The sequence below is a fragment of the Balaenoptera physalus genome (genome assembly GCF_965194825.1).
Source record: "Balaenoptera physalus genome assembly, chromosome: 4".
NCBI lineage: Eukaryota > Metazoa > Chordata > Mammalia > Artiodactyla > Balaenopteridae > Balaenoptera > Balaenoptera physalus.
The window spans coordinates 50,463,294-50,751,651 of NC_138891.1; the positions used below are offsets into that span (position 1 = coordinate 50,463,294).

Genomic DNA, 288,358 nt, shown 5'->3' on the forward strand with positions numbered 1-288,358 from the left:
TCCCAATTGAAAATGTTAGTTTAAGGGTAGGTTTAAATTCTGGACCTGTTAGTCTTCAAAACAAATGTTCTTAGAAATGGATCATTTATCTGTGGTCACCTGGAAAGTGGAGGAAGCTCAAACTTCTCTATAGGATAAGGGCTAGTGAATATTTATATCTCTGAAAGAGGAAATGTAGACTCATATTCTCCGCAAACAGATTTTCAGGAAATAAGGGGAATTAGCTATTGAAGGGAGTATAGTCTCTTGTAGGCTTTGAAGTTCCAATGAATGACAGAGATTATAATCTGTATGTAAAAAGCAAAGTCACAGGGGAGCACCTTTTGCTAGGCATGGGCCACTGTGATCACTAATTGTTAGCAACTCCAGTGTTGGGGGGTGATAAACAGAGTTCAGACTGTGGGTTTTGTTTGCAAACAAATGCCAAGATGAGTCAGTACATGCTGTTTTTAGCAGAGATCATTGGGCTGGAAAACCCTAAAAATATCAGTCATTCAATAAGGCCTCCTTAGGAAAACAATGCTATGATTTTTGCACAGAGCCTCTTTGAAGTTAACCAATTTTGGCTTAAAATTTGAAAATAAAATAAAAAAAGAGCACTGTTGGTCAGGAGGTCTTTCTGAGCTACTTTCAATTCCAAAAGGCCCCTTGAAGGGAAGTAGGGCCTTGATTTTGCTTAAAAAGTATATTTGGCTTCAGGATGGGAAAGAGAGAGCAAGAGTTCTGATTTCTTAGTCACGTACTTTCCTCCCCAGCCCAAGGAGGGTGGGCAGTGCCAAGACCTGGGAGGCTATCAAAGACGCCCTCTGTGTAATAGGATCTGGAATTTATTTCTGATGTCATGGTAAGAACAAAAGAACTTTGCTCTGTGTCAGGCCAGAGTAGCCGCAGTGCTTTTGATGGACAGAGGAGTGGGATTCATGTTCTCCTTGAGGTCCATCTCCAGAGCATGGAGTTTTCCCCGAACAAACTTAATTTTCATTTAATAACCCTTTAGAGAGTTATTCTCTCAGAATGCATCTGAACCCTCCTTGAACCCATTTATGCTTGAGTTAGCACTGTCACTTGGAGTTAACAAGTTCCATATGTTTACCACCCATGGTGAAAGTAGTTATTCCTTTTATTTGTCCTCAAATTGTCTCCAGTAAGCTGGTTGCTTTTGTCTCAACAAGAGTTCATTTGGTTGCCACTAAGTTTGCTCACCTCCTTTCATAGGTCAATAAGCTGATCTCAGCAACTGAGCAGCTTTTGAGATGCAACTTTGGGGAGGAAGAGTGGGTAAATATTCTGTAGCGATTGAAGATCTGGGCACAGCAATAAGTGAATTAGCTTCAAATGCAGACATCTTCTAATCTGTTAAATGGAAGCAAAACTCCACAGAGTTTAAGAAAAGAAAACAAAGCATGTTTGAATCTCATTTTCGAAGCACTATATTGCTATATAATGATAAGTGATAAAAATGCCTCTTATTTCCCTCTGGGAATTTTCTGGAAACAGACTTTCATTATATTCATGAATTCAAATTAGTGTGCTCTGAGGACAGATACTAGAATGTGTCTTTGTTTGGTCAAGTGAATTTATTTAATGATGAGATCTTGAGAGTTTGTCAGAAAATGCCACTAAACTTCAATATTTAATTCCTCTCTGATACATTTTCTTAGCTGAATATACGGTTTCACATTCTTATCTTTTACACTGTGCTGTAGTTTACATTCTAATCTTTTACTCAGTGCTATAGTTTAAATTCTAGGATACCAAAATTTTTAGAGAGGATTTCTCTCCTCTTGATTATTACAAAGTAAACAGACCATGGCCTACCTAAAAGTATTTCCCCCCCCAATTTTATGTTTTTTTCACATTCTGTGCACAGGCTCCATGGGCACTTTTTATGTCTCTGCTATTAAATCTTATAAGAAGATTTGCACTCTGCAAACTTTTATGAACTATCTCTTCTGTCTCTAGATATACCTATGTATGTTTATTTACTTATCTCTATAGATGAACAACTGTATTAATGTATTATGCACAGCACAAAATGTACAAAAAGTTGAAAGAATGGGAAAAATGAAACATTTTAATTTTTTTTCACATTATTAATTTATTAATGATACAAACTCTTTTTCTTTTTACTAGTAATAATATTTTAATGAGAGCCATGAGTTTGAACCTACTTCATTATTTAATACTGGGATAAAAATATTCAGAAGTCTGATTCTTAGTTCAGTTAATTATACTACTTGGTTTTCATAGCTGCTTTGGCTGAAAAAAGATACTTCATATGAATACATAGAACCATATAGAAGCAGTACATCATTGACTGCCTTCCTCAATCATTATACTCTCGTGTCAACCTCCTCCACAAATTTTGCAAAGATTTGTATTAAAATTCGGCAGTTCTCTATCTTCCTTGATGCCTTTCAGTTGTTTTTTCAAACTAATCAGGTAGGTTGCATGTTTTTATTTCTAAAAAATTGTTTGAAAACCCATAGAGACTCTCTGTAAAATTTCTTAATCAGATTTTAAAATTAAAAATTTTCTGTATGTACAGTAGACCTGTTTTTATATTTGATACATATTATTTTCAGTAAGAAAATCACATACATGTCCAAACATCTTTTTTCAAAATGATCTCTCCATTGCACTAATTTCCTTCAAAAAACAATTGCTTTCTCATGAATTGTATAAGATCATAGATTAACAATGTTTATTTTGTTTTAAATCCTTGTCAGATAGCAAACTTTTGTACTTTTTAGCTTCACTGTTTTTGCTGCAAAGGCTGTTTTATGGTTTCTTTGCAGGAGTCTTTTTAGATGACTAGCTCTTTCTGTGAGGTTAGTTTGGTAAAAACAGATAATGCAATCTATAAATCCACTTAAATAGGTATTTGTATTATACAAACTACCATAACTTGAATGAAATAGTGAGGGTGGTGCTGTCTACTCTCCGTCATTGAAGAGGGTCCTCTGGCCTCAGGAGCTCTTGAAGACCCAGATGATCATTAGACCCTCAGAGGAATGGTCTGATGAATATGTGGCTCAATAGCTCCATAATAAGCTCCATAATACAATACAAATCAAATTATGCATTGTACTTAACACTGAAAATATTATTATAACAATGTTAATATATCTTAATCAACATATTATATTAATACTTTAATATATACTATAATCAATACATTATACTATATATTAATATTATATAATATTATACTGAACATAAGGCTTAATTTTGTTCTTAATTTTTAGATTAAAAATATTTTAGAAAAATAGTTCTAATATTATATTTTTCGTATTTTTTGGAGGCTTCTGATCTATAGCAGGAGAGAGACATATAAAAAATAACTGTATTCAACATGTAAATGAAAAAATAAAAATGCTATGGGATCATGTGGTCGGGGCGGAGAGGGTAGGGCAGAGGTTAAATTCCAGAAGCTCAGAGAGGAGATACATTTGAGAGGAACTTGAAGGATGAATGGGAGACTGCTGAGTGGACAAGGGGGTAAAGGACATTCAAGAAGACACAGGAAGACAGGAGAGTGTGCCCAGGAAACCCCGAGGAGTCTTCTGTGGTCCGAATATCGGACCTCGGGGAGAGTTAGACACGCGACTGGAGAGATGGACGGGGTTCAGGCAGTGAAGGGCTTCGTTCTGTGGCAAGTGGGAGCCACTGGAGATTTGAAGTAGAGGAATGACCTCAGTGAAGGATGTATTTCATTTATAAATCATGAACAGTATGCACATTTTGAAAATAATTACACTTTTGGCAGATGTGGGTGAAATTCTGTTCAATCTAATTTAACAAATAATTATTGACCATATTCTGTGTGACAGGCAGTATCCCCAAGGCAACACAAAGGTATAATGGTGCATATTTTACTTGGTAGAAGGATTAAACTGAACATTTACAACTAAATACACACATATCTGCATTTATCCTTTAGCTTTGTGATGGCTCTTTGATACCTTTGACATTCGGAACAAATTAACACTGGTATTTAATACTTAACAATACATATGTGAGCCAAGTATCCAAGCTTATGAACTCCACTTGAGTATGGATTCCGTCTGCTGAAGGAATATAAGCATCCTACATTTACATGTGCCAATGTAGAGAGAGAAATCTGTCTACGGTATGGCTTTGAGATTCTATTATTTGTGTCGTTGGTTGGGAAGACTTGCCAAGGTGCCTTGTTGGTTTGCCATTTCGGATGTGGCAAATATTTGAAAAGGCCCTTAATGTCATAAGGAATAAACATTAATTGCACTGTATCTTTGAAAATAAAAGTAAAACATATTTTGAAGAACATTTGCAAAAAACAGAAAATCATAAAGAAGAAAATGCAAAACCACCCCAGTCAGACTTCTCAGAGGTAACAATGGTTAATACTTTATATAATCTCCTAAATATTTTTTATATGCATATATAAAATATATACATTTTCAAAACGAAAGACATCGTATGTAACCTTTGCATCTTACTTTAAAAATTTAATGTAATTAGTGAATATTTTCATGTCATGAAACATTCTTTGAAGACATTTTTATATGACTGTGCAGTACTGAGTTCTAAAGTTACACTATAATTTATTTAAACAACTTCCAGTTTGGGACATTAAGTTGATTCCAATTTTTTGGTATTTTTTCTTGTAATTACAGAGGTATTCTTTGGCATAGATCTTTGACCATATCTCTGATTATCTATTTTCGTAGGATCAATTTCTGAAAAGATCTGAAATCTGTCAGAGAGGTGAACTGTCGAATATTTAAACAGAGTGATTGAAATTGTTCTTTACTTTGGCAAAATCATAGGGAGGGCCTCTGGATGATGAGAGAATACTTCTATTCATCCATTCCTTCAACAAGTATTCATTGAATGCCTCCTCATCCCAGGCTCTGCACTAGGTGCCAAGGTGCAGCAGGAAGCAAGAAAGATGTGTTCACTGCACTCATGGCAGTGATCTGGAAAGTTAGAAATCATGGGTCAACTTCTTGTTTACAGATGAGGAAAGAGGGGAAGCAGCTTGCCCAGTTTTACCTAGCTGGCTGTGGAGAGACAGGATTGGAATACAGGTTTCTCTCTTGCAGTTCAAGCCTCTTTGCCCCCCACCAGCCATCTCTCCCCTCAGTGTGATCTTGAGGGCATCAGATCAGGGCTGGTTTATGGTGTCTTCTGTATTTAGATCTAACTCTTGGCAAGGTTGTCAAGTGAATGGGGCCATGTGTGTCTTTGGGGCCCTGGCCTCCCCCTTCTGTGCCATTTCCCCTCCTGGAGTCCCCTAATCCTTTCTCAGGCATCCAGAGACCTCATAATCTTTTATCATGACTTGTGAAAACCTGCTTTCTGGGAAGGAACTGATATCAGTCACTCATATGTCAATGTGGATGAATTAAGACACTGTGTTTCTTCTTGCAAGGGGCGTTAACTGTGAAGGCATCTGAAGATCTCTTTCTTATTGAGGAATGCCAGACCTTGTTTCCAGGGGAGGCATTTTGGGTATCAGGGAGCACACAGGGTCCTCTGCTGGTCCTCAAAGCTCACAGCGCACCTTCCCGCACACCATTTCCACCATAGCTGCTTAGCCCAATCTCCTCTTCCTTAAGTACAAGGTCAACGCGGCTGGGTAAGAAAGCTGAGGACATTATATCCACATCTTGAACTTATTTCCAGCATATTAAAGGGGCTGCTTCGAACACAGAGCTTCAGAGAACAGGGAAACCCATTGCTAGGAAACTCCCTTCCCCCTCCCCACCTGCCCTGTGAGGAGTGTCTCCTCTAGGAAAGAAATTCAATTACAGTCTTCCAGTCACCAGAACTGAATTTGGATGGACTATTTCCTCTTTGGATTCTGTTCCAAATTGTATTCCTGTTGCTGGGTTTGAAGTTCATTAGTGTCACAAATCATCTGTATTTCCCTTCTCTGGAGGAAAGCCTGCCACAGGGCTTATCCTGTCCAGTTAATTGACTTCCAGAGGGCTCATCCCTTCCTGAAAGCACCCTAAATGGCTCTGATGGGTAAGCATCAGGCTTACACATATATGAAATAAAAGCTTGGAGAATTCAAACTTCTAGGTCATAGAAATGCGGGTGTGAGTTTTTTTTCTCTCTGAGCATCATAGCTTAGAGTTTTTCTTGACTTGATTGAGGCCAATATGAGAATGCAAGGAACTTATCCTCAGGTAGACGCATGTGGGCTAAGGAGAGGAAGGGAACTTGACACAGAAAATACTCTCATTGCCAGTCAGTGAACTGCTAATAGTTGGAAATAACATGTGCAAAAGCTGTCAATTTAATGTTTGTCAACTTAATGTTTGGGATATAGGGATTTCTTAAATTTCTAATGGGGTATTTAATTTTTAAAATGGTTTTGAGTTACAGACTAAGGAGAAGATGCCTCTAAAACAGCTTCAGTCCTCTGAATAACCTTTTAATTTTTTTTCAATTTTTGGAATTATGGTAAAATATACATAACATAAAATTTACTGTACTAGCCATTTTTAGGAGTACAGTTCAGTGGTATTAAGTACATTCATATTGTTGTGCAAATATCAACCCCATCCTCTCCCAAACTCAAACAGAACCTCTATATCCATTAAACAATAAGTTTGCACTCTCCCCTCCCCCAGCCCCTGGCAACCTCCATTCTTCTTACTGTCTCTATGATTTTGACTACTCTAGGTACCTCATATAAGTGGAGTCATATAGTATTTGTCTCTTTGTGACTGGCTTATTTCACTTAGCATAATGTCCTCCATGTTGCAGCATGTGTCAGAATTGTATTCCTTTTTAAGGCTGAATAATATTCTACAGTATGTAGAGACCACATTTTCTTTATTCATTCATTCATTGATGGACATTTGGGTTCCCTTCATGTTTTAGCCATGATGAGTAATGCTGCTATGAACAAATACCTTCAAGAATCTACTTTCATTATTTTTGGATATATGCCTAGAAGTGGAATTGTTGGATCATATGGTAGTTCTATCTTTAATACTTTGGGGAATTGCCAAGCTGTTTTCCACAGCAGCTGCATCATTTTACTTTCTCACTAACAGTGCACAAGTGTTCCTTTTCCCCACATAGTCGCCAGTAGTTGTTATTAAATAACATTTCAACTTTAAGACCCATGTAATGAGGTTGTATTTTGGTATATCAACTCAATTATTTTTGATCCTGATAATCCCTAGTTCCAGGTTGCCCTGTGACTCTTCTTGGATACTATTTGTAAACAGGCAAATGGGCAACCCTCCCGCCAGTAAGAGTAAATTACAAGGCTTATTGCCCCCAGGAAGGAGGATAATATGTAGGGGAATCCTTGGCAGATGGAAAAAAGAGTGGAAAGCCAGCCCCTGATGGTCTTGCTGGATGGTGGAGAGAGGAGGAGAAATAGAGGTAAGACGGAGAGGGACAAATACCTGTGCAGGCTTTCCCCGCTCTGTGTGCAGGGGTGTGATAGGAGTGAGAACAGCTGAAAACATCAGAAGGGTTATGGTATATTTAGCTGGAAAGGATATACGCCATGGTGTGCTTATAAATGTTTAATAGCTCTCGGGAGAAAAACCAAAAAAACAAAAACCAATCCTGATTTTGCAGCATGTGCCAGTTTGCAGAGTGTAAATACTTCCACCGTGGCTGATTTCAGTCTATCAATGTGAACTCATTGAACATGGAGCTGGGAAGAAATGTGTAATAGCATATCATTATATAGTAATTCCCCCATACAGGTGTAACAGTTGTAAATAACCTCAAGAGCATAGATAATGGTTACATGTAATAAAATAATTAGTTTTGAGTATTTATCACATTTATTTTTTTTAATTAATTAATTAATTAATTAATTTATTTATTTATTTACTTTTGGCTGTGTTGGGTCTTCGTTTCTGTGCGAGGGCTTTCTCTAGTTGCGGCAAGCAGGGGCCACTCTTCATCGCGGTGCGCGGGCCTCTCACCATCGCGGCCTCTCTTGTTGTGGAGCACAAGCTCCAGACGCGCAGGCTCAGCAGTTGTGGCGCACGGGCCCAGTTGCTCCGCAGCATGTGGGATCTTCCCAGACCAGGGCTCGAACCCGTGTGCCCTGCATTGGCAGGCAGTTTCTCAACCACTGCGCCACCAGGGAAGCCCATCACATTTATTTTTAATATAACTAATTGTAAGTTTGTAGAAGTTAAGTGTTAATAATGGTTGTTTCAGAGAGGAAAACATAGGAAGAACACTCTTTGACATAAATCACGGCAAGATCTTTTTTGATCCACCTCCTAGAGTAATGGAAATAAAAACAAAAATAACAAATGGGACCTAATGAAACTTCAAAGCTTGTGCACAGCAAAGGAAACTACAAACAAGATGAAAAGACAACCTGCAGAATGGGAGAAAATATTTGCAAATGAATCAACAGACAAAGGATTAATCTCCAAAATATATAAACAGCTCATGCAGCTCAATATTAAAACAGCAAACAACCCAATCCAAAAATGGGCAGAAGACCTAAACAGACATTTCTCCAACGAAGACATACAGATGGCCAAGAGGCACATGAAAAGATGCTCAACATCACTAATAATTAGAGAAATGCAAAACAAAACTACAATGAGGTATCACCTCACACCAGTTAGAATGGGCATCATCAGAAAATCTACAAACAACAAATACTGGAGAGGGTGTGGAGAAAAGGGAACCCTCTTGCACCGCTGGTGGGAATGTAAATTGATACAGCCCCTATGGAGAACAGTATGGAGGTTTCTTAAAAAACTAAAGATAGAATTACCATACGACCCAGCAATCCCACTACTGGGCATATACCCAGAGAAAACCATAATTCAAAAAGACACATGCACCCCAGTGTTCATTGCAGCACTATTTACAATAGCCAGGACATGGAAGCAACCTAAATGCCCATCAACAGGTGAATGGATAAAGAAGATGTGGCACATATATATACAATGGAATATTACTCAGCCATATGAAGGAATGAAATTGAGTCATTTGTAGAGACGTGGATGGATCTAGAGACTGTCATACAGAGTGAAGTAAGTCAGAAAGAGAAAAACAAATATCGTATATTAACACATATATGTAGAACCTAGAAAAATGGTACAGATGAACCGGTTTGCAGGGCAGAAATAGAGACACAGATGTAGAGAACAAACGTATGGACACCAAGGGGGAAAGCGCAGGGGGGCGGGGGTGGTGGTGGTGGGATGAATTGGGAGATTGGGATTGACATATACACACTAATATGTATAAAATGGATAACTAATAAGAACCTGCTGTATAAAAAAATAAATAAAATAAAATTCAAAAAAAATAATAATGGTTGTTTCAGGAACTGACTCACAAAAGTCACAGAAAGTTAATCATTCTCATGTGCAGGCTGCTGCACACCACTGGCTGTAAGCCTCCGTGAACAGAGCTCAGAAATGATGGTGCATCATTAGTGAAGGGAGTGGCTGCTACTTGAGCCCCAGGTGGTGCTCCTGGTTCCCCAGGCCCAGAGGGTATGTGGGGTGGGATGCAGTGGGTTCTAATGTGGAAATGCTGAGGCCTCAGTGGACCAGCAAAGGCCTGGAGTCCGTATGAAGAGGCATCAATGTGCAGAAACTTTTCTGGAGTTAAATGCGTGTGGGCTAAGGAGAAGAAGGGCCTATGGACTTTGGAAATGAATGTCATCATGAAACCCCCATGGCCAGTCGTTCTTCAGTGGTCATCTGTCCGGGGAGCCGTCCCGGTAACCATTCTTCAGCAGCGTCCATTAAGGGTCCAGAACACCCTAGTTCTCATCTGCACCCCAACTCCCCCCTTCTTAGGACATCTCATAGGCTCTGTTCCCAGATGCCATTTTGGAGAGAAGCAAGGGGGAGGAAGGGAGGGAATCCAGAAGATGGAGAATTTATCCCAAAGAGACTAGATCATCTAAAAAGAGGCCAAACTGGAAGGCAACTGTGATTCCATAAATTAATATATTGAAAGTTTGTTTTTCTCTCCCCTGCCACCCAGGGGGGTGAACCTTTGCAAGGGAGATTAAGGAGTTGTAGGATAAAGACATGGCAGGTTCTTCGCATCTCACGTGGTGTGGGCAATATGTGACCCTGATATGCCCCTCTACCTTTTCTCCAGGTGTCACTACCTGTGCCATCAAAAAGTAAAATAAATGAATGCTACTGTCATTAATTGGGTTTGAGACTATAGGCAGGTAATGTTCCTGCAATTTGTCCTAAAAAATGAAGGAGGGCAATGACTCGAATGTTCCATGGTGCTGAGGGTGGAGTGGTGTGTGGCTGTGACTGGGAGCTGGAACTGGGAATGGGGCACCGTAGTGAGCAGGGTCCCAGGGAGAGCCCTGTACCTTGTTGGAGGAAAATGGTGAGAGGTAGACGGAATCACGTCACGTTCTCCCAAGAGTCTGCTAAAGCGGAATTTTAGTTTCTTCACAGAAGTAAAGTGAACTTTATAAGGTAGGATGGCACTTGCTTCAAATTTAAATTTTAATAGTCGATTAGCTGTCATTTTTAAAATATTTTTATTCTGAAAACGAATTTTCCACAATAATGCAATTAGTTCCAAAAAATGAGCTCATTTATCTGGCTTTTCTACAAAGGACAATTGAAACATTTAAGGCAAGATTCACTTATTCATCTCCATTTTAGGATGGAAAGAAAGTAGCAGACTTCAGATACTGGTTAAGGTAACAAAATATGGGAAAGCTCCTTTTTCTTTTCTTTTTTCTATTGGTCATCTCCTGTGTAAGAGCTTTACATTATTATGGATATTTTATAGTAAGACACTTGTTTCTGACTTTCTTTATAAACCCATTTTTAAATTTAAAGGCACACAATAAAGCTTTATGCATTTATTAAAATATACACATTTTGGTAAATTTAGAATTTTTCCCTTAGTGTCTTAATAAATCAATATATTGTCAACATCACAGTCATTTAAAAATAAAACACACTTCATAACATAGCTGCATATTATTTCTTTCTTCATGACACTACACACCCCATTGTACAGTGCACCAATGGGAATTAGAAACCACAAAACAAACTTTAACAAATACAGCAAGTTCATACCAGAAAAAAAAAAAAAAAAAAAGCAGAGAACAACACCAGAAGTTACCATCTGCAAAAAAGCAAGTTGTAGCTCTCAAGGACCAAACAAAAATGAAACACGTTAGTAAAATTTACAAGCTGTATTTATAACTTTGGATATGAATTAAACAGTAACGTTTCTTTTCCACAGTGAGAAAAGCTAGAATGTGAGTCCTGGTTAGATGGTGTGCCTGTATGGGATGAGGACTATAGCTGCTCTTTAAAAGACCTGCAGTCCCTTCTATCAGCCCAGATGGTTGAGGTATTTATGCGCCATCGTAGCATTAACTGTGTTTTCACTTTGGAAGGTGGGTGTTTATGATTTCCAGGGTAGAGTCTAGCCTCTGGAAGCGTGAGTGAATGAGACAAAGTACCTGCAACTGCCACGACCAATTAGTAGTAGATGTACAAGGAGCGGCCTTCTCAGAATGAACATAGTCCTTCATAGTCTGCACTTCCTGGGAAATTCACATGACGCACAATTCCCGTTAGTCAATGCCACCAATGTCAATGTCAGGAAAACGGGAAAAAAAAAAGCACAGAGGGAGTCCCTAATGAAAAAATCCAGGCTGCCCCTGTTTCCTAGTTCTAATATCAACCCATTTTCTTTCCTTATTGTATCAAAATGCACTAAACGTTCTCATAGAATAAGAAATTACAGCTACCTGCCTTCAGAAGACTTCAAGCCCAAAGCTGTCTTTGCGAAGGCCCTATGTGAATTTTGTAACTCCATGCACGTAGCATACTGTTTAATGATTTCTAACACTATTTTAGCTGATGCTACAGAATATATGTTCACTTTTGATGGTCTTCAAAACTTCCACTAATCCCCTTTGGGCCTTAAGTCCTAAAAAACGAAAACATTTTCTTAGAGAAGTAGTGATGGCACAAGGCAAGTGCCTAGGTATTTCAGAACGACGAGTGAGTTACTCAAGCCGGGCAAGAAGAGGAAAGCCTTTAAGAAACGGAGTTGCTCCTGAGGGGGGAAAAATTACAAGAGCCTCTCCTCAAAAGTCTTAGAGACAATAAAAGTAGACACAGGACTAACAGATTTGTACACGAAAGGGGCTTTCTGCTACCCATCACCATCCCAGTTGAGAAATACAAACTCCTTTGGGGAAACAGCATCTAAGTTCCCGCTTGCGGCGAGACCTGCGGGTTGGGATGACGTCCTGCGCTTGCGCGTTGGGATGCTGTCCTGCGCTTGCGCGTTGTCTCCTTACACATTATTGGCTCTTTCACGGCGGCGCCACCACTGGTTACCCGTTGGCGCCTCTCTTTGCCAGTAGGCAAAGGGGTCCTTAGCGTGCGGGAGGTGCATGCATATGGGAGAAACTGAGTCTCCGTGGAAATTTGAGATAGAAAAACCTTCCTGGACAAGTCTTGTTCTAAACGCCAGGGAGTGCGAATGCCACGAGGCGAATTTGGAGGGCGGCGAATTTGCTCCGCCCTTTCCTCCAGCATAAGAAGTTAAGCTGGTCTTCGGAGTGCGCACTAGCCCGAGGGCTTAAATCCCAGCGTGGACTGTTAACTGCCGCCAGGACTCGGTGAGTTGACCCCAGCTGTGGCTTCAGACACATTCTGACATCTCCACGCAACAAGACATTCTAATCTGAGACACAGAATTAGTAAACGTGTGGGTGACCCTCAGTGGGCTTCCACTGACATCTCGGCCCTGCTAAAATCTAGTGGGAAAGGGGACAGCAATTTCCTCTAGTCTTTTAGACAGATTCTCAAACTCCTGTAGCTTCTCTTCATAATGTGGAGAAGAGGTGGCCCCTTGTAAAGTAGATTTAAAAGTGGGATGTAAAGGAGTTCAAGCTCATCAACTCTTTTCAGAATGGGGGAAAGACATTTCTTTGAAGGAGTTTGTGCTTTGTTTCCCCAATATTACTAGGTTTATATCCTGACCAACCCACAGGTTCTAGAGAAAGATGGATCATTAAATTCAACAACCTTTCCCCTCCTGTTTATTAAAGAGGCTCATCATGACCATTATGTTGACATTTGATTAGCTATTAGTTTGTTACTAAGAAGTAGAACTGGATTCTTGACCGAATTCTATCATTCCTTTCCTTTCACAAAGTGGCTTTACACTCAAGTTGAGTAAAATCTTGAGCTGCGGTTTTACTGTTCAGGTTAGATAGATATAAAATGTTGTTAGGTTTGGTTGTTTAAATTTACTGTTGAAAATTTTAAAGTGGCTGGGAATAACTTTGTGTTGTCTGTCCACATGTTAAATGACTATACTTCTCCTAAGTTGATGAAATAAGACAGGATTTCAAAGGAAGAATCATACATTGTTTTAAGTATGGATATTTTCCCCCTTTAGGTATGTTAAATCAACTTGGGAGTGTGTATGTAATTTATTAGCTCCTTGCTAGGCAGATGAAGCCACTGCCCCAGGTTCTTAAAGTCCAGCCTTCCTTGATTCATACGTTCATCATTTCCTCACCCAAGGAGAGCCAGCCAGCTCAGTTCAACATTCACGTCTATCTGTGCGTGAGCCCTGACTTGCCTTCTCAGCATAATTTCCTATAGTTCTAAATGCAAATCATGTGCTCCTGTCAAACTAGCTTCTTGCTTTCCCTTGAAGGAGGCACAGTAGAAATTATTCGTCAGGAGACAGCTGTTAGCCACAGTCTACACCTTACTCACGCTGATCCTGCATCTGGCAGGCATCTCCCTCATTTCTACCTGGCAAAATTCTCGCCATCTCACAAGGCTCAACACAAGGGCTGCATTCTCTATGATCTTTCCAATGGAGGGAGGTCTCTTCGATATTTGAACCCCTACAGCACATAATAAGCTCTCCACAAAAAATTGTTGAATAAATGATATTTCCTTTTCCTTTCATTCATCCATCCACCCATCCATCTGATCATCAGATATTTATTGAACATCCACTATATGCCAGGCACATGTAGTTGGTAAAATCTAGCTCTGAAGCTTATCTGTGGGTTTCAGTGATCTGTGGTATTGCAATTCTCTGCCCTCATGGGGAAGGATTTATTCTTATCATCCAGGAATACTTCTTGTTGTCATTACCAACAATTCCATTATTTCCTAAGTTGCCTCCTCATTGGCAGATCTAGCAATGCATGTCAAGGTTCTGCATTTGTGCACTAAATACACGTCTAGCCTTGTCTTATCCTTTCTACTTCTATTTTTATTTGCCTCAGTTCCTCACTTAATCTTTTTGTATTATATGTATTTTTATAGCCACCTGAAATCCTCTTGAAATGAAGCAGAGTGCTAATAAAGAGCATACAATTAAAAAAAATCAGGTAATTGCCTCCAAGTCATAAATCCACATGATGAAATCTCACTGAAAGAGCTCTTGCTACAGAGGATTCAGTAAAATATAGGTCTTTCTTGGACTCTGTTCAAGGGGCTAAGTTTCTGAGGTAATTATAGGGTGATCTTACTTATAACGTGGTCCCACAAATATGGTCTTAAGAAAATTAATTAGGAAACGCTACTATAATCATTCTAGTGGCTAATGGTATTTGAAAACTGCATTGTGAAATCTAGGACTGTTGCACAGAGGCTGAGAAGCATGAGGGAAAAACATGTCTATTTATCTTGAAAAACTTTTTCTATCATATTGGCTAATTTTTTTTAAAAGCCAAGGTCACTGGTGAAATGACTGATCAACTTTAGAGCAATAACGAGAGCAAAGCTTAAAAAAATATACAGATGCTACTGGTGAGAAATGACTCCTGAAATGAGAGTGATTTAGAGAAGGCCTTCCAGAAATCAGTACCAATGGGGTTTACCAAAGCATGCCTTCTCTCTTCTCATGCTGCAGAAACTGCATACGTCTGCCACCAGACAATGGTTACGCTAATACCTACACCTTACTAGTAAAAGGAAGCTCTTTCACTCACGTTAAGATTTTGTTATTTTTGCATTCATATTTCTCTTTGAACACTTTTAAGGAATACAGCCCCATCCCATCTGTCTGGATGTGTCTCAAGTTTAACAGATTATATTTAAACTAGGCAGATTTGTTGAGTCCTAAGACCAGTTCGAAACTTTGTCTTCACAAAAATTACTGATAGCGAATTTAATCCCCAAGGATGTATTTCACATACCAGGCACTGTATCTTTATGGTTAATCTTAGGCGAGAGAAAAATGGCATTGCCAAGCATTACATTAAAAGGAAAAAATGACCTCAGGAAACCAGAGCTCTAAACACTTAATATAGAGGAATGAAAAAGAAGATCTGGAAACAGTAATTATTTGAATTTAAATGGCATACATTGGCTATGGGTGGGATATGCAGTTTATTTAAAAAACAACTAGTTTCAGTTGATCTTTTAAAAAATATTATGTTAAAGCCCAGGGCATCAACCAAGAGGACTTGTCAGGTTTGGTTGTTTTATCTACATTTATCAGGCTCTGGTGCTCCTCATTCCCTGGGCTGTGAGCCTCCAAGGACAGATGTTACATTTCTTTTTATTCGCATTGCTTAAGACTTGGTACATTCTTGATCAGTGTTAGTTTTGCATAAAAATGTGCTTTTGCCTCCTGTTTATAATCCTGAAACATGCCAAGGTGGCACAAACCTCAACCTTTAAGAAAGAATAGACTTAAACATTAGTTGATGTTCTGGAAAACTTTTGGCATAACTCTAGATCCAGGAGACAGAGAGAGCAAAGAATTTGCTATTGCGCCTCCCTTTCAGGAAATTCTCACAAAGATTTTAGCTTGATCCAAATTGTGCCTTCACATACATGCGTGCACATCTCAAGGCAGTGTTGGAATCCCTGTAACCCAGGACTAGAATGCATAGACCATGTGTTTTTTTCTTGTTGCAAATGTTCTCTTCCAGCTTCTTTCTGAAAAAATACCTTTAAGAACCCCTCTATGGCCCAGATTTAGACCTTACCAGATTTTTCTCTGGGCTTCAGTGAAACTACTTTGGGAAATAAAAGGAAAAATACGCATCTAAAAGTGAGCTACTCCAGAGGAATAAGGTTCAGAAGTGAAATGTGATCTCATGGAATGCAGTTACTAAGTAGCTGTGCTTCAGTATTTTTGTTTTCAGAGCAGCACCCACCAATCAAGTGGTTGCATATCTCAGAAAACTACAGAATTTATAATTTTAGAAATCTGAAGTAGAGTTTGCAATGTGATCTCAGTGGCTGGGTCACTTCTCCTTGTAAAGCTTTTTTATCTGATCATAAAACAAACAGCCTACTTCTTCAAGGCATATTAGTGCCATGAAATCATGCTCCTACTTTGCCCTCTTTCATCATATCAGCAGGAGCTTAGAGTCTGGTATAAGAGAAGGCATGACAGAGAGTTAATTTTTGCCAATGCCCTTCTGGCTTTCACTGCAAGAGATGGTTATTCAGTTGTTGTTTTTTTTTTTTCTGGCCATTTAAGTAGAGCTTTGATGGTGCTTCTCACCATATTATTGGGTCTGCATGACTGCTTTATGGTGAGTCTGAAATCTTTGGGGTCATGGTCTCAGAGTCCCTGACCTTTGCTGTGTCCTAAAGTTCTAGTTGGGAGATTGTGAGAACCTTGGCGAAGAACAAGAGGCATGCATCCCCATGAATTTGTTTTTGTGAGATTTCAGGACAAAATGTGGCTTGCTGAGGAAGTGCCACTTGCCGCCTGGCCTCAGGGAGCAGCTCTCAGCCCAGCATGCTGAGAACAGAGCTTTGCCCTTGTGGTCTCAGGTGGTTGAAATGCTGCCTTGTGCCCACCCCTGCCTGCTTTGGCACATCTCCAGGAGGAGCTGCAGCCTCAGTGTGGTCCAAGAAGTTTACTCCCTGCTTCTTGGGGCCTTAGTAAGAAGCGAAAAGATTCAACCAGCAAAGCAAAGGCCTGGGAAACGTTTGCTGCAATCAGCTCTGATGGTTGCACCTAGGATAGAACTTCTTGTAGCTTCTTGTTTAGTTTTTTTGTTTTTTGTTTTTGTTTTTTACAAGGGGACCAGCTATGGGACCTGGGTTAAGCCCTTGGACAGAACTATCCTGAAGAGCAGAACTGGCAAATGACAGGCTATGACTGGGGACTGACTTTGGGGAAGCCTGGGTTTTTGAAATGAGAGCCAAAGACGTTTCCCCCTTCTAGCCCACAGGTTAAGTTACTGAAAATAAATCACCGTCATTTCTACACATTTCTTGTGTGTTTGCTCCTACTCTGGAGAGTAATCTAACTCATCATTGGCAATCAGGGCCTCTGAGTTCTGTTTGTGTTTGCTTTTGCTCTTCGCCTTGCTACTCGTCTGGGTGTTTGCCTGTGCATCTGACATCTGCTGGTAATAGAAGCCTTTGTCTTCGGCAGGCCCGCCCCAGTTCTCCTGGCTCTCGCCCTCTGTGGCATAGGAGAAACCTTCTTCCACTGAGAAGGGGTCGTCCACGTCGTAACGCTGGTACGTGCTTTGGTGCAGGGCTTCTTCTCGGGCGCTGATTTCCAGGGTGCTGTTCCAGATGCCGTACCCAAAATAAATGAGCATACCTGTAGGTGGGAGGGGGGGGAAGCACAGGTGGGATAAAAGCAGTTGCTTTGGGATCCACGGGTCAGGCAGGGAGCTCACTCTCAATCGTGAAAGCAGAGCTGGTGCTGGATGTGTTTTCTTTGGTCTACACAGTGTATTGAAAAGACTCGAATTAGATGCCATTTAAAAATTGGGAGATCTTGCATTAAGCAACCCATATTTACAGCTTCCCCTAAAAAAGTCAGAAGGACTGACAACGCTGTACCCACATTCCGATATGGAGACGTTTGGCTGGAGGTGAGAACTGGCTGCCTCTTTAGTTAGGATAGGGGCTCTTGAGGTCACCTCAGTCCCCCCTCCCCTGTTGACATCTAGCTCACTGTACTCAAGTAGGTGCTAGCCAGGAATTTGCATTTTCTACTCTGGATTAAATAGTTACAGATCACCAGCAGTGTATTCCCAACCTTCTCATAGCATCTTATTATTCCATACCTGCACTTAGGGACTCCATCTTTTATTTCACCACGTAGCAACATGCATATATGATCCTACGATTTACTTTGTCATTTTTCACTCACCAAAGTCATAATACATTACTGCCACTCAGCTGTCCACTTTCCTTTGTGGACTCTCACAGTGTCTAGTGCATGCCACTGTTTCAGCCCTTAGAATATCTGTTGTGTGCTTATCTGCCCAGGGTGGTTCTATTTTATAGACTCTGCAGAAAACTGGCACTTAATGTTTGTTGAAGGAATGAATGAGAACTCCTGATAAGCATGCAGTGTCCAGTGCAACCTTCTCATTCCAAGCAAAGGAAAGAAACCTGCCTTCCTAGTTAACACGTAGCATTCATATGGGCTAATGTTTCATTTCTATTAGAATTTTAAAGAAAAGATATATGAAAATAGTTTGAGAGGCCCCATTTTCTACCTTGAAAAGCCCACGAAGGCTCAGGGCCTGGAACGCTGAGAACCATAGCCTTGGAGGCCATGGGGCGTGATGGTTAAGAGTGTGAGGTCTGGGTTCAAATCATGCCTCCGTCACTATTAGCTGTGTAACCCTGGACCAGTTACTGAGCCTCTTTGTGCCTCAGCTTTCTCTTCTATGAAACCATGAGAGTATTGTACCTATACCTTGGGGTTGCTGTGAGGAGGAAACGAGATAAGCAGTGGTTCTCAACCCTGGCTGCACCTGGAGGGTCACCTGGGGAGTTTTTGCACAATCCTGATACCTGAGCCTCACCCTCTAGAGATTCTGATTTAATTGGTCTGCAGTGTGACCCAAGCATAGGTGTTTTTTAAGCTTCGCAGGTGATTCCAGTGGTCAGCCAAGGCTGAGAACCCCTGAGATCAGGAACATTAAAGCTCCTGATGCGGGAATTCCCTGGCGGTCCAGTGGTTAGGACTCTGCACTTTCACTGTCACGGGCCCGGGTTCGATCCCTGGTCAGGGAACTAAGATCCCACAAACTGCGTGGGGCGTGGCCAGAAAAAAAAAACAAACAAAAAAACAACTCCTGATGCGCATGCTTCGCTGCCAACTTTGGCCATTTTGTGGCCTGGCCGCTGGGGGCCCCTCACTTATGCACCCTCCTTCCAGGCCCCAACGCCCTCTTCTCGGTGGCACTAGTCTCTTTGACTTTGCTAACTCTGGGGGCATCTGCTGGGCTGTTTGCTTAGAACCACAAGGTGAAGCCTGCTTTCCGCTCTGGTGCTTGAGGTATCTTGCTTCCTTTTGAATTTGCAGTGTGTCTTTTTAAGCTTGGATTTCTCTCCCCCCACCATCCCCCAGTGAAATCAACTTTACAGGAGCCAAAGTAAACAGAGGTTTATAGTCCTAATTGGTAATAAATCCTGGAGTTAATCATTTGCAGACGTAGCTATTCTCAAATAGCGACTTCATTTTTTCTGAGCATGGATCTTTACTCTTTCTTGTCTGGGGGTGGGTGTGGCCATGGGGGATAGTTATTATCCTTGTGTAGAACAAGGCACCAAACTGAGGCCTCTTTTAAAAGGGCCAGCATGCTGCTTCTTGGAGAATGCCTCTGTTGGAAGCATGTTTGTTTCAGGAGACTGAGTTTATCGTCAGGCACACACCTCCTTATGCCCAATTTTTCTTTCTTGCTATCTTTTCTCTTAGACATACAGGCAGGTGCCAAAGCTGCCTTCTCCTTCAGCTTGGTATCTATTACATCAATTCTTTCCTCTTTGATCCCCTTCTCGGATCCTATTTATAAGCATGTTATTTCCCTACTAAACTTACTACCATTTTTTCTTTCCCCCTTTGCCCCTAGCTTCTCTCTTCTGTACTATACGGGTCATCATTCGAGCACTGGTTTGACATCTATTCTGACAAACCTTCCCCTGTCCCCGCCAAGTATTGGGGTGTCAGGTAGATCGGTTTATGGGAATTCTCTGGGAGCCTTGGTGTGATTACTCATAGAATCATAGATATTTAGAGCTGGAAAAGAATCTATGTCATTTACCTATTTGAATACCTTCATTTTACAGATGAAGAAATGGAGGCTGGGAAAGACTAAGTCACTTGCCTGGGTCTGTGAGGGACAGCAGCAGCATTCCATGAGGGTAGAGAGAAGGCTGTAGCTTATTCAGCCCTTCACACCCCCTCCCCTGCTGCGTTATAGACTGTGCCTAGCGCAAAAATATTCAGTACAAGGTTAGGTTCTATCTGGGGAGTGGAAGGAACACGAGTATGGATGTGTGTGTGTGTGTGTGTATGTGTCTGTACGCAAATGTGTTGTCTGTGATTACTTTGGGAAAGCAATCCATGGAAACCTACCACATAAATATTTATGGGCCTTCTAATGTTTGCTCTGAGCCCCCTACAGTTTCAAAGGTGTGTCACTCTGTCTTCAAAAATACATTTCAAATATGAGTGCTGTGAACCAAGAATCGGCTGTGTGCATTGGCCTGACAGCATGAATAGCCGGCTTGGGCAAATGCGTTCTCCTAGGGCTTGGCGTTCTGTCTGCCTTTATCCTTTTCCCTGGCCCTTGAATCAGTTCAGGAAAAGTGGTGTGAGGCAGAGAAGGACTGGAGAAAAGGAAGAATGGAGGGGGACAAAGGAACAGAGGGGAACAAATGAGCGGGGGCGGAGAGAAGAGAGAAACATGTATTACCATCTGTCACACATAAACAAGGGCTTTGTGTTGGAGGAGTAAACAGAGCTGCTAAAAGCCTCCTGTGTAGAAGCAGGGTGTTTTGTTTCTGCTCCTTTTTTCAGTTGGCTTAGAGAACGAAGCATGAGGTCGTTTCTGAAAAATCTGTGGGGAGCTTCTGGGAATCCTGAATCATCTGAACAAAACTTCACACAACCCCTCTGGGTGCTGAGGTCCTACAGTGATGCATCCTTTATGTCACACCTTTCTCCCAAGGAACGCAAAATGTTCTACAAATGTTGTCTTGTTTAGACTCCTCCTGGCCTGTTTCAGAATGGGGTGTGTGTGTGTGTGTGTGTGTGTAGGTTAAGGTTATGTGCGTTTCACAGACAGGAAACTGCGGCACAAGACGAAATACAGGACTTTCCACAGCTACACAGTCGGTGTTTAGATAGTGTTTGGACTGTGGATCCTTCCAGGTCCTCCATGTCCTAATCCAGGCTGCTTCCAGTTGTTATTTCTCCCACCTACCAGGGGTGGCTGGGAGGTATAGACTGATTGGAGACAATTTTGCTGAACTTTACTTTTGAAGAATTTAAAACATACAGAAGTGGAGAGAATAGTATAAAAAAGCCTATGTGTTCATCGCTAGCCCACTCCCTCCCAGCACCCACTCCCCTACCACTTTCTCTTTAGATTATTTTGAAACAAATCCCTTTCATCCTGTTTCATCTGTAAATGTTTCAGTATGTATCTGTAAAATAGACTCCTTTAAAAACCTTAACTTAGTATCATTATCACATCTAAAAACTGATAATAATTCCTTAATATCGAGCTTCCCTGGTGGTGCAGTGGTTGAGAATCCGCCTACCAATTCAGGGGACATGGGGCCCTGGTCCGGGAAGATCCCATATGCCGCGGAGCAACTAAGCCCGTGCGCCACAACTACTGAGCCTGTGCTCTAGAGCCCGCGGGCCACAGCTACTGAAGCCCTCATGCCACAACTACTGAAGCCTGTGTGCCTAGAGCCTGTGCTCCGCAACAAGAGAAGCCACCGCAATGTGAAGCCCGCGCACCGCAGCAAAGAGTAGCCCCCGCTCGCCACAACTAAAAAGAAAGCCCGCGTGCAGCAACGAAGACCCAATGCAGCCAAAAATACATAAAGAAATAAATTTATAAAAAAAAGAAATTTCTTTAAAAAATTCCTTAATATCGTCTGATATCCAGCAGCATTAAAATTTCCCCAAATTATTATGTTTGGATAAACTCTTCACTTTTTGAAGCTATATACTTATTCCAGTGATGCTGTCATTGCTTGAAATAGTTTTTGGGTCCTGTCATTTAGGTTGTCACTGGGATTGGGTTTACTCTTTTGTAAACCCTTACAGATGGCAAAGTTTTATCTTTTGAAAGTAGATTTGCTTTTAGCATAAGCCAGAAGTCATTTGGAACCAAGCCTCAAGAATAAGATGGCTGATTGATAAATAATATTACTTATTCTATTTGGGTACTTAGTTCTCCAGTTCCATAAAAACTTAGATCCACTGCTTTGTAGTTATACATCTGATATCTGAGTGAATGAAAGGCAGGTGTGATGTTAAAAATCAGAAGGGAATCAGCTTTTGTGTTGCAGCAGGGTCTTGGAGGCCCCCCTGCTGGGCTGGAGTTATTGTTTTAGTTGCTGGATCGTGGAGGGGAGGAAGCACGCAAGGCATTGACTAGTTAGCAGCCGGCACAGACGTGTTGCAATATTTTAACAGCAGACACGGCTGTACTGGGCACCCAGTAATGGCAGTGAGTCCCGTGAGAGGCTGTTTGCGCTGAAGGGACGTATTCAAAGGGAGGCTCTGGCTTCTTTTCCGGACAGAGGTTCCCGGGTGGAGAATATGCCTGCCATATTGTCTTCATCTTGTCTAGCCTGAGAGGTTCGGGCTAGACAAGATGAAGAATCATGCCTTCAGCAATTGAACGGGCTTTCTTTATGTAACAGAATACCTTGTGATCAGAAGGCCCTTTATACAAACACACTTCCTCGTCCATCATCCCAGAGAAGTTAAGAAGTGTGCAATATGCAGGGATTGAAATGGCACCACAACTCACATCTCTTGAGTCTAAATGGAGGGCTGCTCCCATCCAACCCAGGGGCCTCCAGAGAGCTTTTTGGGACGCCAAGTTGCCTTCACGAGTTCAGGGCACCTCAGTGTCAGCTGGCGAAACACCTACTTACTCCACTTGTCTCGGTCCATCCTGTGCAAATTAAGCAAATGACCTCAAACCTACAAGTGAGAGGGGTAGGGGTAGGGGGTCCTCTGAATCATATGGGAGAAATGCCGAACAAAAACTCAATGCTGAAAAGAGCCTGGGTGACCTGGCTCTAGACAGATTTCCAATCCTGCAGGAACAAGCTCAGGTTATGAAGAAGGTCCCTGACCTCTGGAGTCCCCCAGGAGCTTCCTGTCCTCTGAACATGGCTCCATGCTCAGGGCCAAAAGAGGTGGGCCACCTGACCTCAGGCTGGGTGGAGCAGCCTCTTCCTGGGGCACGATTTCCAGCAGGAAGCTCTGCCTGCTGAAGATAACAATGTGCTTTGTTATGCCCGGAGGCTTTTTTATTTTTACTACTCTGGGATCAGCTTTCCAAAACAGACACTTGCCAATGCAGAAATGAAGATGGTAATGAGAAGGTGGCCTCCCATCCAGCACAATCCCCACCAGCTCCCACTTTGCTGGTTATTTTTTAAATACTCACAAGCCCTGTTGATTGAAATAACAGTAAGGTTTGTTTAATATGGTGTGGCCAGGAAGAGCAGGCTCAGGATGGAATGGGGACCTGGGGAGCTTCTCTTCTGGCCCTGCAGCTGATCTAACATAAAGTCGCATTCTTTATGCCTCAGTTTCCCACCTGCAAAATGGAGCTGGAGACCCTCATGTTATTTGTTGAGTATAATGGCTGTGAGACAGAATGCAATCTTGTTTAAAGACATATTAAAAAGTCCAGTAATCCAAGCCTGCAGTTCCACCTCTAACTCAACAGAAGCCCAAGGGAAATGTGTCTGTGTGTCCACTGAAAACATGTACAAGAATGTTCGTAGCAGCTCTGCTCCTAACAGCCCTGACTGGAAACATGCTAGTGGAATGCTAGACAGCAAGGAGAATGAACTAAATGAACTAAAACTACAAGCACAGGTCGGATGAATCTCACAAATGTAATGCTGAGGGAAAGAAGCCCATCACACTCTTTCACAGCACTGTCTGTTAAGGGTGCACGGCACACACCCGCTCCAGGGCCTTCCACTGCCATGGTCTCCTCTCCCTTCATTCTCAGCCAGGTGTCTCCCTGTGTAGCCCAGCACCTCTGCCAGCAGGCAGCCTCAGCTGCTGAACGATTCACCTCCTCCCTCCCTCCCTCTTGGAATCACCCTGGCCCTGTGGCCATCCTCACTCTGGCCTCCATGATTTTCGTTGCTCTTCTGAGCATGATTTTGATGTTGAAGCTGCCAGTTGTTTTCTTGTTTCCTACAAGGAGAATTTCAAACTTATTTATGGGACATATCATCAGGAATTTGTTTATCTTGGTGCCCTCTCAGGTCGAATTCATGGCCCCCTTCTCTCCCTCCTCTTCCCTTCATCACAGTGGCTGCTTTGGGTCAGTTTCCAATAGGATTTCGGATGAGAGCTCAGGCAAAGACCGTAAAGTATGCCTTCTCTTTGGGATAGTGATGGTTTAGTACAGGATTTATGAGGTCCATTGCCCAAATCACAAGTCCTATCTGTTCTCTAAAGCTATAGACGGTAATTTGTTTTCCTCAGAGGGACTGAAAAAATTCCAGGTGAAAACTTGACAGATTCCAGAGTAAGGGTGCCCACAGCTGGTCTAACAGATGATTCATTTACAGTAAAGGCCCACAGGGACCAGTAGACCTGACACATGCCTGGAAAATACCATTGTATAGTGTTCTTACTGGTCCCTCCTAGTTTCATATTCCCTGAACCTCTGCCCAACCCCTGAGGTATTCCTTTACAAAACTGCATCATCTAAGAGAAAAGGTAGATGAAGGCCGCTTTGTGTTCATTTTGTTGGGGATTATTAAACATTTGCTATTTGTGTTATTTCTCTTGTCAAAAGGAAGATAAACAAGTGCTGGGTGTCTAGTTAGGACCGTGCCTCGTTTCTCGCTGTGAATTGTGCTCTTCTCAAGGTCAAAAGCTTAGCAAAACATTGTCACAAAAATGCTGTAATTAAGATTCATTTAGAGAAATTTGGATAAAAAAATGTGTTTAAGAAGATTATCAACTTATGACTCAGCCTAACCATGTAAATCTTTTTAAAAAGTAGCAGAAGTTTCTTAAGCTCCATTTAGAAATCTCTCTACTATTCTCCCCAGGAAACTTATATTATGAATAGAGAGATTAAGAAGAATAATCTGGCATTTTGGAGGCTCAGATGTTTAGAGATGGGATATTTATTCTACAAGATAGTTAAAACATTTACAAGCCAATTTGGGGTTGTGGGATGGATATACTTTATATATCCAAAAATAGGGAGTTTTGTAATTAAATTATCTGCCCTTCTTATTCTTCTCTCTAGATCAGTGGCTCTCAAATTTGAGCATGCATCAGAATTACCTGGGGGGCTTGTTAAAATCTAAATTGCCCTCAGATTCTGATTCTGTCTGTAGGTCTGGGATGGGCTCTGAAATTGCATTTCTAACTAGTTTCCACATAATATTGATGCTGCTGGTCTGGGACCACACTTTGAGAACCACTGTTCTAGATCATTGTAAACCTGGCTGCACATTAAAATTACCTAAGAGAGCTTTAAAAATACCCAATAGTTGGCCATACCAGACCAACTGAATCAGAACATCTCTGTGAGGGGATCCTGGTCATAGAATGTTTCAGAAGCAACTCTCACGATTCTGTTGTGTAGTCAAGGTTGAGAATCTTTGTTCTAGGTGAAACTTACTTATATTCCAGCCTTCAAAGATCATGATACCAAAGCAGTTAATAGCTAGCAGTTGGGTGCTTCTTAAACTGCAGGCTTCATTGCCCTCTGTCTGGCCAGCCCAAGCTGCAGGGTGGCCTCCTCACATGCCAAGGAGTATCAGTTTCTGGAGCTAGTTTGAAGTTTGTGCTATCAGCAAGATTACAAAAGGTTCTCTGGGAGTTTTCTTCTGCCTCATAACTGGGAAGGCAGCCTGAGTCAGAACAGGTTCATGTTGTACTTTGGTATGTGATAGCTAGTCTGGGAGACAATGAATCATTCTAGCTTTTTAAAAGAAAGGCAGCAAAACAATATTTCTTACTGCTTTCTCTGATATTTTCTTATTTAAGCCCCAAACAGCAACTAGGTCAAGGCTAAAAGAATTATCTGCATTTTTACAGATGAGAAAACTGAGGCCCAAAGGAGTTAAGTGAACTTCCCAAGGTCACAAGGAAGTGGCAGAGCTGTGATTGAACTTGGGGCTGTCTGACTCCAAAGGCAATATATGCAAATCAATCAATGTGATACACCATATTAACAAATTGAAGAATAAAAACCATAAGATCATCTCAATAGATGCAGAACAAGCTTTCGACAAAATTCAACACCCATTTACGATAAAAACTCTCCAAAAAGTGGGCATAGAGGGAACCTGCCTCAACATAATATAGGCCACGTATGACGAACCCACAGCAAACATTATTCTCAGTGGTGAAAAACTGAAAGCATTTCCTCTAAAATCAGGAACAAGACTAGGCTATCCACTCTCGCCACTATTATTCAACATAGTTTTGGAAGTCCTAGCCACGGCAATCACAGAAGAAAAAGAAATAAAAGGAATCCAAACTGGCAAAGAAGAAGTAAAACTGTCACTGTTTGTAGATGACATTATACTATATATAGAAAATCCTAAAGATGCCACCAGAAAACCACTAGAGCTAGTCAATGAACTTAATAAACTCACAGGACACAAAATTAATACACAGAAATCTCTTGCACTCCTATACATTGAAACTGAAAATTCAGAAAGAGAAATTAAGGAAACAATCCCATTTACCACTGCAACAAAAGAATAAAATACCTAGGAATAAACCTACCTAAGGAGGCAAAAGACCTGTATGCAAAAAAACTATGATACTGATGAAAGAAATCAAAGATGACACAAACAGATGGAGAGATATACCATGTTCTTGGATTGGAAGAATCAACATTGTGAAAATGACTATACTACCCAAAGCAATCTACAGATTCAGTGCAATTGCTATCAAATTACCAACAGCATTTTTCACAGAACTAGAACAAAAAATTTTACAATTTGTATGGAAACACAAAAGACTTCGAATAGCAAAAGCAATCTTCAGAAAAAAAAGAAAAAAAACAGAGCTGGAGGAATCAGGCTCCCTGATTTCAGGCTCTACTACAGGGCTACAGTAATCAAGACAGTATGGTACTGGCACAAAACAGAAATATAGATCAGTGGAACAAGCTAGAAAGCCCAGAGATAAACCCACACACATATGGTTACCTTATCTTTGACAAAGGAGGCAAGAATATACAATGGAGCAAAGACAGCCTCTTCAATAAGTGGAGCTGGGAAAACTGGACAGCGACATGTAAAAGAATGAAATTGAACACTTCCTAACACCATAGACAAAAATAAACTCAAAATGGATTAAAGACCTAAATGTAAGGCCAGACACTATAAAACTCTTAGAGGAAAACATAGGCAGAACACTCTTTGACATAAATCGCAGCAAGATCTTTTTTGACCTACCTCCTAGAATAATGGGAATAAAATCAAAAATAAACAAATGGGACCTAATGAAATTTAAAAGCTTTTGCACAGCAATGGAAACCATAAACGAGACGAAAAGACAACCCTCAGAATGGGAAAAAATATTTGCAAATGAAGCAATGGACAAAGGATTAATCTCCAAAATATACAAGCAGCTCATGAAGCTCAATATCAAAAAATAACCCAATCCAAAAATGGGCAGAAGCCCTAAATAGACACTTCTCCAAAGAAGACATATAGATTGCCAACAAACACATGAAAAGATGCTCAGCATCATTAATTAATAGAGAAATGCAAATCAAAACTACAATGAGATATCACCTCACACCAGTCAGAAAGGCCATCATCACAAAATCTACAAACAACAAATGCTGGAGAGGGTGTGGAGAAAAGGGAACCCTCTTGCACCGCTGGTGGGAATGTAAATTGATACAGCCACTATGGAAAACAGTATGGAGGTTCCTTAAAAAACTAAAAATGGAACTACCATATGATCCAGCAATCCCACTACTGGGCATATACCCTGAGAAAACCATAATTCAAAAAGATACATGTACCACAATGTTCACTGCAGCACTATTTACAATTTCCAGGACATGGAAGCAACCTAAATGTCCATCGACAGATGAATGGATAAAGAAGATGTGGCACATATATACAATGGAATATTACTCAGCCATAAAAAGAAACGAAATGGAGGTATTTGTAGTGAGGTGGATGGAGTTAGAGTCTGTCATACAGAGTGAAGTAAGTCAGAAAGAGAAAAACAAATACAGTATGCTAACACATATATACGGAATCTAAGGAAAAAAAAAAAAAAGGTCATGAAGAACCTAGTGGCAAGACGGGAATAAAGACACAGACCTACTAGAGAATGGACTTGAGGATATGGGGAGGGGGAGGTGTAAGATGTGACAGGGTGAGAGAGTGGCATGGACATATATACACTACCACATGTAAAATAGATAGCTAGTGGGAAGCAGCCGCGTAGCACAGGGAGATCAGCTCGGTGCTTTGTGACCACCTAGAGGGGTGGGATAGGGAGGGTGGGAGGGAGGGAGATGCAAGAGGGAAGAAATATGGGAACATATGTATATGTATAACTGATTCACTTTGTTATAAAGCAGAAACTAACACACCATTGTAAAGCAATTATACTCCAATAAAGATGTTAAAAAAAAAAGAGGTTGTGGCACATATATACAATAAAAAGGAACGAAATTGGGTCATTTATAGAGATGTGGGTGGACCTAGAGACTGTCACACAGAGTGAAGTAAGAAGGAAAAACAAGTATGGTATATTGCATATATGTGGAATCTGAAAAAATTGGTATAGACGATCTTATTTACAAAGCAGAAATAGAGACACAGATGTAGAGAGCAAACATGGATACCAAGGGGGAAAGGGGGAGGTGGGATGAATTGGAAAATTGGTGTTGACATATATACACTATTGATACTATGTATAAAATAGATAACTAATGAACCTACTGTATAGCACAGGGAACTCTACTCAATGCTCTGTGGTGACCTAAATGGGAAGGAAATCCAAAAAAGAGGGGATATATGTATACATATAGCTGATTCACTTTGCTGTACAGTAGAAACTAATACAACATTGTAAAGCAACTATGCTCTAATAAAAATTAAAACAACAAAAACTGTAAACCAATTACATATATGAATTTAGATATGCTAACATTAAAAAAAAATTCAAATAAAATCTAGCTTTGTATCAAAAAAACAAAAAAACAAAACCATAGGCAGTGGGTTCCTGCCACCTCATCACTTTTGCAAAATTCCTCTGGTTCTCCAGAAACATAGATATTATGCAGGACTGACTACATAATTTGTAGGTCCCAGTGCAAAATGAAACCATGGAGCCTCTTGTTAAAAAATTGTTAAGAATTCAAGAAGACAGCAGCAGAGCATTAAGCCAAGTGCAGAGCCCTGTGTGACTGCACAGATCATCCACCCATGGGGCCAGCCCTGATGTTATGTGGTAATCTGCACAGACTACATATCAAACATTCTGAGCGAATAAGAAGGTCTGTTCAGAGGCACCCTGGTGGGGAGGTAGGAGCCCCAGATCTGAGCATGGAGATTCTGGATTCCAGTAATAGCTCTATGAATAACTTCCTGTTATTCCTGTTGACCTTGAGCATGTTATTTAACCTCTTGGAGGTTCAGTTTACTTATCTGTAAGGTTGAGCGAGGGCGAAGTGGGGAAGTGGTGGGCCATGTCAGTGTTTCTCAAACTTTATTTATATGTTATTTATATTCATATACTACATTTTTAGTATAGTGGTTATGATCATGGACCCACACACCTGAGTTCTAATTTGGCTTTGCTGTATTCTAACTGTGTGACCTCAGTCAAGTGCCGCAGTTTCCTCATCTGTGAAATGCAGGTGGTTGTGCAGATTAAATAAGTTAACATAAGTAAAGTCCTTGGAATGATGGCTAATATGTGGCAAGAGCTATATAAGTGTTAATTATTACTTTGAATCATATGGCACATGTAGTAGTACTAGTTTTTTCTTCAATTTGACTCTTTAAAAAACTTTTATTGCAGTATAATTGCTTTACAAGGTTGTGTTAGTTTCTGTTGTACAACAAATGAATCAGCTGTAAGTATACATACATCCCCATATCCCCTCCCTCATGAGCCCCCCCTAACATCCTCCCTATCCCACCCCTCTAGATCGTCACAAAGCATCGAGCTGATCGCCCTGTGCTATGCAGCAGCTTCCTACTAGCCATCCATTTTACATTTGGTAGTGTATATATGTCACTGCTACTCTCTCACTTCGTCCCAGCTTCCCCTTCCCCGCCTGTGTCCTCAAGTCTGTTCTCTATGCCTGCCTCTTTATGCCTGCCCTGCCACTAGGTTCATCAGTACCGTTTTTTTTAGATTACATATATGTGTGTTAGCACACGGTACTTGTTTTTCTCTTTCTGACTTACTTCACTCTGTATGATAGACTCTAGGTCCATCCACCTCATTACAAATAACTCAATTTTGTTCTTTTTTATGGCTGAGTAATATTCCATTGTATATATGTGCCACATCTTCTTTACCATTCATCTGTCGATGGACATTTAGGTTGCTTCCATGTCCTGGAAATTGTAAATAGTGCTGCAGTGAACATTGTGGTACATGTATCTTTTTGAATTATAGTTGTCTCAGGGTATATGCCCAGTAGTGGGATTGCTGGATCATATGGTAGTTCCATTTTTAGTTTTTTAAGGAACCTCCATACTGTTTTCCATAGTGGCTGTATCAATTTACATTCCCACCAGCGGTGCAAGAGGGTTCCCTTTTCTCCACACCCTCTCCAGCATTTGTTGTTTGTAGATTTTGTGATGATGGCCATTCTGACCAGTGTGAGGTGATACCTCACTGTGGTTTTGATTTGCATTTCTCTAACGATTAGTGATGTTGAGCATCCTTTCATGTGTTTGTTGGCAATCTGTGTGTCTTCCTTGGAGAAGTGTCTATTTAGGTCTTCCACCCATTTTGGGATTGGGTTGTTTGTTTTTTTGATATTGAGCTTCATGAGCTGCTTGTATATTTTGGAGATTAATCCTTTGTCTGTTGCTTCATTTGCAAATATTTTGTCCCATTCTGAGGGCTGTCTTTTCGTCTCATTTATGGTTTCCTTTGCTGTGCAAAAGCTTTTAAATTTTATTAGGTCCCATTTGTTTATTTTTGATTTTATTCCCATTACTCTAGGAGGTGGGTCAAAAAAGATCTTGCTGCAATTTATGTCAAAGAGTGTTCTGCCTATGTTTTCCTCTAAGAGTTTTATAGTGTCTGGCCTTACATTTAGGTCTTTAATCCATTTTGAGTTTATTTTTGTCTATGGTGTTAGGAAGTGTTCAATTTCATTCTTTTACATGTAGCTGTCCAGTTTTCCCAGCTCCACTTATTGAAGAGGCTGTCTTTGCTCCGTTGTGTATTCTTGCCTCCTTTGTCAAAGATAAGGTAACCATATGTGTGTGGGTTTATCTCTGGGCTTTCTAGCTTGTTCCACTGATATATATTTCTGTTTTTGTGCCAGTACCATACTGTCTTGATTACTGTAGCCTTGTAGTAGAGCCTGAAGTCGGAGAGCCTGATTCCTCCAGCTCCATTTTTTTCCCCTCAAGATTGCTTTTGCTATTCGAAGTCTTTTGTGTTTCCATACAAATTGTAAAATTTTTTGTTCTAGTTCTGTGAAAAATGCCGTTGGTAATTTGATAGCAATTGCATTGAATCTGTAGATTGCTTTGGGTAGTATAGTCATTTTCACAATGTTGATTCTTCCAATCCAAGAACATGGTATATCTTTCTATCTGTTTGTATCATCTTTGATTTCTTTCGTAAGTGTCTTATAGTTTTCTGCATACAGGTCTTTTGCCTCCTTAAGTTGGTTTATTCGGAGATATTTTATTCTTTTTGTTGCAGTGGTAAATGGGAGTGTTTCCTTGATTTCTCTTTCTGAGTTTTCATTGTTAGTGTATAGGAATGCAAGAGATTTCTGTGCATTAATTTTGTATCCTGCTACTTTACCAAATTCACTGATTAGCTCTAGTAGTTTTCTGGTGGCATCTTTAGGATTATATATATAGAGTATCATGTCATCTCCAAACAGTGACAGTTTTACTTCTTCTTTTCCAATTTGGATTCGTTTTATTTCTTTTTCTTCTCTGATTGCCATGGCTAAAACTTCCAAACTATGTTGAATAATAGTGGTGAGAGTGGGCACCTTTGTCTTGTTCCTGATCTTAGAGGAAATACTTTCAGTTTTTTACCATTGAGAATGATGTTGGCTGTGGGTTTCTCATATATGGAGTTTATTATGTTGAGGTAGGTTTCCTCTATACCCTCTTTCTGGAGAGTTTTTTTCATAAATGTGTGTTGAATTTTGTCAAAAGCTTGTTCTGCATCTATTGAGACTATCATATCGTTTTTATTCTTCAGTTTGTTAATGTGGTGTGTCACATTGATTGATTTGCATATATTGAAGAATCCTTGCATTCCTGGGATAAACCCCACTTGATCATGGTGTATGATCCTTTTAATGTGCTGTTGGATTCTGTTTGCTAGTATTTGTTGAGGATTTTTTCATCTATGTTCATCAGTGATATTGGCCTGTAATTTTCTTTTTTTTGTGACATCCTCGTCTGGTTTTGGTATCAAGGTGATGGTGGCTTCGTAGGATGAGTTTGGGAGTGTTCTTCCCTCTGCTATATTTTGGAAGAGTTTGAGAAGGATAGGTGTTAGCTCTTTTCTAAAAGTTTGATAGAAATCACCTGTGAAGACATCTGGCCCTAGGCTTTTGTTTGTTGGAAGATTTTTAATCACAGTTTCAGTTTCAGTGCTTGTGATTGGTCTGTTCATGTTTTCTATTTCCTCCTGGTTCAGTCTTGGAAGGTTGTAGTTTTCTAAGAATTTGTCCATTTCTTCCAGGTTGTCCATTTTATTGGCATATAGTTGCTTGTAGTAGTCTCTCATGACCCTTTGTATTTCTGTGGTGTCAGTTGTTACTTTTCCTTTTTCATTTCTATTTCTGTTGCTTTGAGTCTTCTCCCTTTTTTTCCTGATGAGTCTGGAAAAATGTTTTATCAATTTTGTTTATCTTCTCAAAGAATCAGCTTTTAGTTTTATTGATGTTTGCTATTGTTTCCTTCATTTCTTTTTCATTTATTTCTGATCTGATCTTTATGATTTCTTTCCTTCTGCTGACTTTGGGGTTTTTTGTTCTTTCTCTAATTGCTTTAGGTGTCAGGTTAGGTTGTTTATTTGAGATTTTTCTTATTTGTTGAGGTAGGGTTGTATTGCTATAAACTTCCCTCTTAGAACTGCTTTTGCTGCATCCCATAGGTTTTGGGTCGTTGTGTTTTCATTGTCATTTGTTTCTCGGTATTTTTTGATTTCCTCTGTGATTTCCTCAGTGATCCCTTGGTTGTTTAGTAGCGTATTGTTTAGCCTCCATGTGTTTGTAGTTTTTACAGTTTTTTTTCCTGTAATTGATATGTAGTCTCATAGTGTTGTGGTTGGAAAAGATGCTTGATACAATTTAAATTTTCTTAAATTTACTGAGGCTTGATTTGTGACCCAAGGTGTGATCTATCCTGGAGAATGTTCCGTGTGCACTTGAGAAGAAAGTGTATTCTGTTGTTTTTGGATGGAATGTCCTATAAATATCAATTAAGTCCATCTGATCTAATGTGTCATTTAAAGCTTGTGTTTTCTTATTTATTTTCTGTTTGGATGATCTGTCCATTGGTGTAAGTGGAGTGTTAAAGGCACCCACTATTATTGTGTTACTGTTGATTTCCCTGTTTATGGCTGTTAGTATTTGCCTTATGTATTGAGGTGCTCCTATGTTGGGTGAATAGATATTTACAATTGTTATATCCTCTTGGATTGATCCCTTGATCATTATATAGTGTCCTTCCTTGTCTCTTGTAATAGTCTTTATTTTAAAGTGTATTTTATCTGATGAGTATTGCTACTCCAGCTTTCTTTTGATTTCCATTTGCATGGAATATCTTTCTCCATCCCCTCACTTTCAGTCTGTATGTGTCCCTAGGTCTGAAGTGGGTCTCTTGTAGACAACATATATATGGGTCTAGTTTTTGTATCCATTCAGCCAGTCTGTGTCTTTTGGTTGGGGCATTTAATCCATTTACATTTGAGGAAATTATTGATATGTATGTTCCTATTACCGTTTTCTTAACTGTTTTGGATGTGTTTTTGTAAGTCTTTCCCTCCTCTTGCGTTTCCTGCTTAGAGAAGTTCCTTTAGCATTTTTTGTAAAGCTGGTTTGGTGGTGCTGAATTCTCTTAACTTTTGCTTGTCTGTAAAACTTTTGATTTCTCCATCAAATCTGAATGAGATCCTTGCTGGGTAGACTAATCTTGGTTGTAGGTTTTTCCCTTTCATCAGTTTAAATATATCTTGCCACTCCCTTCTGGCCTGTAGAATTTCTGCTGAAAGATCAGCTGTTAACCTTATGGGGATTTCCTTGTATGTTACTTGTTGCTTTTCCCTTGCTGCTTTTAATATTTTTTCATTGTGTTTAATTTCTGTTAATTTGATTAATATGTGTCTCGGCATGTTTCTCCTTGGGTTTATCCTGTATGGGACTCTCTGCACGTCTTGGACTTGATTGACTGTTTCCTTTCCCATGTTGGGGAAGTTTTCAACTATAATCTCTTCAAATATTTTCTCAGACCCTTTCTTTTTTCTTCTTCTTCTGGTATGCCTATAATTCGTTGTTGGTATGCTTAATATTGTCCCAGAGGTCGCTGAGACTGTCCTCAATTCTTTTCATTCTTTTTTCTTTATTCTGCTCCCTGGCAGTTATTTCCACCTTTCTATCTTCCAGCTCACTTATCCACTCTTCTGCCTCAGTTATTCCGGTATTTTTTATTTAATTAAAAAAATTAAATAAAGTATTTTTAATTTCAGTTATTGTGTTGTTCATTACTGTTTGTTGACTCTTTAGTCTTTCTAGGTCCTTGTTAAATGTTTCTTGTATTTTCTGTATTCTATTTCCAAGATTTTTGATCATCTTTACTATCATTACTCTGAATTCTTTTTCAGGTAGTTTGCCTATTTCCTCTTCATTTATTTGGTCTTGTGGGTTTTTATCTTGCTCCTTTGCCTATAAGATATTTCTCTGTCTTCTCACTTTGTCTAATTTACAGTATTTGAGGTCTCCTTTCCCTCGGCTGCAGGGTCGTAGTTCCTCTTGCTTCTGTTCTCTGCCCCCGGTGGTGGGGTTGGTCCAGTGCCTTGTGTAGGCTTCCTGATGGGAGGGACTGGTGCCTGCTTTCTGGTGGGTGAAGCTGAGTATTTTCCCTCTGATGAGAAGGGCCATGTCATGTGGTATGTTTTGGGGTGTCTGTGAGCTTAGTATCACTTTAGGTAGTCTGTGTGCTGATGGGTGGGTTTTTGTTCTTGTCTTGTTTGTTGTTTAGTGTGAGGTGTCCAGCGTTGGGAGCTGCTGGCAGTTGGGTGGAGCTGGGTCTTGGATTCAGAAAGAGGCCTCCAAGAGAGCTCTTGGTGATTAATCTTCCCTGGGGCCAGGAATTCTCTAGTGGTCCAGCATCCCGGGCTCAGTGCTCCCACTCCAGAGCCTCAGGCTCGACTTCTGGTTGAGGGACCATGACCCCACAAGTCGCTCATCCCAGCAATAAGGGAGATTAAGGAAAAAAAAAAAAAAACTAACAAAACCCCAGACAAATGGTAAAAAGTAAAATCATACAAACAGAAACAGAAACAAGGAAACATGCACACACAGAAAAGAAACAAAAGCAGAACAAAATAAATCAAATAGCAAGAGAACAACCAGACAAACAAAAGAACCCAAGAAGAAAATCAAACAATTAAGAAGAAAGCTGACAAAAACCCAAAACCAAAAAATGAAACCAAAGCAGAGTGCCAACTGAAGAATGAAGCAAAGAAACAAAGCAAACCAACAAAAATGATATTAAAAAAAAAAGAAAAACAGAAAGGGGAAAGAAGACAGAAGAGCAAAAAGGCAACATAGAAACAAATATTTAAAAAAATAGAAAATATATTAAAGAAAAAAAAGACAAACAAAACCCCAGAGAAATGGTAAAAACAAAACCAAACATAAACAGAAACAAGGAAACACACATATTAAAGGAACAAAAACAGAGCCAAAGAAAACAAAAAGCCAGAGAACAACCAGACAAATAGAAGAATTCAAAAATGAAATCAAACAATTAGGATTAAAAGTAACAAAAACACATAACCTAAAAACAAAACCAAAGCAGTGTGCCAACTGAAGAATAAAGCAAGGAAAAAACAAACTGATAAAAATGATTAAAAAGATAATAATAATAAAATAAAATAAAAAGGGAAAAAACACAGGACAACAGAAAAGCAAAGTAGAAATAGAAATATATATATAAAAGAAAAATATATTAAAGAAAAAGAGGAAGAAAAAAATAAGGGAAAAGAACACAGAACAACAGAAAAGCAAAGTATAAATAGAAATGTATAAAAAAAATAAAAAAAGTTATAAAACAGAGATCCCAAAAGACTAAATAAACAAAACAAAAAACCCCCCTAAAACAACAAGAAACAAACAAACAAAAAAAGAAAGAAAAACCAAAAAAAAAAAAAAAGCTAGAACCAACAACAGAATGAATCAAAACATAATAAAGTCAATAGTAATAATTATGTTTCCGTGGGATGTCTGCTGTAAGTGTCCTTGCACACGCCGTGAGCCACAGCCCCCGCTCTGCCTCCCGGCTGGTCTCTGGACCTGCTGTGGGCACTGTGGGGACCACTCAGGCTTTGATCTGGCCCAGTTCCTGTGTGTGCTGCCCACAACGTCCACAGCTGCCAGAGCTAGACCGTTTTCATTTGTGGGAACACTCAGTGTCTACTCAGATATTCCATAGACGCAGGGTCTACCTAACTGATTGTGGGGATTTAATCTGCAGCTTGTACAGCTGGTGGAAAGATTTTCCATCTTCTTCCTTAGTTACCCCATCCCTGGGGTTCAGCTTTGGTTTTATCCCCAGCTCTGTACGTGGTCCACCTACAGGAGTCTTGTCCTGAGTCTGCCTTGGAGCTCTTGGGTCTGCCCCCGTGAGGACCGGGTGCAGAGGTGGTATGACTGCTTGGATCATGGGAGCCCCAGGTGCACCAAATGCGCAGGGAAGCTGGCGGCCACGAGTGCAAGAGCCCTAATGAGGGCCTTTTCTGCTGCCTGGCATAAGGCACATGAGGGCCAGCCCTGAGGGGGCTTTTTTTATTGCCCAGCAGCCAGCGCACAAGAGCCAGCCCTGAGTGGGCTTCTTTTTTTTTTTTAAATAAATTTCTTTATTTATTTGTTTATTTTTTGGCTGTGTTGGGTCTTCGTGCTGTGCTCAGGCTTTCTCTAGTTGTGGCAAGCAGGGGCCACTCTTCGTTGTGATGCACAGGCTTCTCATTGTGGCGGCTTCTCTTGTTGCAGAGCGTGGGCTCCAGGTGCGTGCTCTTCAGTAGTTGTGGCTGGCGGACTCTAGAGCGCAGGCTCAGTAGCTGTGGTGCACAGGTCCAGCTGGTACGTGGCACATGGGATTTACCAGGACCAGGGCTCGAACCCGTGTCCCCCGCACCGTCAGACGGACTCCCAACACTGCGCCACCAGGGAAGCCCCCTGGGCTTCTTTTATTGTCACTGGCAGGTGCCGGTGTGTAGGTAGAGAGAGGCTACAGTAGTGGCTCCTCCCCCTGCGTGTGACTGAGCAATAGCACCCTGCTTCCATGACAGTCCGGTCTTCCTCCCTAGGCATTCCCTGCTGCAGATTTCCTCCCTCCCGTCCCCTCAGTCCGTCTCCCCACAGCCAACAGCAGTTCTCGCTCTGAGCCTGTTCTCCAGTCCCCACGCACCAGCTCCCAGCCCCTTTGCACACCTGTGAATACATGTCCCAGTCCCAGGCACGTATGGCCACAGTACGGACTGTCTGTGTATTTCTCACTCTGTCCTGTCTGCCACAGACTGGCCGCTTCACCCTCTTCTGACAGCCTCTAATGCTTCCCTTCTGTCCCAGTCTATTTCCCTGTCAGAGAGGGGGTTTCCCCGAATTCGGGGCTCTCTCCTCTGCTTCAGCTTCCCCTCCCTGGGGTGCAGGTCCTGTCCCGCTTCCTCTCCTCCTCCTTCTCCCTTCTTTTTTTCCATCTTACCCAGTTATGCAGGGATCTTTATAGTCCTTTCCAGTGTCCAAGGTCTTCTGCTAGTTTTCAGCTGGTGTTCTGTGAGAATTGTTGCATCTACAGATGTATTCCTGATGCATCCGTGGAGAGAGATGAACTCCACGTCCACCTACTCTCTGCCATCTTGAATCTCCTTGACTCACTTTTAAAATTTAAAAATAATCACCAGATTCATGTGAATGTATATATTTTTCTAGTATTTGTGAAAGTGAATAATAATCATATAATATTTTAAAAAGTTCATTCATATACTCTCTAAAATCAGTCCAAATATTAACAATGGAATGGTCACCACACTGTGGGTAACACTGTACTAGATGTTGGAGGCTTCTTCTAGCTTAAATAGTCCAGGAAAAGATGAATGAATTCATGTGTATTTGTGTCTGTGCCTTCATTCATTTGACAAATACATGACTGTAATATTTCTACCCACTTCATTCATTTCTGCCCATAATAACATCTTTCCATTGGTTAGCTTCTTGTTCCAGTGGAAAAATGTTTAAACAGAAAAGAGAGATTGTGAATAAATCATATAAATGCTTAGAACTTTGATGAGTCGGTGGGGTCCTCTCAAGAGATCCCTTAAAGTCTAACAAGGGATGAGGCTTAGGGTAGTGAAAAATTGGTACAAAATGCTTACAGGAAGGCATAGGATGGCCTTCAGATGTGAGGAGTCTTCTGGGGGACATATGTTCTTTCCTTTGAATACTGTGTTTTCCCCCCACTTCCCTCTACCTAAATCCTATCTTATAGGCCCAGTTCAAATTCTACCTCCTTAAAGTCCTTTCCAGCTATTCTGACTGGAAGTTTCCTTTTTTTCATCTGAAGAGTGCTTTACAATCATAGAGAAGTATTTATTAAGCATGAACTATGTTCCGGCACAGAGGTCACCGGGTTGAACACCCATATCCCTGACCTCAAGGAGTGGATGGGCTACAACTCAACGACTCTCTATGCTGCCTTGCCCAGGCTGGTTGATTCACACATATTTGTCTTGCCTCCCTTAAGGCTGAGTTACTTATTCTTTACTTTTCTATTCCTTAAAGCACCTAAGGACTCTCCTTAGCTAAGTATTTGTTGCCAGAGACCCCAGGGTTACCAAGTTGTATAGGAAATATGAAAATAATAACTAAGGAACTTTAAAATTAGTCTTCACTTAAACATCCGTCTCAAGTTATCACAAGCACCAGTCCCCAGCAATTTCGTAAACATCAGTGATGGTCATATAGGATAAACATGTAATGTGAATATAATATAAATTGATCCCAAAGGAAAACTAGAAATCTTGGGAATGATACAGGACTTCCTGAAGGCAGTGAAAGTGAGTTTAGAGAGAGCAATAGTAATTCACTCAAAGCTGTGGATGTTGATGACCCAACAGAGTCCTATCAGTTATCAATAGAAGAAGAGAAAAGCAACAAGGATGATGGTATGATGGGTACTTCCCAAGAGAATGATTGGAATATCAAAGGATGAAGAAAGATCTTGGGAAAAAATGAAAAACTTGAATATTTTGCAAAGTCAACAAAAAGTGAGGGCTGTTAAATGGTGCCGTGATACAATTTTTCAAAAAACTGTGCCTAAAACCCCATACTTAATTCATAGTTTGCTCATTTAAAAAAACATGGCATGATTGCTATTTTAACTTTGTTGAACGTAAGATAAATAAAATTTTTCATAATTTTTAGTTTTTAAGAATTCCAACCAGCCTTTCCCACCCTCATTTTTATATGTTATTTTTGTCCTTTTTTAAAAAGTGGATTCATTTTAAGTGGACTTTCTATGATACTAATTATCCACAAGAAGAACATCCAGTAATAGTATTCAGTGAAGTGATGGATTGATCAGTATCATTCTTCAAGACTAACAACCAAGACCATAACAGGCAGAAAGGGCACAACTGGCTGTTTTGACTCGAAAGCAGGAAGTAGGGATCCACAGAACCCGCCAGATTTCTCTCGGAATAGTGATGCCCAGTCCAGCTAGGAGGTAATTTTGAGATAAGCCTGATCAAGGCCTTAGAAGGGAACTCTCAAGGCTTCACAGGAAGTTGCTTACCCACAAAACACCAGACCGCAAACCGGATCCACGTGATGGTGGAGAGCTTCAGCATGAGATAGATGTTCACCAGCATGGCAAAGGCAGGCACAAAGGGGAGGCAGGGAGCCATATAGGGCAGCTTCTTGGGGTTCTCTGGCTGCTGCAGGATCACAAACACCAGGATGCTGATCAGCAGCACCATGAGAATGACCAGAAGGACGGCCCACCAGCTCTGCTCTGAGATGTAGTCGGAACCGAAGATGATGAAGGAGCAGAAGATGAACATGAGGACGAAGAGCAGGAGCACGCAGATGGTCGCCGTGTGCCCTGTCGCTGCTGTGGGCCGGTCCATCTTGCCTGGAAGGCCCAGCCGGATCCTCATGGTGTAGTAACGGGGCCCAATCAGCTTCTTTAACTTGATGAGATAAATGTTTTCAGTTTCATCGGCTTCTATGCCTGTGGTCACGTCCACGGTGCCGTAGTTTGGGTGGTTGACGTTGTAGGTTGACTTGTCTGATTTCCCTATGAGCATCTCATTGTCTCCCAAGGATGGTAAGTTCTTAGCCCCACATGTGTTGGTGGCTGGGCCGGAAAACTCTTCCCCTTCACTCACGGGAGAGCAAACTTCCTTCTCACACTCAGCCAGAATGCCCTCCTTCTTCTTTGTGTGCTCCTGAGACAAAAACTTGACAAACCCGTCAATGTCACTTTCTGGTTGGTATCGAAGGAGCAAGACGCAGACAGAGACCAAGGTGTAGGCGAGGAGGGTGCCGATGGACATCATCTCAATCAGATCTCTCAGGCTGACTAATAGGGAGAGGAGAGCCGCCAGGAACCCCGACACGATGCAGGCCACCACTGGGGTCTCCGTGTAGGAGCTCACGTGAGCCAGGAACCTGAAGGGAGGGGCAAGCAGAGGGTTCACGGTGAGCTACACGTGGGGATTGATTCAACATGGTTTAACACCTCCTGGTCCTGCTTCTCCAGCTTACTTCTGGATTCACTGCTTTAAATACAGCTGCTATTCCTACCCCAGGATTCGGTTCCCGGAATATAATTTAAACAATTTACTTTAATTCCTTGAGTTTGAGCCAAACTTCTTTATTAAAATTCCTACTTAATTATGTGATGTGTTGGATTGATTGAATCTAGGGGCTTCTCAGAAATCTAAATTGAGCATAGGTTTTGCTATGAAGAAGGGATACTTGGCGAAGTCATACATCCGCTTGGGGGTCCTCTACACCTGTCTGACCCAACGTGTGGTCCATGGATCAACAGCATCAGCATCACCTTGGAACTTGTTAGAAATATGTATTCTCAGGCTTTACCTGAGACCTACCATGTCAGGCTCTCTGGGAGCGGGGCCCAACAAACTCTACGCTTTAGAAAACCTCCAGAGGATTCTGATTTATGCCAAAGCTTGAGAAGCGCTTGCTCTACAACAGAAGTACAGGGATTTGGTTGGCAAAATAGTACAGTCATTGAGAACATGTGCTCCTGGATGCAGGCTAAATCTGGCCACTTACTAACTGGAGAAGATAGAGAAGACCAACAAGGGTGACTGAATGGCACCCTTCTTTAGCAGTTCCTGGAGGCTTAGGTAGGTTCCCGCCCTCCTCCTCTTCCATTCCTCCCTTATTTCCATGATTCAAACAAGACTATAAACTGTGCTCGGAGCCCCAGCATCTTTCCTCTTGGTTTTCTTTGATAGCTGAAAAACCTTTTGGATGTGTGAAGTTGTCACACCTCCACTATGGTCAGCCCTTTCTTTTCTTTTTTTTTTTTTTTTAACATCTTTATTGAAGTATAATTGCTTTACAATGGTGTGTTAGTTTCTGCTTTATAACAAAGTGAATCAGCTATACATATACATATATCCGCATATCCCCTCCCTCTTGCATCTCCCTCCCACCCTCCCTATCCCACCGCTCTAGGTGGTCACAAAGCACGAGCTGATCTCCCTGTGCTATGCGGCTGCGGGGAGGGGGAAGGGTAAGCTGGGACGAAGTGAGAGAGTGGCATGGACATATATACACTACCAAATATAAAATAGATAGCTAGTCAGTCTTTTCTTGATCTTTCCAGCTCCCCCAAGGTCACAGCTCAGTGGTGACCTCAGGGGGTATGCGGAGGAAACGGTGCAGAATGTGACAGCCTATGGCAGAGATAAAGTCCCTGAGCTGGATCCCTCTGCACTCCTGAGAGCTCCTTGGAGGTTTACTCCTTGTTTTGTGCGCTTGGAGAATGCCTTCCCTGCAAGCTCTTCACACAGTACACACTAGGAACCAAGAGATGGTGCCACATCCCCTTGTACCATGGGCAGATAGGCTACTTCATGGCCAGCTTAGGGGGCTGGAAGTGTCAGTATATTGGTGTGGTTAAAAGTCTGGTTGTCGGGGTCAGACAGTCCTGGGTTCAAATCCTGACCCCGCCACCCAGCAGCTGGGGGATTTGGGGCAAGTTTTTTTTTTTTTTAACCTCTCTGAGTATATTCATCTAGTATACTCTTCTGTAAAACAGAGTTATTGTGCTGACTAAATGGGATACCATATACCTGGGATACACAAATGTTCAGTAAATGGTAGCAATTGTTGCTACTGTTATTAGGCTCTGTTCAGACGGTCTTATCCTCTCTTTAATTGTAACTGTGAACTTTTTCAGCTTCAGAGGGGTGGTCGTCAGGCCTCAATGTGAGGGCAAGCCTCAGATGCCCCTGGGGTGGCTTCTTCCTTCTGGAGGCCACCCAATGTAGCATTTTGGCACTCATCATCTTTATACAATGTCAAATAAGCGGGGAGGGGGCCATTGGGGGGACATATTAGTTTGTTGCTAGATTGAGGGACCCAGAATCAAATGGAGGGGCTGTTTCAGGACCTAAACTAATTTCACTCAAACCCTTTGCCAAGATATATGACAAGTTCCATTGTCTATGTGACAGGTACTCACATCAGAATTACAGTCAGGCTGACAGTGGGTGACAGTCTCCCTGGGCAGGCATGGAAGAATAGAATAAATGCCACTGAGCATACCCCTTACCTGAAAAGGAGCCCATCGCCAGCCATGGCATAAATGACCCTCGGCATTGGGAAGAGGGAGCCCAGCAAGCTGACTGTCAGTCCTGCAACCGACCCGATGGCCACTATGAATTTTGCAGCATAGAACCCACGAGCCACAAACATCTCCATGAGCGGGGATTCCGTGTCAATTGCGTAATATGGCACCATCAGAGTTAAGATCATGCTCACCTGTTAAAACAAGAGGAAACATGGCTGGAGGTGGAGGGGTCTGTCTGAAGCATGGATGGAGGTCCCATAGGAGAGGAGAGAGGCCTGGTCCTGCATGGGAGCTTGGATCTGCCACTTCTTGGCACGTGCCTTTACTTTAGACCAGTTATTTGGCCTTTGGAACGCTTGGTCTCAGTATTTTCTCCCCACATGTGAATTCAGTGGACTAGACCAAATCATTTGTAATATCTCTCTGTGACCCTTTTGTATCTGAGGGATAAGTCTGCAGGTATTTCAGCTCCATGAAAGCAGAGCTACACTGATAGTTCAATGAAGGGCAGATATTATCCGATGGAAGGAGCTGCAGCCAAAGTCACTAGAGCCAGGGCCTGGCAGTGACCATGAGCACCATGTCCACATGGACAAGACTCTCATTTCTTTTATACTTTCAGGGTCCTACAGGATCTTAACTGTACTAGATCTTACCCTAAAGACCAGAGATCAAAACTCTAAAGATAAATGCGTAGGAGATCCACAACCGATTAACTGACGGGACTCATGTTTCCATTTCCTCTCTGTAGCTCAGTCCCAGGAACCAGGCAGGCCAAGAAATAAATTATGGCATCAGGATGGAATCCAGTGCTACTGTGGGCTATAAGACCACTATGGCTTTGCTTAACCAGGACCTATTTCTCCTCACACGTCATAGATCTGCTGTAACATCCCTCCCGTCATAATTGGCCCCAGGTGATGGAGCTGCCAGTCATAAGACCAGGTGCCCCCTGGCCTGTGAAGGCCAATCCTGGCATCAGTGAGGGAGTCCAGAGCCTGAAAAGGAGAGAGTGGTTCATTTCTAGATCACCTCTTTGCCTGTTTCTCAGGAGCCAAGATCCTCCAGTGAAGCCGTGCGCCACTAGGGAGGACAGCAGGATGAATGACCACAGCCCAGCAATTTGACTCTTTTCCTGGTGGTAGAAAGGCAGCCTGCTGACCAACACAAGACCAAACAACCCCTGAGGCACGGTTAGGGCCCACGCATTCTAAAAGGGAATCTTTCCCAGCAACATCGGGGTAGACCTGAGGAGAGAGGGATAGATTCTTACAGCAACTCTCGGAGTGTCTCCTGCCCACATTAGATTAGGAGGGGCAAAAGTTGGTAGATGTGTAGACATATTCTGTAGTCTATAAAGCACTGTTCTAAGGAAGGAGCTGTGATTATTAACTTTACTGTGTGTGCTACAATGGCTGACTCCTGGAGGAGGGGAGGTGTGAGGGAGGAGTAGGAGGGGGAATGCAGAGCAGAGTGTCTCCGCTGCTACGCCTGCCTGCTTCCCCCACCCCCAGCTGTTCCTGAACATTCTGTCTGCAGGGATCATCAGGGTTGGATAAGATGAAGCCAGTGGCATGTGTGTGCATGGGGCGGCGGCGGGGGGTGGTGGTGATAATTGACCCATCCGTAAAGATTTGGGTGGGCAAACCACATCCAGTGCTGCTCTCATGTTTTCCTTTGGCTTCCAGGACAATCGTGTTTTGCAGCTTGCCTTAATGATCCCTTGGCCTGGTTTCTTCAGGTTGTTGCTGAAGGTGTTTTTCCCGTGTTTTTGGTCGGCGTTGTTAGGAGGTTCTTGTCGCATGCCGTGGCAGCAGGAGCGGCAGGGCTGACAGGATGCACCCCGGCTGCTGGCTCCTTCTATGATAATTGTGGTGACTGAAGTGAGTGGGACCCCCAGGACTTGGGGCGACTTGTGTAAGCACACATCTGTCAGCTTACCAGCTGGTCCTCTCCGCTGCCAGGGGCTGAGGGGGATGTTGCATGTGGCTGAACTATTTCTGTGATAGAAATTCTGGGATGGGAGCTGAGACATGACACATCAGAAGTGTGAGGAGTGTCTGAGGGGCGTGATCCTCAGGAGACAGCCTGAAGGCTCCATTCTAAGGACTTCCCTTGGCAGGGAAACCTGAAGGGGCGAACTTGAGCCAGCGTAAAAAGAGGGAGCAACAGCAGAAAGGAATTACATCTCCTCCCACTCAGCACCCCCCACCCCCGAGAGTTAAGGGAGAAGCATTTCTAGAGGACGATGAATTCTCTTTCCCCACCCTGGGAGAGTCTTGCCTCTTTGCTGCCACAAAGCTCCCAGAAGACAGAAGAGCATTGAGAAGGGCGCGCAGAGGCCCACAGTGCCTCTGCTTGCACACCCGCCCGTTACTGCCAGCCTGGGATCTGAGCTCCTTGGACGGCAGCCCACTCCCTGCACACTCTCCCCTGGGCAGCAGCGGACACCAAGAGCCTGTGCATAGGACGGAGCAGGGATGCGGGCCATGGCTGAAGTGAGGACCTGGGGCTTCTCCCATCTCCAGTTTGGAGCCCTGATTTTCTCCTTGTCATTGGTGGGTGGGGTGAGCTTGAGCCAGTGTAAAAAGAGGGAGCAACACGAAACATATGCGTACAAACACCGAGAAGGCACAAGTAAAAGATTACTTCCTGACAGAAGGAAACCCAGTCCCAGAGCCACATTTTAAGGTCAAATATGAAAAGGCCATGAGGAGGGTCACACAAGCATTTGGTACTTACGGATACATATGCTGTCAGGCAGATGACCAGGGAGGCAGTGATAGCATAAGGGATGGATGTGTTGGGATTCTTGGCTTCCTCTCCAGTGGTGGCGATGATGTCAAAGCCAATGAACGCATAGAAACATGTGGCTGCTCCTTGCAGCACCTATATGGATGAAGACATTTATCAGACTCAAAGTGTCAGGGCAGCACCAGGGCCTGACGTGGTCCCCAGAATTGCCTGGTGCCCGGCAAACAGTACTGAGTGGTAGAAGGAGTAACATGGTGGAACTTGTGCTAAACGCTTGAGTTCTGATCTCTACTTTCTAGCTGTGTGACACTGGGAAATTCCCCCATGTGTAAAATGAAGATAAGAGGAATTATATCCAAATAAAAACTAGGTCATTCAGCACATTCAAATAATTTTTGGAAGTAAGTGGGGTTATAAATAAATCAATAAGTTGGCTATCCCTATGTCTTGGGAAACTCATTAACTTCTCTGTGCTTTGTTTTCATTCAGTGGTTCTCAGTCACAACCAGGGTCTGTATGACTGCCCTTAGGGAGATGTTTGGAAATGTAGGGAGGTACTTGTGACCACCACAGAGACATGGGGTGGGCGCTTCTGGCATTTAGTGTCAGGGGCTCAGATGCTTTTGAACAAATTGTCCTGCCCAAATTACCATTAGTGACCCTGGTAGGTCATTTCCAGGGCATCTTCCAGATGTGAAATGATATAAAAGATTTTCAGATCTTCAAATCGTGTAGTGTCTTTCATGGGAAGACAGGTAGAGACAATTTGATTTTAGTGTTCCTTTTGGGGGCTTGAGTGGCCTTGTTGGGCTACAAGGCAGGGGAAGGATGAGGAGTGAGGCAGTGTGAAGCTGAGGAGATGGTATCCAGTGACATCTGCTGGATGTCTGTCTGACAGGAGCCTATGTGATCCCAAGGGTGGTTGTGACTTGATGAGTCAAGCAGTGAAAATCTTCCATTGAGGAGCGTGTGACTTTCTTCCGAAGAATCTATCGAAGTTTAAATTATGTTTTCCCACCTTAGCATTCTCATTATCAGCTGAAAGTAAGAAATGTGCCTCTTTGAATGCTTGGGGGTGTCCCATTTGGGGAAGGTGAAAGAGATTTTTCTGGGCTTTTGTGTATGGGGTGAGGGGATTTGGCAATCTGCAAGCTCTAGCCAGGGGTCCAGGAGTGAGGCTCATTGTGGACTGACCATTTTTTCCTTTTCTCCATATTCGGTTTTAAATGATGAAATTCTAAACACGTGCCAAGCAGACACCTGTCCCTAAATTTTCACTCTTACCTTTCCTACTGACTTCTCAATAGGTAAAAGACAAAATACTGAGAACTGGAACCTACAAGGAACATCACAAAATGGAAGATCGTCTCAAACTTTCAAAAGCAACCTTTGCTCATCTGTAAAATGAGTTGGTCTCTTCTACAGTCTCTCCTGTCAGGACTTTAATGCTTCAGTTCTCTAACTGGAAGTTCTTATCCTGGGGTCCATGCAATTCGCGGGGGAGGGTCTGAGAATTTTGCAGAGAAAAAAATACATCTTTCTTTTCACTACCCTTCAACTGAATGTTATCATTTCTTTCAATTATGAGTGTAGGTGACTAACAGTACCTGTGACTTTGTCACCAATAGCAATCAGCTATTTTCCCATCGTATTAGTTGTTGCGGAGATCTTGAAATACCACTTGTGCTCATTGTGACTTCCAATTTATGTCAGTTATTAGACATAGATATTAATATTTAAAGCACTAATAACAAAGCACATTGTTATATCACAATTTAAAAATATTTTTATAACTATATTTCAGTATACAATTGACCCTTGAACAACATGGGGGTTAGGGGTGCCGACCACAGCACAGCTGAAAATTTGAGTATAACTTATACTGGCCCTCTGTATCTGTGGTTCCCCCATGTACTCGGTTCCTTCATATCTGTGGTTCTGTATCTGCAGATTCAACCAACCACTGACCGGTGTAGTACTGTAGTATTTACTTTTGAAAAAAAATCCACCTAAGTGGAACCGCTTGGTTCAAACTCGTGTTGTTCAGAGGTTAACTGTAATTGATTTCTTTCGAACTCCTATGTAATTAGGTTATTCATTTATAAACACAATTTATACATAGTATAAACATAATTCAGAAGGAGTCCATCGGCTTCACCAGACTGCCAAGGAGTCCACTGCACACAAAGAAATCTAAGAACTCCTGATCTATTCTAATAGAAAGAACTTCTCAAACAAGCAGTTGTCACCAGGGGGCTACTTTCTGGGAGAGGAGATAACTCCCAATTTCACACCAGCAAAGTCCTCCATTTGAGGATGTGGAAAGTGTCTTTGGCATCCAGACAAGGAGGTCAAACAGATCTCACCTCATCATACGTGGAGGTTCACAGGTTTGGAAACGTGCTTGTTTTCATTTGTCTAAAAAATGTCTCTGGTGTTCAGGGATGAATGATTGCTGGGACTGTAGGCTCACTAAGCTGCTCCAATCAAGGAAAGCCTTGCTTTAAGACAGCTTCCAGAAAACAGTCCTGTCTTCTCTTCCTTTAACATCTTTTTTCCCGTACACACACACACACACACACACACACACCCTCTTGTAAATCATACAGTGACCTTTTCTGACAATCAGTCTGAAGATGCATTGCTCCTGATTAGGATGTCCCAGGGCTACAGTGCCATGCCCACTTGGTGTGATCAGTGCTGGATGGAAAGGTCATAGATACTATAAGAGCTCCCTGCTGAGGGTAGGTGGGTAGGAAGGTCCTAAATAAGAACTATAGGGCCAATCTACCCTGGAAAAAGGTGAGAGGTCTGTAAACCGTACCATATGAAGATTAACTGAGGACCAGGGGATGTTTAACTGAAAAAGAAGACTCAGTGGAAGATACCTCCAGACAGAATTGGAGGGACAACTTCCAATTTTGAAGGCTCCAGAGGGAATCACAGAGCCATGCAAATGGGTGGCATAGGACTTGGTTAGGAGTGCAGATTCTGTAGACTGTCAGACCTAGGTTGGTTCTGCCATGTACTAGCTTGGTGACCTAGAACAAGTTCCTAACCCCTTGGGGTCTCATTTTCTTTATCACTTAAATGGAAATAAAAATCGTGTTTAGCTCGTTGGATTGTTCCAGGGATTAAATGAGATAATATGGTCAACCACAGTCATAGAATACAATACGTACTTAATAAATATTCCTCTTATCAGTAGTATTTTATTACTATTATAAGTTTTTCTAGAACAGATGAAACCAAGGGCACAAATTCCTCCTCCTCTTCCTCGTCCTCCTTATTTTTCTTCTAGAACTTAACACATTTTATTAACTGCTCCCATGAACCAGGAACTGTGCTTGGTGATGTGGATGCAGTTATGTGCAAAAAGTACTCTGAGTACTCTTGACTTCCTGGTGCTTGGAGTCTAGAGGACACTGCACGACCCGAAATGCTACCTTGACTGTGGTAACAAACTAAACAAGATTAATAAATATCTATATTATTTGTAAAACAAGGATGCTACTATTTCCCAGATGAATGAAAGAATGGATGGCAATTACTGATAATGATTAGATACCAGAAAATTAACTATGATCAAGTTGGGAAGAGAGAGAATAAGTTTGCAAAGAGAATGTCTGTTAGCCTGAACTTGCACGTGTAGAACTAGAAAGAAATTATGGTTGAAGAAAGACTAAACAGATCAAAGGTAGGACATCTGGAGGTTCGACTGTGATAGGCAGGACACGGAATTTAATTCAGATGGTTCAAATGAATGATTTCAATGAAGGCACTCTAGGGGTCAAGGCTGGGAAGAAGTGAGGAAGAAATACCCTGGCCTTGTTCTCTTCCCACCTTCTGATGATATCGCCTATTGGCTAAACCCAACAGGGAGCAACCAGCAGGGGGTCTTCTGGAGCACAGAACAGAGCATGAGGGGTAGAGAACGGATCTGGGGACTGTGGGCAAATGGGGAAAAATCAGCGCACCTGCCAAGATCAAACAGACTCTGGCCTAACAAGATATAAATTAAATAAACAGATTATGTAAGAAAAGATAATACAATTAGCAAATAGGGTCACCTTTGTACCTGAGTTCGTTTGAATGAGTTTTTCTTCCTTGTAAGCAAATAATCTCTGGTAAATACAAAAGAACCACGAAATGAAACTGTGTATGGATGTGTCTCTACCCAAATACCCACTAAAACTGCTTTCCACTTCACTCTACCCAGATCTCAGATCCGGCCTCTTGTATTTACGATTAGGATACACTTCCATGCATGAAAGAATGTGTGTGGTACCTAGGGGTGAGCATCTGTGAATTAAATTGATGGGTGAAGTGTGTGTGTGTGTGTGTGTGTGTGTGTGTGTGTGTGTTTCTGGGTTCATCTGTACTTTATCCTAACTTTCCTTTAATGTTTTATATAAATAAAAAAAACCAGTATTGATTTTTATTTGATGACATTAATGGAAATTGCTTTCCAAAGTCCTCCTGGTGTAGCTGCTCAGCCAGGCAATCCAGATGGCTCCTTCCCTCTACAGAGGTTTGTGGGGAAACAGCACGTGCCTCAGTTGCTGGCGGGCCGCTGCTTAATTAGTTGACACAAGAATGTCATTGCTGGCCTGCTACTCAGCGTCTGGGATCCCTAAAAGCTGGCCCTTGTGCCTTGCTGATATTTGAGAGGCGTTAGGATGAGGCAGCTCTCTGTATTCTGCCTTGGCGTGTCTGCCACATGTGCCTAGGAGATAATTAGGCACATTTTTATAATTCACTCTCAAGGTCACAAGACAAAACTCCAACTTTAACAGCATTTCCTACCACCCTCATGCTCCAGATCTATTAGCAGCCTGTCCACAGCGACAGTGGAACGTGCTAATAGGTTCCAACAAGTGGATTCAAATGTGGAGACATGGGAAACAGGTTTTCCTTTGTTTGGAGGCTGTCAGCATTCCCCACAAATACTTGCTCTGAACCATTTTCCTGGGAGCTATTTGTGCTGGTAGAGTGTCTTATTTGGTTAAAGAGAAACCATAAGATAGCATCGAGAACAAATAACATATAGCGAATACGCATGCAACAATGTTCGAGGGCTGAGGAATTGCAGATGGAAGCAGGGGTTCAGCTGAGGGCCAGCAGTTACTTGATATAGGGAAAAAAATGTTTGTTGTTCTTAAGCTCTTCAAGACCAAAGAAGCATTTGACCCAGAACCTGTAAGTGAGTAAACCATTCCTTATGCTATTTTCTTTGGAAGGAAGTGGTTGGAGCAGGGAAAGAGTAGGCTTCTCAGGGGTCCATGGCCGGAGGATGGATTGCTCTTTAACTCTTTCAGAGTCCTTGAAAATTGTGTTTCAAGTCATGTAGTGGTATCCTTACAAACCGCTCTGTCCACAGTGGTTTCCTCCATCCCGTCCTACCGAAAGGGATCGAGGAAGAAAGTGGACTCGAGCTCTGCACTAGTCCCCTCGTCACGGGTGGGGGGTCAGAGTTTCCTTAAGGAGTGAAGAAGTTCATGAAGCTGCCAAGTAGGCAACTCGATTTTGTTGACAATCGTCAGATGACAGAGTAGGGAGTGTGTTTATTCACTTGGTGGATGACATGCTCATGAGAAGGTGTCAGATCTTAAAAAACAGCATCCATATTCAAAGTGGCCTTGCTGGACTGGAAAAGCGACCTGAAACCAAAGTCGAGAAAGAACAGGTGTAGGCAGTCGGCTGTGGAGGAAATGCACAAGGCAGAAAGCCAGGGCCAGGCGGGTAGCAGGGAGGATGCGTCAGCAGCATCTTCACACTGGGCTGTCCTTTGTGCTCAGTGATGTTTTTAGGCACAGCCACTAGGACATATATTTTAATTAATTAATTAATTAATTTATGGCTGTGTTGGGTCTTCATTTCTGTGCGAGGGCTTTCTCTAGTTGCGGCGAGCGGGGGCCACTCTTCATCGCGGTGCGCGGGCCTCTCGCTATCGCGGCCTCTCTTGTTGCGGAGCACGGGCTCCAGACGTGCAGGCTCAGTAGTTGTGGCGCACGGGCCCAGTTGCTCCGCGGCGTGTGGGATCTTCCCAGACCAGGGCTCGAACCCGTGTCCCCTGCATTAGCAGGCAGATTCTCAACCACTGCGCCACCAGGGAAGCCCTAGGACATATATTTGAATTTCTTGCAGGGAATATGGATTTGCAGCGAAAAATCCAAAATGCCAGCCAAGCTTTTTTGGTGACCAATGACAAGCCTACTCCAGGTAGCAGGTTTGGGTTGGAGTGAGGTCAGTGGCCAAAGGTGCCAAAAAAGACAGTTGGTTCGATGCGTGCAAACCTGGGCGTAATGGAGTAAATAAGGGCTTTGGCTCATCTAGGACTGGGATTGAATTTCAACTCTATTACAGTCTAGATCTGTGATCTTAACTCTTCTAAACTTCAGTTATTTCGATATAAACGTGGAGATCATTGTCCTTATCTTACAAGGCTGTGGTGAAGAGTAAATGAAAAGTGTATGTGAAAGAGTATGTCATAAGGAAAAAATCGTTAGGGATGGCATCCTTCCTTTCTTTTTTATGCCTGATTTCCAATTTTCTTTTCTTGCTGTAGAAGCCAGTGAGAACTGGGATTGGGTAAATGGGAAGCCCCTAAGCCTGGCTTGATTAGCTCCTCCGTGATGAGGCAGCTCCTGACTGAGGAAGGATGTGGAGCCCCTGAGCAGGGAGAGGAGACCCCGCAAAGAGAATAAAGACCCCAGAACAAAGCACAAAAGGAAGAGCTAAAAGACTGGTTCATCTTCTTCAGCATGGGCAAAGGGTATCTACACAGAGGATATTGATTATTTCCAGTCTTCACATGGGGCCTAGACTACAGTGTGTGCCATTTAGATAAGTTATTAGGAAGATTTTGAAAATTAAACATGATCTGAGTAATTAAGAAGAGTTTTCAAATTGCTTTGATATGATGTCTTAGTAAAAATGCACATTTGGCCTGGGCCGGCTTAACTATACCCCCATCTTAATGCTCCTTCTAGCTCCAAGACCCCAAGACTTTGTGAAGGCTTAAAGGAAATGAAAATGTAACATGTCAGATTAATTACATTCTTACTTTTTTTTAAAGAAGGCTCAGAAGGGAAGGGTCATCATACATAAGGCACTCAGTGTAGTGGAAGGGGCTTTGGAGCCACACACCTGGGTGGGAATTTCAGTCCTGGCACCGACTAGCTAAGTGGCTTCAGGCAAGTTACCCAGCTTCTCTGAGCCTTGAATTCTCCATTTGTAAGTTGGAGATAGCAGCACTTGCTTTTAAGTTTTGTTATAAGCGTGAGATAATATTCCTAGAGCAGAATGCTGGGCACCCAGCAGGTAGTGGGTAAATTCTAGCTGCTTCCTCCTGTCATGATCGCTGTTGCTAACCACACAGTGTGCACATAAAGACATCTAAGATTTTATTCTTTTTTTGCAAACATTTGGTTGTCATTAGTTTTACCACTTGATAGATGAGAAAACCTGAAAGCACAGAAGTTAACTGTTGGCCAAAGTCTCGTAGTAGGTCCATGACCCAGTAATTTCTTACATTGTTAAGAAAATGGTGAGAACATTTTCATGTGCTATGATGAAGATGCAGTTGAGTTCTGGGAAAACATTCTTTTTCATTATTATAATTTGTTGTTTTCTTATTTGATAGGAAGGGAACGATTTGTATCATAAGAAAATATAGACTTGGGAATCCAGAATGGGGTTAACAGTGTTTCTTTGTCTCTTCTTCTGGTTTTAACCAGTTTTAGGATTTATTCACTTCAGGGGGGAGGGATGAACTCTGCAGAATTCTTACTGATAAGCAGAAGACTAGAAATCTTGGCTTAAATTGCTTCCTTGCTTGTTTCTCTGCATTGAACAGCGTGGCATGGTTTAGAATACACAGAAGTTATTTTGAGTGTTCTCCAAGAGCTATTTCTGGTCCCTGGACCTCTTGGAGGAAAACCAGTGTAAGCAAAAACTACAAAAGCAAAACGGGTGGAATCCTGGACTTGCTTCTGTCACTGATTCTGGGTGGGTGTGCCTCTCCCAGCCTCAGTTTATTTACCTGTTAAGTGAGAGGATGGGACCAGGTGACCTCTGTGATCCCTTCTAACTCAAAATTCTCTGATTTATATTCTACTATTTGAAATAAAGAAGAATGAACTGGTGAACTTTACCAATAAATCCGTAAAGTAAGCATTTTTAGTCGTGCTAGAGAAAGAATCCAGGTGCGACTTAGAACTGGTACTTCTCAGTATAAAGAATTTGCCACTCGGACCTTCCCATCTTTCTTTAGCATAAACCACACCATCAGATCACAGGGATGAGATCTGAAAATGTCCTTTTGGTCCAGCACACTCTCTTGCCAACCCCCAGACCACACCAGGTGGGCTTCTCTGCTCTCAGACCGCAGCAGGACTCTCCACCTTGGGTCAAATGTTGGGATTAGATTTGAAGACTGTTCTTTTCTTGTTCCATTCCCAGGCAACACTCATGCTTTCCTCACCGCCCACTCTCCCGGCCTCCTTTACTGCCTTGTGTATTTACGGACTGTCTGAATAGACTGTAGAGAGATTCTGTAGGACTGAGCTGCTCACGTACAGGCTGTGGAGTCAGACAGTCCTGGCTTTGGGTCCTGACTTGGGCACTTACACTGTGTGCTTAATAGCAAGCCATTTGACCTCTCTGAGTGTGAGTTTTTTTCATCTGTAAGACCAGAATGTAAATATCCTCCTTGCAAGGTTATTAGGAAGGTTAGATGAGATATTATATGCAGAGCACTTAGCGTAATATTAGGTATATTGCAAGTGACCAAAACTTCAAGTCTATTATTGTTTTCCACATAAAATAGGATCTCAAATGTTTGTGAAACAAATAAATAAAAAAGAACCACTTCTTCAGAACATTCCAATTAAATTCAGATAAAAGGTGATGGAAAGAGTGCCATGAAGGTTATGAGACAAGCAGCATCTTCTTGAAAGTGTGTCTCAGACTGTCACAGGGTGGAAGGCAGAGCGTGCAACAGGTACACTGGGATTCAGGAATGAACTCACCCCTGACCAGCCGTGGGGCAAGAACTGGCCCTCAGCCCAGTATTTCCCGTTGATGAAGAAGCAGCCTGCAATCATGATGAACACCCACACTGCCAGGTTCAGCACATTGAGTACGTTGTTGAAGCCCACGGAATTCTTCACCCCCAGCGCGACAATGATGGTGACGATGACTGCGATCACCAAAGCCAGAAGGTCCGGGTATGATTGTTTTCCTTTCCCTAGAGTGGAAAGACATGAGCTAATATTGTCCAGGGAGAAGAACTCCCAGGCCTACCCCAGTGCATCTGCACTCAGCTCAGAGAAAGGGGGTCAGTTTGTTACAGAGGGAGAAGGAACTATGTGTGTGTGTGTGTGTGTGTGTGTTCGCCTCCACTGTGGTCCACAGGTGTCTGTTTGCAAATGGGAAGGTTTTGGTGTATAGGTGAGGTGGCCTAATATCCTGGACCAAAAACTGGGACACATGATATGACAATTACAGCAGTGCCTGTGGAACCATCGCACGGAACATCCAAAATCAGGACTGTCCCAGGACATTCAGATGTCTACATGGATCTGACATGTTATTTGAACTGTTTTATCTTCATTGTTGTTTAGTTTATAGTCCATAAATTTCTCTTTGTTAGCAAATTTAGAAATATGTGTCTTTGAAAATTATTGGAAGAAGGGTGTTCTTTCCATTTGAGTGAATGTGGTTGCGGAGAAGATGGCCGGGGAACATGCCCCGCCTTTTTGGTCTTGTCTGTTGGCCAGTGGACTCCTGCCCTCTATAGAATGGAGACGGCACTGCCTCAGCAGTCACGCTCCTGGATTTCAGCTGAACTCTTGCCTGTAACCAGCTGTGTGGCCTTGGGCAAGTGCCTCCTTTCTCCGGACCTCATCTGTAAAGTGAAAGGGCGGGCTACCTGATTTTGGAGGACACTTTCAGACCTAAAATTCTATGAAATCATTATACTGAGAAAATGTGGTCTTCATATTTGTTATCTTCTCATGGTATCTAGGTGCTCAGCATTTTGGTCAGTTCTTCTGAGATAGGGGCACCAAAGTCAAATGACTTGCATGCAGCCACTGAATTAGTCCCTGGAAGTTCTGGGGCAAGACCCCAAAGCTTCCTCAACTGCTGTTTAGCTTCCCTTGAATGTGAAGGGATAGTCAGACATCAGGATGGAAAGTGGGTGGTAAGTGAGGCTCAGAGCCTGAAGTCTCAAGGTATTTGTTACATGAGCTTCTGACTATTTAGTATTCACTCATTTCGGTTACTCATCCATTCTGTTTCTTTTAGAAATACATTTTCTTATTTAAAAATTAATGCATGCTTATTTATGAAAAATTAAAAAGTTCTAAGGAAACCACTGGAGAAGTTCCTTATAGTTCTTTTTCCTGTATTAGTTTTATTTTTATATAGTTACTAACATGATGCACGTCCAATTTGTATCCTTTGTCATACAGCATCGCATCAAAAACATATTCCATGCTATTACAGCAGTCTTCCTGGTCTTCCTTTTAATTGCTAGCTATATAATATGCTGCCCTAGTTTATGTAATCATTGTAGAATATTTAAGCTGTTTCTAATTTTTTGTTATTATAAATAAGGCTGTGATGAACATCTTTTCATATAAAGCTTTTATGGAAACTAGAATAATTTCCTTAGGATAGATTCAGAGGGGAATTACTTGGCAAAAGACGATGTATTAAGGCCCTGGATACATTTTGCCAAATTGCATCCTGAAAGAGGAACCCATTTATTTGGCTCAGCAAGTTTGCATGTTGGGGTTAGAGTCTGTGGCAGTCTCACCCAGGCCGTTGAGGGTCCCCACGCTGTCCGCCATCCGACGGCTGACCGTGTGGTTGGCCAGTGAGTCAAACATGCTGCTCAGAGCGCTGGCGCCGGCCGCGGTGCCAATCAGGTACTCCAGGATCAGGTTCCAGCCGATGAAAAACGCCACAAACTCCCCGACGGTGACATAGCTGTAGGTGTAGGCCGACCCCGTGGTCTTGGGGACGCGGACTCCAAACTCTGCATAGCAGACACCTGCATGGGACACACACATGGATGATAGATTTCAGGAGATGAGCTAAACTTCTGATGGCTAACCATCTTGGGTAGAAAATACTGGAAATCTCTGGGATCTTAGAACAAATAGGCAAAGTTTTATATAAATGAATCAATTCAAAGTTCTAATGTGTCCCAGCTTCACTTCTGGAAAACTTTTTAACCTGAAAGAATGCCAGAACTAATTCTAAGGAACTATTAGAAGCTGATCTTCTTCATTAGGAAAACTCCCGGTTATCGTATGTGTCTCTGTCATTGTTCCTTAGGTGTCATATATCCTGAGTGAACATGGATCTAACTCATTATGACCCCACAATTGATGGCACCAGGGTTAGATTATGCTAGCATTCTTCTCTTTCATTTTTACCTGTTACAAAAGGTGTTCCTCATTTGAGAGTGATACCTCAAGCAACCCTCGAAAATCCTGTACTATACTGTCGAGTGGGCTGGTAATAACAATGCAAATATAAATAAATGACTAGTTATTAACTAGGAAATTTAGCACATACAAAAGATAATTTAATGAACACTTTTAGAGTGCCTACTGTGTGCTTGGGAGGGTGCTAAGTGCCGGGACTAAAAACAAGACAAGTGAGGCAGGGACCTGCCTTCAAGGGGAGCTATACCAGGAAATCAGCTCATATCGTAGGCTGTATAAACTCAATAATGCAGAGACGTACAGGAACAAGGAGAGCAGAGATACGACATGTGCCTCAGCTGGTTTTAAGGTATATGGAGGAATTAATTGCACTCAGAAGGTGGAACATGAGGCAAAGACATGGTGGGGAGAGAGATGAGGAAGCTTTGGGTGGAGTGGGATGTGCCTGGGGGGTGCTGGGAGGATCCGAGGCTGGAGAGGCAAGCAGAAGCTATGTGTTTTCCAAAGTGGGTCAGGGCCTCCTTCCACCAGAGTCATCTGTTGAATTGTAGTTTCAGGAGATGGAGACCAGGAATCTGCATTTTAACAAGCTCCCCACTTAAATTTGAGAAACACTGGTATATTGCCTCATTTTTTTGTTTTATAGAATTAGAGATCAAATTAGAAAGAGACAGGGAATACACCAAACTTCTGGAAGTTGGGAGAATATTCTACATTGTACTAGGAACTCTGGATTTGGGGCCAGTGGGTGGGGTACCAAGTGGAAGGACAGACATAAAACAGCTTGGAGGAGACACACCAGGAGTGGGATATAGGAGGAGGTAGAAGGGAACTCAAAGTAAGCTTTACTTTCAGTCCCAGTTTTGTTAAGAGCCAACCTTGAGGTTCTCTCATCACAAATCAGGGAAAAATTGTTCACTCTTTTGTGACTAAAGAGAACAAGTTTCTTCTCCTTTTGAAGGGAGTAAAATCAATGCAAGGAAGCAAAAACAGAGCTGTCAAAAGCGTGGACACAATGAATGATTAAATGTGATGCACTGTCTCTTTTCCTTCCACTCAGTGGCATCAGTGTCAGGGCGTCCGTGTGGAAGGAGCACTGGACCAGCTGGGCTGCCCTCTTGTCTCAACTCTACCTTGAACCTGTGTACCCCTATATGTTGTTTCCTTCCTTGTAAAGTAAAGGAATTAGGCTGGAATGCTCTCTTAAGTGTCCTTCTACTCTGACAATCGAAGATTCTATTATTATATGGAATTTTGCTGCAAAATATATTGAACATAATTTTCTTTTACATTAGTTACTGTATTGTCCTGTATTACGGAGATGCTCTCAAGGCTAGCAAAGCTGTTTGTCCCTACCTTGAATGGCCTAGGCTGCTGTTTATTTTGAGTTCCTATGTCATCCCCCTTCCCTCCACTTTGTAAAATAGTTTTCATCCGCTTCCTGGAGGTCAGACTCTCAGTTGTTTCTTCTTGTTGCTGTCGCAAGGCTTACATGGAGCAGTCGGACCTCCTCCTATTCTAAATTGCTGCTTCCAACACCTGATGTTTAAATTGTTAGGGTGAGTCTAAAATTAAGAGGAAGTGGTGTCAGAAGGAAGGCCCGAGGAACTCTATAAGGAAAGTATAGAGTGTGTAAGTGCTGAGTGTGAGACCTGGTGATATTTTCTTGGATGCTTGGCGGACTTGTGTAACTTATGTGTTCTTTTCTCCTGAAGGGAGTTGAGTTTGCACATACAGTAGGTTTCTTTTTAAGTGCAGTATAAGGAAGGGCTTAGGAGGTAACTAACTTATTCTCTGTAGTGCAGGATCCACATCTTTACCCAATAATTTATTTTTATGTTTATTTATTTATTTTTTTCTTATTAGTCATCCATTTTATACACATCAGTGTGTACATGTCAATCCCAATCTCCCAATTCATCATACCCCCACCCCCACCCCCTGCCGCTTTCCCCCCTTGGTGTCCATATGTTTGTTCTCTACATCTGTGTCTCAATTTCTGCCGTGCACACCGGTTCATCTGTACCTTTTTCTAGCTTCCACATATATGCGTTAATATATGATATTTGTTTTTCTCTTTCTGACTTACTTCACTCTGTATGACAGTCTCTAGTCTCCATCCACGTCTCTACAAATGACCCAATTTCGTTCCTTTTTATGGCTGAGTAATATTCCATTGTGTATATGTACCACAACTTCTTTATCCATTCATCTGTCGATGGGCATTTAGGTTGCTTCCATGACCTGGCTATTGTAAATAGTGCTGCAGTGAACATTGGGGTGCATGTGTCTTTTTGAATTATAGTTTTCTCTGGGTATATGCCCAGTAGTGGGATTGCTGGGTTATATGATAATTCTATTTTTAGTTCTTTAAGGAACCTCCATACTGTTCTCCATAATGGCTGTATCAATTTACATTCCCACCAACAGTGCAAGAGGGTTCCCTTTTCTCCACACCCTCTCCAGCATTTGTTGTTTGTAGATTTTCTGATGATGCCCATTCTCACTGGTGTGAGGTGATACCTCATTGTAGTTTTGATTTGCATTTCTCTAATAATTAGTGATGGTGAGCAGCTTTTCATGTGCTTCTTGGCCATCTGTATGTCTTCTTTGGAGAAATGTCTATTTAGGTCTTCTGCCCATTTGTGGATTGGGTTGTTTGCTTTTTTAATATTGAGCTGCATGAGCTGTTTATATATTTTGGAGATTAATCCTTTGTCCGTTGATTCATTTGCAAATATTTTCTCCCATTCTTAGGGTTGTCTTTTCGTCTTGTTTGTAGTTTCCTTTGCTGGGCAAAAGCTTTGAAGTTTCATTAGGTCCCATTTGTTTGTTTTTGATTTTATTTCCGTTCCTCTAGGAGGTGGATCAAAAAAGATCTTGCTGTGATTTATGTCAAAGAGTGTTCTGCCTATGTTTTCCTCTAAGAGTTTTATAGTGCCCAGTCTTACATTTAGGTCTCTAATCCATTTTGAGTTTATTTTTGTGTATGGTGTTAGGGAGGGTTCTAATTTCATTCTTTTACATGAAGCTGTCCAGTTTTCCCGGCACCACTTATTGAAGAGACTGTCTTTTCTCCATTGTATATCCTTGCCTCCTTTGTCATAGATTAGTTGACCATAGGTGCATGGGTTTATCTCTGGGCTTTCTGTCTTGTTCCATTGATCTATATTTCTGTTTTTGTGCCAGTACCATATTGTCTTGATTACTGTAGATTTGTAGTATAGTCTGAAGTCAGGGAGTCTGATTCCTCCCGCTCCGTTATTTTCCTTCAAGACTGCTTTGGCTATTCGGGGTCTTTTGTGTCTCCATACAAATTTTAAGATTTTTTGTTCTAGTTCCATAAAAAATGCCATTGGTAATTTGATAGGGATTGCATTGAATCTGTAGATTGCTTTAGGTAGTATAGTCATTTTCACAATATTGATTTTTCCAATCCAAGAACATGGTATATCTCTCCATCTGTTGGTATCGTCTTTGATTTCTTTCATCAGTGTCTTATAGTTTTCTGCATATAGGTCTTTTGTCTCCCTAGGTAGGTTTATTCCTAGGTATTTTATTCGTTTTGTTGCAGTGGTAAATGGGAGTGTTTCCTTGATTTCTCTTTCTGAGTTTTCATTGTTAGTATATAGGAATGCAAGTGATTTCTGTGCATTAATTTTGTATCCTGCAACTTTACCACATTCATTGATTAGCTCTAGTAGTTTTCTGGTGGCATCTTTAGGATTCTCTATGTATAGTATCATGTGATCTGCAAACAGTGACAGTTTTACTTCTTCTTTTCCAATTTGTATTCCTTTTATTTCTTTTTCTTCTCTGATTGCTGTGGCTAGGACTTCCAAAACTATGTTGAATAATATTGGTGAGAGTGGACATCCTTGTCTTATTCCTGATCTTAGAGGAAATGCTTTCAGTTTTTCACCATTGAGAATGATGTTTGCTGTGGGTTTGTCATATATAGCCTTTATTATGTTGAGGTAGGTTCCCTCTACGCCCACTTTCTGGAGAGTTTTTATCATAAATGGGTGTTGAATTTTGTCAAAAGCTTTTTCTGCATCTATTGAGATGATCATATGGTTTTTCTTCTTCAATTTGTTAATATGGTGTATCACATTGATCAATTTGCATATATTGAAGAATCCTTGCATCCCTGGAATAAATCCCACTTGATCGTAGTGTATGATTCTTTTAATGTGTTGTTGGATTCTGTTTGAGTATTTTGTTGAGGATTTTTGCATCTATATTCATCAGTGATATTGGTCTGTAATTTTCTTTTTTTGTAGTATCTTTGTCTGGTTTTGGTATCGGGGTGATGGTGGCCTCATAGAATGAGTTTGGGAGTGTTCCTTCCTCTGCAATTTTTTGGAAGAGTTTGAGAAGGATGGGTGTTAACTCTTCTCTAAATGTTTGATAGAATTCACCTGTGAAGCCATCTGGTCCTGGACTTTTGTTTGTTGGAAGATTTTTAATCACAGTTTCAATTTCATTACTTGTGATTGGTCTGTTCATATTTTCTATTTCTTCCTGGTTCAGTCTTGGAAGTTTGTGCTTTTCTAAGAATTTGTCCATTTCTTCCAGGTTGTCCATTTTATTGGCATAGAGTTGCTTGTAGTAGTCTCTTAGGATGCTTTGTATTTCTGTGGTGTCTGTTGTAACTTCTCCTTTTTCATCTCTAATTTTATTGATTTGAGTCCTCTCCCTCTTTTTCTTGATGAGTCTGGCTAATGGCTTATCAATTTTGTTTATCTTCTCAAAGAACCAACTTTTAGTTTTATTGATCTTTGCTATTGTTTTATTTCTATTTCATTTATTTCTGCTCTGATCCTTATGATTTCTTTCCTTCTGCTAACTTTGGGTTTTGTTTGTTCTTCTTTCTCTAGTTCCTTTAGGTGTAAGTTTAGATTGTTTATTTGAGATTTTTCTTGTTTCTTGAGGTAGGCTTGTATAGCTATAAACTTCCCTCTTAGAACTGCTTTTGCTGCATCTCATAGGTTTTGGATCATTGTGTTTTCATTGTCATTTGTCTCTAGATATTTTTTGATTTCTTCTTTGATTTCTTCAGTGATCTCTTGGTTATTTAGTAACGTATTGTTTAGCCTCCATGTGTTTGTCTTTTTTACGTTTTTTTCCCTGTAATTGATTTCTAATCTCATAGCATTGTGGTCAGAAAAGATGCTTGATATGATTTCAATTTTCTTAAATTTACTGAGGCTTGACTTGTGACCCAAGATGTGATCTATCCTGGACAATGTTCCATGTGCACTTGAGAAGAAAGTGTAATCTGCTGTTTTTGGATGGAATGTCCTATAAATAGCAATTAAATCTATCTGGTCTATTGTGTCATTTAAAGCTTGTGTTTCCTTATTAATTTTCTCTCTGGATGATCTTCATTGGTGTAAGTGAGGTGTTAAAGTCCCCCACTATTATTGTGTTACTGTCGATTTCCTCTTTTATAGATGTTAGCAGTTGCCTTGTGTATTGAGGTGCTCCTATGTTGGGTGCATATATATTTATAATTGTTATATCTTCTTCTTGGATTGTTCCCTTGATCATTACATAGTGTCCTTCCTTGTCTCTTGTAACAGTCTTTATTTGAAAGTCTGTTTTATCTGATATGAGTATTGCTACTCCAGCTTTCTTTTGAGTTCCGTTTGCATGGAATATCTTTTTCCATCCCTTCACTTTCAGTCTGTATGTGTCCCTAGGTCTGAAGTGGGTCTCTTGTAGACAGCATATATATGGGTCTTGTTTTTGTATGCATTCAGCAAGCCTGTGTCTTTTGTTTGGAGCATTTAATCCATTCACGTTTAAGGTAATTATTGATATGTATGTTCCTATTACCATTTTCTTAATTTTTGGGGGTTTGTTTTTGTAGGTCTTTTTCTTCTCTTGTGTTTCCACTTAGAGAAGTTCCTTTAGCATTTGTTGTAGAGCTGGTTTGGTGGTGCTGAATTCTCTTAGCTTTTGCTTGTCTGTAAAGCTTTTAATTTCTCCATTGAATCTGAAAGAGATCCTTGCTGGATAGAGTAATCTTGGTTATAGGTTTTTCCCTTTCATCAGTTTAAGCATATCATGCCACTCCCTTCTGGCTTGTAGAGTTTCTGGTGAGAAATCAGCTGTTAACCTTATGGAAGTTCCCTTGTATGTTATTTGTCATTTTTCCCTTGCTGCTTTCAATAATTTTTCTTTGTCTTTAATTTTTGCCGATTTGATTACTATGTGTCTCGGCCTGTTTCTCCTTGGGTTTATCCTATATGGGACTCTCTGTGCTTCCTGGACTTGGGTGGCTATTTCCTTTCCCATGTTAGGGAAGTTTTCGACTATAATGTTTTCAAATATTTTCTCGGGTCCTTTCTCTCTCTCTTCTCCTTCTGGGACCCCTATAATGGGAATGTTGTTGCGTTTAATGTTGTCTCAGAGGTCTCTTAGGCTGTCTTCATTTCTTTTCATTCTTTTTTCTTTATTCTGTTCCGCAGCAGTGAATTCCACCATTCTGTCTTCCAGGTCACTTATCCGTTCTTCTGCCTGAGTTATTCTGCTGTTGATTCCTTCTAGTGTATTTTTCATTTCAGTTATTGTATTGTTCATCTCTGTTTGTTTGTTCTTTAATTCTTCTAGATCTTTGTTAAACATTTCTTGCATCTTCTCAATCTTTGCCTCCATTCTTATTCTGAGGTCCTGGATCATCTTCACTATCATTATTCTGAACTTTTTTTCTGGAAGATTGCCTATCTCCATTTCATTTAGTTGTTTTTCTGGGGTTTTATCTTGTTCCTTCATCTGGTACATAGCCCTCTGCCTTTTCATCTTGTCTGTCTTTCTGTGAATGTGGTTTTTGTTCCACAGACTGCAGGATTGTAGTTCTTCTTGCTTCTGCTGTCTGCCCTCTGGTGGATGGGGCTATCTAAGAGGCTTGTGCAAGTTTCCTGATGGGAGGGACTTGTGGTGGGTGGAGCTGGCTGTTGCTCTGGCGGGCAGAGCTCAGTAAAACTTTAATCCGCTTGTCTGCTGATTGGTGGGGCTGGGTTCCCTCCCTGTTGATTGTTTGGCCTGAGGCGAACCAACACTGGAGCCTACCCGGGCTCTTTGGTGGGGCTAATGGCGGACTCTGGGAGGGCTCACACCAAGGAGTACTTCCCAGAACTTCTGCTGCCAGTGTTCTTGTCCCTTGGTGAGCCACAGCTGCCCCCTGCCTCTGCAGGAGACCCTCCAACACTAGCAGGTAGGTCTGGTTCAGTCTCCTATGGGGTCACTGCTCCTTCCCCTGGGTCCCGATATGCACACTACTTTGTGTGTGCCCTCCAGGAGTGGAGTCTCTGTTTCCCCCAGTCCTGCCAAAGTCCCGCAGGCAAATCCCGCTAGCCTTCAAAGTCTGATTCTCTAGGAATTCCTTCTCCCGTTGCCAGGCCCCCAGCTTGGGAAGCCTGACGTGTGGCTCAGAACCTTCACTCCAGTGGGTGGACTTCTGTGGTATAAGTGTTCTCCAGTTTGTGAGTCACCCACCCAGAGGTTATGGGATTTGATTTTATTTTGATAGCGCCCCTCCTACTGTCTCATTGTGGCTTCTCCTTTGTCTTTGCATGTGGAGTATCTTTTCTGGTGAGTTCCAGTGTCTTCCTGTCAATGATTGTTCAGCAGTTAGTTGTGATTCTGGTGTTCTCGAAAGAGGGAGTGAGAGCATGGTCTTCTACTCTGCCATCTTGAACCAATCTCTATATACCCAATAATTCTTATATTCTGTGAGCGTCTTCTCTCCATCCTTATTTACCACCTGATAATGTACAAGGCTTATAAGTAGAATTTGTCCAAGGAATGATTTTGAAATGGGCATCCGTTTGATTGCAAATTTAATTTGGAGAGCCAATATTGTGAAGTTTGGGTAGTCAAATGTTCTCTCCTTAATATTTGATATGACAAATTAAATTAAAAAACACCCAATTCACCATCAGAACCCACTGACCAAGGGTAATTAGCAAAGAGCCAAGTCTTCTTTATGTCTTGTGTAGGGACCTGCCCCTTGATCTCCTGGATCGGAGGAAGAGGCCCTATGCTGTGCACGGTGCAGGAACATATAGAATCTTAGTCACTCATTTCCCCAAACCTGCTTGGATCCTGATGACTGGAGTTTGGGGAGAACAGTGGGACAATCAATAAGCCACTAACCATGTAAGACAATTTCTGCTACCATAAATCATTCTTTGGGACACATTCTCATTTTGAACACATTGTGAGGGATTTTATTTTTGAAGCCTTCTGATTTATTTGTATGCAGGAATCCAAGCTTTTAGTGGACACTAGAAAGTTTCCAGCTTGGCACTGAAGCTCAGTGGTCAGGAGTGAGTGATTTCAACCCCAAGTATCCTGGAAAAAAACTGGAAAATGTTGTTAGTCATTCATCGTTTGTTTCAACTATCTCATGTGTAAGAGAGACACATTCAAGGGTACCTTTCTAATTTCAATGAGAAATAAAAACCACGGAAAGGGAAGCCTTGTTTTTCATCCTAGATTATGTGGTAACCGAGTGTCCAAAGGCAAGTTACTTACCTCACATGGGTAAAACGAGGGGGCCAACTAGATGAGCTTCAGGCTACTTTCTCATGCTATTGTTCTTTGATTTTACAGCTAGAAGCAACTCTTAATCATTTGGGTCAATGGGGGAAACCCTGTAGGAAATACTGCAAGCCAGTAGTCTCGGGAAAGGTAGTACTGCCTCCTAGGGGAAATTTTGGAAATCTGTGAGGGTGTCTGTGGTTCACATGATTATTGTGGGCACTCATGGCATTAAATGGGTGGGAGCCTGGGCTGTTAGACATTCTGCAGTGTGTGGGACTGTCCCACCGAATGAGGCATTGTCTTGTGTCTTACATGATTCCGAAGGTCCCAGTGGACATTCATGTAAGAGAAAAACTGTTTATGATTTCTGAGCTTGAATCTATCTTCATTTTACATATTAACACAAAGCGTTTTTTTGGTATGGTTTTATATACATTGAATTTTCCTGGGATGTAACAACTGGGTAGATTAAGGGACAGTTGTAATTTGTTTTGTCTCGGAATTTACCAGGAGTTGCTCATCATTTGGGAAAACCACATCAGCAGCAGCTCAAGACTCATGGTCTTTGAGCAGCAAACAGCACACCTATGTGAAGGTACATTTGTAGCAGTTGCATTCATAGTGGTTCTACAAATGACGGCAGGCAACTGACGACTCTGTTATGTTCCCTAATGTACTTATGCCCCAGCATTCACATGCTGATATATTATTTTTATCAGAAATTACTTTTCTTTCATTTATCTTCTATACAAAGGGCATGGTGATTTTTTTAAAAAAAGTTAGTGTTTAGGAAGGTAACATTATCTCTAGTTTGCTTTGCAGAATGGTAGAAAAAGAATTGCAGTGTATTTATTATCTAAAGTTGATTTGGTGTACTAGGATGGAGAATCACTATTCTAAATGTGAGAGAAGTTTATAAATAATCTCTACTCAATTTAGTAAGGCATTTCAAAAATTTCTTGCCCCAGAGTTACCTTCCCAATCATATTTGCCTTATGCTATTATCAAAGTGACTTTGCATTCCTTGGCTATTCATCAAGTGGTTGGAGAGGGAGAGGCATATTGATTCCAAAAGTATAACCGTGTAGCTGGAGAAAATCAATAGAGAGTACAATGTCGGGGTGCAGATGGCCATCAACGAGCCACAGCGTGCTGCAGAGAACATGACGGAAGTTTTCCCATTAGAGTTGTTCAGAAATGGCAAGTCCTCGAGCAGTATGGAGGATTCATTTCTGCAGGACTACAGAGAATAGGAATGGTTCCTCATAGCCTGTAACTCTGATATCCTTTTCGGTTATCTACCTTTTAAGTATATTGTAAACATACCTCTGTTCTCATTTTGTTATCCCTAGTATTCTGTTTTATTTCCATACCTAGAACTATTTTTGGTTAAATTGAGTAATTCCCAGCCTGAAGAGCAGTCAAACTTAGGATTTACACATTGAAAAGTGGGTTGGGACAAGATACCAGAAGATTCCATATTTGAAACATTCTCTATCAATCCCTTTGTGAGTACCCCAAATATTGTGTGATTTGACGTTCAGAAGAGTTTGGTTCCTTTCAGTGTGAATTTCTTTTTAACTCCGAGAGTCTATGGTCCTATCATATATAGGTATAATAGGCCAGGCTTCGGTTAGATACTCCCAGGGAGCCTACAAACAACATTGAACTTTCTAAACTTGTACCTAAGACAGCGCTGCCCAAGAGTTAAGATGATCTCTGCAAGTTCCTCCCCGTCTAATGTCATCTTGTCATTCACAGCCTGCCCACCCTGGTTCTCTAGTACCCTCTCAGGACGAGGAAGCAAAGATTCTCCACCCTAAGAGGGTGTAAAGGAGAGAGATCCCGCTGGTGGTAGGTGAAAGGTAGAGAAGGGTTTCTCCACTCCAGAAATACGTTTCCCTCTTCCTTCCACCAAAGAAAGCCATCAGACAAATAAGTACTTTTTAAAAGTGTACTTGTGGAAGCAACCTAAGTGTCCATCTACAGATGAATGGTTAAAGAAGATGTGGCACATACATACAATGGAATATTACTCAGCCATAAAAAGAAACGAAATTGAGTTATTTGTAGCGAGGTGGATGGACCTAGAGTCTGTCATACAGAGTGAAGTAAGTCAGAAAGAGAAAAACAAATACCATATGCTAACCCATATACATGGAATCTAAAAAAAAAAAAAAAAAAGGTCATGAAGAACCTAGGGGCAAGACGGGAATAAAGACGCAGACCTACTAGAGAATGGACTTGAGCATACAGGGAGGGGGAAGGGTAAGCTGGGGCAAAGTGAGAGAGTGGCATGGATATATATACACTACCAAATGTAAAACCGATAGCTAGTGGGAAGCAGCCGCATAGCACAGGGAGATCAGCTCGGTGCTTTGTGACCACCTAGAGGGATGGGATAGGGAGGGTGGGAGGGAGACAGAAGAGAGAAGAGATATGGGAACATATGTATATGTATAACTGATTCACTTTGTTATAAAGCAGAAACTAACCAAAAAAAAAAAAAGTGTACTTGGGCCTGGGAAGATTAAATCTAGTGGTTATTTACACCTGAACACCAATTACTCTACTCAGATAAAGAGAGGTTTTCCCATTACCATGTAGTTTAACATATTGACTAATTCCCTAACCTACTTATCAGCGAATTTACTAATTTCCTGAATAACTTCGGACTTCCTAATTTCCTTCCTTTAGTGCCTACTAAATCAGGCACTGTGGTGAGTATCAGAGACTTAAACGGAAATTAAGGCAGGTCTCCTGACGTTGAAGCGTCTATATTCTAACCAGGAAAGAGCTTAATAACCGGAAGATTCCACGCGGCTGGTACGTAACGCTGTAGGGTATTTATGAGGTGCTCTGGGAGCCCCGTGGGGTGAGTATGGCTCTGAGGGAGCATGGTTCTCTGGTTGCCGGGGAAGTGGGGAAACGAAGCGGGGAGGCTTTTGAGTTGCATCTTGAAGGGTGAGCTGGGCTTTCCCAAGCAGAACAAAATGGGAAAGGGGGGATCTCAGGCAGGTGAAAGGGCACAGCTGGAATGACGTATAGGCTGCTTTGGGGACTGAAGATGATGAGTCTGCAGAGGTGGACCGGGATCGAGTGTTGAGGGAGCGGGACCTGGTTAATAGGTTGGGGGAATCTAGCAGAAAAGGACCGGACGGTTCATCTACTATAGTCGTACAGCTTTCTCTTGGTTGTCAAACCCACTCTGCCCACAAAGTCTTATTTGAGAGCTTAATACATAAATAAGTGAAAGCAGGGTGATCTGTCTGAGGAGACAGTAGGGGACCTGAGGCTGGTCTGCCCGGGATCTCCCGCATCCCACGCCTCCCCAGAGCTTCTGACTATCCTCTGAGGACCCACAGGCTGTACTGAGCGCGGGGTCGGGAGGGGTATCAGCTGCTCATCTGGGTGGTTTTCTTACTTGATAGAGGATGCAACCGAGCCCCAGACCTGAAGCTGCATATTCAGGTAATGACAGAGCAGGGGCTAGAATGGAAGTCTCCTGATACCCAGTTCTAGGAGCTTTCCAATTCATTCATTCATTTATCTGAAACATTTATAAGGTGCCATCTTGATGCATCTATAGTAGATTTTAGGGACTTAAAGGTGAATAGGAAGAATACAGTTCCTTTTCTGTGGGTCTTATAGTCTAGTGGCGAGGACAGACCAGAAAAACAACAATTATAAGAAAACGAGAAAGGAGATATTAGTTGCAGGGAGTGGGGGAAACTGCATGGGCTGCTTTAAAGAACTGCAACCCTGAGTTCTGAAGTGCGGTGTTCAGCCAGCCAGAAGGACTATCCATAGAGAAAAGGGCGTCAGGAGGTACGAGAAGGAGTGGAGAGGAGCGTCCAAGAAAACAGTTAGCCCGCTCTGCAGTTTCATTCAGGCCTCTGGGATCAGTCCCAGCCTGTGTGTTGCTCAGAGGAGGCTGCCTGGGGTGACCGGCCACAGGTCACAGATAACAGGCCCGATTGGTTGTTTTGAACATGTTGTATCTGTCAGCGATTCCTTGTCCATGAAGTCAGTTCCTCCTGAGTGCCAATTATCCTCTGTCTCCTAGACTCAGGAAGGAATCAGCCGTTGGATGACACCAGTGCAACTCACCACTTAGACCCAAACATGTCTTTAAGGAAGTCCTCACCAAAGACAGCATTTTGCTGAGATCGTTGTTACCCATTTCCTACTCATTTTCTTAGTCTTCTTAAAATATCTCTGTTCCATTAATAAATTCACAGCAGGGCTATACATGTTGTATATACTGATATGGTTGCTGGTACTGCTAGTAGGTTGGGAGTGGGGTATAAGGAGAAATCACAGGACCCTAGAGAGAAAGAGAGTGTGAATTCTCTTGGAAACATTTGTGTTCTCTGCAGCACTGAATTCCAGATGCTGGTAATGAAGTATCCCCATCATCACTGTCCCCCTTGAGAAGCACGTTGCTGGATTCTGAGAAACATCTATTCAGCCCCCTGTGATCCTGCACCAATGTCCTTTTCCCAACGCTCTTGATCAGCCAAGAAAATTGTGGGTTTCTTTTTCAGGGAGTAATCCATCAGGCTCTCTCTCCCTCCCACTTCGACTGTCTCTTCTACCTGAGTAACCTTGGTCACTCCATCACCTGTCAGTGAAGCCCAGGCAATTTTTACAAATGCATCTGGAAGAAAAGCAGTTTGTCTGGGAACGCCATAATTTTTCTGCCAAAGCGGGTCCCAGGTGGACAGTAAGAGCCTGTGTTTAGGGAATGGGTGGCATCTTCAATCAGGGGGTGTGTGACACTATTACTTACTGAACCTGACAGGCCTCCAATTAAAGTTGGGTAGGAAGCAGAGAACTGGAAAGTTCCCCAACCTGCTGCACCGATATATCAACATATAAACAGGAAGGAAAGAAGCTGTCCTCATAGTCAGAGAAGTGACCCCCAAAATAGGTCAAGGAAGTTTATTAATTTACTTATGAAATAAGACCAGACTATCTGTTTACTCTCTTGTCTAGATCTCCTCTTTGAAAATATTTTAGAGGTTATTGGAAGGTACAGTTTTCATAACATGATGAATTCCAGTATTATATTGTCTGGTCATGCTATTGTTAATATCATCATTAGTGTACATTCATTTTGTTGCTTTATCAATGATAATGAAGATGGTAATAATAATAATAAAGATCATATGGTTGCTTTCAACTGAAGAATTAACAGGGTTAGCTGTTCCTGAGTCCATCTTCTGGCCCAGATTGGTCCCTCTTCATTGCTGAGGTGGCAGGTGGGCTAGAACTGCCCTTTTTTCTGCTCATAACATTTTTATGTAGGTGACCTTGGGTTAACATCAAAGAGAGCCTTGCAGGGGAAAAGATGTTACAAAAGGGAAAGACACGTGTTGGGGCATCTATAGGCCCGTTGTACATGGCTCCTCATCTGATGCTCAGGTAAGCTGCGAGGGAATGTTGGGGCCTCCATCAGCAGCCCCTCTTCGCTTTAGGAGAAGCCGTGAGGTGTCATAGAAGACACACAGCCTCTGGAGAGAGACCCAGAGAGTGCTCATAACAATTAAATGCGATAATGCACACAGATCACTTTGCCCAGTGCATCGCACACAGTAAGTGCTTGATAAATGGCAACTAGAATTATTACTAACTGTGGCTTTGAGCAAGTCACCCAATTCACTGACCCTTAGTTTCTCCATCTGGAAACTGGCGATGGCGATGCGTACTGTGCAGGTTGTCATGGGCCGGCACTCCTCCAGCGGGAGCTGTGGTGGTTATTACAGTTGAGGAAAAGGATATCAGAGAGCTTTACTTAGCAGTAGCTTCTGGAGTGTCTATGCAGGAGCCTTTGCCTCGTGGATGGGATAAAAGAGATTAGAAACAAGTGTTGTTGGCTGAAGGTTTTAGAGACTCAGCATTGGCAGAGAAGTCATCTAGAATCTAGACCAAGCCCTATGTGTGCTTGATTCACTTCTAAATCAAAACCTGGAAAAATTTCTTTCTAGGTTCTTAATCTTTAATCTAGAAACATCTGTTCTTTTCCACAAATCCTGTTAGAAATTGTGAGGATGAAGAGAAAGTTCCCATTTTCTTGTTGAACCTTTCTTTATGAGACCTACTGCCTCTCGTCCAGGTGACTCTGATGACTGAGCCAAAAAGGCTTTGTGCAGAAAGGCAAAGAGGGCAGGCACTGAAGTGACAGCCAGTCAAAGATTTTCCAGCTCATCTCTCCAGGAGTAGGCAGCGCCCCCATTTCTGAAGCAGAGGAAAGTTGTGCTGACAGAGATGACAGTGCTAAGAAGCTTCTGTGAGGGAACCAGGCCATCACTCCCTTGCCCTGAGAATTTAGTGGGCAGGGCTAAAAGAGAGTGCTAAGAGAACACACTTGAGCCCTTGTGTGGCCTCCTCAGCCCATTTGACAATCACGTGGGACCAGGTTCCACTGGGACAGGCTGCGTTCTTGGCAGATGCCCAGGAGGGTGAGACCCAGAGAATCTCTCGTGGGCCTGGATCTGCTCTCAGTGGAGGACCTTCCCAGAGACATGAGAAACCCCTCCTAAAAGGGGTACCATCTTGACTTTTTTCCAAAATGGGCCAACATGCAGAGAGGGAGGACCAGAGACTCAGGATTCAGGAAGTTGTTAGAATCTTCTGGGTGTGGGGATTTGGTTACAGCTCCTAATTCTTTCTATTATAGTTCTCCTCCCTCCTGGGATACAAACACATACCACTTTCACCTCCTTCCCTCTCATTCGCCCTTTCTACTCTCCAGCCCACAAACTCTAGAAGAGTTTGGCCTTCTGTAGGGCATAAGTATGAAGTTCGTATTTTAAGGAGTGAGTGTTGCTGCCTCCTGGTCCATGAGGATGGCAGGATGGTGTGCATGGTAAACAGTACTGGGGCACAGCTGACCAGGATCTGGGGTAACTGTTCTTCCTAGATTCTCACCTAGATGGTCCTAATGGATTGCTTCCAACTGGACAGCCCCTACCAATGCAATAGCAATGGTGGGATTTTAGCTGACTTTTCTACAAGACAACTCCAGTGAATGGAACAGTGAATCCCTTGGATATGTTGGTGGCTTCTGGACAGAGGCATGCCCTCCAGGGAAAACACTGAGGGCTCTTGACCTGATTTATTGTGTCGAGTGCTCTCATAATTAAAACATGCTTAGAAGTGTTTGCAAAGGAGCAGGCATTTGTATCTATGTTTTATGCATAAGAGAAATTCATTGCATTGTTTATTTTCTTTACAAAGCCTCAGAGATTATAAACTGGGGTACTTGTAAATAAAGTCTCAAGATAAATAACCAAGGACTATTATTGAATTTATTACAGAATAGGAAATTCCTTAAGAGTTGATAGGATATAAAGATATATTTATGTGTGTATGTGTATACATACATATTTATGTAAATGTATACATATATTTATATGTTTTCAACTACTCTGCAAGGGACTTTGAGGGCCAGGTCTATGTAAATGGCCAGTGGTGAAGTAGAGTATGAAATGTTTGTGATGCATGCTAGCAAATCATTGCTTTTCACACACATACAGCTACCCATGGACACTCAATAAAGCACAGGCACAGACTGTGTCTAGGATGAATGCATTTCTTGGGTTGTTAAATCAAAGTTTCACTTTACTGCTTGCTGTTCTGTCTTCTCCATGCCAGCTCTACCCTTTGTATTACGGTGTTTGTCTATGCTGTACCCCAGAAACTGGCAGCTCCAATCCACAGGCTGTCAACTGGAAAGGCCGTTTATCAGCGTCCCTGAAGCTTGGGATGCCAATGCTTACACCTTCTTCAGTTCCATGTGTAAGAATAGGTTCTTCCTTCAGTTTCACTCCTCCTCCTCTGCCTACATTTTTCTTTCTCCATTATTGCTTTTGAGTTCTCCATCTCCATCTGATTGTAGCCATTTAACAAAATTCTGCCCTTTGTTCTTTTCTCTTCATACCCCCTTTGCTTTGGTGATCTCACCCCCTTGCCAGGGCTGGTGGAATTTGCCGGGGTAGGGGCAGTGGGCTCCCTGATTCACTCGGCTGGCCATGGGCCCTTAGCACCAGCCTCTGTGACCTGGCAGTGTGAGGAGGGGCACCGAGTGGGGCAGGCTGTTCAGAGCTGCTGGCTGGCACATGCAGAGCTCCTGAGCTGCTGTGGCCAGCCAGTTAGACTCTGCACATAGTCTGCCTTTCCCCAGAGCCCCGAGGGCAGGAGCTGGTGCGAGGCATAACTCCTCTATGAGTTTCCATGAGCACTCCTGTCTCAGGCGGTTATCCTTGCTTGTTGTGCCTGACTCACCTCTAGCCCCTGTTTTAGTGCACAGAATGGAGGCTGCTTAAATATCACTTGTTCAGAGAGAGAGAGAGTACTTTGCACTGGTACCCTGTTTAATATCCATGGAGCACTTACCACAATTTGTAATTCTCTTATGTACTTATTTACTTGTTTCTTGAGGCACAGCTTTTTTGTATGTTTTGCAGCACAGCTTGTTTGAAGGGGACTGTCCCTCTAGAGATGAGAGTTCCTCTTGGGCAAATACCTTCAGGAACAAAAGTATGCTTTTTGCCCAGGGTTTATCTGGAGAAAGGGTGAGTAGGAGGCGGGTCTGAGTCTTTTACTAGGTGTGCGTTGAGGGGCTTCAGAATCTGAACCAAGGCCTGCTCATTTGCACTGAGAACTAACCTAGCCTTGTTAGGTTGGCGATCTGGCCAGCAGTAGTGGTAGTAGTGATAAAAATAAGAGCAAACATTACTAAACATTTACTGTGTGCACCAGCTCTACTGAGCACTTTACATAACTCGTTCTTAATCTCACAAGATAGTAATGATGCTGAGGCCATCATTATTCCATTTACAGAGAATGAGTCCAGGAGCTAGACAGGTTCTCAGGACTTCCCGATATTTTCCACTTGACAGAATATTTTCCATTTACAGAGAATGAGTCCAGGAGCTAGACAGGTTCTCAGGACTTCCCGATATTTTCCACTTGACAGAATATTTTCCGTTTACAGAGAATGAGTCCAGGATCTAGACAGGTTCTCAGGACTTCCCAGTATTTTCCACTTGACAGAATACACCTAGAAAATGACGTTTGTACGGATGTGGGAAGGAGGTCACGTGTAAAGGGAAGAGGCTGTTCCCAGGTAGCAGTGAGTAGCCTCGGGCTTCTGCCACCTCCTGCTGCCCTGAGGGCTGAGGGAGCAGTACCTTGGCACACCTGTAATTTTTGGCAACCTGCTTGGGAAGCTCTAGGTTAAGTACATGTTTCAAGTTGCACAAGTAGTAAATGGCCGAGCAGGGCTTGAAGTGAGGTAGGTCAGCTCTGGGACTGATTGCTCTGATACTACCTGGTGCTCCTCTGCTACGTGGTGTTGGGATGTGTGTGTGGGGAGTTGAGGCATTGGACCTTTCTTTACAAATCTTTCCGCTCCCTGAGTTCTCTTTTTCACCCTAACTCATACAGGCAATCTAATCTGAACTCTTCATTGTGCATAGGAGGAAATTGAGGTCGAGAGACGTGAATGACTTGCTCCAGGGTCTTGAGCTGCTGAGGGACAGAGCTGGAACTAGATCCCAAGTGTCCTGACTTCTGACCCAGGCCCTTTGTCTCTTGCAGCTCTCATGACTATTTCACGTGTGCCTGTCTTGTTTCTTTGCATCGATCGATGCCAAGCCCTTTGTCTCGGAGTTCTTTCCTGTCTTCTGCGGCACCCTGCCATGCTGAGCCCAGGACCGGCGGCCAGTCCCTCTCACAGCCGTGCTGGGGGCTCTCGGTATGCACTGTCCACCCCAGCAAGTGCTGGAGAAGATGTGAAAGAAGCCCAGTTTCTCCTGGGTTTGCTGGAGGAAACTCATTTTCACAATCAGCAATTTGCGAAACTTGCATATTTCTATTAAACTGCGCTCACCTTTTCTGAACTGGTAACTGACATCCTTCCTACAGGGCTGTCAATCCAGCCCCACATAGAAGAGCTACATGCACTTCACAACACCCTTCTCGCTGCTGACAGGTGACAGAAAGCCGCTGAACTTAGAAGTCATTTTCATGACCTGGGTTACAGAAGTTTTGAGCTAGAAAAGTGCTCTCCTAATCAATGGAATAGAATGAGCTACAGGCTCTTTCGAAACCCTAATAAGAATGAGGGTTTCCTTGATTCATTCGATTCTCTCTGGCCAGTTTTTAAATTTTTTGAGGGGGTGTGTCTGCATGGAGCAACATGGGGGGAACAGTCTCTGGAGCAGGCAGAATCGAATTTAGACTTGCCTTTTGCCGCTGACTGCTTCGTTGCCCCGGACAAGTCCCCCATCCCCCACAAGCCTCAGTTTTGTCATCTGCAAAATGAATCTGACAATGGTACTTATTTTGTAGGATTTGTTGAGAGGATTGTGCAACTGGTGTTCAGCTAGTGCCAGGCATGTTATCAGTGCTCAGTGGCCTAGCTATTATGATTGGGCATACTACAGGAAAGCTACTATCACCTACCAGGGAGGCTGAGAGGATTAAATGAGGTAGTATATGCATGGTGCCCAGGGCACAGAATTTGCCTAATGATAATAAAAACAATAGTAATAATAATAGTAATGACTAACATTTATTGAGTGTTTACTAACTTATGTCTTGGAGACTTTACAAACATCAGGGGCAGCTGCCATCATTATTAAGATTTCAACCTACAGCTGTGTATTTGGACAATATTTTGGAGAGCTAGTTTTCACGAAGCTTGAAGACTGCCCTGAATTTGTTCATCTTTGCATTTCCTCTCTACCCTCTCACCCACTTTGCATTTCTGCCTCTCCCGCCCCCCAGTGTGGTTAAGAGCAGTTCTCAGGTATGTTTGGGGGAACAAATAAATGCAAGTTTGTGGAATGAATGAGTGATCTTAGGTCACTGAAAATAGGTTGCAGAAGGGCCAGCCCTTCTGGTGGTCACCTCTCAGGTCTGGCTTCAATTTGGGGAGGGGAAAATGGTCTGTTCTGAAAAACAAAACAAAGAAACTCACCAGACTATCTAAATAGATCCTAAATCTTTAGCGATCTTCCTCGGCATGAAAATCCAACCTGAGATGAACACTGGAACGAGGAGACTCTGCTTAAACTTTGCGAAGGTCTGCAGAACAAGCCCAGGGAGGCGGTTGGGAGCCTCGTCTGTGGGAAAGAGCTCTGTACCCCTTACCACCCCTCCAGGGATTCAGTTACCAGGGCTCACCTAATGATGGTTGAGAAGATGCTAAAGATCAAGTGAGGATGGCAGGAAATACAAATGATCAACCCTACTGCTGAACCATAAACTTAGAGTGCCAAGAAACATACTACTTTGTGTGAGGGTCCTTTATTGCCTTTTAGACCGTTTCATCCATTGCAATTTATTAATCCCCATCGAATGAGAAAGAGTGTTTTGCTTTAAAGATCTCAGAGGCAGCTTGCTGGAATGGAGGACCGTGCATTTTGGAGTCCTGCAATCTTAGATTTGAGTTCTGGCTCTGCCAGTAAATATCTGCCTGCTTCTCAGGAAGTTACTTTAACCTCTGACCCCCTGGCTTCTCATCTGAGGGCAGAACTAAAATCACCCCTCCCTCCACTGGCTTGGCGGGGATGGAGAGGAGGCGCTACACGAGAGCACCGTATGCAGTGTTCTGAACTAAAGATTAGTAAAGATTAGTTTACTGTACCTCGTGGTGTTCTGTGGCATTACTCTTTACTAGAGTTTTCTGTTTCTGCCTTCACTTTCTTTCACCAGGATAGTATTGTAAATCCATTATTCAAATGACATTTTCTCAAAAACATTCTCATTTATTATGTGCCTTTTCTCAGCTAGAAAGAGCATCTATCCTTCTCCCTCACCCTCCCTCATCCAGCCATGCCCAGATCCTCTTCTCCGTCCCAGGCTTCCTGTCCACCCCCACTTCAGGGCCTAGAGCCTCGTAGTCTCTTGTCTGTTCTGTACAATATGCACACTGCCAGATTCCCCACCTCTGTTCTCTCCCCACTGTGTTACCAAAAGACAGATCTGGTCACGCCACTGAACTTCTCAATGACTACAGAATGATCTCTAACCTCTTCCTGCCCTGGCCCCCAAATCCCTCCTTCTAGAACTCACTTTGTTTAAATGAATGATCCTGGTGGACCATTTTGGTTAGGGGATGATAGTCTTTGGAGAATGGCCAGGATGAACTTGGAGGGTGATAGAAAGATATGTAGACTGCTCTGGATAAGATACGAACAAGAGTTTTAGGGCTTGACGGTGAGCAGGTGAGGGAGTAGAAGGTCAGTTTAAAGGAGGAAGGCTGCCCATCAGTGGGGCTGGAGGCTGAAGTCAAGAAGAACAGAGGGTTTGTGGACATTCTCTAAACTCAGGGAGAATTGGAGTAGCCTATATTCCATCGTAAGCTTGATGTCTGCTGGGATGGACTGCATTATATCGCCTATCTCTGGCCTAAACTTTCCATAAAGTTCACTGCACATACAGCTTTACCTGCTTTGCTTTAACAGCTTTGCTGTTACTTGGAGGACAGGAGGGGCTGGGTATCATCTAGTTGGATGATGAAGTGAAGAAAAGGGCAGAAGCCGATGAAACATGGAGTGGAGACAGAGACTCTACGGAAGCAGAGATTCAGAGCTGGAGGAACTAGGAGGAAGTAAGCTTCACAACTCTCTAGGTTTACTGAGGGAGACTTTAGATTTTCTGATTGTACATTACTGGGAATCAGAACAAATTTTACTTAAATGTTTCAGAACCACTTGACCTCAGCAAACTGGAGGGCTTAGGGGCTATGCATTGATTATAGATGTGGCAGTGACAGCTAGTTTTCCTTTTCTTTCCCACCAATAGAACCCCTATAATACTTGGGTTGGCAATGTACCCGGTCAGAAGACTACATTTCTCAATCTCACTTGCTGTATCTTAAGTGTTCAGGTTTTAAGCAATATAAATGGAAGTTATAGGAAAGGATTTATGAGAAAGCTTCTTTAAAAAGGGACAGAAATGTGGGAAATGACCTGCCTCAACTTCCTGTTTCTTTCCTGCCTTCCAAAACTCAGACAAGTTGACTGGAGCTTCAGCAGCCATCGTGGATCTTGCAGTCACCTTGAGGATGGAAGCCAGGTATCCAGAGGGTAGAGCAGAAAGGTCAAGGGGCCCGATTACCTATGACTGCAGAGCTACAGTAGCAGCCTCCCTCCAGACTTGTTTTATACAAGAGAGAAGTGAAATTATCTTTCCTTTTTAGTTTTCTGCTGTATCAATTGAACCTAATCCTAGTGTGCTAATACAGTAGCAGAATAGCAGAGTGATTCATGAGAGGGCTCTGGAGTCAGACCGCTTTCACTCTATTCCTTTCTCTGTCACCTCTTAAACAAGAGCCTTAAACCAATTACCAAAGGTTTCAGAAGCCTCCTTTTTCTCATCTGTAATATGAGGAAAATAACACCACTTACACATGGGGTCGTTGTGAAGATTGAGTAAAATAATGTGTAAAGCAATTAGAACTCTTTAAGTACACAGTAAGTGCTCAATAAATGGTAGCTGCTGCTATCATTATTATTATCATTACTATTATTGCCATAATTACTTATCAGGTTTAGCATTCATCTCCATTAATGGAGATGATGGGTCCTTTAGGGTAGAGACAATTTCTTATTTATTTTTGGTATTGCTCCAGGACTGGCATATGGTACGTACCCAATACAGCTTTCCCAAACCATATCTTATTAGATTTTTGCTACTATTTCTCATGAGCAGATGATAAAAATTACTGGTATTGTGTACCGGGCAGGGGACTGATACTATGCATGCTTACTGTCATTTAATCCTTACCAAAACCACCTGAGAAATGGGCTGAAAGGGTAGTTGTAGACAGTGCAAGAGCTTAGGAGTCATTCAGACCTACACTCTGTTTGAGGTTCAATTTTATTAATATTAAAAGAACTGGAAATAAACAAGTTTTATTTCTCAACTCACGTTCCGTTCATAGGAGCCTCTTGGGGCAGATTACTTTTAATAGCCAGGTGTCGCTGACACGGAGGCTTTGCTTTGTGTTTCATCCCAAGCCAGTGAACTAGAGAACCTCTATAAACTACCCTCCTTCCATCCCTCATCTTGCAACAAAGCTGTCAGTGGGAACCAGGAAGAAAAACTATTTCCCCTATCTGGTTTATACAGTCTGGTATATACAAAAGGGTTTTAAGGTTTGGCATGGGCACGGGGTCTGGTTGTGGGCTGCTGAGCTATTCAAGAGTAGATAAGACCTTTTGGACAAGGGTAAAGGTTACAGCACAGGCTGCTTCCTCTGATAAATTTCCCTCCACCTGTGATAGGGCTGTGGCAGTTGTGGTGTTGGGGCAGGAACGGTAGGAGGAGCCAGGGAAGTTTTCTTTTTTTTAAAAAATTTTATTTATTTTTGACTGCGTTGGGTCTTTGTTACTGCACACAGGCTTTTCTCTATTTGTGGCGAGCGGGGGCTACTCTTAGTTGCGGTACGAGGGCTTCTCATTGCGGTGGCTTCTCTTGTTGCGGTGCACGGGCTCAAGGTGCGTGGGCTTCAGTAGTTGTGGCTCACGGGCTCTAGAGCACAGAGCCCAGTTTTTGTGGTGCATGGGGCTTAGTTGCTTCGCGGAATGTGGGATCTTCCCAGACCAGGGATTGAACCCGTGTTCCCTGCATTGGTAGGTGGATTCTTAACCATTGCGCCACCAGGGAAGTCCCTGGGAAGTTTTTGTAACTTTGGGTCTTGTCAAATTATAGAGAAAGTGGCTCTCTCTCTTAGATTTGTTTCATGTTATAAGCTGGTTTGCATCTCATGGGAGATGATGCCACAAGGGCAAAAGTCTCTGAAGAATCTGCTGGCCAAATAGTTCCTGTTTCCTCTTCTTGTAGGTCATGGCTATTCCAGAAGTAGGTCTTGGTTCCTATAGTGGAGTAGTTTTTAACCCTGGCTGCACATTAGAATTCCCTGGGGAATTTTTAAAAAATGCCAGTGCCTGGGCTGTACTCCAGTCCAGCTGAATTAGAATCTCTAGGGCGTAGAGCCTGAACATCGGTATTTTAAAAAAGAAATAAACAGAAATTATAAGAAAATTTTAAAATGAGTCACAAACTGAGAGAAAATATTTGCAAAACCATATATCTAATAAAGAACTTGTATCCAAAATATATAAAGAAGTCTTAAAAGTTAATAAGAAAATGAAGACTCCGATTAAATAATGAGAAAAATATTTGAACACTTTACCAAAGAATATATTTGCGTAGCAAATAAATACGTAAAAAGATGCTCAAAATATTCATAATTAGGGAAATGCAAATTGCAACTGTACTGAAATATCACTATACACCTTCTAAAATGGCAAACAAACAAATAAAACAACCACAAAAAAACACACCTGACAATTCTTCGTGCTGGCAAAGAACAGAGCAACTGGAACACTCATGTATAGCTGGTGAGAATCAAAAATAATATAGCCACTTCGGGAAAAGGTCTGGCAGTTTATTATAAAGTTAAACATATACTTGCCACAAAACCCAGCAAGTCCACTCCTAGGTATTTACTCAAGAGAAATGACAACTTGTGTTCACACAAAAACCTGTACACATATTTATAATGGCTTAATTCATAATGGTCCCAGACTGGATCAACCCAGTTGTCCTTCAACTAGTAAATGAATAAACTGTGGGGGGCTTCCCTGGTGGTGCAGTGGTTAATAATCTACCTACCAACGCAGGGGACACGGGTTTGATCCCTGGTCTGGGAAGATCTCACATGCCGCGGAGCAACTAAGCCTGTGCGCCACAACTGCTGAGCCCGCGTGCCACAACTACTGAAGCCCGCATGCCTAGAGCCCCTGCTCTGCAACAAGAGAAGCCACCGCAATGAGAAGCCTGCGCACGGCAACGAAGAGTAGCCACCGCTCAACGCAACTAGAAAAAGCCTGTGCACAGCAACGAAGACCCCACAGAGCCAAAAAATAAAAATAAAAAATAAAATAAATTAAAAGGAAAAAAAAACCAAACTGTGGAATATCCATATAGTGGGATACTACTCAGAAATAAAGTGTAACGTCTCACTGATAACATGTAACACGAATGAATCTTAGATGCATCATACTAAGTGAAAGAAACTAAACTCAAAAGGTTACATGCTGAATGAGTCCATTTATATAACATTCTGGAAAAGGCAAAAGTATAGAGACAGAAAACGTCTCTGGTTGCCAGGGGTTGGGGGTGGCAGGAGGGGAAAATCACAAAGAGGTAACATGAAGGAATTATTTGGGGGGTGATGGAACTCTTCTGTATCTTGATTGTAGTGGAGGTTACACAATTGTATGTATTGGTCAAAACTCATAGAATTGTATACTTAAAAGGGTCAGCTTTACTGTATGTACTTATAACTCACTAAAGCTGAGCCTCCCTCCCCCAATCCATTATTCAGAAGCAAATTCCCCAAGTAATTTAAATTCATAGTCAGGGTTGAGAGATATTGCTGGCGTAATAAATTCAAATCTATCTTCTGTTATTTAAACTTCAGTTTCCTCATGTAAAACTGGAGATAATAAAACCTACTTTGAAGAGATATTATGAGTTTTAAATGGGATGACGTATGGCAAGCTCCTAATATAGGGTTTCGCACAAAATAATAATAACCACTTAATAGGTGCTACGTGCCAGGTGTTGTATGGGCATTTTACAGATACCTCATTTAGTCTTTACAACAGCTCTATGAAGTAGGTATTATTGTCACCACTTTCAGGGTGGAGAAACTGAGGCTCAGAGAAGTTATGGAACTTGCTCAGGGTCTCACAGCTGGTCAGTGGCTGAGCCAGGTTCCAAGTCTAAACTTATCGTTACTGATTACTTTACCACTCTGAAATCTTAATTTCAAGCATCCTACTCTTCAACTTCACTTCTATCTTCTAGTTCACTTTCTCAGTGTTTTTACTTCAGTGATTTCCTGACCTCATTGAGAACACCAGTCTTCATCGATCCTACCACTTCTCATAAATCACCACTACCTTCATGTTCTCACTTCCCTTCTCATCCAACCTAAGTTGTGTGGTCCAGCAGTATTTCCTCTTCCTTTTCTAGTATTCCTAGCCCCATTGCTTCCTTCCCCCTCTCTCTCTGCCTGGGAAAAGCTAAATCTAGTCAATCCCAACTTTTTCTTTATTCTACTCTTGCAACCAAGCAGCAGTTATTGCTGGAGATAGGTGCAGACATGGAGAAGCAGTGGGAAGTTGGGTCCAGAGAGAAGCTATACGGAGATGATGGTGTGGGAGTGGAAAGAAGAGGGTGGAGGGGGACTTTCCTTGGTTTAATGACAAAGGATCATAGAGTGAGAGGCCTGGTTGAAGAAACCTGATATAAAAATGCTAACTTTGGCACAGTTATTTTGGTCCTGTCCCTGGCTGGGGGCTGTAGGAGGATTCTGGCTGGCCTCAGCTGGGAGATGTCAGTTACAAAGTGTAGAGAAGTGTTATGGGTGAGCCCATGTGCAGAGAGGGGCACCCCTACTGGGACAGAAGCAGGGCTTTCTTTTGGTACCTGGTGCCGTGGTGAAGGCACCAATTACTGGCCAGTACCAGGGCCTTCGGTGGAGCTGGTTCAGTGATGTGCTGGTAAATGTTTAACAACTCACTCTCTGAAAACAAACAGCAAACAAACAAACGAACTCTGATTTATAGCATTTGAAAACTTCTGTGGTGTAAATACTCCCTCCATAGCCCCAGTCTAGGTTACACAGCGCCCATGAGCACGATGTCAGGGGGACAGGCTCCCAGAATGTGACTGGGCCTTGTTCTAATTTCTAAATGTAATGAAGCACCTTGAAGGATAAGATGTGGGTGATTCATTTGTGGGAATTGTCATGGTTTGGGGGACTGGGCCTTAATAGGATGGTATCTAGAGGGGATTGTGCAGTCTGCATTGACCAGGCAGGACTCTGAACCGTCTGCCCTACGCCCTCTGTAGGACTCCCTGGTTACATGCCTGTCTTTTGTCTTACCACTGCTATTCTGTTCTATGTGCTAACATTTTTAGATTTATAAATTTATGGTGAGTAAGAATCTGGCACCTTCCCCCAAATACTTTCCTTGCCAAACAAGTTTGAAAATGATTGCAATCAGGTTAATATTAATAGAATTTCAAGCATCCACAGAATTTATTCATGTGAATAATTTATTTTCATCTATAAGGAAAAAAATCCTCTATTCTGCAGGAATCTCAATTATTAGGATATTCATGCATATTAGAGAATGACTTCAGGAAAAGATAGTGGTAAGACCAACAAGGATATAAGCCATGACAGGAGATAAATAAAATCGGTTCTGGAAGTATTTTCCTCATCACATTAAAACGATGTCAGATATAAACAAGTGCACTTTCTGGTTACGTATCCCTAGTCTGTGCATCCCACATGGATGAAGACTGTTTAGTCTGGATGTACGATACTAATGTAGAACTCTTCTTGTGATGGTGTGCATTAGTACACAGGACTCCCAATGTAAGTTGGCATCTTTACTTCTCCAGAAACATTTGAAGAGGCCACAACATTCACTGCCAAGACGAGTTGACCCACGTGATCTGCCAATCCCAAACCCAGCAAAGCCTCATGCTTTTGCAGTATAACCATCAAGAAGCAGGAAGTTTTCCTTTTCTTTCTTTTTCAAGGTGTCCATTGACCCATCCCCAGCATCTGGGAAGATACTGTGGATTCGAACTCAAGAGAAGAGGAGGAAAGAGGAAAAGGAAATAGAGCTATTTCACAAACTATCATCACCATGTAAGTCCTGGTACTTCATTAAAAAAAACAAACAAACGAGTTTTATGATTCTTTCTCAAGGAGAGAGAAGGGCCTAGCTGAGCTACTTCTGCAGAATATCAGTCTGTTGAAGTGCTGTGGCAGACGGTGCTTTGTGATTCTCACAATGGCTTTATTTCCTAACTTGGTTTCCTCCTGCTTGGAGATCACAATGCCAGTTTGAGGCTCATCAAATCCCAATCATATCAGATTTACTGACTTGTCATTTTGCTACTCTGCCTATCCAGTATTTATTATTTATATCCTGGCTATATCCACCCCCCACGAAAGGACTGACCTATCTTCTCATGAAAGGGAGACAGAATAAAAATAGAGCCATTAGGACATGACAGGGAATGAGAAGTTGGGCAATGGCTAGGCACCAGAATATTTATTTGGATCGAAAAACCAAAGAAAAAGGAAGCCACTACAATGAGCCAAAACCTAGCGCTGAACTCCCTGGTAGTCAAGGCAAAAAGGGAGCATGATGGCCACTTCGCTCATCTCACCACTAAATACTCTAGGAGAGTGGGACGAACAGGCCTGCAGGCGCGCTCTCCACAGGCCTGCGCCTGCACGGGACGCTTACCTGACAATATGGATGCAACGGCTGCGATGATGAAGGACACAATGACGCCGGGTCCTGCCATTTCCTTGGCCACCAGGCCAGACACCACGTACATCCCAGTGCCCACGCAGCTGCCGACTCCGAGCGAGATGAGGTCCACGGTGGTGAGCACCTGGGCTAGCTTGGTGCCATGTGCCGTGGTGGCCCCAGTTCCCTCCAGCATGGACTCCACCGGTTTGGTGCGCAGGATCCTGGAGTGCATGGCGTACCAGGCAGCCCCCCACTGCACTCGCCGGGGGTCCAGGGAGGCGAGGAAGCCACTCATCCTGAGCGAGACGGCTTGTGGTGAAGGTCAACTGATGGCAGAGGGCTGCAGAGGTCTTAGTGGATGCTTCTGGAACTCATCTAGTGACCAGGGATCTCCCTTTTAGGAAAGGTTGAGAGGGACCCACGGCAGCCTTCTGCTGGGAATGAATGTCTGCAGGAAAAACACAAGAAAAGGGAAGATGAGACCAAGTGGGAAACAAACCCATGGCTTGAAGGCACGGATGGAGGTCAGTGTACTGAACTGGTAGAACTGACCTAACCTGTGTATTTATAATGCAGGAGGGTTGCATTTCCCCCTTTGTCTTGCCTCCAGTCCTAAATGACTGTCCGTAGTTTGCACCGTGTGGCATAGTTGTTATGAAGAGGGTGGTCTGAGTCAGGGCTCTGCTACTTACGGTTCTGGGACCTTAGGAACGTTACTTCATGTCTCTGTGCTTCAGTTTCTACTGCATAGTGGGGATAATCAAGCCTCCTGCCTTGTGTCGATGTGAGAATTAAATTAGTGTTTGTCTAAAAAGAGCTTAAGACAATGCCTGGCCTGTGGAAAATGCTCTTCTGTCAAACTCTAAGTGCTTCTTACCTGGCTCTGCCAAGACTTGGTCTGTGATTCTTGGGCATAATCTCTGGGGACACAAATCCTCATTTGTGAGGATTTGTGAGATCTATGGCTCTCAAGAGGGGCAGTGCCACCCCAAGGGATTGTCTTGGAACTTTGTTCTCAGATGAAATGAAGATGTTTTGAGAATTTTTTTGCTCTCAGAGGTTGGGGTAGGGGGAGTGTTCATGGCATTTGGTTGGTGGGCCCCAGAGATGTTAAACGTGTGGGATGGTCTCATACCATTTTCAGATATCGGACATTCTTTTTTTTTTTTTTAATTAATTTATTTTATTTTTGTCTGCGTTGGGTCTTCGTTGCTGCCCGCAGGCTTTTCTCCGGCTGTGGTGAGCGGGGGCTACTCTTCGTTGCGGTGCATGGGCTTCTCATTGCAGTGGCTTCTCTTGTTGCAGAGCACGGGCTCTAGGCATGCAGGCTTCAGTAGTTGTGGCTCACGGGCTTAGTTCTGCGGCATGTGGGATCTTCCCAGACCAGGGATCGAACCCGTGTCCCCTGCATTGGCAGGCAGATTCTCAACCACTGTGCCACCAGGGAAGCCCCGGACATTCTCGTAGGTGAAAATTCTGGTTATGATGATCTGAACCTAAAACCTAACTCTGTTTTACATATAAGCACATGAGATTATTTTGGATGGTTTTAATAGACAAGTACCTTGACTTTTCCAGGAAGACAATTATAGAATAAATTGAAGGAAGATTGTAAATTCTTTAGTTTTGAACTTAAGTGGAGTTCATCACTGTTTTAGAAAACCAAGACAGCCTTTCAGTGCTACCCATGGTGCTGCGTCACCCATTCAGCACACCTGTAACAGCCTGCCATTTGAAACTGGCACGTTTACAGTACTTTTTCATATAGTGCCAGCATCTCATGATGACAGCTGTACTTGCCTGAGTGTTTAAATACTGAAGTATGTTATATACAGGCAGGTTACCCATGAATTGTGCTTTAGGATATTAAAGAGGCGTGTATCAAAACATGTATTACAAAAAAGAGGTGCTGGGTCTGATAGACGAGAATTATTGTACTAGATGATTTCTAAAATGTTGTCAAGTTTGAAAATGCCAAGATTATATGAAGTTACTCTCTTTGGAAGCCAGAAGCTTCACAAAATTCTATAAAGAATTTTTGAAGTACATCTGGAACATTGATTCCAAGTACTGTGCTGATAAGCCTAGGACATTTACATTTACGGCAAGTTCCAGCCCGTGTAATCTACCCATATTATTAATTAATACTACTTAGCACTTAATGTAACACTTGTCCACTTCTAAAAGCTTTGTAGATACAGCCTAATTAGAAGAATCAGGTGAAATGTAGCAGTTTGGTTCACAGGGGTTGGGTGATGGACCTACTGGTTTAATTTCCTCCTAAATTTGACAGTGTTGCTTCATGCTGTGTGTTAATTCTTGACATCTTAGATATCAGTACATTTAGATAGTGCCACTGTATATACCAGAGTCATTCAAAAGCCTAGAGTGCCAGCATTTTTTTTTTAAGATTTCCAGATTTGTGAGAAAATGTATACCAGGAAGGCTGCAAGAACAACTGCTCAACTTGAGCTCTTGAGCTCTTGTGGGGAAATCAATGTACATATCTATTTAATTTCAACCCAGCCAGCATGTACTGAGAATCCGTTATGTGCCAGGCATGATGTTAGGCTCAGGGATGCAAAGACACGGTCTCTGCTCTCGTGGAGTTTCCAGTCGAGAACTGGAGATGATGGTCACCGAAATCACAGTGCAAGGGAGAAGGTTTTTTTTTTTTTTTTCTGAAAACCTTGTCTTTTCTTATTTTTCATATTACAAATGTATGTAGCATGGCCATTGCAGAAAAATCAGGCAGTATCAACAATAACATTCAGTGAAGATAGATAAGACAATTCAACACACAGATAGAAAAATAAAACCAGATCATTCTAGAGAGGGATAAGGGGTATGTTGTAGTGTCCCCCCAAAATTTATATGTTGAAACTCTAATCCTCAGTACCTCAGAACATGACCTTATTTGGAAATAGAGTCGTTGCAGATGTACTGAATAATTAATTAAGATGAAGTCACATTGCAGTAGGATGGGGCCCTAACCCAATACAACTGGTGACCTTATAAAAAGAGGAAATTTGGACACAGAGCCACACACACAGGGAGAACGAGCTGTGAAGATGAGGGCAGAGATCAGGGTGATGCATCTACAAGCTAGGGAACACCAAGAATTGCCAGCAAACCACCAGAAGCTAAGAAGGAGCCCTGGAACAGATCCTTCCTCACAGCCCTCAGAAGGAACCAACCCTGCTGACACCTTGATCGCAGACTTCCAGCCTCCAGAACTCCAGACAATAAATTTCTGTTATTTAAGCCTTGCAGTTTGTGATACTTTGTTATAGCAGCCCTAGCAAATGAATACAGGCTATAAAGGAAGTCAAACAGGGTGATGAAAGGGCGAGAGGGTCTCTATGATCACAGCATTGGCTCCTGAGTGACGGGAAGCAGCCAGTCATGCCAGATGTCAGGGGAGAGTGTCTTGCAGAGCTGGGCCAGGGGGGAGACGGGGTGGCCTGCTCTGGGAACTGAGTGACACTGGGACAGTGTGACGAAGAGGATTCAGGTACCACGTGAGAGCTTTACATGAGTCAACTAGTTAAATCTGCATTTACAGATGAGGCAGAGAAGACCGGGGAGGTCCACTAACTTCTCCAAAGTCATGGAGCGCATAAGGGCAGAGCTGGGCCTTGGCTCCACTTGCCAAGCTGTTATTCCTGGCTTTCCTGCCTGAGGGGCACAGGGTCAGACTGCTGAGGGTCTCTCAAACCAAAACAAGGGGTTCGTGTTTACTCTAAGAGCCATGAGAAGCCATGGGAGGGTTTTATTCAGGTGGGCAACATGATACGATTTACATTTTTAAAAGCTCATTGTAGCTGCTGCGCAGTTAACTGAAGACTCACGCCCGATGATGCGTCAGTGCCAGGACAGATGTATCAGTACAGAGGGGAGTGAGGTGCGGACCTGCTGCTGAGGGCAGCCATGGTTCTCCAACCTGGCTGCACAGGGGAATTACCTGGGGGTCTTTCAGGAACAATGGTGCCTGGCCTCAGCCCCAGAAATCCCGATTTAATTGGTCTGAGGTGTGGCGTAGATATAGGGATTCCTTAGATCCTTAGAGCTCCCCCGGTGATTCTAGCACAGCAGGGTTAGTTAGGGTCCACTGCCCTGTGAGTAATGACTAAAGTGCTGGTGTAGAAAACCAGATACTGCCTGTGATGGTTAATTTTACTTGTCAGCCTGACCGGGCTAAGTGATGCCAAGTAGCTGGTAAAACATTATTTCTGGGTGTGTCTGCGAGAGAGTCTCTGGAAGAGATTAGCATCTGAATCGGTGGACTGAGTAGAGAAGATCCCCTCATCCGCATGGATGGGCTTCATCTGATCTGCTGGGGGCCTGAATAGAACAAAAAGGCAGAGGAAGAGCGAATTCACTGATTCTGCTTGAGCTGAGATACCCATCTTCTCCTCTCCTCGGACACTGGTGCTCCTGGTTCTTGAGCTTTCAGACTCAGACCGGGACTCACACCGCCTGCCCCTCCCGCTTTTCAGGCCTTCCGACTCAGACTGAATGACACCGCCAGCTTTCCTGGCCCTCCAGGTTGCAGACAGCTGGTCATGGGACTTCTTCGCCTCCATAACATGTGAGCCGATTCCTCATGTAAGAAATCCCCTCATATGTATCTGTATAAGTCCTATTGGTTCTCTTTCTCTGGAGAACCCTGACTGACCCATGGCCATTTTCCACGTGGGGTCCCAAGGCGTCGCGACAGGTACTTCCTGTTTCTCTTCCTGGGCAGGAAACTGGGCCCTTCAGCAGCAGTCTTCTGCAGGCGGTGACTCTGGATCTGGAGATACCCTTTGGGATATTTGTCCTGATCAGCCCTTCCTCAGAAACTGTCACAGAGACACTGAGAAAAGAACCGGGCTGGTTAGGGACGTGACAGTTTCAATGTGGTAGATAATTAGAAATCATGGTGAAAACATAGAGAATCAACTAGAATAAAGGTTGGAGGTGGTAGAATTCCTTCCTGGCTGCATTCCCTCCATGTAATTCCTCTGAGTGATTGCTTTATTGGTGCAAACAGGGGCTTGGGGCATTTCCTTTCTTGGTTGGAAATTTGCTGGAGAGAACAAAATGTACAAAAGAAAACATGCTTCTAAGTGACTATTGACAATATCCATATTCATTACCCCCAGATTATGTTAATCAAAGAGAGTTTTGGAAGCTTATTGCTGTTGTCTTTCCAAGATGAGCAATAAATGTGTGTTGTGCTTTCTCTAGCACTTTAATTCAAGTTTCTCAAAATACTTCACAGCTATTGCTAAGGAAGGCTTGCAGGGCCCCTGGGAGAAGGGAGTCATCACTGTGGTGTCTGGCGGCATGCTTGAGGGTTCAGTGGGCTCCAAGTATAATGACAGTAAGAGCAGGTTTGTGTGAGGATGAAAATAATTATGGCTTGGAAGTTCACCGACTAGGTAGGATTGTTGAATTAGGTTGGAGCCTGCGTTTGGAGGTGAAGAGAGGAAGGAAACGAAGGCTAATGAAACAGCCTCAAATCATTCCTGCCTGATTTTGCAAATACACTAAGGGATTACAAAAATCCCTTCCTGACACTTCCCACGAGCTGGTGTCCAGCCTTTGCTGGAACATCTGGAGCAGCAGGAACGTTGGCTGGTGGGAGCTGCCCCTTCACGTGGTTGAACAGTTAGGATTGCAACAAAATTCTTCTCATCAATGTCCCCAGGCAAAAGGAGGTTGCAGTTGAAAGTGCCAGGTTTGATGAGCCCCTCCAGGTGACTGCAGGATCTGAAGGAGCCTTCTGAGGCCCCGCCCCCAACTCCTGTACCCTGGGTTGTGTGCTAGCCCTCCTTCCCCCCAGCCCCGCTGCTTCTCCTCTGGGCTGAGCTCCTGGCTCCTGGTTAAGAACCTAATTCAGGAGCCAGGTCCCCTGGGTTCAAAGTCTGGCTCTGCACTTACTCGCTAAGAGCCTCTCCATGCTTCAGTTTTGCCATCTATAAAATGGGATAATAAGGGCACTAACTAGCTCGCAGGGCTGGTTAGGAGCGAAGGAGTTAATGTGTGTGGAGCTTTCAGCACGGTGTCTGGCATACATGACTGCCAGGAAGCGGCAGCCTGCTGGCATCACCCTCCTCTGGCCGATGACCAGGTCTTTTTGTCCCTGACTGCTGACACCCCCTCCCACCTCCCTAGGCAGCTCTCAGAGGGTCCTTGGCCTACTGCCCAGCCCTTACCCAGGACTCTTCTCTGCTGAAGCTCCCCAGGATTCTATGGCTGCCGACTGTACACCCTGGTATTTCACCCCTAGGTGTTCATGCTTGCCTTTTTCATGCTTTTAGGGAAGGGCTTTCTCCTCTCCCATGTTTTGTTATCTAAAGGGGTGTCCTCAGCCGATTTGCTTGGACCTTTGGATGTTATATCTGCTCTCATTCCTTTACACCCTTGACTTTTCTGCCCAAAATGCACGCACACAAAGGTGGCTAGGGCATGGTGGATTCACCTACAGTCACCACCCTATCCCTGAAAGCACGACCTCCTTCTGACTTTCTTGCTTGTGGCTTACTGTGGCTCACTCAGCCAGTCTTTGATGGCAGATTCTCTGCTGAGGTCCTGGCTTCTGTTGCTCTTCTATTTCTTCCAAACTTGCCAGTTATGGCTCTAAGTTCGTACCCCAACTTTGGAGTCACTTGCCTGTCAGTCACTATGATATCACACAGGGTGGCCAGATACAGGTCAGATATATGTGAATCCCAGGGTCTGTGGCATCCGAACAGAACACGCTAGTAAGTTGAATTGAGATCTGTGTCCTGGTAAATTTCTCCTGTTGTCCCCAGTTTTGTTCCCTGTATCTGTACTGATTAGGGCTAATCTGTTTATAGGAAAGTCTTCAAGTTTTTGAAGGCAACTAACATATCTCTTGGAGTCTTATCTTCCCCAGACTAAACATCTTCAGTTTCTTCAGTGATCAGCAGTGTCTCACATGGTATGGCTTCTAGATCAATCACATTCTGATTTGTACTTCTTGGGCAAGCTGCGGTTTATCATGGTGACATTTTTGGACCATAACAGAGTGGTAAAGGAGATGTTTTTGATCAGTCTGGCCCTGTGTGTGTGTGTGTGTGTGTGTGTGTGCACGCGCACGCATGAACCTCCTAAATCATACAATGCTGGTGCCTGACAAATTCACACAGATGTACAACTGGCTTTAAAACCAGGGTTCCTGATTTTCAGATTGCCAATCTTCCCAGTTACGTCTTTGCTAAGTGTTTGATTGATCAAGTCCACTTGAGGTATTTCTTGATCACCTACCACGTTACTTATCAATGTGCTAGCCCATTTACATTGTATGTGAGATCTCAGACACAGCTGGCTTTGTTTTGCTTGGAATGTTTTTTTAAAGGAGAGTTTGAATCTATGACAACTGAATAGCTATGCAAAAGAGGTGGTATCATTTCGGCTTCCTTTACAAAGCTTGCTATTTCTTTTCCTGTTTCTAAAAAGTTATTGACTGCATTAATCAGCTTTTGCTGCAGTAACAAGCAATCCTAAATTTCAATATGTTAAAACAATGACATCTGTCTTTTTTCTGATACATATTTTAAAATATATATTTATTTTTTAAATTGATTTACAACGTTGTGTTAGTTTCAGGTGTACAGCAAAGTGATTCAGTTTTATGTATATGTCACTTTCTCCTCCAACACCCAGGCAGGGAGGATATCCCCACCTGACAACATCTCCCCCTCCTTCCTCCCCCTGACCTCACGCCAGTGCTCTTCCTACTGCTTCATATTTAAGAGGGTGGACAGAGCTGCCTACATTTTCTTTGTATGATATCACAGTCACGCCAGGCTTGGGGTGATCCCCAAAGGAAAACGAGGCATTTACCTAGTTGTCTATGTGGTAATGTTCCTTTAAAGGAGCTGAGGGTGTTTAATGTTCCTCAGAACTTTTCCTGTCGACTTGGCTTCAGTGGGAATTTCTTCATCCTAATTTGGAGAAGCAAGAGTCTTGCAGGAGTCTAATAAACACTTTTCATTGTTAACCAGCTGGCTTCCTCAGCATCGCTCAGGAAAATCCTTAAGTAGATAACATCCCTGCAGCTTCTCTCCCTGGATATGCTAAATAGAGTTGCCCGTATGAGAAGCTCCCTCACAAATCCATAACTGCAATTTGGATAGCTTTGTGCCTTTGGGTTTGGAGCCCATATTTGAAACTCCTTTTGTGTTCCCTATTCACTGTGTCTTAACCCATACCCAGGCCTCTTTGTACTTTGATTCAGTTATTCTGGAGATTCTTGTCTCTGAGATTCATTCCAGTGCCCCCCAAAGGAAATTTCTACTATTCTAAAGAGTCTGCATTTTAAGTCAGATAATTTCAAGCAGATCCTTCAAATTTTGATAACGGCCGTTTGTATGTGATACAACAATAAACAGACAAGTGGACAGAATCTTAATTTTATCGATGTAGGTTATTATACACGCCTCATGAACTTTCGGTTCTCAGCAAAGCCTGACGCCACATACCCAACCCCTCTCTGCTCCGGGTTTGTACTGTTTTCAATACACATCATCTCCTTTAATGGGTTCAGAGCACCTACTAAATGTCTGGCATCGTGTGTGCAAGATGCAGAGACAGAAAGAGGAAGAAGATGCCCCCCTTGTTCTCGGAGCTCCCAGGCTGGCCAGGAAGACAGGCATGATGATGAAGTAAACACTGACTACCAAGATTTTACTTCTTAGCCTTTGCTTCTTGCTTCTTTCCCTCCCCAAAGCTATCCGTATTTTCATGTTCTTTTGGCACTCAGCTCATATCCCATCTGTCATTAAATGTATGTTAACCACTTGGGGCTCCTCTTCTCTGATTTCCCCCAACTCAGCATATGTTAAGTTGTCTCTTGCCACAGATTGTTATACACCTGAAGGCTTGGATCTCTTTAAAGCCCCCCAGATGGTTTTGTCTTGGAAAGAAAATAAAATCCAAGCTCCTTACAATGGCCTACAGGGCTGTAAGTGACCTGGTGTCTACTTCCTCTCAGAGTTCATTGCCTGCCACCCTCCCTTTTGGTCCACTGACCTCCTCTCCGTTCTTGAAACACACTAAATTCTCTGTTGCTTCAGGGCCTTTGCACTTATTTCCCCTACCTGGAATCTCCTATCTTAGGTCTTCGCACGGCTTTCTTTTTCTCCTGATTCCGGTCTTAGCTGAAATGTCACCTCTGCAGAGAGAAGCCCTCCAGGATCATCTGGGCTAAAAGTAGCCCTGGTCTTTCAGACTCTTTCTCTCAAGTTCTATCGTCTATCTATCTATCTCTCTATCTATCTGTCATCTACTTATATATTTATCCATCCATTTACTTTTGAGTAATTTATCCCTACTTGACATTTATTTAGTTATGTTTTCATTGTCTGTATCCTTTCTCTAGACTGTAAACTCCTTGAAGGTATGGATTTGTCTGTCTCGTTCTTTCTTGAATCCCCAGGGACCATAGCAGGGACTGGCAAACAGTAGGTAATCAACAATTGTTTGTAGAATGAAGATTTTTCCACAGCTAAAAAGAATATTTGGCATAAAGTATTTCTTTATAAAAGATATAATTTACAATAGGAGTTTGTAATAATCCGTGTTCTCTTGAGACATTTATTACAATGTAAGATGACTTCCTTTGTTGAGTACCCTTTGTGCATAACATCAAAGAACACAAAACCTCAGAAATCATTTAATTCAAGTCTCAGATTTTACAAATGATTAAACTCATTGACTGCCTTCACAAATCCCTTTGGAAAACCAAATTATCTATATTACCTAGTTATAAATAAGTAACATTTCTGTATTTTTGATCCTTTAATATTAATTAAGTCAAGGGAAGACTGAATTAAAAATCCACAATATTATAATATTAAAATATTTAACATTAAAACATTTACGTCTAGTTAAGGTTAGAGTTGTACTTTTTGATATAGATGGTTCATGTACAATAGCTCCTTGGAGACTTCAAACAGTCTTTTACCCAATCAGAGCAGTAAATATCTCCTACATTATAGATTATGCACCATAGAAGAGAAGGTATAATTTTTAGTTTGCTTCATTGCTTTTTTTTTTTCCTTCATCTGGGAGGAAAATAGTTGAGAACTTTGACAGCCTGGAATTTAATATGTTTTTGAAAAATGGAGATCACTTTGCCCTGTGGGGTATACTGTTCATTTCTAGCTTCTGAGTCTACTTGGAAGATAGCACCCACTCAGGGTTCGTGGCTCTGCAGGCCCTTGGGGTATACTCTGGATCCACAGCCCAGAGAACTCCTCTCTGGAGGCAGGTTTCTTTCCTGACTATCAGCATGTCTGTTCATTAGGAAATCTGAAAACTGGGAGAGCACATTTCAATGCCAACAGCACTTAACTCACAGAGGAATGCCAGATTCCATTTGGGGACTTGTAAATGAATTTCCAACCTACAAGCTATTTGACTTAAAAGTGCTTGCCTCCAAGCTGTTGAGTTAAAATTTTTGTAAACTGCAAGTTCTTGAATTCAAATGTATTCCTCATAGAGCACATGAAATAGCAACTGTTAATGCAAATACAGATATTCAGTAATATGGATCAAAGAAATGGGTCAAAGAAATGATACTTCAGTACACTGATGGTGGGAGTGTGAGCTGACGTAAATGTTTTTGGAAAATAAATCTATCATGTGAAAATAATCAGGTACAAAAGAAGTTCTGTTTTTTTTTTTAAGGGCCACTGCAATATCATTTATAGTGGTAAAAATTGGAAACAATCTAAATGCCAAAAATAGGGACAGAGTTAAATGGATTATGAGGTATTCAAAGAATAAAATTTTAAGCATCCAATAAAATATTGTTCTAAAATAATATTTAATGACATAACAAATTACTCAGAATATATTAATTTAAAACAACTATAACAATAATAAAGGATATAAACTGTACAGTGTATGATTTAATTTCATTCTCTTCTGAAGGCAGAGTGCTAAAATGTTAAAAGGAGGAATCAGTAGGTGGTAGAATTAGGAATGATTTCTATTTTCATCTTTTCTGTGGTCAGCATGTATCTTTTTTTTAATCAGGGAAAAATGTTTAATTGAAAATCAGAACAGCCTGCTCCTGTTCCTGGCAATGAAGATATATCCTCGGTTTTTGTAGTTATGTCTCCATGCATCTCCATTATGGGGAACTGTTTTAGGATCTGTTTCCCTCATGGAATTAGATTAGTCAATATTATCATTATCACTCTTCACTTTGGAGATAGAATTTTCAGAGAATTTCCAAGGAGAGCTCTGACTTGGTTACAGAATCAGCCTTACACAGCAGATTGGAATCACCAGGAGCCTGGAGACAGGATTCTCCCAGTTGCTACACAAAGCTCAGGCCAATATAGGAAGATAGAATCTGCCCCCAAAGCAAATACCTCAGCCCTATGACCCTGGCTTCTCTTAGATTGGTTTTCTTTCTTTCCGGGTTGACTATCCCCCACCCCCCAAAGGCAGCTAATTCTGATAATTTCTTGGACTGTTCTAAGAATTCGAATTATTCTCGATAGTTTCATCTTACAAAACAAACACAGGGAGATCAGCTCTGTGCTTTGTGACCACCTAGAGGGGTGGGATAGGGAGGGTGGGAGGGAGGGAGATGCAAGAGGGAAGAGATATGGGAACATATGTATATGTATAACTGATTCACTTTGTTATAAAGCAGAAACTAACACACCATTGTAAAGCAATTATACTCCAATAAAGATATTAAAAAAACAAACAAAACCCAAAAAAACAAAAAAACAAGTAAAAACACCCCTCCTCCCCCAAACTGCCGTGCCCTCTTTAGATATTGCCACACTTAAGCTATTGTCCTCCAGGCTGTCTCCACTTCTTCATATCTTGTCAGTCGTTGGCCTTCTCTGTTCTGCCTTCTGTATGTTCTCTGCCACCAAAACTGCATCGCTGAAGTCATCAGTGGCTTCCGTGTTGCTAAATCCAATGGACATATTCTAGCCCTCGTCTCCCTCCCTTGGCCTGTCAGAGGCATTCAACACTGTTGTTCACATCCTTCTTCTCAAACACTCTTATTTCATGTTATAGCAGTGAGAGCCATGGGTTGAGTGTAGTGTAGTGTGCAAGCTTGATGGTGACCTCCTATTAGGAATAAGCTATTGTGATTTTCATCTTCTTCTTTAGTGTAATGGGATTTTAAAAGGAAGAACGCATCCTCTAGAAGATCCTCACTGCTGGTACATTTTTAGTCCTTAATATGGGGTCTACTATTAAATGGAATCATAGAATGATATTTACAAGTAACCATGTATTGGTCAGTGTGAGTCAACATCAAGAAACCGTTATGCCATGATGCTGGAATGTCTTGGCTGAAAGAGTGATTTAGAAGGGGAAAAGACACCCTTTCATTCAACATGAAAAAGAAATGGGAGAATCTACTTAACAAATATAAACAAGAATAAAAATATTCCTTGAGGTAGAGGATTAGATGGTTTACAAACTTTCAGGTCCATCTGGACTATTGGTCATCCATACACCTTGACCTGTACTTGGAACTGATGTGTCTGAGACTGTTGCCCTCTCTGAGATCTGAAGCTTGGTAGAAAGTGTAAAGTCCCTTTTCCAAGCTAGGCTGGTGGACCTGCTGCCCTGGAGCCTTTGACCTCCTCCCTTTCCCCGGAAGACGCCAGCCCAGATGTGACCTACTCTTCTCTGTCTACTCCAGGAGAGAAGGCCATGGTGTCTGGTGTTCAGAACCAGCCCCAGAAGACCCATTTCAGTATATTCTGCATCAATGAGATACATAAAGAAGTACAGTCTCTCTAGCACCAAGCGGGGTAGGGTGGGTCAAACTCTGTGTCATATTTTGACAACTGATGAGTATCCCAACAAATGAGCCTCTCTGTTCAGAGCCCAGTATTGAGAACACTTAATTGGTCTCACCTGTCATAGGCAAGGGCTGAGAGTGTAATTTCTTCCTGTCTGTGGTTTGGGTCTGACTAGGACCCCATTCTATTTAGTTAGTGAAAATCTCCAAGTAAAAAGGGATGAACTCCCTTTGGGACACATAAAAAGATTAAAACAGCCCCCTTGTTATTTTGAACTCTGGATTTCATTCTGTTGCAAATGGATATAGGGTAAAATAGACAAAAAAGAGAGTCGTTTATTGTGAGGCTAAAAACGGGGAGGTTACATGGTTATATGTCTAAAATGCAAGTCATAGTGCTTAAAAAAGAGGGTCTTCCCTCTCTGCCTTTTCTGTTCATCGCACGTCAGGTAGAAATATTTGCCCATCTCCGTCTATGTGCCAGATGCTGCCCATATCCTATCTTGGGTAATAATTCACTTATAGAATAGCACCACTTATGTGATGCTTACTATGTACCAGGCACAATTGTAACTGATTTATATATATATTATTCTTACAACAGCCCTGTGAGGGAGATTTATTTTTAACCATCTCTAAATGAAAGATGAGGAAACTGAGGTACAGAACAGTTAAGGCATTTATTCAAAGTGACACAGCTACCAAGTGGCAGATATGGGATTTGAACCCAGGATTTGTATCTCCAGAGCAGTGGCCCATCTAGAGCAGCAATGTCCAGCAGAGTCCTGTGGTGATGAAGTGTTCTTTGTGATGTCCGGTATGGTAGTTATAACCTCACGTGGCTATTGGGCGCTTGAAATGTGGCTAGTACAGGTGAAGAACTGAATTTAAAATTTTATTTAATTTTAATGATTTAAATTTAGATAGCCACATGTGGTTAGTGGCTATTATACTGGAAAACATAGGTGTAGAGTCTGTGTTTAATAACTTCCAAAAAACATCAGAAAGGTGGTGGTATCCTTTCCAGAAGAAGACAGTGTCAGTAAAGCTGAGGATTTATCCAAGGTTCTGAAGCTGGAACGTGGAAGAGCCAGGCTGCCAGCCTCTAAAACCACGTGCTGTGGTCACCAGAGATACACCCCCGCCTCTGACCCCCATCCACTCTCCTGGCTCTTCATCTCTTTCCAAACCGGATCAGAAAGCCTATCTTTCTTCCTTCACCCTTATCAAAGAGTCTCTTTTTCCCTTCCTTCATTATTAATGCCGTAACAGTAGAACAGCACTTTGAGACAGAACATCATGCTACATGTTTGGGGGATGTGGCATGGCCCTGTAGAGTTTCATTGACTAAACTGGAACAGCTTGGTAATAAGTAGTGTACTCATTCTTAACATTCTTAAGGGCTTACCTCAAACTATTATTTTGTTGTCTCTTTCTTCTTGGTTATTTCTCCTTTCAACCCACCCTAATTCCTTTACCATTGGTAACAAAATATATGCCCCCAAATCAAAACAGCCTTTGGTTAAAAGTACTAAAGTTATATCTACCTCCAGCTTTGCTCTTTAATTTGAACTCTTCACCCACCAAGAAAAACATCCCAAAACAAAACAGAACAAAAACTTCTTTCAGGCTTCCCTGTTGGCACAGTGGTTGAGAATCTGCCTGCCAATGCAGGGGACACGGGTTCGAGCCCTGGTCTGGGAAGATCCCACATGCGGCGGAGCAACTAGGCCCGTGAGCCACAACTACTGAGCCTGCACGTCTGGAGACTGTGCTCCGCAACAAGAGAGGCCGCGATAGTGAGAGGCCCACGCACCGCGATGAAGAGTGGCCCACACTTGCCGCAACTAGAGAAAGCCCTCACACAGAAATGAAGACCCAACGCAGCCATAAATAAATAAATAAATAAAATTAAAAAAAAAAAAAGAAGCTTCTTTCGATTAGGCTCCCATTAGCTAACAGTATTATTAAAGAAAAGATAGACAATCATGTATGGTTTGGGAGACTGTCATGTTTCTAAAGCATAGTTTTGAATAAACCAACTTTATGTTAACCCATGGTGAGCCAAGCACCGTGTCTTGTACCCAGTAACCTCTCAATAACTATTAACATTTCATTGATTTGCCTTCCTCTATGTTACTTTAGTGACTTAGAACTTATGCGAATAGGAAACCCCACTTTAACTATTGGGCATGAACAGACAAAACAGAACTCTATTCAACAAAGAAAGCCCAAATTCAAATACTAGTGTACCCAGGCTTCAAGCACCCAGGCAATCCTTTCTGGCACCAGAAGAGAAGAAACGCTGTGACTTCTTCAGATAACAGTCTGCCCATCTGATCACAAAATGCTATCACTGTCTTATCTGGAGACAAGACTCATCCAGCTCCCAGACAGGAGGCAGAATCTAATGTTTCCTGGTGGGGAGGAGCAAGCCAGTATTTCCAATGACCTGGAAAGTAGGAGTTCGTTGGAAAGCAGCTTGAGAAGAGACTGAGGAGGACTCTTTTAGGACATTGAAGAACGGGGAGGAAGGGCATCTGTGTTTGAGTCTCCTTGATGCTTCCTGTTCCCCTGTGACATACCCTGGACTCGGTGGATCTCAAATGATGACTGAGTTATGCAACTACAGCCAACCTGATGGTACTTAAAAATTCAGAGCAATGCCGTCAATTAGTGTTCTCATTTCCACTGACTTCTTTAGAGGGAACAAATTCACGTGGTAGTACAAATAGAGAAGGAGAAAGGGATAAGGCATTTTATAACTTCTCAAGATATGAAATCTAGCATTGTACTTTTAAACAGAAGCTTTTTCTATTCCCAGTCAGACCTCCAAGCCACCTCCTGGAGCAATTCCACTGTCAAACCATGCTGTTTCCTGGTGTGTCCACCAATAAAGCATTCACAGGGGGGCCCCTCACACTGATACTCAGCTGGCTCTAGAAGGTGATTTGGTTCAGCCTTTTACTTGTCAAATCATTTTTTTCTGCCTAAAGGCTGGACTTGGACTAGTATTGTTGGTGAGAGCTGTAGCACCGTGAATAATACCACATGCAGGTGGATGATACACAGATCTCCTTGGTCTTTCATGTTAGACCCCCAGACATTCTCAGCCTTAGAATCTTTTAGAACAATTTGAGTCACCTGGGGAGCTTCAAAAACTAACAATAGGGGCTTCCCTGGTGGCGCAGTGGTTGAGAATCTGCCTGCCAATGCAGGGGACACGGGTTTGAGCTCTGGTCTGGGAAGATCCCACATGCCGTGGAGCAACTAGGCCTGTGAGCCACAACTACTGAACCTGCGCGTCTGGAGCCTGTGCTCCGCAACAAGAGAGGCCGCGACGGTGAGAGGCCCGTGCACCGCGATGAAGAGTGGCCCCCGCTTGCCGCAACTAGAGAAATCCCTCGCACAGAAACGAAGACCCAACACAGCCAAAAATAAAAATAATAAATAAATTAAAAAAAAAAAACTAACAATAGCCAGTTCCACTCCTAAGAGATTTATATTTAATTGGTCTGAGTTGGGAACCTGGCATCAGTGATATGGGGGGATCCCTGGTGATTCCAATGCACTAAGGCCCTGGATGGAGCAACCAGCAACCTCAGGACATCAGAACCCTGTCCTGTTCCTCCTTCTCCTCCTCACTATCTCCTGCGGTGACTCAACAAGCCAGAGAGAGTCATTTCCACTTTCTGAATTGGAGGGTTTTGTTTTCTTTTATGAATGTGATAATATTTTCCATCTCCTGTAAACAAAACAATATATACCTATTATAAATAATTTCAATTTAGAGAGGTCTAAAAAAGTTAAAACTACTACTATTTCTTTTTAACCACACACACATGCATGCACACATATGTATATATTTTTACAAAATTGAGACTGTTTTATGATCTTCTTTCACTTAGTGTATCAGAGATATCGAGACGGTTAATGTAGATGTACATCATTTTAAAGAGCTGCAAAGATTTGCTCATTTTATGTATACAGACATTCCCCAACCTACGATGGTTTGACTTATGATGGTGTGAAAGCGATACACATTCAGTAGAAATCATACTTCAACTTTTGAATTTTGATCTTTTCCTGGGTTAGCGGTATGTGGTACAATACTGTCTCTTGATGCTGGGCAGTGGCAGTCAGCCACTGTGTAAACAACTGATACACTTACAACCATTCTGAACCCACACAACCATTCTATTTTTCACTTTCAGTACAGTACTCAATAAATTACATGAGATATTCAACACTTTATTACAAAATAGGCTTTGTGTTAGATTATTTTGCCCAACTGTAGGCTAATATAAGGGTTCTGAGCACTTTTTTTTTTTTTTTTTGGCTGCGTTGGGTCTTCGTTGCTGCACGCGGGCTTTCCCTAGTTGTGGTGAGTGGGGGCTACTCTTCGTTGAGGTGCGCGGGCTTCTCACTGCAGTGGCTCCTCTTGTTGCAGAGCATGGGCTCTAGGCGCGCGGGCTTCAGTAGTTGTGGCATGTGGGCTCAGTAGTTGTGGCTCACGGGCTCTAGAGCACAGGTTCAGTAGTTGTGGCTCACAGGCTTAGTTGCTCTGCGGCATGTGGGATCTTCCCGGAGCAGGGCACGAACCCGTGTTCCCTGCACTGGCAGGCGGATTCTTAACCACTGTGCCACCAGGGAAGTCCGGTGTTCTGAGCACATTTAAGCTACACCAGGCTAAGCTGTGATTTTTGGTAGGTTAGGTGTATTAAATGCATTTTCGACTTATGATGGGTTTCTTGGGATGTAATTCCATCATAGAGGAACATCTATATTCAACAATTAGTTTAATCTTCTTTTAATAGAAATTGAAGCTCTTCTTATTATTTTCCTCTCATAAGCAATGCCACAGTGGACGTATATTTTGCAGACATTTCCGTATAATCCTTTGCCCTAAGTTCCTAGAAGTGGAGTTGCCAAGTTAATTAGGTATGCATCTTTTACATTCTGGTGCCTTTGCCAGATTGTCCTTTCAAAAGATTGTGGCACTTTACACACTCCTCAGTGTCATATGCCTGTACCCACTTCCTGCCAGTATTAACAGCTTCTGAAATTGGCAGTTCCCATAAAATAAAAATTTGCATCAGTAAAACTTGATTCAGGCTGCATTTACAGAGTGTCTAATGTGTCCTGGGTGCTAACAATACCAAGATATATAAGCCAGAGTTCTTGCCTTCTCCTACCCAGTGCTCCTGGGTACATACATGTATGTAAATATCACCTGGGCATCTTGTTAAAATGCAGTTTCTGCCTCGGTAAGTCTGAGATGGTGCCCGAGATTCTGCGTTTCTAAGAAGCTTCCAGAAAATGCCTCTGTCTGTGCAGTTGGTCTGCACCTAGCAGCAAGACTCAATCCCACCTCTGGGCCTTTGCAGTAGCTGTTCTATTTACCTGCTTTGATCCTCCCCACTCTTTGCTGAGGTCAGTTGTTCCCACATCTGGCTGCACATGAGAAATCACCCAGGAAACTCAAAAAACCAAAAGCACAAACAGAGCTCCTCAGGCTTTTCCACATCTCTGGGAGTGGGGTCTAAGAATCTGTATTTTAAACAAAATCACAGACCAGACTCTTGAAACTTCTGGTTAAGTTGCTCCTACTGACCCCCAGCCCTCACCTGAGCATCATTTCTGATCTGTGAATGAGTTTGGTCCTATCCCCCCCCTCTATAAGCTGTTATAGCACGCCACACTTCTCCTTTTGAACACTCCATGGAATAAATGAATTAATTTTGTCATTATTCATTAGAATTTGTCCCTTTTAGTCTCTGAGTTCCATGAAGGCAGAGCTGTGTCTGTCTTGGGCACTGTAGTGTCCCCAGCACCAAGCCAGAACTTCTGGCAACACAGGAATGGATACATGAGTTGACATTCCTTGCAAAACACTTTGTAAATATTTTCACATTCAATTGTCATAAGTCTGTAAGGCAGGAAGCAAGGCATTAATATCCCTAAACTAAAAATGAAAAAAAGAGGTTTAGAGACATAAAGTGACTTGTGAATGATGACACAGCTTAGGTCCAGATTTGGACATTGGCTTTCTGTCCCTTCTTTGCCTCTCCAGGCTGTTCCTCTACAGGTTTTATACTCAGCCAGAGCTGAGGAAATTGATTTAAATGTCCCCAATGTAACACTTATTTAGGATCTCAGAAATTAAGAATACTAACAGTTATCCCCACCTGACATCCTACAGAGAGGCACGTGGCTTGAACAGTGACATGAAGATTGCATCCTTTGAGAATAAACAATGGTGCCTGTGGTCACTTCCACACTATACTTTAAAACATGAGCAGGGGAGAAAGCATATGTAGATCAATCAGGAAAAATCACCTTACCCCAAACCCACGGAGGCATGGGGAGTCTGAATGAGGGCAAAGATAGAAAAGCAATTTAAGCTCTTTACAGGAAATCTTCTAATTGCAGGGGCAGAGGCCTAATGGGTGAAGGCTTCAATGAAGAAAAGAGGAAGATCTTGGGCTATAATTAAATAATGGTTGTGACTGGGTATGTGTGTAATGAGGGGTTGATTTGAAAATAGGTCAAGGTCCTCAATTCTATTAGCCTCAGTGCCAGCTTCTTTATAGCACACATTACATTATTAATGTGATGGGGAGTCACACCCACTCCTATACTGACATGAAATTCATAGGTAATATAATTAACCCACAGACATTATTTAAGAAAAATCAATATAATGCCCTCGTAGTATGAAGAACTAGAAGGCAATTAATTTATAATAAAAATGCTCTTCAAACTGTAAATGCTCAAGCACAACATAATGAAGTACTCAAACTTGCATCTATGCCCAGGGTGATCTCAACAGCCACAAGTAACAAAGTTGTGGGCTATTGGTGATCCAAATACTACCGATGAGGGTTTGTGAGTGAAGTGATTTTCTGAAAACTTCCAAATTAAACCTAATACCACTTGCCCTTGATATGTATGTTAGTTGCCTTTCTGAAAAATTCAGCACATATAAATTTTTAAAATTGAGGTATAACTCACCTGTCATAAAATTCATTTTTAAAATGTATGATTCAGTGGTTTTTAGTGGCATACCCATCACAGTTGTCTAATTACAGAACATTTTATCAGCCTCAAAAGAAACCCATACCCATGAGCAGTAACTCCTCATTGCCTCTTCCCCCAACTCCTGGAAACCACGAATCTACCTTCTGTCTCTATGGATTTGCCTTTTTCAAGTATTTCATATAAATGCAATAATATATGTGGCCTTTTGTGTCATAAATTTCACTTATAATGTTTTCAGAGTTCATCCATGTTGTATCATGTATCAGAACTTCATTTATTTTTGTGGTTGAATAATAGTCCATGGTATGGATATACCACATTTTGTTTATCCACTCATTGGTTGATGCCATTTTGGTTGTTTACACTTTTTGGCTATTAGGAATAATGTTGCTGTGAAAATTTGTGCACAAATTTTTGTCTGGACATATGCTTTCAAGTCTGTTGGGTATATACTAGGAGTGGAATTGCTGGGTCATATGGCAACTCTATGTTTAACATTTTGAGGAACCGCCAGACTGTGTTCCAAGGCAGCAGCAGCATTCTACTTTCCCACCAGCACATAGGAAGTTTCCAGTTTCTCCACATCTTCATCAGTACTTGTTATCGTCCATCTTTTTTACTACCACCATCCTAGAGAGTATAAATTGATATTTCATTGTGGTTTTGATTTGCATTTCCTTAATAACTAATGAACATCTTTTCATGTGCTTATTATCTGTTTGCATATCTCCTTTAGAGAAATGTCTACTCAAATCCTTTGTCCATTTTAAAATTGAATATTTGTCTTTTTATTATTGAGACCTAAGAGTTCTTTATATATTCTGAATACTAGATCTTTATCAGATATATAATTTGCAAATATTTCCTCCTGTCCTGTGGACTTTTTACTTTCTTGATGGTATCATTTACAATGCAAAAGTTTTTGGGTTTGATGTAGTCTAATTTATCTATTTTTTTCTTTTATTGCTTATGCTTTTGGTGTCATGTCTAAGAAACTATTGCCTAATCCAAGGTCATGAACATTTATGCTTATGTTTTTGTCTAAGACTTCTATAGTTTCAACTCTTGCATTTAGGTCTTTGATCCATTCTGAGTTAATTTTTGTGTATGGTTTGAGATAAGATTCTTTTGTATACGGATATCCAGCTGCCCCGGCACCATTTGTTGAAAAGACTATACTTTCCTCATTGAGTTGTCTTGATACCCTTGTCAAAATCATTTGCCCATAAATGTAAGGGTTTAATTCTGGGCTCTCAATTCTGTTCCATTGATCTGTATGCCTGTCTTTATGGCATATATAAAATTTATGCATAGCATTTGCATGTAAAATGGTATTATGTTCTGGGCTCAGACAATTGTCAACAGGTTTTTCACCTGTATGTTTGTCCAGTGGGGCATTTGAAAGTCATGTGAGAGGCACGGCAATTCTTCCTTCTGTGAGACTGTGCTGCCCATTGCAGTACATCTAGCATTATTAGCCCCTGCCAACTGCATGCCAGTGTGCCCTGCAATCATTTTGACAGTTAAAATGTCTCATAAATTTCTAGAGTACCCTCAGGAAGCAATATTCCCACTAAGAACCACTCCTCTAAAGGCACCTTCTGTACCTTCCGCCTTTTTCCTTCTCTGCCTCTCCAGCCCATCTCCCACGTGGCTAAAATATGAGTCTTTCCAGGTTATTCCTTGCTCAAAAGCCTTTAATAGCTCCTTATGCTCTGTGAAATGAAGTTCAAGCCTTCCAGCATTGCTCATGAGCTCGATTACCCTCCAGATCCCTGTCCTGCACGCCACCTGGCCTACGGAACTGGCCCTGCCACTACCCGCTGCCCCTCCGTTGCACACACTGACAGCTCTTTGGAAATCACATTCATTTTCCAGAAACAGCTCCATCAGCTCCTCTGGAAGCCTTGTGGGTCCCCTCTCCAGCTGGCGGTGCCCTTCCTTGAGTTCCCAAGGAACATGCTTGGACTTTGGGCTTTGTTCATCTTGGCATCTCTGCTTCCACTTCAGTCCGAAGCACACTGCCTGGTACACTGTTGGGATCAGTGAATTTTGTTGCAAGAGTGAATCCTCAGTACTCCCCTAAGTTCTTTTTTTTTTTTTTTTAACGTCTTTATTGGAGTATAATTGCTTTACAATGGTGTGTTAGTTTCTGCTTTATGACAACATGAATCAGTTATACATATACATATGTCCCCATATCTCCTCCCTTTTGTGTCTCCCTCCCATCCTCCCTATCCCACCCCTCTAGGTGGTCACAAAGCACCGAGCTGATCTCCCTGTGCTATGCGGCTGCTTCCCACTAGCTACCTATTTTACGTTTGGTAGTGTATATATGTCCATGCCACTCTCTCACTTTGTCCCAGCTTACCCTTCCCCCTCCCCGTATCCTCAAGTACATTCTCTAGTAGGTCTGTGTCTTTATTCCCATCTTGCCCCTAGGTTCTTCATGACCATTTTTTTTTTTTTGACTTACTTCACTCTGTATGACAGACTCTAGGTCCATCCACGTCACTACAAATACCTCCATTTCATTTCTTTTTATGGCTGAGTAATATTCCATTGTATATATGTGCCACATCTTCTTTATCCATTCATCTGTCGATGGATGCTTAGGTTGCTTCCATGTCCTGGCTATTGTAAATAGAGCTGCAATGAGCATTTTGGTACATGACTCTTTTTGAATTATGGTTTTCTCAGGGTACTCCCCTAAGTTCTTATTCCTCAGGAAACTAACTGCTCTGTTTCTCCTGAGGCATTGATTAGCGTTGCAGCTCATAAAGATTTATTATCACTTATTTATATAACACATATACCTTTATTTGAGAAGATAGACAGGGATCTATATGTGTAATTCAAGAGAGTAAGAAAAGGAAGCTTCCAGGTAAAAATATCAACTTCATCATCATCATCATCATCATCATCAACAACAATAATAGAAAGTCTTCCAAATGCTAGAAATTCTATGATGGGGCAAAGCCTTTTGGTTCCATTAGGAAAGAGGCGGTTTAATACCCAAATGCCCCATGTGAGTTATTCAGGGAAAGTGGAAATGTCTGATGGAAAATAATTAGAGGCTATGGAGAGATGAGGAAGCTCTGGGGACCTAAAAGCAGCCAGAGTTCAGGGAACAGTTGCAAGAATAAGTTTGTCTGAAGTGGCAACTGCTGTGTTTAAATTACTTGTTTGCAAACATTGGCACTAGAGTCAACCCTGGACACCAATTCTCCTGCTACTGCTCTCATGCCCAAGCCACTGATAAAAGTTTTTTTTTTTTGCATGATTTGACATTTTTAAATGATTTTTTTCATTCCAAAATTAATACACACTAGTTGGAAAAATCTTAAGAAATATGGTTAAGTAAAAAGAAACAACATCCATCACCATGAATTCCACTGCCTACAGATGGCACTGTGAATATTCTGGTGCACATGCTTCCAGTAACTTTCCCTCCGGTGTTTTTAACCCCTCCGTGGTGTGACTTTGATAGTCAGTCATTGGGGAAAACTGCAGATTTCAGAGCTAAAAAAGAAAAAAAAAAAAGAGGACAAGAGCAAGAAGAGGGTAAACAAGACATGGTGAGGAGTTTGCCAACTCTTCTCCTCGGTCCAAGGACTGTGCTTGGCATGGCTAGGAGTAATTAGAGTATTGATTGTATTACATGTTGCACTGCACAGCCGTGACGTCAATAACACAATTCAGAATGACCAGGATGAAATTAACCATGAGTCAGATGGCAGCTCCTGGCTTTTTAAGCTAAGGAGAAATGATTTTTGTCAGGGTTTATTGATTCGATATTTTCTCTTCTATGCCTATGTTTCATTTATTTAGTACGAAGTCCGAAGGGCCATGTTGAAACCGCATTTTAACTGACGTTCAGCATTTTCCTCTCCACAAACGGGCAGCACTAATCCTGTGCAATGTCTCTGGCACAGCTCCCCTCCTTCCCACAGTCCTCATGCACTTCAGCCTTCATGAGCTACGGCTGCCCTAACCACTTCTGACAGCCGACTGGCTTCTGCTTTCAATTCCTTCCTCTCTATCCTCTGCCCCACGGCAGACGCTGCTCCTGAAGCCCAGCCCTAGTTATTACCTTTTTGCTCAGAAACCTTTAACAGGGTCCTGATGCAAAAGGAATGAAGTTCAGGCCCTTAGCAGGTTATTTGCCCAAGTCTGCCTTTCCAGCCTACTCTTGTGTTACTCTCAGATGGCTCCAGTGGAAAGTAGCCTTGGAAGAGGTTGCCAAGCACTTTGAAAAAATATTGCTTGTTTAGCTAATTATGAAAGTAATACCTGCTCATTGTAGACAATTTTGAAAATGTAAGGAATAAAGAGGAAAATAATAATTGCCCATATCCCACTGTCTAGAATTAGCCACTGTTAACATTTTGGTGCAAAATGTTCCAAATTATGCTCAAACTGTACATACAATATAGGATTCTGCTGTTTTCACCTCTTATTATGTTATGGACATTTGCTCAGATCATTAAATAGTCTTATAAAATATGATTTGAATGGTTATTCAGTGTTTCATGATATAGTTGTGCCATAATTAACGTAATCATTCATCTATTGTTGGTACTGTTAGGCATTTAGGTTTCTATCAAGTTTTTACTATTATAAATAATGCTAAGTGAACTTGCTTGCATATACATTTTTGACCACATTTTTTATATTTGCTTAGAAGAGATTCCTAGAGGATGGCAACTTATAACTCTTCTGCCTAGTATTTTAATAATTGGCATATTTGTTTTATCTCCTTTACTAACATGTGTCTACCCTGTGCGAGCTGGCACAAAGTTCTGCCCGAAGTGGGTGTACTGTAACTGTTGGTTGAATTAAAAGACAGTTCGCCTCCCTGGATCTCAGTTTCTTCATCTGTAAAATGGAAGCATTGAATTGTATTACCTTTTAAGGCATGCCATTCGAAAGTTTTTGTACTTCAGACTTTAGCTAATAACATATATTTAAGATATGATATTCATAAATAGTTGGGATCACAGCCCATTTCTCATATAGATAACTAATGTCTCATGGGGCTCAGGACGGCCTGCAGCCTGTATAAGGACTGGGGTTAGATGCCGGGAGACAGTATGGCAAGTTGGGAAGTCCGCAGGATTGCATTCCCTTAGTTCTGGCTTCCATTGCTCCTGTGTGTGACCTTGGGCAAAGTACCTTTGCCTCTCTGGATTTCGGGTCTTCTTTTGTAAACACTATTAATCATGCCTACTTGGATGTGAGGACTAAAAGGGATAATATATGTAGGGCTCCTTGTAGGGGTGGGTTTTAATTGTCATGCTATTTTTGTAACGCACATTTCAGTGAATCACTTAGTGCCCTGGATGATGCCACACAAGTTTGATATAACAAGGTTGCTCTTCAAGGAAGGTATTAATCCTCTTTTTCAACATCAGCACAGTAAATGGTGAGTCACCACATGGGAAAAAAATAGTCAAAATGGCTGGATTAACACATATTTTACATTTATAGTAGAAAAGTGCACACTTTGGAATGAAACATTTCTGTGTTAAAAGTTTGTCTCTACCCCATACTAGTGCATGGTCTTGGGCAAGTTACTCCAGCCCCCGCAGGCTGTGCAAACTGGGGATAATCACAGCACCTACGTTACAGGGTTGTTGTGAGCAATTCTATAAAATGATGTACGTGAAGTGCTTAGTACAGTGCAGGCACATTGGAAGTACTAAAGAAACAAACCCAAACAAACCCACAAACCAAACCTTTTATGATTTATCATATCATGGCTTCAGGCCAGGAAGTTTTCAATCAGCCTTAATTTGTCACTGTTCCTGAGTTATGTAATTCCATATTGATTTTAAGAACAGTGCCTCTGGAGTTGCCTAATTTTGTTACCTAGAGAAGTTCAATCCTATTTATCAATCTCTAACCAAGCGCCGATTCTGTGTCAGACTCCGTGCTGGGTGCTGAGGCCGGAAATGAAGCGGTAGGACCCCTTTGAGCCTGCGTAGTGGAAGTGGCATTGGGTTGGGAGACCTAGATGGGAAGGAAGTAGTAAGACCTAGAGGATAAGAGTGGAGATCTGGCATCTGACTACCTCCATTCAAATCCCAGCTCTGTCACTGATCAGCTGTGTGACCTTGTAACTTGAGCTCTCCACATCTCGGTTTGAGTTTTTCTTTTTGTAAAATGGGGGTAATAATAGCATCTTCCCTAAAAGTGCTATTGTAGGGATTAGATGAGATGCTCCATGGAACTTGCTTAGAAAATGCAGGACTTACAGTAAGCATCAGTAAATGTTGTTTAATTACTATCTGTTGAGAGACAAGAGTGAATTCTGAATTCTAGTCCTCTCTTTCCCACTGAATAGTTTTGTAATCTTGGGTAATAGTCATGTCTCTGAATCAAAAGGGAAGGAAGGGGGTTACTGTCTTGGCTGGGCTGATTGGTCCTGACAGCCAAGGGGGAATTGGGTTGTACTACACAACGGGGGCAAGAAGGATAAGTCTGGAATACAGGGAGGAGCTCCCCTAGGGCATCTCATACTACCTTGTCCTGTGTTCAAGTCAGTGGGAAACTGCACCAACCCAATTCAGGCAGAACTGCTGGGAACCTTGGTATTCTCAATTTAGAAAATAAAAAAGCAGGGTGGGAGGGATTAACTACTTACATTCCCTTTCAGATTTACAATTCTCAAGTTCTAAATCCCCATTCTACTTCTAACTTGCTGTGTTTTATACACTGAGGTATCTGGGCAAATAGCCAGTTTTATTTTCAGATCACCATGGTAGATATGAGTAGGTCAGTAATAAGACTGTGTGGCTGAAATTCAAATAGGGAACACACCCACTTGGAATGAAAAATGTCAAATGACAGAGTTAAACATGATGTTTTTCCTATAATGTCATTCTCAATGGAGAATTACAAAGTTGGATTTCAATGACTGGGCTTTTTCACTGGCTGTAAATATAAGGTTATAGTATAAGAATGGCTTGTTTAAGCTTCTCCTTACACCTAAGCAGAAGGGGTGGCAATTCCTTCCTCTTATAATAGTGCTTAGTCCTGATATAAATAGTTCTCCCTGTGTGTGGCCCTGTTCAGCTAAAGGATGTGAGCTGTTGATTTTCTTTCTTCCTTTCTTTTTTTTTTAATTGGGGTATAGTTGTTTTACAATGCTGTTAGTTTCTACTGTACAGCGAAGTGAACTAGAGTTCCCTGTGCTATACAGCATGTTCTCATTAGGTATCTGTTTTATACATATTAGTATATATATGTCAATCCCAATCTCCCAATTCATCCCACTCCCCCTTTCCCCCCTTGGTGTCCATATGTTTGTTCTCTACGTCTGTGTCTCTATTTCTGCCCTGCAAACAGGTTCATCTGTACCATTTTTCTAGATTCCACATATATGCATTAATATGTGATATTTGTTTTTCTCTTTCTGACTTACTTCATTCTGTATGACAGTCTCTAGGTCCATCCACATCTCTACAAATGACCCAATTTTATTCCTTTTTATGGCTGAGTAATATTCCATTGTATATATGTACCACATCTTCTTTATCCATTCATCTGTCAATGAGCATTTGGGTTGCTTCCATGACCTGGCTATTGTAAATAGTGCTGCAGTGAACATTGGGGTGCATGTGTTTTTTTGAATTACGGTTTTCTCTGGGGAACTGTTGATTTTCATGCTAGTAACTGCCTGGCTAAATGACGGTCCTGGGAGGTTTATATAGGAGTCTAATTGCATGAAAGTCTGTTTTGTAAAAACCACAAGTGACATACAGTGCTTTCTAAACTTGTACCTCACAAAATTACTAATTAATGTGTTCCTACCAATGCTAGTATTAATGCTGATAAAGGGCCTGTTTAAACAGAACATTTGATTTCAAAGGGTTGTTTCAATTTTTAAATTTGTTCAGGGGGAGAAGATAGAATGTAATTCTTTTCTCTTTTAGAAAGGTGGAATGTCATTAATTCAAATTGATTTCTTAAGTGATTGTAAGATTCTCTTCTGGGTACCAGAAAACATCTATTTCTCTCAATCAGTAGAAATACAGTAGAACTGTATTTCTGATTTCAGAAATACAATGTTACTCTTTTTTTCTTAAAAACTTTGTTACTATAAAATTGATAACTATCATTGTAAAAAATTTAGAAAGTAGGAAGAAGATTATAGTCTACCACCTTAACATGCCTACCATTATACCAGTTTAAAAATTGTTTTCATGTAAGGGACATAGCATTCACAGAGTAATTTTTTGTTCCTTCCTTTTCTCTAGCAAAAAATTTTTCACCCCTGAACACTCATTAGGTTGCTTGATTCAAGAATGGGATATTGATTAATCCCTGTTCTAGCTGAATGCCACAGATTTTTTAAAAAAATTACTAATTCTAATACCTGGGTTATAAAACAAGCAAATAGATTCAACTGACACATGCGGAGTTCCTCCCCCCGCTCCCCCTCCCCTCTTGAATTTGGGAGGCCAGACTATGGTTGGCTTCATTAGGTGAGATTCCAGTCTCTCACAGTGTGTAATTAACAACCAAATCGAACTGAACTCTTTCAGTCCACTGGCATTTCAGAGGTGAGAAGGACCAGCTCAGTCTCTGCCAACTTTCTGGCCAGGCTGAGTCATCCACTGGGACCAGGAACTTCCTTCCATGACAGAGCACCTGTGGCTGTAGCTGCTGGGATCTCCAGTCTCTGAAGAAACAAACACGGATCGGACTGGGCTGGTCAAGGTGTGCGAGAGCCCTGCCTGGGGTACCTGATGGTCTCATCCCTCATCTCTCTCTGTAGGACTGTGACCTCCAAAATTCCACTCTCTCTTTTTTAAAAAATTATTTTCTCTTGGGACTTGAGAATTCTTTTCTATGACAATTTTTTTTTTTTTTTTTTTTTTTTTTGCCGCGCTGCGGGGCATGCAGGATCTTATTTCTCCGACCAGGGATCGAACCTGTACCCCCTGCATTGGAAGTGCAGAGTCCTAACCACTGGACTGCCAGGGAATTCCCCCTCCATTCTCTTTCATGAATTGTTAGGAAGACTTTTCTCGAATCCTCCAACCTCAGTGAGGCCATCTTGCTGCTCTGATACGGGACTAGGCACAGTGCCTCAAATTTTAAAACAAAACATAAAAAATTTAAATTATGAAATATTTCAGACATACATAAAACTATAGAAAGCAATATGATAGCCACTCCTATTTAACAGATTTTACCAATTTTGCTATAGCTCTCTCTTTCTGAAAATAAATAAAAGGTACCAGTTAATAGCTAAGACTCTCCTATTTCATCTCTTCTCTCTTTCTCCATAGAGGTAACTACTATCCTGGAGATAGTACACATCATTCCCATGGATGTTTTAAACATTTTTTTTAACCACGTAAGTTGTATTCTTATAGATTATTGTGTTGTCTATGTTCGAAATGTTTAAAAATCGTATCAACTGGCTTTTTCACTTAAATTTTTAATTTTGAGGTTGATCTGTCTCTAGGTCTAGGTAATCTTTTTTCACTCAGGTGTAATATCTTACTGTACAAATCTACTAATTTATTTACTCATTCTCCTAATGCTGGCAGTTTGGTTGCTTCTCTTTTTTCATGAATGCGAAACATGCTGCAGGGAACATCCTTTCAGTGTGTGTCTCCTTCCTTGTGTGGTTGGGTTGCTGGGTATAAAGTGGGGGGACCTTTAACTTTACTAGATACTAGCGAGCCGCCAAATTGCTCTCTGAAATGGTTGCAGAAGTTGGTACTTCCATCAGAAACATGCAAGACTTCTTGTTTCTGCACATCCTCACCAACACCTAGTGTTATCAGGCTTTTAAATTGTTGCTTATATGATAGGTTTGAAAAGCCTTCAGTGGGTTTAATGTGTTCAGCATTTCTCTGATTATTCAGTTTGTTAAGTAGGTCTTTTCATGGTTTTTGTTTGTTTGTTTGTTTTACCGCATGGGTTTCCTTTTCGGTGAATTGCTTGTTCCTGATCATTGCCCATTTTCTACTGTGCTGTTGTTTCTTTTCTTATACATCTGTAGGAATTTTAAAATACATGTGATTTGTACTAATTCTTTGATAGTTAAATGCATTGACTGTATCTTCTGTAGGTCTGTGGCTTTCCTTTCTTTTCTTTTTTGTTAAATGTTCATTTTATCGTGGTGTCGAGGAGACTTACAGCTCTTGCACTTCTTTTGCTGACAGAATCCTCAATTAAACAGAGATTTTTCTTTCCAATGAAGCATGGTTTTCAGAATCTAAAATGGAAGGTGCTAAAATATCATGGCAACTGTAGACCTCCTTTGATGCTTCTCTCCACCTCTGATAGCTAACGTAAAATTTGCTTCAAAAGAGAATTTAGTTGGAATAATGCTTTCAGTCTCCCAATTCTTGTGAAAATACTGAGGAGAGAAATTTTACCCCAAAAAAAGGAGCTGTGGGGATTGGGTTTTCTTTATCCAGTACTGCTGTGCTCCTCAGAAATTTTTTGGTTAAAACAACTTCTATGTTAAAAAACCAAAAGAAGTCAACTAACTGGGAGATGAGCCTCTTCCCTGAGAAACAAAACAAGCATTGCCTCTCCACAGAGCCCCTCATAATCTGCACATGATGGACCAAAGTTTTGGTTTATGGAAAACAATACCAAGAGCAGGGAGTGGCCTAGCATTTGCAGCTCTTCTCCATAACAGAAGGAACTCCTGAGCATAGCTGTATGGTGTTTTTAATTTCCAGTGAAATATTATATTCAGTTAATCTGTTTGACTTATTTTATTTCGCCTACACATTGATATTGCCTGAGTCACATATATAACCACTTTCACCATGTGTCTAGAACAGTACATAACAGAAAAGACACACACACACACACACACACACACACATACACATTTAACTGTGTAGTGTTGACCTGTAAAAAACAGTACCAGCCAGTTCCCTAAACTTTTTTTTTTTTTATTCTTACACTTATAAGAAAGAAATGAGCTATGAGAGCTAGTGTTCTTTTCTATCTTAACATTCACTCTGCATTCTAATATGTCATATGTAGCTCATAATGCTGTAATGACTCTGTGACTTGTCTTTTTTTAAATAGTGTCTTTTGTACAGAAGTCTTTAATGTTAATGTAGTCAGTTTATCAGTATTTTCCCTTATGATCTGCTTTGTGTGTGTGTGTGTGTGTGATTTATGTAAGAAATCTTTCCTTACTCTGACACAATAAAGATTTTATTTTATGTGTTTATCTAAACATTATTTTTCAAAACAAATAATTTTTTATGGAAGTATTGTTGATTTACTATGTTACATCTAAAATTTTTTAATAGCTTTTCACATTTGGGAATTTTATGCATTTGACAACTTTTGCTTTATATATTTTGAAGTTATATTGTTAGGGGTATACAGGTTCAGAATTATTATATATTCCTGATAAGTTTTTCCTTTTATCATTATGTTACTATCATTTTTGTTTATATTTTATACTAAAATTATTTTGTATGATACTAACAGAGCTATAACATCCTCTTTTGGTTAGTATTTGAAAAATATTGATTATATTTTTCTATCCCTTAATGTTAGACCCTTCTATGTCTTTAGTTTTTCAAGTATATCCCTTAAATAAAGTATTAAAAATCCACCCTAGAACCTTAAAGTTACTCATTTAATATGTTGATATTTTTGGATTAGTGGAATATTTAGATTTATTTCCCCTATATTATTTTGTCTTATGTATTTACCATGTCTTTTTTTTTTTGCTCTCCACTTTACCCCTTTTTTAATCAAATGAATAAAAAATACATTTTCCTTTTTATTCATTTGATTATATACCATCTATTATTTTTGTTAGTTACCCTTAATTTATTGACCTAAAATATGAAGCTAGTCAGTATCTTTCCCTACTTTCTGCATGAAACAAGTGCCTTTAACTCCTTTTGCTCATATTAATTTCCTTCACTCTTCAGTGTTATTGTTGGCTACTATTATATTCCTACCCTGTTTTTAAGTCGGCACTGCCTTGGCCATTATCCTTTATTTTTGTTTATTTATTAATTTTTGACAGGGAGGTGCTTCTTTAGGTTTACCCACAAGTTTCCAATTTCTTTCTTTGCTCATTATTCCTCTGGTCTCAATATTCTTCCACTAGAAGAATATTCCTTTTTTAAATAATTAATTAATTAATTTTATTTTTGGCTGCGTTGGGTCTTCGTTGCTGCACGCAGGCTTTCTCTAGTTGCAGTGAGCGGGGGCTACTCTTGGTTGTGGTGCGCAGGTTTCTCATTGCGGTGGCTTCTCTTGTTGCAGAGCATGGGCTCTAGGCACACGAGCTTCAGTAGTTGTGGCTCATGGGCTCTAGAGCACAGGCTCAGTAGTTGTGGCACAGGGGCTTAGTTGCTCCATGGCATGTGGGGTCTTCCCAGACCAGGGCTCAAACCCGTGTCCCCTGCACTGGCAGGCAGATTCTTAACCACTGCACCACCAGGGAAGCCATAGAAGAATATTCTTTAGTTGTTCTTTTATTGAAGGTCTCTGAGTGATTAAGTATCCTAATATTTGTTGGAAAATGTCTTTATTTCAGCCTTACTCTAAAAGTGTATAGAATACTAATTGACAGTTATTTTCCCTCAGCATTTTGAACATATTATTCTGCTGTCTTCTGGTCTCTATTGTTGCTATTGAAAAGTATGCTTAGATTCCACTGTTGTTCTTTTCTAGGTAATCTTTTTATGCTTGCTGTGTACATTTAGGATTTTTTTGTCTTGTCTTTGGCATTCTGAAGTTTATTACATGTATCTAGGTATGAGGTTATTTTTATTTGCCCTGCTCAGAACTGGTGGCTATCCTTATACCTGAGAATTCATATCTTTATGAAATTCTGGAAAATTCCCAGGCATTACATTTTCAAACATTGTTGCCTACACATATATTTTTTTTTTTCTGATTTCTCTTTCTGAAATGCCTACTTGATAAATGCTTGGCCTTCTCATTTCATTCTTCTCATCTCTAATGGTGTTTTCATATATCCAGCTCTTTTATCTTTCTCTACTGCATCCTGTGCAGTTGCCTAAAATCTTTCAATTCACCGATTCTCTCTCTAGCTATGTGTTATCTCTTCCTTAAGCTTTAAATTTCAGTGACCATATTTTCACTTCTAAAAATTCAATTGGTTCTTTTTCAAATTCATTTATTTTTTTTCTCATGACATCTTGTTCTTTCTTTGTGGTCCCCTCCCCACTTTCTTTTGGTTTTTTTTTTTGTTTTTTTTTTAAAGATTTATTTATTGATTGATTGCTATGTTGGGTCTTCGTTTCTGTGCTAGGGCTTTCTCTAGTTGCGGCAAACGGGGGCCACTCTTCATCGCGGTGCGCGGGCCTCTCACTATCGTGGCCTCTCTTGTTGCGGAGCACAGGCTCCAGACGCGCAGGCTCAGTAGTTGTGGCTCATGGGCCCAGTTGCTCCGCGGCATGTGGGATCTTCCCAGACCAGGGCTCGAACCTGTGTCCCCTGCATTAGCAGGCAGATTCTCAACCACTGTGCCACCACGGAAGCCCCTCTTTTGGTTTTTAAATTATTTTAAACACATTTATTTCAGTCTCCTCCAGATTTTCTATTATCTTAGGTTCTTGGGATAACCTCCAGTTCTTTGTGTTTACTCATTCTGACTCATGGGGAAGTATTTCTTTATCTGTTTTTAAATTTTTGATTGTGAGCAAACTTCAGTGGAGCTTGTTTTATCTAGGATATCCTGTCTGGCCTGGGTTGTGGGAGTATCCTTCCAGAGTTGTTTTGCATTTTTCTTCTGCCAGGTGCCTCATGGGTATTTGTGGCCCAATTTTTATGTTAAATTCCCAGCCTTGGGATTCTCATACTGAGTGAGCAGTGTGAATCTGGACTCCATCCTTGTGTGGAAAGGCTGAAGTTTTGATTTCTCAGGCAAGACTTTTTTTGTTCTCTATTCAGAACTCTGGGCAGAGACAAGCTCCCTTGATGATCATTGATGCAGTGGGTAGGATTTTTCTTGTCTCTCCTTTCACGGAGAATGAGGTACTTTGAAGGTCCTAGATCTGTGTAGGGGTCTCAGTTTCAAGTCCCCTCTTCCAGAGGGCCTAAATCTACAGTCCTTCCTGCATGTGCCTTCAAAGCCAAGTCCTTAAGTGTTAGTGCCCTGTCCTGGGTCTTATAACCCTTCTTCCCCTCACTCTCCCAGTTTTTTCTTCTGACTCACCTCTTCATTCTCTGAGCCTTAATTGATGCTAATATTACTTCTGGTAATACATCTTGTGGCCTCAAGTCCCTTCACAGTCCAGGCCCCACAGCTGTCAGCTCCCTGAGGACATGACCTATGTTTTAGTCTTTTTCAGGGTTAATATACAACCTAGCAAACTTCTTGCCACAAATATTTGTTAACTGATTCACAAACTTCCCAATGTGAGAAGTTGCTATGTCTGCACCTTCACACAAAATATATAAGCTGTTTTCCACTTAAACTGATATAGTTGGGGGTGCCCCAAGCCTCAGATCTTATTGGGGTATTGTGGACAGAGCCCTGGACTGAGTCAGAAGTCTAGGGTATTAGACTAATCTGTTGTAGAAAACTTGTGTGTCTTTAGACAAGTCATTTTCTACCTTTCTGAACCTCAGTTTCTTTGTCTACAAAATGAAGATAGTATATTCGCTCTGTGTACCCTGCAGGGTTGTGAAGAGGATTAAATAATAAATGCCATGTGGAAAAGTGACATAAACTTTAAAAGGCTATCCACAGTGTGTTGTTGATAATGTATTGTTGTTTGTGGGTCAGGACATGGTAAACCACAGAGGCAGTAATAAGATTTCCTGATTCCTCCTGGGAAATATTGTTTATGCTGGCATTGTTTATGCTGGCTGTCTGGTTGCCGGCCTTGCTACAAGAAATATTGTTTTTGCTTGTCAAACTCTCTTTAATTGTTAACATGTTGACCAAAGGAGCCCTACTAATATTCTAGATGGCTTAGATGAAGCTTCATTTTTGGTTTTTTAACTCAAAGAATTGCACCATATATCATCCTCTCTTCTAGCAACATCCTTCCAGTTTTTTTAAAAAGTCAGTGCAATATTTACTGCCATGATGCCTTTCTAAGCAGAAAAATGGGGCTCCGTCACATCTTACCTCCACTTTCCATTCTCCTTCCCTCACCCCGCTGCATAGGTTCATACCTGTGGGGCTCCTGCCATACAAAATGTACTCTCACATCAGTTCAGCAAATACTGGTTCCTAATGGTTGTGTGTAAAGCAAAGTTTTGCAAACAGGATATCTTATTTTCACATTAAATAACACACGTTCCCACTTTGGTTTTGATCTGCATTCAGTCAGCATTGGATTTAGTATCTATCACTCCATCAAGTTCAGTCTCTGACAGACTGTAAACATACACTATTTAGGAATCCTGGTGATTCCTTTTATTAAATGAAGACTCCTTGCTGGTAAATAACCCCAGCCCTACCTACCATTAACATGTTCTCGTGATGGGTTTTCACATAAGAGGTACGTGTGGGTTGTAATATGGATCTTTTACCCTGTTTCATTTTTGAGTCACTATCCCCTTTAACACATGGGTGACGAAAAACGGAGCACAGATCCTCTCTCCAATGTCATCAGAATGCCGTGGAGTGGAATGCTGGTGGAATAAACAGCGCTGAATGTTACCTAGGCTGGCCCTGACCAGTGGGTAATCACAGTCACATAAATTATAGGTTCTCTTTGGAGAACGGAATGATTTTCTGAGTCATTTCCAGAGCCTCTGAAGTGGCACTTCCTGTTGTTAGAGATCTATTGTGCTGAGATAAGATTTTAGCTGCTGGCTCCTGTGAAAGAGACATGCAGGGACTAGAAAGCACACACCCAGGTGCTGGAGCTGGAAGAAATAATTGGATCCAAAACTCATTTCATAGACAAGGAAAGTGTAACCTAAAAGATGTGCCCCGGGTCACACTGCTGGTTACAGGCAGTAGTCCCAGGACCCAGGAGGTCTGTCTCCAGTTCACTGGCTTTGGTTTTATTTCATCAAGTTTAAGTTTTAGCAGTTTATCCTTTTGCAAAAGTAATAGGCTATAGTCTTTGAAGTCAGACAGATTTGTGTTAGAGTCTCTGCCTCACCTGTTAAAGTTTATAGTCTTTCTGAGCCTTGGTTTCTTTTTCTTTTCTTTTCTTTCTTTTTATTTTTTTCCGCACTGTTCGGCATGCAGGATCTTAGTTCCCCGACCAGGGATGGGACCCATGCCCCCTGCATTGGGAGTGTGGAGTCTTAACCACTGGGCCGCCAGGGAAGTCCCTGAGCCTTGATTTCTTTATCTAAAAAATGCACATAGAAATGCCTACCTTATAGGATTATTGTGCTAATTCATGTTAATGTAGTCAATATATGAAGTGCCTGGTATGTACTAGATTAAAATACAGATATTATTGTTATTACTCTAGGAGACAGGGCTGGACCAACTGCCTCCTCTAATTCTAATAGTAACTTATATTTCCCATAGAACTTTTTTGGCAACTAAATCTTTCCTTATCTCTCCAGCTTTGGGCCCTATGTAGATCCACATAGGCCTGTCTTGGGTATCAAGTTTTTATTTTTAAAATATTTCTAGCCACCCAATAATCTGGTTCTCATTGCAGAATCCTGGGTTGTTAGGAGGAAATCTCTAGTCTCCTTAGCCTATGAGGAGCAGGAGAAATAGACTCTCACTTCCTATACCATCCTGGTTCTCTTTCTTTTGGGATAACGAAGTTGCCCTTGGTATATTAACCAGACTGGTATAGGAAGTGAGACACCAAAGTAGTGGGTCGGAAGCCCTGGGCTGGGGGTGAGAGTGGGGTAGAGGAGCAAAATAGGGAAGACCCTAGCTGAGCTCAGCTTCAGCTGAGGTGAGCAAGACAAGGAGCTGATGCCTCTCAAATGCAATAGTAGCTCAAGGGACTAAAAGACAAGTGACTAATTCAGTGTCCGGTCCTTTCCTTGTAAGTGAGGGCTCCATGGCCCTGCTGACTGGCTGGATTTGAGGAAGCCAAGCTTAAACAGAGGCAGTTGCAGATAGGAGGCTGGACTGTGTGTGTACATGTGCGTGTGCATATTAATTATTGTCAATCTAAACTACAGCAACACTTGTAAAAAACGCCTCTCTCTTTATTACTTTTCCTAGGGTAAAGGGGGTGACAACCATCACCTTGCTTGGCTTGCAGGCAGTGAGGGAGAGAGTTGCCTAGAACATCTGGAAGCCTGCAGCTTGGCAGAGAAAGCAGTGATAAAAAAAAAATAAGTCAGAAGGGAGGGTGAGTTCAACTTCCTCTTCTTGCTGGTGCTGGGCTGAGGGTCACCAGCAGAATGATGTGGAAAAGAGCTGGCTGGTTAGGCCCTGGCTTCTCCTTGTCTTGTCAATAAGCAGATGATCTTAGTTTCTTGTCTTATTGAAACAGCCCCTTCCCTGCTGCCACCAGAAAATGAAGAAACAAATGGAACAGGGGAAAAATACTCTATCAGAAAAATAATGGAAAAATACAAGAAACGAAGGGAGAAAAAATAAACAGAGGAAATCAAGCCCTTTGGAGCTTTGGCATTTTGTACAGTGGTCCACGCTGGAACTGAATTGAATTGAATATGGTCCGTGAAATGCATCTTTAATGATACGCTGCTGAGCGGAGCAACTAGGCCCGTGAGCCACAACTGCTGAGCCTGCGCGTCTGGAGCCTGTGCTCCGCACCAAGAGAGGCCGCGATAGTGAGAGGCCCGCGCACCGCGATGAAGAGTGGCCCACGCTCGCCGCAACTGGAGAAAGCCCTCGCACAGAAACGAGGACCCAACACAGCCAAAAAAATAAATAAATAAAAATTGAACCTTCTTTAAAAAATAATAATAACAATAATACGCTGCTGGTGTTATAGATTTTCAAGCTGGAAAGAACCATGATAATCATCCATGGTAGCCTTTCTGTCTTACAGATGAGGCATCTCAGGCCCAGAAAAGCAGAGACCTGTGCGAGGTGAGGCACATACAGCTGGAGCGAGGCAGACTTGAATCCACCGCCCCTGCTTCACTTCCTCATGGTGCCTCCTCGGCACCATTTTGGTTCCAGGCAGGCAAAGCTTATCTGGTGTTCCCCCTCTTTGTACTTCTGCCTGTCCCCACCAACCCTTTCACCATAAGTGTAGAGAGGCTCCTGTCAGCTGAGAGAAAGGGGGGCCACAAGTCAGGTGTGACGCCTGGGAGAGAGGGCGCTCTCTCCCCCAGTCCTGTGGGAGCTGTGCTCATCTCAAGATCCAGGCGACATGGTTCCACACCAGCCAAGAAACAGCAACAACGGCCCCTGATTCTACAGCTATGAAATGCTCTTTTTCTTGTACGTTTTTCCCAGTTTAATCTCCTGACTTGACTTTTCTATTTCCACCCTCTCTCTGTCTCACTCATCTATCCCACTCACTGTTGCCAGAACCTTCTGTCACTCTTCTGGTCACAACTTCACTGTACGAAAACCTTGGGGGGCTCCCACTGCTTGTGACTTAAAGCCTAATCTTAGCTCAGCATTCAAGGTCCGGGACAGATGAGTTTTACTAATCTTATAGCCATCGAGCTTGTAATGAAACACTTCTCCAAAAAACTCCAAGCAGCAGAGCAACAAACAAATTCTGGTGAGGACCACCTTATAGTTCACTAAAAAAAAAAAAACAACAAAAAGCTAACCCTGAAGCCTTTGCTTTAACATTTAAAGCAAAGTTAAAATGGATCACCCTTAGTGATGTGATGCAGTCAAGCCATAAGTTACCTTTTAACATTCCACTCACAAACTGGTATTACCCTACTTTTTGACTAGAAACTGGCCCTGCAGACACACTAAGCTGTGAGATTAGGCTGGCAAATTTACTTCATTTTCTTTTTTTTTTTCCTTAAATTAATTAATTAATTAATATTTATTTTTTGGCTGCATTGGGTCTTCGTTGCTGCGTGCGGGCTTTCTCTAGTTGCAGAGAGCGGAGGCTACTCTTTGTTGCGGTGCATGGACTTCTCATTGTGGTGGTTTCTCTTGTTGCGAAGCACGGGCTCTAGGCACATGGGCTTCAGTAGTTGTGGCATGCAGGCTCAGTAGTTGTGGCGCACAGGCTTAGTTGCTCTGCGGCATGTGGGATAATCCCGGACCAGAGCTTGAACCCGTGTCCCCCTGCATTGGCACATGGATTCTTAACCACTGCGCCACCAGGGAAATCCAAATTTACTTCATTTTCTAATGACTGTGATTCCCCCTTGATTTTTGAGTTTGTGTTTGTTTTGTTTTGTTCATGTGCTGGGAAAGGCTTGATGTCCCTTGTCTTAAGAGGAGAAAACTACCTTAAAAGTCCAAATAGTTTCCTGTATATAAATTAGGCTCCTAGGCTTAGTGAATTGGGGATCATTAGTTAATGGCTTCATGACGATGCCTTTTGCAAGTGAATTCTGAAAACTGGGGGCAAATTGAGTGATTCAGAACTGAGAAAGAGCCATCTGCTTATTTGTGTGAGATATACCTCTTACTCTCAAGCTTGGGACACTGTTAAAGACTTTGACTGGGGGAAGGGAAATGCATCTCACTTCTCACTGCCCAGCAAATGCCCCCGTGCCTCCGACCCCAACTTTTCCTTTGAAAAGAAAGTACTTTAGGAAGAATGCGATTTCCTTCCCCTCCATTTTCTTGGTTGACTTAAGTTTCTTTTTTACTCTCTCATTCAACATTTTCTTAATATCCTCTAGTCCATCAGCAAGATTAACCTTTAGAATTTTCTTAAACTGAACAACAAAATGGCCTTTCAAATTACTTCCCTTTCTTTCAAATCCCCCATCCTGTTTTGCTTAATAAATATCCCTTTTGCCATCAGTTCTCCCATTACAGCTTATTAGTCTTCCTGTACTATGTTCTTGTTTTGGGGTAATCACATAATCTCAGCCTTCACTGAAAGAAATGAGTTCCTGTAGGCAAATGAAAATGCACTTCGAAGTTCTACAGTATTAATTTCTTTTACGTCTAGAGATGTATTGTGCATCGCTGACCGTTTAGGACAAATTTGTCTTCAGAAACCATTCACAGGAACCTTAAGGATCCAGGCCATTGTTTTTGTAAGTAGTAACTTGCATTACATTGGTCAGTTGGGTCTGTAATTTTGTTTAGTTGACAGTTACATGAGAAGAATTCAAATCACTTTGCTGATTAAGAAACGAACCCAAAACAATCAATCCTGAATGCAATCCACCACATACCCTAGGCACTTGGGACTTAGTATTGTTTTAATTTTGGCAACAGTAGTCTGAACAGGGGTTCCTATTTTTATTAGCAGCTCCTAGTCTGTGTTTTTCTCCTTTGTAGCTTCAGTTTTTAGTATATTTTGTTGAATGAGTGAATGACTAAATGAATAAAGAGCCACTATTTTTCTCTTTCTTAGATGGAGTGACTGAGGCCTAGAAAAGGTATGACTTGCCCAAGGTTCCACACTAAGTCTTTGGACCTCTGGGTCTAATCCTCTCATAAGGCCATGAAGGTACAGCTGCAAAGTCAGTCTTATCATCCATGCACTCATGTAAGATATATTAGGATTAGTCTGTTTCAGAGAGAATTTTAAAATTGTGGATGAGTAATATGAACGGGGAAGATTTTGGTGTCAGAGGGCACAGTGTTTGAATCTGGCTATGAGACCTTGGGCAAGTCATTTAAATTCAATAATTCTCATATGTAGAATTGGGATAATAATACCTATATCATAGGATTAAATGAGTAAATGTGAGCTGTTATTACTATTATCGGAAGTATTATGATGTAGCCATGTAATTATCCTTGACTTTAAGAAGAACGCTCAGTAACTTGCCATAGTGGAATCACACGTACAAAGAGATAACCTCACAAAGCTCAACTGACAGGTTCTCCCCAGATTCCTAATGCACTGTGTTGGCACCATAGTATTTATTTACAACTGTAGTTTGGAATAGTCTTGGGGGCAGAAAAGAAGAACACAGGCTAGTCATGAAGACAGTATTGAGATAGAGAAGTCTTGTTTCTATTTTGACATTAAGTTCTATGGTGGCATGTTTTAGTCGTCTATATTAGGAATTTATTTCTGGCACGACAGTCTATACTCATTCAGATATTGTCTTCCTCTGTGTTCTGATGCTGGAATAGAAAGTGTGTCAAGGGGCTTCCCTGGTGGTGCAGTGGTTAAGAATCTGCCTGCCAATGCAGGGGACAGGGGTTCGAGCCCTGGTCTGGGAAGATCCCACATGCCGCGGAGCAACTAAGCCCGTGAGCCACAACTACTGAGCCTGCGCATCTGGAGCCTGTGCTCCGCAACGGGAGAGGCCGCGGCAGTGAGAGGCCCGCGCACCGCGATGAAGAGTGGCCCCCACTCGCCGCAACTGGGGAAAGCCCTCGCACAGAAACGAAGACCCAACACAACCAAAAATAAAAAAATAAATAAAAAATTAAAAAAAAAAAAAAAAAAGAAAGTGTGTCAAAAGTCTGTGTGACTAGGAAAGAACTTAAGATGAATCCCTTAAGATGATGAATAGTTTGTGCCTGCTTGGAACTAGGATAACTAGTCTGCTCAAGGGGAGAATAAGAATAGTTAAAATGGTTTGTTTGACCTCTGTCAGAGGTAACAATGGTGTCTGATTTTTAAAAAAACATTTTGAAAGTTGATTCCTTTGGCATTTTGTGGATGAGTCATAGTCACCCCATGAATGTTTTCTGTGTTGAGAGTGACTAATGAATACAGTTTCAAATGTCACGGTCCACACATGAAGATTACTGACAAGGATAAGCCAGATCTGGTGCTCTCAGAGCAAGGTCAGATCATGGCACCCTCTGGAGAGGAATAAACAGAATCAGCACAAAGTACAAGAGTTTTGCCCCTTACAGAAATAACCCAACCACTAGTATGGCTTATTCATGACTGGCGGTTAAACTGGGGCACCTACCAGAACTCCCTAAAGAAGACTAGCCTGTAACAAATATAAGATAGACTATGAGTTAGGAAGTTATAACGTGTATGAAATAATATCCTAACAGAAGATGGGGGATGCATGGCAACTAGATAAAGTCTCTACCTTCCGCTGAAATAATTTCCCAAAGTTTCTCTAACACTAGGGAAAGGGGAAACAAGACCCTTTATTTGAAGGGCCCAACATTCCAGTAACCTGAAAGGTGTTCTTGAGTGGAATTTGGAAGAATTCTCTAGTCCTTGTTGCAGCCTGGATGGCAAGTTTCATGAGACTGCCTGTCCAACTCCATAGATCCTGATGTGCTCGCAAGTCATCTCATTCGGTTTTTTTGCTATCCTAATACCAGGATGGGAATGACCTGGGTAACACTCACAAGCATCTTGCGTTGCAAGTGACTATATTGGCATCTAGTTAACACATCAGCCTCTTGGGATTTGGGAATTATGGCTTGATTCTTCAGAGCTAGAAGACTTTTGATAGAACTGATAAAATCAAGTTTCTATACGTAATAAGACTGGTCAGACTGTGAGACAATCATGACCCTATGAAACCCTACATGAGAAGCCAGTTCTTAGGTTTCTTCCCTCATTCTCTTTTCAACGCAATTTTTACTGAAACACCACCTGTTTTTGTCTTTAAATGATTTCTCAGAATGAATTTATATAGAAAATATGAGTTTCATTGATTTTCCAAAAAAGAAAAACTCTATCATTGTAAGCCTTGTGTACATTAAATTAAATGTACCGTGCTGATCAATTCGGGCAAAACACCTTGCCCCTGAAGCAGAAATGGTTTGGGAGTTCTCTTTTTTTACTTTCTTACTCTTTTTTAACCAATCGTGCTTAAATCTATCCATTTACCGAATTATCTGGTCTCTGGGATTATGAATCTAATAACCTGCCATTTACAGTGAATTTGGGATGAACTTTGCTCCATTATCAAATGATGGGAGCCATGGACCCTACCCTCTTTTTTCTTGGGCACACTGTTTTCTGTGGTGATCTCTACCTTAATGGCATTAATCGTATATAGCCTCTAGACTAGAAAGTGTCCTTCCTCCATAACCAGCTTCTTAATATGATAGATGGATCAATACAATGTGGGCGATAATAAGTTGTGGGTATTCTAAACAAGGTCCTAGAATGAGCATCTGAGCACAGTGCAGTCAGTCATTTCCATCCATCCTTATGAGGGTGGTCAACGAGTGGGGGGTGTGGAGAGTGGGAAGATACTCTGTTACCTACTGTTGGAAAGCAGCGGCTTGGTGTGGAGGGAAAAGCCTGGGACTGGGAGCCAGAGAATCTAGTCTGTTCACAGTGCTGCTTTTAGCTGTGCAACCTTGAGCAAGTGGCTTCACCTCTCTGGCTCTCAGAGGGAGAGTTTCATCTCTTGTAAATTGAGTGGATTGGTTTAGATGATCTCTATTGGATGTATATTGGATGACAGGTGGCCAGAGAAAGGCAAGTGGGAAATAAGCAATCTCAGAACCTAAATACGCACAGACTAACTTGACTATGAGGTGAAATTTAAGACCATAAGCCTGGATAAGTTATTAGGAGTGTGCAGATGGGTGAAAAATTTAACCCTGCTACAAAGAAGGATGGTGCTCTGGAGCCTGAAATCCTATCTCTGACATGCTCTGTGTGCAGGCAACTTCATCTTTCTGAAGGCTCCCTCATCTAGAAAATAGAGAGGCTGTGATCATTTATATGCAAGCATGAACAGCACATTATTTACAGAATCACCAGAGATTAAGATGCCTTCTGTTCAGGCTGTGCCTCTATAATCTCTGGCAGTTTGAAACGAAGAGGCGGGGAGGGTGTGTGAGGCGGGGGAAGAATGCCATGCCCATGTGTTGGGCATGCTGCTTGTCTGCGTTTCTGAAGAGAATATTCTCATGTAGAAGCAGCCCAGGATCTGATCTCTCACTTGGCTGTTATGAAGGAACCATATCTTAATAGTGAGCTATGGAAAACTTGGAGCTTCATAAATACTTAATAATCACATTGTGTGTTACATTGGATTATGCTCCAATGATGAATAAAATTCCTGAAGGCGGTACAGAGCAGGGCAAAATGTTATGAACTAAGAGGATAGACTAGGCTCTAGTCTTTATCCTGTCTCCTGTCACTAATTTGCTGGCTGACCTTGAGCAAGTCACTTAATGTCTCTGGGTTTTAATTACTTCAACTGTAAAGCATAGGGAAAGGAGAAGGCTGGCTGGGATGATTTCTGAGGTTCCTTCCAGCTGTGAGATTAGACTTCATGATTCTGATATCTGCCATGAACCAGCCCTGAATTCAGTGATATTCCCAAAATATTCATAAAAACCCTGTTCAAAGGATAAACTCCAGGCTGAATAAATACATCCACTCAGCTGTATCAAAGTTTCTTCAGAGTCTTTTCAGTATGACCTTTCACCATTCTTAGCCAGGTCTCTACTTAACCACATCAGTCTGCACATATATCATTTTCATTCATACTTCTAGAATTTGCTTACGCTATTCCCATTTCTACAATAGCCTTTCCTCTCATTTATCCACATGAGAAAATATTATATATCATTCAAAGTATTGTTCAATTGTAATTTCTGTATGGAAGTGAATCGTTCCCTTGTCTCTTTTTGGAGGCTCCTTCATAACATGTTATAGCATATGTCACATTGCATAGATAATTAGTGGAGTTTACATGTCTGACTGCTGGAATGTTGGTGACTTGAGGGCAGGGATTGTGCCAGTGCTTAGCTAGATCCATGCTTCTCATAAAGTAAGAGCATAATCCAGTGTTTCTCCAGTGAACTGCAAAGGTGGTGTTTTTCAGAATTGTATTCGCTAATTTTGGGTCCTCAAATGCCAACCTTTAGTCTGGGCCTTGCAATATGGGCATATTACCCTACTGGGACTTCTTGCACCTGCAGAAGTTGGAAGGGGCTTCTTATATAAACTTCTGAGAGCCAGTTTGAAAACCACTGATCTCTGACCTTATATTTTACTTCTCGATAAAATTACTGGAATCCCAGTAATGCTTCTGAGCTGTTGTAGACTTCACATGAGTATGGCTGAATTTCACCTGGGGAAGGATACCAAAAGTAAATTCTCTCTGTATCAATTGGGGAACTAGGAAGCATGAACAGCATCTCACATTGAGCACTATTTCTCAGTGGAAGAGGAGTGCTATGGGCATTTCAGGTAGGATTCTTTTTTATAGTGCGGGGTTGTCCTGTCTAGTGCAGGATATTCAGCATTCCTGATCCCAGCCCACCAAAGCCCGTAGTAACACCCACCCCCAGTGTATGTAACAATAAAAAAAATACCCTTGGGCTTCCCTGGTGGCGCAGTGGTTGAGAGTCTGCCTGCCAATGCAGGGGACACAGGTTCGAGCCCTGGTCTGGGAAGATCCCACATGCCGTGGAGCAACTGGGCCCGTGAGCCACAACTACTGAGCCTGCGCATCTGGAGCCTGTGCTCCACAACAAGAGAGGCCACAATAGTGAGAGGCCCGCGCACCGCGATGAAGAGTGGCCCACACTTGCCACAACTAGAGAAAGCCCTAGCATAGAAAGGAAGACCCAACATAGCAATCAATCAGTCAGTCAATAAATCTTTAAAACAAACAAACAAACAAACAAAAATACCCTTTAGTGAGATAGCACCTGAGTTTGAGAACCATTGATTTTAGAAGAAACCAGGAGGCCTCCCATATTGTAAATGCCATTTTCTAGACATGCAAGCTTAGATCTAAGATCTTCTTAACCCTAAAGACTTTGATTTAGCCGTCAACTCTAGTTCAGGACTGGATATCATCAACTTGAGAGTTATTTTTGACTGAGAAGAACTGAATGGATGAAAAATCTGTTCCTTTCTTTTGTAAAGACTTTATGGTTTATAAGGAGTTTTAAAAAGTGCTATCTCATTGGCCCTTCTTGTAATATGAGGAGCAGATTTAGTGCACGTTAAAATCCACAGTGAGATAGATAGATACTGTGATATATTCTGTTTGACTAATTTGGTAAGGTAGGGTTAATGAGAAGAAAATGAATTTCACACATGATTTTGAAAACTTTAGTCTTACTTTTGACTGAAGCCCACCACCAGGAAATGGCACTCTGGAAACTCTCCATCTCTGCCTTAAAAGCTGTCTAGATTGTCACTCTGAGTAAAAAACCTGGAGGCAAATCCAGAAAACTCTAGTGAACAGTGAAGATGTGGTAGGCTGACATTTGTAGCCATAGAAGGTGCTGAATCCTACACCAACATTCATTCATTTCTGGCAATGCAGGCAATTCATACATTCTGGGAAAAGCAGCATCGTGCAAAGTCCAACATTCAGTACTGAACCACTGAAACAATTGATTAACTTGAAAAAGGACAAGAGCCATCTTGCAGAAGGACAGTGCAGATCCCTATATGGTTTAATCAGAACCAGAGACCTGAAGTTCTATTTACCCTCTTGATTGCTCTTCTAGCCAGAAAATGTAGGTAAAGTAAAAATTCCCCAGAGAAGGGGCTTGTCTGTTAAGTGGCCTAAAAATGATGCACATCAGTTATCTGAGAGACCGATTGTTTGGTTTTCAAAGACGCAGTGTCGCATGGTGCTTAAAAGCACAAACTTGTTAGCTGGATGAATTTGGGCAGGTTATTTAACTACTTGGGGATCCAGTTTTCTCATCTGTAAAAAGGGGATAATGACATTACCAACATTTAGGGTCAGCGTAAGTGCAAATAAGTATTAGCTGTCATGATCATCATCATTGTTATTATTGTCGTTACTCTGTGAAGTACCAGCATGAAATGTCAGAGCTTCCGATAAATAATGATATAAAAATAAGAATCTTTATTTATTTTTGATTATTTGGGCTGAATGAGGTAGTATATTCAAGTATTTGGCCTCATTTCATAGAACCGTAGAATGTTATAGCTTGAAGGACCTGAAACACTATTTAATTCAAATTTCTTGGTTTAGAGATGAAGATGATGAAGGTAAGAGGAGTTAAATCCTTGCTCAAATTCTTGCAACAAAGATTCTGAAGTTTTGAATGCTTTTCTTCTGGTTCATAGTTCTACCCATGAAATTTCTACCTGTTGATTTTCCTTGACTAGTAGTTCACCTGGGGGTGCAAGGAAAATAATCTGAAATCCAAATATCTTCACTTTCCTACTCTTAGCAGCTCTGGTAAAAGTTTGGTGGCTAAGCTCATTGATTAAAAAAAAATTTTTTTCATGACTAATGAAAAGATGCATGATGTTAAAAGATGCAAAGAGCAGTGGATTGAGAGAGAAGGCTCAAGTCTTGATTCTGCCTCTGCTATTAACTTGGGTGACCATTCTCAGCCTCGATTCCTCTGTTTGCAAAATAAGACAGTTGGGCTGTGTGATTGTTACAAAATATTGGCACAATAATATATTGTATAAATATTTTCTCTAATGAACGATCAAGTCTTTACAATTATGAGAAACATTTTGTCATCAGAATGTTCAAACACCTGGATGCAATTGTTTTTTAATTTGCTAATTATTTGAAAAACAAACAAAGGGAAAAAAACAATTTAAAAAATAAACAGGCCATGGAAACCAGCTTGCTCATTTGTAGGACAGTTTATTGGGTTGGAATATTTTGCCTTTGGCAAATGAGAATCAGTTAATTCCAGGTATTTGCTTATTGACTTGCTAGAATAGAATGATCTATTTTTCTTTCACTTTTGTCAGTAATCACCAGTTAAAACTTTTAAAGGGAGGCCCAATTATTCCTGGAAAAGGATACTATTCTATGACCTGCCAGACTGTGATGTCATCAGCTCTCCTCTGATCAATATATGTGTTTTCATTCTAAGCTAAGCTCCCTCTGAATTTAGTAATAAGAGTAATTGCCTGCAACAATCTTGAAGGCCAATCAAATACTTTCTCAAGGAAATAAATATCTCTTTAAGGTAAAAGTGAAAAATAGCATACAATTCCATTTAAGCATTAAGTTTCTGAAATTGCCTCATCATAGTGAAATGCAAGGCCTTTGGGCTGATGTGTCCCTTGTTCCCTGGAAGAGGACAGCAAGGCACAGTTCTCAGTAGCAGTCTGTCTTGGCCATCACTACCTGTGCCCCTAGAGGGGCTAGGAGGGTGGTTGTCAGGGTAAGATTTGATGTTCTGTGTTTGTCTCCTGTTTTATTTGCTGAAGGAAAATGCCGCAGGGAATACTCATTTCTTGGCTAGATGAGGGTATGGCATGAACAGACCTGGAACAATGGTCTGAATTCAACAAATATTTACTGAGCATCCATGTGCCAGGCTATAGGAGTTGCAACACCTGTGACCACAGCATTTCTGTGCTAATACAGGACACTCCTCAATTACTTTATTGATTAAGTGAATGATTGTATACTACCAGCGTGAGTTTCAAAGCTACATTGTCAGTTCTATTTACTTCTTGGGATGTAAAATCAGTTAAATCCCTCAAGCTAAAAACAGTGAAAATTAAACTCTTTTCAGTTCCGAGGTAAAATATTTTCTCCCTTGCGAAATCCAAGCCCTTTCAAGAGATACACAGTTCCCATGAAATGAATAAGCCATGGTTCCTCCCAAAATGATATTTATAATTAAAGCCAGCATGATCTGCTAGAGACCAGAGTTGACAATCTCCCTAAGTTCCCCTTTAGTGGTAAAATTACATATGCAACAACTGGCTGAGAGTGGCATGCTTGACCAGCATCAGGCTAAGAGTATATCTCAGCTATTTCTCTGGCAGAGTATCTTACAAGTTACCATTCCTTTGTTAAGACTTTGTTAAGATCTATTTATCTATCTATCTTAAGACAAATATATACATATAGCATATATAAGATATATATATATATATATCAAGTTTATATAAACTTGAATTTTGAATAAGAACCGCTAGGTTATTTCTAAGTTGGAATTCAGGAAACCAGTAAGACAGTAAAATGGAACGTTTTACTTTACTTTATGGTAAAATGGAATCTATGTGAAGCAAACTCCAGAGGTCACCAGCTCCTTCCGTGAGACGTGTCCTCCTTGCTAGCCTTATTGTCTTGAGCATCTTTGGGCTTTGGGGGATGTCCTAGGCACAAGTAGCTTTTTCTCCTCTCATGGCAAATGTTTCAAAACAGAGTCCCAAATCTTTATTCCCAGTTTGACGTTCTCAGTTGCTGTGAGGATGATTTTAGCACTTTCCAAAGCTACATTGTCCAATAGAACTCTCTGCAGTTTTCTGTATCTGCGCTGTCCAATAAGGCCGTCATTAGCCACATACGGTTTTACTGAGCACTTGAAATATGGCTATTGTAATTAAGGAACTGAATTTTTAATGTGTAAATTTTAACTAACTAAAATGTAAACAACTTCATGTGGCTAACGACTACCATATTGGATAGAGTGGTTCTAGACAGTGTAAGATTATGGTTCATGGGACCGAGCAACCCAGCAACAGCACCCTTGCAGGATCGCCCAGTGAGGGTATAATAGAAGTTATGCATTTAATTATGAGTTATGCCTTAATTGCTTCTATAGGGGGTTTGAAGCAGAATGTCAGTAATAGCACTAGGAAGACATAAAGGGATCTCTAAGTAAAGGATAACAAATGGGAGGAATATGTTGTGATAAATATTAAGAGATAAAAGAGCAGAACAGTGCCATTTGAATTGAATTTGAATTTGAATTTCTAAATTCTACATATTGGAGCAGGCTAGAACTATCCAGTTCAATATAAAAATTACATTTTGCCAGTGTGATTACTAGGGCTATAAAAATCCAATTAATGAAGGTGAGATTTTACTGTGGGCTGAAAGAGAAGCAAGCAAAAATGAATAGAGTATCAGGTCCAGTGTATGTTAGAGTAGACTAGAACTCTAGGACCATCTCTAATGAAATTATCTACTTGACTGAATTGTGAAAATTCAATGAAATGATTTATGAAAGGACTTAGCATAGTGGCTAGCATTTGACAGATATCAGCACTTATGATGATCAGTTATTTCCGCCTAGATCTTTTTGAGGCTTCTTCCAAGTACCTTTGAGAACATAGAAAGATGCTAAGGGTAACTGATTTAGGCAAAATTATTTGTTGAGAGTAGATCATAGAAGAGGAAATATAGACAACATAAAGGCAAGCAAAGAAATGCCACACCATCTTCCCCATTTGCAATTTGTTGCTATAGGGAGAACAGTTACTGAGGAAGGTGGGTCAGGTATCTCAGTTATGTTGGGTCAGACAACACTGGAATAGTGAGACCAAAGGGGAAAGAATAGGAAGAAAAAGTAGGAATGAGGACTGCTTGTATTTTAAGTGTTTATAATTACTGAGTATAGTTCACTCATGCTGATGTTCTTGTCAAAGATAAAGAAGGCATGGAAGAATATTTGAGGCACCATGGGGGTAGTGGAAAGGGCACTGGCCTTGGAGTCAGGTCAACTGGATCCCAATCCTAAACTTTCAGTTTTCTGACTTAGACTAATAACCATCTTGTGGTTCCCAAATTCTCCTTTTTGTAAAACAATGATGCTTAATGATTTTGAAGATTATTCCAGCCTTCTAACTCAAGGGTGTAATTCTAAATATGAAAGCACAAGTGGGCTCTAATCCTCCAGATTCCCCGAAGCCCTGCTGTTCTTTCAGGAAAACCTGCTGTTTTAGTCCTCTCATGTGTTTCTGTTATCCTGAAGCTCAAGTTGTGTGAACAGTGGTGTCTCAAGCAGCATGCACAAAAGCAGTTGGTATGGTGGGAGTGAGTGACAGTGGGTGGGTGAACAGATTAAAGAGGAAAGGGTTGGAAGAGAGAGTAGTGTGTGTGAAAAAAAAAAAAAGCAGGCCCTCTACTTTTGACAGACTCTTGCTATATTCTCCAGTAACAGCTATCCAAAGCCAAATGCCAAAATGAAGGCATGAAAATAGCTTGCACTTCAGAGTTAAGCAGACTTGAATTTGAATCCAAGCTCAGGATTTGAGATACGTAACTTCAGTTTTCTTAACTTTGTGAAACTTATGGTTAGCAGCTATTGTAAAGCTTAAATGAGATAATATGATTCAGCAGATAGTAGGTTTTTAGTAAATATTCTCTTATCGTGGCCTCCCTAAATTGGCTTAGTTCCTTCCTCATCTAGCCCAGAATGTAAAAGACTTATCAAAGAAACACACCGGGCTGCTTAGAGACCTATATCTAGAGGATGTAAATAACGTGTGGTGGGGAGAGAAGGGTGCTGAAGAGAGAAAAGACTTTGGCCAGGAATAGAAAGCCCGGTCTCTCCATTGATGAAGCCTCTTCCTTCGTGCTACCTCACAGTTCTCTGGTTCTTGAAAGCCACAGAAGTGTTTACCAGAACAGCAACCCTAACTGTGTTTCCAACGCTTTACCAACAGGAAGATTCACAGCGCAGGCAGAGAAAACAGAACGAGGCGCCACATTCTTTCCCATTCGAAGACCGCAAAGCTGGATCCTGGAGTGACACCCGCTCCTTGCTCCTCTATACCCAGGAGTGGGGAAAATCTCCTTCCAAGCGGGGTCCGGGGGAAGGCAGAGAACCAGGGAATGCATAGCACCTTTACCCATCTCTCTAGGTCGCTTGCTCCACCTGACCCCCTTTACGTGGTTCTAACGCAGTTTCTGCTTTGGAGAAATGTTGGCAAGCGGTGAGCCGCCAGTCCCCTGGCACGATTATCTCCCTGCCTCGGAGAACTTTCAGCACCGCGGACAGCGCCCCTCCCCGCCATCCTCTCTGTGGTCCAGGCTCCTGACCGGTGCTATCCTGCCGCTTGGCGTTCTCCCGGACCCCTTCCTGGAGGGGACTCTGGTCGGGGTGGGTGGGTGGGGGGAGAGGAGGTGGGTTATCATTCTGTGTTTCTTGGTCAACTCTGGCCAGTGACCGGCCCCGCCACTTCGGTGAGAATCCTTCCCAAGAGCCGGTTCCTTTGCGCCTCTCAGTTCAAGACCTCAGTGAACCGAGTCTGGCACAGGTGGTGGGGTGGGGAGCGCCAGGAGCCGGCGAGAGCTCTACTGTTCCAGCATTCCCGCATCTTTCCTCCGCCTTCACTTCGCTTCTAGTCATTTGGCGACTTCTATCTCACTGTTCAATCACAAAGCAAAATACCTGTGTGTGTGTGGGGGGGGGGGGTTGGGCGGGGGAGGGAGGGGGTGACTCAAGAGCGAGAAGGAGGTTGGGGGCTGCGTCCCGCAAGGCCACACTGCCCTACTCTGGCCCTCTGGATTCCTAGGACACTGATGTGCTTTGGCATGGGGGAAGAGAGGAGTCTTAGGTGCAGGTGAGAATCCTCTCCCCAGGGTTGCCCCCTCTGGCCAGGGAGCTTCCCTGGACACTTCACCCATCACGTCCTCCTCGTCGCCCCTGGCGTGTCACCGCTCTCTGGGGACAGATGCTCCTGAGAGCGCACTGGCCTGGTCAGGTCACCGGGCTCAGCTAGAGTCCCTTTGAAGAGTTTGCTCTCTGGTAAAAGGGCAGACGTTGTCTGTCCCTGCTCTCCCCTCGGGCTTCGGCCGGAAAAGCGTCTCTTCCTCTCCGTGGGCTCTTTCCGAGGCCGAGAACCGAGCTGTGCGAGCCCGGTGTGTGCAAGGCATGGGGGGACAGGACGAACCCGGCGTCGGTGGAGACCCGGGGGGGCCCGGACGCAGCTCGCGGCTCCCTCCTAAGCCTCTGTCTCCCGCCGTGCCGGAGCTGCATTCGTCCCAGCCCCGCCTGGTAGCCCTGCGAGTTGGAGCCCGGCGTCCCCCTACCCCGGATGCTGTCCAGGCCACATTCTGGGCCAGAGCCGGAGAGACCCCGACTCGCCTCCTTCCTTCTTACAGGAGACCCCTTCCCCGAGGGCGCGCCTCAGCCTCCGCGCCATGTTCCTGCTTCCCCCCTCCCGGCGGCTCCGGCTCCCTGGTTCATTCAACCAGAGGCAATCATTCCCATGCGCGGGGGTCCAGCTGGGATGCAGAGGGCACGGAGGCGGACAGACCGCTGCGAAGGGGGACGTTCACTCACCGGAGGGCTGGAGGCGATGACCTGGCTGCCGGGGCTGATGGCTGGCGGTCCGCACTTACAGCGCCCGGCCCTGCCTCCTGCGATGCTGGGTGGTGGCGCCAAAGGAAGGCAGCAGGCAGCCGCTGCTGCGGAACAGCTCCCCAGTTATGCAGATTGCCCCGTCTACCCCGCACCCTCCCCGCGGCCTGTCAGTCCTCCCTCCAGCTAGCTGGTCTCCGCCCTCCTGGAGTCACGTGGGCTGCCCAACCCCTTACGTTATTGAGCCGAAGCCTCTCACCAGACGCCCCCCCGCCCCCAAACGCACACGCACACGCACACGCGCGCTTTCTCTCTGTCAACTCCTGCCTGGCCTACTGAGCCTCCAGGTGCCGCTTCCAGTATCTCAGGCTATATGAGGCCGAGGGGCAAGAGATGCAAGCAGCTCTCTGTCCGGGGAAAGGGCCAGGCAGGACTCTGCAGTATCGGTGTGTTGCGAATGCACAGACTCTGCCAGAAGCTCCACCTCTGCTGGACTTGGCATTGGACAAAGCTGGCTACCCAGACCCGCTTCCTGCCCTCTGAAAGCTTCCCCGCTTCTTCACGGAGCCCTTGCTGCTCTTAAACTTCTTCCACCTCCCTTAGCATTACTGAAAAGAAAGGATGGGAGAGATTGATTTCCCCTCCCCCCTCCTAAAAAAGACAAGACCTTCCTCCTTCTCCAAAGCTCAAGTAGGCCAAGTTTATCTTTGGATTCTCAACATCTTATGAGTAGAAAGATCGAGGATTTGAGATTTGAAGACTGACCAGGAACTTCGGTCTATGTGACCTTGGGGGTATCTAACTTCTACTAACCTTTCTTCTCTCATCTGTCAAATGACCTCCTCAGAGAGCTATTATGAGAATTTAAAAATGATAATATTCTTAAAATTGCCTGTCTCAGGGCTAGACACATATTTAGAACTCAATAAATGAGAGTCCTTCCCCTGTCTCTGTTAAAATAAATTTGGGAAAACAAGGAGATTGTGATTTGCGCCAGTAGAAAGGAAGTATCTTTTGTAAACTTAGAAGGGAGTATCTGTGCATTCAGGCTAGACAGATAACGTCTGAGTGGGGACAAGATATACACGGGGCTTGTATTTTTTCATTGGCTCTGTTAGGATGAGAACTATGTTATGTCTCAAAAGGATGAGGACTAGATGGTACAAACCCAGGCATGTTTGGCCTCATCAGAGAATGAATTATTTCACATGCATTGAATAGACTGATTTAGATGGAAAGTACCTACGTGAATTCTTGCATCTTTGGTCCAAGCCCTCAAAATACATGGGATCTAATGAGATGTAACTCTCCATCCTTGGAGACAAATTCACTGGGCTTCTGTTTGAGAAGAATACTGGCTGTCTGACACTTCCCTCCTAGGATGGAGCAGTTCAAGTGTACCTTTAGGTTGTGGGTTCTAGCTCAGAGGACCTGGGTTCTCCCCAGAAAAATGACTAATCAGTGCCAGGACAGTCTGGGAAAGTCCACCTAGCTTAAGCTGATTATTGCCTTGGACCAGCATCCAGGTCTGAAGTCTTGAGACATTCCCATAATTTGAGCTTATGAGAGTTCTGCAGGGTATATCAGATCTCCTGGGATATCCAAGAAGCTATGAAACATTTCAGGACAGGCATAGAGTTAAAGAATCAGAAGTTTGGAGCCTTAATGCAGTCTCTGCCAGTTGCTTATTGTATGATCTTTGGCAAGTCACTCAAGCTCTCAGAGTCTCAGCTTTACAATGGGAATAGAACGTCTGTCTGCCTTCTCCATGAGCTTGTTGTAATGTTCAAATGGGATAAAGTATGAGAAGCCATACCATGAAAGGTAAAGAGCGAATAAATGCAAGCTATTAACATTATAGACTGAAGAAAACCCTGAATTTATTCTAGTCCAGATGTATTACGGTCATGAAGAGATAGGAAGTTGGGATTTGTCATGGCATGGGCAGTTACTAAAGTGTCAGTGTTTTTCTGTAAGTCTGTGTGTGTGCATGTAATTCAAGGGGTGTGGTGTTTCAAGCACTGTATTTTCGTTTTTGCTGTCTTCTTTGATGGATTTCTGGATTAAATCTCATTTTTTCCTGGCTTTTCATTATTAGAACAACACCAGCCACAATCACAGTGGTTATGAGTATTTAATATCTGAGATAAGTTTATGCCTGTATTTCAGGACAGAGGGTTTACACTTTTCTGACTTTCACAGGTAAAACTGATTTGGGTTAGAAATTCAAAATGGGTTTGATTTCAAAGTAAAAAATATTCAGCATCCAGGAGCAATTTCTGGTTAATCATCAGCACCTTGAATGGTGATAAGAGTCTCCAGTCCACTGCCAATAAACCCAGTGAAATCTTCACACAAACCAGGAACTCCTGAGGAGCTCTCCCACCTGTAAGCAGATTCTAGCCCACTTTCCTGGTTTACTTCCTTTTAATATTCTTCAGAAAGTGTCAGTTTGGACCTCTTTATATTTAGGGACACCAAAAGACCAGAAGGTGCCAACTCATGCTCCTATACATATCATTAAAAACAAATTGTCCAGGGTTGGTAAAATGCTACCTCTGACTCCTACCTACCTCTGTGTTGTCATGAGGAAACATGAGAAATGGAAGAATAAGCATGAAATAATTTAATTTTGCCTCAAAAATTGTGCCTTTATGAGCAGTTACTTGGAGGAGCATAAATTTCAGAAAAATTTGAACAGTTTCACCAGAAGTTGCTCTGGGACTCTGAATAATTTTTTCAAACCAGTTTTCAATGTCCAAGTCACCTTTCCCAGCACAGGGCAGAAAAAGGAGCTTAGGGGACAGATCTTGCATAGATTGCAATAGAAAGTTACACCTTAACAACGATTTCTTGATAAGGTTTCCCTTGGGTCCTACTCCTTTACTTACAAGCGCTTATCTTTTGCCTGTTGACTGCTGCCTTTATGAGACACTGCAGACACTTTCCAGCTGTAGACAGAGCATTACTGAACGAATGAATAGAAATGCAGTAGATAAAAATGTAGTGGAGCATTTAGAGCCACACACAGCAGGAACAATTAATGCATATCTCAGTTCCAGGGTTGAGCAATGATACTGCAAAGTGACTGCTAATTAGGTCTTGAAAGTACACATCCTAGTTTTCTTTTTCCAACAATTGGAATGTGGGACTTTTGATTCATTTATTCAGTGTATTCTAGACACATGAGATATGGCCATGAACAACACAGAAATGGTTCCTGCTCTCCTTGAGCTTACAGTCTAGTGGAGAGAGACCCTAATGGATCAGACCTAGTGGATCAGACCCTAATCAAGTAAACAGAAAAGTGGAGATAAGTACCATGATGAAAACAAAATAGAGCGATATAACAAGGAGCGAAGGGCGCCACTTTAGTCGAGTGGTAGAGAACTGACAAAAGCAAATGCAGGGGCCTAGACACACAAGTTATTACTTTCCAAGGAAGGGGCAGTGCCCTCTTACCCAAGGCTTTTTGCCAAAAGTCTACATTATTAGCAGGGTAATCATAAAATCCTTCATGATTGACCCACATGGATGGGTTATGGTTAGGCCACCAGGAGATTGGCCAGACGCCTTAACGACCATTACCTGTTTTTGTCTCATGATTCATGACGATGAATACCTGATGCTTTCTTCTAGAAGGATCCCAAGCTCATCAATGCCCCAGACTTTTGCCTCTAAGCAGATTCAGAAGCTGAGAAACCAAAAACACTACTGTGACAGCCTGGCCAGAGGCTGGTCAAGAGCCCTCTAAATGGAGAGGTTGCTTCTGGGCAGTAAAAGGAGAAGAAAAGACAGAACCAGAACCCAGTATATCACAGGCACACAATAAAGATATAGTAAATAAATAACCTGCTGCTAGGATTCTAACAGTTGGACTGGGAATTTATAAGCAAATTATCTATGAGTAATTATCCTCTGGGTATTTAAATTCCAAGAGGAAGAAGGGGGATGCTGACCTGAGCATGCTCTTTTCATTCCTCCCAAATTTACAGAGAGATACAGCAACTCTCCTCACCCCGACACCCTGCGGCATGAGTAAAGTTCCTTAATGATGAAGCTGTGGAAAGAAGGCAGGAGTGTCAAACCAATGGAGTTCCCTGACATGAAAGGAAACACTAAAGCAAACACTTCTTCCCAATTATTATACATTTTCTTTAAATACACTCACTTTTCCACTTAATTTATTTTAAAGATGTTGCTATCACTACTTTAAATAGAAAACTGGCATCAGTTGCCATATAGACAAGATAATCATTTAAATAAGAACAGTGAAAATAAAACACTGCTCCTATGGTCAAGCTAAATACTGTTGCCTGCCCAGGAACCTGAGGCTTGCTTTCTCTTTATGAGAAGAAGAAAATTAGGAGACTTCCCTGGTGGCTCAGTGGATAAGACTCCGCACTCCCAGTGCAGGGTCCTGGGTTCGATCCCTGGTCAGGGAGCTATAACCCACATGCATGCCGCAACGAAGGAGCGCACGTGCTGCAACTAAGACCCGGTGTAACCAAATAAATGAATATTAAAAAAAAAGAAGAAAATTAGCAACTGTTAAAGAGGTGTTAAAGATATATTCGCATCAAACTGAGACTTTCTCCATGAAGGAATCAGAAACGTTGAAAGCCAAGTGGAAGAGGATAATTTTTCACTGTGTGATTATAGGTCATTTAGTGCTGAATCCTAGTACGATTTAAATCAGTATTTCTCCCAATTTTAACGTGCATAGGAATCATATGGGGATCTTGTTAAATATGCAGAATTGGATTCAGTAGGTCTGGGGTGGGACCCAGGGAGTTGCATTTCTAACACAATCTCAGTGATGCTGGTGCTGCCGGTTCTTGAGTCACCTGTTGAGTAGCAAGGATCCAAAGTACCAGTGATGGGGCTTCCCTGGTGGCGCAGTGGTTGAGAATCTGCCTGCCAATGCAGGGGACACAGGTTCGAGCCCTGGTCTGGGAAGATCCCACATGCCGCGGAGCAACTAGGCCCGTGAGCCACAACTACTGAGCCTGCGCGTCTGGAGCCTGTGCTCCGCAACAGGAGAGGCCGTGATAGTGAGAGGCCCGCGCACCGCGATGAAGAGTGGCCCCCACTTGCTGCAACAAGAGAAAGCCCTCGCACAGCAACGAAGACCCAATGCAGCCATAAATAAATAAATAAATAAAAATTAAAAAAAAAAAAAAAAAAAGAGAGAAATATCCCCCAGGAATCTGAAAACAAAGACTAGATTCCAAAATAATTACTGTGAATGTACAGGGAGCATATCTCTTAGAAAAAAAAAAAAAAAACAAAGTACCAGTGATGGTATGTGTCCCACATTTTGGGATATGCCAACGCTTATTTTATAGATGAGAAAAGTGAGGACTTGGGGGTTGTAAATAACCTAAAGTTATTTAGGTTCTCTTCCAAAAGATCTGTGTGGTCACTGACTTGCTGCTAGGGCCCTCAAAAACTGTTTTTCAAGGGGCTATGACATGAAAGTCAAGGTTCGGACTGCTGTGTTCTACAGGTTATTCTGTGGTAACAGACACACCCAAACTCTCATTAGCTTAAAATAACAATACTTATTGATCACATTATGTCTCCACTGTGGACGACTGTGGGTTCTGCTCCGTGTAAATCACTTTATACCATGTTATGATGCCCCATCTCAACATGATACTTCAGAGTTGACCTTGGCAGGCAGGACCAAAGCTGGAGGACCTTGTACCATCAACTAAATGCTCTGGCTTGGAAGTGATGCATGTCACTATTGCCCACAACCCATTGGCCAGAACATGGCACCACTCAACGGTAGTTACAAGCAGGGAGTGGAGAAGAAGAATACTTCCATCTTCCTGGAATAAGAGTAGAATCAGTTACAGTGAACACTAAAAATCTCTACCAAATAAATAGTTTTTCTGTCACTAACAATCCTTGATTCTGTTATCTCAGTCTTTTCTCTCTTCTCAGGATCTCCCATATCCACTGTTCCCAGGCTATGGGGCCACTGTTAGCCCACCTCCCCCCGCCCCCTAGTCCTTCTGTATCATATAGAAGGAAAAGGCAGTATAATGGCAGAGGGAATGCAGGATGCCAGGAAACTTTGGTGATAGCAGGGGCATCAAAAGAGATAGGCCAAGTCAGGGAAAGTGGCCATGGTGACTGGGAGAGAGAGAGGAGTAGAGAAAAAGAGGAGCAAGGGAAAGGAGATGAAACAACCATTTCTTTAGGGCCTACTAAATGTTAGGCCCTGTATTAGGATATTTACATGATTTTGTCCTCATAACATTCAGGTTATTATTGGCCTGTTTTACACTCAAGGAAACAGAGGCTCAGAGGGCTTATATAACTTGTTAAGGTCAACACAGAGGGTAAACCAAGATTGATGCCAGGCTGTAAGCCTAGAATCTCCCAGGAAGTCTAAGAAAGTCACTCTCACAAAGCAAGGCAGGACTGATCCTGAAGAATGGACTACCTGTTCACACTGACATTGGAATTCCTTGGTTGTAGTAGGCACGTGCACACAAACAGCTGAGACATTCTGATTCCATAGTGGCTACTATGTGGGGTTATACAGTACGCCTGGGAGACCAAGCTTCTGAAGCCCTTGAGGGGAGGATGTAATAGTTAAGGTCAGTGTGGGTGTTGGGAAGTCTTGCTCTGGAGGCTGAGAGTGATGGGGGCTAGAATTGTCCCATGTACTGTTCAGATCAAGGTAGGAAGGAGCAGGGACTCTGGAGTCAGACAGACCTAGGTTTGTATCCAAACTCAACCGCTTATTAGTGATGTGGTATTTGGCAAATCATTCACGTTCTCTGAGACTTGGTATTCCAACCTGTAAAAGGGGGTAATAATGCCTAACTGCAGAGTTGTGGGGAAGACTGGAAATAACATACATAAAGTGCCCACCACATGTAGTTGCTCAATGTCAATGTCTCGTCTTAGTGTTATTAGCGATAAGAAGATCCCTCTACCTCCCTGAGTGAGTTCAGCCATGGCAGGTTCCTGTTCTGAGCCTCCATTTGTTCTTCAGAAACATGAGGGAATGGGAGCAGATTTCCTCTAAGAGCTCTTCCAGAGACTCAAGTCAATGCACCAGGAGTCATGGGGTTCTCCTGGGGACAGCTGGGGAACGGGCCCGCTGAGCAGCCGTACCCAATGCAGCACTGAGAAGGGGAACAGCTTATGCTGAATGAAGAGTCCCTGGGTCCACCGGCAGGGTTCCCAAGCCCCAGACAGTAGCAGACTTCATTTTGTTGCCATTGCCACCAACCAATGACCCACTACAACAATAGGTAACGTAGGGATGACTATGGGTCCAGGGGTGGTCTTTTTAGCCACCCTTGCGCATAGGAAAGGCCACGTTGCTAACAGAAGCAGTGCCTGCCAAGGCAGCAGCTACAGCAGCAGCTTTGAATACAAAACAAAAATGTCAATAAGCACCAGAGAGAATTGGAGGGAGAGGAATGGCGCTCACACTAATGGGATTGTTAGCTCACTCCAGTCTCAACAGCTCATGCTATTGCCACCAAGTGGAGAATGGATTATACTGGTAGTGTATAATCAATTATGTCCACAGCAGATTCCCTTCATGAGATGGGCAGGCAAATCACTACCCTCTGAGTAAGCATCCGTCATGTAAAACAGTGATTATTTTATTGTCAGCCTTTTAAAGATACGTATTCACCTGCTGTGTATAAGCTTTCTCCTGTTTAATTCAATGACTTTTAGAAAATGAGAATATTTCATTCCATTTACTTATTTCTTAAAGCTCTTAAGAAGACCAAAGACTCTATAAAGCATTCCAATACATTAGATGAAGGTGATAAGACAATTTAGAAACAGGAATGAAGCTCCAGTTTCTGTCTCTTCCCAGTCCCAGCTGGGGAAGGCTTAAGTCCTCAACCACAGATGTCTGTTTTCAGAATCCCAGGGAGGGAGAGTTCGCTGGCTCCCGCCTCCCCCTCCTTCCACAAAATGTTGTTGTGTTTAATTTTCCTTGCAATAAGGTTTTTGTCTCATTGTCCATGTTAGGTACCAGGAGGGCCTTTAAGATGATTCAAGGCAAGAATCAGTATATGTCCTGCTTGGAGGATTCGGTCGTCCCAGTTCCTGCAGCCCTCTGTCTTGAGATTGGCCACTCACTCTGGCCCTGGCTGTTGGGTCTGTGTGCAGCTTGGTCTGGAACACCTTCTCCATGTGGTTTGGAGCAACTACCAGTGAACTTCCAGATCTTGAAACATGGCTCGGCCTCTTGGATCTAGTCCTGAACCAGACACGAGCTCACTGCTTTCTAGGTTCTGACCCTACAGGCCCCACTTTTAATTATCTAGCCAAGCCCTGTGTTACTGCAGAGGATATACACTGTATTGTTTTCTTAATTTGATCTCTGTTTATATATCCGCGTTCAGTAGAGGCTTGGGCATCTGTTAAAATGGTGACCAAACAGGAGGCACTGATGTAATGTCTAAAAACACTGTTGTGAGAAATAAGGATGGCTCCCTTTATTCTTACCCTGTCCTGATGAGTAACTGCATAGGTTTGCTTCATTCATGAGGTCTGTATCCAGTCTTGAGCTTTTCTTTCTGTTCTCTGGGCTCTCCATCTTCTGATGTGGAGATATGGTGATGCGGATGATGACGGCTGTGCAGTAACAGCGCTGATACCTTCCCACCTGCACCTCAAGCCCCCTACCCTGGCTGAATTAGCTGCTGCTCTTCTCACTACGGTTAGTCTAGGAGACATTTGTACCAATTAACATATCATCAGAAGAAATACTTTAAGCTATAATGGGAAATGAGGCAAACTTAATCCCATCTCACAATAGCTTAAAGACTTTAATTGTTTTGTCCAGAATAGATGCTGACAATGGCTGGTGCCCATCTCCTTTGAATTCTCTAAGTGGCTTTAACATCCCCGGTTCTTTACTAAATGAACTCTGCATGAAACTTGTGCCATCTCACACATGCCAATGCTTTTGGCTGGTTAGGAATCGTCATAAAACAAGAGAAAAAGTGTCAGTGTGAAGGAGAGCAACAAGAGAATGTTTGCCCTATTCAGGAAGGTGATGTGACCTCTGGCTTTGAGAAAGGTCTGTGTCTAGCCAAGGGAAAAGCATGAAATCTTTCAAGAATTAGGCTTTCTTCCATGTCAGGTAAGTGAATTACAAGATACAGAAATCTCCAGTTGTACATATTGTGTTTATGTGGTGCGGGGCATAAAATAACCTTAGTGATGTGAGATGTGGGAATGATTGCTATGCCCTGACGCCTCCCGTGATGGGACTTAGGTGGGTTTAGGAGAGATGTTAGAGGAACTGTTTATTTGAACTAAATGGGGAAGGTGCAAGTAAAAAAGCATCTTTTTTTGCGGGGCCGGGGGGTGGGGGAGCGGTGATTTCAGCCTGATCAAGAAGGCCAGATGTTTAAAAATTAAAATTATGATGGCTAACATTTATTGAGTGCTGACTAGATAGGGTTCAAGGAGGTCATAGATATCAGTCATTTGTTGACTAAGTCAAATAAACTCTGAATAACCAAATTAGTGGTAGAATCTGATGTGTGAGTTTTCAAGGAGAACTTCAGAATAGCTGCCCTGAGGAGGATTTATTAAACGAACATCAAATAAATATTTCCCAAGAGCTGGCTGTGTGCATGGTGACCAAGCTGGGCCTTTGTGATAAAGGAAAAGAGGAAAAACAGAACTGCCTAAAACTGAGTTGCTGAGTAGAACTGAGAGATTTTTTTTGGATGTAGACCCTGCTTAAAACTGAGTTGCTGAGTAGAACTGTAGAGATTTTTTTTGGATGGTGTATGTGTATGAATACTAGGCAGAGGTGAGGGGAAGTTGGCATCCAGCAGTTTGGCTAGCTTGCTGTGATCTGACATTGAGTGGGCAATAAGGAGAATGTGGCTGTGACGTAGCCTTTTCAGTCTTCCCTGTGAATGACTTTCTTAATGAAAAGGTAGGGACTTCAGGCACAGCTGGGTCCAGGTGCTGAGAGAACATCACGAAGTGTCTGTCATCATCTGTCAGTTCTGTTTGTACCTGAGTTAGCTTCATCCTCAGCCAAACTCTCTCCCCAAGGGTGGCAAATGGCCACCAGTGGCCCCAGACTCACTTTTTTTTTTAAAGTCTTTACTCAGTGTGTTACAATATTGCTTCTGTTTTATGTTTTGGTTTTTTGGCCGCAAGGCATGTGGGATCTTAGCTCCCCGACAAGGGATCGAATCCACACCCCCTGCATTGGAAGCGCGGAGTCTTAACCACTGGACTGCCAGGGAAGTCCCCCCAGACTCACTTTTTTACCAGGTTAACAACCCCAGTAGAAGGAGAGTATCTCTTTTCTAATAGTTCCTGCACAAGTCCCAGGGCTGACTCTCACTGGACTGACTGAGGTCATGTACTCATTTATTAATTAATTACTAAGTTCAGGGAAATGGAAGGTGATAATTGACTGGTCTATGCCCTGTGGTCACCATAGTTCTGGGAGGTGAGGTTAGTACCACATGGACTGGGGGTGGGGATAAGACACTGTTATTAGGAGAAAAATAGATTCTAGGCAGGTGAAAACAGTGGAGCATTTCCCAAAATTTATTGCTCAAAGAATCCTTTTTTCTTGAAGTTACTATTCAGTAGAACATACTTGGGGAAATGCAGTCTTCAGTGATCAGAACCCTAAATATGTCTCATAATATTCATGGTCTTGTGCCTAGAAATTTTTATCTGACCCCATTAACATTGTTTTTAAATAAAGATGAAAAATGCATTGCCTAATTTTTTATACCCTTAAGAACTGCCATATTGACCATGATAATAGTGATTAAATTTGTTCTTAAAAGTACCTCTTGGGGGCTTCCCTGGTGGCGCAGTGGTTGGGAATCTGCCTGCCAGTGCAGGGGACACGGGTTCGAGCCCTGGTCTGGGAGGATCCCACATGCCGCGGAGCAACTGGGCCCGTGAGCCACAATCACTGAGCCTGCGCGTCTGGAGCCTGTGCTCCGCAACAAGAGAGGCCGCGATAGAGAGAGGCCGGCGCACCGTGATGAAGGGTGGCCCCCGCTTGCCGCAACTGGAGAAAGCCCTCGCACAGAAACGAAGACCCAACACAGCCATAAATAAATAAATAAGTAAAATTAAAAAAAAAAAGTACCTCTTTGCATTTGTTCAGTGCTGTACACCTTATCAAGTTTTTCCCCCAACATACTATCTCATTAGCTCTGAGATGCTATCAACAGTAGTTAATTACTCAATGACCTCAGCTACCAGACATCAGTCTTCTTGTCATTAATTGTCAAAATATCATACCTGATTCCCAGCTCCCTTTAGCTCCACCTGTCACCTTGCTGGACTCAAAAACTCTTAATGAAGATGTTAAATGTGCTAATTAACTTTGCCTTGGTGAAAATATCTTTTATTTTAGTGCCATAAGAAACTAGCAGAGGAAAGGGCTGCTTGAAGGAAGAAGACTGGCAAGTTGCTTCCAGCTGTCAATCTGAAAAGTGACAGAAGGCAGTGGTCCAGGCTCCAAGTTATTTATGTTCAAAAGCGTTGGAGTTGGGATGGCTTAGTTGGAGCTGCCACTGAGCACTGGGTACTTCATTTTTACCCAAGAATGTATAAATGTATGCATGTATGTATCAGTGAGGATGCATTTGGTTGCAAGTAAAGGAAAGCCCAACTCAAACTGACTTGAAAATAAAGGAAATTTATGGCTCTTATAACTCTATGTCTGCTTTAGATCCTTTTTAGGACAAGGATGGATAGATAGATAGCTCAATTGATCTATCATGTTGTATGTATGGTTCAAGAGTTCAAGATTTGTTTGATTCAGTGGCTTAACACAGTCATCAGAAAGGGCTTCTTTTCATGGTGTCAAAATGGCTGCAATGGCTCCAGGCTCCACCTCTGCATCATATGCTATCCAGAAGGAGAGAGCAAGCCTTTCTTTCCTATGAGCCCTTTCATATGACCCCTTCTGATCAAAAGCTTTAACCAGATGTTTGGATTATGCCAATTAATATTCTACCCCTGAAGTGGACTTGAAATTATTTTCCCCTCAGTTATATGGGTGAATTGGGTGGTTACCAAGGAAGGGGAGCTGGATATGGGGGAGGCAACTTCAACAAAGCCCATTAGGGTAGGAATATATTATTGTATTCCCTCTCACTCCCTCTCTACCTCTCTCTCCTTTGAAATATTATCTATTTATCCTCATTCTACAAAGGATTTCAGTCAGATGTGGATCATCTATAGGAGGAGTTTGGGGATAACAGAGCACTGGATTTGGAATTCAGTAATGCCATACACTATCTCTATGACCTCGGGCAAGTCCCTATATCTCATATCTAAAATTCAACCTCTCTCATTGGATAAATGAGAATAATGTTTACCCTATTCACCTCACAAGGTTGTTGTGATCAAAGAAAAGATCATGAATTTAGTAGCATTTTCTAATTTACAATTCAAATGTAAATTATTACTGTTTTTCTCATGGGTGGCATCATATAATGAGGAATAGAGATTTCAGAGCAATCACTCAGAGAAGCAGATTTGCTTCGGAAAATGTTCTATCCCAAACCTCCGGTTGCAGAAAAAAGCAGCAGCAGTGGCTTTTAGATATATGGTGCTGAGCACAGAAAACAATGACTTTGGAATAGCTGGAGAAAGACCAGATGGATGCCTCTATGATCAAAGGAGTTATTTTTAGAAACATATTCAGTATCCTAGGACAGTGTCATGGGGGGAGAAATTATGCTCTACAGTATAAAGTACTGTACTAGTATTCCCCTTGGAATATCCAGAGGTAAAAAACACGGGTTTTTGAACAGACAGACACCAAATTATCATGTAACCTTGAGCCAATCATTAACCTTTTTGATCTTCAGCTTTCTCATATGACAAAGGAGATAATAACACTGACCTTATAGTATCTGGGGGATGGTTATACAAGTTGGTGACATACAGTGCCAAATAGTGCCTGGCACATAGTAGCTGCTTACTAAATAATAACATCTCTGGCTGCCTGCAGTAATCAGTAAATGTATAAGTGGATAATAACAGGAGGACCTTATCTCTGAAGCTTTCTTCCTAAGCCTCAGAAGTCCATAAACATTTTTTTTTAAAAGAATTTCACTTATTTATTTATTTATTTATTTTTGGCTGTGTTGGGTCTTCGTTTCTGTGCGAGGGCTTTCTCTAGTTGCAGCGAGCGGGGGCCACTCTTCATCACGGTGTGCGGGCCTCTCACTATCGCGGCCTCTCTTGTTGCGGAGCACAGGCTCCAGACGCGCAGGCTCAGTAGTTGTGGTACACGGGCTTAGTTGCTCCGCAGCATGTGAGATCTTCCCAGACCAGGGCTCGAACCCGTGTCCCCCTGCATTGGCAGGCAGATTCTCAACCACTGCGCCACCAGGGAAGCTCCACATAAACACTTTGAATAGAATTCTTTATATTCTTATTCCTAGGAAAAATGACTTAGAGATGATACTAAGATATTTAAAGCCAGACAGTGATTTCTGAACTGCTTAAAGTGTCTTAGCATGGTTGGCTCTGTGTTTCCAGGTCAGTTTCTATTACCAGAGTGATTTGGATATAAAATACAAATAGGTAGCCATCCATTTAGTTATCAATATGTCAATTTATAGACTTAATTATCACCTTTTGAAAAGTTTATAGGGTTTCTTTTTTTAATTTTAATTTTAATTAATTAATTTATTTAACATCTTTATTGGAATATAATTGCTTTACAATAGTGTGTTAGTTTCTGCTGTGTAACAAAGTGAATCAGCTATATGTATACATATATCCCCATATCACCTCCTTCTTGTGTCTCCCTCCCATCCTCCCTATCCCACCCCTGTAGGTGGTCACAAAGCACCAAGCTGATCTCCCTGTGCTATGTGGTTGCTTCCCACTAGCTATCTATTTTACATTTGGTAGTGTGTATATATCCATGCCACTCTCTCACTTCGTCCCAGCTTCCCCTTCACCCTCCCTGTGTCCTCAAGTCCATTCTCCACATATGTGTCTTTATTCCTGTCCTGCACTTAGGTTCCTCAGAACCTTTTTTGTTTTTTTTTTTTTTGATTCCACGTATATGCGTTAGCATACGGTATTTGTTTTTCTCTTTCTGACTTACTTCACTCTGTATGACAGTCTCTAGGTCCATCCACCTCACTACAAATAACTCAATTTCATTTTGTTTTATGGGTGAGTAATATTCCATTGTATATATGTGCCACATCTTCTTTATCCATTCATCTGTCAATGGACACTTAGGTTGCTTCCATGTCCTGGCTATTGTAAATAGAGCTGCAAAGAACATTGTGGTACATGACTCTTTTAATTATGGTTTTCTCAGGGTATTTGCCCAGTAGTGGGATTGCTGGGTCATATGGTAGTTCTAGTTTTAGTTTTTTAAGGAACCTCCATACTGTTCTCCATAGTGGCTGTATCAGTTTACATTCCCACCAACAGTGCAAGCGGGTTCCGTTTTCTCCACACCCTCTCCAGCATTTATTGTTAGTAGATTTTTTGATGATGGCCATTCTGAATGGTGTGAGGTGATACCTCCTTGTAGTTTTGATGTGCATTTCTCTAATGATTAGTGATGTTGACCATCCTTTCATGTGTTTGTTGGCAATCTGTATATCTTCTTTGGAGAAATGTCTATTTAGGTCTTCTGCCCATTTTTCGATTGGGTTATTTGTTTTTTTGATATTGAGCTGCATGAGCTGCTTGTAAATTTTGGAGATTAATCCTTCGTCCGTTGCTTCATCTGCAAATATTTTCTCCCATTCTGAGTGTTGTCTTTTCTCTCGTTTATGGTCTCCTTTGCTGTGCAAAAGCTTTTAAATTTCATTAGGTCCCATTTGTTTATTTTTGATTTTATTCCCATTACTCTAGGAGGTGGGTCAAAAAAGATCTTGCTGCGATTTATGTCAAAGAGTGTTCTGCCTATGTTTCCTCTAAGAGTTTTATAGTGTCTGGCCTTACATTTAGGTCTTTAATACATTTTGAGTTTATTTTTGTCTATGGTGTTAGGAAGTATTCTAATTTCCTTCTTTTACATGTATCTGTCCAATTTTCCCTTCACCACTTATTGAAGAGGCTGTCTTTTCTACATTGTATATTCTTGCCTCCTTTATCAAAGAAAAGGTGACCATATGTGTGTGGGTTTATCTCTGGGCTTTCTATCCTGTTCCATTGAGCTATATTTCTGTTTTTGTGCCAGTACCATACTGTCTTGATTACTGTAGCTTTGTAGTACAGTCTGAAGTCTGGGAGCCTGATTCCTCCAGCTCCATTTTTCTTACTCAAGATTGCTTTGGCTATTCGGGGTCTTTTGTGTTTCCATACAAATTGTGAAAATTTTTGTTCTAGTTCTGGGAAAAATGCCATTGGTAGTTTGATAGGGATTGCATTGAATCTGTAGATTGCTTTGGGTAGTATAGTCATTTCCACAATGTTGATTCTTCCAATCCAAGAAAATGCTATATCTCTCCATCTGTTTGTATCATCTTTAATTTCTTTCAGCAGTGTCTTATAGTTTTCTGCATACAGGTCTTTTGTCTCCTTAGGTAGGTTTATTCCTAGGTATTTTATTCTTTTTGTTGCAATGGTAAATGGGAGTGTTTCCTTAATTTCTCTTTCAGAGTTTTCATCGTTAGTGTATAGGAATGCAGGAGATTTCTATGCATTAATTTTGTATCCTGCTACTTTACCAAATTCATTGATTCGCTCTAGTAGTTTTTTGGTAGCCTCTTTAGGATTTCCTATGTATAGTATCATGTCATCTGCAAACAGTGACAGTTTTACTTCTTCTTTTCCAATTTGGATTCCTTTTATTTCTTTTTCTTCTTTGATTGCTGTGGCTAAAACTTCCAAAACTATGTTGATTAATAGTGGTGAGAGTGAGCAACCTTGTCTTTTTCCTGATCTTAGAGGAAATGCTTTCAGTTTTTCACCATTGAGAATGATGTTGGCTGTGGGTTTGTCATATATGACCTTTATTATGTTGAGGTAGTTTCCCTATATGCCTACCTTCTGGAGAGTTTTTATCATAAATCGGTGTTGAATTTTGTCAAAAGGTTTTCTGCATCTATTGAGATGATCATATGGCTTTTATCCTTCAGTTTTTTAATATGGTGTATCACATTGATTGATTTCCGTATATTGAAGAATCCTTGCATTCCTGGGATAAACCCCACTTGATCATGGTGTATGATCCTTTTAATGTGCTGTTGGATTCTGTCTGCTAGTATTTTGTTGAGGATTTTTGCATCTATGTTCATCAGTGATATTGGCTTGTAGTTTTCTTCTTTTTTGACATCTTTGTCTGGTTTTGGTATCAGGGAGATGGTGGCCTCGTAGAATGGGTTTGGGAGTGTTCCTCCCTGTGCTATATTTTGGAAGAGTTTGAAAAGGATAGGTGTTAGCTCTTCTCTAAATGTTTGGTAGAATTCGCCTGTGAAGCCATCTGGTCCTGGGCTTTTGTTTGTTGGAAGATTTTTAATCACAGTTTCAATTTCAGTGCTTGTGATTGTTCTGTTTGTATTTTCTGTTTCTTCCTGGTTCAGTCTCGGAAGGTTGTGCTTTTCTAAGAATTTGTCCATTTCTTCCAGGTTGTCCATTTTTTTGGCATATAGTTGCTTGTAGTAATCTGTCATGATCCTTTGTATTTCTTCAGTGTCAGTTGTTACTTCTCCTTTTTCATTTCTAATTCTGTTGATTAGAGTCTTCTCCCTTTTTTTCTTGATGTGTCTGGCTAATGGTTTATCAATTTTGTTTACCTTCTCAAAGAATGAGCTTTTAGTTTTATTGATCTTTGCTATTGTTTTCTTCATTTCTTTTTCATTTATTTCTGATCTGATCTTTATGATTTCTTTCCTTCTGCTAACTTTGGGGTTTTTTTGTTCTTCTTTCTCTATTTGCTTTAGGTGTAAGGTTAGGTTGTTTATTTGAGATTTTTCTTGTTTCTGAGATAGGATTGTATTGCTATAAACTTCCCTCTTAGAACTGCTTTTGCTGCATCCCATAGATTTTGGGTCATCGTGTTTTCATTGTCATTTGTTTTTAGGTATTTTTTGATTTCTTCCGTGATTTCTTGGTTACTTAGTAGTGTATTGTTTAGCCTCCATGTGTTTATATTTTTTACAGTCTTTTTCCTGTAAATGATATCTAGTCTCATAGTATTGTGGTCAGAAAAGATACTTGATACAATTTCAATTTTCTTAAATTTATCAAGGCTTGATTTGTGGCCCAAGATATGGTTTATCCTGGAGAATGTTCCATGAGCAATTGAGAAGAAAGTGTATTCTCTTGTTTTTGGATGGAATGTCCTATAAATATCAATTAAGTCCATCCTGTTTAATGTGCCCTTTAAAGCTTGTGTTTCCTTATTTATTTTCATTTTGGATGATCTGTCCATTGGTGGAAGTGAGGTGTTAAAGTCTCCTCATATGATTGTGTTACTGTTGATTTCCCCTTTTATGGCTGTTAGCATTTGCCTTGTATATTGAGGTGCTCCTATGTTGGGTGCATATATATTTACCATTGCTATATCTTCTTTTTGGATTGATCCCTTGATCATTATGTAGTGTCCTTCTTTGTCTCTTGTAATAGTCTTTATGTTAAAGTCTATTTTGTCTTATATGAGAATTGCTTCTCCTGCTTTCTTTTGGTTTCCATTTGCATGGAATATCTTTTTCCATCCCCTCACTTTCAGTCTGTATGTGTCCCTAGGTCTGAAGTGGGTCTCTGGTAGACAGCATATATACGGGTCTTGGTTTTGTAACCATTCAGCCAGTCTATGTCGTTTGGTTGGAACATTTAAACCATTTACATTTAAGGTAATCATCGATATGTATGTTCCTATTACCATTTTCTTAATTGTTTTGGGTTTGTTATTGTAGGTGTTTTCCTTCTCTTGAGTTTCCTGCCTAGAGAAGTTCCTTTAGCATTTGTTGTACAGCTGGTTTGGTGGTGCTGAATTCTCTTAGCTTTTGCTTGTCTGTAAAGGTTTTGATTTCTCCATCGAATCTGAATGAGATCCTTGCTGGGTAGAGTAATCTTGGTTGTAGGTTTTTCCCTTTCATCACTTTAAATATGTCCTGCCATTCCCTTCTGGCTGTCAGAGTTTCTGCTGAAGGATCAGCTGTTAACATTATGGGGATTCCCTTGTATGTTATTTGTTGCTTTCACCTTGCTGCTTTTAATATTTTTTCTTTGTATTTAATTTTTGATAGTTTGATTATTATGTGTCTCGGCGTGTTTCTCTTTGGGTTTATCCTGTATGGGACTCTCTGTGCTTCCTGGACTTGATTGACTATTTCCTTTCCCATGTTAGGGAAGTTTTTGACTATAATCTCTTCAAATATTTTCTCAGACCCTTTCTTTTTCTCTTCTTCTGGGACCCCTATAATTTGAATGTTGGTGCATTTAATGTTGTCCCAAATGTCTCTGAGACCGTCCACAATTCTTTTCATTCTCTTTTCTTTATTCTGCTCCCTGGCAGTTATTTCCACCATTTTATCTTCCAGCTCACTTACTGTTCTTCTGCCTCAGTTATTCTACTATTGATTCATTCTAGAGTATTTTAAATTTTCTGTTATTATGTTGTTCATCACTGTTTATTTGCTCTTTAGTTCTTCTAGATCCTTGTTAAATATTTCTTGTATTTTCTCCATTCTGTCTCCGAGATTTTGGATCATCTTTACTATCATTACTCTGAATTCTTTTTCAGGTAGGTTGCCTATTTTGCCTTCATTTATTTGGTCTTGTAGGTTTTTACCTTGCTCCTTCATCTGTAACATATTTTTTTGTCATTTCATTTTTTTTTTCAATGGGTGGGGCTGTATTCCTGTCTTACTGGTTGTTTGGCCTCAGGCGTCCAGCACTGGAGTTTGCAGGCAGTTGGATAGAGCCGGGTCTTGGTGCTGAGATGAAGACCTCTGGGAGGCTTCACTCCGATTAATATTCCCTGGGGTCTGAGGTTCTCTGTTAGTCCAGTGGTTTGGACTTGGAGCTCCCACCACAGGAGCTCGGGCCCGACCTCCGGCGTGGGAACCAAGATCCCTCAAGCTGCGTGGCATGGAAAAAAAAATAAAAGAGAAAAGAAGAAAGAAAAAGAGGAGCAGTACAATATCAAAGAATAGAAAAGAAAAGAAAATTAGAAAGATAAAAAATATATTAGGAAAAATAAAAATATAATTGAAACAACGGGTCACTGGAGGTTCCTCCTGTTCCCTTAGGGGTCCATGGTCCCCCACCAGTGCCTGGTAGGTGCCCTAGTTGTGCAGAGACACGAATTCCACATCCTCCTAGTCCACCATCTTGACTCCACCCCTGTAGCGTCCTTTTAATGACACTGTAAAAAAATCTTTTGAATGGAATAGTTGAATTTACGAAAAAATTTAGATTGGGTTATAATTGGGATGTAACATAGGTATAAATATTTGCACAAATCATAAGTTTATAGCTTAACGAATTATCATAAAGAGAACACTCCTATGCTCATCTTTCAAGACAGGAAATAGACTTTATGAATGTCTCCCTTTTGCTCCCTTTCTTTAATAACCCTTCTTTCTTCCCTAGAGTTAACAATTGTCTTAGTTATCTATTTCTCTATAACAAATTATCACAAACTTGGTGATTTAAAACAATAAACATTTATTATCTCATAGTTTCTGAGTGTCAGGAATCCAGGGGCAGCTTAGCTGGTGATTTGAGCTCAGGCTCTCATTAGGCTGCAGTCAAGATGTAGTAAAGGCCTGTAGTCATCTGAAGATTTTACCAAGACTGGAGGATTTGCTTCCAGAAGGCTCACTCATATGACTCGACTGGAGTCCTCAGTTCCTCACTGGCTGTTGTATGAGGCCTCAGTCCCTCACCGCGTGGGCCTCTCCCTAGGGCTGCTCAGACTGTGTTAGCTAACTTTCCCAGAGTTGGGGTGGGGGTGGGGTGGAGGGAAGAAGGGTGGGGGAGAGGGGGAGGAGGAGCTATGATGACTTTTTCTGACATAGTTTTTGAAGTCACACATTGTCATTTTTACTTTATTCTATTTGTTAGAAGCTAGTCTCTAAGTCCAGCCCACACTCAAGGGGAAGAGAATTAGACTCCACTTCTTAAAGGGAGGAGTATCAAATAATTTTATAAAATCACTAAAACTACGTTTACTTCTAATATCTTTTCATTTTTCTTTTTTGTGAACTTCATAGAAATAGAATCATACAATATATATTCTGTATCAGGCTTCTTTCATGCAGAAATAGAATCATACAATATATATTCTGTATCAGGCTTCTTTCATTCAGAATTATGTTTATGGAATTCATTTTTGAGCATAGCAGTCTTCTGTTCATTTTAATTTCTGGATAGTATTCCATTATATAAATATATCACAGTTGATTTATTCATGGACATGGGTTGATCCTAGTTTGGAGCTATTACAAATAATAGTGCATGAATGTTCTTGGACATAACTTTTGGTGCACATACGTATGCATTTCTGATAGCTATGTATTTTAGAGTGAATTACTGGGTCCATAGATTATGCAGCGTTATGTATTAAGCGTTAGTAAATGATGCCAGAGCTTTTCCCAAAGTGGTTGTATTGATTTACATTTCCACCAGCAGTGTATGAGAGTTTCGGTTACTCCACATTTTTGTTAGCACTAGGTATGATCAGTCTTTTTATTTTAGTCATTCTAGTAAATGTATGGCAGCATCTCATTTCAGTTTTAATTTGTATTTTCCTCATGATTAATGAGATTGAGCTCCTTTTCATTTCATTGACAATTCGGATAACTTTTTAAATTGTTTCTTCAACTCTCTTGCCCACTTTTCTACTGAGTCGTTTATCTTTTTTTTATTGATTTATGGGAATTCTTTATAAATTTTCATTGCATGAATTACAAATATCTTTTCCTGCTCTGTGGCTTGCTTTTTTCATTCTCTTAATGGCATCTTTTGATGAATAGAAGTTTTTGACTTTAATCCAATTTTTCAGTCATTTCCTTTGTTATTAGTGCTTCTTTTGTGTCTATCTTTCTCTATGCCTAATATGAAAATATTAGTCTATATTATCTTCATTAAATTTTAATGTTTTACCTTCTTCAGATAGATCCTCAATCAATTTGGCATTGATTTCTGTGTAAGGTGAAGTAGAGGTCATTTCATTTTTTAAAACATTCACATAAATAATTGACCCAGCATTGAAAAGATTGTCCTTTCTCACTACTCTGCATTGCCACCTGTGTTATACTTCAAGCGTCCATGTGTGTAGGTCTGTTTCTGGACTGTTATGTTTCACTGATCTATTTATCCCCACATCAATACTATACTCTATTGAAAACTATATCTTCATATGTCTTGAATTTATTTAAGTACTTCCTTTTTAAATTATTTAATATTTTTGCCCATTCTTGACCCTTTGCACTTCTTAATTAATTTTGGAAACAACTTGCTTAAATATCTCTTAAATATTGAGATCAATATTGAGATCAATTGATCTGTTAAATATTGAGATCAGTTTTGGGGAGGATCAATTGATTTACAACATGGAGTATTCTAATCCACAACATGCTAGAGCCTTCCATTTATTTAGATATTCTTTTATTTATCTCGGTAATTTTTTAGAGTTTTTGGTAGAGGTCTTGTGTATCTTTTATTAAATTTATTCCTAAGCAACTGAGATATTTTCTACTTTTTTTGCTTATATATAGACATGCTACTGATTTTTTTTTTTTAATATTGACTTGGTATCCAGTAACTTTGCTAAATTAAATTATTAATTCTAAAAGTTTATCTTTAGTGCCTGTGGATTGTCTACACTACCATGTCATTTACAAATAATGATAATTTCATTTATTTGTTTGTTTATTTATTTATTCATTCATTCATTCATTTATGTATTGCGCTGGCTATGACTTCCAGTACAATGTTTAATAGGAGGGTTGGTAGCAAACATTCTTGTTCTATTTCTAACCTCAGAATTTGAAATCTCTGCCTACTTTTTATATTTACCTTTATATTCAGGTATTCAATCCACACGAAGTATTTTTTAAAATATAGTTAAGAGGTAGGAATTCCACTCAGTTTGTTCTACATATTGATATTTTTTTCCAATACCGTATTCTAAATAATACATTCGTTTGTTGTTGATTTGGCTTGTCACTTTGATTATATACCAGATAAGTAATGATGGTCACTTATATCAGTATGGGAGTGATAGATTTGGTGAGACATGGCCAGAATCTGGGTATTTTTTGAAAGACCTTTTTTCTAATTTAAATGTTAATACAGCCCATGAATACAGAAAAGAGTGCACATGCTCTGGGTGTGTTATGAGAGTGATGAAGGTTTCTGATTGTTTGTTTAGCTTAAGAGTATATAATTCTTGCCATAGATAGTCTTTATAAGGAAGGGCAGCAGTTCGCTATAAATCTGCTTGACACCAAGGGTCAAGGCAATAATGAATAACCTCTTGACACTATCATATGAAGTTGTTTATGTGGCATCTGGCCTATTGGCAAAGAAAGGCAGAGGAAATGTGTATCTATGCATGCAGGTAGCTCCAAAAGGAAGTTAAATAAGTTCTTTTCCTAAAAGCTTTTTTTAAAAAATCATAAATAAGTGTTGGACTTCAGTGAATGCCTTTTATGCACCTACTGAGATATTTGTGTGGGTTTTCACTTGTAGTGCTATAATGTGGTATAAATCGTTATGTTTAATATGCTATTCAATTCAGTTAGCTAAGGTAGTAGATGCCGTGTGTGCCCTGGTCATATCCACTTGGGATAAACCATTTCTGTGCATGCTGAGCCCACTACCAGTATCTGTGATTCTTGGCCTGAGAGTTTTCTGTAGTCACTGGAACCTCTTCTGTCTGTGTGCAGGTCAGGCTGCAAGTACCAGAGAATGAACACTTCTCCCATTCCAGGGGGCAGCCCTCAGCCAATAACTGATGAAATTGAGAGAATAAAGGACCTAGTTTCCGTGCCCCTTGGGAAGGATAAAACTGAGACGTGTGTTCTACATTGGCTCCCAGTCTAACCTAATGGATTAAACACAAGTTGCTCATAATGATAACTTGCTTGAAAATGCACTTGTTTCCTTCTTTCATTCTCTTACTTCACTCACTTACTGGTGTTTCCTAGAGTCACCTTCCAAATAAATCATTGCGCATCAATCTTAGGGTCTGTTTCTGGGGTATCCCAAAATAAGATAGCTAACATTTTTTTTTTTTTTTTTTTGCATTTTGTATCTATGTTCAAAAGTAAAATCAGTCTGAAATTTTTTAATCTTATGTTTCCCTTTTCCAATTTTATTATGAAGATTACACAATCCTAATAACATTAGTTTGATAGCTTTACTTTTTTTTCTTCTTAAACAATTTATATTAGAGAGTGATTATTCTTCAAAGTTCGATAAAACTCACACAAAACCATATGGGTGTGATGCTTCTTGGGGAGGAAAGATGTAGCTTTGATTGCAATTATAATGTCTTTAATAGCAATTGGTTTATACAAATTTTCTATTTATTTTTGTGTAAATTTTGCCATATTTCATACATTGCAAGAAAGTTATTCATTTTAACTAGGATTTCAAATATATTGGTTTATAGTTATTCATCACAGTCATGTAAGTTGTATGGTGGAGCTGGCTCGTACTAGTTCATGAGAGTTGATGATTATTAAATTTTCAGTAACTTTATGAGCGGTTAATGTCACATTGGTAACTGGTCACAATTGGAAATTGGCCATGGTGGGAGTATTTACACCATGGAAATAGGCAAACACTACATATTAGGAATTTTTTTTCTTGGTGAACTGGTTGTTATACTTACCAGCACACCACTGGTTACTCTCATACTTCACTGGTCCCTCCTCCTCCATCTCCTTTATTGATTTCTCCTCTTTTCCTTGACTCTTAACATTTCAATGTCCCATTAGACAATCCTTGGTCCCATTTTCATCTCTGTCTTCACTGACTGCTCCTGGTGATCTCATCTAGTCTCAGGGTTTTAAAACCTACGCATATTCCCATGAGTCCCAGATTTCTACCTCCAGCTTGGACCTTTCTCCTAAATGCCAGACTCACATGGCCAGTTGTCAACTCAGCATCTCTTCCTTGATGTCCAATAGACATCTCAGATTTAACATGATCAAAACTGACTTCCTGATGTACTCCCTCAAGCCTGCTGCCCTGGCAATCTTCCCCACCTCAGTTGTTGGCAACTCCATATTCCGGTTACTCAGGCAGAAAGTCTTATAGTCATTCACGATTTCTGTCTTTCTCTCATACCCTACATGCGCTCTATTAGAAAATCATATTAGCTGTACATTAAAATATAAACAAATCTGGCAATTTCTCACTCTTCTACCCTAAGTTCCCACTATCTCTTAACTGAATTATTGCCATAGCCTCCTAATGGGTTTCCTCCTCACACTCACCCTTGCCCTCCCTAGAATCCGTCATCAAATCCTTCAAGTAGCCAGAATGATCCTTTTTTTTTTTTTTTTTTTTGGCCACAATGCATGGCTTGTGGGATCTTAGTTCCCTTTCCAGGGATTGAACCCTGGCCCCTGCCGTGGAAGCGCAGAGTCCTGACCACTGGACCGCCAGGGAATTCCCCAGAATGATCTTTTTTTAAACATCAGATCATGTTACTCCTCTGCTCAAAACTTTCTGATGACTCCCAGTTTCACTGAGAATACAAGCCAGAGTCCATCTGATGGGCCTCACCTTTACTTCTCTGACCACATCTCCTACTAGATTTCCCTCCCCTCAAAGTCTACTCCAGTCATATTGATCTTTTCACTGATCTTCAAAAAAACAAACAAAAAAACCCCCCAAAACCTCAAAACCAAAAGAACAACACAGGCAAACTCCTGCCTCAGAGCCTCTGTCTGGTAGGTTCTTCCCCCAGATAACTGCACAGCCTACTTCCTCATTTGATTCAAAAACCATATATTATATGATCGCTGTTTATTATGTCTCTCTGAGCCCTACAAGGGTAAGAAGTTTTCTGTTTGTTCACTGATATATCCCCACAGTGAGGCAGAAGATTGCCTGACACACTGTGATGCTCAGTACATAGCTGCTGAATGAATGTATCAGCTCAATCACAGAAGATGTGGCCTTGCTCTTCTTGTTAAGTAAGATTCAGGGCTCTGCCTCGTCTCCCCAGGATAGTCTCAGGTAATGGGACACACCAGTTCGTGCTTTCATATCACACCTTCTGAGAGCAGCTCCCATGCTGTCCTTTGACTGGAGGAAGCAGACCTAGTTTTCTTAGGAAATTACAGTGGGAACCACTCCACCCCTTCTTTACCATATCTGTAAGTGTGAAATCCTGCTTGGAATGAGAAGAAACTTTACCCTTCTCTGGCTGAGAGCCTCACTCTCTTTTGTGATCCCCCAAATTGGGATTGAGATTGGAAGGCAGATTTAAAGTTTGGTTAGGTTTTACCTCTGCTTACCAGCCTATGTTCCCTGAATTAATGCCCTTTCTTTAAAGGGCATTAACTCCACCCCTGAAATTAGACAGTTAGTCGTTAATCAGTTAAAGGCAAACAGTTAATGACTCAGAAATGGGTTTAGCAATTTATTGAGGAGATTCAACTCAGTGGAGTACAACAGTTTTATTTTTTCCAATTACCTCTTTAAACTATGCTCTGATAAGTCCTCCCTTTCCTGTCTTTTAGCAGTATCTTCAGCTGATTCCATAACTTTCTTGTCACTCTTGCTAATTAAAAGTCCAGTTCAGTTTCAAAGTCTATTAAAGCTCATCCTCTCCCCTCCCTGCAGCATAGGTCTGAGCAATGACCTCTGGATTTTGGAAGCAGAAAAGTGGAGATGAACACATCCTGCCTTCTCTTCCTCTAGGTCTCCATCCTCTTGGGCATTAGGGGGCTGGAAGGAGAGATGGTGCAGTCAGGGGTCATCATACAAAACTGGCCACATGTGTGTGGCAGGGAAATATCCCTGGACAAGCCCTGTTTTGATATGGTTTTGTTTGATGCTAGTGGCCTCTGCTGATGGAGTGGTTTTGCACAGATACTATTCAAGGTTTTTTTGAGGGTGGCATCAAATTTTGTCTGATTCCCTCCCCTCTCCACCCTTGGTACTAAGAATCCCTCAGTGAAAGACAATTGGGTCTCTTTTTGGTCTGGCAAGTGGTCCAGGTCTCCACCCTCCTCTCCTGATGGGGTATCACCTCACCTGGCCTGGTGGCTGCCTTGACAACCCTATAACTCATCCCTCCTGCTATAGCATCTGTGCTCTCTGCATGATGTCATCAAAACCACTGAGGTATGTTCCACACCCTCTGAGAGCTCTGGGGGCTTGGACTGAGGCTGTCTCAACTATCATTTCCTTACATGGCATAATACATTATAGTTCCTTCTCATTCTGATGACCCTTCTTTAGAAATAGGCAGACAAGAAGGAAGCACCAGTCTCTAGATTCAGGAGCATTTCCTCTCCCCATCAGTGACTGCATGTCAGGATATCCTAAGAATTCTGTCATCACACTCTGACCCTCCCTGGAAGGCAATGTCAGAGCAGGATTTAGATGCCATTGCTCAGCAAGCATCCATCCAAGGATGAGGTGATAGGCACCGCTTCTTGTGAGCACCTCCAATCTCTACAAAAGGTTCCCTTGAAGCCTTCTCTACATCATGTGGCACTAGGTGATGTGTGGTTGTGGGTAGGTGTACACTCCAATTTGCGTTCCCCTTCCACAGTAGACAGAAGTCTCTGGGAAAGAGCTGCCCAACCAGGCACTATAATTCTCAGCCCCCTTTGTGTCTAGTTCTGCCCATGTGACTTGCTATCACCAACGGAATGTGAGCAGAAGTGATAGGACACTTCCGGGCTGAAGCATTTAAGAAGTAGACATCCATTGAATTGTGTACTTTAAATGGGAGAATTGTGTGATATATTATCTCAATAAAGTGATATTAAAAAAAAAAAGTATCCCAGTTCCAAAAAAAAAAAAAAGAAGTAGACATGCCCCCTCCAGGCACTCTTTCCACCTCCAGTGGTTGGTTGCAGATGATGAGGGCTCAGGAAATGATGGCAAAGCCACAAGATGGGGGAAGCCAGAATCCCTGAATCACTTATAGATGAAAGCTCTCTGCTGAACAAGAACATCTGCTTTGAACTGTTATGTGAGAAATAAACTATTGTGTTTGAGCTACTATGTAGAGTTTGGGCTCATTGGTTATGGCAGCTAATGTTACACTAACTATTACATATGAGAAGGAAGCTCCTGTCCTCTCCGCTGGTCAAGGGACAAAGAAGCCTTCCACAATGAACACTGAACTCCCTACATGAGACACATCACACTGTCTTTCCCAGCTTCCAATCTTCGTATATAAACTGGAGGCTGGAGTGAAGCTAGGGAGTGAGGGGGGATGTTTTGTTGGCTCTTATTTTGCTATGGACGCAGTGTGTGGTCCAACTATGGCTGTATTAGAAAGTAAAGCTATCTGGTTACCAATTCTAGGGCAATAGAAAATGTTCCATTCAGCATGTTGTGACAGGAGTTTTTGAAAATATGGAAATGTGTTCATGGACCCCTCATTATCATCATCACACAGCCTTGAAAGAGCCAGAAGCCCCAGACTTGTAACAGACGTGGACCCCCTGCTTTTGTTTATTGTTGCCTCTGTTCCCTGTCACTGGCCTGCTAATGCTGAGACTTCACGGAGGTGCAGCTGTGGTGACCCCAATGGCTGAAGAAAATGTCTTATGGTTTGATGCCTGGAGGAACTATTTATGGGATATTAGTCAGGCCTGGCTTTGGTGACAGTGGCTACATGACTCCACAAAATGCCTGCTCTACTGCCTGCTCCTGAGCTGCAGTGTGGTTGGTCCTGGGACCATCAGAATGTGGTTACTTTTTGCCAAGATATCAGTGGGGTTACAGGAGGTACAGTCAGCTGGCAAGAGGTAGCAATACCGACAGGCGGATGGTGAGTATCAGAGAGGCTCTGGGGAAGGCAAAAATGAATGCCTGGCACGTGGGAGAACTGTGGCATTGTTTAATTTGTATAAGAAGACGGGACCATAAGAAATCCCGGGCTGGAGGTGGGAAGGAGGACTCTGGTTTCCAGAAGGTGGGGACCAGTGTGCTAGCAAGGCAGGCTTTAGGAGAAACTGGTGCAGCGTAGGGAGTCAAGATGGGGCCTCAGGCACTGGAACCTATAGGAAACACAGGAAAAGTGTGCATGGAACTCTTTCTAAGGTTGCCTTGGTACCGAGTCACCGAGTATCTATTATAGGGTTATGTAATCTTTTCTGGTGAAAGAGATGAATTGTCCCAGAGCCTGGCCAAAGTTTGAATCTACAGCTAAAGATTAAGTGGTCTGCCGCAGACCGGCTGCAGAAAGCTAGAAGTTCCTGGCGGTGAGGGGTAAGGAACTGAAAAGCACCAGTATGGGGTCAGAAGGGCCAAGACAACTGATGGTTGCAAGGCAAGTTTATTCAAAGAGCATGAATGTATATATAGGTTTAGTACGGAAGAATACTAAACAACAAATCAGTAAACCTTGTATTTCCACATAATTCTGTCGCCACTATCTATGCGCCACTATCTATGTGCCACTATCTATGCACCACTATCTATGCACCACTATCTATGCGTCAGCATGCCTTATGGACCATTCTTTGGAGATACAGACTTCCCCCTCAGGGCAGCACGTCCTTCTTCTGGGGAACAACCAGGGGCTCTTAGATTCAGAGCAGGCACCTGGAACGAAACTGGCCGCAAGCCATTTTCCTTTTTTACGCTCAGTACCACAGCGTCAGGAGTGCATACCAAGAAAGAGACAAGCAGTTCTCCGGAAAGCAGAAAGCTGAATAAGCTTACAGCTTGGGGGCCACCACAGTGGTCCAATCAGATGATATCACTCATATGTGGAATCTGATTTTAAAAAAATGATACAAATAAACTTATTTACAAAACAGAAACAGACTTACAGATATAGAAAACAAACTTATGGTTACCAAAAGGGAAATGTGGGTGGGGAAGGATAAATCAGGAGCTTGGGATGAACATACACGCACTGCATACATATATATATATATGATAGATAACAAACAAGAACCTACTGTCTAGCACAGGGAACTCTACTCAATATTCCGTGATTACCTATGTGAGAAAAGAATCTTAAAAAGAATGAATATATGTATATGTATAACTGAATCACTTTGCTGTACACCTGAAACTAACACAACGTTGTAAATCAACTATACTCCAATAAAATTAAAAAAAAAACAAAACATTAAGTGGTCCAAGAGGACCATAGGTGCAGGGACATAAGTGTTCAGGCAGATCAACACCTTCTGGTGTCAAAATTTCCACCATTAGAGTTAAGACTTTAGGTTAAAATAGAATTTAAGGCCATTATTAAAATGCAGTTATTTCCCAAGAGAAGTAATTAACATTGGCACATCTGCATATTAGAGTATCACCTCACAGTAATTTGCCAAAGGACACACAATTCATGAGTAGCCGTGGTAAGTTGTATTATTGTTGAAGATATTTGCTGTCGCTCCTTGGGGATGGGTTAAACCTCCCTCCTCTGTTGGTGTTGGACTTGGCCATATGACTAGTTTGGTCAGTAAAGTATGAATGCAAGTGATGAGAGCAGAAACTTTAAAAGCCAGCATAAGATTGCATGGTATCTTCTCTTTCTTCCGTGAGATCAGTTTCCCAGATAGAGGCTGCTCCTTTAACCTGGGTCCTGAGATGAAGACAACATGAAACAGAGCTGCAGCTGACCCATAATTGATATGTAGACTGAGTGAGAAATAAACCTTTGCTGTTGCAGCCACCAAGATTCTGGATTTGTTTGTTACTACAGCATAATTCAGCCTAAGCTGATTAATACAGTGACGGAAACAGGATTCGAACCCAGGCCTGTCTGACTCCAAGGCCCATGCCCTTTCCTTCATAGCATGCTACCCCTCGTGCCCGCCCCCCACCAGCAGAAAGGACACAGAGGCTTAACCACCTGTCTGTGCAGCTGGCAGCCTCTCCTCCTCCTCCCCCCTCCCACCTCCTTCCACAAATGCCTAGTGGAAGCTTGAGAAAGTTTCAGGAGAGCACAGCCACCCCCAGAGGAGCCCCGCCTAGATGGAATATAGTGCTACCACAGAGCAGATCTGATTCCCCAGTTTCCTGTCAGCCTCCTCCTTCTTGGAAACACTAAAGCAGGGAATGGAAGAACAGCGAAGACGGCGAGGAGTTCCGTGCTGCCCAAGCACGTTCCAGATGCTTCCTCTAGCTTCGAGTTGGTGCAATCTGGGCACTGGCTGGAGTGATGGGCCAGCATTCCATTCCCAGCTTCCTCCCGCCTCTGGAGTAACTGGGAAATCCGTCATCCCAGATTGGATGTGGGCACTTCCCTGTCGGGAGGGGAATGGGCACAGTGCCTTTCATTCAAAACAAATAGGTGTTCTAATGAAAATCAGGCTGACCCTTCAGGCAGAATGGAATTTTGCTGCTTAGACTGACAGATTAAGTCAGGTCAGCAGGGAGAAATAAACAGACAGAAAAACTAATCTATGTGAAGAGCTCAGCTAATCCAAAAAGGGGTCTGATGTTGCTGCTTTTTATTTTTCAAGCACCTGTGACATTTTTCCTCCAGAGATTTAAACTAAGAAAATAGAGTTGGCAACCCCTCTCTTTGTTTGAATTTTCCCCTAGGATTCTGTGTTGCAGGGAAGAACCAGCCTGGGTCCATGGCCTGGAGAACTGTCCTGAAGAGTCACCTGCCCTGGCATCTGTCACAGGGACCAGGAGTCAAGGAGCAGCTGAGGCTGCCTGGGCAGAGAGTAGGGCAGACCGAGTCTGCCGTTAGCCTGTGACCACGGAAAGGAGATCTGTGTAGTCAACCCACAGGACACCAGCCATCATTTGTTTTGCTTTTAAACTGTGTTTGAGCCACTGTGTAATCTGCCCCAAGTGATGGATCATTTTGAGGAACTGATTGGCACTTGTGTTTCTTGGGTCTCTTTTTGTGTTCCCGGAATTCAGAGCAGCAAAAATATCATTTTGCTCTGTTTCACGATGTATCCTTTTTTTTTTTTAATAAATTTATTTATTTATTTATTTTTGGCTGCGTGGGGTCTTCATTGCTGCGTGTGGGCTTTCTCTAGTTGCGGCGAGCAGGGGCTACTCTTTGTTGCGTTACGCGGGCTTCTCATTGTGGTGGCTTCTCTTGTTGCGGAGCACGGGCTCTAAGCACGCAGGCTTCAGTAGTTGTAGCGCACAGGCTTAGTTGCTCCATGGTGTGTGGGATCTTCCCGGACCAGAGCTCGAACTCGTGACCCCTGCATTGGCAGGCGGACTCTTAACCACTGTACCACCAGGGAAGTCCATGATACATCCTTTTGATATGCCTACAAAAGAGGCATTTTGTAGAAAACCTAAGGGTCAACACTGCTATATAACTGATTTACAAAAAACAAGAAGACACCAAAACTCCCATTGTTCCACAATATGTATATTTGCTCCTGCTGTATTTACCAGTGAGGCTTTCCCTCATTATAAGTCACCATTTGAGGGAAGAAAAGCATCTTCTTGGTTCTAGTGTTCTCAGGATATGTGACGGCTATAGTGGACTGGCCAGTTGACCAGCTCCAATGAACCTGGCTTTTGATTCAGTTCTCCATTTTGTTTAGTTCTGCACTGTAGTTAATAGCCAGCATTTGAAGAGGGCTTCACTGCTCCTACAATGCTTTTACATGCATTGCCTAATCAAACCCTCACAATATCTGCAGGGTAAGTTGAGCAGAATATCATTAGAAGCCCCTGTATATAGTGGGTCATATAATGGTTTCACCATTAAATAGTGTGGATCTAGAAAGTTAGGGACCAAGTTGCCTTGGTATGGTTCTGGATCATGTGCTCTTTTACCTCTAAAGAAGGTGCACAAAATGAGACAAAAATGAGGAAAGAAAGAAGAGGAGGAGAAATTGGCTAAGAGGAAGCAAGGAAAGAAGATGCGTCAGAGTGCTAAAATAACAGTTGAGCATTTAACCAACTGGAAGCCCCCGTTGGCTGGATTGAGCACACCAGGCAGACTTGGTGGTTCCCTTCTCTGATCTATCACAAGCCCTGAATTGGCACCCTGTGGGGGCACTTCCTTCAGTATTTACCGCCTGAATTGATTAACAGGGATGATTTATAACGCTTACACCTATGGAGGAATTCTTGTATTTTTATGTATATGAGACCCACTCGCCTGTTCTTGTCATAAAATAACTGGTAACAAGTAAAGCGTTCCAACAATCTAATTTTCTCTTGCTTGGATAATTTCAAATAGCACGAGGGTAGTATCTTTCCACTAAATTGATTGAGTTAACGAGTTGCTCCCATAATGTGCCTGCCATACAATAATTTAGTGAACTAATTGTTTCACCAAACTCAGTGTGGGCAGACCCTTGCCCTGTGCACAGAGCCTGTGGCAAAGGCTGGCTGTTGCCCTCCTCGTGTGCCCTGATTTTCATTCTCTTAGATAAGAGATTGTGTCTGGGAATCTCTCGAAAATTGCACTAACTCTTAGCTTCTATAGTGTCATTCACTTTGATATTTAATTGTTTTCTGCCTTTAACATTGTTTCAAGCATATAGGGCTTAGCTCACGGACTCAGTTGAAAACTCCTCGAGGACAGTGCTGTGGACTGAATTATGTCCCCCCCAAACCCTTGTGCTGAAGCCTTGAAAATGTCACTGTATTTGGAAAGAGGGCCTTTAAAAGAAGTAATAAAATGAAAATGAGGCTGTTAGGGTGCCCTAATCCAAGCTGTGTCCTTATAAAAAGAGGAGATTAGCTCACATGAGGACACACAGGGATGAACACACACAGAGAAAAAGACCCTGTGAAGACATGACAAGAAGGCAGCCATCTGCAAGCCAAAGAGAGAGGCCTGAGGAGGAACCAAACCTGCTGGCACCTCGGTCTTCCAGACTCCAGAACTGTGAGAGAAACCTGTTGGTTAAGCCACCCAGCTGCTGGTATTTTGTTATGGCAGCCCGAGCAGACTAATACGGACAGTGACATCTTGTATTTCTCTGATGCACCTCTGCCCCATTGTGCCTCACAAAATGCTCAGCACACGATTTAGATGGCACTTAATAATACCACTTGCATTTATTTTAATTTTAGTTTTTTATGTATTTAAGGAAATCTATTCATGAAATATTTAACCTAGTTTATTTCATATGCAGCTCTTTGGGTTTGTTGGTCATCAGCTCTCTATCTTCATTAACGAAGACTAAGTCATCTGTTTGAATAGATAGTAATGTGTCCGTGGTAAATATTTTAAACAGTGTGAAAGACTATATAGTGAAAGGTAAACCTCACTCACACCTCAGTCCCTCGTTCTCTTTCCTGGAGGCAGCCATCATCACCAGCGTGGGATCTGTCTATCTTTCCAGATACCTTTGCTTAAAAACGTCTGTGTGTGTGAGACACACATATTTATATTATAGATATATAACATATATATTTATGCAAATATGTGCTTTATGAAACTGTCTTTCTATAGATGTAAATATATGTCCTCCTCTCCGATTTTCTTTTCCGTTTTATTTTGTTTTTAACAAATGATAGCATAATGTACATGTTTCTGCTTTTTAAAGAGAATAAATTTAACAGTGTGTCTTGGGAGTGGTTCCACATAGGACATACAAATCCATCTCATTCTTTGTAGCTTATTTCGTTGCAGTTATTTTAAATGCATCGTCCTCTCTGCTTCCTCCTTAATTAACCCACATACTTTCACACAGATAGCCACATGGAGCACATAGGAAATATAACTTTTAAAGAGGCTTATTCTTGCTGCTGTTTCCTGATAGGAATACTTGAATGAAGGATTTAATCAGGCACTAAAGCCGTAGGTATTAAATAGGGCACAATTTTTAGGCAGTCCAAGTAAGTAGGAATAGTCACAGCGAGACTTTCTCAGACAAACCTCATGTGTTTCCAGTCAGTACAGTAACTGCAGGTACACACCAGCAATCATATTTATAGCCCATGTTCCCTCTGACTTTATTATGCAGTTAATATTGCACCAAGAAATAATAATAATTTTTAAAAGAATCATACATAAATTCACTATGCTGGAAAACCAAGGTGTTTTTCCCTGTTCCCTACTAGTACCTGTTCATTTGTATACATAGTTTGATAGTTTTAATTACAAATCAGAGCAATTATGCATTCTGCTTTGTCTCTTAAAGTGAGTCATAAACAGTGCCATTTGTTACTCTAGTGCTATTTGTTTACATAATAATGATTTTACATGGTTGCAGTTGATGTATTGTGTCCTCTAATTAAAAAACGGACAACTGTGTTATCTGAGCTATAATTAAATAAACCTTACAAGAAAATCAATCTGACACATATTAATGATATACATAAATGTTATGAGCTACAATGTAATTGACTCTAAAATGGAGAGCAGCGCACATAAATTATAATAATTATTTTCTATACCCTTTGAAATCAGAACTTTTTAGGGGAGAAGCTATAGAAAAGGAAACTGTTCAGATGCCCTCCTGAAAAAGGAACAGACCTTTCTATTCCTTTAAGAGTTGGTTTCAGGAAATGAGGCTGCATTTTTTTGTCCCTTTCCTGCAGCTGGACCTCTATTTGCACAGAGGTGGAAGGAGCAAATTTGCGTGTCTCAAATCAGATTAAGTTAATTAGATTGATTTCCTAACAACTAGCCATCAAGTATGAATAACTAATGGTCTTCTTTAATTCACTAACTTAATCCACAAATATTTATTGAGCACCTATCATATGCTGGATATGAAATACATAGGAAAGAAGATAACCTCTGCTCCCTTAGCGTTTACAATCCAGGCAAGGTGTAGAACCATAATCAAATAAATAATAAAGTAACTACAAGTTTTAATAAATGCTAAGAAAGAAATAAAGAGGACACAATCACAGGTAGAAATGAAAGTGGGGCATCCTATAGATAGGTGATCAGAGAAGGCCTCTCTGAGTAAGTCATATCGATGCTGAAACTTGGAGAAGAAAGCGTCAGCCACACAAAGAGTAGGGGAAAGAGGGAACAGTGGGGCAAAGGCTCTAAGGCGTGATCAAAGCTGGCAGGCTCACTACTGCCAGTGAGAGTGCAGCGTGCTGAGCAAAAGGAAGTAGGGCCCTGGGTGAGGTGGAGAGGAGGGCAGGGGCCCCATGGTGCACGGCCAGGACACCATGGTAAGAACCTAGATATCATTATAAATACAATGGGAAGCCAGATGAAAGTTTTAAGCAGGTGCATAGAATAATACAAACCATGTTTTAAGAAGAACGTTTGGCTCCTGTGTGGAAAATAGATTGAAGGGGGCGGGGAAGAGTGGCAGTCGAGTGAGTGATTAGGAGGTGGTTGGTATCGCCCCCATGAGAGATGACAGTGGCTGGAACCTCAGTGCTGGCAGTGGCAATGGAGACTGATGGACGGGTGGCTCTCCATCAGAGAGAGAGCTGACAGCTGAAATGGCTATGAAGGATGAGGGAAAGGGAAGATGTCAATAATGACTCTAGGGAAAGCCCCAAATTTAGAAGTGGAAGGCAGGAAATCAAGAGTTCTCTTTGGATCTTCAACTTGGAGATGCCTTATGAAGCATCCAGGTGGAGTTGTCAGCTAGGTGGTTAGATACATGAGTCTAGGATCAATTTGGGAGTCGTCAGCAGCCTGATGATATTTGAAGCCTGAAGCCTGGATGAGGCTCTGAAGGAAAGTGTGTAGTTGGGGAAGAGAAGGGGGCCCAGGACTGAACCTGTAACCTTCCCGAAGATGCCCAGTCATGACCAGAAGTAAATCCCCACGTGGTGGGACCTCAAGCTCTCTGGGGATTCATTAGGTAGTCGTTATTAACTGCCCCCTCCGTGTCTGGGAAATTGTCCAGGGACATTTTTTCCTTTCAGATCTCTTAGTTTCTTTCCTGCCTATCTCTCTTAACTCTGGTATCTTCTGAACCCTGGGAACCCTCCTATGAGAAAAAGAGAAGGCGAGTGTTGGTGAGGTTTCTCATGCTCAGTGACCGTGTGGGCTGTCACCTTAAGCACTTGGACCCTGGAAGCTCTGCACAGCTGCCAGAGTATATTGCCATTTGTCTCTCTGTTTTCATGGGTGTAAGCAACTGTTGTGGCTCTTCCCTGAGAGCCAGAACCCCACAGGCTATTACCTCTGCAGCTACCAGTAGCTTGTGGGTCAGCACTTCACAGCTTAGACGCCCCATAGTGAGACCGTTAAGTAAAGAGCCAGAGGGACCTGTGAAAACATAAAGCCCAAGCCTCCTATTTTACAAATGAGGGAACTGATTCACCCACTGCCCCCCATGAAATGAAAGATATTTCAGGTTTCATTTCACCAACAACTAATAACTTCTCTGATCAAGTGAACCCATCAGCCTTCATTCAATCCAAGAGATGACTTCACTGTGGCTCCTAAGAAAAGACCAATCCAATGTTTAAAACCTCTCTCATTGGAAAAAGAAGTTGAGAGTATTTCCAGGCCTGAAACATGGATATGCTAAGAAATACCCGACTCGTGCTGCGCTTTATCCCAGCCTGAAGAAATGAGGTAGATTCTGTTATCCAGGATCACCTTCAGTTTGAGACACTGCATCTGCAGAGGCTCAGAGTATACTGTACTATAAGTGACCATAAAAAAAAGGCAAGAGGTTCTATAAATTAGAAAGATGGGTTTTACGTTGGCCTAAGGAAACCCAAAGCCTACATAAAAGGCATTGTCTCCACAAGCAAGGTGAATAACAATAGGCTGACATGTATTAAATAATTGATAAAACTTCCCTCTTCCATAAAGACTTCTGTAAAAACAGCAACCAGAGGATGTAATGAATTCAGTGGGAAAAGACACTGTTTAATCTTTTCTGAGAAGTGTCTGTTGAGAAAAACACGCGTTATTTTCTGATTCTGTCTCTTCTCCACCTGATGTTTTACACCTGATTTATGTGAAGAAGTGTCTCAATGCCTGTTCGTGATTTCAGTGAGTTGAGGCACATACTTTTCCTTATAGGATGTCAAGATTCATAGATTTTGGGGGACAGCAAGAGCTTTAGAAATAATTCAGTGCATCTCTCCTACTTTCCAAAGACAAAACGAGAGAGGTAAGAGGCTTGGTCAAAATGACACAGTGATTAGAGAGCTAGGCCTACCACCCAGAACTCATGGTGGACAGCCCTGCTTTCCCCATTGTTTGAATTCAAACTAGTAGAGAACTGCTTGACATGAGTAAGGTTTTATCTTCTTTGTTAACTATTCATTTTATACAAGTTTGACTTTTCATTCTATTAAAAAATTGGGGGGACATAGGAAAAAGAAAAACTACTATGCATGTAATCACTGTTAGCATTTTAATGTATCGCTTCCCAATGCATTTTTCTCCTTCTGTATATTTTAAAATAACTGTTATTTAGTGTGTACATAATTTTCAATTTTTCAGTTAATATATTGGAAAAATTTCTAATGAATGCAGAATATTCAGGCAAATGGATATACCGTAATTCACTGAATGTTTCTGTGGTTGTTGGGCATTTAGGATGATGTCAGTTTTTTGCTACTGCATATAACAATATTTTTATATGATATATAAAATTCTTACGGCATATAACTTTCTTGATAGATTATACCCTTAATATGGAACTCCAGAAATAGAATTAAAGAGCCATGGTTAAAGTCATCCTGATTCACTCTTGCTTTACAACATTAAGTATCATCATAAAAAATATTTGCTAATTTTCTTATTGAAAATGGCACTTGTTTGAGCTCTCACTTCTTTTACGGCTGCTGAGTCCTCCTCTGGACTTCTTTACCCGTCCTACCTTAAGCATTTTAGCTTCTTAACTGCTTATGTTTCCCTGAGCAAAACAGCCTCCTCCATAGATTTCGTTTTCAGGTCTCTCTCGACAAAATAGGAATCCCTTGAGGATAAGGTCTGTGTTTTATTTACTATAGGTTCCCGGGATTTTGTCTAGTGTGTGGCACACAGTGGGTGCTCAATAAATATTTATTTAACAAATGGATGAATGAATGAATCAGTAAATGAGGCTGAACATTGCCCCCCCGCCATGTTTGTTCAGTAGCTGTGATTTCTGAATGCATTGTTTGGTTGTGTCCTTTGTCCATTTACTTATCAGTGTCAGATTTTTATTGATTTTTACTAGTGTTTGAATGTGAGAACTCTTTGCCTGTCACACTTGGGCTAATATTTTTTTCCAGCAAATGTGGTTTGCTTCATATTTTCAAGCAGAGAGTAGAAGCCGGGCTAATAAATGTGTCATCTCCTGCTGCATTTTGCCCACTTAAAAGGAGTTCGGAAGGGAGGGGGATGAAGAGAGAGAGAGGGGAAAAAGAGAGAGAGAGGGAGGGGGGAGAGAAAAGAGAAGAGAAGAGAATTCTAAGGCAATGAGTTCTGAATTCTGAGAAAAGTCAGACAATTTGGTAGTCTATTTAGGCAGATTTCATGGGTTGTTGATGTGAAAAGAGTGACTGTGTCGACCACATTTCAGGCCCTCTGAAGCTGAAAAGGTCAACCAGCCCCTGCCTGCAGTGAAAAACAAATTCTGCTTGTCCATGCAGAGAGGTAGGTTTCAATTAAAAGACACAGAGATATTCCATTTGTAAATGAGAAGTGAAAACACTCATTACTAATCCTTAAATCGTTGGTGAATCAGCACTTTCCATAGAAAACAAACCCGTACTACCCTGTTTACATTGAAAGGAGAAAAAAGACTCCACTTGCTTTTTTTTCCCCTTTGTTGTTAGTTATGCTTCTCGTGGTTTTTTTTTTTTTTTTTTTTTAAGCATAGTGAAAATTGTATCATCACATTGTCCCTCTGGGTCTGTTGCTGGATTTGCGAACTTTAATATTTTTCTGGTTAATATTTTATAAAGCAGACAAACTCACAAAATGCAAGCTGTCAAGAGCCTTCAGGATAACATCAGTCCCCTCTAATCAAAGTGAAAGCTTAAGCCACATGGATGGAAATAAAGAGAAACAAATTCCAATTTCCCAAGATTGTTGGATCTGTTCTTTGGAAGAGGAGATTTCTGATTCACAGGCAAGAGAAACAAACAAAACCCAAAAACAAGTAGCAACAATAAAAACTCATCTCCTGTACTAGAAAAAAGCTTCTTGAGGTTAGGGATCCATTCTAGACATGTCAGTGTGTCCTCAGAACCTGGTGCGACGCCTAGGAGATGGCTCTGAACACTTGTTTGAAAGATGAATAAATGATTGGGGTGGCCCTGCCTTGGATGGTGGATCCCTCCTGTGTGTACCCCCAGACCCACTCTCCATCCTCTACCTGCTTCTCCGCCTGGGAGGCTGCCCCACACAGCCCGCATCAATGGACTCCCTTCGCCTGTGGCTTTCCAGGTGAGTTCAGCCAATGTGGAGTCCCAGAAGGAGTTTGGAGGGCTGGAGCAGAGTGAGGTTGGGGTATTTATTTCCTGGGCATCCTCCATGCGAGATTGTCTTTGACCAGCTGCTCTCCAGAGGTCACAGCACCTGTCAGATGACCCTCTCGCCTGATCCAGGTTCCAGTGGCCCCCTGACCCTCATCCTTTCAGCCTAGGAGTTCTGTGCTGTCCCTTGTGGTTCCTTCCCTACACTCTGCCCATACCTTAGTGGATGCCCCTTTATTAAACTCTCTTTGAAGTATCCTAATTTGAATGTGCCAACTATTTCCTGCTGGAACATGACTGATACGGAAGGTTATGGGGTGTGTGCATGTTGGTTTAGTGGCTGCACCCTAAAATTCAGCCTGCCATTTGCCCACCAAGCTGTGTGCCCTGGAGAAAGAGGTGCCTTTTCCTAATGCTCATACTGGAGAGTATGGGCTAGTGCCACCTTGGGCTGAGTGTATGTATATGAGTCTCAACTTATTAGAGAAGAAAATCTGCTGATAGATCTGTTTTCTCTGTCGTCTCTCCCTCCCACCTCCCTTATCCTGTGAGTTGCAGCTTTGTCTGCAGCCTGAGTGAGTCATCTCTCTCTACAGCTGCAGCCACAAAAGCAATAACATGGTTGGGGGCAGGGGAGGTCCCATTGCTCTCCAAGTGTTGACTGCTTTGGCTGTTTCTGCAGAAGCAGAAAGGCCACACAAACCAATAACACCTTGGTTGTTTAGTGTTTTGTGGGCAAAACAGCCTCGGGTGGCTGTTTTCCCCTGTTCCTGCAGTTGTATTTTCCTGCAGACTTACCCTCTCTCAACTCCTCCTCCCCCTTGCATCATGCAAGGCCGGCAGAACCTGTTCTTATCATTCCCATCTTAGCAGATGTAAAGGACAAAGGATACCTCAGTGCCTTGAAATGATCTGCGCTCTCCTCACACCCCCTCCCTTGTGGGACGTGAGGCCCATTCCCATGGGGGTGATGGGGGTACTTAGACTTCCAGCCCCTTTATTGTTCAAGTTTCCTTGCCAGTCATCGCTGATGATTTTAACTACTTCACAACTTCTGCCTCAGAGCCTGAATGCTCCCAAGTGAGGGTACTGTGAACTGCATGTTAGAAATGGGATGTGTCACTCCATTCAGTTTGTCTGTCTCCAGTGACCGAGGGTGTGCTGGCTGAGGGGAGTGAAGGAGGCATTCATTTCTCCTCATCCACACAAAGGAAGTGACGGTTACCTGGGTTACTAGACTGGGCTAAGGCCCCTAAATCCGACTCGACAGTTCGTTTCAGATATTGCTTTCTATTTTTCTCTTCCCTGTGCATTTTGAAGCTCATCTGACCCTCTGACTATTCAGCTCCTTGTACAGCACCGCCTTCTCCCTATAATGCTAGTGTCGAGCTGATTTTAGATCAGAATCCAACAGATCCTTTCAGCAGCACTCAAAGAGATGAAATCTCTAGCTGCAGATTGTTCTTGCTGCTGAAAGAGACTGGCAAGATTTCACCAGCAATAATTAATTTCAAAGAAATTTTCCATCTCCAGGCCTTTGCATCTCACTAATTATTTTCAAGGTAAATTGGATTTGCTTTGCAGTATCTTCCCACCCCACCTTGCAATAAGCAATTTAACGTGAAATTGCTGACCTGTACTTGCTCAGTCCAGCCATGGATTCCTAATCCTTTTACAATTTAGAGTTATATCATCTTAGAGCTGCAACTGAGTTTTCCGCCAGCATGATGATCACTTTCTTTATTTTTACCTGTAACAAGCAGCAGTATTACTGAAGCTCACAGGAAAGCTTCAGTTAGTCACTGAAAATTACAGAATATCAATCGTCAACATCTATGCTGTCGGCGGGTGGCAGCGTATTAGAAAAATGGAGTAGGTCATTTGGGGGAAATATTTCAGTGAAATCCATCAACCTGGGTGATGTGCTGAATCTTAAACCAGAAGGAAAGAAAGCCAAACCAAACAAAAATCGGTTGTTTTTCCCTTTGAAGGAACAGATAGCAACAACTTTAAATGCTAAATTACATCATCCCAAGCCCTGGTGGGTGCCCCTCAGAGACTGTTGTCTGAACTGCCAGTCAGATCACTTGGTTTTCTGCCCTCTGTGCTTCCTTCCTTTCCCAGCTTTCATTCAAATGTTCTGCAGTGATTAATAGAGAGTAGTCAGCCTTTTATTTCCCAAGACTTCCCTGTAATATTAGAACTGTATTAGAGTTATTGACAAATCATTCTGCATAATGGCTTAATATTGTCACACCTATATGGCAGCCAGTGATAGGCAGAATCTCTAGACTTTTGACTTATTCCTGTTTGGCCTCAAATCAGGTCATTTCTCCTTCAAAGTTTGCCAGGTGCTTTAGAAACCAGTTCCCCTGGAGGACCCTTGACCTTGTGTGTGAAGAAACAGGTTCCATCTAAGGAAAGAGTGTGCACAGGGAGTCGGGAGGACGGTGGATGAAGAGCTCAAGGCTCAGCAGGAAAGGAGCTGTGCACGTCCAGGAGCGCCCCGACCCCGAGATGGAGCCCAGACCTCTGAGAAGTGTTCACCAGGGTGGGGCCGACGCTGCCGGGAAGGAGGAGTAGACCCCCAGTGGTTCTCAACCAGGGCAGCTTTGGCCCCCTGGGGACATTTGCCAGTGTCTGGAGACGTTTTGATTGGCACAACTGAGGGGCAGGTGTTTTGTTCTAAGTGTGAGAGGGGAACCTTGGGGAAGTTTCGAGTAAAACACGTGGGTTAGAGGAGCGCCATCTGTGGCTGAGATTCTGCTGGCCGAGAAACGGTTGCAGTCAGTCATTCTGAGCCCTGGCTGCACATCGGGGTCACCTGGACCCCTCCACGCACAGGTTCCCCCCAAGACCAACAAAAATCAGGGTCGTTGGGGGGTGAAGTCATCAATATTTTATAGAAGCTCACCAGGTGATGCTAATGTATTGCCAGAGTTGAGGGCCTCTGGATTAGGTGAACTCAGCGGCAAAAATGAATAATCTTTGTAGAAACAGGGTTAGAAGGAATGCAGCCGTTTCTTCGTGGCGTGAGAAGGTTGTTGCTCTTGAGCTATTAGTTGAGGAGGACTTGGACATAGAGAATTGGGCGCAGTGGAGGGAGGCATGTTCCTGCTGATGAGGCAGGAGGCTGAGCCCTGAGGCCTGGCGTGGGCCCCCCGCACAGCAATGCTGCAGAGCCCGGGCTGGGGCAGGGCTCCCCCTGGGAAGCCGGGCTTCTGTCTGGGCTTTCCTCAGTGTCAAAGTTCCCTCTGTCTGCTGTTGTTGCCTTGATTGTTCCGCTTGCACCTACCTCCTGCTTTGTCCCTGGTTTGCTCCCTGACTTCAGCCTCCTGATAGGGGGCTGGCTTTGATTCTCTGCTCCCTCTTGACCTCCTCCTTTAAACCTCCCGGCCTACAGCACCCTCCCAGTAAGCATTCCCAGCCTGTACCGAGATCTCCTGGTTCCAGCTTCTAGGGCGGAGTCCTCAGGCCCTGTTTACAATTAGGAGGCAACTAATACCTTCTTTGGGGTCCACTGGTTAGTAGACTTTTAGTGATGTACAGTTTGTGATTATATGCCTGTACATATTCACACATACACACACACACACACACACACACACACACACACACACACACACACACACCTGTTTTTCCTGGCTTTATAACCATGAATGACAATTACTAGGACCAGGTGCCATCAATCAGTTCTCTTTCTCATACCCATGCCAGATCACATTTCCATGATTGATGATTATGACTGTCCTAGTAGCCAGTAGTAATTGCCAGGCAAGATGAAACCCTGGCTTAAAAATGCCATGTCTTGCTTCAGACAGCAGCCTGTTGTGGACACGTGCTGGAAGAGTGGTCTACCAGGAATGGAGAAACCTCCTAGCCACAGTCTGAGGGGCAGATGTCAACTTTACGACCATAAGAAAATGGGAAATTTCCCTTGACACGTAGAGTTTCAAGTAAGTTCATCACTAAGGAGTTTAGACATCATTCTGTAATTCACATAGGAAGCCATCACAGGTTTTTGGCAGGTAAGTGACAAGACTAGAGCTGTCCTTTAGGGAGACTGATCTTGTAACTACATGTAGGGTGAGCGGGGGTGGGGTGGGGAGATCACACATCAGATAAGGTAGGAGGTGCACAGACTTGAAGGGGCTTGAGGCTATATGGTCCCAGATAACTTCTGTTCTTGGGCAAGGCAAGTTGTGGGACTGAGAAAAGGAGTTGGCATCCCCAAAGGCTCTGAACCCTGCCTTCTTCACACAGGTCCAACACCCAAACATCGGGAGAAGATTCCCTAGAGACCAGACAGGTCACCACATAACATATGCAGTTAGAGCAGCAGTTTACATGGAAAAGGAATTCATTACCATCTAATTTGCCTGGCCCACTGTTTGTGCACATGGCCAAGAGTCCAGGGCAAAGCTCCTTAGCTGATAGCTGGCGATGCTTTCCCACTTGCTCTGGGAGAACTTGAGTCCAAGATCAGGATTGCTTTACTAAACCATAACCACTCAAGCCAATCAATGGCAACAAGGGAAGAGGCCAGGGCATTTCTCACCCTCTATCCTCCAGCCCCAGGCTCCCACTCTGTGAAGATGTCCAGACTTGGCCAGACATCTGTGTGCAAATTATATTTATTTATGAGGCTGAATCTATACTTCAACTAAAGTTGAAATATATATTAAGTATCAAGTATCTTGGTATGAAAAGGAAATATTTTTACTGCAGATATATAAAGATTCTGAAATCCAATAACAATCCATGGAATGTACTCATTATAATCAAAGCCATTCGTAATGAAGGGAAACAAAATAAATAAACACAAGTCTGTCCAATGTTCAGCCTCAGGAGTAACTTCATTGCTATTACTGACGGACACCATTGTCATGTTGCAGCCAAAAGTAGCAGATGTCTGCAGAGAGAAATAAGGGACTTGGAGATGCAGCGTTGACAAGCTGGCATCTCATCTCTGTGCTCAATTAGATCTGGGCCTTCTCTTCCTAAAGAGCTTAGGTCTTGGCTTGGCTTCAGAAAAGACAACTATCAACAAGCTGGCCGCTGGTAGATAGTGGGGGCCAGCTATCACCTGACCTTAGTGTAGTGAATCTAGTTTCTTCATGTCTTCAGAAGAAAGTCTTTAGTTTTATTGAGTGAAATGTGGAAATGTTTGGCTATCAGCTGGATGCCAAAACCTACGGAAAACAAACATCGCTTGGAGGAACATGGTGGCCCAAGCCAAATCGACTGTGGGCCACATCCAAGCAGTGGGTCTGAACCAGAGAGAATTTTGAAGATTTCCTGGGGGAAGTGGCTGAGCCTAGATCACATGGGTGGTCTGTGGTGTCAGAGAGGCTCAGCCTTACAGAGTCTTCCTAGAAATAGTCTGGTCTCTAGAGTTGCACCACAGCACAAGGAGCCTAACAATGCCAGTCCACTCTCCCAGGACCGGTACTGGACCAAGTACTGACAATTTACGGCTCAAATGAAGCTCGAAAAATCATGGGGTAAGAATGGGCTTTGTTGTAGGATGGGGTAAAACCTAGAATGTGGGGATGATATTGGGGTGATGGAGTTAGTTTCACGGTTAAGACCACCCTGTGTCATGCTTGAAAGTTGCTAGGTGTCATTCTCTCCACTTATTTCACAATCACTCTGCATCATATTACCAGCAAATGCTTCCTGCTCCTTTCCACATTTATTCATGTATGAAATTTTTCCAATGACCCTTTTTATTAGAAAAAAAATATTATAATCAAAAGAAGGTATAATAGCCACAGAGATGACACCTGGATCTGCTTTCCCTGCCCATGGCCCTGTGATGGAGTGCCCTTCTCTCCTTCCCGCCCTGCTGTGACAGAGGAAATGCACCTTCCCAAGACCTATGAGACACCGTTGGGGAGGGCTGTGTGAGCTTCCCCTCTCAGGCTACCTGGTCCACCTTCTAGAGGCCCACACCTGTGCTGAGAGCCCACCCCAGCCTGCTCTCAGCAGCTGCAGCACTAACCTGGAGTGGAAGGGTCTGGGGGACCACAACTCCCTCTGTGCCCAGCTGGCTCGGCCCAGGCGCTTTGCCCCCGAGGACTCGTCCACTGAAGGATCACTGTGTCACGTCTGCACTTGTTATCGGTTGTTAGTCTGATGGGATTTCCTGCATCAGACTCACAACTTCTTTGCTGCCTCTTCCCCGCTTTCTGATGATACACTGACCAAGGCAGGCCATTTGAAACTCTGGTGTTGTTTCCCCTCCGCAGTGAGGGATTTTGTTGCCACCAGTAAGGCCAGCGCCTCAGGTCCTGCGGCTCCGTGCTGGCTGGTGGGAGCCAGGCTGCAGCGGGACTTCAGGGCAGCCGCACAGCGCCTCCAGGGCTACCCTGGGACCCCTCGGCCTCAGCACTCAGACGCGGCTTTGAGTGCAAAGCAGGGACTGGGCCGTGGGAGGGCAGAGGTCTCTCTGAAGTTCTCACCGTGTTTGTGTTAGCTTGCCTAAACAGAAGCAGGAAGTTGCTTCTGTACTTTACAAATGAGACAAAGAAGACCAAACAAAACAGCAAGGATCTCAAAGGGCGAGTGGAGGGCAGGCACTGGGACCCGTGCTTTGGCTTTTCAGGAACTGTAGCTTCACTGCCCATCACGAGAGAGGGCCTGTCTCGCCCACGCCTTTTCCCTTCTGCCCCGAGGAGGTCAGAGCTGAGGAGGGAGACTACTTAAATGGTGCTCTGACAGAGCAGCTCTCTTCCTGTAGGGCAGGTTGAGAAGATGGAAGAGTGAATGGCTGACTCGGCGGGAGCCCCTGCCCAAGGCGAGGCCGGCCCCGGTCACTGCCTTCAGAAGATTCTGCCAGAACTCTGGTGCAGAAACAAGGGCCTTCAGGAGGCTGGAGAGATTGAGGCACAGCCCCCTGGAGAGGCTGTGGTGCTGCTGGGACCCGCACAGCCCGGGGGAGGGTGCCTTCGCGCTGACAGCGTCTGTGCTGTGGGATTAGAGTTGAGGCGGGTTGGTCCCAGGGAACGTGGGTGGAGCGGTGTCTTGGGCTGGACACGGTCTGGAGTGTTTGGTGACTCTTTCTCACATGCTCGTTGTTGCCACCTAGCAGACGAGCCCTGGCAACAGCGACTGCTGAACTCCAGCCACGTCCAGGCGGTGAGGGGCACCGGCTCAAGTCCTCCATCAGCTCTCGCAGGGCTTCTGCTCACCCCGTCCTCCACCTCCCACTCTCCTCCCTGCCTCCCTTTCCCTCTCCCCCTTGTCTTCTCCCTCCCCCTAATTCCATTCGGTTCCCCCCCAACCCCGTCTTCAAATTCTTTTCCTCCTCTTCTGAATTGACCACTTTTCTCTTTCTAGACTTCAAGTTTTGGAAAACTTTTATTTACGTGTAGGTCAAGAGTAAGGAGGCCTGGGCTTCCCTGGTGGCTCAGTGGTTGGGAATCCACCTGCCAATGCAGGGGATGCAGGTTCGAGCCCTGGTCTGGGAAGATCCCACATGCCGCGGAGCAACTAGGTCCGTGAGCCACAATTACTGAAGCTCGCGTGCCTAGAGCCCACGAGCCACAACTACTGAGCCCATGTGCCACAGCTACTGAAGCCCGCGCGCCTAGAGCCCATGCTCCACAACAAGAGAAGCCACCGCAATGAGAAGCCCGCGCACCTCAACGGAGGGTAGCCCCCGCTCGGCACAACTACAGAAAGCCCGTGCAGCAACAAGGACCCAATGCAGCCTAAAATAAATAAATTAAATAAATAAATTAAAAAATATATATTTTTAAATAGTAAAAAAAATAAGGAGGCCTGAAGACATACAGATGGCCAAGAGACATGTGAAAAGATGCTCAGCATGGCTAACCATCAGGGAAATGCAAATCAAAACCACAATGAGATACCACCTCATAACTGTCAGAATGACTATTCTCAAAAAGACCACAAAAAGCAAGTGTTGGCTAGGCTATGGAGAAAAAGGAACCCTCGTGCGCTTTTGGTAAGATTGTAAATTGGTGCAGCCACTATGGAAAACAGTGTAGAGGTTCCTCAAAAAATTAAAAATAGAATGACATCCAACAATACAATCCAGCAATTTCACTTCTGAGTATTTACCAGAAGAAAACAAAAACACTAATTCAAAAAGATATATGCACCCCTATGTTCATTGCAGCATTATTTACAGTAGCCATGATATGGAAGCAACTTAAGTGCCCATCAATAGACAAATGGATAAAGAAGATGTGAGATATATAGAAAAAATGAAATATTAGCCATAAAAAATGAAATCTCGCCATCTGTGACAACATGGATGGACCTAGAGGGCATTATGCTAAGTGAAATAAGTCAGACAAAGACAAAAACTGTATGCTTTCACTATATGTGGAATCTAAAAAAATAAAACAGACCAAACAAAATGAAAACAGACTCATAGATACAGAGAACAAACTGGTGGTTACCAGATTGGGCAGGGGGGGGAGGCGCGGATGAGGAAGGTAGGTGAAATAGGTGAAGGGGATTAATAGGTACAAACCTCCAGTTACATAATAAATAAGTGATGGGGATGTAATATACAACATAAGAAATATGGTCAGTAATAACTTTATTGTAATAACTTTATATGAGGACAGATGGTTATGAGACCTATCATTTCATAATGTATGCAAATATCAAATCATTATGTAGTATACCTGAAACCAACATAATATTGGAAGTCGACTATATTTCAGACAAACAAAAAAAGAAACACTTGGGAAAGACACAGGAACTATATTACAGAGATCCCTAGCTACACCTTACCAATTTTTCAAAAGCTTATATATTGAAAAATTTCCGATATATACGAAAGTAGACAGAATAGTATAATGCACCCCCATGTACCCATCACTCAGCTTCAACAGCTGTCAACTCATGGTCAATGTTGCTCATATCCACCCCTGCCCCCTCCCGGAGCTTTGATTGAAACAAATCTCACACATCACATTATTTCACAGCTTTCAGAGTTGACTTTTCTTTTTTTTTTTTTTTTTTAAATTTATTTATTTATTTTTGGCTGTGTTGGGTCTTCGTTTCTGTGCGAGGGCTTTCTCTAGTTGCGGCAAGCGGGGGCCACTCTTCATCGCGGTGCGCGGGCCTCTCACTATCGCGGCCTCTCTTGTTGCGGAGCCCAGGCTCCAGACGCGCAGGCTCAGTAGTTGTGGCTCATGGCCCCAGCTGCTCTGCGGTATGTGGGATCTTCCCAGACCAGGGCTCGAACCCATGTCCCCTGCATTAGCAGGCGGATTCTCAACCACTGCGCCACCAGGGAAGCCCCAGAGTTGACTTTTCTTGATGACTAAAAATTATCTTTCACTTTTCAGAGGTCAGGGAATACAAATGAAGAAAACAAAATGAAAACTTCAGGTAAAATTATTACTGTTATTAAGATAAATTATATAAACTTGTTATAACCCACCCCCAAGTCTCCCACACCCCAAAGAAAAGAATAAGGGGACCTTGGTCCTAGGAGCAGCTCTGCCATTTAGCCAGCTGTATCACCTTGGATAAGCTACTGGCCTCCAGTCTGCCACGTGGCCTGAATATTTATTTAAGTTTTAAAATATGTAATAATGTGGTTCAAAAACTTTTAAACTTTACAGCAAAAATCCTGCCTCTCATCTTTTCTGCGAGACGTGCTTCAATGAATAACCTTGCTTGTACATCCTTGTGCCTGTGTGTGAGCAGATCTGTGATAATAAAGTCCGTGAAGTGGAATTTCTGGGTCAGACAGAAAGAGAGCAGACAAACACATCCTAATTAGACATGTGACCTTGGAGAAGGCACTTGATATTTCTGAGCCTGTTTTTTTTTTTTTTAATTTGTAAAATAGGAGGGTTAGCCTATGTGGCTTGCAGGTCCTTTCCACCTTTGGAGTTCCTGGCATTCAGAACCTCCCACCTGGGAGGAGTTTGACAAGGAAGACTGTGGTGGCCCTTGTAATCTGCCCACAGACACAGTGTCCCTGGGTCTAGGCCACCACAGCCAGCTGGGAGCCAAAATTCATTCTGTGCACAGCCAGCAGAACAGAACTTGAAGAGACAAATCCAAGGGTCAGGCCTGACCTCATTTGTCCCCAAGTGGCATATCTCTTCTGTTTTGACGTCTTTAAAGGTAGCTGCTTTGGTAGGCTTTCTGGAAATCAGACGGGGCATGGAGTTATTTTGCCTCAGTTAACAGAATTGAGGGAAATGAAAGGGATAAATATACTTCAGATGAACAGAGTGAAGTATTAGTCAGAATACTGGGGGATAGGAGGACATTAATGAGATATTTAGCAGAAGATTATTCAACAAGGCAATCAAGCAACCAATGCATATTTTGTTGGCACACTGACTGCAGACAAGCCTGTCTGATGCTTTGCCCTCACTGAATACTGAAATTGTGTGCTTGCTAGGCCAAGCCTTAGGACAGCCACAGCCAAGGTACGGGCCTTCTGCATGTGCCCTGATGCTCACTGTTATCACCAATCAGATTTGAGAATCAGACAGTGTTTGACCTGCCAGATGTCCTAGGGTCACACAAGCAAGCCTCTTGCTTCTGCACACGGAGATGAGGAGATGGAAAGCAGAAATGGGGAAGTGCACGAGGGCTGTGGTAACTGAAAGGGAAAGGGCCCTGGAAGCAGACCCAGGCATTCGATGGTGTGGTGAGTGGGTCGGGCAGTGGAACGTCCGTTACGGCAGGTAGAGCAAGGCATACAGAAGGCACTGCAACAGATGGTCATTCCCCAATAGCACAGCCAGTATGCTCGAGGCACCTAGGGGTGCATAGAAAGTGGAGTGGTGGAGCTCCACCTGGGGTGCAGGTGGAGCTTGGAGATTCAGGCAAAAGACTTTAGGAACCTCTGATAAAGGGAGGAGGATTAACAGGGCTCCAACCTTAGAAGGCTTGTGTGTCCCTGGGCAGGCTGTTGAGATGCAGACTTAGGCTCAAGGGCAGGAACAAGGCAAGACCCCAGATTCCAAGACTAAGGCAGGCCATGGGGACAGGGCAGAAGCGCAGGCGTCAGAATTGGGACCCTAGCAAGAGTAATTTGATTTGAGCAGTAGCTCCTTGCATCACTCTGTCTGGGCTCATGATTAGCTCTGGAGACTTGTAGAAGTAAACTTGCATATGGGAACACTCCAGTCCAGAGTGGGGAGTAGGGAACCAGGAACCAGGTGGTTCTGATGACTTCTTAAACGAATTCCCCTCAAATCCTTCTCTCCTCCCTCTGCAGACTCACCACTGCCCTTGTTCAGACTCTCATGTCCCTCTTAGGACTAATGCAATAACTGGTGACACCTTCCCCATCATTTCATCCCTCAACCTGTTCTCTACTTGGCATCCAGGTCTGACCATGTCCCTCCTCTGCCTAAAACACTCAATGGCTCCTCATGCCCACCTCCAAGTGGCATATGAGGACTTAGTGATGGTCTCTCCCTCTTTTGCAGCCTCACTTCGAGCACTTTTGTGCTCCAGGAATACTAAACACGCCATTTCTAGCCTCTGAACTTGTGTTCACATCATTGCCTTTGCTTGGAACTCCCCCTTACGTCTTATTTACCTGGATGACTATTTTCAAAACTCCATTTGGCTTTACCTCCTTCAGAAAGGTTCCCTCTTTCCCAGGAGTGGTCTTGTCCCATAATCCCTCCATCTCAAGGGTTCTCAACTTTGGCGGTGTGTCCAAATGGAGATTTTTTTGGAAACTACTGATAGCCCCATTCCAGACCTATTAAATTAGTAGGTCCATTCAATGCATGCTGATCCTTTTAACTAAGGTCGTAATGTCTGCATCTTATTCCCCAGTGGTTCAGAAAAAAGTATGTATGTGTGTGTATATCTATCTATCTATCTATCTATCTATCTATCTATCTATCTATCTATCTATCTATCTACTATATATTTATCTATCTTTTATCTATCATAATTAAATACCTATCTAAATATTGATACTTATATAAATGTTTATTGTGCAGTTATTCTACCTTCTTGGTGTTTGAAATTTTTCAAAATAAAAACTTGAGGAAAAATTATTGTTCCATCCAGATTGGCTGGACCTTCTGTCTTTTCACAAGTTCCTGAGTGGTGCAGCTGCCCAGAGCTGGTGAGGACCACGGCATTCATCACTTACCACATTATTTGACAGTCTCTTTGTTGTGACTCTGACTCCCCTAGAAGACAACCAGATCTTTCAGATTCTGCCTTTCAGAACTTTGCATCCCCCTGTCCTCCAGCCTTAGCAAGTGCCTGGTATGTAGTGGGTATTTAATATGTGTTAGCTGAGTGTAACCAAAAAGAAGTTATATCCAAGGCAGATAGGTGATTATAATATTTATTATTCATTCATTCAATGGTTCTTTCATCATTTATTGGGTACTTACTATTTCATGCATGTCTGAACCACAATGGGTCATATAATGATCTCAGCACCATTGATATTTTGAGCAGATAATACTTTGTTGTGGCGGGCTGTTCTGTGCATTGTAGGATGTTTAGCAGCAACCTTGACCTTTACCCACTGGGTGCCAGTAGCACCCTTCCCCCCGCCAAGTTGTGACAATCAAAAATACCTCTAGTCATTTCCAAATGTCCTCTGGGGGGCAAAATCACCTCCTGTTGAGAAGCACTAATCTTCAAGACAACTTGCCTTTAAGAAACGAAGTGTAATGAAGGAACGGACATATGCATGCAATGAAAGACAAGGTGTGTGAGGGACTGTGGTGTATCACAGGGTGCCATGGAGCACAGGAAGAGGAAAAAATTCCATTTGGGGAAACACTGTATGAAAGAACTGGGTCTGAATTTTAATGGTCTTACAGACGGGAAGCTCCTTCTGTGTAATTTCCTTTCTTAAGCTTCTGCCACCTTACACGTCTACCGTCTACGGTCACCCATGTCATCTTCTGGCCCTCGTTACAATCCTGTAAGGTAGACAGGGTAGCTATTAACTCTATTTTATAGGTAAAGAAACTGAATTTAAGCTAGTTTGGATAACTTGAGAGGCAATAACATGGTCCACAGCACAGACCCTGGAACCTGCCTGCCTGGGTTTGAACTGTAGTTCCACCACTTTCCATCCACGAGCTCTGGGCTTGTTTCTTAACCTCTTCACGCCTCAGCATCTTCATGTGGAAAATGGAACTCATAATAGCTCCCATCTCACAAGACTGTTGCGAGACACCGACAAGTGTCAAATGCTTAGAGTGGTGCCTGAACTATTAAATATATTATAGAAGTGTTTGCTACTATTTATTGTCATCAAGGCCATGCAGCAACTTGATGACCAGTGTGAAATAATAATCTGGATCTGCGATCTCTTGGTCCCGTGTTCTCTCCATCTCAAAGTCTTCTTGCTATTTGAGGAAGAAGAATCATTTATGGCTCAACCAGCACTGCTGGGAAAAACAGACCCCCTGACAACCATTCTGTATTTAAACTTCACTGTCCAATAGAAATACCATCCCAACCACATATGTAATGGTAGATTTTCTAGTAGCCACATTAAAAAAAGTAAAAAGAAACAGGTGGAATTAATTTTGATAATATATTTTATTTAGCTCAATATATCCAAAGTATTAACATTTCAATATGTAATTAATACAAAATTATTAAAGAGATATTTACACTATTTTTTCATACTAAGTCTTGGAAGTCCAGGGGGTACTCATACAGCACATCTAACTTGGACTAGCCACATTTCAAGTGCTCCATAGCCGCATATGGCTCGTGGCTACCATACTGGACAGTACAGGTATTCTAAACACAGCAAAGGGCATTGTTTTTGGTGGCTGGACACTCATATTATTTCAGACTATGTCCTGGAGATGGCAAATCAGAGCACATAGTGAGAGTCTTCCTGAGTTTTATTTGCAGGACACTGAATCCTCTCCTTGCTTGTTCCTATCCCAACTTCATCGAAATAAGCCAATTATACATTTTTAAAACTATGTACTCAGTAATTAACCTTTTCACTTTTGATTTAACTTGAGTACAGCTTTCAATAAATCATGCCAAGACAATGCCAGACTCTACCCTTCAAGCAACTCCAAAGTGCGTACAACCTTAGAAGCCCCAAGCTCCCAACCAGATGAAACCCCTCTGTGACCAGGCCGCCTCGCCTTTTCTTCCCATGGCAAACCCAGGACCACTTGCCCTGACTCTGGTGAAGGTGGCCTCATATCGCCTCCCAGTACCTCTTGAGCAAAATGCCATTACCCCTCCTCTGCCATCCCCAGATATGGGAATGGAATGGAGGCTGAGAACAATTAATGACCTGACCTGTCTGAGGCCAGGCAGCAATTTGTTACCAGCAATGGAACACAAGCTCTCAGACCCCTGGGTGGCCTCTTTAAAATGCTCTGCAGTGCAAGCATTGCATGATCCCAGCATTTTTATAAGAGCAGTGTTCGCGATGATAATAAATACATTCTCACCATGCTTAGTGCTTTACTCAATTGATTTGATCTTCACAGCAGCCTTCTGAGGCTGTTGCTCTTATTAGCCCCACTTTACAGATGAGGAGACTGAGGCACGGAGAGTTATATGGCTTTCCTAAGGTCAGAGAGGTAAGAGGCAGAGTCAAATCCAGACAGAACCCAAGCTGCCCACCACACCATGGTGCCCCTTTTGACTGGGGTTGGCCTCCTAGCATCTTCTTCTCAGTAGGGAATGTAGGCTCTTGCTCTGTCCTCAGTACCTACAAGGCAGCATGACACTGACCAGGTGCTCAGTAAATATCCATTGACTGACTGTCACCTGTTTGCTGCTGGTGATGTCCAACCTTAGCTTGAGACCACATGGAAGCAGATGGTTGCTCCACTTGATGCCTTTTGTCCTGTACTTGAACTGACTTTGACTTCATGCCTTGTCTCCTGGATTGCACTTGACTTTTGTCTGTGGCCTCTCCGTAACTCAGGCTTAAGACAGGCCTAATCTTGGCACGAGCACCACTGAGTCCCATTTTCCCATCTGCTGAATGAGGACTCTGGGCCAGATGATCTTGAAGGAGTACCAGGCTTCCCACCCCTTCACTCCTGGCAGGTTGGGATTGGCAGGTGGAGGAGTTGGGAGGTGGGGATAGGGTAGAGGCTGATGTGCCAGGATTTCTGAGAGCAAGAGAACATGCCCTGGGCCAGCTTTCATGGTTGGTTGCAGGGAGGAGAGCCTGGCACCAGCTACCCATCCACAGACCTTCAAAACCCAGCCTGGGTGTAGCAGGTTCTCATTTTCCTTCTTCTTCCTACCCCAGGCCCTAACTCAGGTCTGCCTGACTCCAGGGTGCATTTTATTTCCACACTGGCTGATGGCTGCAGGCCTGTCCTGAAAGAAACCGTCCTGTGCTCTCTTTCCACTCACCCACAAACACCTCTGAATGACTGCATCTGAATCACTCCTGATTTTTCTGCATCTGAATCCCAGGCATAAAGACCACTAAGGGCTTCCTTGAATGGGAGAGTGTCAGAGGTGCAGCCTCAGGAGGGCCCTGGGGAGTGCAGGAGGTCCCTTGTTGTCTGGGAACCTGCAGCCTGGTGGCTTCACCTCTTCCCCTGTGCAGGCTCAGGCCCCCGTCCCAGGAGGTATGCAAGCCCTTATGGACCAGGTCTGGGGCCTTCACGCTCATATATCCTGCTCCTGGTAGAGGGGTTCCTGGGAGAGGACGCCTTGACCTTTGTGGGGAGAAGCTGGAGAGCTGGGCCATGAGTAGGGGTGGGATACAGGGCCAGCTAAACTAGGACTCAGGTTTTCCCCTTGAGTTTGATATCCTTTGATTCTCAAATGGGGACGTTTCCATGATACCACAAGGCAATGTTTGACCAATTTTCTCTCTCTCTCTCTCTCTGTCTCACACCCACCCACCCCACACCAGGCTTCAGATCTGAGGTCCTCAGGAATATTATTCAGCCATAAAAAAGAAGGGGTGACAACATAGGTGGACCCTGAGGGCACTATGCTAAATGAGTTAAGTCAGACAGAGAAGGACAAATCCTGCATGGTATCACTTATACGTAAGCTCTAAGAAAAATAATGAAGAAAGAAAATGAAGTCAAACTCATAGAAACAGAGAGTAGAAAAGTGGTTGCCAGGGGCTGGAGGAATTAGGCAGAGGTTGGTAAAAGGGTACAAACTTTCAACTAGAAGTGAAACCAAACAGGACCCTCCCAGGTACAGAAGACCCTCTGTATCCCCTGTTTCTTGTTTGTAGGAAAAAAAGGCTTTAGTCTCCGTGGCCTTCCCTGAGTTCCAAAGAGCAGGCTCAAGCAGTTAATAGGACAAGAGAGTCACAGGACTGCTAGTGCCTCCTGAAGGGGGATAGATAACAATCTCATGCATGTCCTTGAGCTGTTCTGTAGAAACTAAGACCCCCACCAGGTGGAAGATGGTGACTACATGCTGGCCACAAGCATACAGACCCCAGACTGGTTGGAATGAGAAGGTTGAGATTCCAGAAACATCACCCTTATTTCCTTACCACAAACCAATCGGAAGAAAGTCACAGACCCTGCAGCCCTCACCCCAAATTTTGCCTATAAAACTCTTCCCCGAATACCCCTGTCAAGTTCAGGTCTTTTGAGGACGAGCCACCCATTCTCCTTGCCTGACCCTTGCAATAAAGCTTTCCGTGCTCCAAATTCTGTTGGTTTGCTTGTTTGGCCTCACTGTGCATCAGAAACATGAACTTGGGTTCAACAACATAAGATGAATGAGATCTGAGGATCTAAAGTAAAACATGATGATAGTTGATTACACTGTGTTGTATAATCAAAATTTGTTAAGAGAGTAGAACTTAAATGTTCTTACCAAAAAAATAAATATATGATGAATGTTGATGAATGTGTTACTTAACTGGATGGTGGGAATCGTTTCACAATGTATATGTACATTAAATCACCACAATGTACACTTTAGATATCTTACAATTTTATTTGTCAGTTATACCTCAATAAGCTGGAAGAAAAAGGGCAGGAGGGCAAACCTCTCAGAGGATTTGATGTCACACTTCCAAACTTGATTAAACAAAGCCATCTGGAAACTCTCTTTCTCCCAGAGGCTGTTATTCTTTAACTCCCTCAAAAGCAGGGGTTAGTGGTGCTAAATGCAGAATGACATTTAGCCAACTGAGTAATAACAGCCCTGAGGGTCAAAGGCTTTGATGGAAAAGCTAACTTTTATCCCAAGCATTAGCAGACTGGATGTGGTTTGTGAAACCTTTGGAGCTTTAAATTGTCCGGTGCTCTCCATCCCTTCCAGGGGCAGCCTGGTCAATCAGGACACAGATCTCAGACAGGTCTCTAACCTCACCACCACCTGACAGCTCAATCTTCCAAAGGGCCTCAGTGCTTTCATTCTCTGCCCATAGAGACAACTAAAATCAGGAGACTCCTGGATGAAGGAGATGTAGCACAAGTCACTCTAACAGGTTGTGAAAGTGGTGAGCTGGAGATGGAGCCTGGGTGAGGACCATCCACCACCGATGGGGAGGCATGGGCTGGGCTCCTGGAGAAAGTGACGCGGAGCCGAGTCTGGAAGGGCGAGTAGGAGTCAGCTGGGGCATGCCTAGCATAGCGGACAGCCAAGCGTGCGGATGTGGTCTGCGTTAACTGGAGGGTCAGGCAGGACACACTTGCGGCCCCAGGAAGAAGCCATTCATGGAAAGCCTTGTGTGCTGTGATAGGGAGCTTGAACTTCATCCTGCAGGTAGTGAAGCACCAGCAGAGCTTTAACTAAGGCAGTAATGTGGACAAGTAATAGTAATAGCTGTACTTATTGAATGAATACTTTTTATATGTCAGGCATTGTCCTAAGTACTTTGCATGTGATTAAGTCACTAAATCCTTAAAACCTACAGGGCACATATTAATATTATTCCCATTTCACAGCTGAGGACACTGAGGCATAGGGTGCCCCCACAGTCACAAACCTCCTAAGTTATACAGCTGGGATTTGAACCTAGGAAGTTTGGTTCCTGGGCCCACTCTCTTAGCCACTCTGCTATTACTTACAATTTTATAGTCATTTCTCTTCAAAAGGTATTTTAGGTGATTTATAATAAAACTACATATAGAGAGAGTAAGCAAATTAAAAATAAAATTCAAAATGAAAGAGAGAAGAGAAACATGACAAAGCAAGGAGAAGTTGACAGCAAGAATCCAGGATGGATAATCACAGAACTTGAGCCCCAGCCTCCACCTGAGCTTTCTGACAAGAAAAGTGCAAAACGTGTCAGGAATCAACAACCCTCTTACTTTTTGCCGGGTAAGGGGGAACATACACATTTATCTGGAGAGACTCGGCTTCCTTGTACGGAATTCTGGAAGGAAATTTGTTGTCTAACCCCTGATACTAAGTTCGACATAAGATACCAAGTGTATTAGTTTCTAGGACTGCTGTCACAAATTCCTGCAAATTTGTGGCTTAAAACAACAGAAATTAATTTTCTTACAGTTCAGGAGGCTAGAGGTCCAAAATCAAGGTGGAAGCAGGATTGGTTCCTCCTGGAGGGTTTGAGGGAGAATCCGTGCCTCTCTCCTAATGTCTGCTGGCTGCAGGCAAGCCTTGGAGTTCCTTGGCTTGTAGATGCATCACTCAAATCTCTGCTTCTGTCTTCACGTGGCACTCTCCCTGTGTGTCTCTGATCCCTGTGACTTTGCATGGTCTTCCCCTCTGTGTCTTGAAACTACCTCTCCATTCTCTCATAGGGACACCAGTCATTGGATTAACGGCCCACCCTAAATCCAGGATGATCTTGTCTCAATATCTTAATTACATCTGCCAAGACAGTATTTCCAAGTAAGGTCACATTCACAGGTATCAGGGTTTGGATTCAGACATAGCATTTGGGGGAGCCACTATTCAATTCACTACACAAAGCATTCAACAGCAATTCTGCAAAATAATTAGAAGTCTTTTTTTAATGCCTGTCTCTCACAGTGGTAAAAAAGGCAAGGATAGTGTTTTGATTGCAATTCAGCCCACTTGAGATAGGTAGCTTCATTTAATTGGGCCACCAAGGGGCTTATGTGTCCTCCTGGAAGTGTTTCTGAATAGAATGTCTCGTGAGCTACGTGCCTCTGGTGGAGAGAACTTCACTGTAGGTGAACTCAGTTCATAAAACAGGTCTCTCAGTAGGAAGGAGAGTTTTTGGCCAGGGCCTGTTTGTGGGAGGCTGCTCGATCAGTAAAGAAGTTCCTAAGTAGGGGCACATGTGAGAATCACCAGGGAGATTTTGCAAAATGCACATGCCCCAGTTGCACCCAAAGCAAATGAAGCAGAACCTCTGACGTCTATTGTCCTTTCTCTTGTATGGGCTTTTTAATGGGAATTACCATCTGGGATGGAGTGGTTGGGACAGACTGTTCTAGGCTCCCGCTTGTTTCCTTCCAGTCTAATGACATGGGGAGGGGGAGAGGGGGCACGTGTGCTAGGTGCTTTACATACTTTATTTGTTGTTCTGTTAAAATATGCATAACATAAAATTCACCATTTTCAGTGTACAGTTCAGTAGCATTTAAAACATTCACCGTCTTGTCCAACCATCACCACTATCTAGTTCCAGAACGTTTCCATCATCCCAAAAGGAAGCCCAGTACTCATTTAGGAGCCACTGCCCATCCCTCCCTACTCCCAGGCCTCGGCAACCACTGATGTGCTTTCCATCTCTGGATTTACCTATTCTGGTCACTTTATATAAATGGAATCACTCAATATGTAGCCTTTTGTGCTGACTTCTTCATTTCGTGTGTTTTCATCCATGTTGTAGCATGTATCAGTGCTCCCTTCCTTTTTATGGCTGACTAATATTCCATTGTAATGGATATACTACATTGTGTTTATCCATTTATCACTTGATGGACGTTTGGATTCTTTGCACCTATTGGCAACTGTAGATAATGTTGTTATGAAGATTTGTTCACAGGTTTTTGTTTGAACACTTTCTTTTCAATTCTTTTTAGATACTTTTAAAAGTAGATTTATTAATATCTTATTTTACAGATGAAGAAATTAGGTGATGGAAATCATATTTGTTTTTTTTTTGTTTGTTTGTTTGTTTTTTTAATAAATTTATTTATTTATTTTTATTTATTTATGGCTGTGTTGGGTCTTCGTTTCTGTGCGAGGGCTTTCTCTAGTTGTGGCAAGCGGGGGCCACTCTTCATCGCGCTGCGCGGGCCTCTCACTATCGCGGCCTCTCTTGTTGCGGAGCACAGGCTCCAGACGCGCAGGCTCAGTAATTGTGGCTCACGGGCCCAGTTGCTCCACGGCATGTGGGATCTTCCCAGACCAGGGCTCGAACCCGTGTCCCCTGCATTGGCAGGCAGATTCTCAACCACTGCGCCACCAGGGAAGCCCGGAAATCATATTTGTTGAAGTCATATAGCTAGTAAGTCACAGAGCTGGAATACAATTGCTGGTTTCTGTCTCCAGATTCTGGGATCTTTTCACTGTACGGTGAGGTATTTCTGAGAAGTCAGACCTGACTTGTCCCCTATGGTAACCTTGGAGTTACACTTTCTTACTTTCTGTTCTCAACTTTGGATACTCTTTTTCAGGCATCCAAGACATGTTATGTCTGACATGAACTTGTTCTTTCTTTGACGTCCCAGAAGAGCAGCCAGGATTTGAGTTTATGAAAGGAGGAGATTTGTGTGAAAAGCTACTTGAACACTTTATTATAAAGGATTACCCAAAGTATAGTGATTCTTTTAAAATGTGTAAATATACACCCTGAACTGATGGCATGATAAATAGTTCCTCTGTCATCATGATAAATGTACCTTATCCTCCTAGAATCAACTCTTTATTATGCTTATCGGTATGGATGTAGGATTTATAGGTGTTCACTTTCATAATCAGTCAAACATTAATGACAAAAGAAGCCATTGGAGTTACTCTCATCTTGAGACTTGAGGAAAATGATGGTGAATGATGAAAAAAGGAAGAAAATGTGAAGCCTCTCAAGACAGAGCCAGTGAGATAGGATTTTTGAGATGCCTAGCAGTTACTGGAAGCAAAGGGAAAAAACAGGATCCCTGCTGAAGAGTGATGAGGGTCAGCAATTTTGGGGGCCAAGGCTAGAGTAATCCATGATGCTTTGGGCTTGAACTGTGGGAGCTGGAGCTTGTGTTTTGGTGTCCTGCCAGGAGGAAAATTCCCAGGTGGATTGGGGGAAGTTGTGTTTGGATTCCTGCCAGAAAAGCGCCATCATTCTCAAGGGCCAGATAGCCACTTGGGGCTTAAGAGAGGTGGGTCTGAATAAGCCAGACTTGGTTGTTATGCTTTGCCAAGCACTTTTTCCAGTTTATATACTGCTGCAGAAAAAAATCATCCTAAAACCATGCTTTAAAACAAAAATATGTATTATTTCTCATAGTTTCTGTGGGTCAGGAACTGGGGGACAACCCAGCTGGGTGCTTCCGGCTCAGGGTCTCTTATGCAGTTCTGGTGAGTCACTTCTAGCTGGAGCTGGAATCAGGAGCAGGTGAGGGCTGGCCAGCACCTCTTTCTCTTCAGGTCATCTCAGGGCTTTTCTGCAGGGTCTCTCCACATGGACTAGCTTGGACTTCCCCACAGCATGGAAGCTTTGGGCTTCTGACATGGCTGCTCAGTGTCCCAAGTTGAGTATTTCAAGAGAGAGAGACCTGGTGGAGGCTGTACTACTTTCTATGACCTAGCCTCGGAAGGTCACAAAGCATCGGATTCACCACATTCTATTAGTCGAGGCAGTCAAAAGGCTTGCTTCTGTTCAAGCAGAGGGCACCTAGACTCCATCTCTTGGTGGGCAAGTGGCAAGGTTCTAGAAGAGTATGTGGGACTGAAAAGATTATTGCAGCCATTTTTGGAAAATGCAATCTGTAACTAAGCACCGTTTTTTTCTGGTAATTTATGCAGTTTGTTACTCTCTCTTACTTCTTCTAGATTCTCTACGTGATAAGAATGATGATAGGAGGGTCTTCTCGTGCCCTCTCCTCTCATTGTGAGGAGAAGGCAGGAGAAGACCCAAGTGTAAACCCTGGTCATGAGGCTGTAGAGTCAGAATGTTTATTCACACATTTATTCTTTTTTTTTTTTAATAAGCTATATTTTTTAGAGCAGTTTTAGATTCACAATAAGATTGGGCAGAAAATACAGAGAGTTCTCATATACCCCCTTGCCCACTCACATGTATAACATCCCCCATCAACATCCCCCACCAGAGTGGTACATCTTTTACAATCAATGAATCTACATTAACACATCATTATCACCCAAAGTCCATAGTTTACATTAGGGTTCACTCTTGGTGTTGTACCTTCTATGGCTTTGAACAAATGTATAATGACATATATCCACCATTATAGTATCATAGAAATAGTTTCACTGCCCTAAAAATCCTCTGTGTTCTACCTGTTCATCCCCCACTTCTCCTCAACCCCTGGCAACCACTGATCCTTTTTACTCTCTAAATAGTTTCGTCTTTTCCAGAATGTCCTGTAGTATGTCATACAGTATGTAGCCTTTTTCAGATTTGCTCCTTTCACTTAATAATACGCATTTAAGGTTACCCCATGTCTTTTCATGGCTTGATAGTTTATTTCTTTCTAGTGCCGAATAATATTCTATTATCTGAATGTACCACAGCCTATTCATCCATTCACCCACTGAAGGACATCTTGGTTGTTTCCAAGTTTTGATGATTATGAATAAAACTGCTATAAATATCCACATGCAGGTTTTTGTGTGGACCTAAAATTTCCACTACTTCAGGTAAATAAAGACATAAATTGATGAATCATATGGTAAGAGTATTTTTAGTTTTGTAAAAAACTGCCAAACTGTCTTCCAAAGTGGCTGTACAATTTTGCATTTCCACCAGCAATGAATGAGAGTTCCTGTTGCTCTACATCCTCACCAACATTTGGTGCTGTCAGTGTTCTAGATTTCAGCCATTCTAATAGGTGTGTAGTGGGTTAATTCATTCTTTCAGCAGATATTTACTCAGTGTCTACTATGTGCCAGATAATATCATCAGCACTTAGACCACATCAGTGATCAAAATACAGACATAGATCTCCACTCTCAAGTGGCTTCCATTCTAGTAGAACACGTATCAAGCGTACTCTATGTGCCAGTTTCTCTTGTAAGCACACTGCATATGTGATCTCATTTAATCCTCACAGCAACTCTATGAAGTAGGTACCATCTTTATACCATTTTACTCTGGCACAGAAAGGATGAGTAATGTGCCCAAGGTCACACAACCAGCAGGAGGTAGAGTCACAGTGTGTATCCAGGTGTCCAGCTCCGGAGTCTCTATGCTGTGCTGCCTCTAGATCTGGAAGGGATCTTGGAATTCAGTTAGTTCATCCTTATTCCACAAATGTGGACTCACAGGTAGCAGATAGTCAGGTGACTTGCCCAAGATCAAAGAACTGGTTAATATCAAAACTGGGGGGCTTCCCTGGTGGCGCAGTGGTTGAGAATCCGCCTGCCAATGCAGGGGACACGGGTTCGAGCCCTGGTCTGGGAAGATCCCACATGCCGCGGAGCAACTAGGCCCGTGAGCCACAATTACTGAGCCTGCGCGTCTGGAGCCTGGGCTCCGCAACAAGAGAGGCCGCGATAGTGAGAGGCCCGCGCACCGCGATGAAGAGTGGCCCCCACTTGCCGCAACTAGAGAAAGCCCTCGCACAGAAACGAAGACCCAACACAGCCATAAATAAATAAATAAATAAATAAACCCAAAGTTAAAAAAAAAAAAGAAAAACATTGGTGTCTGGGTCCCAGCCCCAGAGATTTTGAAAAAAAAAACAAAAAACTGGGACTGAAATCTTATCTTCTAGAACATGACTCTTTTCACTGTACCCTTAGATTATTTGGGCAAAGAATTCTGTGAAGGATGAGGACTTACCTATATCCTCCTTCCACCCCTCCTCCCGCCCCCCCACACCCCGCTTGAATGGTATTTCTTTCAATACTCACTACTATTTTTTCTATATTGTCTACTCGTCTGTAGTCCTTGTTCTGTCCTCCACGAGTGGGTAGAAGATGCCCTGCTCAAGTTCCCAAATGGTGTTTTTCAGCCTAGAATAGCTCCTCCTCGTCTGAAGGTGCATTTTTCTTCCTCCTGATCATCCATGGGATAAATGCTGTATGTGGGTCTCTGGGACCATCATCACCCTTGCCAGTTTTGGCCTCTCCTTTCCTCAGCCATCCGTGAGCCCACTATTCCCCATGGCAGTGCCACCACGGTGTGCCTACCCAGCGTTGGTAAAGAGAAAGAACACAGGGATTAGTTGTTCCTTCTCAAGCAGCCATCTCTGTTCATGAGGGGCCATGGAGGGAGGCACGACAAGGACGGTGCTCTGTTCATCTCTCGTTTCCCGTCAGAGCCATCTTAGTCACCAGTGGCCTCTCAACCGCAAGGAACCTGCTGGGCCTAGGGAGCAGAGTGGAGCACGAATGTCCCATCACGGGGGACCAGACAGCAGAGCTGTAGAATTCCAGCTGGAAGTTAGAGTTTGGCAGCCATCCTTCTCAGATTTTCCAGAACAGTTCCAATTTCATGCAACATAATTATTTCTAATAAAGATGGCTCCTTACATAAATAACTAAATGTAATTTAATTTCTGTGCCTTTTAGAGGAGTTTTCATTTAAATAAATCCTCTAATCAGAAAAACAAAAGCCTTTCTCAGTGCCAAGGTACGTATTCAGACTTTGGAAATATAGTCCCCTTATTTGTGGATCATCTTGACTAGAAAGGTGTCAAAGAGGAAGTTGGCTGGGCTCAGATCAGAGAGTGAGGGAGTTGGAATCACATGCCTCTCCTGACTAAAGGAGGGCCATCATGTATGAGTGTACAGGTTGTGCATTGTACAAGGCTGCCACATATAAGGATTCTCTACTCACATTGTAGACGTCATTGATGTGTGTGTTTATTACAACAATTTCATGACCGGTGGGCAGATTTTATTCTAGTATAATCAGTATACAATATTAAGACAATTTCAAACAGAATGAAGCAACATGTTTTAAGGGAAGGGTACCTGTTCTAATTTGCACAGTCATGTCCTATAGACCACAGGTGATCTAGACTAAATGTCAAGTCCCACACAAGTCACGGCCCTGGGATAGAGAAGCCAGGATTCAGAGCAATAAAAAGAAAGTGGAACAGCTGACTGTGGGACCTAACACATCATTCACACATCATTTCAGTGCTTCTCAAACTTGGCTGAACATTAGAATTTCTTGGGGAGACTTAGAAAATATTGATGTCAGGGTTCTACCCCTAGAGATTCTGATCTAGTTGGCCTGGAATGCAGTCTGGGCTTTGGGATAATTGCAGGTTCTTCATGTAACTCTAATGATATGCCACGGTTGAAAGCATTGCATTATTTTTCAGATGGGTGACAGATGAATAAATAAATGGATGGATTAGCGGATGACTGCATGGATGAGGTGCATAGATGGATGAATAAATGAATGAACCAGGAATTGGTCATAGAGTTCATGGCTCAATATGGTTGTCATGATGTGGCATCTGCTTAGGTCTCCAGACACATTCTCTTTGATCATGCCCCAGCTACTGCCATCCATGCTCCAGCCATACTGAATTTCAATCAGTTCTAATGTGGCGACTCTTTTGCAGCTCTGGGCCCTTATCTTCCCTGTTCTCCTTAATTAGAATGCATTTCCTGTTTCTGTTTGCCTACTAGCTCCTACTCACATTTCAGGCCTCTACTTAAAGATAATTTTATCCTAGACTCCTCTTAACCCTGGGTCAGATGCCTGCCCTCTGTGTTCCCAGAAGGACCTTTTGTCCTTCTGCATCAGAGCATCTGTCACCTGGAATTGCCAGCTGGGCTCAGAGGGGGAGAAATGGGAAAAGCCAACGGTTCATTTCTCCTGGCCCCATGCTGTGTGGCCTCAGCCCGATTCAAGCATTTGAAGACAAGTACTTACTTTGACAAAATCTGCCCATCATCCTCTGAGGGCTTAATAAAGAATGTGATGCCTTTGGATGACGCCTCCTCCTCTCCCCCTGCCCTGCAGTTGTCATTTAAATCTGCCATGTGTCAACCTATAGAGTGAGAGTGGCTTTCTCTATGTCCATACAATACTAATCAGGATGAGAGAATCTTGACAGTAAGAGCCAGAAGGGACGTTAGGAATACTTGCATCAGATTCTGCATTGTAAAGGTGAGCAAGTGGCTATTTCACAGGCAATGACTTGCCCAAGGTCACACGGTGAACTAGTGACAGAACTAGGACTCAAACCCAATTTCCTGGCTCCAAGCCCGGCTGCCCCCACATTCAAGTAATCTTTGGAAAATTTCCCCAAACTCTAGAGTTTGGCCTCTTCTCCCGTATCCTTCCAGCGCTGAGGCAATCGTATGTGAGCGGAGCCCTGCATTAAAGTCAACACGAGGATGTGGTGGGAGCAGTTGGCAGGTACTGTCTTTATGGGCATAGTTACTCTTTGGGCAGCTCTTAAAGATAAGACATGCCTATGAGGGTGTGGTCAATATTTTATAATTACTTTAAATGGAGTATAATCTATAAAAATATTGAATCACTACATTGTCCACCTGAAACTAACATAATAGTGTAAATCCACTATACCTCAAAGAAAAAAAGTTGAGTTTTGCATAAAATAGGAAGATTTGGCAACACTGGCCCTCATTCTTTTGAAGCATCCATAGCAGGGGGGAGAGCAGTGGCTGCCCCTCGAGGCAGGGCCCCAGCTCCCCTACGCCCACTTGATGTGGTCCCACTTGGTTGATTTTTGATTTTGTTGCTTGTGCTTTAGGTGGGATATCCAAAAACTCATTACCAAAACCTTTGTCCAGGAGCTTTATTTCCCTGTTTTCTTCTAGGAGTTTCATGGTTTCAGGTATAGACCCCCTTTAAATCATTAGAAAGTAATACATGCACATGGTACAAAATTCAAAAGGTCAGAGTAAAAGTAAATCTTTCTGATGCATCGCTGAAGCCTCTTAGCTTCCCTTACTGCCTCTGTTACCAGTTTCTTGTGTATCCTTCCAGAGATATCTTATAAATATATAAAATATATGCATATAAATAAATATTTGAATACTTTTTATACAACATTCACACTGTTCTGTAGCTTCTTTTTTCGCTTAATATACCTTGGAGATTTTCCACATCAGAAAGAGTGACCTCTCTTTTAATGGTTGCACAATATTCTATAGGAGGATGTGCCATAAATTGACTTAACCGGTCTACTATCAATGAACATTGAATTTGCTTCCATGCTCTTGCTATTTTTAACACTACTGAGATGAATACAATGTACATGCGCATTTTGCAGGCATGCACGTATCTGTAGGATAAATCCCAGGACATGGGATTGTCGTGTCATGGGATATGTACAGTTACATTTTGATAGACATTGCCAAACCACCCTCCAAAGAAATATAATTCAAACTAAAACAGACATATTAAAGCTCTCTTGCAAACCTAACCCATCTATTTTCCTATGACAGAGATGTACTAAGTGCTCAGGGTCCTTTTTTTTTCTCTGCTCTTATTCATTCATGCCTGCCATACCAATCTTGAAATGGAAATAGTTACAACTTCCAGAGTTGTTTTGAGGGTTTCTTTAGAGAGCTTGGCACTGCTTCACCCTTTTTCCCCTTCAGAAGGTTTCCGAGAGAATCTTCTTTGGTCATCCATAACAGGCAAACGCCTGGCCCTGACTGCAGCAGCAAGGTGCCCGCACCACAGAACGACTCCCGTGGTAAGTCAACATGTTCTTGAGCATATATCGCTCTAACCTAAAGGTTCTCCTAACAGCTTTGCTTGAATGTTTTAGATTGTTAAACACTAGTCAATGAAGAATTTCATTTAGGTCAAAGAAAAAGACGAAAGCCGTCATTCTTTGGAGTAAAAATATTGACTTATCACCAATGAAGTGGAATATGACTTGTTTCTTAGCCTCAAGTTAATCAAAGAGCAAATGCCATCGTAAATTGAAAAACAGCTCTTTGGATGGTCTTATATTATGATTGTAATGACTCCTGATCTCTTCCTTGTCATCTACCGTGGCACCCCGTTTTTTTATCCTTCAGATTAACTTTCTTTGTTCCCCACATAGAGGCAGAGACTATTACCAATGGCATTCCAATCGACTTTCTTTTGCAAATTCTCCTCTGGGTTACTTCTCAATGTCTCCCACAAATAGAAGAAGTACGGTCAGGCAAGGGCAGGGGACACGGGCCCAGCAGCCAGTCTGGGCACTAGCTGTCAGTATCTGGACTGAAGTTCTGTGAGAGGTTTGAGAGCTCCCCTTGGGACTTCGCCTCCTCTGGCCTGAGGGTAGGTGATCAACGGAGAGGATTCCAGAGAGCTCAGTCCACACTGGGGGTGGAGGGGAGCTGAATACCTTCAGATTCATATGCAAAAGACCTCTCTGCAAAGGAAAAGACTAGTAATTGGGATGAATAAGTATTATAATTTTACAGTTTAAAAGTTTTCTTAAGTATTTTTTAGTCTTGATACAAATTACTGCCTGGGATTATGTTTTTTAAACAGTGGAATAGTTTAGGTATTTAAGTTCCAGTCCTCACAGTAAGCTATTTTTATATTGATTTTTATCTTTGCCAAAGTGGTGTTAATAGCAAGCAAGGGAAGAGAGAGTGTATTGTGGACCCACCGACACTGCATTTAGTCCAGTTCATCCTTATTGTGTCTACAGTTGCAGCACAGATTTGCCCAAAGCTGCTGAAAAAATGCCCAGGAATGTCTTCCCCCTGAATGATGTCTCAATGGCAGGACAGTTTGGGAAAAGTTGGCCTAAAACTAAAAACCTCTTCCTAGGCGTGGGTGGGAGGAGGCAGTTGCTGTCAGAGCAGCGATTCTTGACCTTGGCTTCACCTTGGAATCATGTGGGACCTTTCAAACTCCTGATGCCTAGACTGCACCCCAGCCTAGACCAAGGGAGTCAGGATCCCCAGTGGGGACGGTTCTGGTGGGAGAAGGGGGGCAGACCTGGGTGAGAACTTCTGCGTTAGGGAGTAAAGACGCCATTTTGGAATGTCTCCATTTCCCCCTTGCTCTGAGCTTAGTGGGCAGGAGGAGAATGGGAGAAGTGAACAAGAGGATGGACTGGGGCCTTTAAACCACCTTGGAGAATAAAACACCCCACCCCTGGAAGCACGGGCGCTCCACTCCCCCTAGTGGCAGTTGAGAGAGGGAGCTGGAAGCTGGACATGGGGGTTCCTGTCCCGGTTGGGTGCATCCAAGTAGGCTGAGAGTCTTCTCCCGGCTTCCTTTGTATCAAATACATATAAATGGATGAGGATATGCTTATATATTTGTATACTTATTTAAATAGGATTTACATTTTTTATTATTATTTATAATAATGCTATAAATAATGTAAATATATACACAGGTGTCAGCCACGAAGAGCTCTAGCATATTCTGGGTTTAGAACAGGCAGGGGAGGGTGAGGCCAAGCAGTGACCCCAGATGCTTTTCCCTGGGTCTCAGAGCGGATCCCAAATGGAATGGTAGGGCCTGATGCCTTATTCTGAACATGTGGGCTGGATGGATTGGTGGGCACACCTGTTTCCCCAGCCCTTCAACATAAGCACACACACATTCCTCCAGTTGCAGCAGACCAAAGATATGCCTGTTCCTTCCTAAAATTTCAGCATTGGACTGGGTCATTTTCCCCATACAGCCCCCAACACTGACCCTTTTGCATCTTTCTCCTCACACTTAAAGCCAACCACATACATTCTGACATATGTACAGAAGCCATGATATTCTTTATCCCCACTTAGATAACATTTCCTGCCCCAGGACAGGGTGTGGGAGTACAGGGATAATGATTTTTATCCTGAGACTGCTGTGCTCAGCCCACCTTCTGCTTATTAAATTGGGCTTCTGCCCCCTTTACATACTGCCGAGCAGAGGTGAGGGGGCAATAAGCCATGCGCGCCATGTCTAGGGACCTCAGGGAGAGTGTCACAGAGACTGGCCCTTGTGCTTTCCCACTCAGGTGCACACAGGGCCCCGGGCAAGATACCAGTGGACACCCAACGCCATATGTCTAAATACTTAAAAGTTTTATGTCAAGATAAGAGACTGATAAATGAATATATTCCATCCTCCTACTCTCACAAATATATCTTTAGAAAGACCTGGGAGGCCAAGCTCAACTGTAGAATTCTTGTATTCCTCAGAGCTCCTCCCCAGAACATGATGACATGAAACAGGCAGTCCCAGGCTCCCAATACCTGATGACAGCCTATCCACCTGCCTTTCCATCCCCTGGCTCCATCCTATCCCACAGGAACCCCCTGCATGTAGGCACACTGGCTTCCCTGCTCAAGCTCTGTCCACACTACCTTGCCAACAGCCAGAGCCTAAATGGTAACACAGCCCACCCTTTAGAAAATGGAGCCACGGGAGACAAGACTGAGGCCGGGCTTTCTGGGCAATAAAAGCTTTTACTGATGCTAGCCACTTTTGACCTTAATGCAGCTCCTCGACAAGGATTTCCTTGCAAGATCTAAAGGAGGAGAGCCTTCACTTGGAAGCCAAGAGCTCTGGATCCCGAAGTTTACTCACTGGTCAGAGCCAGTTCAGCTGACCTCACCTTATCAGGCATGCAGTTATAGAGAGGACTGCATGACTCATCTCTTGGTCTTCTTGAAATGGTTTATTGCCAAGGTTGTTTACACATGCCTTGTATCAATCAGCATAGGCTAAGTTGTGCTGCAGTAAAAAACAACCCCCAAGCCTCAGTGACTTAACACAAGTTTAGATCTTACTAGGATGACCATACATTTTGAATTGTGCCTGTTGACCTTTCACTCTCAAAATTGTTCAGTTTGGAATCCTAGACCTCAATCACACTGCATGTCCAAAGCAAGTCAGAAGAAGGTTTAGCCCACTGTAAATGCTCAGAGACTCAAGCTGGAAGAGGCATCATCCTGACACACGCTTTCATCATCATTTCAACAATGGGAAGGGACCGAGGCAAACTTCACATTGACTTGTAAAGCCACCACTCACAAATCATTGGCTGAAGATGATCACGTGACCACATCAAATCTCACAGGGGAGGTGAAATGCAATACCTGAATTTGTGAATAGCACTAATGACTACACTGATTAAGATCAAAGGTTTTATTCAGCATTCAGAAACCATCAATAAAGGTGAAGTTTATAAATGCTTCATCTGATTTTGTTGTAAATGTTTAATTAAATAGATCTTGTCTAGCCTAATCTAATAAACCATGCTTCCTACTCCTCAAACAATCACAAGACATTGGGAAAAGAAGGTGCTCTGGGATACTCCATCTATTTGTGGCCTTAAGTTTGGTTCTACTCTTCTCTGCCATATCTTACTCCTGATCCCACCTTGTATTCAAACCCCTCCACTATAGTTCTACTATAGTTATAGTAGTATAGTTCTACTACTCCTTAACCCATTTTTGCCTTCCCCTAATCCTTAAGAGTAGCAAGCTGTCTCATCTGTGACCTCTCTCTCTGGCCATGACTCTGCAGGCAGAAACATTTCTTCAAATTTATCTCAGCCCCTGACACCCCTGTCCTTCAACTTTCAGATTTTTCTCAATGCAGTATGATGATTTATATAAACCATTCTATAAAATGTATTTTAATAAACAAAAAGTAGGTCACTAATAAAGCAACTGCTATCAAAGTTTATGCAGAAAAGGAATGCAGTATTCAGATGCCACAAAGTATAAGTCCTGTTGCTGCGCTCTGCTTAAATGTATTGATAGTTGGACCCCACATTTAAAAGGGGCCCTGGAGACAATCAGGAGGGGAATGTCTAAGATAAGAAAAGTATAGGAAGTGTGGAATGTGACTATGAAGGAGACTGGTAAGGTACGTGAAGATTACGGTGCAGACCCCATAGGAGTTACCATGACCCCCGTCACTAAATATCTGAAATGCCCAACTGAGTGTGGCACTGGTATCAGCACCCTGAGTATGATACTGGTATTGATACTCTGAGTATGATATTGGTATTGATACTCTGAGTGTGGTACTGATATTGATGGTATCCAGGGTGGTGCCACCACTACTATGATTACTACTTCTACTTATTACGATTGTTGTTCTTTCTTTGGAAGGATTCTTCTGATTTCATTCGGTTGGCTCATTGTCCAAAGCATAAAAATAAATGAATCTTTAAAGGACACTGGAAATTTTCCTTTATTGCTAATTTCGGAAGCTGATGATGAATGGCTTTTGCAGAAAATTAGTATGAGCTGTTCATTAAAAACACATCATGAGACATGCACCTTGCCTGGCAAAGAACCATAATCTGACCCACAGAATTCGATTTCCAAAACCTTATGGAAGATTGTACAGCATTAGAGAGAAACTCCTTATCTAAATCATTTATGACCTCCAACAACTATGTTAATTTATGGTTACATCCTTTCACAGTTGCTAGGCATGACCGTCTTAGACATACACTCAGAAGCTTGGAAATCAGCCAAAACAGTTAGGCAGTGGATGCTGTTATGAACACAGACATATATTTTTCTTAGTAGAGTTGTCATTTCCTACTATGGTTTAAATGCCAAATGTGTAAATAAAAGGACAACAGGGTGACAGAAAAAGGGATATCCTATAGTGAAAGACCTTTCTAGAGAATAATAAGCAATCTTACATTCCTTGGTCTCCTAAACTTGGAAGTCTGTCACTTTGTTGCTTAGAATTCTAGCGACTATGGATTTATGTAAAATTTAAATGTGTTATTGGGGATGAACAAAAATCCATAAATAAGAAAATAAAAATCTCTACTTTGCACCTTAGTCATCCCCCTACCCAGTCAGTCCTTTTTATCAAGCCTAGTACTTGGAAGCAAAATGAGATTGCTCCATCTGCTTTCTCAGTCCCCCGAAGGTAATGTTATCAATAAGTGAAATAGAGAAACAGAAATAGAAAAGAGGGAGAAATCACGGACCTGAAAAGTCCCTACCATTGGATAGTTAAAAGATTTGCCTATAGCGTAACACAGCTGATCGTCTAAGTCAATCAAATACCCATTCTCTTTATCTTCTGTCTTTCTCTTGAAACTTTCTTATCTTTCAAATCACTTATCATTTTGAAAGAATCTGGGTAGAGAGGGGAATCTGGATACAAGACTCTATGAGAAAAACAGAAAAGCCAGATAACCAAGAGAAGGCTTAAAGTGAGTATAGGAGGCAAAGCATTTACCACGGTGAATAGGGTGGCTGTGAGGTTTCCTCTGGAGCTTCTGTGCTCTTACATGGATCTGCTCCTTCATCTTGATGGTTTAATCAGAGGGGGGAACATGAATCAAGAAGGATCAGTGAGACTTCCCCAGCTCTTTCAGACTTGGAATCAAGAAAGAACACAAATAGGGACTTCCCTGGTGGCGCAGTGGTTAAGAATCTGCCTGCCAATGCAGGGGACACGGGTACGATCCCTGGTCCAGGAAGATCCCATATGTCATGGAGCAACCAAGCCCGTGCACCACAACTACCAAGCCCACATGCCACAACTACTGAAGTCCGTGCACCTAGAGTTCATGCTCCGCAGCAAGAGAAGCCACCACAATGAGAAGCCCATGCACCGCAATGAAAAGTAGTGCCCCCCCTCACTGCAACTAGAGAAAGCCCGCGCACAGCAATGAAGACCCAACACAGCCAAAAATAAATAAATAATAAATAAATAAATAAATTTATAAAAAAAGAGAAAGGAAGAACACAAATAGTCTCTCTCTAATAGCTGAATGCTATTGAATACTCTGTTAGAGAAGCAAGGATGGTCAACAGAGAAAGAGGAGAAGAAAGATGCAGTTGCTTGAGATGGAGAAAGAGTACTTGGCAGCGTTCAAGTCCCTGGTTCCAGTTGACTTTGAGACTCCATTGCCCTTTTCGATACTTGGGTTTTCCATAATATAGCACCAATAAAATCCATTCTCACTTCAAGGCTAGTTCAAGTTCATTCTTGTAACCAAGAGTATTAATGAAGACAGTCACCAAATCCTGTTGAAACTCTGCAATACTGGGTCACATGTTCCTGCTTTTCCATTTCATCTACAGGATGATGTGTCCCTGGGGGCAGAATGGCACCTTGCTTATCTTTATTCCCCTTCCAACCTAGCACAATGCTTGGTACAAAGGAAGCACAAGGAAAGCTTGCGTTGAGATGATTTCCTGCAGCACACCCCAGTGGCCCATCTGTGTTTCTTCAGCACTCTGATTCTGAGATTACCTATGTGTGTCCTATACCAGTGATATGTAGCAGAGGCTTGATTAGGATATAGGAGCAAGTGTGTGGCCTAAGAGGCTGGGCTTGATTTTAGCTCTACCATCAAACAGCTTTCCATCATCACATTTGATCCACATTTCTCACCACTCCTTGTCCATGTTAAAAGGATGAGGCTATTTCTTCTCAATCTGCTCTGTGCCTCTCTCCAACGGATTGTTTTCTTTTTTTGAATTTTATTTTATTTTATTTTTTTATACAGCAGGTTCTTATTAGTTATCTATTTTATACATATTAGTGCATATATGTCAATCCCAGTCTCCCAATTCATCCTTCCACCACAACTGCCCTCTCCCACCCCCAGCTTTCCCCCCTTGGTGTCCATACGAGCAACAGATTGTTTTCTTAGACGAAACAGTGAAAATAATTTTCAACACGGAACAACAGTCTAACATGTCCTCTCAGCATGCACCTTGTGAAGAAGACAGAAAATGTGGGGACAACAGGAAGAGCAGAATGACACAGGAAGGGTGGGCTCTTGGAAAAACTGTCAGAAAGACATACATCTTATACCAAGGTCTTCTGTGAGCCCCCTGCCTTCTGTTGACCAGAGTTCGGCCTTTTCGCTTCTCTGCCACTCCCTTCTCTTCTGTTTCATTCCAGGGCATTCAAGCCCAGTGATTTGTTTTGGAAATGCTATCATTTCTTAGCTTAGCTTTTATCTCAGTTGGGTGCCTTTCCTGTCTCACTGCTTTCCTTTCAAGGAGGCAGAACCAACATTTGACTCTGGGAGTTTTATTCAACACACCCCTGTGGTTAGATGAAGCTAAAGAAACTTTGATTAACAAGCCTACCCAGGTTCTGGGATGGCCTCGGGTGTGTTTCTGCCACCCTCTGAAGCCGGAAAGAGAGATGAAGTAAATGGAGCTTCTGTTTGGAATACTGGCCTTGTAAATAAACCCCGGCAGGGTGGAGCCCGAGGATGATCTGCTCGTGTCTGTGTGGAGAAACCTCCACCATCATCAAAACTGTTACAGATGGTGACACTGGAGTCGTGACTAGAGTTCCAAGATTTCTGTGCTGCCCAGGCCAGTATCTCCTGATGCAAAGTTGGCCTTCCCAGGCAATGCAGAATTCCTCACTGGGATTCTGGGGACTTCACAGATGAGGAGGGACCAAAAGGGAAGTCAGGCATACAGAGATGATCCCACCTCTAGGTGGGAAGAAGTTCCTACAAATGACTGGCAAAGAGCTGTGGGAAATATTGATAATCATCATTATCATCACCCTAAAATTTTATATTTGAGTAGTGTTTTCAAAATATTTTTTAGATAGTATGAAGAGGTAAGTTTTAAAAATATATATATTTTTTAAAAATTTATTTTTACAGATTACTTTCATAATTATTAATCCACTTGTTCTTCCAAAACCTTGAGGGCTAGAACTATTCAGAGAGGGGGAGACCATGATATAGTGGTATTGCTAATCTATAAGTGCCTTAGAAGCCTGAGGTCATCAGCCCAGGCTCAGTGCAGATGGAAAGGGGAGAATCTAAGAGCTAAAACGTATAAACTAAAGCATCATAAGAATTGGAAGAAAATACGAGAAACTAATTTCAGCATCTTGGTGGGAAAGAAGGACAAATTTTGCTTATCAAGTCACAAAATCCCAGAAGCCCTGTGGAGAAGATTAACAGACTGGGCTATATGAAGAGTTTAAAAAAAAAAAAAAGTTGGTTTATTCTCTTATCTTTCATTATGAGGGTTTCATCAGGTGTCTGGGGATCCTTGCCCATCTGCTTATGATCGTGGAGAGAGGGAAGAGCTGATTGGAAACTGAGTGTGTGCCTAGGGCTTCTTGACACTGAACTTCCCTGTTGAGTGAACTGAGTGGGCCATTTACTGAGGCATTCCTGAAGTCCATATATTAATTTCCTTTTTCTGCTGTAAATTAGCACACATTTAGTGGCTTCAAACACCACAAATTTATTATCTTACAGTTCTGGAGGCCAGATTCCTAAATAAGTCTCACTGGGCTAAAATGAAGATGTCAGGATGTCAGGATGTCAGATGTTGTGTTCCTTTCTGAAGACACTAGGGGAGAATTTGTTTTCTTATCATTTCCAGCTTCTAGAGGCTGTCTGCATTCCCGGCTCCTGACCTCCTTCCATTTTCAAAGCCAGCAATGACCTGTTGTGCCTTTCTCATATTTCATTACTCGGATCCCTTCTGCCTCCTTCTTCCACATTTAAAGACCCTTGTGATTACACTGGCTCCACCCAGATAATCTAGAATAATCTCTCTTTTAAAGTCAGTTGAAGAGCAAACTTAATTTCCCTTTGCTACATAACACAGCCACAGATTCCAGAGATTAGATTGTAAACGTCTTTGGGAAGGCCTTTATTCTGCCTATTACAAGTGTCTGTACACTCATATGCATGTACGTGCACAGTAAAAGGCTGGAAGGGCATATACCTAACTATACAGCAAATTAAAATACAGTGGTTGCTTCTGAAGAGGGAATGGGAGTTGGGTGAGAAATAAGGGAGAACTGTCATGTTTTGCCTCATGATTCTCACATTTATTTTGGAGTAACAAACCTGAACTTAAAGATTTATAAGCATAATCATAAAATATTATTGAATTTTAATTTATTTATATTTTTCATTTGAACATAATGTATATAATATTATGGTAGAGTAAGAAATATATATTTTGGTGTTCATCCTGGACTCTTGGCCAGAGTTTCTAAAATCCTTATAATTTCCTAAGGGGTAAGAGTAATAGGAGGGGCTTCCCCTTCCCCGGTGGCGCAGTGGTTAAGAATCCGCCTGCCAATTCAGGGAACACGGGTTCGATCCCTGGTCCGGGAAGATCCCACATGCCGCGGAGCAACTAAGCCCGTGCGCCGCAACTACTGAGCCTGCGTGCCGCAACTAATGAAGCCCGCACGCCTAGAGCCCGTGCACCACAACGAAGAGTAGCCCCCGTTTGCCGCAACTGGAGAAAGCCCACGCCCAGCAACGAAGACCCAACGCACCCCAAAATAATAAATAAAATAAAATAAAATAAAATATTAAAAAAACCACAGACTCTTTTAAAAAAAAAAAGAGTAATAGGAGCATCTTTTGTTAAAATATTTGGTTTTTGTTCCCAGTTCTGAAATAGCTCCAGGTCAATAAAAGTGAAAGGAACGTCTTTTGTTATTCACGATAAGACCCTTTCAACCACACCTGAATTAATGTTAATGAGGTGGTTGTTGGAAAGCACCCCCCACCCCCCCCACCCGCCCCCCGGGAATACCAACAGTGTGATTAGAGGGTTGGAACTTTCTGCCCCACTCCGTAACCTCTGGAGCAGGGAAAGGCTGCAGGCTGAGTTAATCCCTAATGGCCAATGATTTAATCAAGCATGCCTACTTAATAAAGCCTGCATAAACACCCTAAACAACGAAGTTTGCAGAGCTTCTGGGTTGGTGAACAAGAACAAGTCCACGTACTGGGTGGATGACGTGTCTCGAACTCCACGGGGACAGAAGGTCCAATGCTCGGGACTCTTCCAGACCTTGCCCTGTGTATCCCTTCATCTGGCTGTTTGTTTTCATCCTTTAATAAATCGGTAATAGTAGGTAAATTTCCCCTGCGTTCTGTGAGCTGTTCTAGCCAATTATTGAACCTGAGAGGCGGGGGTCATGGGAATTCCCAATTTATAGCTGGTCGGTCAGAAGTACAGATGACAACCCAGGACTTGCAATGGCATCTGAAGTGCAGAAGCACTCCTGTGGGATTGAACCCTTACCTTGTAGGGTCTGGGCTAACTTCAGGTAGTTAGTGTCAGAAGTGAGTTAAATGCAGGACTCTGACTTTGCTGAGAATTGGGGAGTTGCAGAAAAGCCCACACAGTGAATGTTAGAAGTGTCATGAGGGTAGAGGAGGCAATTTTATTCTAATGTACAGTCTCAGTTTTAATATAAAATCTCAGTCTGTAGTAAGCAATACTATACTTAATGGGTTCAGTGGTAGAATTATTGAGAGGTCAGTGTAAAACTGTGGATAAAAACAGAGGTATAAGCATTCTGTTAACAAAATCTGCCCATTTGTTTTGTTAATAGTCACTACAGAAGTATATAAAGAACTGTGTTATCTGCCTCTGGGAAGTACACTTGTGTCAGATGGAATGAAAGGTGTGTGTGGTGTGAGATCAATGCTGAAGTTTACAGAAAGCTGACACATTTCCTGTCACATTCTTGTACCTTGATTATAGGTTGTTAGCTATCTCAACAGGTGCTTCTATGTCACTAGTCTTCGGGAATTTCACTCCTTTTCATTTCTGACACACCTCCTTCTTCTGTCTTCTTTGTCTTCATGGCCTTTCCTTTTTTCAACTATTCTTATACTCCTTGAATCATTTAGACTTTTGATTAAATAAATACTCTAAAATACATGAAAGTATTTGCATAAGTATACCCTCACAGATGCATATAATTATCAGAAATGCTTTTATGCCTTACTTTTAAAATAAATGACACCAGCTTAAAGTTACACTTAAAGAAATTCTAAGCTTACTTCAAAAAATTAGCTGCTTGAACACATACAATTCTTCTAAGGACGACCCACCTCACATATATCAAGGTAAACACTTGTAAATTAACAGCAATGGTTTTTTGAGAATCACAGGATGCTTGAACATTCATCGGTTAGAGTGAGTATGTGAAAAATCACACCAGGTTCTGCCTAACTCTTTTAAAGCAAGAATATATATGACTTTTTTTTGTTTTTTTTTAATGAGAGAGAGAGAGAGACTGAGATTCTCACGTAGAGAAGAACTGGTGTTTGGAATGGATCGGTTGGTGGTAGAAGCATAGCAGAGTGGCTGCCTGTCACCGAGCAGATCAAAAAGAGGGGAGTGAAGGTGTTGGCTAACTCAGTTTGTGGAGGATGGTTTCTCCGTGTGGCCCTTGGCAGCCATCCGGAGGGGACACTGAGGTAGACCTGCAGCAGGAATAGAAAGGGTGTTACTCAGGGCTGAGAAGTCAGAGAAAAGTGTCCTGCAGGGAGTTTTCATTTCTGCTGAAGTAGAGAGAGAGAGGAGAGAGATTCTCCCATTTCCAGAAGAGTCCAACAGCAGAAGCAGTAGCCTCCAAGGCCTGGTCTGCAGGGGCAGGGAGGGGCATGTTGGCAACCCTAATAAGTGGTAACAGTTATGACCACAGCAAAATCCTCAAACTCTCTTGCCTTCATGGCCCAAACTGCCCACTGGTGTACCCAACCTTTGGCCCATTCATTCTGTAAATATCTCATCCAATCTGCTTATTTACAAGAATGGCATATGGCATACTCTTTGACAGTCTTTGTCTTTTCACTCTATTGTTTTCTATTTTTAGGTTGTCTTCTCCTTCAGGGATGAACCTGTGTTTTTATAACTTCTTATGAATATGAAACACAGACCAAGCACAAAAACTCTTTAATGGTGAGGATTAGAACTAGAGAAAGGGGGAGACTTCACATTCACACTCATTTGGATAAATCTCAGAGAATTGAAATATTTGAAACAAGATAGTGGGTGGAAAGGTTTTTGTTGTTCTTGTTGTCTTGCCATTTTCCAATAAAGTGCAAGTCTTTTTTGTATCCAGTATCCTTCAGTAATTTATTTTAATTAAATAAATAAAAGGAGATAAGTCAATATATCTGGAAAAGATATTTAAAAATCTAGTAAAATTCCAATTAGAGATACTAAATTGAACCTATGTATTTAATTCCATTTTTTTCCAAAATTCCCACTGAAACATCAGTAAGATGATTTTTTTAAAGCATAAACTCTCAAGGAAAAGAAGACTATAGCAACCAAATTTTGGAAGCTGAGAAATTAAAGGAATGAGTGACAGAGTGACAGTTGACTTTAGCAGACCAGAGAAAGTGGAATCCTGAGCTTGGCAGAAGGAAAAGGGGAAGGAAAAAAAAAACCTAACAGACCCCTCAAAGGGCTCAGGATTTGATGGCACCAAGACCTCTAGAAGTGGGGTATGTGTGTGATCAAAGACAACAAGTTTGACAAAAAATGCATGAAAGAAGAAGCTGGATCCTGAGTTCCTTTCCTGAAATCCAAATGACTGGTATGTGCCTCTCCTTTATCGTGGATGAAGACTGGAGATTTAGTCTCTGGATATTGTAACCGAGGGTCTCTGGCCTGTAGGACTTGATACTGACTACTGTAGTTATTACTGCTGTATAATTACTCCCACCTCCCACTCCCGCCCCCCCCCCAAAACCTTAGTAGGATAGAACAACTATTTTATCATGCTCATAGATTCTGTGAGAGTCAATTAATTCAGACAGCACACGACAGGGACAACTGGTTTCTGCCCCACATGTCTTGGATGGTTAGGTGCTGGAATCATCAGCTGAAGTGACTCCACTCAACATGTCTGGCAGTTGATGCTGTGGGCCTCAGCTGGGCTCAGCTGGCCAGAGCCAACTGAGCTCCCAGTGTGGTCTCTGTGCCTGGGCTTGTTTGGGCTCCCTCACAGCATGGCAGCTGGATTCTTAAAGCAAGTATCCACGAGAGAAGAGAGGAGTATATGGCTTTCTTGTCATCTAATCCCTTCAAGATATGGTATTTCAAAAGATGAATCCAACTTATGATTTTGACGATCTGCTCATATCTCAGAACCACCAAAAAAATCACAGCTCATCCTCAGTGTTGGGGGATTATATTTTCATCAGAGGGCTACGTTGGCTCTGATTCTAACTCTGACAATAAAACCCACAGAAGCCCCCACTTGACTTCCAAAATCATTTTTGCAGAGACCTTTGTTCATGTCAACTGCCTTCAATGGGAGTGGTTTTCCTTCAGCGCTTTAAGTTCAATCTTTAAGACGTTTTGGTCACTATGAGTTTGACGTATTATTATTCAGATAAGCATTTATTGAATACTTTTTGTCATTTTGTATTTAGGTTGCCAATTCATCACTTGAGAGTCTGCTAATCCCAGCTCACTTACAAAGTGTTCCTGAAATTTGGATATCCTGATTTAAGGACACTTGAGGTATCTTAGTTTTAGTCAGAAGTCTACATAGCAGGCAAGTGAACTGAGAAAGAAACCCCGCTTTTTCTACCTAGCCATAATCTTATAAAATATAATATTATTAAAAAATATATAAGTACATTAAAGAACAGTACATTTAAACATGCTATTCTTACAGAGCAAGATTTTTAAAAATAAACACCTATGTATATTTGTAGCATCTTATTAGTAAGCCTCATTGATTATGGTTGCTAAAATTTCCTATATCTTTCTGTAGACAAAACCCTGGCATTTTTCTATCCCCTATTTGATTTGCCATTGAAGTTTCTCAGCTTATTTGAAGCCTAGTTCTGCAATGGAATAACATGATTGTTCTTAGAGCAATCCATATTTGCTGTCTGTCCGGGTCGTGTTGCCATTCATTAAACTGACAAAGAACTGTGAGTAGAATACGAAAAACACGGCATCACTCCTCTTCTTCTCCTTGGAGGGGTGCCTCTCTTTTCCTTCCACAGAGCAAAACCAGAAAAAGTAACACTGTGGTCACACTATAGTCACACAGCCATGTAAAAACATTTTTCAATCAGAAAAAAAAAAAACTGTTTTCTGAGAAAATCTCACTCCTCCCCTAAATTCATAAACAACTCCGCCTTAGAGCCTGAGGTGATGCTTCCAGCAGCTCCCATGATTTGTAAATCAGTTTCCCTCCTTACCAAAAAAATTATAAACAGCTGTCAGTTTCAAAGCATGAAATATTTTAAGCTTGATTTCTATTTATTTTTAAATTTTATTTTAAGAACTTTATGAGTTTTTTTTTTTTTTTTTTTTTAAAGCACTTTAAATCTCACCATCCTCTGTAGTTCCTCTGAGTGCTGAGTTCTGCCTGGTTGATGAGACTTCCTTCTGGCTTCTACCTCTGCCCCACTGGGCCTGATCTCAGCTGCTGGTCCCTCTCTCCTCTCACATTCCCATTCTGCCACAGGTTGCAGGACGTCTCCTGGATCTTTTCTGCCAAGCCTATTTCTGTCTCCAGCACCACAAAAGTCGGCTTCCTCCTTTGGACAGGGCAATGGTGGAACCCAAAAGAGCGAACATGCCACATCTCTTAGTTCTCTGAGTTGGAATCAGCTGAGAGCATCTCCTCAGGCCCTCAGCTCATCATCCCATTACGAGAAAAAACAGACTCAGTGGATACACCTCTGAAAGGGAGAATGAGAGGAAACGAAGACTTTCTACTTGATCGAATCCAGCTTGGGGGTGGTGACAGGCAAGGAGGTAGCGATGAGCACCAACGGTTAGGAGGATACCCACGGGTCAAGTCTGGAAACCCAAGGGGATGAGCTTCCATTTAATGTGGACAAACAGTTTCAAATCCAGACTGCATTGTGGGGAGATTTGACGATGCCATTGGCAGTCCTGCTGCTGCCACTTCCTGAGATGTCCTTAGGGACACAGAATACAGGGTCCAGGAGACTCCCAGATTGAAATCAGTATCTCAGCCAGGTTTTACAGCTTTAGCAGGAAGAATGCAAATATTAAGACACACCACTTGCACCTCACTCAGGAGCCAAACTAGAATTAGGAAAAGTAACTTCTTATTCTCTGTGCCAGGATCACTGCTCGTACAGTAATGGAGATTAATTGGCCAGGGGCAGACTGTGAGCGAGCAAATTTTTCCAAACTGATTGAGGTGCTTCTCCTCTGAATTCTAGAACTTCCCTGTGCCTGACTCTGCCATAGCCCTCACCACTCTCCCCTCTACTTGTCTGCTGCTTGCCTTTCTTCCCCACTTGGCCATGACCTCTGAGAGGGCAGGTACCATATTAAGCTCATCTTAACCCAGTGCCTATACAGTGCCTGGTCCAAGACAGGCACTCTGTACATGTTTGTTAAATGAAAGCTTCGACGGGTGAAAATGAAAGAGGGTGAGGAAAATAATGTTTTAATCTAAATTTTGATTAGGCAGGTATCTTTGCTACATATGGAGTCGTTGCTTTCTTTTTCTTTTTTCTTTTTCTTTTTTTTTTTCCAATTTAGAGTCACTGCTTTTAAAAAATATCTCCCTGTTCAAATCAAGGGAAGATTCTCCTTCATCCAGAAAGCCTGTTCCAGGAATCTAGTAAGCCTAACCATGGAGCTATTTGTCTTCTGCAGGACATGTGTAAGACAGGCCTCATTTATAAGGGCTGACCCCATTCATGGAATCAGGTGGCCTGAGGAAGAAGAAAGCGTATCGGGAGCCAGCCAGGTGAGAAGATCATTGTATAATGTATCCGGAAACTGTGGCATTAAATCTAGACAGGTGAGTGTCAGACTGACAGTCTGTCCAAGGTTTGTGTGCTTTTCGCCCTCTCTAGACAGTCAGCTTCTTGGGGCAGGGATCGAGTCTTCTCTGCATTCCCAGCACCTGGGACAGTGTAAGCAGAAACTTACAACAGTAATAACTGCAATAGTCAGTATCAAATATCTGAAGATATTTCATGTTTTGGAGGCAGACTAGGAATGGAAATGGGAAGGCTTATATACAAGAACAGTAAGGAGGTAGGGTTCTTTCCCAGACAACCCGTAGCAGTGAGGGGAGAGGGAGGAAAATGACTTTTGTTGAGAACTAACTGTATGCCAGACATTGCAGAAGGTGATTGCTTCCAAAATTTCTGAGACTTGATTTGTCCCAGATTAACAATGTTTCTGGTGTTTGAGTATTTTAACTCCAAAAAGCAAAATAATAGAAAAATAATTTTCCAGGTGTGGTTAAAAAAAAATGAACAAATTTTGAAAGAATTATGTTTTTAAAACTCTTTTATATAACTACATCTTGCAAATCAATTGAAAAATGCAGTACATATCTATCATTACTATGCATTACTTTGCATAGACTAAAAACATCTGGATGTATCTGAAAAGGAAAAAAAATGGCACGTTATGTAAAACCTTAAGTCTCTAGGCACATAAACACATATACAAAAAATAATACATTCTATTTAGTATTTCTCATAATGAAAAATCAGAATTTGTAATACTCATTCATCCCCTTAAAACTGGTGATATATACACAAAGAATAAATTTCCAAAGGATAAAACGTTTATATATATATGTAGACATTTTATTCTTTGGAAAAGCTTGCTGATCTATGGCAAATTCCCTCATTCTCGGGAGCTGGCATAATTGCATCTGCAGAATCAAAGGAGAGCATGACGCAGTGGCTCCTCTGAGAAGATTTTTGGTGCCATCTGTTTCCTCTAGCAGAGCTCTTTCCAAACTCCCCTCCCAGCTCGTGCATCTGGACCATCTCCATGAAGTCTAGGAGGTTTTCACAATGTCACAAGCTTGGGAGGAGCCATTCTGGCCCATCCATCAGAGTTTCTTCCCATTTGTCCATGAGCCATGGTGACATCACCTTGCAGCCCGAGAAGCCAGGGATGACAGCATCACACCGTTCCTCTCTGGAAGACTGCTCTGCTAAGACTCCCCAGTAGATGCTCCTCTATCTTGTCTTACTAATCCTCACAGAAACCACCATTTTGCAGGTGAGACAACTGACTCTCAAAGGGGTATAAACACTGTTAATTTGCCCGTAAGCACACATCCAGGGACTGGAATCAGGAGAGTTAGAACTTGAACCAAAGCCTGTCGGACTCCAAGAACTATACCCTCCTTACCGCACTGCTCTGGGAGACTTGTTGAAGAGAACAACATGATATTAGGGGGAATCACTGAGCAATGGGTACAGCTTTTGATCCACAAATTTGAGTACAGAAGAAATGTCCCTGCTTCATTTGTCTGTAACTCAATAGAATTTGTAGGACAAGATACCATTCTGCCAGACATAGAATTCCTAGTCAATCCACATTCCCTGTCTCCTGACTTCTTTGGTTCCCCCCAAGCTCTGGGAGGACTTTGGGGTGGGAGGGGAGGCATCTGGTTCTTAGTTGTCATCTGCTAGCACTGGGACACAGTAAGCCAGGCACCCTGCCCTCAGGTCATATCCAGCATTCCTCAATCTCATAACAAACACCTTTCATGCCTAACAATTTTCTCTGCTGCTTTCATGCCCCTCTTGGGCACATGATACTTATCCTGCAGGCACTCCGGGGATTGCATGGGACCATCCTCCACTTCTGGACCATGGGACCATTCTCCACTTCTGGGGCTAGGGGACTCTGTGAGGCTCTCTGAGGTCCTGTCTGCCTAGACATACCAAGTTTAGGAATTTCTTCTCGGGTATTGCTTCCTCCCAGGTTATCTGCCTGGATAGCAGGCCACAGGTCTCCTCTGCTCTCCGATCCCACCTTCTGCTCGTACACCAGAGTAAGCTCCTTACAGGCAAGAATTATGTCGAATGCACTTTTGTATTCTAGTGCTTCTCATCAAGACTGGCAGACTAAAAGACCCTCTGTAAATGCTTGTTGAACTAATGATTGTCATCTTCCTAGATGTGAAGCCCTACCTACTTTCTCCTGCTGTGTATGGCCTGTTTACATAGCTTATCCAATATTCACTAGGTATATAATAGGATGGAAAACATGGATTTTAGACCATGAATGTCCTCTTTTATGCTCATCACAACTTAAAGCAATAGCCGCATTCCAGGAATACAGCTGCAGTGTTCCCGAGGGGTAGATTCTAGCAGACGCTGTTGGCATCTCACCCATACGCCCTCACCCCGCAACTTCAGTGCGTGGCAGCGGACTTCCAACTGCCAACCCTTCTATTCCTTTGCTGAGGGCTCTCCCTGCCTGCAAAAGCTATGTTGCTTACCTGTGCCACAGGAAGTGCCAGGGTATTACCGCCTTCCAGCAGGGGCTTTCAGTTAGTCGCTAACAGGAGTTGGTGAATAAATACCCTGGATCCCCCGTGCCTAGGGTGGGATATCTCAGAGGCATGTTTACACTGCTTCCAAATGGTTGTCTCCAGGGCCTAAGTTCCAGTTACCCACAGTGGTAACTGGCTCAATCGGCATTCCTTTTTTTTTTTTTTTTTTTTAAATTCTGGGGGTGAGGTCCAGCGCTCTGTGTTTTTTTGTTTTTTTAAAAAATTTATTTATTTATTTATTTATTTTTATTTATGGCTGTGTTGGGTCTTCGTTTCTGTGCGAGGGCTTTCTCTAGTTGCGGCGAGTGGGGGCCACTCTTCATCGCACGCTTGTCCGGCTGAGCTCCGCTCCCCACTCCACCTCCTTGGGCTGCATCCCTGCCACCAACGAAGGAGTGATCACATGTCTATCATTTATTGTATGCCGACTACGTGCCACACACCATCCTAGCTGTTTTAGAAACATCATTTATAATATTTCTGATAACCTTCTAGGAAAATATCACAATCTCTATTTTTTCAAATATGGAAAGTAAGAATCAGGATGATGTAAGCAGCCAGCCTATAATCACTCAACAGAATTCAAACTCTAGTATTTCTGCTGCTTAGAAAATTAGGGCTAGGGACAGAAAAATGACCTTTCCCATGTGATGGGGAAGTGATTACCAAATGCCAGAAAAAGACCAGGGAATGTGTAACTGCAGGAACTTAGGAAGACAGTCTGTCTAATCCAAGCTGGGCTAGCTCCTGGTGTGGCTCCTGGTTCTCATCTGGCTTCCTTTAAGTTTATATTGAACTGACTGTAGACTTGCTACTGAATGTGGCACAAAGTGTTGGTCTTTTCCTACAGTTGAGCCAGTTCTCAGGGCAGCAAACAATCACCAAACAGGAATTCCAGCAGAGAGGTGTGCATCTAGCCATGTGCCATGGCCATCTGCCTCTCTGGGAGGACGTTCTTCCTGGCTCTAGAGAGGTGCAGCAAGTTGGCTGAGTTGGCTCCTTACTGGCTGTTGAGAGCAGATTGTGTACGTCTCCTCCCAACTCTGTTCAATGATGTCCTGAGGGTAGCTTAAAAGCTGCCATGGTGTGGGTATTTGCACTGCAGAAATCAGTAAACATCACAGATTTCCCTGCAGAGGGCTTTTATCCTGGAGATCCAGTTGATTACTGGGCGTCTCCCTGAAGGACCAAGGCTGTCCAGTAGACTGTGCCATCTGTTCTGCTGCGGCAAAGACAAGGTGGTAAAACAGTGGGTAATGTCAGCTGTGTCTTCAAACCTATTGGGGTTTTAGGGAGCCAGTAAGTACACTCCTTTTCCCTGACCCAGTTTGGAAGCAATTGGGATATACAGAACGGTCAGGCAGATGAAGTCCAATGTGTCACTCTTTTGCTGATAAAGGCTGGATGGTGAATATGCTTTAAGTGCAGCAAGAATGAGCTTCCGGTACTGCACTCCAGATTCAGGCAGACTTATCCACCTGGTCACAAGCTCTCCTACTGAAAAACTTAGAGCACGGAGAATCAGAACACTTGCTGTCTAGGAGCAGCTGACTCTCTAGAGGAAGGAGAGAGGAAAGGACTGAGTTCTCATTGCCTGATTCCTCTCCCAAAGGCACTGGGAAGAGCAGTCACTCCACTCTGGGGGAGAATCAGTGAGGGAGCAGATAGACAGGAAAAGCATTATGACTCGCATCGAGTGCCCACCACATGGAAGAGAATGACCACTGTCCTCTGAAAACCTAAACAACCAAGTGGGAAAGTGATGAGAAATGTAAACTGGATTCTTTTTTGTGCAAATTGAGTGTCACATTGAGTTGACATTAGCTTTTCCAGGCAGGGGAAATTAACAAATGAGGTACAGAGAATTTAGACTCCATAAGTTGCTTTCACAGCTGGAGTGTTTTAGACCTTATCTGGAAGTGTAAGACCATCAAAGCAACACCTCCACATGTGGCCAGTACACAATTCAATCTACCTGTGAGAGTATAAGAGTTGAAATATTTTTTAATATCAGTGAAATGGAATTGGGCATCAGTTTCTGGACCTGTCATGATTTCAGTCTTGCAAAAGGCACGCATTCTGTAACCTGTATACTTCAACATACACAGCTAGCCCTCAACCTGGCCAGAAGAAGCCCTGTAAACTGCATTCTGCAGGTCTCAGTCTGGACACACATTTCTGCCTTCCCAGTATAGATGTTTTTTAAAAGTATCAGATTGTCCTGTATCTTGAAGAATATATGGTAGTGTTCTTATGCGCACACGCGCACACACACACACACCCTTTCCAACCATGACACTGCAGATGGTGTCTACAAAAGAAAATGCAGTCTATAAAAGTAATTATGGAACCTCAGAGTCCCCTTCAAGCCTGAGACATCCTGAGTAATCCACCAAAGGTGAAAAATTCTTGTGGGACCTGTCTCAGAGGAAGCTTTTCCTGTCCCTCTTCTCTGTGGAGCCTTTCCCCAGAAGCCTCTGGGGTACCTGGCCTTTATCTTGATTCCACTGACTTCTCCTCTCTCCATTGGTTGTGAGCTGATGCTTTACACTGGCTGGCCAGCAGGCTACATGAAGGGTGGTATTCTGCAGTGAGTCTTTACAGGGTTGGGTTTTTTTGGTTTTTTTTTTTAATTTTTGGCTGTGTTGGGTCTTCGTTGCTGCGCGCGGGCTTTTCTTATTTTATTGAACATAAGCCTGGACTTTACACTGAAACTCAGTATTTGCCTGTTCATCTATCCAACAACTGCTTATTGAATGCCCATGATGTGCCAGGCTCTGCACTGGGCACCAAGGATTAATGTACATCCAAGAAGTAGAATGAAGAGAAAGACATGTTGGAAAATCATCACAATTTAGTATTATAATGGTGCGTTACTAGAAATGGTGGAGGGATGGAAGAGTTATGTAAGATATGTAAGACTGAAGCACTTGAGTTAAACTTGAAGAATGAAGAGGAATTTTTCAAGAGGACAAATAGGGGAAGAGCCTTCCAGGCAGAGTGGAAGGCTTAGAGAACAAGGCATTTGGTGGAACAAAGCAGTATTGTTGGAGTGCAAAGGGCAAGGGAATCAGCGGGTGAGGCTTAGGCTGGGCCACATGCTGTTAGAACTGCTTTATATTGATTATCTTGCATAATTTTGACAACCTCTGAGGGTGGTATTATTAGTCCCATTTAATAGATGAGGAAACTGAGGCTTAGGGGGGTTACATAACTTGCTCAAGATTACTGACTTAGTAATTGTTAGAGCTGAGATCTGACCCATTTGCAAAAGTGACATTATTAATCACTATGCAAATCTGCCTCCTCCATGTTTATCTTCATAGTCAAGCTCATAGACAAACTTTTTCGGTTTTTGGTCTCATCAAGTACCTGCCAATGTCCGTTTTATAATCAAGTTATTTTTATCTACAAGAGCAGCAAAGGTAGCTGGTGTGTGGAATGCAGCTATTTTACAACATCATCACTCCCTGACTAAGAGGAATGCAGATCAAACCCCTTTCCTCTAAACAGAACAATCGCCATATGGCAAAGGGATTTCAAATCTGAGGCTCAATAATTATCAGATAGTCAAATTGTAGCTCCACCAAAACTGGGGCACACCCTTACAGTAGCTTTAGCAGGGTTTGAGCTGTTGAGGGAGTTTTGGAGAAAACTGTTTAAAATTAGAAGGTTGAGTGTGTTTATGAAAAAGCATGAGGAAAAACAGGTGCCTTTAGCACTTTCACCACTCTGCTTCCAATGAATCTCTTCATTCTCCTAATACTCTAGCCTGTGCATGAAGAGCCAGCCCAGCAGGATGGAAATGCCAGTGAACCTGCAGTCTAAGATCTTAAGTTCGGTCACTTATGTCACTGTGGGATATTGGGCAAGAAACGTTCTCTTCTTCACTTCCTTGCCTACATAGAAGAGTGGTTGAAAGTGCAGGTTCTGGGGCCAGACTTCCAGAACTCAAATCCTACACTGCCATTCCCAACTGCGTGCCCTTGTCAAGACACTGAATGGCTTGTGCATCGGTTTTCACACCTGTAATTCAGGGGTAGTAATAGTACCTACCCCATGGGGTTCTTGGGAAGAGTAACTGAGATAATTCGTAGGAGGTGCTTAGAGTGGTGTCTGATGAGGAAGGAACACAGTAAATGTCAGCTTTCATTCCAGTTGTTTTCTTCTAGTTCTGGGCCTCCCTGCTCTGTTCAAGGCTAAGTGCTCCTTCCTGGAGAAAATCCTTCTTTCTCTTTAAATTTTTTTTCCATTTAAGGAAAGCCAGAGTGAACTTCCGTGTATTCTAGGAGACTTGCACGCACTGCATCAACCTCCAGCCTTGGCATGGCATGTCGGGCGCTTGGTGTCCTTTGTTTGCTGCAGCTCCCCAAGACCAACAAGAATCCATTTTGTTCCAGAAAAACAATGGTGACCTTATTTCCTGTTGGTTCTGCGGAGAGAATTATTGTCTCTTTGCCATAACCAAACATTATAATCTTTGCATAATGGAAAAACAAATATCAATGAACTTTTTATTTGTTTCTCTTAATGAGGGAAAACCTACTATTTTCGGTTGACAGATTCTGCTGGAAATAAATCATATTGCTATGGAAACCATGCCCAATAAACACTGAAACGTGGTTGCTATCTATGTTCTTTAATTGTACGTGCTCGAAGCATTATATTTTAGCACATATTTGACTTTTGTTCTGTTTCCATAGTGTTAGACTAGAGCCCAGCTTCTGACTGCTTCCCTGTTCAGTCTTTTAGGATTCCTTGCTATCTTTGGGATGTTGAATCATGTGGTGGAAACCACAAAAATCTCGTGATTAGTTCTGGCTATGCTACTTCTTTCCAGGTGTCCTGGAGCAGGTTTTCTAATCTTTCTAATCCAAGAAAATTATAAATTCTCTAGATGATAAAAAACAAAGATAATATCTTGTAAGGCTTGGGTGAAGATTAAATAAGGTGATACATGCATAGCTATTTAGTACATTTTATATAAAGGTAAAAGAGTTTTGCTTTCAGAAAAGCTACCCACTGCATAAACAACATACCCCCAAAAACTTCAGCATTCTTATTTTTTCCTTAGAGTTTGGTTATGAGATGTAAGAAGATGTAGGGGATAAATGCAGACCTACTAGGATTAGAATCCCCATACTACTCACTACCTATGTAATCTTGGGCAGGTTACATGACCTCTCTAAGCTTCTTCATCTTTAAAATGAAAATAATAAAATTTATATCCAGGGTTACTGAATAGATTAGAAAAAATTACCTGTCGAACGCAGTTCTTGGCAGGTAGAAAGCACTTAAAAATGGTATTCACTGCTGAAAATAATGATGTTGTGCCCAAGCCGACACCATTAAACAAATTCCAAACTGCTCAGCAATTTGGAACTTGCTCTACTAAAGGGAATATCATTTGTCAACACCTGAAAATTCTCATCCACTCTTAAAGAGCATTCATTTAGAGATAACAACTACCCATGTATTCTGCAACAAACATTTATTGAGCATCTACTAAGTGTATAGAAAGATGAATAGAAAGACAAGGTTCTTGCCCCTCATAGGGTGATAACTTATGGGTGTAAAATAAGCATGCATACCAGTAACTGCAATGTCCAATGACCAAGAATGCAGAGCTAAATTCTTCAAGCAGAATTTCTTGCCTAAGAGTCCATGAAACTCAGAACAAGAGAAACAGATGCCGAGACTCATCAATACTAAGACCCAGCAGTGATATATCTGTCCCTGCAAAGCTTTGGAGAGTCTCTGGCTGACCCTAAGGTTGAAGAGCAAATGGGGAGAAAGAGACAGAGAGAGAGAGAGTGTGTGTTATTATACAGAATGCTTCTGGACCTTATTCATTTATTCATTCTGGTAATTATCGTCTGTACTAGTATAGTCACCAAGACATTTGATTTGCATAGAAGTTGAAAATATATGGTCTCCTTGGTCTAGAACTGACCTTTGTTAAAGAGAAGAAATAGGTCTAAATTGAAACAGACCAACCAGTAACTCAATCAAGGAATGTTAAATCAGAGTCAAGAAAGAAAGGCATCTCATTTTCTGTTTTGGGGCCTGTTCATCTTGGCTTATTTAGTAAATTAATTGTACATTAATTGTAAAGCATGTAAATAGCACCCTGGCCATGGATGAAATGTGATAAATTTTAATAAAACTTCTGAAGCAGTAGCAAAAACTACACATGTGCTGTTGTGCACAAACATGCACATGCTTCCATGCGTACACACACACACACACATACACACAGACAACTAGACCCTGGATTAGAATGCTCTTCATGACCTACTGAATTATTTGCCTCAGACCAGTGGGGTGAAATGGCTATTTTGTTTCCTTCCTTTTCCTTCCCTCCCCACCCCTTCCCTTCCCTTTGTTTTTTCTTTTCTCCACCCCCTTCCTCTCTTCTTTTTTTATTTCTTTTCTGCCCCTGATTTTAATGATGATGGGATGCCAGTGCAAGGGCAAATCAATCATTTAGAACTGGTAAGTCTCTCAGACTGCTATGCCAGGAGTCTGAGGGAACAACACATGCCTCTGGGTGGATGGTGGGTCTGAATCTTGCCTCAGACTTCCTTTGTGGGAGGCAGCTGAGCATTTATTGAACCTCCCTAAGGTGAAATGTCTTGAGGAGTGAGACGATGCAGTAAAGAGTCAAAAATGCACTCCAGAGGGTTTCCCTGGTGGCGCAGTGGTTGAGAATCCGCCTGACAATGCAGGGGACACGGGTTCTAGCCCTGGTCTGGGAAGATCCCACATGCCGCGGAGCAACTGGGCCCGTGAGCCACAATTGCTGAGCCTGCGTGTCTGGAGCCTGTGCTCCGCAACAAGAGAGGCCGCGAGAGTGAGAGGCCCGCGCACCGCGATGAAGAGTGGCCCCCGCTTGCCACAACTAGAGAAAGCCCTCGCACAGAAACGAAGACCCAACACAGCCAAAAATAAATAAATTAATTAATTTAAAAAAAAATGCACTCCAGAGAGGACATGTGGAGTCAGATTTCAAATAATGCTCTTCTTCATAAGGAAATTGAACAAGAATGAACTTTTCCCCTGAGTAAAGTGAATGTGGAGTCCTAGGAGCTCAAAAGAGAATCTGTTGAGTGAATAAACTGACCAATGAGGAAAAAAGAAAAAAGGTTTATGAAAGTAAAATATGGAGAATGAGAGGAAAAGATTACTTGAGGTTCCAAAATACCCCATTTCTGCTTACTATATATATATATATATATATATATATATATATATATATATATATATATATATATATATATACACGATATATATATATATACATATATATATATCAAATGGAATATTACTCAGCCATAAGAAAGAATGAAATTTTGCCATTTGAAATAACATGGATGGACCTGGAGGGTATTATGCTTAGTGAAATAAATCAGACGGAGAAAGACAAATACTGTATGTTATCACTTACATGTGGAATCTAAAAAATAAAACAAATGAATGAATATAACAAAACAGAAACAGACTCACAGATATAGAGAACAAACTAGTGGTTACCAGTGGGGAGAGGGAAGGGGGGAGAGGGAAGGTAGGGGTAGGGGATTAAAAAGTACAAACTACTCTGTATAAAATATATAAGCTACAAGGATATATTGTACAGCACAAGGAACATAGCCAATATTTTATAATAATTTTTTTTTTTTGGCTGCATTGGGTCTTTAGTTGTGGCATGCGGGGTCTTCATTGAGGCACGTGGGATCTTTCATTGCGGCACAGCCTCTTCGTTGTGGCGCGCGGGCTTCTCTCTAGTTGCAGTGCCCAGGCTTCTCTCTTATTGTGGTGTGAGGGTTTTTCTCTCTCTAGTTGTGGCGTGCAGGCACCAGAGAGCGTGGGCTCTGTAGTTTTGCAGCACGCAGGCTCTCTGGTTGAGGTGCGCGGGCTTAGCTGCCCCACGGCATGTGGGATCTTAGTTCCCTGACCAGGGATCGAACCCGCGTTGCCTGCATTGGAAGGCGGATTCTTTACCACTGGACCACCAGGGAAGTCCTTATAATAACTTTAAATGGAGTATAATCTATAAAAATTTTGAATCAGTATGTCGTACACCTGAAACTAATGTAATTTTATAAATCAATTATACTTCAAACTTTTTTTTCAAAAAAGAAAAAGAAGCACAGCCCAAGAAACAAAGTACCAGAGGAATAAGAAAAGCAGGAAGAGAAAGAAGCAGCGATGGAGGCTATCTGCAAAAGCCCAACTCACTCCAATCCAGCCTAGAGTTGGGATTCAATGTAATACATTCCTCAATTTCCCATTATTTATCAGATTTTTACAAGGAAATAAAGATACATTTTAGCTGGTTCTTTATAACTCTTTTCTTGTCAATGGATTCAGTGGTCTTTCTTTTTAAAGCATCTTTTAAAAATCTGTAGAGATTGAGTTTATAGCCAATTATAATGCCTAGGGCAATTAAAATAATCAAAACATTTCCATATTTGCATTTCACAATAGCCACAAAGGCACTGTACAGATCACATTTAATTTTCAGCAAATTGTCTTAGGCAGTGATTCTCTGGCTTATGAATTTTGGGAAATGGTAATTTCTCTTAATGTGTGGCATATTTACTATAGTTAAAAGCATATATATTTTGTTCTCAGTTTAAGTTTCTAAAAGCACTATCTGTATTATGTTGATGCTACATTTAATGTATGCAACACATTTATAATTAAACCTATGTACACTCTGTATATAAAACTCTGCATTTTAATATAATTATATATATAATATATATGCAGCTGAATATAAGGAGGAAGGGAGATACCCCACTGAACAATACCATGTTCCAGGCACTGAACTAGGTATTTTATATTTATTACTTTAGTCTTCACAAAAGTCATGAGAGGTAAATTTACCTTTTACAACAATTTTGGTTGTTTCCTTGATTTCTGGAAAATTGTTGCCAGACCTTTTAGAAGCCATTTCTAAGGGGCGGAAAGCTTGTCAGATCTTAAAGTTGGTACCATCTTTTGCAGCTGCCCCCATTGGCCAAGAAGGAAGTAAACTGAGGCCAATGGAAATGTCTCTGAGTTACTGTAATGATTTACTTAATTCTGAGCAAGAATAAAGTGGAACCAATTTCCTAGAGAAAGAAGGAGCAATATATCATTATCAACTCGTTTCAATCACCTATTTCTTTATAATTAGATATATTCAAGTACGTGTTTGCTTAGGCTTTAAAAAGGTCTGCTTTTCCTAACTTATTTAGGCATCCTTTACACAGGGACACATAACAATCAAATGTGTGCTAAGTTTGACTGGAATAGCAGGTGGTAAGAGGGACAGTCAAGCATATGTAGGAGTATAATACACATTTCTTACCTTCAGGAAACTTTAGTGAGGTTGGGAATAGACCCTCACAGAGGAAAACAGCTATTAATTCAAGGCAGCCTTTGATATGGCCTTCATAGGCTTAAAGCAATAAATAAAGCGTGTGAGTATATAGACGAAGGGAATGAGATCAGGCAGGGTCCTGACAGGAAGCAGATGTCAGATTCAAACTGGAAATTTGAGGAGACTTAAATTTTTTCAAAAGGCTCTTTACAAAGGTGAGTGTTGGCTGGAGGAAAACCGCAGAGAGAGTTCAATATTTGGAGAGTAAAGGAGCCAGTCCATGGCACTCACTTCCTGGGGCAGGGAGCAGGGTGGAGAGGGTGGAAAGTAGATCTGGAGGGGCAAACAAGACACTAACCTTGAGAGAATTGCCGTGTGCTGGAATGTCTTGGCAAAGGCCGTGAGGAGGAAAAGATGGACCTCAGCTTTGAAAGAATGGAAGTAGAACGTATAGGTGAAAGAGGAGGGATGAGGGCACTGCATTCAGAGTGAACACAGGACATAAAGGTTCAGGTTTAGGAAAATGCATACTCTGGAGTGACAAGAGGCAGAGGAGTGGAACATAGATTACAAAATAGTTTGGGGCCAAATTATGAAGGCCTTGAATGCCAAACCAGGGAGTCTGCCCCTGGTCCTGAGGACAACAGCCAGCGAACACTTTAAAATCAGTAATGAAGCTGGCATCTTAGAAAAAGTAATCGGCATCAATGAGAAAACTGGTTTGCAAGGAAAAGGCACGAGTAGCAGAATGTTCAGCTCGGATATAATAACTTGATATGAGGTAATGGAGGGCAGTGGGACTGAAAAGGGGAAGAAACAGGGGACATAGTGAAGGAAGACATGGTCCTCTTAAAGGCAAGGCCGAAAACCTGCTTCTGAGATGTTCTTTCCTCCCAAATGGTAATCCTGATTGAAATGTACCATGAGTGAGCCAGGACAAATGTCCCATGTGAGCTGACACAGTGCCCCTCAGGTTGTACTCTCACCAATATAGGGCTGGCTGGGGTGTGGAAAAGGCTTGACCTGGATGGAGAAGATGTGGTTTGAATCACTGCTCTGTCAAGTATAAGTTAAATGTCCTTCAGCAGATCACCTGGACCCTCTGAGCCTCCGACTCACATCCTCAAAATGACACATTACTATGTATTGCCTAGGGCAGTTGTGGGAATTCATTCAGTGAGATTTGTGGATTGCAGAGAACCACAGGGGATTGTGGATTATATGTGGATGGGGTTACTGTTATGCCTCTGAAGACCTTGTCTTTCCGGGCAGGGCGGGTGGAGAGGATGCAGGCTCTTCCCAAAACGTTAAATTAAGCCCCCATTCTCTTTCTTACCAAAGCTGCTGTGTGATCAGATTTGATTGATTACTGTAAGCCTCAGCCTCCCAAACATCCCTCCACTGCTGGGTAAAGCAGTACATTTTATCTGATAAGGTGAATTTAAAAAAAAAAAATCCTAGTTTATTTTCATTCTCCCAGCCCATGACTGCAAAACGTTTTTTCTCTTGCTTCCCTGAGTTTGTACTAATGCTAGTTTTGGCTGAAGATTATTTCCCCAGTGCCTGGTACTTTTTTGGCCTGAGTATATAGCAACATGCCAAGATACAGATTAAAGCAGTGAGTCCATTTAAATAAAATGGATGTGAAATTTGGTTGTTTTCACATCTTTGAGGTTTGTATGCAAATGCCTCTATGAATTTCCCAATGAAAATATCGCTTCCGATTTTAGGCAATTTTTACAAATAATTTATTTTCTTCCCTTCAGAGAGTGTCTACAGATCTGATAACAGCTATAAAATAACACGACCACATTGAGATGTAGACGTTAAGTAGCTGTCTAGTCTCACTCACCAGCTAAAGCTCCAAACCATTAAGTCCAAATTTATGTTTTCACAAATTACAAATGACCTCCTGCCATGGAATTCTATGGTTGGCTTTGAATAATTGAAACCATTAATACCTCTAAGGCCAGGGGTCCCCTTTAGTTGATCTCAATGGCTTGGCAATAATTTGGGCAGGGGGAAATGCAGAAAGTTGTAGTTTATAGTAGAAAATCTGAATCTTGTTGCTCCGATTTTTCTGTATTCCTTAACGACTGAACTTTCATTCAACACTTATTTATAAACATAAATGAAGCCCCTGCTAAACTCATAGCGCTGTGCTGGATGCTGGGGGAGAAAGGCAAAGATCTACGAGACATGCCTCCTCTCCTCTAAGGGCTTACTGGGGACGTTAGACCCACGTAGTACTGACGAGTGACTGTCCTCTGTCTCACCTCAGTCACGTACCCCATGCTCATACCCTAGACCTGGCCATTCCTTATATCCTACTTTCAGACCTGCCGACCACCTTCTCAGGCCACCTTCTCTAACACTCCGACTCCAGCGATTCTTCAGTCTCACCAGGTTGAGTCCATCCCTGTCACTGCCTCTCCTCCCTCTAAGGTCTGTGCTTTCCCCGCTCCTACTCCGCTGACATTCCATGGCCCATCATTAACCATTGCTCACTGGTATCCATTGTCCTTATTCCCATTCCTTTAAAGTCGCTTTTCCTTCTTGGCATCTGCCTGGTAAAAACCAAGCTTGAATTCAACTCCCCTCCTACTCTTCACCTGTAACCAGTGGCTGATTGTGCCTGGAGAGAATCTCCACAACCCAGTGACAAGTCTCGTTTTATATTCATGACTCCCAACCTCAGTGGGTCTGTAGAGCTGCTGGAGACCTTTCTACATTGCCATTGTCCATTCATTTCTCTACTTCCTTAGATCACTATTTCACATGTTCTCTTCCTTCTTCGGACCTCCAGCATCTCCTCCATTCTTTTATCTTTTTCTATTTCACTGGAGGGAAAAAAATAGAAGCTCTCAGAAGAGAACTTCCCTATTCTGCCAACTCCCACTTCTCGCAACTAACTGTATCTGTACATAAATGCCCTGCTTTCCTTCTCGTTGCTCAGCGTGATCTAGTTGGGTTCCTATCTAAAGCCAAACCCTCCACTGTGTACTTGATCAAATCCCTTCTTATCTGTCCACAAACATTTCCAGTAATTATCTCTTCTCTTTCCTGATCAACAGTATTTCTTTTTCGATTGGATCATTCCCAGTAGCATACAAACATGCTGAATTACCACTCATTTTACAAAAACAAAACAAAATCTGCATTGACCCCACTTTCCCCTCCAGCTACGGGTCTCCTTTACAGCAAATCTCCTTGGATGAGCCTTCTAGACCCAGTACTTCCCATTCCACTTTCTTGATAGTCTTTCCTAAATACACTTCAGTCAGGCTTTCATTCTCAAAATTGCTTCCAGCACTGTTCTTATCAAGATTTTCAGCGACCTCGCCCTTCCCACAAGCAATAGCTTATTCTCGGTCTTCACCTTACTCATCTTATTGGCAGCATTTTACAGTGGATCACTTCCTCCTTCTTCAATACTCCCATCACTTGGCTTCCGGCATCACTCTCAGTTCTGTCCCTGGTTGCTCCTTCTCTGTCTCCTTTCCTTGTTCCTTCTCATTTTTCCCAAACCTGAACACTCTTTCAGTGAGTTCCAGTCTCACAGCTTTAAAGTTTGTTTATATGATTTTGACTCCCTAATTTGCATTTCAAGCTTAGATGTCTCCCTCTAACTCTAGACTCACATATCCATCTGCCTAATGGGTCTCTACTTGGGTACTGAATAGATAACTCCAAACTCAACTGATGCCAGAATGAACGTGAATCTCCCTCTACCCAGAATCTACTCCTCCCAATCTTCCCCTTCCTCCCAGTTGTGCAGACCAAAGAACTTGGGGGTCATTCCTGACTCCTTTCTTTCTCTCCCATCACATAATCAATCTACCAGAAAAACTTTTTATTCCTTCTTCAAAATATATCCAGACTCCACTTTTCACCACCTCCATTATTATCTTGTCTAAGCCACCATTGTCTCTCACCTCTTACTGCAAAAGCCCCTTTAACTTTCTTCCCTTCTCTCCTTATTCCTCTGAAATCTATTTTCAACACAGCATATGGAGTGAGCCTTTTAAAAATATAAGTAAAATAATGTAACTTCTCTGCTCAAAAACACTCTCATGGGTTCCCAACTCACCCAGACTAAAAATCAAAGTCCTTCCCATCACCCACAAGAGCCTACCTTCCTGACCTCTTCTCCCACCCACTCTCCCTGGCTTACTCTGCTCAGCAACACTAATGTCCTTCCTAGAACATGCCAAGCTTTCTCCTGACTCAGGGCCTTTGCACTGGCTAGACCCTTTACTCCGAAATGTCATTCCGCCGGTTCCTCATGCCTCACTCCCTCTACTCCAGTATCATCTCGGAGAGGCCTTTCTTGACCATCTGATAAATAGTACCGTTCCCACTCTGGTATTCCTTTTTCTTCTTGTCCTATTTTATTTTTCTTCATAGCACTTATCATTATTTGACTTACCAAATATTTATTTATTTGTTTATAAATTATCCCACTCCTCCTACTATAATGTAAGCTCACTGAGAGCAAGACTTTGTTCACAGCTGTATTTCCAACACCTACAACACTGCCTGGTACAGAGTAGGTACTCCAGTAATATTTGTTGAATAAATGAATGAATGAATTCAAAAAACAAACATCCATGGCCTTTACTGCTGTTTCAGAGACGGTAGAGTGTCACACACTGAAGTCAGAGAATGCCCTGATGAAACGGTAAATCCAGACACTGAAGGATGGGTAGAATTTTGATAGGGTTAGGAAAAAGCATTCAGGTGAGAAGCAGGTAAAAACTAAAAGTTGAAGAAAGAAAACTTCAACAACATTTATTGAGCATCTACTACATATGCCAAGTACTTTACATTCATTATCTCACATCATTCTCATGATCACTGCAGCAGAGAGCTATTATTATATCCATTTTATAAGTGAGGAAATTTTGTTTCAGGTATTTTATTTTATTTTATATTTAATATTTTATTTATTTATTTGGTTGTGCAGGGTCTTAGTTGTGGCAGGCAGTCTTCTTAGTTGTGGCACGTGTGCTCCTTAGTTGCGGCCAGTGGGCTCATCAGTTGCAGCTCACAGGCTCCTTAGTTGTGGCATGTGAACTCTTAGTTGCGGCATGCATGTGGGATCTAGTTTCCTGACCAGGGATCGAACCTGGGCCCCCAGCATTGGGAGCATGGAGTCTCAACCACTGCGCCACCAGGGAAGTCCCTGTTTCAGGTATTTTTAAAAGTAGTTTTCCCCAGAACCTATAACTAGTAAGTTGCAAGACATTCTTGCAATTGAGGTTTAACTGAATCCAGAGTCCATTCTCTTTCTCATTTCTTTATCATCATCACTATTATTAGTGTTATTCAAGCTCCTTCCCTCTCCACCTATCATGCTCCTTCCCACACTACATGATGAAAGACGACCCTTGTTGGTATTCAATTAAATGATAGATAAGAAATAGATGTACCAACAAATATATTCTCAAATCCTTCTTAATAACCTACTGAAAGTTAAACCTCTTTTACTTTGGTGGCAGCACACACTTTCAGTGTTTTGGCCAGCATTACCAAGCCATTTCTCTGGTGGTCATCTCAGCATGAAACGTCAGTCCATTTATTTCTTTGCTGTGGCTGAATGGAATATTCCATCATTGGAAAGTAAAGCTTCAAGTTTAAATTTGAAATCTTTATACCTATCTGGCAAATTGGCGCTATCCTTAACAATTTGGAAGGAAGTGATGTGTTTGCTGCCATCAGCTGCAAAGTGTTGGATGCTCACGGTGCAATTTATCAGATTTACTTAGATTTACTTGACTGATCCAGTGGCTACAAAGAGTGAGTATTAAGCTAATTGTTATTCTATCCTCCCCCACCCCCATGACTCTGGTATGGAAAAAGCAATTGAATCTGAATAGAGTCAGGAATTAAAACATGTTTTTTTTTCACCCCTGAAATTCATGGGATGCCAGGCAGGGGAGAAAGGAAAATTTTTGTCTTTTCCAAAACCCATTGCTTTCAGAATAAAGTTAAAAAAAAAAATTGTTGGTTAGTTTTGCTGTGGCAAAACACGACCCCAAAATTTCCGTTACAACAACAAAGCAACGGTTTATTTCTTACTTATGTTACATGTTACTCATGGGTCATTGCGGGGTCAACTGTGGTTCTGCTCCACGGGTCATCGTCATTCCAGAACTCAGCTGAAGAAGCAGGTCCTGTGTGGGATAAGCCATTCTGCTGCAGAGAGAAAAAAGCAAGAGAGCTGTTGGAAACGAAGAATGGCTCTTAAGGCTTCTACTCAAACATGGCATATGTGGTCTACATGTCAAGGCCAAGCAAGTCACATGACCAAGCCCAATGTTAATGGGGCAGAAATGTATACCCCTCCTATTGGATGCACTGAAATCCCATGGCAGTGAATGGAGATGTGTACTTCTCTTGCAGGAAGGAAGCGTGGAGAGCTGGGAACCAAAATAAAATATACCACATATTCCTTATCCTAGCATTCAAAACCCATAGGAAAGCCAGCTTCGTGTCCCTCCACATCCCTTCTTTTGTCTGTGCTCTGGTTTCTTGTCCCCTAGACACCACACTCTCACACTTCCTTGTCTGTTTCCTTAGCTGGAAATGCAATTCCCTCCATTTTCTGCCAACTGAAGTTGCTCTCGGCCTTTAAGGTCCAGCTCAGATTTCATCTACTCTATAAAGCCTCTCTCAATTCCCCAGCTGAAATCAAACACTTCTGTCTTGGAGCTAGTAAGGCAGACTGTTTGTACATCTCTCCAGCACTAATTTTAATCTTCCTTGGTAAGTCTGGGTAAAAAGCTCCTGGAGGGCAGAACCCAGGAATTCTCTTACGTTGGTATTCCTCTCCAACTTCTTTGGGGTCAGAGTCTTGACCTTAATAGATGCTTAATAAATTCCATTGAATGACTAAAAACCTACATATTCACCATCAAGCTTATCCATAATGTGAAATTTTAAGTCTTTTCTACAGGAGGCATAGGTAGGCAAACCACATAGAGGAATCTTTTGGGAACTTTCCTCAGTCAGAAACGCGGAGATGATTCTGTTGGTTCCACAATCTAGACTCTACCAGTTGTGTGTGTGTGTGTGTGTGTGTGTGTGTGTGTGTGTGTCTGATGAGTCCTACCTTCCCACCAATAAACCACTGTGGGCACCATGTTTTCACAGCAACATTACTTCCCTTGCCAATTATTGCTACATTGAGAAGTGGTATTTCTTTTCCTGCCTTTTCACTGCAGTATTATCTTCTCACTTTTGGCATTCTGAATGATGCACTTGTACATGGCCACTCAATAGGAGGGGTGGCAGGGAAAGGATGGGCCACAGGAGAGGTGCTGTGGATGCAATGGAAAGAGAAGAGGCTTACAGCCAGAGAAGCTGTGTCAGAGCTGTCTCCACTCCTTACTACCTTTGTGGCCTTGGGCAAGTCACTTGACTCTACTGTCCCTTCAATTTTCTTATTTATTTAAAAAAAAACATAAAGAGACAATTAGAAAGATAGGAAAGGATGTGAGGATATTGTATTACACTAATGTGTGAACAGAGCCCGGTATCATTTTGGCATGTTTTGTGCTTAAAAGTCAAAGGATCTTGGTTCCTAGCCAACTTCTTCAGCCTCATCCCATCTGTTTACCCTTGGCCTTAATAAATTCATGAGTTTTCAAACTTGATGATTCTCATCCTGTCTAGTGTGGACATGGTAGTGAAAACTCAAGGCTAATAACCCTACATTTCTAGTTTCTAGGGAGAAAGCCAGACTTTACTGGGAATTTGGAAAGGGAGTTATAGGCTCCTGACCCTCCAGGTCACTTCTGTGACAGCTGCCCACGCCACTTGATGGTCAGAATATGAAATGGTCATCATCAGAGAACTGGACTCTCACTTTCAAACATGCTCTTTTCATCTTTCTACTCAATAAATGTTCTGGATTTTATGAAAGAGCTGGACATTCCTTTGAATAGGTAGATGTTGTATGTAAAACTTTGTTCTTCTGTCCTGAGTATGGGCAGAAGACATTGGTTTTATCAGATTTCAGAGGAGTCTAGAGCTATCCATTTTCAACAATTCTCTCTCTTTTTCCTCATAGTAATTGTGTTAGGGCTCTCCAGAGAAAAATATAGAGAAAGACCAATAGGATATATGTGCACGTGCGTGTGTGTATGTATGTCTGTGTATTCATTCCACATCCTGTTGGTTCTCTCTCTATATATGTTATAGATAGATGGATAGATAGATAGATAGATAGATACATGATAGATAGAGAGAGAGAGAGGGATAGAGGGATAGATTTATTTTAAGGAACTGGCTCACACAATTATGGAGGCTTGGTGAGTCCAAAATCTGATGGGTTAGGCTGGCAGGCTGGAGACTCAGGGAAGAGTTGCAGTTCAAGTCCAAAGGCAGTCTGCTGACAGAATTCCTTTTTGTTTAGGGGAAGTTAGTCTTTGTTCTGTTAAGTTCTTCAACTGATTGGATGAAGCCCACCCCCATTATGGAAAGTAATTTGCTTTACTGAAAGTCCATCAAACATTAATCTCATCCAAAAACACAGAAACATCCAGAATAACATTTGATCAAATATCTACGCACCATGGCCTCACCAAGCTGATATACAAATTAATCATCACAATAATGTAAAACAGCAAACAGCCCACTGACATGAGAAGTAGAGTCACAGAAACTAACAAAAAGGAACCTTTGAGAACATCTAGTCTGCCCTCTCTCGTCTTGCAGATAAGAAAACCAAGGCTCAGAGATGACACACCTCTTTAGCCAGAAAGCTAGAACTGGATCTCAGGTCCCTGACTCTTTCTGTGATGGCCAAATTCAGTTATTGGCTGTTTAATTCAACATGAGATACAATTTAATGTCCTTCCATGAAAATTAGACAGGGTCAAGTTTAGATGTGGATTATGTGTGGGGCAACTGCAAAGCAAATTGCAGTTGGACCCGTTTCCTTCTTAGCACAATGTAAAAAAATGTAATTTGAGAAATAACAACAAAAGGGGATTGAGCTTGTTAGGAGCTGAGTTTTTGTATGCTATTGAAGCTAAATTATTACTAATTCAACCTAGATTGTTACAAATTTAAGATGTTAATTGTAATCTGCTTTTTCTGAAGTAGCCAAAGTCATCCATGGAAGAAGCCAGTGAGTAAATTCCCTGAGCTGGAAGGATTGGTCTAAATGTGTAAGAAAAAATTTATGCTTCAGTGAAAACTATGCCTTGTCTAAAGCACATGCTTCTGGTTGTCTGATTCTGTTTCCATGGGAGCTATTTTAATCTGAAAATTGTAGATAACTGATAGCAATGCAAACCAATTCTTTTTATAAACATGCGAATGAATTCAGTGCAGGGGAGAGACAACCCTTCCTCTACTCCAAGAAAACGGCAGTTTTGCCTCCATTTGCACATTTATTTCAACATTCCTTTACTCTGTATAAATTTGGGGGTATAAATCTGTGCTTGCTTGACTCTTCTTTAATCTAGTTATAACGTCTGCCTGGTTCTCGCAATTAATGAATCAAACAAAATCTTTAACATGTGTTCATTTTATAGCTCTATGAGAGTCATGATTTTGCCTTTTTCTGAAAATTATGCTTTAATGGATGTCATGTCTTTCCCAGTACATAAAAAGAATGGTCTGCTGAATTAAAATCGACCCTCTGCACTGCATCCATTCAGCTCTATTCTGATCTAAATCTTCACATTAAAAAAAAAAAAAAGTTCAATTACAGGGTTTGCTGCATTCAAATCTGGGGGAAAAAATCGAAGTGGAAATAGAGACTCTGACAGCAAAAGAAAATAGATTGGACAAGAGATGGAAAAACACATGGATTTCTTAACCACTTAGCAGAGTATCTGAGAAATGAGGCTGAGATGAGAGAAGGCGGAAAATAGGATAAATAATGGCTCAAAGCGATTGCCTCTGAGACCCGCCCAAATCATCAGTTATCCCTCTAATGAGCTGTTTTATTCCACACCCACCCTCCACATAAACTTCTAAAATGGGTTATTAGAAAGCATACTGGGCTCCGTTCATCTCGGGAACATTTTAGCCTGCAGAGTCTGGGCTCTACCCTTCCTAGGAAACAGCCATGGAGGACATCAAGAAGTTCTTAAGGCGAGTTCTTCGACGAGGACAGAATAGTGGGGATCTCTTTGTCTTCCTCTGCTCCCTCTGTAACCTGGATCCTCCAAAGCTTTACACGCGTGTTGAGGCAGGAAAGGGAGGCAAGGGGATGTGCAGGACACACTTCACAAGCTAAACCCAGGACCCCTACCTCTGTCTTGCCCAGAAGGTTCGAGCTGCTTCCACACGGCCTCTGCTAATAGTTTGCCTGTTGTGTTTGTCCCCGCCAAGTCACTCTGTGCTCCAGCTTCTCGATGGCCTCGCTGGATGTCTGTTGCCATGGCTACTACTTTTCCACAGGATGCCTCCACCATCAGCTTCATTATCTGTTTGGCATTTCTTGAAAGTCCTGCTGCTCATTCCTTCCAGACAGTAGTTTTCATTTGATCCCAGAGGATGCCCGACTCCTTAACTCCTCCACCATCTTCTCTGATGGGAAAATCTCCTGGGGCTTTTACCTTACCTTATCCTATCTTACCTTTGCTATTCTCTCCCCTATGGCCACATCAATAGTCCAGATCCCCGTCTTCTCTTCTCTGGTGTATGCAACAACCTCCTAAGGATTGTATTAGGTTGGGGAAACAAATAAACCCCAAAGTTCTAATGGCTTAACACAGTACAAATGTATTCCTTGTTACCAGGTTGACAGTAACAACAGTTATATCCCCGACAGAATCTTTCAGAGACACTGAGTGATGAAGGCTCGTCTCTGCTCAATATGTGGCTTCCAAGGGTTCTGCGGGCATTGACACTCCAGTCAGTCGGCAAAGGGAAGGAGAGTGGAAAATTGTGCATGAGAGTCCTTTCTGAGCCAGACCTCGAAATGGCACACTTGCTGTCTGCTCATCCCGGCAAAATAAACACAGTCACATGGCCACACCTATCTGCAAGGGAATCTGAGAAACATAGATAGACCAAGCATGTGTCCAAAGAAGGGAGGGTGGGTTAGGGGTCACTGGTGGTCTCCACCACAAGGTCTCCTGCCTCCAGTCTTGTTCCCTTCCAGTTCTTTGTACCGGTCCCTGTTCAGAGGTCAAACATGCAGAGTCTCCCAGCCAGTGAGCGGCAGAGCCAGCGCCCAGCCCGGGTCTGGCTGACTCCAAAGTCCATGTGCTTCCCTCACATCTTCAATCTCCTGTAGTAGCTTTCCGCATCCCATCCTCACCTCTTCATTGTTCTCTCCTCCTGAAATCTCACCACATTCTCCAGAGTGAGGAGGAATTTTGGTAGAAGGAATAATCCATTCTTCTTTTTTATTTTTTAATAATTTTAATTAATTAATTTATTTATTTTTATTTTTGGCTGTGTTGGGTCTTCGTTTCTGTGTGAGGGCTTTCTCTAGTTGTGGCAAGCGGGGGCCACTCTTCATCGCGGTGTGCGGACCTCTCACTATCGCGGCCTCTGTTGTTGCGGAGCACAGGCTCCAGACGCGCAGGCTCAGTAGTTGTGGCTCATGGGCCTAGTTGCTCCACGGCATGTGGGATCTTCCCAGACCAGGGCTCGAACCCGTGTCCCCTGCACTGGCAGGCAGACTCTCAACCACTGCGCCACCAGGGAAGCCTCCTTTTTTAACCCAACTTAAGCCTGAGTGTTAGTGTGAAAATCTTTTCTCTTTCCCACATCTTCTCAGCTGCTCCACTTTGCCTCCTCCACAATGTTCTCAGCTTTGCAAAGCCCCAAGCTGTTACTGACTGCACGAGGCAAAGGTTGGCCCTACCTCTGATAGAAGCACCTCCTCATGACCTGACCCGCCAAGGTCCCAGGCCTCTCCCTCCTGCATTACTGCTTGTCTCACTTATTTCCTGGTCTCTACTCTATTGGTCACAGCGAGTCATAAGGCCTGTCTAGCGTTCATGTGGGAGAGGAAGTAGACTCCACCTCTTGATGGGAGGAGTGGCAAAGAATTTGTGGCCGTCTTTAATGAGCCACAAGTACAGTAAAAATGAATGATAACGAACATTTGCATAGTGCTTGGGAATTATGATATTTTTACATTGTCTCATTTGAAAAAGTTAGATTTGGGGACTTCCCTGGTGGTCCAGTGGTTAAGAATCTGCCTTCCAATGCAAGGGATGCAGGTTCAATCCCTGGTCGGGGAACTAAGATCCCACATGCCGCGGGGCAACTTGGCCTGCACACCACCACTAGAGAGAAGCCTGTGTGCTGCAACGAAAGATCCCACGTGCCGCAACTAAGACCCAATGCAGCCAAAAATAAATAAATAAATAAATTTTTTTTAAAAAAAAAAAAAAGAAAGAAAATGTTAGACTTTATTTTTACTCCCATTTTTCCAAATGGAAAAAAACCCTATGGCATAGTGGAGTTAAGTGACTTGCCCAATATCACTTGTCTAGGAAGTGACAAAACAGGGGCTTATATTAGGTCTCCCAGCTTTTATCTTGTGCTTTTCCCTCAACTTCTCACTGCCTAGGTCTAGCCCTAAAGGAACATGGAAAGAATTCCTTCTGTTTTCCATTTGCATTTATTTTGGCGACCCCACATTCTAGAGAGTTTGAAGAGCTATGAAAAACAGACTGCGGAGACAAATGAAATGAAACATGTATTTATGACCCTAAGTTGTGACTTCTAGGCACCAAAACTGTGCTGAATAAGGTAAGAAGCAAAGCCCCGAGAAAGCTATTAACCATGGTGTGGTATGAACATGGTTTTCCTTTATCACAGAAATGATTACAGACATTTAAAGGTGGAGCTGGGTGAGGTTTCCCTTGAGTGGATGACTGGCAAGGTTAGGTACAAGTGTACACGTATGAGTATGTTATTCTGAAATAGCATCTTAATGCCCAGGATGGGACCATGCCAACCACTGTAGCTGACAGTGAGAAAAGAAAGAAGAAGTAAAGGAGGAGGGACAAGAAGGAGGCAGGAAGAGATGGTGGAGCCGCTTAGAGAAGCCCAGGTCTCATCTAGCTACCCAAGCACTCTGCCATCCCCGCAGCCCCAGCAAGGGCAGAGCTCTGCCAGGGGCTTCCCGGGACATCCTGGGGCAGGTTGCTCTGAAGAAGAGCGGCCAGCAGAGGGGCAAGTGGGAGCTGAGATCCTGCCTGCACTCCACTTTCCAACTAGGCGCTGTGAACAGACTGTGCCTACTCAGGATGGGGAAGAGTTTCCCGTTTTACCCAAAGGCACAATTCTTTCCCCATGTCATGTACACAGAGGAGATGCCTTTTTCTAATTTGGCCCAAAGGCACCTTATGCCCCAGCAGCCGATGAGCTGCTTACTGCAAAGTAGGCTTCGATTTCATAAATTAAAAAGCCACACTCGTGTTGCCCTTTCAAAAACCTGTCATCCCTAACCTCGACTCTCATGCAGATCATACAGTCAGTGGTCTTGCAGCATGGAAACCTGCCCAGACTTGTGTGGGGTTTTTCCACTGGCTGTTCCACAGGCCATTTGGACAGGTCACTCAGCTTCTCCTCCTCCTGTTCCTGTCTTTGAAATGAGGGAGGTGGACCAGGTGACCTTGGTGTCTTTTCCTGGTTATAACATGCTATGGCTCATAATTCTGTGAATGACAGTAAGTCAGGGAGTAGGTCAGACTGGAAAGTCCAGTCTGGGCTTCTCTCTGGGTAGCTTTTTAAAATTTTCTTCTCTCTGGCCATTTTGCTGTCCTGCTTTGCACTTGTAATCAGAGGACTACAGATATCCAGAGAAAAAAGATTTCAGCTTGAGATAAGATAAAGACCAGTAAATACAAGCAAACATTAGGTCTCTTCCTCTACCTCAGTGCACTTTCCTATCCCCAAACACACATATACGTGTGTGTACACACACATACACACAGGTGCACGCATGCACACACACAGATGTGCACACATATACATGCTGAGCTTAGGACAGACCTTCCCTCATTTCAAAGCATAAACAATAAGATACAGTTTCCCAGATGTAATCATTTAATGCACTCTAAATTTCTTTCTTTAAAACACAGAAGCAACTAAAGTGCAGAGAATCCATGCCCCGGACATTTCTATTTACATGTCTTCATATACAATTTTTGAAGGAAGTAGTTCATACTAATAAATGAGTTGGTTTGCCTTCCCAGCTCTCTCCTCACGGTAAGTGCTATCAAAAACCTCATAAATCATTCCACACCACCCAGACTCATCTGTGTAACATAAAGGGAGCCCCACTCCACTCTGAAGCTTTCTATTTATCTCCCATACACTTCATGCATTTCCATTATTTATATTTTCCCATAAAGCAAATGATTCCTCAGTGACCTGAGGCAGGCAGATAGATGCTTTATTCCTTGTGCTGATAGATTATAAGGAGTGGGAGAGAGAAGAGCGGAGGTGGAGAGGCAGGTGGAGAAAGGCAGACTTGTTGGCTTATGAAATGCATGAAAATGGGGAGAGGGAAATTTGGGGGCAGGGAGAACAAAGGGGTTGATCAATATTGATTTAACACTCATTCAGCACTGTGTACACCTTTGCCCACCTGAACATCCCACAGGCACCTGGAAATCAGTAAGTCCCAGGTTGAACTCATTCTCCACTGCTACACTGACACGCCCTGTCTGTCCCCCACACTGTGAATGGCACCCCCATCCATCCAGAGGTTGCATGTATTATCTCATTCCATCCTCACTTCCCTCCATGAAATAAAATTATCGCTCCTAGTTGACAGACAAGGAAACTGAGGCTCAGAGAGGCCAAGTGTGACAGTCTGCTAGGGCTTCCATAACAAAATACCATGGATTGGGTGATTTAATAGGTAGAATAATAAAGAGATGGAAATTTATTTTCTCACAGCTCTGGAGGCTGGAAATCCAAGACCAACGTGCCAGCAGTGTCGGTTCCTCCTAAGGCCTCTCTCCTTGGCTTGCCGATGGTTGCCTTCTCCCTGTGTCCTCACATGGCCTTTTCTCTGTGCATCTGAATCCCTAGTGTCTCTTCCTCTTCTTGTAGGGACACCAGTCTTATTGGATTAGGACCTACCCATGTGACCTCATTTAACCTTAATTACTATTTTAAAGGCCCTATCTCCAAATACAGTCATATTCTAAGGTACTGGGGGTTAGGACTTCAACATATGAATTCAGTCTATAACACCAAGGGACCCACTCAACACAACAAGGACCCATGCTTGGGTCCTTTGGCTCCAATTCCAAAGCATCTTTATCTGCTTTCATTTATTAACTCTGCAGAATAGATGGTAGGTGGTAAATTGAGGATGGAGGGAGTTCCAGGGCTCAGGGGGTTCAGTGTGATGAGCATGTCATACCCAGGTCGAGGATAGTGGTAATTCATCCACTTGGCCACGGAAATTTATTAAATGCCTATTACTTAAAAGTCCAGGCCCTTTTTCTAGGCATAGATGATGTAAAACTGAGCAAAAACAAACCACGTCTTGGCACATTTACAGTTCAGTATTTACTCAAAGTATTAAATGTACAAATAAATGGAAAAGGTACAATAAAAAAATTACCACTGTGGTGAGAATGTGGAGTAGAAGCAGAGGCCAGCGGTGTCGTGGGAGTGTAGCCGAGGGGCAAACCTGGTCCAGGAGGCCGTAGTGGATGCTGTGATGCCCCCCCGCCTCCCTCTGCCCGACGGGTGACTCATTCCCCAGCTACTGGTATTGGTGTTGCCGGCCCTCTGCTGAGTCCTTCTGCAGGAATTGCCTTCAGTCAAAGAAAGTCTCCTCATCCAAGGTGCCCCCTCCCACCTCCAATGACTGATCCCTGTTGGAAGGAAGGGGTTGTTAGTCATGAAGATCTGGCCTCCCCTCCTGACCTCCTTATGCTCAAGATGGACAGCTCTGAAGGGCCACCCCAGCTCCGGGGTGACCTTGGGAGCAGCTGAGCTCTGGGCTACAAATGCACTGCAGTTCAACTTCTCCCTCTGCCCAGTCTCCTTCTGTCTTTCCCCCCCTCCTCAGGTGCTGATCCCAAAGACACTCCCAGTGAACTTGTTTAATACAAATCTTCATTTCAGATTCTGTTTTCCTGAAAAAACAGAATTTGCTTGCAAGGGCTGCCACAACAAACAAACTAGGGCTGGGTGGCTTAAACAACAGAAATATATTGTCTCACAGTTGCAGTGGCTAGAAGTCTGAGATCAAAGTGTCAGCAGGGTTGGTTTCTTCTGAGCGCCAAGGGCCTCTCTCCCTGGCTCGAACATGGCTTATCTTCTCCTTATGTCTTTCTATATTGTCTTCTCTCTGTGTGTCTCTGTCCAAATTTCCCCGTTTGATAAGGACACCAATCATATTGGATTAGGGCCCAACCTAGAGACTTCATTTGAACTTGATTACCTTTGTAAAGAACTTATCTCTAAATAAGGTCTCATTCTGAGGTACTGGGGACTAGGACTTCAACATATGAATTTGGGGGCCACAATTCAACCCAAACCCAAAAGACTACCTAACCCAAAAGACTTTGGTGGGGGGGGGATAGCACTTGAAGCACTTGAAGAATGGCACTGATTAGGTGAAAATAAGGCAGCATTGATTTGGAGCAGTAAGGCAAGGATGGTGAGAGAAGAGTTTCAGGGAGAAGGAACATTATACACAAAAAGTGGGAGTGGGAAGGAATAGGACACAGCCCAGTACAGATCATGGGGAGGAACGTGAGGTGGCTAGGATAGGTCCTGACCATTCATGCACAAGCCATTCACAGACCAGCCCAGCAGGGCTGATTGCCAAGATAATATCCAACAGAGAGTCCTGGGGCTTGCCAAACAATGACGTTTCTTGCAGAAGGTAGATTCGTTTATAGTTTGGCTGGGCTGGAAGAAGTTAGCCTTAGGTTGAAGCCAAAACATACCGAAGTGAGTTTTGAACTCTAAGAATGAGTATAGCTAGGCAGGGGTGAGGCTCAGTCATGAGGAGACAGAGTGCAGAGCAATACTTAGAGGAGGAGCTGGACAAAACAGGACAGTTTACAGCTAAGGCTGAGAACACCGAGGTCCCCTACCCACCACAGCCCTGAGGGAGGGCATGAGAGGAGGAGAGGGAGAGAAGACGAATAAAGCTGTGTTTCCCCTCCTTCACAGTCTTGCCTTCGCCTGGTACCCACACAAAGATGCACTGACTCCAGAATAGGGGCTTTTAACCATTAGGTAATACGGAATAAACTGTCAGAAGAGGCTGAACCAAAACTACCCAAATAAGAACATCACTAAGAGAGCGGCTTGGCCTTAGCTTCATTTTATTCTGAGCTTTTGGCACACAACACTGTCTGGCACATGGTAGGAATATGAGGAATACTTGAGTCTTTGTCCCTTTGGTTTTCTAAGAGGACATCCCAAGGACACCAAGAGTTTCCGGGTGAATCCTATGAGTCTATCCCCAGCCTTGGAGACCTTCCTCTGGAAAGGGGGAGATTATTGCAATTCACTCCATTTTCAAATCTTTTCAATGCTGATTTTGTTTTTGTTGTATTATTAGTGCCTGAGGGTTTTTAATAAGGAGACTGAGATTAGACGATGCACAGATCTTGGAATTTGATAGCTCTTCTCCAAGAAGGAAATCAAATTCTTTCTAAAAAATATCTAAAATACATGGCTTAATTACACAAAGGAGGGCAGGCTCCATAGGAAGATGTGGTTATTTTTAGAGCATGTGTTTTGAATTTTATTATTTTGGTCCTATTTTCCTGGCTAAGTCACATTTTAAGCTTTCCCTGTTTTCTGTCTCTAAACCTTAGACTTCTTGCGTCTTCGAGGAGGTTTGCTTAAAAGAGCACCCAGAATGCAAATCTTCCCATCATTAAACTGCTACACTATTTATCAAACCTACGGTTTGCTGGGTTTTGTATCGAGTGGCATTATAACATCAAGAAATTGTCAGGCAAGCTGTATCATTCACTCCCAAAGTGGCAGCTCTGAGTAAATGAATTATAAAGAAATAACTGGGAGCCATTAGAGTGATTTTTTTTCTTTTTTTTTTGCCTCTCCTCTAAAAGGTGGCTTTAGGCAACTTTAGTAGGAAAGCAGAGAGAGAGGTGAGGCCTGGAGTTCTCCTGGGGGAGAAAAAGTCTAGTGAAGTAGGAGTTGCTGAGAGCTCAGAGAAAGTAGCAGAGATGAGTGAAAGACACACTTAACACCTGCCATCTAAGGTGCAGGTGGCCATAACATGGGACAGGTTGACCAGAACCGAGGACATGGATTGAGGAAGAGGCACGCTGGCTAATTTTTGACTGGATGTTAGACATTGACAATTTCACCTTTTTGAGTGCTGGATATTTTGGGGTACCTGTAAGCATTCATGAGATTTGTTCCAGTACACAATTAAGTTACCTAGACACAGTTTGATCCTTCTGGGTTTTGATTTTAAGGTATTTTAGGTGGAACCAGAGCAGCATTTATTGTAGAACTAATTTTGTTCCTCTCATGAGGCAAAGAACTTTTCAGTACTCTATCTGATGTGGATTATGAGGTTTTCCATTCTAGCTGGTGGGATCAGAAACTATTTGCTGCTCTGCGTGAACCCCAGCTATGTTCTCCATAACCCTTTTGGTTGGTTCATTTACTAGCCCCACATAGTTTTATGTGTCAATCAGTATGAAGCTGAAGACACAAGGGAGGCCTTCTGTAGATGTCTGAAGTTCTCTGTGTATGCAGCTTTCTCCTCTCTGCCACTCTTTCCCGAGAACTCCAGCTGCCTTGTCTACCCCAGATTCCCCACTTCAACTTCTTCACTCAGAGGGGCCACTGGGCCACCTGCGTTCCCCTTGCCAGTGCCCCAGCTTGGACATTCTCTGCAAACAGGAACTGGGACAACCATAGCACTCACTGTCTTTCTTTGCTGATGTCCAAGTTCATTCATTGTCCTGGTTGTTTCTTATATTCTGTCTAGTTTTTTTTGTTTTTTGGGTTTTTTTCAGATGGGAGGGTAAAACCTGTCCTTATTATTCCAACTTTGGCTGGAGTGGAAGTTCGCTTGCTTTTATGAGCAAGTCCAGAACCACACACAGAGCCAGTTTAGATCACCCTGTCTTGATAAAACTTCTTTATTCACAGCAGATTTCACTCTCTTGACATTGCCTCATTTTTCTGTTTAGTAAATAATGGACAAATAGTAGTCCATAGGATCTCTGCTGATTATCTTTTCTGTGAATTGTGATACCTTTCCTGAAAAGACCAGGGCTAGGCAGTAGCGTTTAAGTAATAAAACAGAGATTAAAGTGTATTTAGTTAGACACATCTGGCTTTCATTACTGTCTCTGCCACTGTCTCTACCTGAGATACAGCAAGAGTGAGGGACGACATGTTAAGAGATTTTCGATTTATACTATGCATACCTCCACATTCTATTACAAGGAGGATGCATTTTTTTGTAATTTAAAAAATAGTTTAAAATAACAAAATACACAATAAAAGATATCTGATCCATAGGGCCATCAGAAATATTAATTGAAATAATATGCATGATCAATAAAGTGGAGCTATTATTTAGCCCATCATTCCACTGTTCCAAGTACACAGCAATCATATTCTAAATAGCCAGTTCAATTCTACAGATAATAAAAGTATGTCTTCTATAAAAGATTCAATTTGCTTTCTTTCCCTTCTGAAAAGCCCTGGGAGTATTCCTTAGGGCCCAGTGGGGTTTTGCAAGGACAGTTTGGAATTCCTTAAATGCGTATGGTCATTGCTGTACAGATTTCCACTGAATGACCTTTGATTAGGCAAACCTCAAAAATGCTGGTGAAGGGAGACTTTAGGCCAATTTTAAAATGGATAGAGGCTTGGATTCATGAAAGTAACTAGCTGAGGAGAGAGGAGGGAGGGAGGATCTAAAGCCTATTTAGAAAGAAAAGAAAATCAACTTGTGATTCACATTTACTGCATGCAATTAATCTTGAACTAATCACTACCTCTCATTCTTGGAATTCCTGGGTCATCTCTCACTCAGTTTTCTTGTCCATCTCAACTCCTGTCCTACTCTTTCAACAGGTATCACAAATGTATGGCACAATTATTACTTTTCCCTCCTCCTATGGACAAATATTGCTACTCTATCATGGTACTCGTTCTATCTGACCCTAAAAATGGCCTCAGAATTCTTCTGGACACGGTAGTCCCGGCAGCCAGAATATTCAATCGTGTTTGGCATAAAATTTGAAAACTCGTTACCACCCTATGAAGCTTTTAATGTTCATTTAGGACATTCATCCAATCACTTAGCCCTGCAGTTCCTAGACCTCCTTATTTTAATGACCTCTTCTTTTCCACTTCCGCAACCAACACTCACCCTAGAAACTGCTATGAGCTGAAACAGATGTCTTAATAGCCTTCCAAGTGACCACAATCTTCAATCTTTCTAAAGCTCTCATGACTCCACTTTTTCTGCCCTTATTCTTTGACCATGGCACTTCCATTTTATCCAGAAGTTTCTTTCCTGGCTTTTCTTTCCAACCCTGAACCCCATGGCGAGAGCCTAAACCACTCTTTGCCAGCATCTTCAAATTCCCTGCCACCACCCATTCCCCCTGTGTCTTGCTACACCCATCTAGCAAAATATGGTACCTGATTAGTGCTGCAGTTTTCTTTTTCCTTCTCCAAGAAGCTGAGTGCTAGTGGAGAAAATCCTACAACCACACAAATTCGTGCAACAGCAGACTCAGAGCTTAAAACCTCAGCCAGGCTCTCAGTGTCGCCCTTGGCTTTGATCAGCTCCTTCCTCCATTGCCTTCAATGGCTCTTTCAAATTTTCTTTACGACTTTCTCAATCTCTCAATGCCTAGAAAATAATCTTGTCTGTTCCATTAATGAGAAAAACAGGGAAACAGTATTTTTCTGACCCCTTCAGTTTTCTGAACTTACCTGCAAATATATCTAGAGTAATGCCTGCCCTTACCAACAATATGCAGACCATGATAAATGGCACTGTCCCATATACATGTACTCCTATTATACTCAAAGTATTGTGTTTGCCAGAGAATTCCCAAAGCCTTGCTGATTGAATCTGCCCAAATTCTTACTACCAGCTCCAGCTGGACCTGGATGGTTACCTACAGCCCTGGGATTTGGCTAGGGCAGTTCCAACTCTCTCAGGTCCCCAAGGCTACTTTAGCATCTCCTTCTGAGCAGAAGGGGGGCCTCTGATTCTCAGCTGATTCTCTTTGATCCTCTCCTTTCCATTTCCCTAGACCTTTTCCTTTACGCCCATCACTGAGGAAGTAACCCCCTCCCAGTGACAGCCAATCCTGCCACCTGTGGTTCAAGGTCCTAGACGTTATCCATCAATTATCTTCCTTTCCTTGTGTCTTCTTATTGAAGTCTCTCACAGACTTAAAAATAAAATGGAATAAAAATTTAAACTTTCTACCCAATTAAGCTACTTCATCATACCCCTTCTCTTCATCAGAAAACTTTTTGCAAGTCTTTACTATCGGCCTCCATTTCCTTAAAATCTTTTTTTTCCCCAACCCTTAAGAATGGGGCCACTGCCCCACATTTTTTCTGAAACTCTTTCTTGAAACTTAACAGTAAATAACCCACAAAGCCAAGAGTCTCTCTCTGCTATGATCCACCTAAACCCCACACTGAAATATCTGTAAGTTTTTATCTTCCTTTTTTTAAAAAAAAAACAAGTTTTTTTCAACTCTTAAATAGCATATGCATACAAAATGTACATACCACATAAATATACAGCTTGATGCATTGCTGCCATGTAATCACTTCCCAGGGTAAGAAATCAAACAGTGCCAGCATCCGAGGAGTGGGCTGTGGCCGTTCCAATCCCTATCCCAGCCTCCTAAAGACAAACACTATCTTGACTTTTATGTCAGTTACTTACTTGCTTTTCCTTATTCTTTTACCACAAGTGTGCATCCCTTAACAGTTGGTTTTGCCTTTTTTTGAAGTTTATATAAATGGAAGCACACAGTATATACGTTTTTGGATCTGGCTTCTTTCACTCAACGTGATATTGGTGAGATTTATCTGTTTTCTTGTATTCAGCTGTAGTTTATTCATTTTTATTGCTCTTATAATGTTCCACACTATATACCACAATTTATCCACTCTACTGTTTTGTTTTTGTTTTTTTTTTTTAGATTTTTTTAATTTTTATTTATTTATTTATGGCTGTGTTGGGTCTTCGTTTCTGTGCGAGGGCTTTCTCTAGTTGCGGCAAGCGGGGGCCACTCTTCATCGCGGTGCATGGGCCTCTCACTATTGCGGCCTCTCTTGTTGCGGAGCACAGGCTCCAGACGTGCAGGCTCAGTAATTGTGGCTCACGGGCCTAGTTGCTGCGCGGCATGTGGGATCTTCCCAGACCGGGGCTCGAACCCGTGTCGCCTGCATTGGCAGGCAGATTCTCAACCACTGCGCCACCAGGGAAGCCCTATCCACTCTACTGTTGATGGCCATTTGGGTTGTTTTCAGGTGGAGGTATTATGAATAGTGCTGCTATGAACATCCTTGTGTATGTCTTCTGATGCGTGGGCACATGTTTCTTTCGGGGCTATGCCTAAGAGTGAAAATCCTGAGTGAGAGCGTGCGTGTATCTTCCACTTCAGTAAACAATGCCAAACTGTTCTCCAAAGCGTTTGTCCTAATTTACACTCCCACCAGCAATATATCAGTTTCCACAGCTCTAAATCCTCACCCAAACTTGGCATAGTCAGTTTTATTAATTTTCTTCATAAAGGTAGATGTAACTTTAATTTTAATTTGCTTTCCCATGATTACTAATTGGGAACCTCGGACACATTTTTGGGTATTTTGATAGCTTTTTAAAAGAAAGTACTCTTTCGGGCTTCCCTGGTGGCACAGTGGTTGAGAGTCTGCCTGCCAATGCAGGGGACGCGGGTTCGAGCCCTGGTCTGGGAAGATCCCACATGCCGCGGAGCAACTAGGCCCGTGAGCCACAACTACTGAGCCTGCGCGTCTGGAGCCTGTGCTCCGCAACAAGAGAGGCCACAATAGTGAGAGGCCCGCGCACCACGATGAAGAGTGGCCCCCGCTCGCCGCAACTAGAGAAAGCCCTCGCACAGAAACGAAGACCCAACACAGCCATAAATAAATTAATTAATTAAATTTTAAAAAAAAATTTTTAAAAATAAATAAATAAATAAAAAAGAAAGTACTCTTTCAAGTCTTTGCCTGTATTTCCCCGGTGCTGCTGATACAACAGTTATATGTGTCACCAATATCTTCTCTACTCTATACCTTGCCTTTTTATTCTCTTAATCGTTACTTTTAAAGGACAGAGTTTTTATGTGAATGCTGGTGACCTGAAATAGTTTTTTTCCTTTAAAGGGTTCTGTGCATTTTACAAGATGAAAAAGATGGTTTAAAGGACTAAAGTTACAGTATCTTGAACCTTGTCTACGAAATATATAACAAATCAGTATTCACTATATTAGTATTTATGTAAATGCCTATTAGATTGTAAGTTTTTTGAGCAAAAATGGAATTATATCTGTCTTTGCCTTTTCTACTGTGCCTGCCACTGAGCTTTGCCTATAACAAGTCCTCAATAAATATCTCAGTCATGCAACAAATATTGACTAAACATCTTGATACCTATAAAATCGAAACACATTTATAACTTGTAATCAAGCAAAATTATTCTTTATTGTGTTAACTCATGCAGGTCACAAACCATCTTTAACCAGCCAGGAGTAGCTGGGTGGAGAGTGGGCTGGTGTCAGGGAGACCTTTGACTCTCAGGTCTTCCTGCAAAGCCATCTGCCCATGAAGCGCTGGTTGGGAACACGCACACCTGGGAGCTGAGCTTCGGGCTGGGGTACCGCAGAGCCTTACCTCCAGTTGGAGCTATGGGTGAGAGAGAGAAGTGGCAGAGGAGACATTCAAGAACAGGGATTCTAGAAACTACGAAGAGTTGAGAAGGACAAGATGGATCCCAGGAAGCACACGAAAACAGCGCTTCAGAAGAATGCTCTTGGAGAAACTTTATTTAGACTCCTTGCTCTGTGCCAGGCTCTCTGCTAAACACCTGCCACTCATTTCATCAGTTAATCCTCAATAAAATAATGAGGTATGCACTATCATTACCCCAATTTTATAGATCAGGAAATGAGCATTAAGGAAGTTCCATAATTGATCTTAAATCACCAAAGTGGCAAGTGAGAGCCTGAATTTGCACCCAGGTTTGCCTGACCCCAGAGTCTGAACCTGTAACCAATACGCAGGAGCACCTCTTGGCTGGCCTCTTGGCCCCATATACTCATTTTTGTTTGTTTCCAACAGCAACAGGGGGATGTTATCAGGAAGGTAAACTCCAGTCACTCAGGATGCAGCACCGAGCATGGCTTGTGTCCTCCAGGGCAGTGTGGGGAAGAGGAGGGAGGAGAGCAGGGTTGGGATGTATTTTAGAGGGAGCCTAGAGTAAGTCATGTTCACCGGGTCTCAGAAAGACCTCCTAAGAGTCCTCTGGGACATTGGTTTCAACTCCAAATATCTTCTAAACTTGTGTTGTCTGCCTAGCCTTGTGCTTAGTTGTGATTTTTTCAGAAGTTTTAACTACCTCAGAGGTTATTGTAGCTCTGATGATGTGAACATTGTATCACAGATGTGTAGGGTGTGTTGAATATGTAAAAGAGAGACCTGGGGTTGGATAGGCTGGTGTTTATAGGAGCCAATTAGGGAACAAGGAAGATGTTCCCCGCCAGGCAGCTGGTGCCAACACCGGTCTGTACATTCACACTGGGAACAAGCTTGGTGATGAATCAGTACCATGTATTTGTATGTCTCTTAAGAGCATGTATTTAGAACCTACTGGGTGCATAATGCCATATGCAGATTCCAAATAAATAGAAGGCACGGCCCCTTCTTCTTTCTCTAGTTGTTGATGATACAGCTGAGAAGACATGAGGAAGATTTAAACTTACAGAGCAACATAAATATCTCAGATTCAGAATGACACTAGCCACTCCCAAATGTTATGATGCCCACAGACAAGGCTGGTTACGGATTATGTAAAGGAACTAGGCAAGGAATGTCAGTGTTCCCCCTACTCCTCTTCCAGATCTTCCCCTTGAGTCCACAAAGCCAGATTGGAAGGTAGAAATCTGATTAAAGCACTCATTACTTTAGATTTTTTAGTTCTATAAGGCCCAGAATGGGCTTGCTGGGGTGTTAAGGGCTTAATGCTTAAGTGTTCTAGGAACCCCAAGGGATTAAGAGATCAACAAACTTTGTCCTTGAGAATAACAATAGTATGTTTGGGTTCCCATCAGCTGGGGCAGTGTCTGGCACATAACAGTCGCTTAATAAACGTTGGTTAATAAATCAATGCATGATGATAGAGAGACTTCAAAAGCTTAGTGAAAGCAGCGTGATGATCAAGTGGAAGATGGAGAAAAGCTTCGTAACAATTGCCAGGAGCTCCTGATGCCCTACAAGATCCCTGACTAATACAGATTCAAATCAGGATGACTGTCTTCACCAGAGACCTCAAGCTGCTGCCCTCTTTTTGGAACAGGTGCCATGCCACTCTCTGATTTCATCTGGAAAGTAGAAGAGAAAGATGGGATTTTTGCCTGAAGCCATTTTTAGAAGACGAGAGAGAACAGAATCATTCCTGCCTGTCACTGCTGCTTGTTCAATTTGAACAAGCAAGATTCAGGAGTGAGCAAACCATTAATGTAAAAACATAAAAATCAATGTGAAATGCGAATTCTTATGTGATGTTTTGAAAACATAGTTTGGATGAGACTCAAGACTGGTTTGTATTATCGTTATTTTGTCGTTCGTCTTCACTCACTTATCTTACTTTCTACCTGGAGAAGGTACTGAGAAATCTACTACTAGTCAAAGACTTAGAAAGTAAATATCTCGCCTTCAGTGAAAAGGAATTTTGAATATAAAATAAGATATGACAAGGTATCTTTCCTCCTTTAGATGCACAAGCAAATTTGCTTTGGTATTTATAGATTTCCTAACCTGTGATTCATATTCAAAGAGAAAGCAGCAGCCCACCGGGGATTTGCTCACATGAAAAGTGCACTTATTATATTAACTCAATTAGATCCACATTAGAATCTGTTCTCCATGTGGAAAAAAAACGAACAGTAGAGTATAAAATCACTGTAATTTGAGGTCCTGAGCAACATCCTGGGTTTCAAAATGACTCACAGGAAAATAATGAACAACCCAAAGCTCATGAATTAAGGCAAAAATAAGATCTCCATAATTCTTTCAATTTGGTAGTTTAACAAGATTTTAGTAATGGCCATAGAAATAATGAAATAATGACTAATTTAAGATGTGTGTGACATAGAGAACAAGGAGGGGGGGGGGTGCGCGGGGGGGAATTGCCCACAATTCTTGAGTCATTTGGCAAGAGGTTGTGACACACTGTCAAGTAAAAGTGGGGATTTCAAATCATCATCAAATGTCACAGAATTCTTTTTCCTATTTACTCATTATTTCCCCCAGAATTTATCGTTAACATTTGAATACCTACACAGACATCATCAATGGCAAATAATAAATCAATTTGGGGAGCGATGATACTTATCCTTTGCATAAGCAAGGTGTACATATGTGTATATATTTGTATGTATATACATACACATATATGTGTATATATTACATCATATACACATATATGTGTGCATTTTTCTTATTGTACCCTCTTCTGAATACACTATAAGGATAAATTGTCCTGGAGAGTCTCAGTACTGGGATAAGATATACATAGAGTGCCACAGTCATCATTTCATTCAGGTTTTGTTGTCTCCTTCCCGTAGGAAACTTTTGGAGGAAGTAGATATGCAAACCCAGAATACTAAGAAATTGCTGGTCAGAAATAAATGGCCACAATGAAACCACTCTGCTGATGAACTCTGACTTTCTTTACTGCTTCCTTAAATGAAAACAAGAGAGTTGCATCAATGTGTTGGCTTTGCAATTTCTTCACAAATTAAAAACTCTCTTTTCTTTTCTCGCTGGCAGATCTGAAACTTCTCATGCCTGGTACCTAAATCAGTTTTCTGATTGAAATGAGTATAGACAAGCTCTGAGGCAGTTCTGGCCAGATTAGAGTTCACGAAACCAGTATTTTAAAGGGGTAAAACCTGTTGGGTAAGAGGCATCTTGGGGTATAAACTAGACATAGACAGGTAGACTACTGGGGCAATCCTTGCAAACTGAATCCAGCCTTATCTAGTTAAGAAGATCAGTTTTCAGACACCACAGGAGTGAAGTGTCAGACTTAGCTTTCCCAGCTCACACCGTTCAATTGCATGGCTATGTAAGAAAATGGAAATCTATTTCTATGGTATTTCTCCTCTAGCTTTCCAGAGAGGCTGTGGACCATATAATCACATGGGCTCTGGAGTCAGACTGCCTGCCTTAGAATCCCAGCTCCACCACTTACTAGCTCTGGGACCTTGGAAGTGTCCTTAACTTCTCTGGGCCTCGGTTTCTACAGCTGTAAAATGGGGCACAAACATACTATCTTCTTCATAGGTGTTATGGGTTGAATTGTGTCCCTCCAAAATTCGTATGATGAAGTCCTAACCCCCCACCCCCCCCAAGTACCTCAGAATGTGACTTATTTGGAAATAGGGTCTTTGCAGATGCAATTGTTTATGATAATGTCACACTGGAGTAGAGTAGGCCCCTAATCCAATATGACTAATGTCCTTAGAAAAAGAACACCATGTGAAAAGAAAGATATACACAGAGGGAAGATACTGTGAGGAAATGCAGGGACAAGACAGCCATGTGCAAGCCAAGGAGAGAGCCCTGGAACAGAGCCTCCGTCACAGCCCTCAGAAGGGACCAACCCTGCCAACACTTTAATTTAGGACTTTTAGCCTCCAGAACTGTGAGATAATAAATTTTTGTTGTTGAAACCACTTTGTTTGTGGTATTTTGTTACAGCAGCCTTAGTAAAAGGATATAATCGGATATCCCTGAAGGTTCAATGAGTTATTGCATATAAAACTGTCAGTGGTTTCTGGCACTAGGTGAGCAGCGTGCAATTGAAAGCTGTTGTTATTGTTGCTGTCGTTGTCAACACACTAGATTGCCAACAAGTGGAGTTAACAAGGTACTTGGTTGGGTTTTTCAAGAACAAATCCCAAGTTTAGGCCCAAAGAAGCTTCAGGATGTTTTCTTTTTTTTTTTTTTTTGAATAAAATTATTTATTTTATGTATTTATTTTTGACTGCGTTGGGTCTTCGTTGCTGCGCGTGGGCTTTCTCTAGTTGCAGCGAGCGGGGGCTACTCTCTGTTGCAGTGTGCAGCTTCTCACTGTGGTGGCTTCTCTTGTTGCAGAGCATGGGCTCTAGGCACATGGGCTTCAGTAGTTGTGGCTCGTGGGCTCTAGAGCGCAGGCTCAGTAGTTGTAGCTTGCAGGCTCAGTAGTTGTGCCGCACGGGCTTAGTTGCTCCCCTGCAGGTGGGATCTTCCATGGACCAGGGATCGAACCCGTGTCCTCTGCATTGGCAGGTGGATTCTTAACCACTGTGCCACCACGGAAGCCCCCTTCAGGATGTTTTCTGATGCTCTCTTGAGCAGAGAGACTCCTCGGTCTAGTTCTTCTCACACCACTTGTGGTTCATTTAGTTTATTAAAAAATTGATTCATGTTCACTAAAGAAAAGCTTAATTTTCAGAAAGAATAAAAACATAAAAACAATCTCCTCTAATTCCTCACTTCTCAGAGGCAACTAATTTTGCCACATTTCTTTCCAATCTTTTTTGATGCTTTTCTTATACAATCGGCTTCATTCTCTCCATACATGCATCGTAGTGCCGTTTTTGGGTCAGCATTATATCATAAGTATTTTTCATGCCATTCAAACACTTCACAAGCCTAACTTTTAATACATACATAACAGTCCATCTTATGCTTATACACGATTTATTTTTAGCCTCCTTCTATTTTTGTTCATTTGCCAAGTGCTTTTAACTTCCAAACTGCTTTCTTCTTGTGACTGAGGTTGTCTTGAAAATCGATTTTTTACTCACATCTCACCCTCTTTTTCTTCCCATTGATGCCTCTCTCTCTCCCCGCCTCATACTGCTTCTCCTAATCTCAGCTTCATAAATTTGCATTTATAACGTCTTTTCATTAATACCACTTTTGCACTTAAAAAGAGTTTTCTCACATTCTTCATCTTGTTTGGCATCCACAAAAATCCTCGGGGACAAGCAGGGGAAATAGAAACTAAAATGCAAAGAAGTGATTTGTCCAAGGTCACTTAACCCAGAAGACTCTTCATTCAGTGTTTACACGACACCACTTTATATGACGGTTCTTTTGGACACGTGTTTTAAAAAGCTACACAAAATACATGTAGGTTTAGAAAAACAGGTTTTCATTATTCATGTGTATTTCATGGCTCATGAGTCACCCACTTAACAATGCATCTCTCGTATGTTCTTCCAAGAGTTTTAAAAATAGGGAAAAACAAAATAATTGGCACAGATAAGCTTTAGCAAAGACCTTAAAAGGGCATAAAGTAGTCACGTGTGGTCTTTCAAACCTTATCAGCAAGTGTTGTAATGGCCTCAACGTATATTTCCCCATCCTGCTTTGAACTGATCCCCACGTTTTCTAAAACAAGCACATACTAATTTGTTAATGAGTATTGAGGACTGCCTCCTGTGACCTCCAGCTATGTTAAATTCTCTCCCTGAAGGGAAATATTACCCCTCATAATCACCCCTTTAGCTCTGTCTTTCCAGGTTTAAAAAGCGGCTTTGTTCAGTCATGAGATCAGAGTTCCCCGCTTTGTGCAGGTTTTCTGGGGGCCAGCAGGCTTCCTGAGGAATATAAAGATGACCAGATTACATGAGACTTCCTTTCCCAGATGGTCTCCCCAAGACAATACCATCTCTGAATTCTGTCAAATTAAAAAGTGAAACATCTTATTCTGTGTATAATTGAAGATTAAACCTTTACTGCTTCACTTTGATTTTGTCAGTTTTTCAGGACAGTGTTTTCAAAGCCACAAATTATTTCAATAGCTGGAATAACGCTAATATTTTCTGATAATAATAGCAAACACTTTTATGGTGCTTGCCATATACAATGTTCTGAACCCTGTTCTGAGCAGCTTTCATTAATTCATTTAATCTCACAACACCCTTTAAGATAGATTCAATTATTGTCCCATTTTACAGACTGGCAAACCGGGGCACAAAGTTGTCTGCCTTGCCCTAAACTACACATACAGTGAGAGCCTGAGGGGGAATTTGGAAAGGACAGTCCAGCTCAAGTTTGTGCTCTTACTCTACATTATGCAGACCTCTCAAGCACTGTGCTGGTCACTTTATACACATCATCTTATTTAATTTTCACATGGTATAAAGTGTATTATTACCTCCACTTTACAGATGAGGAAAATAAAGCTCAGTGGGGTTAAGCATCTTGTCCAGATCCCACACTGGTAAGCACAGAGAGAAATCGATTTGCCTTCCTATTTCCCTGGTATGTGAAGCCATTGACCAAGTGATGAGACATCCCAGAGAATGATCTGAATACTGATCATAGGATCTTCCTAGAAATAAAGTGGTGCAGTCAATAAATGAAGTCTAAATAAAGCTGCTCTGCCACTCTACTATGTGCTGCTGCATTTCTACTTAGAAAAATAGTTCTTACCACCAACGCACAAAGCTAAATAAGTCACCAGGGAGCTGGGAAGCAAGGGGGATTGATGACCATCTGCAAACAGACACCGGAGAGAGAGAAACACTCTAGGGTTGGGCTATCATTTTCAGATTAGGTAGAAAAACAGAGGTGGTGAGGCAACGTATGAAGAGATTCTTTGACCTTGACCTTAGGCAGGAAGTAAAATTCACTCGAATCGCTTAATAAAAAGCATTATTCAAAGAGACCCAGTCTTACACGGTTATTTCAACAAGCATCTTGCCTTTGTGGAAGACAACTTGGCTTTCAAATCATTTTAAGCTTGGATATTAGTGCAGTGAGGAGCTTAATTGGGGAAGTAATGAGACCACCAAAGGAAATGAGAACCATTAACTGAGGCACAATGAAAGCATGCAGCCTCTGGTAAAGGAAAATGAGATTCATGAAGCTCTGGGGCCGGGGGCAGAGAAGTAGATGAAGAGGACAAGAGGGAGGTGACTCCTGAGCTCGGTAGCAGAAAAATGAGATTCTTAAGCACAGAGGAAATGTTTTAAAAACACAACTTTACAAAACGGGGTTACAGATGATTTTTCTGTTAGTATCAGGGAGGCAGCAACTTCTCAGTCACAGCTGGAGTCACATTTTTTTCAGAAGCACAGAGCCTTTCGTTGTTTTATTGCACCCTAGGGGGCATTGTTGAAGATAACAAGCTAGATTTCTTTATGAGCTCATTGGTACTGCAGATACCTGGGCATGCATTGTGAGGCCATCCATCCTAATTCGGACACGCAGTCGGCTATGAATCCAATCCTATAATTTCCCTTCTACAAGATTTCCTCCCAAGGTATCCCAGTCAGTCACACTTTCCACTCCAAGGAAGCAGGAACCATTCCTAGCCAGAAATATTGACCCTTTAACATTTCAGAACTGAATCATGTCCCATTCCTCACGCTGGTTATTTGTGCCCATCCCAGTGCTCTGTCATGGTGTCCACGGGGGGCTACTCATTGAACACAGATAGAAATGAATGACAATGCAATACAAAACTTTCAGGTGAACGTACATCCTTGGGCTTCTGTAAAGGAGCAACAGAATAACAAGTACAGCATTTTCCGTTACGTACAGATTGCACTCCGAACCATCTGGAACCTGATATAAAGTCCAAATTGGTTGGAGAGACGCTGTCGCTGTTTCAGCTGACCCATTGTTTCTACTCTAACAGGGTCTGGTTGGCTGCTTGACAAATGTAATTGAATGATGACCACAGAGTGAGAAAGCCAGAAATCTGATTTGAGTTCCCTAAAGAATGCACTGGCCATGCAAGCTGCAAGGTTTAAACTTTTTTATTTTTAGAAACATATAGAGCATCCAGGGGCACAAGCCAGAAAGCCAGATCTCATGGAATTATAGCACTCAAAGGACTATCTGAGGTCCTTTTGTGTCCATCCTTAATTTTGAACGTGGTCTTCAAAGTAACCTAAGAGACAGTTCCCTCCATTTCACAAACTTTACCCTCTTCTATTGAGAAATTCTTCTTTATGTAGAATCTGAAATGCCAGCTCTCTCCTTTTCTCTCCTTGCCTCTTATTCTCCTGTCCCTTCTCTTTTTTTTATATTTTCTTTTTAATTTTGCTGTTCTTTTCTTGACCATATCCAACATTTTGATACTCTTCGATGTTTAGATCAACCCCTCCTCAATAATGTGATATTGCCCTCTATATACACTATAAAAGGTTAATATTTATTCATTTCTTAATTTTTAGTCCCACCCTGGATTCTGCACATTTCAAAACCAGCTACACACTGTTGACCCCTATTTAAACCACAACTGTTTTCTATTATTCCTTCACTTCATAGCTTGCAATCTGGGGAGCTGTGTTAAACATTTTCTCCAGTTTCAATCAAACTTTTTCTGATTGTCTTATGGTCACCCATTCCAAATTTTGAGGTACCTAGTTGGTTCGTACTGGCGTTGACAAACTTAGGATGTCACTTTCAATTTGGTTACTTAAATATTGATTTTTTAAAAAAGCTGCTAGAACCAGCACTTTCTCCAAGGACACGTTCTCCAAGTTGTGATTATCTCAACTCTTGACTTGTCCCCTCTGGCTGCCTCTGAGTCTGAATCTCCCAAGGAACAAATTTCTAGGAGGCACTAGATTGCAGAAGAATCAGGGACAACATTCTGTCAGAGATCTTATATATTATATTGATGCCATACTCAGCAGTGAGCTGTTATATACATTTGGGGAAGTCGCCATAATTTTCAACTTGTAAACTTTTTAAGACCTTCCTGCATTCGTTACACGTGCGTGACTTAAGTGGTGTTATCAATGTTTTTGTAAAAATTTACCATTTTTAAAATTTAGCTTAATTCCAACAATTTTGTACTTTAATAAAATGTTGTAAACATTGCAAAAAAAATGCCCCTTGAAGCTTAACATAGATCCCAATACTATTATTTTTGCACGAAACAGTCAGCCTGTGAAGTGTCACAATAAAGGTGAAATAAAATTTTAAAAACAGGCTAAGGAAACATAAAGGAAGGAAGAACTGCATCGCAGGTAAGTTAACACATGAATTGTGCAATAAGGAACGTGCCGGGAAAGGTACGAATGGTTTATCTTTGGATTTACTGAGAACTCCAGCTATCATCTCATTATACTCTAATAGTTGACTTTCCAAAAAGAACAATCATACAGAAAGGAAACAAGAAATTAGAGAGCATTATCCTCTTAACTGCTTGCGTGTTTCAGCAGTACTAATAGCTACTAGTAATGTGCCATATATTTGAAAATTGCTAAGAGAGTAGATCTTAAAATGTCTTATCACAAGAAAAAAATTATAACTACGTGAGGTGATGGATCATAACTAAACTTATTGTGGTAATCATTTTGCAATATATACACATATCAAATCACCATGTGCACACCTAAAACTAATACAATGCTATATGTCACTTATATCTCAATGAAACGGAAAAAAATAGCTAACGTTTATTGAGAACTTCCTATATGCTATGCATTGTGCTAACTGCTTTACATACACAAACTCAATAATTACAATAGGCTAAGGTTCTAGGCATTTTACCCCCTTTTAACAAATAAGGTAATTAAGTTAACAACTTCTTCAAGGTCACACAGTTAATAAGTGGTCAGGCCAGGATTCAGCCTCAGGCACGCTTGACTCCAAAGCACATGCACTTAACCAACAGGCTTTTAACTCCTATGCTTTATGGCCAGTGAAAGCTTGTTTCACAGTTAGCAAACATCAACTTGCTCCAAATAGGCCTTCCCCAAAGAAAACGAGCCTAACCTAAGCAGGTGTCCTGTGCGTTCCAACAGTTCAGCGGGCATCCTGCCCCTAGCTTACCCAGGTGTCAGCCTTGTGAAGCCAGGCACAAGCCCAGCATGTAGTCACATTGCATGATCATTTCCCACCAGCGCAGCCTGCCCCTTAGTCATCAAAGGCACAGGCCCCACCCGCTTCATTGTCTACCTGCCCAGAGCCCCACTCACAACCGCTGAGGTTTCTCCTGCCTTCCCATTGCCACCTGCTGGGCCCCAGGGAGTCCCTCCCAACCTTGATGACAAGATCTTCAGGGAAGGGAATTCATGGTTGTTGAGTGCTGTCTATGTGCCAAGAACTTTACTAGACATATTGCCTAGGTAATATAATGTATTAGCAATTTAATAGTAATAATAATGAGGTAAGGCATGTAAAAGCACAGGCTTCAGAGTCAAATGTGGGCTTAGATCTAGGCTTTGCTACTTTCTAACTGTAAGACCTTAAGCAAGTTCACTAATCTGAATCTCATCTGTAAAATGAGGATAAGGAGGTTATTTGAGGACTGAATGAAATGGTATATAAAAAGCTCTTAGCAAGTGCCCAGCCCATAGCAGGTACTTAATAACTGCTGAAAACTGAGGATTGAAAAATCAGTTAAAACTGACACTTAAAAGTCTTTCAGTACAACACCAAGAGTGAACTGTACTGTAAACTATGAACACTGGGTGATAAGGGTGTATCAGTGTAGGTTCAACGATGGTAACGAATGGACCACTCTGGTGGGGATGTTGATAATGCGGGAGACTGTGGATGTGTGGGAACAGGGCGTATATAGGAAATCTCTGTACCTTCTGCCCAGTTTTGCTGTGGGCCTAAAACAATCCTAAAAAATAAAGTCTTAACAACAGCAACCCAAAAGTCTTTCAGAACCCAAATCTCCTACTTGCAAAAGAAATCTCAATTCTACCTGTTTTTCTTTTTTTGCTCTGTCTAGAGAATATTATAAATAAAGTTTAGTTTGCAGTTTGGGCCTCTCTATAGAAAAAACTGTAATGAACCTTCATTACTTCTTATTTATAGAAATTAGACCCTCCATTCCCCTCCCCATTTAAAAATATACATATTTTCATGTAACATGTCATCACATATTGCTTCATGCTGGCTGATGGAAGACAGAGTGGTCTAGGCACTGGCTCTCCAACCTGGGGAGGGTGTGGCTTGGACATCGGGACTTTAAAAAATCTCCTCCAGTGACTCTAATAAAAAGCTCTCCGTTACCCTGGCCCCAGCTCACCACCTAAACTTTACAAATAATCAATATATTATGTGTCAGCCACTTTGGGGACACCATCTGACCCTTTGTCCCTTGTTTCTAAACAGCAGAAACTAGGAATGCAATGAAGTGACAGGTTCTTGGCCATTTCCCATGAGGCTGGGTCTTGGCAGGTGACTCAGCTGTTGTTTGCTTTCTGCTTCAAAGGACAGGGTAGGGCCCCCAGCCCGGAGGCAGAGGAGCTGTGTGCAGGCAGTGACACAACTTCCAAGTGAAGAGAAAGACAAGACAAGGGGAAGAGGAGAGGAACTCGGAGGCCCTAGCTGGAAGTGCAGGTCTCCAGTGAACAGGCATAGCCTTCTTTGCTCTGTTTTGCTGCCCTCAACGGTCCTGCATCCTGAAGTAGGTCAAAAGGCTCCTAATGAGGACAGAAGCATGACCGGCTTCAGAGTTCTTCTCATAACCGTTCAGAGCATCTTTTTAATCAGCCAGCTTGGGTTTGGGGTATGTCCTTTCCCAGCTGCCTGGATCAAAAGAAGCACTGGACATTCAAACCTGAGCTGGGACCGTGGGGTTCAGTTTACCACCGGGTGTTTAAGGTTACTGTTTTTTCTCAGGATTCCTTTCTACATCACACCTCACACCCCAATTCCTTTTCCCTGAGCAGAGTTATCTCTTTGTGGAAGAGGCTCTATGACCAGCAGGATCCTTGCAAAGACAGCAAGACCATCTTCCTACTGCTGAGTTAACCAGGAGGTAGAATAAACACACATTCTGGCCTCCTGCAAATTAGGGGCATAAAAAATGTTTGTAAAGAATTTGGTTACTATTTCCAAAAAAAAAAGATGTCAAAACAGTCATTGTAGGAAAAATGAGAACTTCATTGCACTTCCTACCATTTGCTTTATAGTTTCATAGTGTTTTCATTTTAAATTCTATACGAAGGCACACCAGAGGTGTCAGTCCAGCCATTTCTGCTGGATGATATCCTCTCAGAGACCAACCCACCTCCGACAGGCCCTTGAAGGAAGTCAGAGCAAGCAACAGTGCTTCTGAGCAAAGGTGGCTTTCCTCTCATTAACGCATAGACACGGCTGGAGCCGTCAAGAGGCCCTTAGAGGTCACCTGACATCCCTCCCCCGATCTTGCATTAAGGAAAATGAGGGTCGGTGAGATCGGGTGCCTTGCCCAAGGACAGGTGATTTGTCCAAGGTCAGATGGCTTCCCTGACATCAGGTGACTTGCTTAGGATCACACAGTTAAGCTTGTATCGAAGCCAAGACTTAAAACCTGGTCTGACTCTGGGATAATATTTTCCCACAATATCCCATGTGGCTCAAGAGCAGTTCATAGCCCCTTCCTCACCTCTGCTCCCAAACAGCAGACACTTCCCACTTTGGAACTTGCAAACTGCTTCTGAGTAACCAGAATCTGCGATTCTATCAATCATCCTCAGCTTACAGAGTTGGGTCCCGTTGGTTCCTTTTCTTTATGGGGTGGGGAGGAGGTAAGGGGTGCTGATGACTTCACCACAGACCATGCAGTGAGTCAGGGACTGAGCCAACTCCCCAGATCCCAATCCCTGGTTTATCTTTCTGTTTCTGAGTCAACTGAGCTAGTCAGCCTTCCATGCTGTAAACACACCACAGAGCAGGGAAACAATGAGGCTGCCTATTTAGAAAAGACCTGCTTCCCTGCTGAGTGTCACTACATGTCTCTTTCTGTGCACTTGAACAGTCCGTTCCTGCAGCTGTCTACTAGGAAAACAGGCGAGAGGGATGATTGTGAGATAGCCCCCTTAAAGGGGGTGATCCATGTCCTCATTGGAAAAAAAAGCCCCCCAGAGTCTCAGGTGAGCAAGCAAGCTGAAGTGGAGGCCATGGCAAAGGTTCAAGTCGTTAGGACCATTTAGACAGATGTGCCTTTAGTAGATCATGCCATGAAAGACACACAACCAGGAAATAAATACTACTGTGCCCTGGAAAGGAAACTGCCACCTTTCTTCACCAGATCAAACCCCAAGCTTTCAAGGTAGCCATGAAGGAGAGAAAGATCTACTTCCACTTCCCCTTCTCCTTAGGCAGTGTTTCTCAAACTGTAGTGAGCACATCTTCACCATGCATATATTTGGATCTCACTCCTAGAGGAGGGTGGGTCTCGGGGAGGGCAGGATGCCTGGGCATCTGCATTTCTAACAAGTACCCCAGGACCACACTTTAGATGCACTTCCTCACTGCTGCTGCTGCCACTGGGTAGCCTTTTAGGGGTGCTTTTCCCCCATTTATTGCTCTTACTCACATCTCCCTTTCCAAACAAGGCTGGAAGATTTCAACAAGGCTGTGCTATAGGCCTCGAAAAGATAAAAAGGAAATAAGTAGAGAGTAGCTTGCAACAAAATAATCTGGTTTATAAGAGATGGTTTCCTCATCTTCGGTGTGGGGTCCCCTACAGGGCTATCTCCCAGCTGGACTCCAGGCTGTCTGTGCAAGAGGACATTTTTTTACTGCCTACGTGGGCATGCCTTCATGAATACAGAGATGCCTTGAAGTCCGGACCGTGGAGAGGAAAGCTCAGGAGGAGCCAAGGGTTCCCTGTTCAGCCTACCTTCAGTCCATCTTCTGAGTTTCACTCTTCCGTCTACAAAACTACTCACCTCTTTTTTTTTTTTTAATTTAATTTTATTATTTTTTTATACAGCAGCTTCTTATAGTTATCTATTTTATACATATTAGTGTATACATGTCAATCCCAATCTCCCAATTCATCCCACCACCACCACCCACGCCCCCGCTTTCCCCCTTTGTGTCCATACGTTTGTTCTCTACATCTGTGTCTGTTTCTGCCTTGCAAACCAGTTCATCTGTACCATTTTTCTGAAACTACTCACCTCTTCCCTCCCAATTGATTCTGGGAGAATCTAAACTGGTCAGGGAGGAAGATACAATTCTCTAAGCCTGCATCAGTATACCTCAGTCAGTGCTACATCTGGAGAAATGTCAATTCCAGAAAATAAAAACTAGAGGGAATTTGGGAGGGGTGGTGGTAGTAGAAAGGGTCAGTTCCTCTCACCTCATTCCGGACAGACCCTGGTGATGAGATCGTGGTGATTCGAGAGGCAGCAGCTTGCAAAAGAGGCCAGAGCTGACATTTCAATTTAGCCATTTGTTCATTCAACCAGTAGTTTTTGAGCAACTATTATGTGCTAGATCCCATACCAGGCATTGTAAACATTGCAGAGCAATTAACAAGATAGGCTCCTTTGCAGTGACATGGATGGACCTAGAGATTATCACACAAAGTAAGTCAGACAGAGAAAGACAAACATCATATGATATCACTTATATGTGGAATCTAAAATATGGCACAAATGAACCCATCTATAAAATAGAAACAGACTCACGGACATAGAGAACAGACTTGTGGTTGCCAAGGTGGAGGAGGAGTGGGAAAGGGATGGATTGGGAGTTTGAGACTAGCAGACACAAACTGTTATATATAGTATGGATAAACAATAAGGTCCTACTGTATAGCACAGGGAACTCTATTCAATACCCCGTGATAAACCATAATGGAAAAGAATATGAAAAAGAATGTATATATATGTATAACTGAATCACTTTGCTGTACAGTAGAAATTAACACATTGTCATTCAACTATACTTCAATAAAATAAATTAAAAACAACAAAAACAAGAAGATAGACTCTTGCCCCTGTCTTCACAGCACGTATAGCCTAGCAGGGAAAATGACTAAGACAGCTCAACAGGGCCTCATCTGATGGGCCTCAGGCCACCTCTGGGCCCACACAGCATGTGTTTAATATGCATGTGTTTAACATCAGGGTATTTCCCATACAAATCTGGATTTCTAACTTCTCTTTTAAAATCAGAAAAGATGGCAAAAGTGGGCTTGTATTCCCCATTGACAACACTTTCTAGAACTGAGAAGTGGCTGTCCATTTAGAGAAGCATGCACTCTCCAATTTACCACACTCTGCACAGCTCCTAATTGTCTCAGATATGGCCAGTTTCACCCATTTGACTCACCTGTCCTGTACCCAAACACATTTGAGTTGAAGATTCTTGTATGGAAGCACATGGCAGAGGACCTAACCTGATCCGAAGAATGAAAGATGAATAGGGTTTCTCAGGTGATGAAGGGCAAGGAAGGGAGTAGGTTAGGAATGTGAGGCCGAGGAAACAGCGTAATGCAAAGGCCCAGAGATGATGATTGGAGAGTCTGAGAGCAGGGGGCAAGTGTGTGTGAGGAAGGTGGACTCTTGCTTACAGGTAGCGCTCTAAGCGAGAGGTGAGGGGGACTTCCCTGGTGGTCCAGTGGTTAAACACTCTGCGCTTCCACTGCAGGGGAGGCGCGGGTTTGATCCCTGGTCAGGAAACGGAGATCCCACAAGCTGCATGGCACGACCAAGTAAGTAAATAAATAAATAAGTGAGAGGTAAGAGGTGGAGGTGGAGAGCAAGGCAGTGGTGAGTCGTATTAAAAATGTTGGACTTTACCCCATGTTGCACAGTAGAAGACACCAGAGGGTTTCAAGCAGGATAATGGCCCCCATCCGACTGTTTCTGGAAGGCTGCTTGGACTGCTGTGTGGAGAGCAGACTGGAGGGAGAAAGACTGAGTTGGAAACAGGAATTTTAGGGTGTTCATGAGGAGTCCCCCTGTACAGAAGCCACTGGGGAATGCCAAAGGACTGTGTCCTATTTTCTCTTCCTCTGAGCCCCTGCCCCTACCATACAGCAGAGTCCTGGGCACAGAGCAGGGGCTCGGGGAAGAGTTCTGACCCAAACCTCAGGCAGAAGCAATGACAGAAATGTTTCAGTCCTGTGGATTTGACCTTTTCTACTTGACCCTATGGGAAGGGTAAATTGTTAAAAAATGAAATCAAATATGAAGCTATTCTAAAGTCACTGACCTTCTCTGCCAACTGCTCAGCTCACCTTTGATGTGGGTGACCCTTCTGGCTTAGCCATGACTTTCTTGAGAGGGAAAACATCACGGCTGCCAGGTCTCCCTCAGATGTTCATCAAGTTTAAGGAAGAGACACAAAAATCTTGCAGGTTAGTGAAAGGGGAAAGGTGCATACCCAAATGTGCAAATAATATAGAAAAAGGATACCAACAGCTAGAAAAAGGCCAAAATTTTGACATCAGGTGGTGGACGGGGGATACTTTTTGGAAGGAAAATTTTTATTTTTCAGCCTGACACAACTGAGTGGGCGGGAGGTGTAGCTCCATTTAAAATCAATTTAAAGAGACAGAACACTGCTTGTTTCAAAAATACAGTTCCATCTTCCTGCCCTCCTCCTGCATCACAAAATGTCAAATCCTGGTGTGGGAGAAACCCATTAGAACTCAACTTTATAGTGCTCACGTGGTCTGCTTGGATTTCATCTACTGGGATATTTACTTTGGATAAAATGCAAGTTCTCTGCGGCAGTCCGGGGGAAATTACAACGGATGGAACAAGCAAGGCGTGTTGCAGATGAAACCAACCCCCAAGTGGGATGTTCCACTCAAATTAATTGACTCTCCCACATCCGTACTCCCCTTTGTCTGATCTTGGGTCATCTGTTCTCTCTTCTGGGATCTCAAAGCTCTTTTTTGAGCAGATATTTTTCTGTTCACATTATTGCAGAAACTTGAAGTGCTTTGCTGCCAGTCAAACTGAGACATCCACTTATCTGGAAGTGAATAGTAAGGGGTGGGACCCAAAGAACAGGGTTCCCAGTTGCTTTGCCTTATATGCATCTAACTAGTATTCTCCAAGAATTCCTACCCATCCAAAGGCTCGCAGTATCTGAAAGAATAGCCCTTGGTCATTCACACTCCAGGCAATAGGCGTTCTCCCTCATTTATGATAATAGGAAGGAAATTTATCTGCCAGGAAGCATCTGGTGGTCTACAAATCAAAGAGTGCCTGGCTTAGTTCTGGTGTTTATTATTTTAGCTGAATACCACACATCAGAGCCCTAATACCTCAGTCCCCATCTTATGTGCTTTAAACCAATAGAGTGAATCCTAGAGACATCAGTAAAACTCCACAGAAACATGTATCTCTAATTTTCATTCAACAAATATTTATGGAGCTTCTGTGATGTTGCCAGGAACTGTTCTGGGGACAGCACTGAACAAAACAGGCAAGTCTGTGCTTATGCTGAGTTTGTAGTTTAGTGCCGCGGCGGGGTGGGGGGTGGTGGTGAGGGGTAGAAATAGACAATAAACAGATAACTACAGAATGTGGCAGGCAGTGATGAATCTGCAGATGAAGAATAAAGCGGCCTAGAGGGCCGAGGTCATCAGGAAATGCCTCTCTGAGCAAGGTGATCTTTGAACAGAGGCTAACGTGAGCAAGGGAGCCGGTCACAAGGAGTCTGGTGGAAGAGCGTTCCAAGGTTAAGGAACAGCAAAGGCAAAAGTCCTGAGAGGAGTTTATATAATTCCTGCCACCCTGTTTTTTTTAACATCTTTATTGGAGTATAATTGCTTTACAATGGTGTGTTAGTTTCTGCTGTATAGCAAAGTGAATCAGCTATACATATACATACATCCCCATATCTGCTCCCTCTTGCGTCTCCCTCCCACCCTCCCTATCCCACTCCTCTAGGTGGTCACAAAGCACCGAGCTGATCTCCCTGTGCTATGCAGCTGCTTCCCACTAGCTATCTATTTTATGTTTCATAGTGTATATGTACATGCCACTCTCTCACTTTGTCCCAGCTTACCCTTCCCCCTCCCCATATCCTCAAGTCCATGCTCTACATCTGTGTCTTTATTCCTGTCCTGCCCCTAGGTTCATCAGAACCTTTTTTTTTTTTTTTTAGATTCCATATATATGTGTTAGCATACGGTATTTGTTTTTCACCTTCTGACTTACTTCACTTTGTATGACAGACTCTAGGTCCATCCACCTCACTACAAATAGTTCAACTTCATTTCTTTTCATGGCTGAGTAATATTACATTGTATATATGTGCCACATCTTCTTTATCCATTCATCTGTCGATGGAAACTTAGGTTGCTTCCATGTCCTGGCTATTGTAAATAGAGCTGCAATGAACATTTTGGTACATGACTCTTTGAATTATGGTTTTCTCAGGGTATATGCCCAGTAGTGGGATTGCTGGATCATATGGTAGTCCTATTTTTACTTTTTAAGGAACCTCCATACTGTTCTCCATAGTGGCTGTATCAATTTACATTCCCACCAACAGTGCAAGAGGGTTCCCCTTTCTCCACACCCTCTCCAGCATTTATTGTTTGCAGATTTTTTGATGACGGCCATTCTGACTGGTGTGAGGTGATACCTCATTGTAGTTTTGATTTGCATTTCTCTAATGATTAGTGATGTTGAGCATCCTTTCATGTGTTTGTTGGCAATCTGTATATCTTCTTTGGAGAAATGTCTATTTAGGTCTTCTGCCCATTATTGGATTGGGTTGTTTGTTTTTTTGATATTGAGCTGCATAAGCTGCTTGTATATCTTGGAGATTAATCCTTTGTCAGTTGCTTCATTTACGAATATCTTGTCCCATTCTGAGGGTTGTCTTTTTGTCTTGTTTATGGTTTCCTTTGCTGTGCAAAGGCTTTTAAGTTTCCTTCCGCTCTGCTTTACAGCCTGTGATGTAGATCCGTTCCACAGGCGCAGCTGAAAAGGGCTCTGCCTTGCCTTCTCCTTTCTTTCCTTTCTTTCTTGTCTTTCCCTTCTTTCTTGTCTTTCCCTTTCTCCCTCCCTCTCTTCCCTCCTTCCTCCCTGCTCCAAACCTTTGCTTCCTGAATAAGCGTCTCCTACCCCTTTTCTCTGGGGCAAGTGCACTAAGGATGATAAACCTCAAATGCTTTCGTGACAGGACAAGTTTCCCTTTTCTGGAACCTGGCGGCTCCTGAGACTGAGGGATAGAAAGAAGGCTTTTGCATTATATCTCAAGTTTGGGAGAGAAGCACTCTGTTAGCATGATAAGGTTACACCTTATCCTAGAGGATGTCCTAGCAGGCATTCTGTTTGTAGGGACATCCCAGGTCAGGATCTGAAGAGGCATGTCCCCACCGCACAGCCCCGCATGGAGCAGAAAATGGCTAGCTTGTTATACCAGGGATCAGATAAAAGGCAGGACCTGGGGAGTGGGGAGCAGGTAATGAAAAGGCTTAAAAGGGGCAAGTGACTCATGTGTGTGTGTGTGTGTTTGGTACGAGGGAGACGGGTGCAGGAGGGCTGAGCTCTGCTGATTGAGTGCTTAACCACAAGGCAGCCCCCAAGGGTCTAGGGTGAAGTCCATGTGTCTGTGGATGAACCTGGGGACAGGTGGATGGCGTGGAAATCTACTTCTGAACCTCCACCAAGTTCCGCCACCTCATAGCAACCCCTCCACCCATCCTTGTTGACTCAGTATGTATGGGTAGGCTTATCTTTTGAGCCCAAAGAACTGAACTCAGAAATTTAGAATTCTGTGCCTTTGCTTGACTCACTCATTATAACCTTTTTTTGGTACTGATAGTACCATCTCCTCTTTCAGCAATAAGCGGCATAGTGCATGGATTACACTCTTAAGACAACTTGGAAGCTGGCATCCTATTTTCGCAGAATAGAGTGTGCTGAGGATTCTTTGTTATTTTGCTTCTCTCTCAGCTTTTATCTACCTTTCTCCACTTGCTAAAACCCCATATCTTCTTTTAAGTGCACTTATAATTCCCTCAGCATTTGTTAGTTTAAAATGCAACACCACTGTCCCTCCTTAGTACCAGCTTAAAAAAAATAATTATATTCATTTGACTGGGTGGTGTATTAAAGGCTGTCAACTGAGTTTCGTGCCACATCTTTACAACCTAACTGTAGTGCTAGTAAATCTAGCCGTGAAATTTGCATCTTTATTTCATCTACCAGCCTCTTAGCCATCAGCACACACACACACACACATCACCATAGAGCTTCCTTGTATTCATTCAAGGAGTGAGTGTTACCATGGATTATTAATTTGAGGGGCAGCTGTGTGGCACATTCACTAGGGTCTTCGCTACAGTGTATAATCTAATAATGCAGAGAACTATTGGGCCAAGCTTGAGTAATCCTTTGGATGTCCTTAATCTTGGACACAGTGCATCCCCATATTGCCAGATGACATGCGATAGCACCATTACATGTTGGATGTCAGGATATCTCACCTAAATCTGGCATGTTTGGATTGCACACAATTTCTCTTATTTGTTCTCTTTCAGTGAAAGAGATAACCCTTACCTGCAAAAATTCTTATCTATGTGAGCACTGATTATGACCCTTCAGTCTGGTTTATACCAGGTCAGATTACCCCTCTTCTGGCTATCTTATTTCCCAACCATTTATTCACCTTGGATGCCTCTTTCATGGGCCTCCACATAACACTCAGTTTGCAGTGATCCATGGCAAATGGCTACCTTAAAGTCTGTGATCTAGACAATGGGACGCAGGTCAATGGGTCACATAGCCAACTAAACTATACGCCAAGACAAGACCCTCAGAGACAGGTAGACACATGGTTGATCAACTTACTGTTTCTGATGTCTGCTGGCCAAGGTGGTTTTGCAGAATTCTTCCATATTTTTGTGAGAGGATGTGACTGCCCCACAGAGGGAACAGTGCCCCCCCTGGGAAACATCTAAGAATGTCCCGGTGGCTTTCTCTTCCACACTGCACATGCTCTACTGCTGCCCCTCCTCTATGCTGGACCCGCTACATCCATGCCACTTGGAATCACTTTGTATAATGGCAGACGTTACTGATGGGAACTTATTACATATATAAACCGTCTAGGGGTCTAAAAGAAGTTGAAATATTAGACTTAGAATATGGGCCGACAACAGATTAAGAAAACTGAAATGGAGGAGAAACAGGTCGGTTTCACTCTCACTGCCAAGGAATTCCAATGGGGAGTCTACCAAACTACCCTCTCTTGGGAGTCCAACAAGCTGATTAGAGCCCCATCAAGTCCAAACCAGCCAGCTGCCTAGGGGAACACCCAGATATGAAGTTCATCTGTGCCCAGAAAAGATCTTCCAAGACCACTTTAGCCCCAGTGCCCAGCCTGAATCCAATCCAACCATCTCAGGCAAAATAATAAAATCAGAGAGAGGCTGGCCAAACATCAGGGTGTGTCTAGGACTAAGGGGATTCCTGGGGTGCAAAACTTTCAGTACCAAAATTGGGAAATTCTGGGCAAATCAGGATGAATTGGTCACTCTATCAGAGACCATATTACGTAAATAGTTAGCTTAGGTGCTATGCTTCCATTTGCAGTGCTATTCTAGCTCCAGGGAGATGCTTTACTTGGCTATAGATACGGAGTGCCATGGTACTCATGGGTACACTATATACACTCTGAGGCTTATTTAAATTAAAGAAATGTAAGGTGTCTCCTTCAAATACTTGGAACTCAATCAGTGACACTCCAAAATTAGCTTTAAGTGATAAAATTTTATGTAATTATGATGACCATCTCTAAAATAAGTGATTAAGTGCTTCAGTTAAAAAAGGAATGGTCTGAAAACAAATCTCTCAGGAATTATAAATATTCTCTAAGATATTTGCCCAATTAGAAGCTCTCTGAGTCTTGTTTTTATATTTCTTGCCAACAAATGTTGCTTAGCAACAGTCAGCCATCTCTTTTCTCTCATTAGTTTCCCCTCCCACCTTTGCAGTTCACACTAAAGGAAAGGAAAGCTCTTGCTCTGTGATGACCTCCCCTTCTCAGTTCGTAAACAGAAAAATGAGGGCTGTTTAAATGCGATGGTCCCTAATGCTTGCACCAAGGTTTGTACAGTCTGAAGGACTGTTACTGAAAGAAGTTAAATTCTAATGGTGTCTTAACTCATTAAAACCCATATTAGGAGTAAAAGAGGTTCAGGCACACCAATAATTCTGCAAGGGCCATTGCTTAATTAGCCTGGTATCTTTGTGCCCCACAATCTTGACCCAGTTATTAGCTGGTGGAGAGGAATGGAAACTACACTGTTGAAGACCAACTTTGCGCCATACCTTAACTAGGTGCTAGTTTAATTTGGCTTTTAGAATTGGACTTGGACTGGCTCAGGTGGATTTTTGGTTTTTAGTTTTAGGTTTTTGTGTGGGCAGGGAGGAAGGCAGGCAGGGATTAGCGTGGAGACAGAGAACATACTGGACTCCAAGAGCCACAGCAGGACCTGGCCTCATGGAGCCTGAAACCACACCCCAGCCATCCTTGGGGATCTCAGCAGAAAGGTCTCATTCCAGTTTTCCTTTAGTCCTCCACCTTCCCAGAGTTCCAATGCTCTCTCTGCCTGCTCTTCTCCCTGTGTGGGTTGCTGAGTCCGCTTTTGCTGCCTCTCTCTGCCTTATGTTCTTACTCTAACCACAGATCTCAGCTTATTCAAACATCAGAGATGCTGCTCCCACATAACTGGCTTGCTCAGGGACCCCTGTCTGCCTCAGGGACTCTCTCTGTGTTCCTTTCAGCTTCAGCTCTTCCTGAAAGCTGCCTGATTGTCTCTAGACTTCTCAAGCCAAATACCCAAGAGTGAAATTTCCAGTCTAAGCAACATTGTAGGCCAATGGCCAACTGTAACTTGGTAATCCTGGCCCAATCAACTGGTACCTGAATGAAATAGGGATGGTAGGTTAAACTGCGTGCCCTCAAAATTCATGTGTTGAAGTTCTAACCCTCAGTCCCTCAGAATGTGACCTGATTTGGAAATAGTGTCATAGCAGCGATTTGTTAAGATAGGATGAGGTCATGCTGGAGTAGGATGTGAGCCTAATCTGACATGACTAGTGCCCTTATCAGAAGGGGAAATTTGGACACAGACATGCAGACAGGGAGAGAGCTATGTGAAGAGACAGAAGACATAGGCAGTCCTCTACAAGCCAAGGAAAGAAACCCTATGAAAAATCCTTCTTTCATAGCCCTCAGAAGGAAACAACCCTGCCAACACCTTAATTTCAAACTTCTAGGCTCCAGAACTGTGAGATAACAAATTTCTGTTGTTTAAGCCACCCACTTTATGGTACTTTTGTTGTGGCAGCCCTAGAAAACTAATATACATTTTGGTACCTGTAAGGAGGTGCTGCTGTAACAAATACCTAAAAATGTGGAAGTAGCTTTGGAATTGGGTAATGGGTGGAAACTGGAAGAATTTTAGGGTGCATGATAGAAAAAGCCTAGACTGAGCTGAAGAGACTATGGAAATATGGACATTAAAGGAGATTCTGGTGAGTACTCAGAAAGAAAAGAGGAGAGGTACAGAGGAAGCTTCTATTATCTCAGAATACATGTACCATCATGAACAGAATGTTGCTAGAAATATGAATATTAAAGGTGCTTTTTATGAAGTCTTAGTCAACTTGGGCTGTTATAACAAAATACCATAGACTAGGTGGCTTAAACAAGAGACATTTATTTCTCACAGTTCTGGAGACTAGGAAGTTCAAGACCAAAGTGTCTTCAGATCTGGTTCCTGGTGAGGGGGTTTCTGTCTGACTTAGAGATGGCTGCCTTCTTCCTGTGTACTCACATGAGAGCTCTAGTCTCTCTTCTTCTTTTTATAAAGACACTCCTCCCATCATGGATGTCCCACCCTCATGAACTCATCTAAACCTAATTAATTCCCAAAGCCCCATCTCTAAATACCATCACACTGGGGGTTAGGGATTCAACATGAGAATTTTGGGGAGGGAGGGGACCACAAATATTCAGTCCATAACAGAGGTCACAGACAGAAATGAGGAGCATGTTCTCGGAAACTGGGGGAAAGGTGACTGATCCTTGTTAAAAAGTGGCAGAGGACTTTGCTGAGTTGTGTTCTGTTGGATGGAAGGAGAACTTGTAAGCAATGATCTTGGATATTTAGCTGAGGAGATTTCCAAGCAAAGTGTTGAAGATGCAGCTTGGTTTCTCCTTGTTGCTTATAGTAAAACACATGAGGAGAGAAATAAATTGAAGAAGGAACCGCTAGGCAAAAAGAAACCAGCACTTAACGATCTAGAAAATTCTGTCTATTCAGATGGCCTGCTCTGGAAACAGAGCCAAGGGTGTGTCTGGACAGCCATTTTCTAAAGAGATTTGGAGTGTGACTCATGGATCCAACCAACCATCTCCACAGAAGCCAGGAATAGAAAGGAAGTTATCCAGGAAAGGTCTATGGAGGATCCTCTTGTCTGATGTCTTCGATCCCCATGAATTGCATGAGAGGCCAACATGTTTTCTGGGAATTCTTTATGAACAGAAACACTGCCAACTTGGACTGAAAGCGACAGAGATGAGATGAAATGGAGGAAGAATGACTTTGAGTGCAGGGCCAAGGATGGCAGCACTGCAACCGCCACCATGGGCCCAGAGGACACAGGTCTAGGGTTTAGGGCCACCTCCTCCTCGGCTCCAGAAGGTGGGCAAAACTAATACAGAAGATGGCAGACTAAACATGGCAGACTAATCCCTGTCAAGGGGAAATATGGGCAGGAAGTTTTGCTTTGGAGTGTGAGTAAGGTGAATATCTGGTACAGGAGCTTTACATATTTTATGTAATTTAGTCCTCACAGAAGACCTGGGCATCGGTTTTATTCTCATTTTACCAGCTTGGAGACTAAGCCATTTTTTGAGGTCTCATATCTGGGAAATGGAAGAATCAGGGTTTCAACCCAGGTTTGATCCTGGGTTCACTAGAAGAGGTAAACCTTTCTTCAGTTCACTAGGAGAGGTATTGCATCTAGGACTTTGTAATGACAACAAAGAGGTTAAGTAAAATTAACTAAACTCAGTCTATGCTGTATCTGTATATCTATACCTATATATCTATATCAATGTCTATATTCATATCTGTATCCATACCCGTATCTGTATCCATATCTATCCGTGTGTGTGTGTGCATGTACATAAAGCAAATAATAAGTAGCACTGGCCTAGTAACAACTCCAACCCTTCAATCTTTCTTAACTAGAAATTGCTGAAACCTTTAGTCAGGGATGGCCAACGGAAATGTCTCTTTTTCATTTACTGCCAATCTATAGATTCTTTGTCTTTCTGAAGGCATTCACCACCCTCACTATCTGCATTTGAAATGGCTGCTTTCTTATAGCAGAAATTTTCATACTATTTTAGAGAATTCACAAATCTCTTGGCAACAATGCTTTTTAAAGTTCATTCTTTAAGTCTTCATTACATGCTGGAATTTAAGAAGATTTAACCTTCTTTTGTACATTCTGCAAAATGCCAGCTGAAGTTGCTTATTATCTGGAAGATGCCTTGTCTCTCTTTAAATGGCATGGCATCTCTCTGCCCTGTTTTTTTCAGCTTTTTTACTCTGTTATATTCTGTGTTGCTGTACATGGTGATAGGGAGCGTTTTATAAGCATGTGCCTTTTGCTCTGAGAGACAAATTTTAGGCTGATCTCCCCCTTTAAAATGTCTCCCCATCATAATAGTACCTGGATTTTACCCTACTTCCTGTTCGCCCTATTGAATATCCTCCTGTGTGTAGAAAAGTAGCATTTTGCAGTTTATGCATTTCCTGGTCATTATTATATAGGTTCTATTAAGATATAAATAGCCAAAATAAAATTCTAAGAATTCTATATAACATTTGTTTCAAGATCCAACCTCAAATAATCACAGAAAATTGGTCTCTGCTGTTACTGCAGTCTTGCTTTTCTTGTTTTCTTTCATTCTGTTTTGTTAATAGAGGTTATTATGGTTCTCTTTTGTTTTTGTCTGTCTTCCAGGGTTCCTGGGCTACTTGAAGTGGTTTTTATTTTTAGTTTTTTAAAATCAATCCAAGCGTATCATGAAGTGGCAGCTACAGATTTTGCCCAAAGGTCCACAGAAACGTCTGCTGGAGGACCTCTTGTTTTCATGGTGGAGATCTGATAATTACCTGTGTAAAAGTTCCACGAGAGTCTGCTGTGTTTACTTGTATATCCCCCGTGACCAGAGAAGCACTTGGTACATAGAAAGTGCTAAATAAAGAGAAGAGAAATTAAAAACAAATTACAAATTCTAAAAATACCACAGGCCTAGGCTACAAACTCAGGTGTTCTAATACATTCAATTTTATGTGATTTCTATCAAAAAAAGGAAAAATATATGGTGCATTTATAATTGTACTTGTTGTTTTATCAAATATATTCTTGATAGGAGAGAACTTCTGGCGTGACCAAGTGTTAATGAGGATGAATTCCTTCACTTATAATTTTACATATCTGATGCTTGGAAGAATTTCCACAGACTAGCTTCTGGCTCTGTACGTTTCAAACCATGTGTTTTCTCTGCTCTCTATTCCCAAGTCCTGGGTACCAACTGGATGCATATGATCTCTAACACTGCATCTTCATGTCAAGATGTCAGGTAAGCTGGGCCAAAGTCCTATAGGAGTATTTCTGGAGCTATTCCTATACCAGAAGGGCTAGAAACATCTAAACCATACATGGAAATCATTGCAAAGTGTGTAAATATATCCCACAAAAGCCAAAGCAAACGTATACTCAACTCAACTGCCCCAAGACAAATGCCTATGGCCACTCGACATTGCTGGGCACAAGGGACGTGTGATGGAGGGGGAGTCAGAGTGGGAAGAGATATGATTAACATATTTACTTTGGCAAATTCTACAATTTAGCTGCATTGACTTCATGGTAAATACACTTCTGAATTATTCAGAGGTAAACATGTCACCCCAACATAGCTTGGGGAGAAGGCAGTGCTAGTTGCTAGTGGGCATGCCAGTCCTTCCTCGGATTAGAGTACGGAAGGTAGGAGAGGGGACTTCTCCTTCTGCTGAGGTTGCTAGGCTGAAACAATATGGTGAGGTAGCAGTGTGAGGGCAAACAAGGCCACAGAGAGGGAACCGGCTGAAAGGGTGGAGAGGCAGAGAGAAATTACACCATATGAGCTCTCAAATTGGGCCATGTCTGAATCCAGCTACAACTCTGTACTCTCCTGTTCTGTGAGTCAACACATTTCCCTTTCTAACTCAAACCAGTTTGAATTTAGGTTTCTGTCAGTGAAGCCAAGAGTCCTGACTAATATACCAAATGATAGGCCGTCAGCATTATTTTGCTCGTAGAAGTCTGAGATAGTCTCATATTGCTGAGAAAAAAAATTCATTTCCGGTCATATGGATAGTTTCTCCACTGGAGGTCTGGAACATTATTTTAGGCAGAGTTTGAGTACCCTGCAGTAATAATGACAGTGATACTTTACATGTACACAGCATTCTGAAGTTTCAAAGTGATTTTTTACACATTATCTTCTTTCATCCTCACAGAAGACATGCATTTTCATTAAAGTTTTTCAAATGAAGAAACTAAAGGTTCAGAGGGGTTAAATCACTTGCCTAAAGTTGTCCAGCTGGAACACAAGGCCAGGTCTCTTGCTTCTCATCCTGCACACGTCCCTGAGCACTCCTGCAGACCCAGAGCCTCCCACGCTCACTGGAAATTATACTTCTGGTCAGAAGATAAACCATCCAACACCGCTGGGCCAGATCCAGTCCTGGCACACGACTACTAGTTCCTTTGTCTTTAGCACCTAACCTTCCAGATTATTGATCCCAGCAACTTTAACTTCTCTGACTACTTTCTCTTAATCCTTTACCTAAAACTTCAGACTTCTAAACTCTTTCCCATGTCCTAACTGCTGAGAACCACAAAGTCTTTGGCCTTTGCCTTACCAACTTGATATCAAGCCTTTATTAAAATTTTCACCACCAAGATCTTCAAACATGATTTCTACCTTTAACTTTGGACACTTTTCTGGCTACTATATAACATGGGTTCTTGATTCTTTGATTCACCTAACTCCAATCCTAATTATGATTGCTCTCATCTTGCACTGTCATTCTTTCTGAGGCATTTGGCTCTGTGTTGTTTATTTCCAGAGGAGGAGGAGGAGGAGGAGAGAAAGAGAGAGAATGAGACACACAGCCATCTGGCCTGTGTTCCATCTTATGAGTGTGGTTGGAAAACCAGAGTCTACCAGAGCTTACAGGCTCTGTTTCAAGGACTTTGAGATGAGGTTTTTCCTTAGGAACAGAGTGCCAAGAAATGGCACGAAGTTTCAGAGATGTCATTTTACTGGCAGAGAAAGAGATTGTCGATTCTAGAGAACAATTCACTTCTGACCATTTCAACTGTAAACTCCCTAGATGACAGTTCAAATAGAGTAGTCTTCCTCTTTGCAGTCAGATAGAACCAGAAGCACAGCATGGAATGGCAGGAGGTGCCCAAAGAGGCTGCTCTGTGGAGCATGTCACTGCCACCTGGTCAAGGGTCCTCCCAAGATTAGTTCCCACCTGAGAGAAGGGTGTGGCTTCTGCAAGCATTGGCCAAGAAAGGTCTTCATGAATAAAGGGTTCAGCATTGCCCTGCGTCTAAAAGGCATGATTTAGCCAGGGCATCTTCAGGAATGGAAAGAAAGCTGAGAACAATAATCCAGCAGGCATTTAAGTACAATTTCAGAAGGGACTTGGGAACTATGGTTCAGGGACCATGATAGTAAACATCAGAAAGTTCTCCAAAGCTTTGTAACTTCTCCATGGATAATTTTTAACATCGTTTGTTTCCTACAATCTCCTATATAAAGACAAGGGTTGTATAATGAAAAGAGCTGTACATTTGCATGAGGGACAAAAGGAACTGGGAACCCCAAAGCCAGGAATCTCAGGCGACAGAGTGGGAACTGGTAGCTTCCCCTTGAAGGGAAGAGTAGGAAGATGGTCTGCTCTTGAGACTTGGTGCTAGGACTTAGTAATAGAAACACCCAAGATGTTCTCCGGTGGGGGTGTCAATGTTTGTTGCCTCCCCCAAACCTATACCTAATCCCCTTTTTCCATACTGGGAGAGCCAGATTTTGAAGATAATAGATCCTGATTGGACTAACCTAATTATGGTGGTGCCATTTCCCTTGTCACTGATTAACTTAGTGGTAGGCTTGCCCTGGCTAATGAAATGTGTGTACAATTCTACTGGAGAGCATGCATTTGGCAAACTTTTTTGTTTTGGGTTGTTTTTAAGCTCTTAAAAAGAGACACACAAAAGAAAAACCGATCTTATTTTATGGGATGTTGCATCTTCATATACTGGGTTATAAGAGAAGTATTAATAAATTTAAAATAATTTAAATCATATACAGTGTGTTCTCTGATCACAATGCAATTAAATTAGAAATCAACAATTGTGAGCTATCTGGAAAACCCACAAGTATTGAGAAGTTTAGTAATATACTTCAAAATAACCTATGAGTAATAAATAAATTATAAGGGAAAGTTGGAAATATTTCAAACTAAAAGATAATGAAAATACAACATATCAAAATTTTGGATGCAGCTAAATTAGTGCTTAGAATAATTTTTAAATCCACAGCTTTAAATGCCTATATTAGAAAAAAGATAAAGCATGAAATAAATGACCTAAGTTTCCACTTCAAGAAGCTAGGAAAAGAAGGGTTAAGTAAGCTTAATATAAGCCTAACAGGGTAAAGTAAGGAAGGACATAATTAAGATAAGACCAGAAATCAATGAATAAAAAACAGATAAAAAACAGGGAAAATTAACAAATCCAAAGGTAGTACTCTGGAAAAAAAATCAACAAAAAAGAGAGAAAGAGAACAGAGACGTATTATGAATGTAAGACATGAAAAGAGGATATAGCACTAAAAAGTCTACAGTCATTAAATGGATAATAATAGAATATTATGAAATTTTATACCAACAAATTTAATGAAATTAGATGAAATGAGCAAATTCTTTGAAAAATAAAACATACCATAAATGACAGAAAATCTAAATAGCCATTTAATCATTAAAGCAATTGAAATTGTTACCAAAACCCTCCCTCAAAGAAAAGTCCAGGCCAAGATTTTTTTCACTGCTAAATTCTATCAAAGATTTAAAGATGAAATAATGTCAGTCTGTCACAAATTCTTTCAGAAAATAGAATAGGTAAAAATACTTCCAAACTCATTTTATGAGGGCACATAATGCTGATTTTAAAAACTTTGAAAATACATCAAAGAAAGAAGAAAGGAGGAAAGGAAGGGAGAGAAAGAAGAAGAAAAAGAAGAAGAAGAAAGGGAGGGAGGGAGGGAGGAAGGGAAAAAGAGAAAAGAAAATTACAGCCCAAATCCCTCATGAATATAGGAACAAAGATAGTGTACAAAATATTAGCAAATAGAATTGAGCAATATATAAAAAGGAAGACAAAGTTGGGTCTCTTAGAAATCAAATTTGATCTAACAATCAAAAGTTAATCAATTCGGCATATTAACAGAAGAATGCAAGAGAAAATCTATAAAATCTTCTAAATAAATGAAGGGAAAACATTTGATAAAATTCACCATCCATTCATGATTTTTTTAAAAACCTAGCAAATTAAGAATAGAAGTCTCTCAATATGATTAAAAAAAAAAAAAACTCTAAGAAAAACCAACAGCTAGTATCATACTTAATGATGAAATAGTGTACCTTTCCCCCTTAAGATTGGGAATAAAGCAAAGATGTGTATTCACACCATTTCTGTTGCATACTGTACTGGCCATCCTAGTCAGTGCAATAAGATAATCAAAAGAGATAAAAACCATAAAGATTGGGATGGAATGAATGGAAGTATATCTATTCACAGATAACATGATTGCTTATGTAGAAAATCCTAAAGTACCTACAAAACCACTATAGAATTAATGTTAGTTTAGTCTTATCAAGGATACAAAGTCAATATACAAAAAAATTCAATTGTACTTTTAATACATAGCAACAAACAAATTGAAAATTAAAAAACAATTCCATTTGCAATAATATTTTAAAACACACAAGATATTTGAGAATAAATTTAACAAAACATAGGCAAGACCTCTACACTAAAAATTAATGTGAGAAGTTAAAGACCCAAATAAATGGAGAAATGCCATTTACATGAATTGAAGACTCAATATTTTTAAGATGTCATTAATCCCCAAATTGATTTATGGTTTCAGTAAATCCTGAGTCATAATTCCATCAGGAGTTTTGGTAGAAAATAATAAACTGATCCTAAAATTTATACGGAAATACAAAAAATT

The 288,358-nt window shown here is 42.2% G+C and overlaps 1 protein-coding gene, 1 long non-coding RNA gene and 1 pseudogene across 3 annotated transcripts; 1 reads left to right on the forward strand and 2 right to left on the reverse strand.

The window, feature by feature from the left end:
- Positions 1–10,831: 10,831 nt before the first annotated feature.
- Positions 10,832–138,793, reverse strand: SLC7A14 (solute carrier family 7 member 14). The gene is made up of 8 exons (XM_082458961.1): positions 138,189–138,793; positions 85,393–85,849; positions 56,839–57,075; positions 55,046–55,263; positions 46,002–46,148; positions 43,242–43,450; positions 40,224–41,101; positions 10,832–17,562 (listed from the first exon to the last, which is right to left on the reverse strand). Exons 2-8 carry the CDS (start codon positions 85,694–85,696, stop codon positions 17,240–17,242), a joined length of 2,316 nt encoding a protein of 771 aa, XP_082315087.1. The 5' UTR covers positions 85,697–85,849; positions 138,189–138,793; the 3' UTR covers positions 10,832–17,239.
- On the forward strand, positions 28,668–36,601 carry LOC309660420. Its single transcript, XR_014263385.1, has 2 exons — positions 28,668–35,448; positions 35,487–36,601. It is a non-coding gene; the product is annotated as an uncharacterized lncRNA (long non-coding RNA).
- An 86,288-nt stretch (positions 138,794–225,081) lies between the features above and the next one.
- On the reverse strand, positions 225,082–226,290 carry LOC309659372 (ATP synthase membrane subunit K, mitochondrial pseudogene; annotated as a pseudogene). The gene has a single exon. The product of its transcript is annotated as an ATP synthase membrane subunit K, mitochondrial pseudogene (transcript).
- Between the last annotated feature and the right edge of the window lie 62,068 nt (positions 226,291–288,358).

Bases quoted from the DNA above. Each gene is read 5' to 3' on its own strand.
- SLC7A14 (XM_082458961.1), bottom strand. From the start codon at position 85,696: ATGAGTGGCTTCCTCGCCTCCCTGGACCCCCGGCGAGTGCAGTGGGGG. The intron at 43,451-46,001 runs GTAAGTACCAAA...TTGTTTTAACAG, and splicing joins GCCTGACAGCATATGTATCC to GTGAGCATGATCTTAACTCT. The intron at 41,102-43,241 runs GTAAGGGGTATG...CCCTCCCTTCAG, and splicing joins GGCGATGGGCTCCTTTTCAG to GTTCCTGGCTCACGTGAGCT.